Raw genomic sequence first — 241,988 nt, forward strand, 5'->3', positions numbered from 1 at the left:
AAAGTTGCAGGATACAAAATTAATATGCAGAAATCTGTGGTATTCCTATACACTAACAATGAACTAGCAGAGAGAGAGAGAAATCAGGAAAACAATTCCATTCACAGTTGGATCAAAAAGAATAAAATACCTAGGAATAAACCTAACCAAGGAAGTGAAAGACTGTACTCTGAAAACAAGACACTCATGAGAGAAATTAAAGAAGATACCAATAAATGGAAACACATCCCATGCTCATGGATAGGAAGAATTAATATTGTCAAAATGGCCATCCTGCCTAAAGCAATCTACAGATTCAATGCAATTCCTATCAAAATATCAACAGCATTCTTCAGTGAACTAGAGAAAATCATTCTAAAATTCATATGGGCTCTCTCTGTGTCTCTCTGTCTCTCTGTCTCTGCTGTCTCTCTCTGTCTCTCTGCTTCTCTCTCTCTCTCTCCCCACCCCCGTCTGGGGCAGCCACTCTCTCTTTTAGATAATAAAGTCTCTTGCGTGGGCCCCTGTCTCCTGAGTCATTCTGGGATTACCAACCCCACTCCAAAGACCGTGATCCTTGTTGAACCTGGAAAATGCCTTCGCCACTGCAGACCAAGGGCTCATCTGAGGACCGCCCCCCATCAATACAAAAATGAACTTCATCGCCCCTAATCAGCAGGAAGCAGTTACTGAAGACTAACTTTCACCCCTTCCCAAATCCTCTACCACTTATAAAACAGAAAAGGGAGGAATGTAAGAATATAGTAATTTATCCTCCATTTACCCCATGGTCCCAAGCACATAAGCCGGTGAGAATTATGCCTGGGCTTGCCTGGGGCTTGACTGGGTTTACCCCGCCTCATCTCTAAACATCCCGACCCTCCCCCAAAGCAGCAGGCCGAGCGGATCCACAATAAAAGGCACCACGCTGCTGCCGTCTCTCTCTCTCTGTGTCTCTCTGTCTCTCTCTCTCTCTGCTGTCTCTGTCTCTCTGTCCCTCTGCGCGCTCTCTCTCTCTCTCTCTCTCTCTGCTCTTTGCTCTCTGTCCCACTGCTCTCTCTGCTGCTCCCTCCCTCTCTCTCTCTCTCTCCCCACCCCCCTTCTGGGGCAGCCACTCCTTCAGATAATAAAGTCTCTTGCGTGGGGAAAAAAAAAAAATTCATATGGAACCACAAAAGACCCCGAATAGCCAAAGCAATCCTGAGAAGGAAGAATAAAGCAGGGGGGATTACATTCCCTGACTTCAAGCTCTACTACAAAGCCACAGTAATCAAGACAATTTGGTACTGGCACAAGAACAGACCCATAGACTAATGGAACAGACTAGACAGCCTTGATATAAACCCAACCACATTAATATATGATAAAGGGGCCATGGACATACAATGGGGAAATGACAGCCTCTTCAACAGCTGGTGTTGGCAAAACTGGACAGCTACATGTAAGAGAATGAAACTGGAGTATTGTTTAACCCCATACACAAAAGTAAAGTCGAAATGGATCAAAGACCTGAATGTAAGTCATGAAACCATAAAACTCTTAGAAGACAACATAGGCAAAAATCTCCTGAATGTAAGCATGAGCAACTTCTTCCTGAACGCATTTCCTTGAGCAAGGGAAACAAAAGCAAAAATGAACACATGGAACTACATGAAACTAAAAAGTTTCTGTACGGCAAAGGACACCATCAACAGAATGAAAAGGCATCCTACAGTATGGGAGAATATATTTGTAAATGACATAGCTGACAAGGGGTTAACATCCAAAATATATAAAGAACTTACACGCATCAACACCCAAAAAGCAAATAACCCCATAAAAAATTGGGCAGAAGATATGAAGAGACAGTTCTCCAAAGAAGAAATTCAGATGGCCAATGGATACATGAAAAGATGCTCCACATCACTAATCATCAGGGAAATGCAAATTAAAACCACAGTGAGATATCACCTCACACCAGTAAGGATGGCCAGCATCGAAAAGACTAAGAACAACAAATGCTGGCGAGGATGCGGAGAAAGGGGAACCCTCCTACACTGCTTGTGGGAATGTAAGCTAGTTCAACATTGTGGAAAGCAATATGGAGGTTCCTCAAAAAACTAAAAATAGAAATACCATTTGACCTGGGAATCCCACTCCTTGTAATTTTCCCAAAGAATACAACTTCTCAGATTCAAAAAGACATATGCACCCCTATGTTTATCGCAGCACTATTTACAATAGCCAAGATATGGAAGCAACCTAAGTGTCCATCAGTAGATGAATGGGTAAAGAAGAGGCAGTACATATACACAATGGAATACTATTCAGCCATGAGAAAGAAACAAATCCTACCATTTGCAACAACATGGATGGAGCTGGAGGATATTATGCTCAATGAAATAAGCCAGGCGGAGAAAGACAAGTGCCAAATGATTTCCCTCATTTGTGGAGTATAACAACGAATCAAAACCGAAGGAACAAAATAGCAGACTCAGAGACTCCAAGAAAGGACTAGCGGTTACCAAAGGGAAGGGGTGTGGGAGTGCAGGTCGGGAGGGAGGGAGAAGAGGTTGAGGGGTATTATGTTTAGTACACATGGTGTGGGGGATCTCGGGGAAAACAGTGTAGCACAGAGAAGACAAATAGTGAATCTGTGGCATCTTACTACACTGATGGACAGTGCATGCGGGTACGGGGGGGGGACTTGACAGTATGGTTAAATGTAGTAACCAGTGTTTTTTCATGTGAAACCTTCATAACAGTGTATATCAATAATACCTTAATTAAAAAAAATTTTTTTAAATGATTGCCTCCCAGGAGATCGCCTGCAGCAGGTCAGAATGGAAGTTTATTTCCACCAGAACTCGGGGGGTGTCCCCGAACTAGTTTTGGAGTATCGCGGGAGGGAGCGAGCCCCTCGACGCTCTGCTGTAACTACTTGGCCTCCTCCGTAAAGCGCACGCGCACCTCGCTCTGTTTGCCTTAAGCCTTAAGTCCCGCCTCTTCTGCGTCCTTCGAGGAGGGTGGGAGACGAGAGCTCGTGCGGCCGCTTTCCGCTCAGTCTTCTCCCGCACATCGTCGCAAACCGGGCCGGAAAGCGAGGCAGCGCAGGCGCAAGCGCTGAGAACCGAGGCGGTGGTGGTGGCTGCCGCTGGCCAATGTAAGATGGCGGCGGCGTTGGTGGCGGCTGTGGACGGGGCGGCTGGGCCTGGAACAGTCGGAGCAGCCGCTGGCAGAAGGATGACCCGAGATGGGAAGGGGGCTGCTGAGCCTCGCCGGCTCCCGCGCTTGTAACTGCCCCAGCCGGACACCCCCTCTCCCCTTGACCTACCCGGTCCGTGTCTTGTTCCGGCTTGGCCTGCCTCTTCCCCCCAGGCCCGTTCCCCGTCAGGATAGGTCTGAGTCCTTTCCCAAGCTCCCAGGGCCCGGGTCTTCTCCTTCTGACCCGCGTCACAGCCGGGAGGACTTGGCTGCCCTTTCCTCAGGTCAGCCCTGGGGTCGCCCCCAAGAGCCTGCCCCGCACCCACAGGGACGTCTTGCCTCGCCGGGTGACCCGTTTGTGTGCGCTTTTTCACCCCTTAGATTAGGTGACGCGGTCTGCCCTGCGTCTCCCCGTGGCCCCAGGGCCACCGCGCAGTGTGCCCCCTCCCCCACCCCGAGTTCTTGGGCCCAGCACCTCGTACGGGAGGCCGAGGACCAAGAGCGCTGGAGGCAGTTGTTGCCGTTTTGTGGTGTACCCTTTGTAATGTAATTCTCTTAGTTTACATCCCCTCACGCCCACATCTTTAAGGATACCGTAGAACGATCCCATTTGGTCCCTGTTAGTTGGAAAGCATCTGGTGGCTTAAATTTCTGACTCATGATTGTTGCCGGAGTCTGTAAACAAACCGGCACTAGCGCTATCACATTCCGGGATTTCCCCCCTGCTCTGAGGCTTATTGAGAGGTTTGGTTATGGGTTTGCTTTGAAAAGATTCAGATTTTCCTTTTAAATGACTTAAACGTTTTAGTGGAGCTGGGAGATTACTTGCCTGGTTCATTTTATTACTATATGTAGGTTATTTATTCAACAGTCAGATAAATTACTGTGGTTTTAAATAGTTCTGAAGCGGTCTAAAAAAGTTAATGCATATATTATGTTTAATAGAGACATCTTTGCCATTTAAACTTCAGCTTTTCTCAGTCCTTCAGTGAATCTACAGACCTAATTTCTCAGGAGCTCAGCTTGGCCCTACTTCAGTAATAAAGGAGAAAAGGTGAGTTGGGGGTGAAGGTATTTAAATTTCTTGAGTCCAAGACAGACCCTACCCTGATAACCCAAGTGCTGACCACTGCACTCATACAATTCCTACCACAATTTCCCAGAGAGTTGGGATATTGTTCTTGGCTCTGTTCCAGCTCTGGTTAAATTACTTTTACAAGTTTAACTGGCCATAGGCTACTTGTCTTTCTGTCCTGAACTAACTGTGTGTCTTCAAATGACTCCAGTTAAGCCTAGAAGTGCATGTGTCTCCCTCTTTATTCATTTGCGTTGTGTTTTTGCCTCTGTGTGGATCATGTTTCTTCTGTTGTTAAAAGCTGGGGATTAGTATGCCTCAGTTCTGTTCAGCGTTTATGGAATCAAGTCTCTTCCCCTCTCAGGCCTTTGGGTTTTCATTCCTTGCTGTGTAGAGGAGACTGTTTAGCTGCTTGTCAGTAAAAGCTGGGGCGTAATGAGTGATGCTGCCTTTAGCTGGTGTCTGAGTTCAATCCAGCTCAGAATTCTAGCTTTTCAGGACATGGGGGTACATTTTGGGTAAAAAAATTAGTGGCTGCTGTTTCATAGTTGGTCTGAAGATTTGTTGGTAAGCAGAGGAGTCATCCTGTGCATTCACACAGCCTGGCCCGGTGCCAAAGAGGGAGTCAGAACATACTTGTAAATGTCATTTTTTAAGACCCTTGGGTTTCTGGTAGTGGATACTAGTGCTTTGGTTGAGGTTCATGGTATGTGACAGATGAGCTGAGTGACTCTGGAAGGTAGGCCTGGCTAATTTCTTCATATCTTTATGATTTGTAGGAGGAAAAGGTTGAGTGTGACATTGGTGAATTTTACTCCATTCGGTGTCCTGAAAAGAAAATGATCATTATAAATTAGACTGAGGTTATTACTGACAGGCTGTATGTGTATCAGTAAGATATAAAAGGAAAAGTACAGGTTTTAAAGCTGGGTCTTGGTTTAAATACAGTTCTAAATTTATTAGCCATGTGACCTTGGGCAAGTTACTTAAACTTCTCTGACTTAATTTCCATAACTCTAAAAGCAGGATAATACCACTTACCTCTTAGGGTCATTGTTTGTATCATAAGTGAAACCTTTATAAAGCTCTTACATTATGCATAGCCCATGATAGATGCTAAAAAATATTTTCTATTTTTTTACACATCATTGATAACAACTTTGCTAATAAGTTATATATTAGTTTGCACTCTTTGCATTTTGCTTCTGAACATGTTCTCTTGGTTATTTTTCACATGCATTTTTATGTGGTCAGTTAGATGTGTGCTTTTGTAAGTGCCCACCTAGGGTTGTCTTCTGAACATGATTCGGGTCAGTCTGGTGGGGGTTCAAGGCCAGAGGACAGTGGGAATAATAAATGTCGGTATATGTATATTTCTAAATACATTCTTAAATTAAACATCCCTACATTTCCTTTGTTCATTGCTTCTCTCCTTTTGGTCTGTTAGTGCACCTGATCAGAGCTGACGCAAGTATTGTAATTCCCTTCCTGCTGCAACGTTGTCTACCACCTCTGCTCCAGCTACGCCACCCCTTAACGCCTTGTCCTTGTTGTCATGGAGGGAATGCATTATTTCTAAGCTGTTAGACTCTGTAGTGATCCTTATCAATAGATTACCGAAGAACTAGACCAGTTGATGGTCTCCTTTCTTTCTGAAGTGAATCTTCAATCCTTCAATCTAGGGACTTGGGAATGCAGAGTATGTTTATTTCGTCTTCCCAGCCGGACTATTTTAATAATATGACATCACAGATGAAAAGTTTTTACCATTCTCTTGTTGGCTTTTCATCCACATCTCTTTAGGGGAGGTAAGAGCACATGAAAATTAAAGAAAGCATTGCAACAAAAGCAGACTGTTCAAGCCAGTGATCAACTTAAAATTGATTGACTTCCTTACCACCATCCAGGGGCTTAATTCTCTCTATTGAAAGTTAAAGACTCTTGAAGTGGCTGAGACTGCATTTTATCATTTGTTTTTTAATGAGATCTGGAGGTCTCTTGGGCAAGAGGGGTGGGGGAAGGGGGAAAGAATGGGAGGAGAAAAGGAAATATGTTGAAAGAAGCAGAACATTGTTCTTTATGACTTAATATGCTGGGTAAGAATCCCACCCTGCCTCCAGGGTTTCATACCAGGTTTATGCTCCAAGTGACATCTGTGTATACAGTGAATCAATATGTTTAGACTGGACCATAACTATAAAATTATTAGTTTTCTGAAGATAATTTAGATTTCAGGATGTTGCATAAGAATTGTCGCATCTTACTAGGAAGTATTTCCTAGCATGGCTCAAAGTGGGAAGCTAGGTATGCTTATTGACCTCAGTTGTGACCCACCACCAAGCTGACGGCATTTTATACAGCAGTCTATTAAATGTGTAAGAATGCATTCCCGTGCTATAATCTTTAATTTTGACTACGATCATTCTAAGACAGAAGCTTGTCTTCAGAGAAAACTAAAAAGAAAGCGGCCTTTTTGCTGTCAGATTCAAACAATACTGACGTTTCAAAAGCCAACAGACTCTAGTAGAAGACATTCTGTAGGAGTGTGCCTGGCTGTAGAGATCCTTAGTTTCATTCTCTAGGTCCTGTGTTCTGTCAGCTGAGTTACAGGCTTTTAAAGTCATGAAATGACTAGTTAAACTTTGTTTTCAGTAGATAGATTTATTTCTGGATTGTTTCTACTCTAGAAAAGTTGTTCTAAACATGTCTCGGAAATGTCCATATTATAAAAGACAGAGTTGCCTAAACAGAGCTTTTTATTGCATAACATTGGTGTTAGAATTTGTTTTTAAGATTGAATTAGCCCTTTTTCCCCCCCAAAAAAACAGATAATCAGTGAGCCAAGATAATCTGTTATTTTCTCACCCATTTGGAACCCAGGCAACTAATAGAGTTAAATCAGCAAAAGGCATTGAAGTAGTGACTATTATATATATCTCAATTTCAGCCAGATGCCGATGATTTTTAGATTAGCTTTATAGTAATATTGAAAATTTTTTTTACCTTTTGTTTTCACGAATGCACCTGAGAAACTTCATTGCTGTTAAAGTTGGTCAGAAAAGGGGGCAGCCTGTTTTATTTTACTGATTTAGTTATTCTTACTGTGGAGTGAGAAAAAAGTCCTTGAGAGGTCTCTAAAAATTAGTGTGTGATGGATTTTATGAAGACTGGTCACCTCTTTATAGTGGTCTTTATCTCTGCCTTGATGGGATGTAGTTTCTGGACCAGAAGCCCAATTTCTCAGATACTACCTTAACCCTTGGAGTGTGTGTGCTCAAGATAAATGAATGACCTGAGTTTGCACCTAGGGCGTGGGGGGTGATTAATATGACAGAGATGGCATATTATTAAGGGGCTGTCATATGTCTGATGGATTAGGTTATTGGAGAAATTTTCATCATTGTATCTGAGAGGTTAAATACTCATTATCCTCTGAGGATACTGTTGAAGGAAGTCTGGCCAAGTTCTATTAGTGAAGCATCCATGCTTGCCTCATGTGTCACTTTTTTGTTCTTGGTTTTTCTTGGTCATATAGAAAGCTACTATAGGATTTATCTTTAGTGGTAGCCAAGAGGCTATAGTCCTCTGGCATACTTTAAGCATCCTTGATAACTTCAGGTTTGTGTGTTGCCTTACCTAGGACCCAGCAGTAGGCCCTGCTCACTACACTGCTGCAAGGAAGAGGCCACTTCTTGGTGTTTTAGCCTCTTTTTCTCTATTGCTTTACTCAAAATTGTACCTTTGGAGCATCACTTTTTCATCTCTGGTGTCCTTTCCATTGATTTAAGAAAAATCTGAAATGGGAGTGGCAAAAAGTGGTATTTGGATGTAAAGGTAAATATTTCAGAATAGAAATACAATGGAATTTCCTTAGAAATGGATTTTCCTTAACAGTGATTTAAGTTGAGGTAAATGGGCTTAAATGTTACTATAAAAAGTTCCTTAGCTCTACTGCTGGAGACATCATTAAGGGTTAGAGTGCATTCCTAACATACTCTGAAATACTGTTGTTAGCGTTAAAGCCAGTAGACTGTAAACACAGGACGTTTGGTATGACCAGCAGGGAGAGAAGGTATTCATCCAAAGGATGACTGAAGTTCCTTTTTCATAGTAGAGGTGATGCGGGACTTCCATATCTTCCTCATGTTATCTGTGGTGACTGCTTTGAAGTTCTCATCTTGACTATCCTCTGAACCTTCAAGAGGAAGAAGGACCTAAAGTGAAGGGCAGCTTAGATTGTGGGTCCCTGGGAAAACTACTCCACTTCGCAGAATACGAATGTGCTCAAAGAGGTATTAACAAGCTTTTTGAATTCTATAATAAAAGGCCAGCGAGAGCAGGTAAGCAGAGTTCATAGGCTTGGAGCTGTGTCCTAAGTTGTGTACGATAAATGGAGGATCATTGCTGAGTGAGGAAGAAGCCCAGACTTTTCTAGGAAGTGCATAAAAACATTTTTGAATTGTTCAGACATGGGTCTCAGGTTATAATTAATTGGTCAGCTAATGGTTTTTTAAGGAAATTTACTGAATTTGAACCGAAGAGACAGCTGAATCCTTTTGTTATCTTTGAATAGGGAAAAAACAGCTTTCTCACTCAATACTTGAAGTAATTCTCTGGAAAAAGTTGTTCTGACTCTTACAGGCTTTTCTCAGTATCCATCTTTCTGTACTTTGTAGCATTTGAAACATGGACCACCCCCACCTCTTGAAACTTTTTTATCTCTTGGCTTCCAGGGCATTTAACACTCATTACTCCTCTCCTGGGCATTTCTCTGCCTTAGGCCAAGTTCTAATGTGAAGCATCCATGCTTGCTTCTTATTTTTCATTAAGGTAGGGATTCCTGAAGATCCTTCCCTTGAACTCTCTCAGAGCTTTCCTGGGTACTTAATTTGTTTTTGTTTTTTTTTAGTGAGATATAATATTATAAGGTATTTGATTTTGAAGCTTTTCTCTACAAATAATTTCCAAGTTCTATCCCTCTGGCCCTAATTTATTTCTCAAGTTTCTGACCTCGGTTGGTTTTTCTGCTACCTTTCCTGACATGTCAACTTGGACTTTAAATATAATCCAAGTCATCTCTTCACCAGCTTCTCATTTATGATATTTGATATGCTCTGGGTGCCCAGACTCAAATTTTTCTTGATTTCATTGAGCTTCATAACTGCCTGTTGGGCTGAGCACTCTCAGCTCCGCCTCGGCAGCGGTTCTCACACTGATGCCCTTACTTTAACTTCCTCTGCCGTAAGCAGAAGACGGGCTTTTAAACTCGTGTCTCCTTCCTTACGCTAACTAATCAACTATACCTCAGTCTATTTTCATCAACATACCGGGTTTCTCATCTTCCACATCTTTTCATTCTGGTCCTTGTGGAATGTCTTTCTCACCTCTACCTATTGAAGTCCTCTCTTTCGAAGCCTAGCTTAAAAGCTAATTTTTCCATAGAAGCTTTTTCTTCCTAAAACTAAATGTAATCCTTACCTCTATCCAACATTCTATTTATATTTTTTTAATGATCTCTTGTATCACAGCTGTATACTCATTTTTCCTAATTGATTATTGAGTATTAAAGGGATTGTGACTGCCTTGTTTGTATTTGTATCCCCTGTATTGCTTTGTACGTTGCATTGCTAGCATGTCTGTGTACCGATGGACCACTGGGTGGTGCCAGAGGCCTGTAATTTGGATAAACAAGGGAGGCTAGAGCCTCTGTACAGTCAGGTTGCCCTGTGCTGTGAGATCTGTACAGTAGGGATAGAGTTTAATTTTCCTGATCTACAGACGTTTGTAGTTTCTTTTTGCTCCTCTCTCGTTTGCCAGAGGAGACAGTGTAGTGTATTCAACTCCTCCAAGTACTTAGTAGAGAGTGCCCAGAACTATAGGCCTGCCCCCACCTAAACATGTTTTATGTAGTAGGAGTTCCTTTGGGGCATCTTTGAATTTCAGTATCTGAGCTCCTCTTGTCTGGTTAACAAGCACTGTACTATGAGAGCACGACTGGCGGCAGGAGCCATGAAAGGTGGCTTGGAGAAGTGTGTATTGTGAAGTAGAGAAAGGAAAGGTAAGGACAGTAAATTTAAAATGAGCCATTTCAGCTTGGAAAAAAGGGGGTGGGTGGGGAAGGTAGGACTGGTTGATTCCAGATGGACTGTGGGACCTAGGACTGAAAAGCAAATTTGTACTTTGGATGGAGATCAACCCTGAACATCTGTTCAGTTGTGAGTAGATTGGGACATCTGTTGTCCCAATAGGAACTAGGGACTGTGGCTTTCAAGTATCAATCTTAACTAATAATTGAAGTGTTTTCTACCATCACCTTTCAGTTTCAGAAGAAATTCTAAAATCTTGGTCATTTAAATATGGGTTTTTATATTGGAGAGTTGGCACTTGAGTTCCAGAATGAGGCATGCCAAGCAAGATTGCTGGACTGGCTTGGGAGGGTGGTGGGGTGACGGAAGCGCTAAGTACGCAGATTGACACGCAGCCGCTGAATACTTTGAACTACTTTAAGCTCCTGATATTCTTAGCTGTTACCAAGACAGTAAGGTTGGAGACATTTTATGAGTTTAGGATTCATCTTGCCTTTAATGTAGATACTGATAAATCACACAGGCAGTTTTGGTCACAGCAAAAATCCTCTCTACTTTTTTCAAAGCAAGGAAAGCTGACATTTTGCTCTCGTTTACTGTGACATATTGCCCACTTTATTATCTAACTTCTTTTTATTAACTGTTTATGACAGCCTTGAGAACTTAGTAGTTTTAATTGTTGGGTTTTATCTAACACTTTACATGATTTCTCCCCCTCTCCCTCCTCATTTTTTTTCCCAGCCAGATTTATTGAGGTATAATTAAAATACAGTAAAATATATCCTTTTTTTCAGTGATCCATTCTGTGGATTCTGAGAAGCACTTAGTCATGCAACACCATTATGGTAGAGGCATAGAACATTTTCATAATTTCAAGAAGTTTTCTTGTGCTGGTTTGTAGTCAGTTCCCTTCCCCACCCCAAGCAATCATTGGTCTGCTGTCAGTGTCCTGTAAATGGAATATTATGTAGCTGTTTGAATGTTGCTTCTTTAACTTAGCATAACATATGTGGGATCCATCCGTGTTGCCAGTGTGTATCGGCAGTTCATTCCTTTTATTGCTCAGTAGTATTCCATTGTGTACTGCACCACAGTTTGTCCATGACCTTGCTGAAGAGCATTAGGTTGTTTCCAGTTTTTGATGAATGTGAATCAAGCCACTGAAACGTTCGCCTATAGGTTTTTGGGTGTTCATTTATTTTCCGAGTGGTCATTATTTGGCTGTGAGAGATTTTAAATACTGGTTGCTTCCTTAGTTATATCATGTCTTTCGCAGATATTTTTTTCCAATCTTGTCTTTTCATGTGTCTCTTGAAGAGATTTTTAGTTTTATTAAGTCCAATTAATTTTTCTTTCCTACTCTGTGCTTTTTGTGACCTATCTTAAGAAGTATTTATTTGCCTACCTCAGTGTCACAAAGATCATCAGTTTTGTTTCCTGGACGTTGTATTAACTTTGACATTTAGGTCTATGATCCGCGCTGAGTTTGTTTTTGGCATATTGTACAACATGTGAGTTGAGTTTCTTTTTGTTTTCATTTGAATGTCCTTGCTGTTCTAGTTTACATGGTCTCTTGTACAAATCTTTCATCATTATTAGAAAAAGAAGGCCGCCTCAGTGGTTTTAAACAAGAGATGTTTGGTACCTCTTCCACAAAGTACACTCTATTAACTCCTCCTCTGCTTGGTTTTTAGTTAATATTTTGTCATGTCTTTGGTTAAAAATTTAAGGCCTTTTTCTTATTAAGACAAAAAAAATCCAAGTCATGAGATTTCTTGGGTAGAAATTAAAATGACGCCTGGATCTTTTCCCCCACCCCCCAATAGTTTACTCTTTAACCTTCAGTTTGGCAGGGGTTGTGGTTATTTTTAGAGTACAGGCCATGGAGCTAATCTAATTAAACTCCCCCAGCTACCTGGCGCAGTGAGCGCGTCAGCTCTTCCAAGCTCAGATGGGTTTGCTTGGGACTGGATTTTACATGGAAATTGATCAAGGTAAAAATAGTGGGTTTGTTGGGAAGGTAGTGCAGTTAAAGAGTGAAAAATGGTAATTTAAGTTTGGGTGAAGTAACATCCTAACCTCAGTATAAAATAAGGTGGTGGTCTTTGGTGACTGAAAGGATTCTAGAGTGGCTTCTATACCTGAGACCTAGGGCACAATCATAGGATCTTAGCTTGCATGAGTTTGGGCACTTACTCTGATTCCTGCCCTGGAGTTGAGATGGTTTCAAGTTTCTTCATTTTGATAGAAATTTATATGAGAAGAATAACAACTCATCCCCCACATAATTGTATTTTATTATTGTCGTCATTTCTTGGCTTTCTGGTGAAGTGGTGCCCCAAAATGGGAATGTGTGCACCCCAAGAGGTATGGAGATGATTCAGTGGTATATAGAAAAAGAATATGGAAATTTCTCTTTTTTTCCTAGAAAAATTAAGCTTAATATTTAATGTGAATTGATTAAATGTTTTGTGTATATACATACATATTGAGGGCTCATGCTCTAAGTTTTCACTGAAAGAGATTCGTAATGATCTTGGGACCACTGTTCAGTAGCATCCTTCTGCATACGTTTAGCGTGCAATTCTACCTACCTATCCCTTCTCTGGAATTACTAACACTGTTTTGCAAAAGAAGAAAATGAAGCCCAGAGAAGATTAAGCAGCTCATCCAAGGTCACAAAGTATGCTAATGGCTTAGCTGATACCAGAATCTTGGGCCTCTAATTTTCAGTCTAGAACTAATTTTGCTAAATTTTGTGTCTCCTAAAATGTGACCTTTCAAAATTATCTGCCTAACCACTCAGTGATTAAACAGAGTTGGCATAAGCATTCACAGGGTTTTCTCTCTTTCTGAGTTTAGCAATAGATTCTGTCAACTTTTTTTCAAAAAGAAAAGATCCTTGCAAGAACTTTAAACCAGTGTCCCCAGTCTGGGTATGGGGTTGAACCTCATGACTCTAACTACTGCTGAGAGCTAGGTGGCATTAGGCTCAGGCGCCTCCTGGTTGTGGAGTCGGGAAGGCAAAATGTTCTCTAGAGCCATTATGAGTCTGTAAAGTTTAGGCAATCTGGGCTTCTGTAGAAGTTGATGAGAGTTAGTTTCAAGAAAGGGTCCCAGGAGCTACTTTGTTCTTCTCTGGGAGTGAATAGTAGTGGGGCGGGAAGTGTTGGTGTGGTTGACAGTTTTGATTCTGGAGATGAGAAAACATCACGTCTGGTCTCAGTTGACTTTAAGGTATGTGTATGATCTAAGTCTTTAATCTTAATAAAGTAGTGCAGTCATTTTCCCCATTTACAGGACTTATGCAGTTAATGTAATTAATTTAAACCTTAGGTGGGGAAGAAGATTGCTAAGATGGTAAAGAACATAAACAGGGACTACCAAGAGGAAAAACAAGTGCTGTGTGAGGAATGCTGTGCAGAAATACATCATTGAAGAAGTAGGAGGAGGAAAACAGCTTGCCCTGCAAACAACCCTTCGCTGTTTTTCTTTATGTGGCTTCACAAATCTGTTTTTTGTTGGCATTGTCTTTCATCAGCCTTCCAGGAGTCCTTCCCGCAAATTCGGCCTCAGTCCTGCTCTTGCATTATTTCTGTTTCCCCGCTCTGGCCTACTACGTGTGAGCTTTGTGCAGCTGTCGCTTGGTAAAGGATACTTTTTTGAAGCATCTTGGATTTCTGTAGAGGAGAGTAAGGGGCAAGGATAAGGATGGGTCTGCTTCTGCGATAATTGTTATGGGAATGAAAGGGCTGTTGAGAGATTAGAGGCCAGTGTGCCTGGGTACAAGGACTGGAGTCATAATCATACTTTGTCTTTGACCAGTGCCTTTTGTCCAAGGCACTGAAAGGGCTTAACAAAATTCTGGTCTGAATAATATTATTCTTTGCTCTTTGGAATTTGCTTGAGATGGGAGTAAGGGTGTGAAAAATATAATGTGTTAAAAGTGGTATAAAAGGAAAAGAGCTAGGTTCCTAGTTCCTAGTTGCTTTGCCAAAAAGAAAAATCTGTTGAAATTTGGTGGAATTAGGTGAAATAATGTTTGCCATTTTATGAAGTGGACTGAGACAGTATAATGGAAGTGTCACCCTTTTCTTCCCCAGATTTGTACTTGGTAACTATTAGTTCTAAGAAGAAGAAGAAAATACCTTTCAGGTTCATTCTTAGGGGTAGGGGTGCTCCTGAGTACTAATTTGGATCTGCTCCTTATAATCTTTAATTTACACCTGTGCCTATAAGTTTGAAGCTAAGCATCTTAGTGAACAGAAAATCCAAACTCTTACCCCAAGAGCTTGATTTCTTCTCTCTCTGTTGATTTGTGTGCAGATGATATTCAGAGTCTGAGCTGCCCCATCGTGTTATAAAGACAAGTTTATAGAGTTTGTGGATACATAGGACTAGTATTTACAATGGAAGATTCTTGCCGAGCAGGCAGAGCCACAGCTGGCATTTTGTATTGTGTTAAGTAAGGCTCTTTGCTTGTAGTACCTGTCGCTCGATCTGTGCCTGCTGTTCCAACTTTTATTTCAGTTTCCCTCTTTCCCATCTGAAAAAGCACTGCCAGTTACTCAGTAAGGTAAAGTGATGGCTGTTGATCTCCCAATGATAGTCCCTTTATGGAATATAGATGGGGGAAATCTGGTATGATGTTCAGCAACTGAGAAGCCCTGTTAAATACACACAAGAAAGTCATTTTTATAAAAATGATAAAGGCTGTACATTGTTAAACCTCCTTGTTCCTTCTCTCATCTTTCCCAGATAGTTTCCTAATTGTTCCATTTTCTTCCTTTTCCTAAATCCAGGCTGGCTACAGTACACAGCATCCAGGATGTCCGGCAAAGGGGGCAGCACAGATGGAGGAACAGACTTGGCTAATGGTAAAGGGCCAAAAGGAAGGGGAAGCTGTTTTTGCTACCAGTTGGGGCTCTCCTTTTCCCCCCAAAGAGAGTGGAGTCCTGGCTTTTAGTGGAGGGAAGGAGGTCTTTCCTGTAAGGTAACCCTTCTTGTCTTATTTTGAGTATAGGAAAATAACAGGAAATGCCTTGGGCTGTCTGGTACTTTTGCTCCTTCAACTTTCATCTGATCACTTACAGGAGATCAATAATAACTGTTAAGAAGTCACGTGGTTTGGAATTTTCAAAGGTTATAAGGGTGGACAAAACCTAGGTGATGCTGTTAATAAGGGAGAAAAAGAAGATCCAGTTGGTAGTGGGAACAAAGGGAGATGTTGGAAAGGTAAGGTTCCCCTGTTAAAATGAGAGGTCTCTAGGGGGGCCATCAGGTGAGAAATTGGGGATCAACAGAGGTGAGGCTTAGAACCTCACTCCCCCCTGTTTTGAGAGAAATCTTCTGCATCCGTGGATGTTTTGTTGCCCTTGTCTAGCTTGGATTAATACTTAGCCTACAGGCACACACCTGATCATCTACATTTGCCCTCTTATAGCACTAAACTATGTTTTCTACCTTTATCTTGCATCTACCTACCACTTCAGCATTCTATTAATAATTATAATAATAATAATAAGGGAGAAATGTGGGATTCACATATAAATCAAGTATAAAAATCAAACGAATATTCATATCTGACCTGATTGTTTATAGTTCATAATGCGTGATCAAAACCGAAAGTTTCTGTGATGACTGCCCTTGTACTGTTCACCATGTAAGAACTTATTCACTATGTAAGAATTTGTTCACCATGTAAGAACTTGTTCGTTGTGCTTCAGAAGATCGGAGACTGATGATAATTAGGCTTGGGGTGGATTAATGATTGTGCATTGAGTCCCCTGTACAGAATTTTATTGTTGTTAACTGTTAACAACCATTTGATCAATGAGAGATGCCCTCTCAAAAAAAAAAAAAAAATGAGAGGTCTCTTTCCCTGGCAGATCACCTTCAGTAGAGATACTAGATAAGAGATGAAGTTACAACCTAACCCAGTTAGGATTGGTACTTTCTGTCTGTCTTTCCTCTTAGGAATGTGCTGCTGAGCATTAAATCATTGAGTCTAGGGCATATTTGAAGGCAGACCATCAAGATTCTGACAGAGTATAGTTGCTACCTAGGTTATTCAACCAATACTTAACTCTGAACCAACTTTTAAACTAGAGAAATATTCTTTTAAACAGATGGATATAGTTGGTGCAGCACAGATTCTAGCATTTCTCAGCATCTTGCAGGTCAGAATTACAGGCTTAACTCTAGTTGATGTGATGGGCAGTGCAGTGAAGTTGACTAAGGGCAAGGGAGAGCTTTGAATTCTGTTTTATTGCCCCTTTGTTTTTTTCTTACCACTGCCATTCATTCATCTTCTGTAAATGAAATCTAGTTCAGGTATTTTATTTGGCTTAGTTGAAAGGCAGAGGGTTTGAGGTATACAGTTGATTTGGCGTTTGGCCATTAGCTAGATCAGGGATTGGCAAACAAGCCTTCAGGTCAAATCCAGCCTACGCTTCGTCTTGTAAAGGTCTTTGGAACACAGTCATGCCCTGTTCATTTACATAGTGTTCATGGATGCTTTCATCCTGCAACAGTGGAGTTGAGCAGTTGTGACAGAGATTCATAGGGTCTGTGAAACCTGAAGTTTTTATTGTCTGGCCCTTTACAGAAAAAAAAATTAACCCCTGAGCTAGATCTTGGTCACTGACTTATCAGGTAGGGTCCTCTTGCTGAGCATGTGATATGTTCTGGCTCATATGTTAATGTGGTCGGACCCCCAAAGTCATCTTAATTTGTTAATCATAATTTTAACAATAAATGATAGAAGTTTGGGTGTTCTTTTTTTCCTTTCCACTGAAGTGACAGATGTGACATTTTATCCCTTCTTACCACTCCCAGTCTCACGTGCAGTTGTGTTTCATAACCACAACTGTTGATCTTCCTTGGAATATACAGCAGTCTCCTCAGGTGCAGTTCCTAGGAACAAATTGCTGCACTTTCCCCTTCTTTCTTCCAGTTCCTATCTTAGTTGTTTTCACACTGTGTTCTTAGTCGAGGTGCTTTTTGAAAAGAGCTTTTTATGTGTCTCCCAACTCTGTCACTATTTGAACCAAAGTGCTTATAGTGTTTATCTGTTTCCTATATTGGATTTTGCCTAAGAGTTCATTGAAAAGGGGCTCCATTGCTTCAGAGGTCTTTAGAAATTACTGCTCTAATCCAGATGACTAACCAGTAAGATGCTCCAACTTTGAATTCTTCAACATCAGTGTGGTATTGGAGTTGAATAGGTCATACCAGAGTCACACATAGCTAGTCTGCCTTTCCTAATATTCTTTAATTCTGACAAGATAAAAATTATGGTCGTCTTAGGAAAGAAGGCCATGAGCAGTGTTTAAAATCCCCATTCCCTGCTTCCTTTTATCACACCTTGACCTTAGTTTGGAAGCTGTGGTCATACTGGCTCTAGAATGTTGCCAGAGTGCTCACTAGAATATGACTTGGCTGTTCACATGGACTGCAGGACCTCACTGTCAGGGGTGAGACCTCTTTTAGGGACCCACTTACTTAAAACCACCAGTGTGGCAGACCTAGAAAATCGTGAACTTTGCTTCTCAGATCCACTATAATAACCCTGTTTTTTATCAGTTTTACTTATGTTTTCTAAGAATTTCTATAACTAAGAATTGTATAAAATTATTAAATTAATGGAAGTAAGTTAGGATATATTTATTAGCAAAAAGTGAGCATGAACCCACTCAAATGATCACAATTCGTATTTTCCCTTTCCACTTCCTTCTTGATTCTTGGTGGATTTGGGACCTTGGGAGAAGAAACCTTAGGATTTAGGAGGTGGAGATAGTGGGATTTCCTCCAAATGGGAAATAGTCCAAGTCCACATCTATTGTCAGAGTGATTGTAATCAGTTATTTTCCATCTTTATGAAGATGGCTAAGCCAACTCTTGCTGCAGATGGCTCTTCTTTTTTCTTGTATCAGCTTAATTATTTGCTGTAACTAATGGATGTCCATCCAGCAGCGCAGAGCCCAAGGTGTTTGTATCAGCTGTACTTTCATACAATTCGCCAGTGCTTTGCTTCTTGAGAATTTATTAGAATCTTAGGTTGTCCTGTAATTCTTCACTTGTGTTGAAGTACCTTTATTTTGTGTGGCTTTGGTCTTAATCTTTTCATTGTCATCCTATATGAAGTCACCTTCTGCAGGTACTCTTTATAAGCATTTGTAACAAAGACACTTTGACCAAAGTTGGTTTCTGGGTCTTTCGATGGGATGATTTCTTAGACTAAGGAGAGGAAATCTTTCTGATCACTATCTTATTTTCTTCTCCCCCCCCTCACCTACCCATTCCTCACTAACACGCAGGAAGCCTGTCTAGTAGTCCGGAGGAGATGTCTGGAGCTGAGGAGGGGAGGGAGACATCCTCAGGCATTGAAGTGGAGGCCTCAGACCTGAGCTTGAGTTTGACCGGGGATGACGGTGGCCCCAACCGCACCAGCACGGAAAGTCGAGGCACAGATACAGAGAGCTCAGGTGAAGACAAGGACTCTGACAGCATGGAAGACACTGGCCATTACTCCATCAACGATGAAAACCAAGTCCATGACCACTCAGAGGAGGAGGAGGAAGAGGAGGAAGAAGAGCATCCTCGGTGCCGTGTGCAGCGCAAGCGGGCCAGTCGTGACCAGGACTCATCAGACGATGAGCGGGCCCTGGAGGACTGGGTTTCCTCAGAGACATCAGCCCTGCCCCGACCTCGCTGGCAAGCCCTTCCTGCCCTTCGGGAGCGGGAGCTGGGTTCAAGTGCCCGCTTTGTATATGAGGCTTGTGGGGCAAGAGTCTTTGTGCAGCGTTTCCGCTTGCAGCATGGGCTTGAGGGCCATACTGGTTGTGTCAATACCTTACACTTTAACCAGCGTGGCACCTGGCTGGCCAGTGGCAGCGATGACCTGAAAGTGGTGGTTTGGGACTGGGTGCGGCGGCAGCCAGTGCTGGACTTTGAGAGCGGCCACAAAAGCAATGTCTTCCAGGTGAGGCAAGGGAGCAGAAGAGCAGCTGAGAAGGTCAGGCATGAGTTAGACAAACCTGAGCTGCTGCCTGGAGTGGGGGCCGCTAGGAGTTGTGGTAGGAATTACACATCTGGACTCGGTCTCATAGTGTCTCAGGAGTTAATACACTGAAAGACCTATGGCACTCTTTTGTTTCCTTGAGAATAAAGACTTGGAAATCTCATTGTAGGTAGGGTGCTTGGAAATCGTCAGGAAGGTATGAAATGTGCCCCTGGTAGGAGACATACAGTATAAGAACAGAGACTCTCAAGCCAGACTGCTTGGCTTCAAATCCTGGCCCTATTCCTTACTAGCTGTGTGATCTTTGGCAAGTTATTTAACCTTTGTCTTCAGCTAACTTATCTATAAGATACGGCTAATTACAAAGAAGGTTATGAGAATCAAATAGCAATAGAAGCTAAGCAGTTAGAGCCATGCATTCTACTTAATAAACATTTGGTAAATATTAATCAGTTTTGTTATTCTTTGGAGATTTTACATCCATCATATTGGTACTAGTCACTTACCCTGAAGCATGTTCTCTTTCCTTCCCCAGCAGCCCTTCTAGTTTCCTGTTACTGTGTAGCAAATTTATATTTGCTTCCTGTATCAAATAGATTTCCCTCCTTTTTTCTGTTTCTCCTCTAGTAGGCATAGTCCTAGTTCACCTCAGCGCTTACCCTGTACCAGTTCAACCCTCCAGAGTCAACTGAAAAGCTTCCTTACATCAGAAGTGTTTTCTCTCCCTCTCCTTTAAATCTTGGAAGAAATTGGATTTGAGCCAATGGTGTAAGAGTAGGAGAGCTAAGTTTCCAGCTGTGGTGCAACAAAAGGGGGTGAGTTGGGGTTATCGGCATGTTTTTCTCCTTCAAATTCACCTTCTCAGTTTATTTTTTATGTCCCTTTTTTCATCCTTAACTTTGCAGGCCAAGTTCCTTCCTAACAGTGGGGACTCCACTCTGGCCATGTGCGCCCGTGACGGGCAGGTGCGGGTGGCAGAGCTGTCTGCCACACAGTGCTGTAAGAACACAAAGCGAGTGGCCCAGCACAAGGGGGCGTCCCACAAGGTAAGGGAGCTCTTGCCCCAAAGGTTGTGCAGTGCAGCTCCTCAGCCAAGGGTCTCGGCAAAGGCCCTTCCTCATCTCTGCCCACCGTGCCCCCTTTGTTGTGGTCACCAGCCTCACTTGAGTCCTACGATTTGTAGATGAGGGAGAAGAGGCAGTCATCCTGAACTTCTTGGCAGAGGTCTCTAGGTCTGGCACCTGCAGCATTCAGTTGACTGCTCCTAACCCCTGAGCTGAGCCATGGTTGGTTTGGAGACCCTTGAGGTCTCCTGTGCCTTCCAAGCCCTTTAAATTCACTCTGATTGTATTTAGGACATCTTGACAGCTCCAAGGTGTTAGTGGTTGGCTCTTCTTCTGTGCGAGCTCCAGCTTTCCTGCTTACAGCTCTCAGCACACAAACAGCACTATTTCTGGAAGCCCTATTTAGAGCCGGCAATATAGGCCAAATAGTCATGGAGGCAGCCAGTGAGGAGCTAAGAGCTGCCTAGTTTCAGAGTAGGCACCGTGTTCTCCCATGCCATGGAAAGAGGATGGTGCTATAAACCCTAAGCAAATAGGTAGGTGGACCTTTTCTAGCCCACGTGGCTTAGGAAATACGAAAATTGCCTGTTTCTTTGATTCTTAGGCCTACTCCCAACCCGCTAGAAAACTAATACTTGGAACTAAAATGTAGGGAATGCAATTTGGGCACCATTTCTCTCCCCACCTGAGGGTGTAGGATCGGTTGTATTTGAGAATGAGCCCCAGTGGTTATTTTCCTTTGGTATCACTTTTCAGATCCCCTGGGAACTTAGTTGAAATAGAAAATCACCTTTCCTTTTGACTTGTATAGAATAAACAGTATGTTTATTCTATAAAATAATTCACTCAAAGTAAGAGAATGGGCTTATTAAATTTTCTCCTATCCTCAGATTTTACAACAAAACAGTGGATGTTTTCTTGTGGAGACATTTTAAATGAAGCTCTTCCTAAAGATAAAGGAATGAACCAGATGACCTCTAATTCTGATCTTTAAAATCATATCCTCCCTTTTTCTCCCTCAGTTGGCCCTGGAACCAGACTCTCCATGTACGTTCCTGTCTGCAGGTGAAGATGCAGTTGTCTTCACCATTGACCTCAGACAAGACCGGCCAGCTTCGTAAGTATAGCAATAGTATTTTTACAGAACTGGATACAATACTCCACGTGTCCTAGGTAATGCTCAACTCTGGCCCATTAGAATCATCCCTTTGTGCCTCTGATAAGAAGCAGGCTAAGGTTTAGGGGGATTCCTCAACCCTTTGTTGTGATTTGTCAGCAGTGAAATGCTATTCAGTCTACCTTCATTTCTAAAGCAAGTCTCAGTTACAGGTGGGCTGTAATAACTTGATGATATATGGGCATAATCAGTTAATTTCTCTCCCTCTCTCTCTCTCTCTCTCTCTCTGGTTTCTGGGAGGATTATTGATAAATGTATTTGAAGCCCCAACATAGTGTCTGGCACCATGGTTGGGACTGATAAAATTGTAGCTACTAATTATTTAGTTTTCTTTTTTCATTTTTTGTTTCTCTTACAGTGAACAAACACAACTTGTTCTAAATTAAATGATGAAGTATATGGACAAAATACAAACACACCCTCATGCCCACCTCCCCCACTCCCCACTTTTCTACCTGTTGGTAACTATTGTTAAGATTTTTGAATATCTTTCCAATCTTTTTTGTATATATGTATCTTAGTATATACATATACACTTTTCCCTGTAAGTGGGATAGTTGTATATATACGTAACACACACATTATGTATGTTTCTGCAGTTTGCTTTTTTCAGTTTATTATGTGTTATGGAGATCTTTGTACATCAGACCATAAAGACCTATTTCATTTTTCAACTATGACGTATGTCATAGCATTGGTGTACCACATATTTACTACCACCTTGTTGATGGATTATTTAGATTATTTGTCTTGTCTTAAAAATTATTATGATAAATCTTGTGTGTCAATACCAATATATAATAAGAGTGTCACTCATTTACATAGCATACAAGTAAAACATAATTTAGGGAATATAATCTTAAAGCAGATTATTATTAGACTTTTAACTACAGACAGATAAGTATAGAAAAAGAATAGGAAGAATTTCAAAATTTGCTTAGAAGATAGAAAAGTTTCAGGCTTGTGGAAAGGATAGATAATGGGATTTAATAGGTTTATACTGGAAGGGGAAAAGGCTTGGGTGACAAGGCATCTGTATTCTAGTACTAGCCTAGCCTGCAGTTACCTAGTTTTGAGAAAATAACTTACTCTCCAACTGAATGATGTTTGTTATTTTCAGTGCTGAAGTTCCATGGTTCTGTGATGATAATGAAACACAAGCAGGTTTTCCAGAGGGGAGGGGAAGGGCAAAGATATAAAAAATGATATGAGTTTGTTTAGTCTGCTCTGGTAGAGAGTTGTGAAGCAGAATGAGTTCTTCTCCTGTGGATCACAGTCAGATCCACAAAGATCTGTTAGGCCACAAGGAATTGGAAATCTGGTTCAAGCAGTGGGCAGACCAGATGACTTAAGTAGATTATTGAATTTGGAATGAAATGATGTGGGCAGAAAATCTGGTTGAGTTGACCGGTGGGTCTAGATGCAGCAGTGACAGGTGGATAGAAATGAAAAGGGGGAATGTAGGAGAAACTTACTGTAAGAGGAGGCCCTCTTCTCTTCTGGGTTCGGGGAATGAGAGACAGTGAGCCTCGAAAAAGTTTTTGCTTTAGGGTTTGAAGAATTACTAGAAGGGTGGAATGAGGTAGGGGACTAAATGGGAAGGTCATGGCCAAAAAATCCAAGCAATCTTTATGTGTTAAGCTGGTGCCTGTATCAGAGGCATTTTTGTGTGAAATTGGCTTAGGGGAATTTTTCTTCTGTGTATATATGATAGCTGAGTCTCTGGAAGCCTGTGAAACTGGCTAACATCTTAGGAGAAGAGTTGGATTAGGAGTTGTGGGTGGTATATTCCTTTAGCCAGTGGATGCTAGTTTGAGATACTCTTCAGCGGAATCCTTTGGTCTGATCTGTAATTATTTTTCCTGGAACATGTCCGCTCATTAAAAAACTGCAAATTTTAGGACAAAATTTGGTGAAATTTGTTTCATACGGTTTCATGTGCTGCCTCCCTCTGATGTGAACATTTTTTCTCTTTTTTTTCCCTGGCCTTGATTAGTCATTTTTATAGCACCTCTGCATGTTCCCCGAAGAGCTCATAGAATTGTTTGTTTTGATGAATAAATTGAGGGCTAGAAACATCGAGATCTTCGTCAGGATTGCATGATAGTGGAGCCACATCTTCATAATCTATCTCTTCAGTTTCTTTATTTTGCTTCCACGTGGTAACTTTTGTGTTTGACCCTCTCCTGAAAATCCAGATTGCTGAGGAAATGAGATGGTCCCATGAAAAGGAGCAACACCTGCTCCTGCTCCTTTTCCGTGTCTAAACCTGCCGAGAGCTGTCTCTTCTCCATTGCTAGTATTGTTCCTTAAATTCTTTTTTTGACGTTTTCTTCCTTGTGTTTTTGAAGGTTGTGTGTGGGTTTTCTCTAATGACATTCATTTTTAATGACCCCTGTACACTGTTTTAATGGAAAATAAAATCTCTGCAGAGAATTTAAGTCCAAGTAAAATGTCTCCACTTTGCCTAGGGCAGTTTTAGGTTGGAGCGACTGTAAGCATGCAGAGAAGATGCTAAAGTCATTTCTTTACAAAGAAACTCGTTGTGGTTATATTTCTTTCAGTTTAAATAGCAACAGAAATGAACAAAACTTTAGAAAAACAAAAGCTACAGCCCAGCCCCTTCCTTTCTTGTCAATTTACTAATCTCTGTAATATCTTATTTGGCTGGTTGTACACTTAGATCTGGGAAGAGTATTTATAGTGTTACCCTTAAGCTGATACAAATTATGGCTATTTAGTCAGAATCATCAGCTAAAATTCTGAAATCTCACAGGGTTTCCTGAAGGCCCCATGGCCTCCTAAGGATCAGCTTATTTATGGTACAACCAGAACCATAATTTAGAAACAATTTTTGAGCCTTCAAAATGGCATTCTTCATCAGAACCTCCTCTCCTAATTTGCTTCAGATAAGGGAAGAAGAATACTGTTTTCTTTTGGATTGCTCCTATGCTGGAAAACCATGGCTTCTCATTTTTTTTTAGTGTACATTTTTAAAGCTGGGTTTCAAGTGATACTTGAAACTAGGAGATAAGACTCTGACTTTAAGGTCTTTTCTGGCCCATTTCTGATTCATCCTCCCCTTGTTCCCTGCTTCCAGATGATTGGGAAGAGAAGATGTATTTCTAAATATAGGATGGGAAGACGTGGATGGTATTGTCTGTGAAATGACTGGTTAATGTCATGTTGGGTCCAGTCAAGCTGAGACTGCCTGAAGAGCAGTGCCTCATACACTTTGTAACTTTCACAGTTCTTGAACACCAGAAGATGACTGCATTACATGGGGTTTTTTTCCATCCCCAGAATAGCATTTAATGAATCAGTCTGGAGCGTTTTTTGTTTTTTTCTTGTTTCAATTTTCAAAACAAACAAAACCACTTTTTTCTTTCTTTCCAAATGAGAATCTGGATTTTTAATAGCTCTGTCTGCATTACTCTCTCTGACTCCCCCTTGACCACCTCGATATTTTGAAAAATATAACTTACATGCTTTTCTATCCTTAAAGGAAACTGGTGGTGACAAAAGAAAAGGAGAAGAAAGTGGGGCTATATACAATCTATGTGAATCCTGCCAATACCCATCAGTTTGCAGTGGGTGGACGAGATCAGTTTGTAAGGTGAGTCTGTGGCTCTTTTGTGTTTTGGAGAGTTTCAGACTCTGCTGCATTGTGTACTACCAGGTGTCCCTTGTGGAAAGGTATGAATTGCCTAAGAGTCCATTAACCACCATCTCAAATGTCTTGCAAGAGGTTAAGCTCCTTCTGAGGCTTTCTGTTTACTAAGGTAACAGTCTCTGAGGGATGATGGCTCCACATATAAAGATGACCAAGTTTAATGAATTGACCAGGGTTCCCACATAGCAGATAAGGCACAAACTTACTAGCAAATGCTGCATTAGTAAATACTTCCACTATTTTTCATAGGTAAGTTAAATGCACAGAAATTTTGAATGCTCATTTTGCCTACAGAAGTGATTGGACTTGTAAGTGCTCAGTGTGGACAGGGGTTTTGGCTCCTACGGTCTTGAACCACTTTTCTTTATCTGTAGTGATGTCTTTGTAATTGTGAACATCTTTCGTAGCACTGGCTCTTGAGGTTTATCTTAAGGAAGTCAGAGTTCATGGATTCAGTCCCCATGCATACCAGTTAGTTTTCTTCTGGCTCTTAGTCGCAAACTATCCCATCCCTACCCTGTTGGCCTATTTTAACTATATTTCTCTGGTTGCCAAGGGATCATCAGTTTGAAAGGGAGGAGGAGGAAGAGGATCACTAGAAAAATGAGTGACTTTTTGCTTTCTTGATGGTGGGTGAAAAGCATTATCTTCCTTTTAAATAAGATAAGCACATTTTTATAATTGTATTCTGAAGTTTTATTAGTAAGAGTAATGGGGATAGACTTTTTAGAATACATGAGAGATGACCTTACCTTACTGAAGAATCCTGCCTCAAGAGAACTGGACAACTTTGTTACTCTCTTCCCGTTTCCCTTGCCCTCTAAACTCGTTTCCTCTATTCACCAATAGCAAATATGTAGCAGTAGATTTTTTTTTAGTAAGAATAGTGTTGATCAGAAAGGGTTGTGGGTTGTCAGAACTTCCAGGTGCTCCCCCCACCAAACCAAGCATTTATTGAAATTTCTGATTTGGATTTCCTGCTAGAGCTCTGGATTGCATGCAAAGTCTGTATCTGTAGATAATTCAACCACCAAGACCTTAATGTTTGAAGGAGTTAACTGTTAGGAATTCTGGTTGATAATGCCTTCATCCAAAGCTGATAACTTTCCCAGGGTTAGAGTGGGGCTGGAAATTAGTTTTAGCATTTCAGCACAAAGAGAAATACTCAGGTTTTATGGATATCAGCTCCAATGTCCTCTGTCCCTTTGTATATCCCAAATTGTCAGTAGGTACAGGCTATTTATTAGCTTAGCAGGAGCATGTATAGATTTTGAGGTGCACTGACCCTGCATGAGCAGGTGGCCTTTCCAGCACCCCAGCTTTTCTCTGATGCTGGGATGAGCCTCAGTTTCTCTGGCACCTTGTCACTTCATCACTTGAATATTTTGAGATTTCCCCTGTCTGATTGTTTCTTTGAAAGAACCTAAAGAGCTCACCTTCTAGTACACATTTGAAAATATTTTTGCTGAATATTTTATAACACCATTAACTTTCACTCCTAGCCTGAAAGAATTTCTACAAGGAAATACAGAGAAACAGCTTACTCATCCTCAAGGCTTTTGCATTATGAACACTGAATTTTTGTTTAGGGTTGTAAAGAAGCCTAACTTAAGGGAAATGTTAGAGAGACAGACTTTTTGGCCTATAACCAAAAAAAGTGGGGGAGGAGAGCAAGGGTAGGAAAAAAAGTAGGTAAGTGGAGGTGATGGAGGTGTGAGTCCCTATTTTAAATCCAGCTTTGGTTTGCTTAAGAATAGGAGTGAAGAATAGGAGACGTAGCAGGTGGAATTAAGCCTGTGGTGGTAGCTCTGGTAGTGTGATTGACTGACATACACATTTATTGCTAAAGGATTTGGGGTATGCCCTAGTTCATAAGATAGTAAGTAATCAGTCCCTTTTCTCCCTTATTCTTAGGTTGATATCAGCACACTGAAAAAACACTAGATTAAGGGCAGGTCGGGGAAGGGAGGGAAGGAGGGAAGAGAGAGGCTTAAGGTAACAGGTTAGTGGGTACCTGAAGGCCTGTGGAGAGAGAGATGCAGTAAGGGTGTCAAGACAGGGCTGAAACCATTTATTTGATTTAAAATGTCAAAGGCAACTTGATAATATGGGTGATTGTAGTAACCACAATGTTTTTCATGTGAAGGAGAGATACCTTAATAAAAAAAAGTAAAAAATGTCAAAGGCATAGGAAGACTCAGTGGAGATACGATTTCTTCCCAACTTGACTTGTTGATTCACTGCAGTCCCAGTCAGTATCCCAGCAAGATGTTTTATGGATATGGACTAACTGATTCTAAAGTTTGTATGGAGAGGCAAAAGAGCCAGAATAGCCAACCGCAATATTGAAACAGAAGTACAAAGTTGGAGGACTGACACTTCTTGACTTTAAGCCTTACTATATAAAGCCTCCAGGAACCCAGACAGTGTTACATTGGCAAAATAGATCAGTGAGAAGAATAGAGAGCCCAGAAATAAGACTCCCATAAATACAGTCAAATTATCTTTGACAAAAGAATAAGTGAAGCAAAGACAGTCTCTTGAACAAGTGGTCCTAAAAGAATTGGACATTCACCTATAAAGAAATGAATCTAGATACAACACCCTTCACTAAAATTAACTCAAAATGAATCTAGGACCTAAAACTAAAACTCAAAACTGTATACAACTCCTAAAAGATAACATAGGAGAAAACCTATTGACCTTGGGTATCACGATGTCATTTTAACGACAATGCCAAAGACTTGAGTCATGAAAGAAATACTGATAAGCTAGCCTTCATTAAAATGAGAAGCTTCTGCACTGTGAAAGACAGCATCAAGAAAAATTAGAAGACAAGCCACAGACTGGGAGAAAGATATTTACAAAAGGCACATCTGAAAAAGGACTATTACCCAAAATACACAAAAAACCTCCTAAAACTCAACATTAAGGAAACACACAATCCAATTACAAAATGGACCAGAAACCTTAAGAGACACCTCACCAAAGAAGATATACAGATGGCAAGTAATGTATGTGGAAAGATGCCCCACATTGTATATCATGAGGAAAATGCATATTAAACCAATGAGATACCACTACACACTTATTAGAATGTCTAAAGCCTGGAACACTGACAACATGAAATGCTGATGAGTATTCCTGGAGCCGTAGGAACTCTCATTCGTCGTTGGTGAGAATGCAAAATTATACAACTACCTTGGAAGACAGTTTGTCGGTTTCTTACAAAACTAAGTATACTGTTACCAAATGACCTAGCAGTCACACTCTTTGGTATTTATCCCAAGGAGTTGAAAATGTGTCCCCACAGAAACCTGTACATGGCAGTTTATATCAGCTTTATTCATAATTGCCCAAACTTGGAAGCAACCAAGCTGTCCTTCATGAGGTGAATGAATAAGCTATGTTACATCCAGATGATGGAATATTATTCAGGGCTAAAAAGAAATGAGCTATCAAGACATGGAGGAACCTTAAATGCATATTAGTAAGTGAAAAGAAGCCCATCTGAAGCGGTTACATACCGTGTGATTCCAGCAATATGACATTCCAAGACAAACTATGGAGACAATAAAAAGATGAGTGGTTGCCAGGGGCGGGTGGTGGGAGAGAGATGAATAGACAGAGCACAGAGGATGTTTTGGGATTTGAAAATACTCTGTATGACACTATAGTGGTGGATACATGTCATTGTACATTTGTCCGAACCCACAGAATGTACAAGCGTGAACCTGCTGAGGTTCACTGTGGACTTTAGGTGGTGGTGGTGTGTCAGTTTAGGTTTATCCTTGGTTAGGAAAAAAAAGGAAAAGTACTATTCCCGAGGGATGCTATGCATCTGGAGGCAGGGAGTATGTGGGAAGTCTCTGTACCACCCTCTCAATTTTGTTAAAAACTGAAAACTAAAAAGTAAAGTAAAAAAAATTTTTTTTAATGTCAAGGTCCTGTCCTACATTCAGAAAATAGAGGGAAAATTTGTGTTCATCTTTTTATCACCACGTCTAGCACGGGGTTGGTAAACTATACCACCTGTTTTTGTAAATAAAGTTTTGTTGAAGTACAGTTGTGGCCATTCATTTGTATATTATTGATGGCTGCTGTAATGCTACAGTGGCAAAGTTCAGCAGTTGGAACAGAGACCAAATGGCCCGTTGGCTTAAATATTTGCTATCTTGCCATTCGAGGAAAAGTTTGCCAACCCCTTGTCTAGCATCATATCTACAATATAGAAGGTTCTTAATAAATACTTACAGGAGAAAGGGGAAGGAAGGTAAGGATTTCCTCATTTAGAAGGACAAAGGAGATAACTGAGGAACACAGAATAGTCCACACACGAAAATACTGAATATTTAAATATTTTTTTACCAATATATTGACTTGTGAAATTTATGATGGCTATTCAGACATCATGAAGTGACATTTGAGAGCTGTTGGTTTAGATTCGATTTAGAGGGAAAGAAATCTGATTATCAGCTGCTATATTTGATGAAGAATAGTAATTGATAGTGTAGCAGTCTCCTACTTACTGTCTTCTTTTGGGGGGGTTCATTTAGCAGACAGTTCTTGGGCGTTCTTTTTATGCAGGATATTAAGCAAGGGATTGTGGAGAATACAAATACAGATTCATTCATTGATTCATCCAGCATTTACTAAGCATCTGCTAGATATGCACTTGGCTAGACATGGTCTCTGCCTTCAAGGAGCATTCTGGAGAAACTGGTATATAAGGATAAAAAATATTAAGTAACTTATCCAGTATTGCTCATCTAGTAAGTAGCAGAGATAGTATTGGAACTCAGGTCAGACTCCTTAAATATGGTGGAAACTGTTTCACTATACTGTTGTTTCTCACAGAGAAAATACTAAAGACAAATAGGAAATTAGTATCTCCAGAAGAGGGAACAGTAATGTGTAAAAGTATTAATGAGATGTGACATGGTATGTTCAAGGAAGTGTACCTTTTGTTGCTGTTTGGCTTTTGTTTAATGTATAGGACCTTTGAGAAGTGATAGCTATACAAAGGAGTTATTTAGTAGGAAGTACAAAATCACTGAAGAAGATTTAAGCAGGGAATTTACAGAAAAGTTTGCATTTTAGGCATAACTCTGGCAACAGTATGAGCAAAGAAATCAGAAGGACAGTACAAATAATGTAGGCAAAAAATGACTAAGGGTGGAGAAAGCAGGTACAGTCAGATGTACCAAATTGACAGGAAAGAAATTAACTTTCTCATATTAGAGAAAGGACCTGATTTCTGGTTTGGCCATCTGATTCAGGGGAAAGGGGGTAAGTTTGTATTGAGTTTAGTTTTAGAACACAGAGAATGAGTTTACTTTTGGACATCCCATGACCACATCCAATTGGCAGTAGATAAAAGTCTAGAGCTCAGAATTGTTGGCTGGATACATAGATTTAGGAGACATATATTTACATATAAGTGGTAATGAAAGCATTAGTGATAGAATTTGGTTACCAAAAGGAAGACTAGAGCAGAATATTTTGAGTCTGGTCCTTCTTCCTGGAAAAGAAGCACCTAAGCGCAGTTCCTGGGCGTTCACATCCCTACCACCCGGACTCTAGGTTAAAATTTGCTTATGTATAGTCAGGAGAATTTAAGACCAAACCTCCGGGGAGCATCAGCAGTAAAGGGTGGGCAAAGAAATACGAGCCCATGAATAACATTAAGGAGTAGTTGGACATCAAGAAAAGAGCGTTTCAGGGAAGGAGTAATGAATGATATCAGGACAAGATAGGCCAGAAAAGCATCTTTTTGGCATTAACAGTTAGGTTACTGATAACTTTAGCCAGAGAAGTTTCAGTAGTGGGTTGAGGACCAAAGGTGGATTGGAATGGATTGAGAAGTGAAGAGGAAGTGAAAATACTGAATGCAGATTGCTCTTTTCAGGAATTGACTGCAAGGGGAAGGACAGAAAAGACAAAAAAAAAGTCAAAAGAAGATTTTTAGGAAACAGGAAGATAGTGATGAGGAAGAGGTTGAGAAATGGGCTAATCAATCAGACAAGGTCCTCGGAAAGATGAGGCCCTGAGATGGGAGGGGACTGGTGGTGGAGGAGAGGGACTGGATTGGCCTTGTTCCTCACCGTATTTCCAGCTCCTGGCATGATACTTGGCATGTAATGTACGTGTCATAAATAAGTGAATGAATGGTTAAAGTTTGGAGAGATGAGAGAAGGTGAAGGTAGTTTGATGCCTAGTAGGAATGAAGGAAGGAGAGGGGGAGACTTAAGGAGACAGAGATGTGGTCTGTGATAGTTATGGTGGGGTATGAAAGGGACTTCTGGCCTAATAATATTTCAAGAAGGGATTGAAGGCCCCCTGACTTACATAAAGCATTGTCTCTGCACATGAGTAATAAAACCCTATTGGGGAGGTGAAATGCACAGAAAAAGCTCTGTAATAATGTTTCAGTGAAATAAACATTAAGTGCCATAAAAGCTTATAGCTTACAGAGAGGAGAGAAGCCACTTTGAAATGCAGTGTATTACCACTCGAGATGGCAAGTATCTGGATAAAAGAGTCAGGGCTTGGAAAGGGCAGGAGAGGAGGGCCTTCAGGGGCGAGCTTGAGGCGGCAGCTTTCTGGGGACTGCGCTTTATCTTGCTGTGCAGCTGATTGCTGTCTCTGCCCCTACACTGAATTACAGCTCTTCAAGGGATCCGTTGGTAAGTTTGGACATTTCGATTGCTTCTTCCATCACAGGATTTATGACCAGAGGAAAATTGATGAGAATGAGAACAATGGAGTCCTCAAGAAATTCTGTCCTCATCACCTGGTAAGAGTCATGAAGGGCCAATGGCTCCAGATTTCCCTGACTTGACCCCAAGGCTGCCCCCAGACTTGTTGGTATGGTGGGAAGAGCTTGGATTTTCGAGTCAGACACCTGGATTTGAATCCTGGCTCCACCACTTACTGGCTTGGTGGTCTTGGGCAGTCAGCTCACCTCTGTTAGTCTCAGTTTCTTACCGGCCAAACAGACATAAAGGTAGCTGCCTTGCACCGTGTTGATAAGGCCTAATGAGATACGTGTATATTAAATGGCCAGCGTACAGAAGACAACCAACAGAAAGCTCTCTCCCCCACTGAGGTGGTCATGTTTCATTGGTTGTACTCCTGTGTCTGTCTTTCTCTCCCTCTCATTGTCTGGGAGAAGATACAGGGGAGTTTGAAGGAAAGCCTGTTTCCTGAAGGTGGTATAACAAATGGGGGGGTGGGGCATCAGTCAGTATCTGCTCCTTATTGCAGGTGAACAGTGAGTCCAAAGCAAACATCACCTGTCTTGTGTACAGCCACGACGGCACAGGTACGTGAGCAGGGCCCAGCTCCGAGGCTGGCATGCCCCCTTTGTCTAGGGAGCTGCTGAGCCAATCAGGTGTGTGCCCTCCAGTGCTCACCACTGTGCTATATCTCCGAGTGGAGCAGCAGGGGAGTAGTTGCTGATGGTGAGCACACAGCGGGAGGCTGCAGCCGATGACCCTTGGAGATGCCAGGCAGGCACCACTGCAGAGGGCTGCGGATGATATTTGGCAGGGCCTGTCCTGCAGCCCAGGCCTCTTGCTTGAGCAGGTTCTTAAGCCTTTAACTTACTCCTGAGTTAACGGGGCTGAGCTTCCTGAGCATTCTGCTGCCCCTGGGTTGGCAGCGTGCTCCTAGGCTACCCTAGACACCTCACTTGCCTGCTGTTCCACCTAAGTAAGATGGGCGCTATACCTGGGTATTAGGAGGGGGCACTCCTGGCAGGAAGCCCCTCCCCGACTCCCTACTCCTGATCCCAGCCCTTTTCAGCCTTTGCCTTCACTGCTGTGTGCTTGTTCTTGGCAGAGCTCCTGGCCAGTTACAATGATGAAGACATTTACCTCTTCAACTCCTCTCACAGTGACGGGGCCCAGTATGTTAAGAAATACAAGGGCCACAGAAATAACGCCACAGGTGAGGCTGTCTTTCTGGGTCCCTGGAGCCCCAGTGTGTTGGCTTAGAGAACCACAGTACCTCATTGGGAGTGGGTTGCCTGTCACCGAGGGCAAGGAGAGGGTGCCCCTAAATGGGCTGGAGCTGTCATGGGCCTGCTCTGCTGGGGAGACGGGCGCAGCAGCATCTCCCCGCCGAAGGAATGTCCCTGGGTCTGAGCATAGGGATGCCACATGGACTATGTTTTTTCATATGATTTCAGGTAACTTCAGGCTTAAAAGGCTTTTTAGGGAGTTGGGAAGGTTGTCCTTAGTCTAAAATAGGTGGTGAGCTTGTATCTCCAGGGAGGAGGAGGAAATTATTCTTTTGAAGGAGGCAGAAGAGCAGGAGAGGTAATGGTCCCTCACCCGAGTTTGCAGTGCAATTGGCCTCTTCTCTTCTGTCTGAGATTCCCAAACTTTGCTGTCAGTGGGGTCACCTGACAGTCCCCCAGAGCCAGCTCCCAACTCCAGGCATTCTGATCCCGTGGGAATGGGGTGTAACTTGATTAGGGTTTTTTAAAGCCCCTGATGTGATTGTAATGTTCCAAGAAGTTGGGGAATCACTGCTCTTTGTGCTGCCGCCTAGCAGATGGCCGCCGTGAGAGCCTGGCTCCTGGCTTCTCTCATTAAAGTCAGACGGGAGCCGTGTTTTCGAGAGTGGTGGCAACGGCCGCAGTTCAGGTGCCTCCCACCAGCACATGAGGCCCACACCTCTGTCAGCTCAGGCCAGCTGATGACCTGGGACGCACAGGCAGGGCGCACAGCCCAGGGATGGTTCTAGGGCACAGGGCGGCGCTGCCTGGTGGTGGGCAGAGCTGGGGCCAGTGCGGCGGTACTGAGGCCTGTGATTGCCTGGTGGGGCGTACACTGAGCCTGGGGCTGCTGCGGAGGGCTTGCACACCCCTGCCTACGGGCTCTACAGGGGAGTGCAAGCAGTGCCCGGGACGGGTGGGATTCTGTTCTAACTACCACATGTGCGTAATCTCTGACCTGTTTTGTGAACATGAAAGGAATTCTTTGGCTCCTAGCTGGTTAAGAGTTGGTGAATAGCTAAATCACTTATGAAATATATATATGTATATAGGCCTCATGCCAACTGTCATGTGGTTTATTTCCTCATTTGTCATTTCAGTAAAAGGCGTCAATTTCTATGGCCCTAAGAGTGAGTTTGTGGTGAGCGGTAGTGACTGTGGGCATATCTTCCTCTGGGAGAAATCATCCTGCCAGATCGTTCAATTCATGGAGGGGGACAAGGGAGGCGTGGTGAGTACGGTGTGCTGGGCTGGCTGGCTCCTACTGTGTCCCGTCATCAAGGTAGGTGTTAGCAGGGCCACTGACTTCTCACAGTGACAGCATGACACCTCGTCTTAGAGGTTTAGCCAGCTAACTAAAAGGCAGTAGAGTCTGGGGTGCCGAGGTTCTGAAGAGATATTTCCTTCCTTTTCCTGTCTTTGGTCCCTATACAGCGTGATTCATTGAGAAGTGAAAATGGATCTTAGGGAAGTACTTCTGGCCTGAGTGAGATATCCCTAGCTGTGAACCTTTTCTAAAAAAGAGGTGTTGGAGTTCAGGGCCCACCATTCTACACAGTGCTCAAGATGTCCTCATTCTTACCCCTTGAGAGTAACTGTAGCAGTCTGGACTAGATCCTGGATCTGCAGATACAAGCTGGAAGGAGCATTTTTTTTGGATTGTCTGTCCTTTGAATTCTGCAGATAACCTCCACCGAGACAGGGCGAATCAAAGCATGAGGATCATGATTTAGCTCTTGAGATGTACCCAGCTAACCTTAATTTTTTCTTTTTCTCTTTTTTGAGCTAAAGCCAGGAAGGAATTTAGTAGTTTTCTATTGCTTTTGGACTGCAGAAGATATGAAAGGGATAGTTTGATAAACTACATTAATCTGACTACCCAGGATAGTCTGGTTAAGAGCCTCTAAGGAATGGCTGAGACTGCTTGGTGTCTCTCCTTTCCATTCCTTCTAAGCTGTGAAAAGCTCCAGAAGCTCAGCCATCTCTTGATGAGGTTTATCCAGAGAGAGGTGTTAGAATTTAGAATGGTTCTGTGCAATTGAGATCCCATTCCTTCTTATATGTTTCTTGCCCAGGTGTGAGGCTATTTCACATTTTCTTCAGGTTTCCTAAAAATCTTGGGGACCTGGAACCAGTATAGATGTAGGCTTCTGTGGCCTGAATGTAAGTGGAGAGGAGTTTAGAACTTGAAGGTGAGTCTTGCTGTTGCCTTCTTCATTTCCTGCTCCTCCATAGGTCCTCTTCTGTCATCTGCAGGAAACAGACCTGAGCCACCTGAGTCTTGGTGGGAATTCTGCAGTAGGCATGTAGTCAGAAGGAAGTCAGAAGGGGCTGGTGAATCCCTTCTCGATCATAAGCTGTTGTCTTGCATTCTGTTGTGAAGAGGTGGATGGCTAAGTTAGTCTTCTCCCAGGCCAGCACTTGTCCATTCTCCAAACCGCTCTGCAGGCCAGTTTGCACTGAGCTCAGCCAGCATCAGGGTTTGCTGATGAATCCAGGTGCTCACGCAGTGAGGGCAAGTGCCTGGGAAGGTGGCCCCCAGGCCTGAGTTTCAGTGGTCCTGAGAGTGAGGGGCTGGAACAGCAGGTAGAGAAACTGTGCCCTGAAACGAGTCCTGGCTTCCTGTTGCTTCTGTGAGACTCGAATGGTCCGTGGGGTCCTCCCTTGGCTCCCTCTGTTTTTCTGTCCTAACCTCCCAACAGTGGGGTCACCAAGCACCAGTCTCAATGCAGACTCATAGCAGTTTTATATCATGAAGTAGAATATTAGAACCAGAAGGGATCTTAGGTAATATTGTCCACCATGCCCAGGTCTCTTGACTGTTTTTGGTGCAAACTCTAGTACTTTCTTCCCGTTTAGGAACAAGGGTTGGGGGCGGTGGGTTGGGGAGGGGGTGATGTCAAAGGTAATCTTTAGTTTCCCAAAAGCACTTGGCTGCTTCATCCCATCCGCATTCCCCAGACCAGACATCTAAGGCCAGAGCTTTTTTTCTTGCTCAGGCATTACTGACAGGGTCAGTCCTGGCATTCAGACAGGTGTGGTGAGGTGACTAGGTACCCTGGCCCAGAAGCTGTCGGCTCCCGCTCTGGGCTCCAACTCAGGTATTGTGTGTAACTTACTCTGTTGCTCCTCTTGCCATTGGCTGGCTTTGTCATTAGTCTTAAGTTCCAAGGAATTTCTCCCCTGCGTTTTTATTTTACTGACTGACTCAAGAAGAGCTAGGTCAGAGTGGAGGGGTAGTAAGGGCTTATCAGGACTTGGGTGAATGAGAACAGGGCGGTACGTGTAAGCTGTAGCATATCTTCTGCTTTGCGTCTTCCCAGGCAGTGCCGCCTCCTGCTCCCGTGCTTCCGGTGCTGGAACCTCTTCCACACCGCCTAAAAGAGCCAAATAGAAACTTTGCGTATGTAGAGGGAGAGAAGGGAAATGTGGCTTCTGCTTTACTCTTAAGCTCAGACTTAGCTTCAGTCTCTTCTGAGCATTTATTTACTTGTAAAATAGAAGACAAAGGAGATTGGAAGTCTGTAGTCAGTTTTATTTTCCCTGCCAGCCCCAGCTTCCTCTCAGCTGCTCTCTCTAGGCAAGGCGGACGAGGTGGGTCCGAAGAGAACTAAGGCTTTTTGCTGGTGGGGCTTTTCTTGGACTGTAAGGCAGCGGAAAGGTGAGGGTAGGGGGGATATGAAGAGTGGTTGGGGCCACACCTTCTGTCTGGTGCCTTTCCTATCTTTTCCTCATCGACTAAAAGCCTGAAAATGCTTCTGTAGCTAGATCTGGGACCAGCCCCGCCCTGCCTTCTGGAAGGCTGCTGTGTTCAAGTCAGACAGCAGGGGGCACAGGTGCCTTCAGACGGAGGAGGCTGCCTGAGCTGGAAGGCTGGCCTGCCTGCTGTCTGCAGAGTGCAGGACTCAGGCTGCGGACGCCCGGGGAGGCTGCTTTCCTGTACCACGCAGCTTGGAGCTCAGCCTGTTGCGCTTTCAGGGCAGGTGGCAGGGTACCGTCCCCTGGGACGTGCAGGGCTCCCAAGCAGACATGTGCTTCCAGCATCCCGCCGAGCCCCAGGTCAGCCTCTTCCGAGCCTCCAGTTCTGGTGAGCAGTGCCCAGTATATGTAGTTGTTCCCTGACTCTTCTGGGGCTCGGCAGCAGCTGCCACTTTTTTCATTTTCAAAAATGTATTTGCCATTTCGTGAAAGCCACCAAGATGGTTTTTTTCCAGCCTTGGGCAAGTTGGAGCTGTGGAATCTGGAGTGAATGAGGTCACTTGGATCTCACTGCCTTTTTGTGAAGCCAGCAGTACAACACAGTCACCCCCTCCTCCCTGCCGGGCTGTGTCTGAGGAGGCGGCCACCCCTGCCTGAGTGTAGGAAATGTGAGACGGGCCTGATCGGAGAACCAGCCTGTGTCCGGTGCCCCTTCCAGCCCCTGGGCCTTTGGCCCAGCCCTGTGGCGGGTGGGCCTGCCTTCCCAGCAGCTGCCTCAGCCCTGATAGAGGATAGTTGTTTGGCTCAACGTGAGTAGTGGTTTTTAAACCCTGTTCCCTCACCCCCCTGAGTCTGCTTTGTTTTCCTCCTGACCAGGTGAATTGTCTTGAGCCCCACCCTCACCTGCCTGTGCTGGCAACCAGTGGCCTAGACCATGATGTTAAGATCTGGGCACCCACAGCTGAAACTTCCACCGAGCTTACAGGGCTAAAGGACGTAAGTAGCTGACTGCCGGTAGCCGTGTGCTGTTAGGAGCCTCTACTGGCGTAAGGATCGCCTGCCCAGTTCTGTGAAGGCTCTGCGCTCTAACGCTGTCTCCCACATCCTGCCATTGCCTCTCCAGGAGCGTCCCAGTCCAGAGGTCCTGGGGGCAGCTTTGAAGTGCTCCCAGTTCATAGAAGAGTTGGGAGTAGAGGACATCATTTTTTATTTGAAAACATCCCACTTTCTCAATGGATAAACCTGGGACCTCCTTCCCTAATGCAACCTGCTCCACTTCAGTGTGACAGCTCCTGGGGGAAGTTCCTCCTGGGACAGAACGCCAGCCTTCTCTGACTGGGTCCAGGGTTCTTGCGCATCACCCAGCCCCGGCCCCACCCCTCTTTTGATCCCAGGTGATTAAGAAGAACAAGCGGGAACGGGATGAAGACAGCTTGCACCACACTGACCTGTTTGACAGCCACATGCTCTGGTTCCTCATGCATCACCTGAGACAGAGACGCCATCACCGGGTAGGCCAGAGTGGGCAGTGAGCTCTCAAGGGCAGGGATCCTCTCCAGAGGGCAGAATGCCCCAGGGCACATTTCCTTCTTTCTTTGAGGAAGCAGGTGGTCTTGGTTGGGTTTCTTATCCCTTGTCCCCCATTCCCATCAGAGCCCTGATACAGCCTTGGAAGAACCACTAGCAGAAATGGGCGGTGTCTGCTTTTTGTTCGCAATCGCCATGTGTGCATAGTGCTGTCTTCATAAAGGCAAAGGCATGGAGGTGGGAAAGGAGTTGAGAAGAAATTAAGCCTCAGGGTGACCCTTCTGTTTACCTCCCATGCCTATAAGAGGCCTAGAGCAGGGTAGCAAGCTGTGGCAGTCAGTATGCTGCCTGGTTTTGTAAGCAAAGTTTTATTGGAATATAGTCACAGCCATTTGTTTTTGTATCATCTGTGGCTGCTTTCACACTGCAACAACTGAGTTGAAGGGTTGTGACAGTTAATGTCCCGAGTCTAAAATATTTACTGTCTGGCCCTTTAAGAAAAATTTTGCAGACTCCTGGCCTAGGCGTCTGAGTGACAGTGAAGACCTAACAGGCTCATCCTCGTTCCCAGGAAGGTACTAACAGGCCTTTGCCATCCCACAGCGCTGGCGAGAACCTGGGCCTGGGGCCACGGACGCAGAGTCCGACGAGTCTCCCAGCTCCTCAGACACCTCCGACGAGGAGGAGGGCCCCGACCGTGTGCAGTGCATGCCCTCCTGAGGCCTGGCTCCCTGCAGGGGCGGGCTGGGCTGCCGGCCCCATCCTGCCTGGGCGGTCCTTTCCTGTCCAGGCCCTTAACACTCAGCAGAAACGCACTTTGGACTTCTTGCTTTAGATAAAAGACAACCCAGGAGAACGACAAACCAGAGGGAGCGAGCCTGCGGAGAACACCTAGAAGTGGGAGTTGAATCCTGGAGGGGGGTGTTCCGTGGAGAGGTGCACAGGACTGCAGAAATAGCCTCTCTCCAAAGCCCTTTTTTTGGGAGGGAGGAGTGTATTTTGTGAACTGGTTTGGGGTAGGGAATGGGGTTTTCTTTTCTTTAAGCTCCCTGGTTTCTTGGTGGGGGTCGGGGGATACCCAGCTGTTCAGTACCAAGGGGCCAGAGTGGGGGTGGTGGAGGTGCCGTTCTCTCTTTGGTTTAGGTTTTTGACCTTGTTTTCCTTTTTGACAGTTTGTTTTCCCCCTCACCACCCCTCCCCAACCCCATCCCAGGATCCTGTTTTTCTGGGAAGTCCTTTGAGCCCCAGCCATCCCACTCCCTTCACTTCCTTTCCACCCATTCGTTCTCTCTATTTCTCACAGTGTTTTGCACTTGATTATGTATCTTTCACTTTCCTCCCTTCACCCCACCACTCCCTATAGTAGGTCTGGTGAGGGAGGTTGGGGGCGGGGGAGGAGGGGCAGAAGTGGAGGAAGAATAGGAAGGAGTTACCTCTTCTGTTGTTTGGTGGCAGCAATCTCCCTGTCTCTCTCACTGTTAGAGGCCTAATTTTATATCTATAAATATATTAAAAAGCAAGTCAAATTTGGATGTATCATGTTAAAACTATTGTCAAAGTTTAAATACATATATATTCCCTCTGACTGCAATAAAGGGACTTACAGGAGAGACTGAGTGAGAGTAATGATGTGGGGGTGACGGCTGGGACCATCCTACCTTCTGTGTGCGGCCCCTGGGGGTCGCGGCTCACCCCTTAGGTTTTAGGAGGCTCAAGACTGGGAGAGTTCTCACTTATGCCCTTCTGTTTTCTGCCACAGTCTTAGGGTTGGGAAAACAGAAAACTTTCAGCCTTTGCCTCAAATCTGCTTCTCCTCAAGTCTCGGGGTTCCTGGGATGGCTCTTCTACCAGTAGAGTGGCCCGTCTTTAAAACTTGACTGAACTGTGGGTGGAAAGGGTTCTGCCACTGGAGACCGTCTCTCCTAGGGCGTGTGTGACGGAAGACACCCCCCCCTTACCTTTAGCTGCTTGATTCTTTAAACCATCTGACTCCACACCAGCAACCTTCCATTGGGAAGGACCTCCTGGGTCTGACTTTATACCTTGTCCACCTCTTGATACCTTGGGATTGAGGGACAAGTTGTTACTCTAAGGATTGATTAAGGTGGCTGGGACAGGGACATCTGTCTTACTACTGGTCACTGAATATGAAAGTCCCAACTGAATTCTTGCCCTTAAATGCTTTTGCTGCTATTTCTTTGCCCCCAACCAGGAATTGTGTCCTGGGACAGTCAGATTCTACTAGAGCAGGCCAGGAAGGAAGGGAAGAGTGAAAGGATGGGATTCCCAGACACTCCTTCCTCCTGCCCCTTTTCCCAGCAGCCCTCAGTCCCGTGTCAGCTGCTGCACTTCCTCCCTGAGGTGGGGAATGTGTGGGGACCGAGGGGTCTGTGTTCCTATTGCCGGTGGGGGCATGGAGCGGGCTGAAAACCATGCACTCTGGAATTTGTTGTGTATTTTCTCTCAGTAAAGCTTTTTTCTGACTACTCTCTGTGTGGTATGTGGGCTATTCATTCATGATGGGCTATTTTTGCTCCTTCAACATAGGTGTCTAGCCCTGCCCTCGTTACGATTTTAGGAAGTCCAGTCTGGGATATCCACATTTCCAGTGCCTGGGTGCCAGCTAGAGACTTTTAAGTTGCATAGGCCCCAGAGCTCAGTGCTACTCAGGAGATAGGGGGTGGGGGGTACTTACCCACTAGGGGTGTTTTCCTAGCCTCTGTTTCAGGCTGCAGTGAGGGGCTTGGGACTAAATATAGCTCCCCCTCCCTTACCAGTCATTCAAAGGCTCCCAGATCCTGGCCATTCACAGAAATTCTAGAATCAGGTACAGGTACAGTACAATCAGTCACCTTTATTCCAGGGTTAGAACAAGGCCGTGCACACTGCAGATAGAGGCGCACAAGATAGGGGCTCTCACAGCAGTACACAGGGTGGGAGGGCAGGTTAGTCTTTTTAGATTATTTTGCCTTACAGAGAAATAACTAGACTCTGCTGAATAAACATCCTGTCTCCCTTCTCCCATCTCATTCTCTCCTCTTTTCAAAGAAAGCTTCCTTATTCTCTCTCATTCTCTCTGTCTTGCTCTCTCTCTCCTCACATACCCTGACTGGAAGGACAGTTCATGCTCACTTCCCCCTCCCCATTCTACAAGTGTCTCTCTTGCTTTGAGGGAGAAGCCAGACAGGGCTGGGAAACTTGAGACGGTCCTTTAAGGCCAAACTGTGGAGTACTCAAGGTGTATGTATTAAGGCAGGTGTCTGCGGCAGCGGCCAAAGGGGAACGCAAGCTGGGCTGGGCTAGGCGTAGAGGGTGCTCTCCAGCCAGTCTGGCTTCTTGCCTCTTCCAAAGCCAGGTCTCCCCTCCCACTAAAGTTTTGGTCACACATCCTAAACACTCCTAACTTAAAACGTTCTCTAAATAGTCTCTTGAGAGTGAATGTAAATTTTTTTAAAGTTCTTTTTGTTTTGACTGTGAGGCAGTTTGACTCTGCCCCTCCCTTCACTGCAGCATTCCCCTCCAGCCCCAACTCTGGCCTAGACAATAAGTTACTGCTAGACACCACAAAAAAGGGCAGACATGGCAGTGCGGGTTTAATATACATATATGTAGAATATATATGTACACACAGTTAGCACGGTCGGGGTGCAGAGGGCATCTCAGGACAGGCGGGAGGCTGGGCTCGCTGGACTCTAGTGATTTGGCTGACAGGTGTTCACAAGCCCCAGGTGCCAGGATGTTGGGGGAGAGGGGTTCCCATGGCCCTCCCAGGTGGAATGGGATCAGTGCAAAGAAAAACACTAGCTTCTTCCCTTCTTTCTGGCTTGGGGTGTTTTAGACCAGGGAGACAGGGAAGGTTGCCTGCAGTAACCACGTTGGGACCCAAGAGGTGAGGCAGCATTGGAGTTAAAACCTAAGGATCCCATTCCCCAACCTCTGTAGTTCGGGATCACTATGTGCAACAGTCTGAGGAGGAATATGGAGTGGGAAAGGGACCCTCTCTGCCCTCACCCCCCTCAGGCTCCATGGGGCATGCTCCCAGCACAGGCTCTCCAGAGCAGAGGTGGGGGTGGGTACTCAATGCTGGGTTCTCAGCGGGGTTCAAACTTTGGGGCCAGGAAAGGATCCACTGGTCCTCTCGGATCCCTGGGTCCACCCATCATAGGCTCATGAGATGGGAGCAGAAAGGGACCTGCTTGTGCAGGCCCTGCAACCTGAGGGCCAGCTGGAGACAACTCAGCCAGGCCGGCACAGGGGCACACACACTGGGCTCCGGCTTCCCTTCGCCCCTTCCAGGTGGGCTTGGGTAGCCTCCTCACCTTCCCTCTTACTGCTTTTCATGAGACCCGCCCCTTTGTCCCATGTCTCACCCCCACCTCAGCTCCTCAATGTAGGAAAATACAGGTCCTTTCTGCTCCCACACTTTCGAGTTGTGGGGGAACGGGAAGGAAAGGGAAGGAGGAATGTGCCCATTTCTATTTGCATAGAAACAGCCTCCCTCTCCCCCTAGAGTGGGGGAACCGAGCCCCCCCAGCCCCTGACCCCCACCCCCTCACGAGGAGGGGGAGCATGATGAGCTATAGACACACAGACAGACAGCCAGAGCGTGCGCACACGCACACACACGCGCACAGGAAGGGGGTTAGGACCAGGTTAGTAAGTGGGTGGGCTGGGGGGGTTGCCCTTGCCCCCTCCCCTGGAGGATGGGGGAAGGGAATGGTCCAATGAAGGTCCAACCTTCCTCCTCTTCCCCTTGCTCAGGCTTTCTTCGGTGGAGGGGCCAATTTGATGATCTCTTCCTCAGAGGGCTGCCGGATAATGTCTGGAGGCAAAAAGGGACGTGTCCGTGGACGGAGGGCACAGGAGGCACCAGGCAGGCCTACTGAGCATCCCACGTCCCCAGAATTCAAGTACTCCAAGGATGATCAGTGGGAGGGCAGAGGGGCACGCTCAAGGCATGGCCTCTTCTCACCTTTGTACTTCTTGGCACTGGGGATACGAGTAAGCTTGGTGTCCAGCTCATCCTCCTCGGAGATCTTCAGAACACGGGTTCTGTAGTCAACCACCATAGTGAGTAGATCAGGACGGCGGGAGATCTCAAAGATGTGCTCGATGTAGGAGAGGTTGTCTGGAGAAGGCAGGAGACAGGGGAAGGGCTCGGCTGCAGGGGTCAGCTTCCAGAAGCCAGGCCAAGCCGTCCGCACCGGTTACCGGACAGGGCAGCACTGGAAGGAGGGGCCGCTAAGCCAGGAACAGAGCTAAGGCATCAAAAGCCAGTACAGACTTTTCTCAGGAGGGGCCCGCTGCCGATCAGGGAAGTTTCTAGATTATGGATTTAGAATGGGGGATTTAAGTTAAATAGCAGGTCCTGTGTTGGGGGGAGGGAGAACAGAAAACTTAACTGTGCTTTCAAATACCCAGCACCCACCCTGTCCCTCTTCCACTTTGCTTCCAAGTAAGGATCAGAAAGAATTTGCTGACAACACACATGGGACTGGAGGGGTCGAATCCCTAGATAACTCAGAGAGGATTCTGGGCCTAGTGAAGAAGGTAATCCTGAACGGGAGAAGGTACGGGCATGGCCAGACGGACGCTCGCTGTGGCTCGGCCGGCTCTCAGAGAGGGCCACTGCCCTCAGACCTTCCCTGGGCCTCCCCGCTGACCACTGCGGTCTCCTCACTGTACCAAGTCCTTCCTTCTCCCTCCATGCTGTCCGTGCTAGTGTCTCTGAAGGGCCCTCAGGACGCCCATCTGTCAAATACCCCATCCGCCAAGGCCCTGCACAGCACGGCCTTAACTTACGTTTCCAGCCCCTAAACACCCCATGCCCCAGTCTAGCTAAGCAGGACCCCTTGTTTTTTCCAAACACACCAGGTACTCCCACCTCTGTGACTATGGTCCTGTGCCAAGCACGCTCCCCTTTCGATCTGCTCTGAAATGCCACCTGCCTTTCAGGGCCATCTTAAAAAGCAGAGCGCCTCCCTACTGCTTCTCCCAGAGCAATGGTCTCTAAAAGTGGGCAAGAAAATGTTAGAATTTGTGGTTTTGTTTTAAATGTTGTCACTTTCAACTTCAATTCTAACATTGTTACACATGGGCTAACAGCACAGTATCTGAGGGGTACTGCTGGCTGACAAGGGGCACAGTGAAGCATGGAAAGACCGCTGCCCTGTAGCCCCCAACTGTCAGCGCATCTCTCATCCTGCCTGGCTGAGGGGCGTGCTCTGCAGGTACAGGAGCTCTGAGCGCCTTTCTGCTGGCTGGACGGACTGCGCCCGAGTGCCCGCGAGGCCGGTGGCAGGGCGCCCGCACCCCCGCCCCACCTTTGTCCAGCTTGTGGTGGCTCTCCAGGAAGCTGAACCAGGCCCTGCCAGTGGTGATCTCCTCACTCTTCTCGCTGGGGATGTCCTCCTTGCAGGCTGATTTGAGCTGTTCCAGATCTTCAAGGGTGATGTTGTTGGTCAGGTCCTGGAGGAGGGTCCCATACTCGGCCATGACTGGGAGCAGCACAAAGGGGGAGAAGGCCAAGCTTGAGACGCACCTCTACCCACCCCGGTCCTCCACCCCGCCAGGCGTGTGCCTAGGACACGCAGCTGGGGAGGTGGGAGAAGATGGGAAGAAACTCAGAAGTTAGGGGCCAGGCTGGAAGCTAGAGTGACAAGTCACACCTCCTCCCCCCTCATCTTTTTTCTCCATTTTCCCTGTTACCCTGGCAACAGCTCCCCTGACTGAGGAGGCGGTTACCATAGCAACCTGCTCCCGATCTTTCTTACCCGCTGCCTCTAAGTCCCCATCCCCCAACCCCTCCCCCCATCAAAAAAAAAAAAACGCCCAGGGAGAGCTGCTTGTGGCAGAGAAGCAAAAATGGGTCTGGAGGGGGCTGGCAGGAACTCCTGGCTTCTAGCTTCCATTCTTCCTGAGAAGCTCAGGGGTCCCTGACTTCAGCTCCACCACCCCACCAAGGACTCATGTCAGATGGACGCCAAGTTGCATGGTCTGATGGTCCCCAGCCCCTCCGTGGTCAGCCCTGTACACAGTCATTAGGGCCTGGGGGTAAGGTGGGGAGTGGAGTAGCAGTGCACCCTTTATGGAGCCCATTTTCTCTCTTGATCGCTGCTGGGCCTCCGCACAGCTCTCTCTCCTAGCCTTTGTGCTATGCCTGCAGCCCCCACGCCCAAGAATACCAAACGGCTGGCTCTGGCCCCCTGCCCAGTTCCCAGGCTGGCTGGGTGGCAGGGGAAGGGGTTTCCATGCAGTGTGGGGAGTGTCTGGCAGGAAGGAGGCAGCCCTGCTGCCCTCACATCTGGGGCACCGCCTTCAGCCTAACTTCCCAAAGGGGGCTGGGAAAGGCTAGTCCTCACCTAGACCTGCAGCCCATTCCTCCCAGGAAGGTCCTCCGGTGAAAAAGGAGAGAACATTTTGAGGTCCACCTTCCACACTAAGATAGGAACTGTGGCTAAGACAGGAAGAAAGGTCCTTAGAATGAACTCTTTTGATTAGATAAAATGTGAATTCCTAGTGGTGAGTTTTAAAACAGGGTTTCCCCTCACAATGAGTATACATTTCTTTTATAATCAGAAAAGTAAAGCATTTTCAGAAGTAAATTACTTAATAAACTTAAAAAAAAATTGTGGCTAGACTAAGGGGTGCAGCAAGGAGCTCCATGACCTTGTACCTGATTGAGGCTGCCCGCAAATCACAATAGGCTGGGAATATGGCAGATAGAAAGGGGCTGGTTCCTTATTTCTGGCCTACATGTAGAGAAACTGAGGCAGAGAACCATGGTCACTAAGTACATACGTAGTAAGAGGCGCAGACACAGAAGTCCCCATTCCCAGCTCCCTACTTGGGCCAGAACAAAGAAGCCACCCTTGGTGGCAGGCGCTGTGACACAAACACAGCCAGGCAGCAGGGCCAGACACCCCCTACAAGGAACAGGCAGTGAAAGGCACGCTTACTTGCACACCCAGGTGCAACCAGACGGAAGGGCCCAGCGGAGGCCTTGCCAGGCTGAGCCAGGAACAATGCTCTCTGACTGTCAGCACCAGGAACCGTCCCCGCCTTGAAATCTAGGTCACAGCAGCAGGCTCTGGAGCCCAGCACCCCCTGCCCCCTGATAATCTGAGGACAGAAAGGGGAGGGTGCAAGCAAGAGGGATGATGGGGAGGTCCACAGAGGACGACAATAATGGAGGGTGGTGGTGTATGAGAAAAGCTGGAAAAGAGAGGGCAGCGCCACGGGACGGAGGCGAGAGGCCACCAGAAAGACCCTGCCCCAGTGGAGGGGACCCCAGACCAAGCCCTCAGGTGCAAAATGGGACAGAATTTAGAGTCATCCTAGCCTGCTTTCACGAAGAAGAGTTTGTAAATAGATCCTGTGGGAGGAAAGTGTGTGTGTCTGTGTGTCTGTCTCCTGGGAGAATTAAGATTTAGGGCTCTGAATCTAAACCCAGACTTCCAGGAAAGGGAGGCAGGCAGGGATCAACGTGTGACACCCACCCACCCACCCAGGGTGGGGGGCGGTGTGTAGGCACTTTCTAAGCGTGAAACAGATACAAGGAGGCTTCTAAGAGAAACAGGGTGGGAATGTTAAGGTAGCAAGAGAGGAATGTGTGCACCCGGCTTCGCAGGGCTCCCTGGGTGTGGGCACGGGTATGGGAGGGGGTGGCGGCTGGGATCTGCGGGGAGTGGATGTTCTGTAGTGGATGGGCGCATGCCTGCACTGGACGTGTGGCTGAGTCTATGCAGTCTGTGTGTTTGTATGTGTCTGAACCAGCTGACGGTATGGATAAGAAGAAGGCCTATAATCACCGACTCACATCCAGAGAAGAGGAAGGGTGAGGGGATCCTGCAGAATGGAGGAAGAGAACTGGAGCTGGGAGGAGGAAAGGCCTGAGGCTGCAAACAAGGAGTCCTGGGGGCGGGGCGGGGAGCCCATCCTAGGAGGAGGCTGCAGCCTCAGCTCAGCAGTTACCAAAGCAACCTCAGTTCTGGGTGCCCCCCCCACCAGTCGTCAGGACAATGACACCACTGGAGGGGAGGCGCGTGGGGAGTGGTGAGTAAGAAGGGACAGAAAGGACAGGAGTAAGCCAGCCCTCCCCCCGTCACATCCCCCACCCAGAGCAGGGACAGGCCTGCCCCTTGGGGAGTTCGGGGAGGGTACATTTGGGGTGCAGGGCGGTGGAATCTCCTCACAGGGCTCTCAGCGCTCAGCCATTGTCTTGGGTGGTCTGGCCACGGTGGGGCTTGGCAGAAATTCGGCTTCTCCACTCTGTCACTTTCCTTGCACAAGACTCAGGCTTCTTGAGGGCCTAGACAGGAGCCTCCACCCCTCCTAGCTCTGAAAAGTTCCCCTGATGTCTGGAGCAGTGCAGAGGCCGCCCAGGGAACACCAGGCAGCCTGGGCGGAGGCCATTCTTGGGACAGGATACCCGGCAGGAACCGGGAACCGGAGCTGAGGCTGCCAGGAAGTCAGTCCCCTTCCCTCCCGATCATTCTGCGCTCTGCTCACGGCCTCCTCACACCTTCCTTCCTTCCTCCCTCCCTCTCCTTCCAAGCTGGCCCCAGGTGGAGCCCTGACAAAGGTGGAACCAACTGAGGACGCTGGGGAAGAGGGGCTGGAGGTCAGGGCCATTACACGCTACCTTTTAGGGTGGGAGTTCGGGTGCTTCGTGGGCACGGGGCAGGAAGCAGCCGGCCCCAGGGCACTTTGAGGAACCTAGCCAGGTGGGACAGCCACCTGTGGAGGAGGTCGCCACACCAGAAGAATGTGTGTGCACCCTGACGGGAATTCACAATCACCCCCTCTCCCTAGCACTCGGTTCCAAATCCTCAGTCAGCCTACGAAAGCCTGCGCATCAGAGCTGCTGCCCTCCCCTCTCACATCTGCTGCAGCTGCCTGCGGTCGAGAGGAGGGGCGATCCCACAGCTGCAAGGACCTGGAGATCCCGGCCTAGGCCTCCCGGCGGGCGGCGCGGGACTGGGGGGGGGGGTGGTGGTAATCAAGAGGCAGAGGGCAGGGCTCCCATTTTGAATTCTGGGCCCCAAATTCAAGCAGTCCTGTAGTTCATCCCTAATTACTCTTGCATGAAATATACTCCATTGACTTCTTCCCTTAGCTTCTATTCAGCCTCCCATCTTTTCCTGGGGGGACCCTTTATTCCTGTAGCGAAGGAAGAGGCTCTAGGGCCCCACAGTCTAACTGGGAATGAAGGGAGGCAAAACACGTGGGCCCCAACATGTTCAGTCCAGTCCCAGAGCAAAACGGGTTACCCCTGGGAACAGGGGCGCTGCTGCGCCTTCAGCCCTTAGTCTAGGAGAAAAAGACGAGACCCAGACGGGGGTGGGGGTGTCAGGAGACCCCGGGCACTGGGTCAGGCGGGCCGGCAGGGGGTGGCCTGTGTGCTCTCCGCTCCTCGCCCACCTGTCTCTCCCCACCCATTTCCTCTCCCTGTCTCCCAGCTCTTCTCCTTTCCTTCCAGGGGGCTGGCATCCTGTCCCACTGGGTGGTAGCCATGAGCAGATACTCAGGACTCCTGGGACCAGTGACTCAGTGTCCCCATCCGAATACTCAGAGCTCCCATATGTTAGGCAGGAGGGAGTTTCCTGCTGTAAAGAGACGGCAAGTTTGGCGGGGACGGGCCTGCGTCGGCCGGCGGCATACGGGTTGGTGGTGTCCGCCGTGGCTTTGTGCGCGAGCATCGGTGTGGGCGTGAGGGGCCGGCGTGGCTCCGAAGGCCTCCTCTTCCTGTGTGATGACACGTGCAGCCTCGGTGGGCACAGGTGTCAGGGGCGGGAGGAAGTAGGCAGCCAGGGCAGCAGCCAGCCGAGGGCATCTCTGGCGGTTTCCCCCACCGGAGTGTTTAACCACAAAGGGAAGAGCAATTAAAGCTAATCGCAGTGACAGCCTGGGGGCCAGGCACGTAGGGAAACAGAAACAGCTTCGGCGTTTGCCCAGCTCCCCGGCTCCCCCCCCGACCCCACCCCCGCCTTCCCGCTCTCCACTCGGCAGCCCCCGCGGTCCACTGCCCGGCACGCTCCGGGCCGCCTCGGTGTCCCACCTCCGCCCTCCCCGTCCCCGGCCATGTTTCGGTCCCTCTCTCACACGTTCCGCCCTCCCGCCCTCCCTCCCTCTCTCTCTCTGACTCGGGCCCCATCCTCGCTGGCTGACTCACACTCATTCTTTCTCCCCCTCTCCCACCCCCTCTTCCATCCCGCGGCCACACAGATGCCCAGAAACCAGCCTCTCCCAGCACCCTTGGCTCTAGCCGGACCCAACAGGAGGGGCCGCCGCAGCCCCTGCCCTCCTGACTCACGCGGGTTCAGGGCACCGGGCTCACTCCCCGAAAGCCTGTCTCCCTGTCCTGGAGTGAGACCAGGATTTTCTCCCATCTTTTCCCACTGTTTCGAAGAGGGCAATCCGCAGCCCAGGGCTGGGAGGAGGCGCCCAGAACATCAGGGTGGACGTGGGCACGCTGCCCGCCACCCAGCCGCCCGGCTAGGCTGATGCCCTCTTCCAGGAGGCTGCTGGGGGCGGCAGCGGCGCTGAGGTGTGGCGCTGGATGTGTAGCGCGTTTGGGATTTGCTGTGTGCGAAATGTGTGTAAGAGTCACATGGGTGTGTGTCACTGTGTGTGCCGGCGTGTGTCTCGTAGGTGTGTGTGTCCCTGTCAGTCCTGACACGGATTAGGTGAAATTAATCAGGGGTTTTACGTTAGCGACCTCGCCCCCCAGCTCCTTCCTCCTACCTCCGGACAGGCTCCCGCCAATCCCACCTTCCGCGGGGGCCCGGGGCGGAGAGCGCCCCGCAGCAGGGGCGGCCGCCGGGGAGCTGAGGCGCCGGGGCAGGGAGACCGCCGGCCGCCGCGAGTGCGGGGCCAGGGAAGGGGAGGCGGCGGGCGGGAAGCTGCCTCCACCCGACGCCCAGGCCCGGTCGGGCTCCCACGCGCCGGGCCGCGCGGACAGGGCGGCCCGAGCCACGCCGCCGCCGCGCACTCGGCGCCCGGGACGCGCCTCCGGGGTCCCTCGCCCCTCGCCGCCCGCACTCCCCGCCGCCCCGAGCCCCCCAGGCCCGCCGCCCGCCCCGCGCGCCCTCTCACCGCCTCCGGGGCTGAGCGCTCAGGGCGCGGGCACGCGGCGTCCCCGGTTCCCGAGCGGCGTCCGGAGCCTCCTCCTCGGCTCCCGCTGCCGCCGCCGCCGCCTCTTCCGCCCGCGAAGCCGATCCGAGCCCGGCGCCGCCTCGCCCCACCCGGCGGGCCGTGATGTCAGAGCCGGAGAGGGGCGGGGCGCGGGGAGGTGGAGGGCCGGGGGCGCCGGGGGGCGGGGCGCAGGGAGGAGCAGGGGCCGGGGGCGCCGGGGGGCGGGGAAGGGGAAGAGCAGGGGTCGGGGACGCCGGGGGGCGGGGAAGGGGGCGCTGGGGGGCGCTGGGGGGCGGGGCGCAGAGAGGAGCAGGGCCGGGGGCGCCGGGGGCGGGATGGGGAGGCGGAGGGCCGGGGGCGCTGGGGGGAGGGGCCGGGGGCGCCGGGGGGCGGGGCGCGGGGAGGAGCAGGGCCGGGGGCGCCGGGGGCGGGATGGGGAGGCGGAGGGGCCGGGGGCGCCGGGGGGCGGGGCGCCGGGAGGAGCAGGGCCGGGGGCGCCGGGGGGCGGGGCGCAGGGAGGAGCAGGGCCGGGGGTGCCGGGGGCGGGATGGGGAGGCGGAGGGCCGGGGGCGCTGGGGGGAGGGGCCGGGGGCGCCGGGGGCGGGAAGGGTAGGGCCGGCCCGGGGCGCTGCCTCTGCCCCCAAGGGCGAACGCCGCTCTCGGGTCTGAGTCTTCCCGGGGGGGACACCCCCCTCCCGGAACCTTCCCTGAGCGCAGGGCTGGGCCCTGGGGGGCCCGGGGTAAGGCAGGGTGTGGGGCTGGAGGGCCTTTGGCCTCCGGCTCCTCGTAGCCGCCCGGCTTGGAATTTGGAAAACCTTCTTATTGCCCCCAGGGGCCCGGGACGCTCACACCCACGCCCAGGGGTGGGGGGGAGGGGAGGCCCGTGGCCCGGAGCCACGTGTGGCCTCCTTACCCCCTCCATCCGCCACTGATCTCTCTCCAGGATGATGCCAGCGGCCCCCTCGTGTTCCTCTCACCTTTCCCAAATATACCACCTCACACCTTCTCCCCACCATGATGTAATTTTATTTTCTGGGGAGAAAAAGAACAGCAGTGAGCTCAGTATGCAAATATAGACAATTTGCAAAGCCACACTTGGTCTGCGGGGCTCTGCCCCTCTGCCCAGGCCCCGCAGGGCAGCTCTCACTTCCCCTCCACCCAGGGACTTTCCTCCCCAGAGTCTCAGCCAGACTGAAAGAGGGAAGGAAGAAGTGGGGAAGCATCTGTTTCACCCCATCTCCAGCCTCAGGGGTCTCGCCTCAACTCCGGCAGAGTCTGACCCCGGCAGGAGGTCTGAGCCCCAGCAGTGTCTGTGCCACCTCTGGGGCCACCCTGGCCTCACCGGTGCTCAGGCCTGGCTGAGACCCTCAGGAAGCCCAGGTGAGCCCCTCCTTCCTGGAGTCTGCACTGCCCCTATGGGGCTCCAGCTCCTCTGCCCTTCTGTCTGCTGTTCCCCGACCCCTCCATCAGTTCTGCCCTTGTCCCTTTGAGAGTAATGCCCCCCAATCTGCCTTTGTGTATATCTCATTCATTCTGTGCTGTGGGGCTAAAAACAATTTCCTGAGCATCTCTGGCACTTGGAGAAACGTAATGACTTAACTACAGTCCGTGAGGTTCCTGTCTTCCTGAGGCAGCAGGTGCAGGGGACTCGGGCTTCCTGCTGGCTCTACTCTTTGGGCAGGCTAGGTCTCTGGACCTCAGGGTCCTTGCCCGTAACCTGGGGATGCTGATGCCCAATTTACAGGATTCTTCTGAGCTTTAAGTCCCTCGGTTCTGGAACAGATGGGTGCTTAAACCATGGGGGCTGTTGTTTAGTCTGGGCCTTCCGCTGAAGGACGTTTGACAGTAAGCTCCCCACATTATTGTATTGCCAGGTGCCCATACTATGTAACTGTTAAGTGGGTACGTGGTGGAAGAAGGCATGTTTCTACTCTACACTCCTGCTGCTGCCTCTAGGAGCACTTCCTGGATTTGTCGGGAGGGTGAATGCTTCTGTGACCTCAGGTCTTAAAAGTCCTCTCCATCACCTAGCAGCACCATTAAACCTGATCCATGAAAACCCTAGTGTCTATTAGTTACGGACTTGTGCAGTTGCTTGGTTCCCCCATCCTGACTCCAGGACACATATGCCTGCCTGGGCTCTGCTGGAGAGACTCTAGATCTTCCCACCAGGGACTCCAGCAGGTCCAGGTCTGGGGATCCTGAGTGTGCAAAACTCAGCAGTCTCTGCTCTGTTCCCATATCCAGGGCCAAGCTCTCCGAGAACTGGGTGCAAGTTCTCCCAGCTGCACTCCCCTCCCTCCAGCCATCCGGCTCACCAGCACCAGATTAAAGTTCACCTTCCTCCCCAGCTCACAGGATTACATTCAGACGCCTCCACAACCCGGCGCCATTGTGCCCGCCCCACCTCACAGCCGGCCACTCAGACTTGTCTTCCCACCTGTCTGGTCTCTTCTGTGCCCCCAAGATTCTGCCAGTGCTTCCGATGTTTCCACCCACGGAAATGTCCCCTCCTGATTCCTGTGCCCCCAGTCAAGTTGAACTCTTCATTTAAGGGCTAGAAAATGCCAACTTCCTTTGTGACGACACCGGATCCCGCTGTGATCTCTCTCTTAACCCATTCTGTTAGCCCTCATTTATTAGGGACTGATTTGGAAAAGGCCTGGGTTCCTGCTTTCAAGGGGCTCGCGGTCTAGTTGGGAGGATGGCCATGTAAGTTAAGAGCTGGGCACTCGAATGGTGGTGGACAGGGAGAGGGCAGCGTGAACCCTGAGGAGCGACCCACAGGAGGGGCGCCCTCCTGGAAGGCGGAGGCAGAGTTCTTTGGGCTCTGTCTTGACTGCTCAAGAGCTGCAGGGAGGGCCCTATCAGCAGCACATAATCACTTAATTACATATTGCTTTGTATTTTTCTTCAATTGTTTAGTGTGCTTGTCTTGACTTCCCAGTGAGGCTAATCAGCTCAAGAGCAGGGACAGGCTCAGCACTCTCTGTTCCCCAGAGCCTCCCAGCGGGACTGGACGAACATTGTGTGTCCAGCAAAGGCTTGTTGACTTGCTGCAGATAAAGAATTTCTCTGGAATAATGTCTGGAGGGAGCCCAGCCCCCCTCCTATCACAATCTCCTAACGAGGCCCCCACACCTAAATGCTCCATCCTCTGGCTGTCTCCCTCAGCATAGGACACTTGCTCATGCTGCCCCAATGCTTTATTGAGGTCTCTCGTTTGATCCAAGTACATTAATGAGAGATTGCTGAGATACAGCCCCGAACGCAGTGCCCTCCCCTTTTTCCTGGCCAGGGACAGGACAAAGGATCGAGGGTTTGAGAGAGCTGGGGGTGAGTGTGCACAGGGGGAGGGAACAGAAGAGCGACAGGAGCCCCTAGATACTGCAGAGGAGACTGACAAAGTGCAGGGGGTGATGGAAGAAACAAGTAACAGACCCAGGGACAGTGTGGGACAGGTAACGGAGGTCCGGCAAGATGGCTGGGCAGATGTGTGGGGAAAAGCAGCTCTTTCCTGCAGCAGGTGAGGGGGTCAGTCTCAGCACCCAGTATATAGACCCCAGCAGGCCCTACGGCAGAGAATGACTTGGTGTCCCTGGAGGGGCTCAGGGAAGAACAGGGAGGGAGCAGGGAGCAGGAGGCGAGCAGGCAGGGCTGGGAGACGGTTGCCACAGCAACTAGTCATCGTCCTCATCCTCGTCATCGTCCTCTGTGTTGATCTCGCCCTCCAGCACATCCTCCAGCCAGTCTTCCAGCTCCTCAGTGGAAGGCAGGTCCTCCTCATCATCCATCTCCATCCATATGCTGTCCGCCTGCAACATGGCACAGATGGGGGACCCGCGCTAAGCCCGACTCAGGTCTCTGGACCTGTCCTCCGACTCCCCGGACTCTACGTCCTTCCCTACATCCCTGCCCCTTCCCTTCAGGTCAGGGGCCAGGGAAACTGTCCAGGTGAAGGTCTAGGTTCTCGAATAGTCACGGTGGGGCTACACACAAAGGATGCACTGGCCACTAGACTTCTCCCTTCAGGCTTTCTGCCATGTTCTCGCCACGCCAGGCTTCCCCGAACAGACATCTCGGCCCGCCCTTGATGTAAAACAACCAGTGGCTCCTCAGGACTTGGAGAGTAGAGTCCGCAGCTCTTCAACAGTCAAGTCTTTCCCTAACCTGCTTTTCCAGCACCATCCCCAGAGAGCTCTAGACTAGGAAGCCATTAAAAACCAAAAGAACCTCCTTGCCTTTTCCCGAACCTGATATTCATTTTCCTACTTTTGACCTTTTGCACTAACTTTTCCATGAGAATGAATGAGAAGATTTCTGACCTCAAAAAGTTATTGGTAGAGACAGCCATGAAACACATATAACCATAGAAAAGCCACGTTCTTAATGCCAAACGGGCATGGGGAGTGCCAAGAGGAGAATGACTCCAAATGGGAGATCTGGAGAAACTTCATGGAGAAGAGAAGATTTGAACGGGGCCTTGAGGGATGAGCAGCTGATTCCAACAGGTGGAGAATGGGGTGCATTCCGGGTGTGCATCTCCCTCTATCCAGCCGTGAGACCGGGCGTGTCTAATTCCTCTGGGAAGGGCTCAGTCCTAGGAGAGCTCTTTCTGCTGGGAAGCAGAGCTGGGGGCCAGCAGGGTGTGAGGGGAGGGAACTCACGTCAGTGACATTGACGACTCCTATCTGCGGGGCTGACAGGTCGATGTCAAACGTCTTCTCCCAGTACGGAACCAGCTGTGGAGAGACCACATGCGGCAACTGGATGGATGGAGCCCGGAGCGCATGAGTCCGGGAGTGAGAGTGAGGGGCCGCCCAGGGATGGAGGCAGGAAGCCCAGCTTAGGGCCTGAGGGGAATGGGCAGAGCTCAGCAGTTAAAGGGGAGAAGCCCCGGAAATGATCCCGAAGGTCGGCTGGAGACGTTGGCCCTTCCTTTCCAGGAACACTAGCCAGAAAACCCCTGTTCTGATCCTGGGTCTGCTACTGAGTGACCCTGTGACTCTGGGCAAGACGCTTTTCACAGGCCCTCAGTTTCTACATCTCTGAGCTAGGGTGGTTCCCCCTGCTGATCGCCGATGTTCCTGCCCTTGCTGTTTGTTCCCTCTCTTTCAGCAGCAACTACTAGGGGTTGGGATTCAGCCGGGAGCTGAGCCGTTCCCCGAGACACGGACGCTCTGTACTTTGCCTCTGTGATTGTGTATGCCCCCCTGTGGGGTTAATGCGCCCATGTGCTCCCCTAAACTCTGGTTTTCTCTAGAAGGAGTCAGCCTTGGCCGCATGAGCTCCCTGCCCAGCCCTGCTCCGGGAGTCGTGCGCAGTGTCCCGTGTGACTCACTTCCCATCCTGTTTCCCCTTCTCAGGATGCCCTGGTGCCCGCAGGGCTGCGACAGGCACGGCCTTGCAGGGCGCCCAGCAGAGACCTGGAGGGGCTCAGGAGCAAGCTCTCCCTGAGAAAGGCCCCTCCTCGGACAGCAGCCCCCCAGCGTCACCTCTTACCAGGGGGAAGTCGTCAGGGTCGATCCAGATGATGCTAAGATCAGGGTTATCAGTGTTCTCTTGGGCCACAGACTTGAGAATCTCTAAGAATTCATAACCATCTTGAAGGGGACACAAGTGGGAAGTGTGAGGTGGGGTGCAGAGGAAAGGGACGCAGAGGACACCAGAGCCTAAGGCTCTTTCCACGCCTCCCCCCATTCCACACGTAGGGAGCACTGGCCTCTCCCAGGAAGGCCTCCCAAAGGAAGCCTGTGCTCTAGCAAACACCCCGGTCTCCCCCCCACTGAGGACCCTCCCCCCTCCAGTCCAGTACCCCTCCCTCACCAGGGTCAGCTTCCTCTGCAAAGGCCACGATGTGGATGCCATCCATGTCGTCCTCCTGTCGGGGAAGGGGAGGGCCTTAACTGTTCTCCCTGAAGTATAGGTCCTAGAACAGACCCTAGGTCGGCCTTGAACCTAAGTTGTGTGGAAATCCAGCGCCTGGGTCAGGCATACCCTGTGGTGGTTTCACTCTTGCAAGTGACACTGCCCCTTCAGCTCCGGGGCGCCCACGCCACCTCTAGCCGACGCTCTAGCCTCAGAGCTTGGGGCTCTGCCCTTGTCTGTGTCTCCCAATCCCTGACACACTCTTCGGAACAGAGCCCCTCGACCTTTGCTGGTGCACCGTCTTTCCTGCAAGCGAGGCTTGTGCAACAGCAGGGGTGGGATGTTTCTAGGACTCCAGTCTTCAGCCACCCATGCCCCCGAGGGCCTGGCCCCACCTGGGGTCACTCACCCAGGTCTCATACATACTCTCAGGCTTCAGTTTCCTCAAGGTTGACCTAGAAGAGACAGAGTCACTACTCAGTGGGCAAGAAGGGTGCCCCCTGGCAGCGGATCCCCGCAGCAGAGCTGTCCTGTGGGTCATGCCGCAGGCACAGACAGCTTGAGGCCCAGAACCACTCCGTGTAGCAAAGTTTGCGCTCTGAGCACCAGGCCCAGTTGTTGCGTGGATAAAGCAGGTGGGAGCAGAGGGCAGGCAAGGGACTGCAAGAGACCTTTGGGAGATAGGTAAGAACAATATTCATTCACTTGTCATTCAACTGAGTGTGGGGGGTGTTCCAAGCACCGGGCGAGGTGCTGGGCGCAGAGAGTTGCATGTTGCTGCGCTGATGGGGGGCCCATAGTCTAGTGGGACAGTGTGAGAGCAGTAATGTTGACGCTGATGAGTGGGTCTTTCCAGTGGAGTCCGTGGCAGAAGAGGACAGAGTAAGAGTGCAGGCAGGGCCTCTCAACCTTAGTTTTGGGGGGCGGTCCTGTATCCACTGTAGATGCTGAGCAGCGCCTCTGGCCTCTACCACCAAATACCAGTAGCGCCTCCCCAAGCAGGCATATCTCCCGACATTGACAGACAGCCTCCCCCTACCTCGCCAACCCCTCCACCCTTGCAGAGCACCTCTCCAGGGGCAGGGCAATGTCTGAGAAAGAGTGCAGAGTGGATCAGGGAGAGCCCAGTTCCAACACCCACTAGCTGTGGAAGCCCTGCCGCTGAGGCTGATGAAGGAGTAAATACAGTAAGAGGGTCGGAGGGCACCTCACAGTTGCTGGCAGACCACACTCACACAACCCTTGTCACATACACATCACAGTGAACACACATTTATGAAGGACCTTCTGTGTGTGGAGCTCGGGGCTAAATAGGGTGCAAAATACTGTGGGAAATGGTCAGCGTATATGTGAGCACGGGCACCCGGAAGTGCATTCATCTGCAGGTGAGACCAGTCTCCGGTGGGCTGAGACCCCCTGGTGCATCTCACAGGTGGGAGCCCCAGCCCAGAGACAGGGCCCCCCCTGCCCAGAGGGCTGCCCGGGGCCCACCTCCTGTGCTCCTCCACGAAGCGGACAATCTCCTCTTCGCTATTGGGCTTGTCTGGGATGGTCACAGGCTCTTCCATGAAGGCCTCATAGAAATCGATCTCATTGAGCTTCAGGGTCAGCTTCTTGGCCACCTGGGGGGGAGGGGGCGGGGTGGAGTGGAGCAGGGGTGCGGGATCAGGGTGAGAAGCAGTATTGTGGGGGGGCAGATTTCATTAGCAAGAGAGTCAGACAAGCTGGGCCCTTGTTGCTCTCACTGTGACCATGGACAGATGTCTTAGCATCTCTGGGCTTTGGCTGGACTCGAGAGGAGTGGGTTCAATAAAATAACACCTTTGGGGCAGGAAAGGCCTGAGGTGGTGGGGAGCAGGGAGTGTCGTGTGTGGGGAGGGCCCCGCTCCCCCACAGATTCTGGGGGAGATCTGGAGGGCAGGTGAGGGGAGTGAGGGAGGCCCTACAGAGCCCAGGGAGGAGAACCTTGCTGTCGAAGGTGGCGAAGAAGGGTATGTACGGATGAAACTCCTCTGCCGCATCCTCGTAGGCTTTGTAATCTGGGGGGCAGGGGGGCACAGAGTTAGTGTCTGGGGACCAGGGTCTGCCAGGGAATGGCTTCCCCTTTGTCTCTCTCCACTTCTTTTTGGCAGGGTCTTCATGCAGAGACCCACCCACTTTAGGCCTCTGAGGGGTTAAATATAGTCGGGGGGCCGGTGTGGGATGCCCTTAGAGCGGTCAGGGCAGTGACCAGGGCCAGGGTAGTTAGGGGGCAGCCGGTGAAGTGGGGAGGAAGGGCAGGTAAAATGAGGGTCCGGGCAGGGCACCCTGCAGGCTGAGGTTACGCACGCTCTGAGTCCTTGTTCTTGAAGTAGCCAATGAGTTTGATCTCATCCTCGATATTCTCAAATGCCTGCAGCTCCCGCTCGCCCTCGATCAGTTCCACGGGGTCCTCTAGGACCTGGAAAACCAGGGACATGGAGGAAACAGTGAGTTTCTGTCCTCACTCCGAAGTAGGGAGACGGGTGGGGAGACAGGGCTGGGGAAGGGGCAGGGGCTCCCTGCGGCCAGTGTGGTGTAAGGTTGGAACCGTGTGGGGGTCTGAAGCCTTCAAGCAAGGCCCCGAGACCCGGGGGGTCCTCACATCGAGCAGAAACTCCACCAGGGTGTCGGCTGAAAGCTCGCCATCGTACTCAATGACTTCGTCTCCCTTGAACACGTAGATGCTGTCCTCTTCGGTGAGTCCTGGGGAAGGAGCCACAGGTGAGCCGTGGCCCCCACCTTCCCGCAGACCCCAGGGGCCAGTCCGCAATCCCGCTGGACCCACAGCCCCACCTCCCTCCCGGGCCCCGCCCACCTCACTGCCCCTGCGCCCCTGGTGTCTGTGCCCCTGGGTTTAGCTCCCTAAGCTAACCTGGCCCCAGGGGCTCCCCAGGTGGTGGCGTTAGGGGAGGGCAGGGGGAGTACAGGCTCTCTGGCTGCTATAACTACAGGGACATTTCTGAGGCCTCTGAGGACTCGGGGCCCTAATTCCCTGACAGCCCTGTAACGCTGGCTGTTACCAGCCCCAGGACCGACCCCCTCCCCTATCCACACCCAGAGTCTGGCCTCAAGCCCGTGCTGCTCCCTGGTGGCCAGGCTAGACCCCCCTGGCCGTGGCGGGCTGGGGGAGGGGTGGCCATGAAAGGGTTTGCAGATGCCCCTCCAGTCCCACCTGTGTCCCTATTTCCCCTTTCCTCCAGCACCTAGCCCTGGCCACCTGCCCTCACCCCGTCCTGGGACTTGAGCCTCTATAAGGCGTAAAGGAGAGGCTGGAGCCCCAGACATGACCCTCCCGATTTCATATTTTCTCCCCACTTTCAGCATAGCGCCCTGGAGGCCCGAGCCCCTACAGGAGCTGCCGCCCTTCCTCCGGCCTGGGTCCCCCCGAGGCTCCCGCCCCCTCCTCTCCTGTCCCCAACGCGTCCCTTACCTAGTTTCTTGGCTACAGCCGCGTCCTTCTCAGAGTCCACCAGCCCGAAGCCGACACCCTTGTCTTCTAGGACTTGGGCTGCTAACTGGAGGCAGGGTGAGGATTGCAATCAGCCCCTGCTATTCTTAGTAACCCCTATTCCCCATCTCATGCCTTCAAGGGATTCAGGAAACATAAGGGTTGACCTTGATGCTGCCAAGGGTCCAGGACATCCCCACTTTCCCTGTGCCCTGTTGGTCTTTAGTTCAATGTTAATCCCCAAACCTTTATTGCTCACTTACAGCGTGCTTATTCTGTTTACCTTAAAGGCACTGTGAACAAGACCCCTCCCCGCTCCTCAGGGCAGCTAAGGACTCTGGCTTGGGAGTGACCGAGGCCCTTCCCGCGCTCAGGGCTGCGCCCTGCACTCCATCCTGACCGAAGACCGGGCCCAGTGTGGGGTGACATGGGAAGTCCCTGGAATCTTCTAGTGACCCCCAATGGGAAGAACTTTGGAGGATGAGAGGCGGTCTGGCCGTGTTGCTTGAGGAGTGGGGAAGCCAGAGAGCTGAGACTAGAGGTCACTGTGGCCACCACTCATCACCTGCCGAGGCAGGGAGGCTGACAGAGACTACAGGTGACACAGGCTGGCTCTCCCTGTGCAGGCTGGACTTTCCCTTTCGTTCACTACCTCAGCCTGTCCCCAGGCTATGGATAGTCACATGCTAGGTCCCTGTCCCCAGCAGCCTCCCAGCGGGGCTCCCGACCCCGATGCAGGCTGCACCCAACGCAGACCACGGTGCCCAGATTCTCAGGAGGACAGGGAAGGGAGGCGGTTGGCAGGTAGATGGCCAGGGATGCCGAGCACTCAGGATAAAAATACTCGGCTCATTAATCAGACGGCGGTTCCAGCAGCCGGCGGGGGCACGCAGGAACGACAGCCTGCGGCCCTGGTCTCTTGCCCTGAAATACCCTAAGCTCTGGGCAGGCCGAGGCCTATCCGCATAGCCGAGCTAGAGGAGGGGCTGCAGAAGCTTGGATGAGGAACTCCACCACAGCCGGGCTCCGGAGGGGTGTGCACGGCCACACCTCCCAGTCACCCCCAAACAGGCTCTTTTCTTGTTGTAACAGCACCCCTCTCCTTGGGGCCTGAGGTCAGCTTGGGGGTGAGAAGAATCTTCCCACAAAGAGGAGGTGGGGAAGGCATTTGGAAGCCTCCTCCAAGCACAGGGACTTCCCAGTCAGGCATCCAGCCTGGCCTCGTGGGGGCTGATAGGGAATTAGAGAGGAGGACAGAGAGAGGGGACTGGGGGGCCAGTGGGAGGCAGGGCGGCCCCTGTGAAGCCTTTAGTTGTGAAATAAGTGACATGCAAATAAGATGTCAATGGCATTTACATTTTGCTCAGTTTGGATCTTTTTGGGGTGCAGACCCTGAAGTGTATGCGGAGAGGGCATGCTTGGGTAGGGGTGCAGTGTGTGGCCCTGCAGTCACCCTCCCCTGAAGCCCCTCTCCTTCCTTTCTTGCCCCCCTTCCAAGGACACCTCAGTCCTGGCCAAACCCAGCACTACCAGCCTGACGTGCAGGGAGGACCACCTCTCTCCCTGCCACCCCTGCCCTCCTAAAATTGCCAAACTGCGGTGGTACCTTTGGGCTCCGGGTCTCTGTTTCTCATTTGGCTAAGGCCACATGCCACTTGCGTCCTGGCAGGACAGGGAGCCTGCTGCACTGGCGCTTGCCCCAGATCCTACCCTCCGCAGTCTGCATGGAACTGCAGCCTGAGGGTTGCAGAGAGAGGCAAGGGGCGCCTGCAGAGCCCACCACTCACCTCCAAGATCAGCTCCTCCATCTCAAATTGTCTTTGCGAGGCCTTGTCGTCCCCGGGGGGCTCATGGTAGAGCAGCGCCAGCACCTCGTGCTTCTTGAACACGCTCTTGTAGTTCTTCATGTTCACGTTGGCCACGCGGTCCACACCATCATACTCGGGGAAGTCCAGCCCTTCCTCTGCCCGCACCCCAGCCTTGGGTGTCCCCAGCACCAGTAACAGCAGCAGTGCCAGTGGCAGGCCGCGTGCGGCTCTGGCCCCCATCCGATCGGCAGCACTCATGGAGGAAGTGGGGTCTGGGTCGGCTCTCCTGGTCCAGGAGAGGTTAGCTGGGGTAAGGAGCGGCCCTCAGGTCCCAGATCCCGAGTTTGGGGCTCACGGCGGGGGTGGGGTGGGGAGCAGCTCAGAGCAGGGGACGGAGGACACTGCTGGGTCCTGGAGAAACTACCCAAGAGCCAAGAGAAAAAGGGTCAGGAGGCGGACTAGGAGCAGGGGGCGGGGAGGGAACCGGAGCTGCCCCTGAGGCTGGCACCCCTTGGCCCCACGGTCCTGTCTAAATACGTCTCGGGCCTGGCAGGGGCGAGGGGTAACCTCCTGCGGCCAGGGCAGCTCTGCGGGGCCGCGACCCTCCCCCTCCCCGGAGTCCAGGGCTCCTCAGCCCCCATCCCCACGCCGGCCTGAGAGCTCATCGCCATATTAAGAAAGGAAAAAGCCAGAGCTAAAAATAAGACCAGATGAGTCGGAGGTAAATGAAGCTGGGGCTGGGGGAGGGGATGTGCAGGGGACGTAGGGATCCTGACGGAGGGCGAGGGTGCCCAGCGAAGAGGAATGAGGGGTGGAGAGGATCAGGGATTGTGGGCCGGAGGTCAGATTCATAATATAGGACAAAAAAGGGGGGCGAAGGCGGTATGGACCCTAGGTCCTGAAACTGGGAATCTCTTCTAGATGAAGTCTGTTTCTTTGATCCTGTGGAGCAGAGAGGCAGTAAAATTGCAATCCAGGCTGCAGGGAAGAGACCCCTGCATTCCCTTTAAAGAACCAGGACCGAGGATGAGGTCATTCCCTGAATAAGAAATGGAGCCTGGTCCAGGACAGGCAACCTGGCTCAGCCCCGGCCGTTTCCTTCGCTTCACTCGACACTCCTAACTTGGGAATGCAGGGTCAGGGCCGGGCCAGGAGCGCTGCCCACAGCCAGCCTGCAGAGGGGCGGGGCCGGGGGTTTCTCTGCCCTCAGGGCCGCGGGTGAGAAGCGCACAGCCACCGGGCTGCTGCCCCCTGTTGCGCTCCCTGCTCTGATCTGCGGGACTGGGACTCTGTTCCCTAGGGCACAGTGGGCAGGGAGGTTCCCCAGGCTGAAGGATTCCAAGGAAAGCAAACTGTGACCAACACTGCTACATGTTTGACAAGGTAAAGAGGATCAGGTCTAAATACTAGGGAAAGAATGAATGAATGCCGGGAAGCCATGAAGAGGTGGGCCCTGTGCTAAGTGGAGGATGCTGATTAATTCTGCGCACCCTGTACCCCACACCCCATACCGGGGAGCCGAAGTGGAGTTGCAGAGTTGGGGCTCCTACTTCCCAGATCCCTGCTTGGAGGTGAGGGAGCCTGGGTGAGCTCGGCCCTGGGTACCTAGGAAGGCAGGACCCTCTGCATGGCCCTCCAGGGCTCTTACCACGCACAGGTACACTGAGGCATGAGTGAGCCCATAGATCTCACCAGATCAGAGTCAGAAGCCCTCTGGCCCCACCCTGAGGCATCTCTGGTTTTGGAGGGACAGTGTTTATTTTGCACCCAGGCAGGACGTGCAATTTTGCTAGAGGAATACCTTTGCCACACTTTGTGGGGTGGACCTTACCTGGCTAGGCAAGGCAGGCCACAGAGAATCTCAAAAATGTGGCAGGAGTGGGTCCAAAAGAGACAGCTGTCACTGGAGCAGGAGAGGTCAGAGCTAGCCTAAGTGGGGCACGCTGCAGCTGAAGAGACCTCAGGGCCCGGAGAGGGGGCAGGCCCGCCTGGGGGCTCAGGACCTACGCGGCTTCCCGCCTGACTTCTTGCTCCGGGGGAGGGGACATTTGGACAGAGACATTGGAACCTTAGATCGGTGCCATCATGAATCTGACCTTTCATGCCTTCGAGGGTCCGAGGTGGGCCCGGATGGTGACCCAGGCTGGCTCCGCATCCTCATCCTCTTCTGCAGCTTCCACGCCTCTTCCGCCCTTTCTGCCCCCTGTCCTTGCCCGTGGACCTCCAGAGCCACCCTTTCCCTCCCAGCAGCTGTGTCCCCTTCCCTCCACTCCCTGTCCCCTTCTCTCTGAAGCTTTGTTCTCTGCCTTCCACTCAGTTCCTTCCCGGTAGGCCCCTGCCTTCAGGCCCTTGGACTTAACAGGCCTCAGCCATTGGTGTCAAATGACCCTGAGTTGGGGCGTCTGTATTTTTAACCCACCAGACACCTGAAGCTCCTGCGCTGAAACCCGAGGAGCTGGCCCCTCTGCGCTCCTCCCTGCCTGCCCCACGCCCCGCCTGGCCCCTCCACCTTCCTGGTCTGGTTCAGTCGCGTCAGCAGCCCAGCAGCCTGGAGGAAGGACCCCAGACTGACAGGGCCCTGTCCCTAGGAGACCTCGTGTTGGAGGAGGCAGGGGAGACACCCTGAGGGGCGCCTGGTGTAGGGGACAGTGGCCGGCGACACCTCGCTGTGGCTTTCGTTTTGCTCACCCGTGGCCTCTCATCCTCCAGGCCCCTCCACCGTCCTATTTTTTTGTCTTTTGTTTGTGTTTCTGTATGTTTGGCCAGCCCTCATTGTAAGACTAGTCTTACAACGGTTAAGGGCACAAGTTCCGGAATCAGGCCTCGGTTTCCTCATCTAGAGCACCGGGCGGGCGGTGCGGATGGTGGATGGTGCATGCATGCCTGTGCCACCGCAGGGCACCTGCTCACCTGTAACACGTGCGCTTCATTCTGGGGGAGTCTGCGTGTCCCCAGCTCTCCTTGGCCATTTCTCTCTTGCTCTGCGTGCTTTGAGCACAGCCTCCGAAAGAGGCCTGAGAATGAACTGGCCCACAGACAAGGCTGCTGACCAGCTCACAGAGCAAAAGCGGCGAGTGGGTGAGGAGGAAGGACGAGCCGCCCCCAAGGGCGGGCGAGCGAGGAAGGACCCCTCACCTCCGAGCTTCAGCACAGTGCCCAGGCCCAGGCTCAGACACCAGGCTTTAGGGGGGGAATGCCCATCACCCTGTGTGAACCCTGTGTCACGGGGGGGGGCAGGTGGGGGAGGCGGGCGCTTTGCCTAAAGTCAAGGCTACAGAGATTCAGAAAAAATGGGCTGAGGGATGGGACAGGGCTCAGGTGCCCTGAGGAAAGGGGCAGAGGGCGGGGTCCACCACTCCTTCCTCAGAGGAGGGCCACGGCCTCACATCCACCACTCTCCAGGTGCCCCGTCTCAGGTCATTTAACCCCTCTGACCTCAGGTCCTTCTTAGATTGGTGAGGCCTCTTAAATAAGGCCTCTGCAGCCGGGAGTGTGGGTGCTGTGGCCCCTGTGCAGGGGGTGGCTGAGCCACCTCTCTCCCCACTCCCATCTCTCTGAGCCCTGCTGGACTTGTTCTGTCCCTGAGCTCAGTCAGAGAGCGGCTTTCGGATGGGGACTAGCCCTTAAGGGGCGAGGGTGCTTGATTCTGATCCCCTCGCAGCCCCACCTGCGGTTCCCAAAAGACTCCCCTGCCTGGCTCCCGTGAAATCTCAGGACAGGCAGTCACAGTAATCCTCTCTCTCTGAGCCTCAGATGCGAAGCATCTCGCCAGGTGAGAGATGCTGCGAAAATTTACTCTGCAGACCTGCTGCTCATTCAACAGGCAACAGCCCTCCCTGCAGGGCTCCCTCAGCCCACCCATCCCCAGGCCCTCACGCCAGCCCCAGGAGCACCAGCCTCTCACCCAGGACGGTCCATCCTAGCAGCTCTGCCCCTGCTCAGATGATGAGCCCAACTCCTAGCCCCACCTCCGCCCCCTCAGCCCCCAGGAACCCCTGTGTCAGTGAAGCTCTTTCTCCGCCACACTCAGTAGCAGGTCTCCCTCTCCAGCCAGCCTGTGGAAGAGAAGAGGCCAGAGTGAGGAGGGTGGGCTGCGGGAGCGGCGTCCAGGGGCGGTGGGCCCAAGGGTACCAAGGATGAGGTAGGGGGCCTACAGGTGGAGCACAGGGCCCCGAGGTTTGGACAGAGCAGGTAGGGCGAGGAGTCCTGGAGTGGAGGGCAGGGTCCCAGCACAGCACAGGCCAGGCGGTGAGGTGGGCAGCAAAGCGATGGGCCTGGGGAACTGGCGGGATGTGAGAGCCCGCTAGGGGGCTGGGGACCACCCCGTCAGAGGCGGGCGCAGGGGAGCCTCACCCCCAGGGTTATGGCGATGCTGAGTTTTCTGATTTCATCGTAGACAAAGATAAGCATGCTGTAGGGAGTGGCACAGAGCCACCAGAACAACCTGTAGAGGGCAAGCACTGGTCAGTGGGGCAGGAGTTGGAGGGGCCAGAGAGGGCCGGTGCAGAGGCCAGTGTGTGGGAACTGAGTGCCTCGGTGTGTAGTGTTGGTTCCTACCTCCGAGGAGGGCGGAGCCTGGGGGCGGGAGGAGAGGCCCAAGACAGAAACAGAAAAAGCCAGGATAAGGGAACGTGACAGATGCCACGCCTGAGGTGCGTGCCGTGTTCACAGAGATTATCTGCTGCCTTTTGCGGAGTCCTTCAGGGAGACCCCTTTGTGTCTGGGCACTCGAGACCTTGCACCCGCAAAGGGGAGGTTGTCTAAGCGGGATGGGTTTATCTGAGACCAGCTGTGTGGGAATATATACACTCTGCCATAATGCAAAGGTGGGGGAATTTTTCTTCCTGACTGTCTTCTATAATTAGAGACCAGGAAGATGGACGCTGGGGAGGAGATGAATCAGAACCACATCTGTTCCCTTGCATGGCAGAGACATGGCCTAAACCAGCGCTGCCCAGTAGAAATAGATCACAGGCCACATGTGAAATTTAATATTTTTCAGTAGGCACATTAAAATATGTAAAAGGCAACAGGTGCAATCGATTTCAATAATATATTTCATTTAACCCAATGTATCTAAAACATTATCATTTCAACATGAAATCAATATAAATGAGATAATGAGATACTTTACATTCTTCTTTTTATCCCCAAGCTTCGAAATTCAGGGAGCATTTTTCACACTGACAGCACGTCTCAAGTCAGACACTAAATGTCAGTGGTTAAAGGAAAACGTAGCCCAACAAGAATAGCACAGTTCATGTAATAGAAAAATATTTGACACTGCTTTGGTGTTTAACTTTAAATGAACTAAATAAGATTACAAATTCGGTTCCTCAGTCTCACTAACCATATTTCTTACTAGCCATATTTTAAGAGCTTAATAGGATAAGGATAAGGATAGCGGCTACTGGATTGGACAGGGCGGGTCTAGACCACTGTGCATTCCACACACACACGCCGACAAATATAAACAGCTATATAATATGGTCACCCATTCTTTCAGCAATGATCATCCTGTGTCTACTATCTACTCTGTGTCCATGTTAGGCCCTGGGGACATAAAAATGATGGCATGACTGTCTTAGATCTCAAGGAACTTGGGGATCAGAGAAAAGAGGATAAAGAAAAACACACAAAATAAATGATTGCAATATTAGCTGATGTGTTTTAGATCAAGGTATATATAAAGTGTTTGGGAGATGCTCAACTGTCTCTACTGTTTTGTATATATTGCTACTAATAGCAACAATAATAAAGCTCCTATTGACAAGCTCCCACCATTCCTATGCTTGGTGCATTATGCACATTTCTATGCATAATTCTCACAACAATCGCCAGGTGTGTGTTACAGAAATCTGGCGGGTGAAACAGGTTCAGAATGGTTCCGTACTGTCCAAGGGCACATAATACTACACAGTTGAGTTGAAATTCACAGTGTCTAAGGGCACTGCCAATGTCTTTTGTTAAATATTCGTTGAGCACCTACAGTATACAAAGCACTGTGGAAAACACTGCAAGGGACAGAAGGGTGAGCAAGGCATGTGAATGCCTAGGAAATGAGCTGGAAAAATACACCCTAAATCATTAACAGAGGCTACCTGTGCAGGGGCGGGTAGCGGGAATGGGAGGGGAAGGTGGGCTTTGGTTTTTCTCTGAAAATCTTTAATAGAATTTCTTCACAACAAGCATATACTAATGTCAAAAACAAAGCAAAGCGAAACAAAAACAACCATGGGACTTGAACGAAGCAAGATACCAGACGGCACGAACCTCAGTGTGCCCACTCACACATACGCATAACCCACACACATTTGCACAGGCACGACAGAATTAGCCACACACAGCTCAGGCCATTTTCATGATGACTTCAGCTCTGAGCAGTATGTACACCTGCACAGCCATACCACACATCGCTCTGCAGAAGAGGCCACTCTGTGAAGCGTGGTAAGGCTGCAAATGTGCCAGGCTGGAGGGTTGTGTACACAGCCACCCATCTTCCCCAGTGAGATGCATTTGTTGCAGCGTTGAAACAGACGAGTGAAACACACCTTTCTTTCCTAGCACATACTCTCCCTGCACCCAGAGGCCCCCCTGCTTGCATACCTTCCCTACTCACTTGAGTGGGTACAATCGCAGGGTCACATCCATGCCGGGAGTGTAGGACAGAAAGACAGCCAGGATCGTCTCCTCCAGGATCCCAAATATTAGGACCTTGTTTCTGGGAAACAGTGTTAAAGGGTGTGTTGAAGATAAGGAGGGCAAGGGCAGGGGAGGGCCAGGCCTGTGTGTGCGGTGGGGAGTGTGGGGGCCGTGGGGGGCATGCACCTCATGCCCTTCTGGAAGACGGAGTTGCAGCGGGTCTTGCAGATGATGAGGTCAGCCCACTGCACAACCACAATGCTCACAAAAAAAGCCATGTGGCACGTGAACTCCACCACCTTCCTCTGCTCGTAGGTCTGCGGGGAGGGCGGGCAGAGCAGAGAAGGCAGTGGCCGAAGGGATTCAGACACACCTCAGTTGCTCCTTCCCTCTCTGGCCCCCAAGGCCGAGTGAGGCCTTTAGACAACCGCAGGACTTAGCACATCACACGTATCTCTGTCTTCCCACTTTTCTTGTTCTATTTTAAGTTGTTCATATCCTTTCCTTACCTGCCTGAGAGCTCCTCAGGGGTAAACGCCTAGTCTGATTTATCTGTAAATATGCTTAGTTCACCATGTGCTTAGTTCAGTGAATGGCATGGAATATGGCTCAACACATATTTACTAAATTAATAAGAAAGGTGGTGTGAGAGAGGAAGAGGACTTAGCAGCATCAGAGGAAATGGGTCAAGAAGGAAGGTGGGGCTGGAAGGGAGCCTGAATGTGGAAGGGAAGAGAATGCCCAAGAGGGGGCACCAGATAGGAGACATCCATTCATCCACCCATTCATCCTCTCATTTCCGTGTTACAAGAGGAAGGTAGAGCTGAATGGGGAAGACCGGGTATGCTGACTATGTCGGTAATAGATCACAGAAGGCTATGGGAACCCAGAAGAGCTGCATCTAAATTAGACTGAAGGGAAAGCTCATGTGTGAAAAAAATAAAACCGCAGGTTTATAAATGACACGTAGGTCATATAAAGAGTTTGGAAATACGTGGGACTGAACAATAATGAGATACTGCACATCGAACCTCATAGGATGTGGGCAAAGTTGTACTTGGAAACACAGAGCTTTAAATGATTAGAAAACAAAGACCAAAAATTGATGAGCCAAGCACTGGACTGAGAATGAGACCAGTCAGCAGGCCCGTGTGCCTCGGGTCACGCCACCCCTGCCCCTCTCTGCACTCAGCTATCAATACCCCGGCCACTCCCGTCACCACGTAAAGAATGCAGCTCTGGGCTCCCTGTCACTCTGACACTGCTCCTGTCCTTGGTTTCTGAGATTTAAATGTCCGTGTTGACGACCCTCCAGTACCGTGGTCTCGTCGTGCCTCGGTCTCCCCCAGCTGTGCCACCCTCCTCTCCACGCCGGGGCTGCTTGCTCCTCCCGTGGCTAAGCTCCAGATACCTGCCCTTCCGATGGCTTTCCTTTCACTTCTTCCCCTTCACTGGTCACCGTCTACTGCCCTTCCCATCTCACTCACCCACTGCTGTCCACAGCTGTCCTCCAGGTCACTGAAACACCGATTTTCCCAGCTGTGGCGGATGCCTAGCAGATCAGTAGGCTTAAAACCATTCTCAGCCAGGATCACAAAGTAGGTGAAGAACCCAGCCAGAGCCTGGATCATGCCTGTGAGTGACAGAGTCACAGGACTGGGGAACCTGGTTCAGAGAAGGACCCCAAAAGGCAGACCATGGAAGGAGGGGTGGGTGGCTGGGACTTGCCCCTGGCTGGGTTGGTATGTGTCAGAGTTTTAATGCTGAAGATTCTTGCCATCAATGATGTGAGCCCATCATCTCTACAGGACTTGCCTCCAAGCCCTAACATTTGTTTCTGAGCTCTAACCAGAGTCATCTTTGAATCGTAAAATCTTAAAACTGAAAAAACCTTCAGTGGAGATTTATTCTTGCTCCCCATTGAGACTGCTGGACTCCCCTCTCTCCATTTCCTCCTCACATCTTTCCCATGTGCCCTTGGCCTCTTCCTTAACCAACACCTCCATCCCCTATGCATGGACCACAGCAATAGCTGATGTTAATGTTTGCCTACTAACTACAGAAATGTACACCGTGCAAGTCCCTGCAGACCTTGATCCTCGCAGTTATGAGCTATTATCTACCTTTTGTAAATGGGAAAACGGAAAACAGATTCAGTCATTGTCCAGAGTCATATAGGTAGTAGTTGGTGAAACTGGGATTCAGATACAGGTCTGGCTCCTAAATCCGTGTTATTTCTCCCCCAGATATTGGGATGGTCTCCCCTGTCCTGTCTCTTCCCTGTCTGCCCCTCACCCTACCCTCTGAAACACCCCATTGTTCCTGGCAGCTCAAGAGCAAAGACTTTGAATGGCTCTCAAATGTCTTGCAAGGCTGTGGCCCCAATACAAATGTGACCTGTCTTTCCAGCCGTATTTTCCACTATTCCTTTATCAGGAATAAGGGCTCCACCCCTGGTTTATTCACTGCTCAACAGCTCTGTGAATTTCCGCCCTGCTGTGATCCCGCACACCTGGCCACACCTTTGCCAGTCTGAGCCTCACCCTCGACACCAAGCTGAAGTCCTGTTTCCTCCATAAAGCCTGTGTGACTGTCCTGACTGGTGGGCCCCTTGCTTTGTCCTTCTGCAGCATGTCCTGTCCACACTTACTATTAGGCACTTGGAAAGATGCTATCACTTTATGTGTGTTTATTCCTTCCTGACTGGACTTGTAAGTCAAGGGCAGGTTAGAGATGAATGGTTTTTTGTGTTCCCAGGGCCTCGCACAGTTGGTCGTTAAAATCTCTCCCTCACTTTCCAACCAGGACGGCTCCAGTGGCTGGGCAGGGGCGGCCCATCCCCTTCCCTCCTCATCCCTCCGGCCTCACCCATCTGCCCACAGGCCATGCCGATGAGACGGCGGTTCACCAGATTATCAGTTTTCGGATTACGGGGCGCCCTCTTCATGATGTCACTTTCGGCTGACTCATAAGCCAAGGAGATAACAGGGACCTGGGGGACGGCGTGCGGGGGTGGCAGGGGACACAAAGTTTGGAAGGAAGCTCGGGAGTAACTCAAGCTGCGTCCCTCTCTCTAGACACCGGTTTGTCCTGCTCCCCAGTCCATCCCACAGGAGATCCGCGAGCCAGGTCCCGACTCGGCCCTCTCCATGTCTGTGCCCAGGTAATGCAGAGGATGGTCACGGTGCCCAGGGGCAGGGGGACACCGAGGACGATGAAGAGCAGGAAGGGGGTGGTCTCGGGGATGTTGCTCGTCAGCGTGTATGCGATGCATTTCTTCAGGTTGTCAAAGATGAGGCGGCCTGTGGGGAGGTTCTGAGGGCATCAGGGGGATTGGAGGGACCCACCTCCACCCCCAGCCCCTGAAGCGTGGCTGCCCGTCTTCCTGAGAGAGGGAGATTTTGTGTTTGACGGAAGCTGAGGCAGGCTGTGGACGCCTGGGGCCCTGACTGGACCCCGTGATCAGGGCAGAAGGCCCGGGAGGCTGGAGCACCAGCTTCAGACGGCCTGCACCCCGGGAGGACCCCCAGCCCGCGAACCCCTCACCCTCCTCCACGCCCGTGACGATGGAGGCGAAGTTGTCGTCCGGCAGGATCATGTCGGCGGCCTGCTTGGAGACGTCGGAGCCGGCGAGGCCCAAGGCGATGCCGATGTCAGCCTTCTTGAGCGCGGGGGAGTCGTTCACGCCGTCGCCGGTCACCGCCACGATGGCGCCCTGCGGAGGAGCAGAGGGAGTGAGAACCGGCCGTGTCAGACTCAGGACCGATCCCAGAGGTCAGTGTGACTGCCTCGTCCCTTGTTTCCTGATGTGACCGTGCCTGATTTAAGCTTCCTGGCCCTTCCTTCTCCTGCTCCCGAGATGTTAACCCTCTCAGGGAGCCCCCAGAAGATGCCCACCTCTGGGGTTCAGTGTGGGATACTGCCTGGAGTCTCCCCTGGCCCAGCCCACGCGGACCTCTGTTTGGTTGGGGCTTGGCCATGCCACATCCCGCAAAGCTGCTCTGTCTCCCTTACCAGCCTCTGACATCCCTCTACTATGATAAGCTTCTGCTGAGGGGAGGTCCGAGCAAACACAATCTCGTGGTGGTTTCGAAGGATCTCATCCACCTGCTGTGAGTCAGATCCTTCAGTTCTGAGCCCTGCACTACAATGGCTTCGACTTCCCTGAAGGAAAGAATTTTAAAAGGCTACTTCAGAGAGTCAGAGTTCCCTGGGGTTCCTGGTGCCCTCTAACCAACCTTTACCACACCTCCTTGCCTCTGCTTTCCATCCCGTCTCTCCACTGTCCCCAGCCATTCACCGTCCCCAGACTGCCATTGCATCCCCTCCCTCTGCCCCAGCCACTCCTCCCCTTTCTCTGCCTCTTTATTTCTCCCACTGCCTCTGAAAACCCACTGACATAGTCACTGGCCATTTTCCGACTGTTTTACTTTGCAGTAAGTAAACACTGCACGTCTCCAAGAACTTTCGTACCTGGGATCTGGGTGGGGAAGGCTAAAGCTGGAGGAAAAAAGTGGCAGATCTGAGTTCTTCAGGGGTCTCACCTGCTGTTGATCTGGCTGACGGACGTTAAGCCGAGCAGCAACGTCATTTGCTGTCTCCGTGCCTTCTGAAATGATGCCCACACTCTTGGCAATGGCCTTGGCTGTAATGGGATGATCCCTGTCACCATAATCACCTGGGTTGGAAGGGGAGCAGAATCTTCAGAGAGGTCCCGGATGCTCCCCTCTCTCTAAGAGCTTACACGTCGGGGCTTTCATTCCGCAGGTGTTTTAGTAGCTCGTTCCCAAGAACTTGTGCTATAGATAAAAATCTTGCTACTGTGGCTTCAAACCTTGGGAGCCGGTCAGGGCCACGAGACCATGGAACCTGGGACAATTTGGGTTCTAGGTTTCCTGGGAATAAATCAGAGATTTAGGTGTAATACTATATTCAGAATTTCATTTAATTGCTCCAGAGGTATTATGCTTCTTGAAGCTCAAAGACAAACACCTACACACGGAACAAGTGGCAATAAACGAATGTCTGGAATAATCCATCTGCCTAGCAAAATTTCATCTCGGGCCAGGTGCACTCCACTCCTCACTCTGCCTCTCATCTTCCCACTGCCTCCTTGCGTCTCTGGATCTGGCCCTTTTTTGCGCCCCTGGTACCAGCTGTGCCATCCCATACCTCCCCCAGGACTGGTGCCCAAGCTCTGCGCTTCCCTAGTGCTCTGGTCCTTCTGTGTGTTGGCACTCAGCTCTGCTTCGTGTGGGGATGGCTGGTCTGCATGTCCCCCACGGGGCGGGCGGAGAGCTCTGACTCCTTGTTAAGTTCCCTGCCCCCGCACAACACCTCACACGTGGTAACTCATCGACAAACCATTCCGTGTGAAGGAATGAAAGGAGATGGCTTCCCAGAACCACTGCTCCGGGTTCCCAAGTGCCCTCAAGGCACGATTTTTCAGGCCCTGATGGGAGGGAGAAGGAAACTGTGACTGAGCCGTCCAGCTGCATGTGGGAGCGGAGGTCCCAGAAAGGTCAGGCTATTCACCTCAGGGCATGGAAGTAAGCCTTGAAGGAGTTTTCCTGTGAGGCCTCCTCATTCCATAGCGGGGGCCCCAGGCATACGGGAGGGAGACAGCAAAGCATAACTCAGCTGTGGTCTCTAGGGACTCAGCAAAGCAGCACCCTGAGCCTTACCCACACTGCTGATTCCCCTCTCCCGGCTCAGGTGCGTGGCACTCACCAGGCTTGGCCTGCGCACCAGGGGGACCTGGGGAGGAGCTGCCTGGAGGAGCAGAAGATTCCAGGTGAGATTCAGACTGAGCCCCCAGTGAAGGCTTTTGGCCTCCAGTGCCCTGGCAGCTTCCAGCGGCTCACCACGGGGACAGGCGTGGTGTCATTCCGAGGCATTCAAATGGAGTTTCTGGCAGTACCACCTCCATGCCAGGCTTGAAGTAAAAACAAAGCCAATCACCCCAAGAGGGGGTTCTAGGACCCAGGGTCACGGAGCCCTGAGCTGCACACGTGTAATACAAGTGCGGTCCCACAGAGAATGGTCCCCTTGGAGGGAGAGGGCACCTGATCGTTCTGGCCTCTGGCAAGTCCTAAAGGGATTTCATCTTCAGCCTCTCGTGCTGTCCCTCTGATGGTCCTCCGTGGTCTTGAAGCTGCCCTCTTGTTCCCTTGCCCCCTCTTCCTCCAGACTGAGCCCATGAGAGAGAAACCCCCCAGCACTCATTACGTCAGGCCCTCACTGCTTCACTGCAGCTCTTAGAGGAGGCCAGCTTCACAGAAAGCGCCAGATATCTTTAGTGTACTCTTGAGAGCCCCAGTCAGGGGCACATATAATCGGGTATCTTTATTTTAGTCTTTAAAAATCATGTTTATTCCAAAAGCCTGAGCACATGGCTGTACCTGGGAAAACCCATCTCATAACCATTTTCTTGTAAAAAGTTTGCTGCCTAGCTTATGGGACAACCGCCTGTACGTCTGTCCCGTTTTGTCCTCTGTGAGTGATGGCATCGTGTGGATGCTATACTTTCCTACAGGGAAAAGGGGGTGATTCACAACTCCTCCCCAGGTCTGCCAAATGTCCATCTGCTTAGGGTCCAGAGGAAGTAAGAAATTATAAGGAGACATGTAAACCTAGGTCCAGAGCAAGGGCTGGCCCCAAAGCACCAGGCCAGGCCCCAGGGTCCTCCTCAGACCTTCACAGGCTCACTGTGCCTCAGGCTGGGATGCCCTCCTGACCCGGCAGGCACCCTGGCTGAAATCACCTGTTTGTCCCCTCTTTGGGCCTCCCTGCCTGTAGGCACAACTGTGACTCCTTGCTAAACACGAGTCCATAAATATCCAGGGAGGTGAATTTTGGACTATATCCACAGTGCTATTCCTCATTCTAACAGCTCACAGTCAAAGCTCAGAACATGCAAAGGAACTCCTTTTCTACTTATCTCCCATACTCGGTGTGGTAGCTTGTAGAGCCATGGGGGAATGTGTAGATCAGCTGGTTACCCTAGGCAGGTGTGTCATAGTAAAGCTATCTCTGGAGAGGGCTCTACCACCCCAAACATCTTGTAGTAATTAGGAAATTCACCCAGAATAGTATCCTACATTGATTCATTGGTTCCCACTCTAGGGACCAGTCACTGAGCTCGGCTTGGCCCCCGGGGGCCCCCAGATGAGCTGCCAGCAAAGGTCTGCAGCAAAGCCAGCACTAGTTCTCCTCAAACACCTCCAGGGCCCTCCCCCAAGTAATGGGTCCCCCCCAAGGCCTGGGATCCGGAAGATCAGGCCTGAGCAGGGAAGGAGTCAGTAGCTAACACTGCAGATGTACATGAGTCTTGAACTGGGAAACGTGGGATACGGAACAGCCCAGAACTAGAGGAACTCAGCTCTCCCAGGAAGCCCTAGGCCCGCCTCGACCAGACAGGCATTCTCCCCTCTGGGTGCACTCCGCGGCTGGGTTTCACTCTTGCACCGATTCATTTTGGTTTCTAACTTTTATTCCTGGACATAGTCTGTTAGGCTAGCTGCTCACTCCAAGTCCGATCCAGTGAAGGCCCCCATCTCTCGTATCTCGCTCTCACCATTCCCTGCTCCAGACCCCCACCCACTTGGCCTCACTTTGTTACAACCCCTCCCAGCAGCACATTTACAGGACACCCAGCACTCTGCTCCCCCCAGTGTGGCCTGCAGACCAGCAACATGGGCATCACCTGGGGGGCTTGTTGGAAATGCAGAATCTCTGGGGCAGTGTTAGACCTACCGAGTCAGGATCAGATTTCCAACGACACCCCTGGGAGAGTCACCGGCACACTAGTTTTAAGAAGTACAGGCCTAGGGCACTGGTCTTCAAACTTCCCTGCACACTGGAATCTCTGGAAAAGTTTTTAAGAATACAGATGCCTGGGTCCCACCCTAAGACTTTCTAATTTTATGGGTCTGGGGTGTAGTCTAGGCATCAGATTTTTAAAGCTCCCCTGGTGGTCGATGCCAGACAAGATTCTAACAATAGAGGACACTCATGTTTAGATTCTCTCTTAAGACTAAGTATCATAAGGTCAAGGAAGCAGAAATCAATTTGATTCAACCAAGATTATTAAGAACCTGCTCTATGCAAGGCTTTCTACTGCTCTCCAATTTGTGACGGGGTGGGGGCGGGGAGGGGGTGAGGAGGGGGCTGGGGGGCGCGCTCTGAGGCGGCTAAGCATTTACCTTAACCCCTGCACTCGGACACCCGCCCACAGCATCCGGCACAGCAGCTCGGGGAGGGTCCATCATGGACACAAGCCCCACGAAACAAAGGTTATCCATGGGAAAATTGATTTCATCTGTGTTAAACTTGAATCCCTTGGAGTGAGAGTTTGGCAGATTCAAGAAGCAGAACCCTGGAGAGCAGAAGAAGGGAGCGGTCTTCCTTCAGCTGCCTATGTCCCTGTCCCGCTCACCCCAGCATCCTCCATTTCCCACCGCACAAATAGTAACCATCTTGATGCCATTCAAAGGCTTCTCCCGCAGCCCCTCACCTGGCATGCGTTCCCCCAGACCTCCCAGCTCCGAGCAGGCGTTGTGGAAGGCTTCCTTCATCTCGTCGTCCACTGGGCACTCCTGCCCTTTCAGGCGGGAACTAGAGCAGAACTCCAGGATCCCCTCCGGAGCCCCCTTCGCCATCAGCACGTGGCCCCGGGAGCTGTCCTCCCGAAGGTGGATGGACACTTAGGGAGGGGAAGCAGATCCCAGAAGGAGGCAGACTCCTGCTCCCAGGGCCCCCCAGCCTGCTGACACTCGCGCGTGGGGTGTCCGGCCGTTCTCCACCAGCCTGGGCGGTGCCGGCAGAACCAGGTGCTCGCACTTTCCCAGCTTCCTCCCCGCCTGGAGAGCAGAGAGTGCTTGGTGGCTGGCAGAGCTGCAGGGCAGACTGGCAGGAAAAGCGTTCCCAGGCCAGCAGGAGAGCTCTCTGACCTCAGGTGAGGCGGTTTCACCCCTCAGAACCACGGTGCCTTTGATGAAATGTAGAGGGTTCTGCATTGCCGACTTCATTGGGCTTTTATGAGCCGTAGTATTTGTAAAAAGCACTTAGAAAACTGTGAAGCACGATTCAGAACTAGGCTAGTCGTTCTAGTCCCCTTGCCACTGTCTCCGGAGAGGGCCTGGCTGGCACAGGGTGGGGTCAGGGTCGGGTGGTGTGGTGGGGAGGGGAGGGCATATTCATGAAGTGAACCTGAGGAGGGGAGAGAAATAAGACCAATTTCGGTTTCGCATTTTCCCTTTGATCTCTGATCTGTGAAAAGGAGCTATCTACGGGGTTCCTCCTGTGATCTGAACAACAGGAAATTCCTGCCATGAAGCCTGTCGGGTAACAAAATCAGCACCCTGAAAGGTGATGAGCTGGTGCAGAGGAGGACTGACTGCACTGTCCCGAAGGATAAGCAGGGTGGGAAAACTGTGTAAAATGAGGTGAGTTTTTTGGGGAAAAATGTGAAAATAGACTCAAAATATGCTTAAGCAATTAAGCGGGAAACCCTTAAGTCATTTAAGCAAAAAGCTGTAAAAGGTTTTTAAAGGCTTAATTCTCTGAGTGCTTAACACAGATTTGTTCACTATTAATTGGCGATTACTGGAGGTAATAGCAAGACCTACTGAAGCTAGTAACTTGGTCACAGAAAAATCACATCTTGATAGAAGATGACAGTTTCACAAAAAGGAGAAATCTGGTAACATCAACAGAGAATCGTCTCCCTTTCATTTCGGTCTCAGAGAAGTGACACTAATTCTCCAGATGACCAGTGCGTTGTTACACCTTTTGTGGACCGGAGCCCAGTACCCTAATGGCAAGTTCTTTAGGGCCATCAGGGGGAAAGTAACCGGATGGTTTCCAAGGTGCGTCCCCCAAACAGGTCCTGCAAGAGCTGGCTGGTGGTGGGCTGGTGGAGCACACGTGGTGCCTACAGAGGAAGAAACTGCCGTTTGAACTTTATGGTCAATAGTTGAGAAAAGGCACTAACAGTGATTTTGGCGAAAGTTGCTGCTTTGTTAGACCTTCCAACAAATATCGTGGACATGTTTTGCTTTTATTTTGAATCATGTGGAGGTACCGAATTCTTTCCAGTCATAGGCTTTAGTTGGGCCCCGCCAAGTGCAAATTTCCTGTCTGGGTAGTGAGGCCACTAACTGTCAGAAAAAAGTAGAAATCAGTTTGCAGTTTGAGCCTAGGAGACCTATCCTATTACACTGACTGAAAGCCAGTTGAGACAAAACTCTGGATCTATTCCTTTAACTCTTACTTGCTCAGTGTTCAGTGTGAAACTATAGGTGATTGGGGTTTTAAAAACCTACATAGCTTTGTTATTATGGTTTAATTCAGTTACAATTCTTTTCTTGTGATGAAAACTTCCAAGATCTATTATTTAGCAGCTTTCAAATAGAAAAATGCGGGACGCTTCCCGAGTTGGTATGTCGTGCTTGGGCAGGGGCCGCGCGAATCTTCTCTGGATCATTCCAATTTTGATATATGCGCTGCCGAAATGAGCATGATGATGTGTTTTTTAAGGCAGAAAAAACAAAACTGGGGGTCTCATTTCTTCTCTGTTACCCACACCTGAACATCTGACCTTTATGGTAGTGGGTGAACTTGGAGAATTCCGCTCCCCTGAGCAAATCCCGATTGCCCTGCAGAACTCAAACTCCAGCTGGAGGAGCCCCAGCCAGGGCAATGGTCCGGCCCCTACTTTCCACCATAACCCCCTTCAGAGGATGCCGGGAGTCTCCTGGGAGAGGAACGCGGGCTTTCCTGTCCCTCTCGTGGTCTCACTGTTAGTGCCCCCACTGTCCCCCGCTCAGCATGTCTCCTCCTGTCACTGCTCCCTGGATAATGGACAAAATGCTCCTGAGAAATGAAAAATGTCACAAACATACTGGAGACCCCTGATTCTCTGCCTAAGGGCAGCTGCTAGAAGTGCGGGCAGGGACCGAAAGGGACCACTTGGTGGCTAGTGCAGGAAGGCGCTTCGGGGAAGCAACCTTGTTCTGCAGCAGCAAAGCTCGCCGAGGCCACAGGGATGCCCCCTGACGGCTGCACGTGACTCACACCTGACTCTCACCCCTCGCCTTTGCTCCCTGCCAACACTGCAGATGACCTGCTCTCTCCGTGAATGGCATGGCCACAGCTCTGCTCGGGACTGACGGCCTCTTCCTTTGTCACCTACTCCCTCCTGGCACCTGTCCGTCAGGTGAGCCTTCTGGTTAGTTGGGACGCTGGCTAGCCACTGTGTCTGTTCCACCGCTCAGAGGTAAAGTGGAGGCAAAGGCCAAGCTCCTGGAATGGCAAGCCCCTCCCCGCCCCCCATTCTCCTCCCGTTGCTGTCCCGTACCTGGTACTTGTTGGTAGAATTAAAGGGTATCTCTACACCTTGGGGCTTTTCTCTCTCATCTCCTGCATGGAGCCGTAAGACTGCTCCATGAACTTGAGGAGGGCCGACTCGGAAGCATCGCCTGTCGTCGCCCGCTGCCAGGGTGGGGTTTGTGCAAGCAGCCTGAGGAGCGAGGCACCTCGGCTTGCCCGCGATGACAAGGAGAGGGACAGGGTGGGGAGGGCCTGGGGGAGATTTTTTGGGAGAGGGCAGGTTATGGCCCGGACACGGAGGCACCCTCCACCCGCTTAGGCCTGACACCTTAGCCATGGGGAGGGTCTTCCTGATTAGCTTTAAAGTCAGCCCGGTTGCAGAGGCCAGCGATTCGGGCCAGGATAATCCAGGTCTCAGAGCCCTTGGCAAACATATTCCAGGCAGAAAGAACAGACTTGTGAGCAGGGAACAGGAGACCAAAGCCGGGAGTTATTCCCGTTCCGCTCAGCCCTCTAGTAGACATTTCCTGCCCATCACACCTCCCCTGGCTCTCCAGCTGTCTTCTCTCTGACCGGGCTCCCCTCTCCCCCTCAGCCCACTCATCACGTCCCCCAGATCCCTCCCCTCCTGACCAGCGCCACTAGTCACCAGTCTGTTCTTCGCTGGTGTCAGCCTCATATATGGTCTTATCGAACCACAGGTGGGCGACGGTCATGCGGTTCTGGGTGAGGGTGCCCGTCTTGTCTGAGCAGATGGTGGACATGGAGCCCAGTGTCTCCACGGCCTCCAAGTTCTTCACAGGGCAGTTCTTGTGGGCTATGCACTTGGCGGTCAGGGTCAGACACACCTAAGGCCACAGAGAGAGGAGAGAACAGGTGGGGAGAAGAGACTGGCCACTCACACCACGTTGTGTTGGGGAAATCAGATCGCTTTTATTGCTATTTTCATTTTGTGTACTTATTTCCCTTGGGTTGCTGGAAATGTTATCTGTGGCTGTGGTGAAGGAAATTAGGAAAGTGGTTTTGGTTTGTGCTTTCTGGCAGAGTTTCAGAAAAAGAGGTTTTCCCTCCCCCCGGGGTAACAGAGAGAAATCTCCTATTTCCCCTGGAATCCTTGGCTTCCCCGTGATCCTCGCATCTTCTCCATTCAGCAGCCTCTTTTCAGGCCCACCTCATTCTCAAACCCAGTCTCTCCAGGAACCACATCGATAGCTAACCTTTCACTGTGGTGTGAGATGCTGTGTGTGTGGAGGTGGGTCGTACCAGTCATTAACAAAATAAAAGAATGGAGAGCAGAGAAAAATGAAACCAAAAAAGGAAAAAGAGCAGAACTGAAAGGACTTGAGAAATAACTTAAACTGTCAGATTTTTGCTGACCATAAATTCAAGTGTAGTAAGGTCGTTTTAAAGGCTAATTCAGCTGTGGTTACGTAAGTACAGAATTCTAATCATGAGGTTTGATTTCTTTACGTATCACCAGTCCCGATGTTTTCGTGCTAGTGCAACCACACCCCGAGAATTATCCTCATGTCTGTTTCAAGAAGGATATCGGTAAGCTAGTGCGCAGCCAAGCCGGGGATCAGGAAGAGCGTGCCATGTGAGGAATGGCCGAGGCAAAAGGGACCGTTTCAGTTCCCAGGTGGAACGTTCAGGGGCACAGAATGGCTACTTGTCAAACACTAAAGGGTAGTTTGCAGAAGAGGGAGAACTGACTTGTTTTGTGTTTCTCGAGATGGGAAAACTGGGACCAAACCGGGCATCATATTTCCACTCGACACAATGACATCCAGCTGGAGCAGCCCAACGCTGACATGGACAGACACAAGCAGGGCACCTGTGCCTAGGGACAATCATCACGTCCTGCGGATTTTATACGGGATATTCAGCACTGGCTGAGAGGTTGAATTTATATGGGCTTTGCAGTTCTTTCCAATGGTATTCCGTAATTCTGAATTACGGAATTCAGTTCTTCCTCCATACACCGATGGGTGAATTGAGGCCTGGAGACACTACATCACTCAGCCAAGTTCACCTGCCAGTACACCCAGGACTGGACCTCACTCCCAGTGACTTACAACCTGATGCTTTCTCCATCAGAACTCGTCCTGTCTCAGTGAGTTGAAAGAAAAGGCACCCGAAAATATGGGTGCAGGATGTCAGGGTCATGCGGGGGCTGAATGATTTGACACCTGTGTGCACATCAGCACACCCTGTCCTTGACGGTCGTTTCTCTGGGTTGGTGTGTCTGCCCTGAGGCCACCCTCCACCCTCGCTACTCACAGTGACAGTGGCCAGCAGCCCCTCAGGCACATTGGCCACAATGATGCCAATAAGAAAAATGACAGCTTCCAGCCAGCTGTAGCCCAGGAGAAGCGAGAGCCGAAAGAAAGAGATGCCCAGGAAGACGGCCACCGCTGTGATCAGATGGATGAAGTGCCCCATCTCAACAGCAATGGGCGTCCTGCCGACAGCCAGGCCTGCCGTCAGAGAGGGGATGAGGCCCATCTCCATGGAGTCTCCGGTAGCAATCACAACGCCCTGGGCTGCTCCTGCGGGTGTAGGGGGGACTCAATTGGGAAGCCTGTCGGATTGGGTTCCTACAAAGAGAGAGCTGTCAGTAGTCAAAAACAAGGTGGAAAGCAGGCTCCCTGAAGGGGTATTATGTTCCACTCCCTCCTACTGCGTTTATACAGGTAAGGGTCTCCTAGCCTGAAACCCCCTGAAGGGTTTTCACAGCTCTCCAGAGACACAGAGATACCTGGTTTCACGGCCTGGTTGCCTCCCTTGTCAAGAAGGTCTTCCACCCGCTTCATCTAAATACCTTCCACCGCCCACATACTTCTCATTTTGCCCCCAGCAGCTGAATAGCTTAGATCGGCAGGCGTGGTGGTTACCCTTCTGCTAGAGCCTTATGTTCCGAGGGCCCCTGATCCCCTAGCCCTGTGGGCCTCACCCAGGGGCACGCTTGGCAATGTCTGGAGATGCGTCTTGGTCGTCACAGCACAGGTGGGGGAGGCTGCTGCTGGCGTCTAGTGGGTAGAGCCCAGGGGCGCTGCTAAACGTCCTGTATTGCTTGGGGCAGGACTCCTCTCTCCCAACCACGAAGAATTATCCTGCCCAAACGTCCCCAGCGCTGGAGGTTGAGGAACCCTGCGCGACCGGAGGCCCCTTCCGGCTCGGCTGGCTAGAGCCAGTCTGACCCCTGCTGGGTGACACGAGCGTAACAGCTGGGCTTCTGCGCTTTTCTCTCCAGCCGAAGGCGAACTTGGACATCGTGTTTGACTTGACACACCTACACGGCGCAGGCCACTCACCTCCGTGGCTGGAAAGGAGGGCCTGATAAAGTTCTTTGCTCAGATAATTCTTCCTTCTTTGCCTTAACGGCTGACATTCCTACCATTAAAGACACAGTCCGCGTCTCCCAGAAAAGCAACATATCACAGGAATAACACTTATTTTAGAATCAGAAAGACTCAGGGCGGGAAGTTCAACTTTCCAACACACTAATTTCCCCTGTTTGCCCTGGAGAAAGCTACTTAAACCCTCTGAGACTCAGGTTACCTCACCTGTAAAATGGGATGAAGGTACCCACAAAAGCTGTGAGGACTAAATGTGTTTAAAAGAGCCTAGAACCTGGCTGGGCACATGGTAGGCATCTTCATGTAGATGAATCTAGGGTCTCTAGAAGAACCGATACAGAACCACACGAGTGTCTTAGGAGGGGAGTCCTAGTCTGGCAACTCCACAAATGTGGTGACACAGAGCAGCTGGTCCATTTCCAAGGTCACCTTCAGCTGTATGAGTCCGAGAGCGCATGGGGCAGATCGGTGTCATGTGCAAGAGTAGTTCTGGAAGACGTCCCTGCGTGAGGCCCGGCACAGCACCAGACCCCCTCAGCGTGACCGGTCAGAGCTCATTCACCCAAGCTCCACCTCTCGGCCACATCTTAGGTCCCGCTCCTATTAAGGCCTCCTCCATTCAAGCCAGACCCTTGTTTCTCAGAGGGACGACCATCCCCCGCTTTTCCCCTTATCACAGCATATACTTTGCTGATGAAAACCTACTTTGCAGGGAGAAATCTGAGCAAATTTCTTGCTAAAATTAATAATCGAAATGTAGTGTTTTTGGAGGAAGTTTGCTAACTCACATCTTTCTGTCCATATTTAAAAAGGTTGTATTTTCATACATAATTCTATTTTCTAGTTGTATTCTTCTTCAGTCTTAATGTTACTCTTATCCCCCGAGGTATTTTCAACTTAAATAATTTACAGCCAGAGAGGTCATTAACTAGCTTTATTCCAGAGAAAGTTCTGTGGAAAGAGCAGGGGTCTTGGGGATAGACCTGCCTTAGGATCCTTGACCCGCTTCTTTTCTGTTGAGTTGTGCTCTTGGATACTGCATTTAATTTCTCTGGACCTTAGTCGTTCACGTGTAAAATGGAGATAATATTTGTTGTATAATGCTGTGAGAATCACAGAGATCTGTAGCCCTGGACAAGTATTAGGTAGGCATTCAATTAAAAATAGCTGTTGCTTAGATACTTGAGCATTTATTCTTAAGCATGAATAATGGTTTTCATGTGTGTCCCAGAAAGTCTTGCAGGCCTCCGTGAGGGGGAAGGATGAAGGAGACGTTGACATGGTGATATGAAGTCCGTTGTTACCACCTCAGCCAGAACGGTCTCCCAGTTAAGGGATGCCCTAGATTCTTGGAGCAAAGTCAAGGTGTGAGCCGCACCTCTGGTAACTCAAATTTCCAGTGCCAATACCCGTCTTGGAATAGTGAGAAGTTAGGGCTTACCTCAGGAGAATGACCTCGCAGGGCTGAATAATTTTCCCTCTTTCTGTGCAATTTTCAGCTCAGAGAGCATAGTTCATTCACTAGCTTGAATAATAACAGCCAACGATTATAGGATGCTTACAATGTGTTAGGTCTCATGCTAAGCATTTTATATTTATCTTCTCATTTAATCTGCATAAAAATCTACAGAGTAGTGACTTTTAGCATCTCACTGTGCAAATGTAGAAATGATGGCCTGACCTTTCACCAAAGGCCACACAGTTTATGGGTGTTGGAGAATCTAGATTGCTGAACCAGCTGTCACCCACCCTACTGCCTTTAGAAGATAGTGAGTTCTTGAAATCTTCGTTTCAATTTCTGTTTTTGAATCGGGTCTGTTTATGATGCGATATTCACCTTCCACACAGTTGGTAGAGAAGAAGCAGATGTTTTGGGTCTCCAGGGGGTTCTCATGGGTGAACTCAGGGGAGCGGGATTGGGGCTCTGACACGCCAGTCAAGGATGAGTTGTCCACCTGGGATGGGAGAGAGGAGGGGTCTTGAAGTGATCATGGGAATGAAGACTCACTTATAATGATGACACATCTTTATCTGCTACCAACTTCATCATTACTGACATGCAGAGAGAAACATAAATTTTCATACCAGCACCTTACTGTCTCTAACCCTGAATTTTCACTTGTAGCTTCTCCAGGTTCTGAATAATATGATCATACTTTCTTTAACTGAGCCCCGATCAGCACAGTGCCCTAAGACCACACTTGGCCCCTTCCCATTGCTTCCCACATCACCGCACCTTACATCCCGGTGCAGAGATGACCCAGATGTCAGTGGGGATTCCGTCTCCCCCCTTCACTTCTACCAGGTCTCCTACCACCACGTCTTGTACATTGATCCGCATCTTCTCTCCACCTCGAATAACCAGAGCTTGCTGTGGGAAGACAGCACAGGGTCATTTCCAAAGCTCTTGGTTTCTCCCATTCCCACTCCTGGCCTATAACCTCCTGTTCCTGGTCCCCTTTCTTCTGATTCCCCCTTTTGTACATCATTCCTGAAGGTCTCTGGTAGATTACAAATTCTTACCATTGCTGCCTGCAGGGCCCTTTGCAACATGACTTTGATGCTCTTCTCACGAAGAGAGGAGGTTTCGCTCCGCTACACTTAGGCTAGGCTATCTGCTTGCTTAGGCCTATAGGACATTTAACAAATGTACAAGCAGAGGCTTAAAAAGTGCTTGCACATTGGAGCTTGCCCAGCTGTCACTGGGAACCCTTCTGTCACTATACCGAACAAGCCCAAGCTAGCTTCCTGGAGGAAGACACACCAAGGGAACACCACGTCCCAGTCACATCACTGAAGCCGCAGACCTGCGTGAGGCCATCATAGACCAACCAGCACCAGCCAAGGTCAGCCCAGATCAGAAGAGCAGCCCAGCCAAAAAACTGAGAAAGGCTATGTTTGCTCTTTTGAGCCATGAGGTTTTGGGGTGCTTTGTTAGCAGCAAAACCTAACTGAGCGCCTCTGGACTCCACTTCACGCTACCAAAACATTCCCCCAGAACTCTTATTCGAGGAAGGAATCAAGTTCTATTGATGCCAAAGGGAGAAGATCCTGTGGTGACAGAACACGATCACATTGCTGGGGAATTTCGGAAGCTGCTCCTTTCCAAGTTTCTGGTTCTGTGCCTTGGAACCTCTTTCTACTGTCATATTAGTTCCAGGCACTTTAAAGATGTTTATTTGAAAATGTTTTAAACTTGCAGAAAAGTTGCAAGAATGAAAATTGTACCCAGAACCCCTGTATTACCTGTGCCCAGGCTCCCCTGTTAACATTTTACCCCACTGGTTTGTCATGTGTTCTTCTTCTCTGCATGTGTGTGTATATGAACATGTTTTTTCCTGAACTCTTTTAGGGTAAGTTACTTACATTGTGATCTTTCTTCCTACAAACTTCAGAGTTTTTATACATATATGTATATATATGACATATATATATAAAAACTCATATATTAAAACATATATAAAATAACAATATATATATATAATGAACATATATATGTATTAAATAAGCCCAATACAGTTACCAATTTTTGCAAATTTCACACTGACACAATACTTTAATCTATGGTCTATATTTCAGTTTTGTCCATCGACCCAGCATATCCTTTACAAGCATTATTTTCTCCTCCAGCACAGGATTCGTCTAGGGCCAGGTATTGCATTTTGTTGTCAGTAGCCTCCTTTAATCTGGAACATTTACTTGCACAGATGTTCTTTGTCTTTAAGGTCACTGGCATCTGAAGAGTCCTCCCTCCCCAACCCTCTTTGCCCCCTACCTCTGTGGGAACCGGGTGTTCTCATTTGGGGTTTCAGATTGTGCCCATTAGATTCCGGTTATGCGCTCTTGACCAGACTCTCTGCAGGTGATGAGTCCTGCTCGGGGTATTTTTAAGTCCTGATGGAGCAAATCTAAGTGAACATGCCCACATCACCAGGCTCTCTCAGCTCACTCACCAGGGGATGGAATTCTCCGGGGAACTTATAAATTGTGCATTTGCCCACATTCTACACCCGCCTCTCACTAGCTCCTCCCACACCAACCCTACCTGAGGCACCATGTTCTTAAAAGACTCCACGATCTTGGAGCTCTTGGCCTCCTGACAGTAGGAGAAGCAGCCAGTGACGATGACCACAACAGAGAGTGCGATGCCCAGGAACAGCTGGCATTGGGGAAACAAAGCGCCCGTCAGTAGGTCCTTTTCTTCCTCTTTCTCCTCAGAAAATCAGCTTGCAAGGGTAATGGCCATTGGTCCGGGTGGAGGAGACCACAGGCCTAAGCTGGAGAGCACAGGGGCTGAGGAGAGACTGAGGCAGGGCTTCTCGGTGAAGGGACCCTGAGCTACGGTGAGGGGCCGGCAACATCCCAGGCGGAGAAAGCTTGCGCCTTCCTCTCCAGGAAGCCATTTGTGGGGTGTGGGATGGATAGTGAGGGAGAGGGGGAGAAAGGAGATAAAGAGAAGTTCTGGAAAGAGGACTGCAGACCGCTTTGATGATCAGGAAGATGATCTAAGGAGAGCAAGTCTTCTGCGAACAACCATGTATCTCAGGGGGCTGAATCAATGGCTTTCTGGGGAAACTAGGAGGGACCAAGTGCTCCCTTAGAAAACTCTGGGAACACTAGGGATTTGGACTAGAGAACTCCAGGGGCACCAGGCTGCTGAACAGAATAATACCAGGTGCTCTACAGGGTCTGGGCTGGGCTGTAGTGGTTGAAGACTCACATTATCTTTGGTGGGATCCTCGTGGAAATGTATCTGGATGCCATAGACCAGGAAACAGAGAATGGCACCAGTCCACAGTGGGATGGAGAAACCACCAAACAGTTGTTTGCAGAATTTGACCCATTCTGGAGTGGTGGGGGGTGGGATAAGTGTATTGGGTCCATTTCGATTCAAGATTTCCCATGCCTTTTCTGGGCTAAGGCCCTGTGTGGAGAAGAAAAAAGAATGGATGAAATATGACAAGTGAAGCAGTTACAGTAAAGGGGAACCTGGCTTCAAAACTCAGATTTTACTCTTTAGAGCCCTCTAGGCTGGGTCTAGGGACCTGTGAAGCTGTCTGGAGGTCTGTCTGGAAGTTCCCCCTAGGTAAGTGAGATGTAAAAATTAACATTATAGAAGGGATGTTTATAGCATGCTTACATAAGAAGGATCTGTTGTTTATGGATTGATGCACAAACCATTTTGAACACATTCCTTGGGCCTGGTACCATGGTAGGAACCAAAATGAGTATGAATGGTCCCGACCCTAACGGAGCTCCAGTTCTAGTGGGGATCATTATAAAAAAACAGTTTATAATATAATGGGCAAGGCTAATGGAATGATGAGATACAATATATAATGTGGGTAAGACATTCACACTTAGATTCTTTAACAGAATTAGGGAAAAAATACCAACTAAATTTGTGAATGCACAGATTCTCACTCTTGCCTCGTTCACAAGTTCGTACGCTTTTTCCTCTACATGAAAGAGATGGTGAAACCCACAGAGGATCGTAAAACAAACTCTCCCTAATCCCCATCAAGAACTCACCACCTTCCCCCTGAAAAGCATACAGTTTTAACAAATATGAGACAATTCTCCTATGCTCCTCCCTGGTACCAGGTGAAACCTCGCCAACGGAGAAATTCTAGAAGTAAGAGAACCTTACAGTTTGAGGGCCTTTATTTGTGGCCATTGTATTGGCAGTTATAGCTGCGGTGCTGACAGTAGGAATAGTAGTAATAGATGATTTTGCTGTTAAACCAGTGGTTCTCAAGCAGCCATATGGGGACCCTTTCAGGCGGCCCAAAAGGTCGAACATAATAATAATAAACTGTTTGCCTTTTTCCGTCTCATTCCCTTGAATGTACAGTGTCATTTTCCAAAGGCTACATGACACGTGATATGGCAACAGATTGAATGCTGAAATTATGTGAAAATCCAGCTGTCTTCTATTAAAAAGCTAGACATTAAAGAGCTTTGTAAAATTATGAAATACCACAGCATTGTTTGCTTTTAGAAATAGTTATTTGTCATAAAAGTATTATTTGTACTAATATGATATGGGTCTGCCCTTGTTCCTAAATGAGTTAGGAGATATTTTTAGATTTTTCTCCATTTTAACCTCTAATATGGTAAATACAGGTAAACAGACGTAAGGCACATAAGCAAAAGTTCTTTGGGGTCCGTGATCAGTTATAAGAGTGTGAAGGGGCCCTGAAGACGGAGGTCCGAGGAGCGCCGCCCTAGGCCGTTCTCACTCTCTTAGCAAAGCTGAACTCTTGGGGGCCATTGGCATTTTCTTCCAACTGCGTCCGGTGGAGCTTGGCGGGGCAGAGGTTAGGGGTAAGGCCCTGAACTCCAAGCTGGGGGGCTTGATTTCTACCTCCACATCTGTGCAGGAAGCCTGCAAGTCCCCAAGGCCCCCTGCCTCCCTCGGGGGATCGTCACTCACCTTTGTCAGGTCCACGAAATACTTGGCGCTCAGCTCTGCCAAGGTGAATTTGTGATCATCCTGAGAGGATACACGGAAGGCCCGGACTCCCGGGGGTGCCCGGCGGTGGCTCAAAAGGCAGGCGCCTCGCCGGGGAGCCCCGCCGGGGAGCACTTCCCATGCCCCCACGGGCAGCTCTCAGCTTTAGGTCATCAGACCGCAGAATCGGTCACACCTGGGCTTTTTAACCAGTTCTGGGCGTGGATCCTGTCTCCTCCACTTACCAGCTATGTGGCTTTGGGCAAGTTACCACACCTCTCTGTGCCCCTCTTCCCTCATCTGTAGAGGGGGGCCATCTACCTCAGAAGGCGGCAAGAGGGAGAATTAAAGCAAAGTGCTGTATGTAGAAAGCACTGTCTGACACAGTATGTGCTCAGTAAACAGCTTGAATGAAGTTATTAGTGGCTTACTGTGCAGCTCAAAGTAAAAACAGGCTCTTCCCTGTGATAACATTGTATTTTCTCATCTGAATATGACATATTTCTCTCTTCCAGTCACCACCTTTGACATCTCAGTAAGTGGTTTGACTTTATTAACTTTATGTTGTGTTTTAAGTGTAAATTATACCCAACCTCCTTCCAAAAAGGATCTGAAGCAGCTATATGCTCCTATCCTTTATACATTTTTCAGTTAGGCCTATCACATACATTTTCCTTTTCTGTTGTTTGATATTTATTTACTTGCATTTTGGTTTGGTGTGCTTTTAAAAAATATGACCATCTCGGAGCTGATACAATCCTTCAACTTCATAAATAGAAACTCCCCTTCCCAGCTGAGACAAATGGTAATCTGTGACCTTAATAACTGTATTGGATTTTCCTTCTCTATTAAAAATGTACAAAATACACACTGAAAGTCCCACTTGTCCTTCCAACCTTAGATTTCCCGCCACTGTCACGACTATGCCTGTCTTTCCAGTCTTTTTTCTGTGCGTATACAAATAGAAACCTAAAAGGCGATATATTCTTCATTGTCAGAGAATCATTCAATTCCCTTTCCATTTATCAGTTTGTCATGTATGTGAAGCTCTTTTTTGAGTGGCTGCAGGCATTCCACATGTGGTCTATTCAATCATGCCCACTACTGAAGGATTTTTATGGTATTTTCCATATTCTTTTTAATCATTAGAAACATTGTTGCAGTGGCATCTTTATATAGTACCTTTCGGTCTTTGTGCTTTAATTTCTGTAGAATCGATTCCTGTTGCTGAATCATAGGATACTCTTATTTAAAATCTTAAGAGATTCTGTCAGATTGCTCTCCGATGGGCTCTGTCTATATCCCAGCAACAAGATGCAACAGGGTCCACTCCTCAGTCTGTTGATTACACGGGATGACTTTGATCTTTACATTTTAACTATTATAATCAGTGAAAGTTGGTATCTTATAGTTCTAATTTGCATTGCCTTATTGTCGAGGAGGGCATTTTTTGTTATATTTATTGGTTTTCTGGATTTCATTATTCTTTTTGTGAGTAGTTGTTCTTATTTGCTCAATTTACATTGTTTTCTTTTTCTTATTGATCTGTAGGAGCCTGTTGTCATATATATTGCAAATATTTTCTCCAGTCTTTGTGTTTAGTATAGGTCATAAAATCCTTAAGAGCAAGGCCAGAATTAAAGTTAAAATTACCAAGCTTATCTATGCACAATACTCAGCCCAGCCTGGCATGTAGGAGGTCCCCCAAAACAACTTCATCAACATGTGATCAATTGAAATTATTTTTGGAAACACCATTCTGTTCCACAGATCTTAGCTCAAAAGCTTTCCTCTTCAGAGAGGCCTCTCTGATTGTCTAATCCAAAGTAGCCCCTCCCACTCGCAGCCCTCAACCCATCGCTTGGGGTCTTTACTGCACTTTCCACACTCTGAAATTATCCTGTCCATTTATCTGTTGACTTGTTAATTGTCCATTTCTCCGTGACCAGCGGGGATCTTTCCTGGCTTGGCTGTATATCCGGCCCCTAGAAGAGCACAGAGTGGTTGGTCCTCAAATAGTTCCTGAAAAGATGTTGAATGAATTATGACTTTTCAGGTTTTATCCTAATGTTATAAGGTGTGGTCTGCTATGTTTTAAAAATCTGTCAGGGTAAATATGCTGGATCACAGTTATCTACTTATTTGCTTCATAATTACTCATTTAAAAACTCAATATTCTTGCCTGATCATTCTTGGCAGTTAAATGTCACAACCAATATGTCATGTTTTATAAAAATACAGTGAGGGTTTTAATTGATATTGGATTGACTCTTTATAGCAACTTATTTTTATCTTTACTACATCTGTCTTCCCAAACAACAGTGGATTTAGCTCTCCATGTATTCATGTTTTTAGTATTTTCATTATGCCTTTAATAAGTGCCATATGTTGCACATGATAATCTTTTTGTTTTATTAAGGTATCACTGATATACAATCTTATGAAGGTTTAGCATGAGCAACATTGTGATTACAACATTCACCCATATTATCAAATCCCCCCCACCCCATTGCAGTCAGTCACTGTCCATCAGCATAGTGAGATGCTATAAAGTGACTACTTGTCTTCTGTGTGCTATACTGCCTTCCCCATGACCCACCTATGTTATGCACATGATAATCTTGAGTGTGATTTGTTTTTGTTCTGTTGTAAATAGAAGTTGTTTATATTATATTCTCTATCTCACTAGTAGTTAGGGATACATTTGATTTTTTAAAAAATTGATATCTCATATACCCTGTAACTTTGAACTCATTGCTTCTAGGACTTTTTGTTGCTATTACTTTGTTTTGATTGATTTCCTTGGATTTGTTAGGTATTTAATCATGTCGTTTACCAAAAAAGTGTTTTTATTTCTTCTAGTTTGTCTCTTTATTTAGACCATTTAAATACAAACTCCTTATCCAGGACTTCAAGTGTTAATTTCTATTGCTTTTGTTTTAGTTGCTAGTATAGTTTTCTAGATTTACTAGATCCCTTCCTCTCTGCTCTGAACAGGACTGCTTTTTTCTATATGTTTTCTCCTCTAACATTTAAATCAGGAATAGAGGCTGAATTTTACTGATAATCTTCTCAACATCTTTTGAAATGATTATGTAATCATTTTTCTAGTGAATGTTTCCATATAACATGTTGTCCTTGCATTCCAATATTTAGTGGTAGTTAAGCCATTATATATACATTTTATTTAACTTTATCAAGACTATATTTGTCTCACAAAATTAGAGCAATGAAAAATTCTCTTCTACATTCTAGTATAGTTGAAATAATATAAGGATATTCACTGAGCAATTTGGAAAAAATTCTCCACTGAATTCACTGGAGCTAAGGATATTTTTGAAATATCCTTTTAAAATGTCTTCCCTTGGTATTGATCTAATCATTTCCCCCTACTTTTTTGCTGCATTCTTAGCATTATGAATATTTAGCTTGTTGTGTGTCTCTAATGCATCATCACATCTCCTATTCTGCAGATAAAAATGAAATGCCATGAAAAGCATTCCTGCCTGGGGTCAGAAGTTGGCCCCAGTGTTGAACACTACATCCTATAGGAAGGTTCTCTCCCCTCATCACCAAGATCCTCTCGCAGATTGTTGAATCTCTTTGTTCCTTAACCCCTTACTGCATCTTACGATCATGCTCTCTCCCTCTGCCTGGTTCTAACCACGAGGGTCTGCCCAGCCCAGACTGCTCAGATCCCTGCTCTGTACACAAATCCCTGGCTCCCTCCCAGCCTCCCCAGCTCACCAAACCAAGGGGCTAATCAGGCTCCCTCTGCACCCACAGGTTGCTGTCCCTGCAGTAGCAATGAGCATGGTGTGGGGGAGAAGAGGGCTGGCCCGCAGTCAGACTCTTCTAGGTTTGAATCCTGACTCTGATGCTCCCCATCTTTGAAACTTTGGATACATAACTGAACCTTTCTGAACCTTACTTTTCTCCTCTGTAAACTAAAGGCAACCATAGTCTCCCCTTCACTGGATCATGAGAATTCTTTCACTCATCCAACCAATATTCAATATTTATTAATTGCCTGATATGTGCCAGGCATAGTTTTAGGTGCTAAAAATAAAGGTAGTGAACAAAAGGGAAAGAATCCCTGTGTGCATGGAACTTACTCTAGAGAAAAGCCACACAAATAAAAGAAGTATAAACAATTATATATATATAATTACATGTATGTATTTGAATTATATGTATGTATTTTTATTTATTATCTATCATCTATCTGTCTAAATTTGAGGGAGTAAGCATTTATGCATGAAAACAAAGAGAATGGGGAAAGAGGTGCCACAAGTGTGATTTCGGTGGCCTGTGAGGGCCTTTCTGAAAAGGTGATCCCCAAGGCCATCACATTATATGTGAATAATAAAGGTCCTGATTATTGTGGCATTCTTACAGACCTGTAATTTCAGTACTGTCATTAAATAATGTTTCATGTTCATGAACTTCATCTGGAGCCTGTTGCTGTTTATATAGTTCATGCTGCTTCTTGTAAATGTTAATGTTCCCTCATAGGAGAAGCTGGTAGTAGAAGCAAAGAAAAAGTATTAGATTTTCTTATGTTCTGCTGAAGATCAAATGAGGTAGTATTGCCCCATATCATAGTGTCAGTCTTGTAATAAGGTTTCAAATTTTAACTTAACATCATAGCTTTATTTTTCATATTAAATCAGGTTCAATGGTGGGTCAGGAAATAGAGGCCCTGGAGTGGGATTCATTGCGACCATACAAATAAAGGTGTGACGCAGTTGTGGCACAAAGGGGTCTGTCTGCTCTTCAGGCTCCCACAGCCACTCCTGCAATCAAGGGGCCAAGAGCCGCCTTCCGACTGGTATCCAAGACCCTGGCCTGGGGTTGTAAGCGTTGGTATCTTCCTCTTTTGCTTTTCCTGGTACCTCCGAGGAGGGCACACACCCAGCCACGCCTCCATCTCCACACACAAGCAAACCTCCTGGTGCGCATCGCAGCCTGGCCGGGAAGGTTCCCCAAGTCTGCTGCTCAGGTGAATTTCAAGGATTGCACCTCCTTTTCCCCCCATACCCTAAAGACAGCACCCAGAACAGGGCTCTGCACACAGTATAGGCTGCTAAGGGCTGTTGGGGGCCCTCAGCACCCCATCTTCCTCTCCCACCCTCTCAGGTTGAGAGAGGCCTGATTTTGGTCCAGAATGGAAACAGCAGAAGTGGCCCTGAGTATCTGGCCCCAGTTCGATTCACAGGCCGTTCCTTGTCCTGAACAAATCTCTGTGGCTTTTGTGGCAAGTTCAGCCATGAGGAAGGAGGCCCAGCTCTCTCTTCTTCTGGGTCACTTTGCACCCTTCCTCCCCTCTAGCTTTCTCCACTGATGCCATCAGATGATTTCCCTCCCACTCCTATTCCCTACCTTCTCTTTATTGCTTCCTCTATCAGCCCAGTCCTGCCACGGCCCACATTTCCCTACATTTCGTGGCTGGGGAGTCTGGGAGGGAGGCAAGGATGAAGTACAGAACTCCGAATCATGGAAGGGATCTCTTTTTTCATAAAGAAATGTAACTTTATTGTTTTCAAGTACATATGTAGTGCTTCAAACTAACGTCTTACAAAAGGTCACCAAGTAAAGGTCTTGCAGATGTTTTGAAAAAATACCTAAGAACTGATGATAATTAGGCCACGCGTTCACTACTTCTAAATGGATAGTCCTAAAGTGCCTGAAAAGTATTGGTTTAGGTAGACTAAATATGCCACCCTTAGCAATATTATGCTCTTAACTTACTAAACAAATGCCATTTTTATTGATTTGCCAAGGCAAACTTTTGTCCATAGACAATAAATCTCAGATCAATCAGGCCCAAAGTAATACGGTTTCCCATTTAGTTTTCCAAGCCCAAGAACTGACTTATTTCAAGATACTACTGATAAAGGAAAATTCCAGTATAAGGAAGGAATAGCCCTTGGGAGGTTGTGGGCCTGATGTGCGTCTTTTGGGCTTCCTTCCTTCCTGCCTTAGGGCTTCCATTTTTCTTGGGTGTCTCCGTCCCTTGCTTGGGTCATCTAGGTGTCTCTACAGGACGTTCCGGTGCCCTCTACGCCAGGCTTAGGGAATGGGCCGCGCTGCCTGCAGAGCCACGGGATAGGTGGAGAGGCGCAAGGGAAGGAAAAGTAGCTCCCGTAGGAACCTGGCAGTAACTGCCCTTCTGGGGGAAGTGGCACAATGATCAGCGTGAAGGGTGCCTGCCTGGGGGGACCAGGCTTGCTGTCTGAGAGGTCAAAGGCAGGTCTCCTGGTGCTTTCCCTCTTGCTGTCCAGAGCTTCTGACCTAAGCGGATTCTGCATGTCCCCGGAAAACAGGAGGCTTCTGGGAACTTCTCCACCCCACTTCCAGCTGATGGCCAGGGAGTGCCTTTTCCAGGGCAGGCTTGGCAGTGCCTGGGAATGACGCAGCGCACAGGGACGGGCATGACGCGGAGGGGGCCAGAGGAGCAGGGAATGGACTGGCAGCTACCCTCTTGGGGGGACTTCTGAGGGCTTAGCATTCTAAAGGGTGGGGCGTTCCCAAGCGCCGTGACTGAGAGAGCTGGCGCAGCTGTGACACCTGGGCCTGCTGGCCCAGACAGACCACAGACCAAGGGTCGGTGGGGATGCTGTGGCACGTGGGCATGGAATCCCATGAAATGCCCCGCATTGCTTTCTGGTCCTGCCTCTGCTGCTGTTCTGATGACATTTGAATTTGGTCTGCTGGTAGGGTGCTCTACAGGGCAGGACCCAGAGCTGGAGCCCAGACATCTGTCTGGAGACCCGACCAGTCACATGTCCTGTCATTGACACTGTCTTTTCATGTCCCTTTGTTGTTCCCCTCCTGTGCTGTACCCCTAGACCCCACCAGTCCGTCCAGCTCTCTTCTAGAGGTGCCTGACTAGCCATGATGGGAAATAGGCCCTAACCTCTCCACTCAGCTTCCCTTTCTGGCCTGGGGCCTGGCACTCACCAGAAACAGCCACGTGTGATTTCCAGGTCTGAGGGGGAGGCAGGGGACAGAGCTGGGCAGAAAGCGAAGGAGGGGTGGTGGGGGTAAGTGCAGTAAGGCTGGAGTCGCGAGGGGATGCTGGTGATCTGAGCCCAGTTCCCCTCTGGGTTTAGCAGGTGCCTGCCCTTGGGTATTGATCTGTTCTAGTGGGAGGTGGGGGTGAGGAGATAGGGAGTGGGGAGAGCTGGGGTCACCTCAATTCCTCAGGAAAAGCAGACAACCTAGCGGAGTGGGGTGGAGAGGAACCTAACAGGTGGTGTGCAATCTGATTGCTCGTGTTAGGTCTGTGGGCACCCACCCCGGCTTGTTTTCCCACTGCCCCAATTAGCCTACTGAGTTGCCTCAGTCTCTCTCCCCAAAGCTTCCCCTCACATCCACCCCAGTTTTTTCCACCCCTCCCCATCCCCATCCCCCAACACCTCCAGGGCGCCCCATCTTTCCCATGCCTGGTTCTTCTTTCCAGCAGGCTCAGTAGTATGTCTCCTTCTCCACCCAGCCTGTTAAGAGAGATGGGGGTAGGGGCTGCAGTGACATTTAAAAGGAGGCAGGGGGTAGGCCTCCCTGGAGCTTGGGTGGTGGCCGCCAGGTGGAGCAGAAGCCTGGGGCAGGGGGCTGAGGGGCGTGGCTGCAAGCAGGTGGAAAGGAGGGGGGTGGGGGGAAGGTCTAGTGAGCTGGGCAGAGAGAAAGGGAAGGAGAGACTTGGGCTTTGCACAGTAGGAGGGCCTAGGGTAGGTTGTAGGCAAATGCCTACAGGGACTGTTCAGGGAGCCAAGGAGTTTCTGAACGGGCAACCATCCAGTGTTGCTGGCCAGGAATGTAGCCCTGGGGTTGACAGCCCTTGTGATTTTTCAGAAGTCAGACATTTGGATTTCATGTGAAAGCCCCCAAGTTTTAGATATTGGGCCAAAAAACACCCTGCACCATATGGGGCAGGCCAAACCCAACAATATTCATGGATTGGGCTTGTGGGTCATCCATGTTCAACCTCCAGTAAGCAATCAAAAACGCTTATTGGGGGAAAAAACAATACTTGTTTGTTGCTTGGGAACCAGGAGGCCTGGTTTTGGGGGCGGGTTTGGCTGCTCTTTGCGTTATGACCCTGGATCAACAAAGTCCCCTCTGCGCCTCTCTTTCTCTGTTCTGGTGTCCTGTGCTGCGTGGCGTGGTGGAAGGCCCTGGGGGACCAGCTGTTTGTTAGGTGGACCCAGAGTCTGGGAGGAAGAGGGTGGGGAGAGGAGGCACGGCTGGGCTGGGGTGCCTGGGGTCTGGGACCCCAGGGTCAGAGGGCACCGGGGCAGGAGCAGGCCTCTGCAGTCGGGTGGGCAGTGGGCTTCGGTTGGGGCAGTGCAGGGGTGCTCACCACCGGGGTATCGCCGCAGGATGAGCTTCCGGACCTCATCATAGAGGAAGATGAGGAGGCTGTAGGGGAAGGCGCAGAACCACCAAGTGACCCTGCAAGACAGTGTCAGGAGCATCGGGGGCTGGTCGCGTCAGACCAGAGCTTGGATCCCAGAGGGGCCTTCTGGAGGGACTCACTTGAGCGGATACATGCGGAGGGCCACCCCCATGCCCGGGCAGTAGGACAGAAAGGCGGCCAGCGCGGTCTCCTCCAGGAGCCCAAAAATCAGAATCTTGTTCCTGGAAAGGCAAAGAAACGTGGGTAGGCAGCGTGTGATGGAAGAGTGGGGAGGGGACAGAGCCCGGGGCACCCCTGGCGAAGGACGGGACAGGCGAGAAGAAATGCAAGGCAGGGAAGAGATGCCACCGCCTCTACCCTCTTCACAATCCCTCTTCTCACGCTACGTGTAACCGAAGAAATATTTCCGTTAATTTGCCTGCTTGCTGACTGTACCGCCCATTGCTGTCTATAACACACGCGCTCATTCATTAGATCAGTGTTTCTTATGCGTGCGGTGCTGTGCTGGATTGGCTCTCTGGTTAACAGCAAGCTTCCTCTACAGACACGGGGCGGCCCTCATGCAGCTCACGATCTTGCTGTGGCTCCAGGCATGTGGCCTGGGACAGTGTCATCTTCCCAGCAAGATGCTTTGAAAGCTCCTTCAGGTTGGGGCCTGTGTACGTCTTACATGTTCTCAGTGTCTCCTGAAGCCCCTGGTAGCTGTTGGCGGTAGATATGCAATAAGAAGAGGATGTTTGTAAAATGCTTGGCAGTGGGAAAGCCCACAGGTGAGTAAGTGTTAACACATGTTCACTATATCAGAACTGAGAAGCTGGACAGAACCAGGTTCTGAGAGCAGTTTCTGGAGCAAGACAGGCAGGGTCGAGTCCCAGCTTTGCTGCTTATTAGCTTTTGGCTGTAAAGCAACATTTCTTCACTTCTCCAAGCCTTCTCTGCAGATGGAGTTAGGACCTTTGTACCATAGGACCGCTGGGAAATTATGGGAGACAAAGAGTGGAAAGCTCTCGAACATGGTAAGTGCTCAAGGTGCATTATAACTCAACCTTTCATAACCTTATGCGCCGCACTGTTTGTGGCTGAAATCAGTGGTTCCCAAGCTTTCCACTCAGTAAAGGATCCCTCATCTTCCTCCTATGAAGGCCACGTTTTCTCCATCTTTGTCTCTCAAGCTGTATTTGTTAATAAGTAATGAATATATTTCCCCATTTAAAATTAATTGGAAATATCCACAGCTTCCAAACCAGTGGTCACTAAACTTTGTACTTCGGCTCCCACCTGAGACTGACGGGCAGTGAGCCCAGGAGCCTTCTCGTAGGTAAGGGCCTGATTTCCACAAAGCTTGTCGATGGACGTGAAGAGCATCTCTGAGGACTTCCAGGGCCCTGGGCTGGGGCCTGAGGTGCAGGCTGCCTCTGGCCAGGTTCTTGCAGGCAGTGCACCTTCCTGGTACCTGACTTCCGGTTTGTTTTGTTTCTTTGCCTTTTGCCTCTCGGGTGGGCTGGATTTAGCCGGTTCGGTCATGTTCTCACCTTCCTGCACCACCCGTGCTCTGTATAGCAGGCAAGTCCCAAAACGGAACACAGTTTCTTGGACTCTCCGTGCCTTATTCTCTTCCTGATACATTGTCCCTGCTAGTGTCTGTGGCTTCCTGAAGGCTCCTTCCCTCGTGTCACCTCTGTTCACCTAACAGACTCCACTCCTCCCCTGGGACCTTAAGTGCTGTTAACATCACCAGGATTTTGGCATCTTTTTTCCCTCCCTACTAGGAAATGATAACAAACCTCACTTGGGGAATTGCTTGCACTGTTTGCAGAGGAAAATGGAAGCCATGTTTTCAGCAGGCACCACCCACCGTCCCTGCTGCAATCACAGAGTGATCGGTGCCCAGCTGGCGCCAGGCCACACAGGTGAGCCGCCTGCGGTACGCGTCAAGAGCCTGGGCTTTAGAAGGAGACCTGGTGACCCCTTATCAGCAGAGTGACCTCAGGCTCATCATTTAAACTTTTCCTTGGGTGGAGACGGGAGCCTCTGGTCCGTTAAATAAAAATAATACCTACCTCACCGAGATGTGGTGAGGTTAAACCATGTCTCTGGCTCACCTGGCACTGTGGCTGGCCTGGGGTAGCTCACGCGTGGGAAGGCACGGAGCTTGGCCCCGAGCAGCTCAGCCCCACACGCATCCCCACCACCACTGGCAAGTGTGTAAACCGGAGCTGCCTGCCGCGGGTGGGGGGGTGCAGGACGCCTGTAAGCAGGGCTGCACAAAGGATGGGGGTGGGTGTCACCAGAGGTGGGGACGATGGAAGCGGGGAGGAAGAGGTGTGCAGAGAAGATAAGGGGGTGGCAGATGGAAGGACAGCACGATGAAGGTTGCAGGAGCAGAATTAAAGCTCATCAGAAATGCTCTCCTTCGTCTCCTCTCATCTATTTCGTTTAGTTAGCTGGGTAACTAAAGCCCCCTCAGCGGACCTGGGCCTGGGAGAGGGAAGCCTGTGTGGCTGGTGAGCGCGCTCTGCCCAGGGCAGGTCGGGCCGTGGGGGGCACGCACCTCATGCCCTGCTGGAAGACGGAGTTGCGGCGGGTCTTGCAGATGATGAGGTCAGCCCACTGCACCACCACGATGCTCGCAAAGAAGGCCGTGTGGCACGTGAACTCCACCACCTTCCGCTGCTCGTAGGTCTGGGAGGAGGGCGGCAGACGAGGCGAGCATGAGAGGAAAGGGAAGGACCAGGCAGCTTGGTTAGGGCAGCGGTGAACCCCTGGGTACCTAGTCCCTACTTAGCCCCCAGTCGCAGTTGGCGCCTGCTGACCGCTCCTGCCAGGCATCAGGCCCCCTCTGGTGCACGTGCGTCACACTTACACGGCCCCACTCACCCACTCCTGCCCATAGCTGTCCTCCAGGTCATTCATGGACCGGTCATCCCAGTCGAGGCGGATTCCCAGCAGCCGTGACGGCAGGAAGCCGTTCTCGGCCAGGATCACGAAGTAGGTGAAGAAGCCACCCAGGGCCTGGATCATGCCTGTGGGCGGGGGCGGAAGGCAGGGCCTGGGCTGGAGCGGGAAGCAGGGTGCGACCAGCCCCACTGGGCCAGAGAAGGAAGTCCTAGGCCCTCAGGGAGCTGGTGCTGTCCTGGAATTTTGCTGGGGGCCCATCCCTCCAAAGGCAGGGAGGGAATTCTCCCAGGTCTCCCTCCCCAGCCCCAGGGCCCCAGCACACCGATCTGTCCGTAAGCCATGCTGATGAGCCTCTCATTGACCAGCTTGTCTGTCTGGGGGTTCCTCGGCTGCCGCTTCATGATGTCGCTCTCAGCTGCCTCGTAGGCCAAGGAGATGGCAGGGACCTGTGTGAGGCGGGGAGCGGGGACAGGAGGCCACTTGAAGGCAGAGGATAGGAGCAGAGGATGAGCGGCCGCGAAGGACCTTTGACCCAAGTCGGCACACATTTGTCAAGAGCCTGTGGTCTTCCAGGTGTGCTTGTCTTCTCTGTAAGCGTCACAGCCTGTCACCTGCCCCCAGCGCGCCTCTCCTTCCATCGGCTGCCCATCCCTCCCCTGCCTTGCTTGCCCCCTATGCCCCTGGCCTCACCATGTCTGTGCCCAGGTCAATGCAGAGGATGGTCACGGTGCCCAGAGGCAGGGGGATGTTGGCGATGATGAAGAGCAGGAAGGGGGTGATCTCGGGGATGTTGCTGGTCAGCGTGTACGCGATGGATTTCTTCAGGTTGTCAAAGATGAGGCGGCCTGTGGGGAGGTTCTGAGGGCATCAGGGGGATTGGAGGGACCCGCCCCCACCCCCAGCCCCTGAAGACTCCTGAGGGAGATTTTGTGTTTGACGGAAGCTGAGGCAGGCTGTGGACGCCTGGGACCCTGACTGGACCCTGTAATCGGGGTAGAAGGCCCTGAAGGCCGGAGCGCCAGCTTCAGACGGCCTGCACCCCGGGAGGACCCCCAGCCCGAGAGCCCCTCACCCTCCTCCACGCCCGTGACGATGGAGGCGAAGTTGTCGTCCAGCAGGATCATGTCGGCGGCCTGCTTGGAGACGTCGGAGCCGGCGATGCCCATGGCGATGCCGATGTCAGCCTTCTTGAGCGCGGGGGAGTCGTTCACGCCGTCGCCGGTCACCGCCACGATGGCGCCCTGCGGAGGACACGGCCGGCGCTGGAGGAGGAGGCCCCCGCCCCCCCCCGGCTCCCCAGTCGCCCTGCCCTGCCGCCCCCTCACCTGCCGCTGGCAGCCCTCCACGATGATGAGCTTCTGCTGAGGAGACGTCCGGGCGAAGACAATCTCCGTGTGGTTCTTGAGGATTTCATCCAGCTGCTCGGAGGTCATGTCCTTCAGGTCGGAGCCGTGCACCACACACGCCTTGGCTTCTCTGTCGGGGGGCAGAGGCAGCTGCCTCAGCACCTCACCACCCCTGGGCTCTGGTCTGCCTGTGACGTCTGTGCCCCCAGGGCCTCCATCCTCTTTCTCTCCACACTCACTGACCCGTTTTCCCCATTTCTGTCCCTGAGGAAGTGACACTAAACCCTCGCCACATGGCATCATCACATTGTACGGTTTCTAGGCGATGTGCTGGCTTCCTTACATGTATCTCATTCCTCTAGCCACCCCGCAGTGTGCAGAGCATCCTGATTTTGTAGTTGAGAAATGGAGGCTCAGGAAGGAATGTGACATCTCAAGGTTACACAATCAGTGACAGCCTGGACACCTTCAGCACTGAGGACTGGGCTGCTGACGTCAGAGGCAAGGTCTATAAAGGTCGCAGAGGTGCTGTGCAAATACCCCAGGGGACACTCAAACATTCTGTGGGACAGGATGGGTTGATCAGGGGACAAGGGGTCCTGCAAAGGCCTCACCTGGGGTTGACCTGACTGACAGGGATGTTGAGCCGGGCTGCAATGTCCTCCACAGTCTCGTTGCCCTCTGATATAATGCCCACACCTTTGGCAATGGCCTTGGCTGTGATCGGGTGGTCCCCTGTCACCATGATCACCTATTGGGAAGGAGAAAGAGAAAAGGAAAGCCGTGTTAAGGTTTTCAGCCCTACTATTCCTTTCCCAAAGTCAAGAAAAGCCACTAGATGGTGGGGCTGGCAGTTCCCAGCCAAAATAATGGAACTGTGTGTGTGTGTGTGTGTGTGTGGGTGGGTGCGAGGGAGAGACAATGACAAGTTGTGCTCAGGGGATCAGAGATAGTTTGCCGAAATAGAGGAAAGCCTCCACAACAGAGTAACAGATGAATGAGGGTCCCTTGGGAGAGACACCTCGGATTGTTCAGGAGTTTGCATTTCACGGGCTACAAGGCTGGCAGAGCTGGAAGGACCCTTAATAGCCCCCTTAGTTTACCCGTGAGACCACAAGGCTTAGAAAGGGCCCATTTGTCCCCCTGGTTCCTCAGGGTTATAGGGGGCCGGGGCTAGGACACGGTCTCCTCCATGTCCAGCAGGAGTGCTGCAGGCGAGCTAACTGCACAGGGTGGGGGTGAGGGGGACACAGCCCCCCACCCTGCCCTGCACCGCCTTGCTCCTCCGCCTCTGACGTCACTTCCTGCCTTAGGGAATGCGTGGGGTTGGGTGGGCGGATGGTTGGCGTCTGGGAGGTAGTCAATAGGCTGTAAGTAAAAGGTGGTCAGAGCTGGATCAGGACAGCATCTGCGTGGGTGACTTGAAGGGCAAATCCCGCAGATCCTGAGAAGTTAGCCTCTTGGAGCCTGACTGCCTTCTCTTCCAGCCCCACCACCCCACTGAAAGTAACCCCAGAGGCCACGCGGGCCTCCCAGTTGAAAAACCAAAGGGCTCATCCTGTTTGCCCCTGGGGCGCATTTGGTACTGTTCTCCACCCTCCTCAAAACGCTGTCCCCCCTCCGCTTCCATGGGCCCCGCTGCTCCCTGCTCCCCTCGTCTCTCTTGGTGCTCTTTCCCAGCCTCCTCAGGGTGACAGCCAAGTGGAGTAGAAGTGGCTTTGGAGGCAGATGGCAGCCCTAAACTTAAACACCGGCCTTCCGCCGCCACAGGACCTTAGACCAGTCCATGCCCGCGTTTCAGCGCAGCGGAGCTGATCCTGCCTTCCCGGGTTGTCATGGAGAGTAAAGAGCATTAGGTGGACCCCCTGGCGATGTTGGGGGCTGACTTACCTCCCTCTCCCCCCTTTCACTGGCCCCTCATTCTCTATGTGCCTCTAAACTGTGCGCTAGGGTCTCACTCTGCTTCCCTTCCTTGACCCAGGTCCTGTTCCTGGGCAATAAGGTAAGTCATATTAGAAAACGTTGATTTGCACTCAAATCTGCAGTCCTGACCCTCTTTCTTGAGCTCTGAACCATATTCCAGCCTTCCCTGGGACATCTCCCCCCGGGTGTCTTATAAATGCTTCGACTTAAGGTCAAAATTGAACCCTTTCTCTACTCCCCCACCCACCACGCCTGCCTCTCTGCTCCCTTCCTTAGAAATCGTTCTCCCTATTCGCATTCGCTCTGTCCCTTAGTCCCCTGTATCCTCACCTCCCACACCCAGTTGGTCACCAAGTTGTCAAAACATTTCTCAAATGTAGCGACTCCTTTCCGCTCCCTTTGACGACACAGTTCAGGTCATTGTCCCTTGACTGGAGCTCCCGCAGGTGCCGCCCATCCTGTCTCCCTGACTCCTGTTTCTCTCCAAACCCAGTCCCTCCTCCACGCAGGTGGCCTCCTGAAAGCTAGATCTGCCTTGCGACACCCATGGCTCTCTGTGGGCAGCAGGATAAAGCCCAAGTCTGGCATTTAAGCAAAGTCCTCGTCCCTGGCCCTGGCCCAGCGTTCCAGTCCCAGTCCCAGTGGTCCTTTCCACACGCCACACTCACACCCTGCAGCCCAGTCGCGTCACGTCACGGCACATGCTGTTCCCTGCTCTTGACATGCCCTCGTCTCCCTCACTGCCTTGCAAGATATTCTCCAACCTTTGAGGCCCTGATCAAGTATCATGCCCTTTATAAAACACCGCCCAGTTCTCTGAGGCAGAAATAACTGCTCCCTGCTCTGAGTTCCCACAGAGGTGCTTTCCCCAGGCTGGCATTTTCCATGCTGGTTCTGCTCAAGGCAGGGGGCAGTCTGGTGAGCAGGGCCGTGGGCTTTCCAGACAAGTGGGCCATGCCATCTATACCTGGCTCACCTCTTCCTGGCAGTTTTATTTTGGGAAAGCTACTTACGCATTCTGAGTCTCAGCTTGTTTTATTTTGAAATGGGGATAATGATGCCTACCTTAGAGACAAAGTGGTTATGGGGTTCAGAAATCACAGACATACACACACGTATATACATACAAGTCCTTCAGTGTGATAGGTAAGGACTAGTAGACTGCCTTGGTTCAGTTCCTGGCTCTGCTACGTACTAGCTGTGTGCCTTGGGCACGTTACTTTGTGCCTCAGTTTCCCCCTCTGTAAAAGAGGGGGAAATGCCAGCGCTTACTCACAGAGTTGTTGTGAAGATTAAGTGAGATCATACAGGTTTAGCATTAAGAATAGTGCCTGGTTCTTACTACAGTGATGGACAGTGACTGCATTGGGGTATGGGTGGGAACTTGAAATATGGGTAAATGTAGTAACCGCATTGTTTTTTCATGTGAAACTTTCATAAGAGTGTATATCAATAATACCTTAATAAAAAATTGAAAAAAAAAAAGAATAGTGCCTGGTTCCTATAAAGGCTCACGAACAAATGGCTGGGCTTTTTTATTATTCCAGTATCTGACCCACAGCAGGTGCTCAGTGACCCCAGCCATTGGACCCTTCTGTGACTAACTGTAAAGGCATTTCTTTCCCCTGAGACACCATGAGGTCCGGAGGCCAGGCACTGTGTCTGGTTCATCTTTGAGTCTCAGAGCCTGCCTGGCACAGGACCCAGCCCTCGGAAGGCGGGCTGAGTCGAACTGATTTGGCAACAGGTGAGATACTGAGAAAAGAGGAACAAGCAGGGGCACCAGGACTGGCAAGCAGACAGGTGGAGGGGGTGGGAAAGAGCCGCATCGTGGCGACAGGAAAGTGCTCCAAGATGGCAGGGGTTTATGTGTGTTTGTCTGTTGAATGCCAGCACCTGGAACAGTGTCTGCTGCACAATTAGTAAACAATAAATAATTGTTGGATGAAGAACATCTATAGCTCAGAGGGAGGTGTGGTCATGGGGAAACGATTGCAGGTGGGCCAAAGAACCTGGCGAGGTGTGTGACGGGTGAGGACCCAGGCCAGCCTTCTGGGTCAGGGGGCAGCGAGTGGTGCCTGCTAATCCCATCACAAAGGGCTAGGGAGAGTGGGCAGTAGTTGGGAAGGGTAGGACAGACAGATGGTCAGGACAGGGTTCCCGGATGGGACAGAAATCACAGCGGCATGCGCTGTGGCAGGGAGAGAGGGGATGGGCTTGGGGACCTGGTCACTGAACCATAGGGGCATGGGTGAGGGCTCCGGAGTGGGGGCCAACCTCTCCTTGCAGTGAGCAGCTTCTCGTCGCAGTCCATCGGGAGAGGGCCACCAGGGGCCCGGGTGCAGCAGCCCCTCCAGTCCCTTGGCCGCCAGCGTTTGGGAGGAGAGGAGGGAGCCAGGGGTGAGGCCAGTACCTTGATGCCTGCACTCCGGCACTTGCCCACAGCATCCGGCACGGCAGCCCGGGGAGGGTCGATCATGGACATGAGCCCCACAAAGCAGAGCTTCTCTGTGGGAAAATTCAGCTCATCCGTGTCAAATCTGAAGCCCCGAGGAAACTTTCCGGAGGGCAGATTCAGGTGGCAGAACCCTGGGGAGGAGGGCGGGGGGAGGCAAGGGAAGAGTGAGAGCAGCAGGGTGGCTTCCTGGGTGCTCCCCAAGCCTCTCACCCGGGGGGAGCTGAGCCCTAGAGACCTCGCTCTCAGCCCTGCCCCCTGCGGCTGGCCCCTCACCCAGCACTCGCTCCCCGAGTCCTCCCAGCTCCATGTAGGCGTTCTGAAAGGCGTCTTGCATCTCCTTGTCCAGGGGAATCTCCTTGCCCTGCACCAAGATGGTGGAGCAGCGGTCCAGGATGCGCTCCGGGGCCCCCTTCATCACCAGCACGTGGCTCTGGGGGCTGTCTTCTCGCTCGTGAATGGACAGCTGGAGAGAGGACGGACAGACAGCTGCAGAGGGGCTGTACTTATGTTGGTGGCCCCAGTGCCCAGCATGGGACAGAGCAGAGGCTGGGAAGGGAATCTCCCGCAATAAAATAACCCCTGATCTATCAACTGTTATCAACATAGGGAGAGTCTCTGTGTGTGGAGGGGCTTTTGGGCCTCATAGTCCCAACCCTGTAACCTGAGAGTCGCCTTCCGAAAGGACAGCCATTCACTCAACTAGTATTTACTAAGAGCAGTTAACCGGTGCTGTGCTGGGCACTGGGGGGCTCTCTCGTCAGCATCGCCCCCCTCCCCACCAGACTGGCCTCACTGGGGCTTTACTTGTGTGCTTACGCAGGACATAGCTGAGACTGCACTGCGGCATTTAATAGATGCCTACAGTCAAAGGAATTCCCTAAGGAAATTTCAGAAGTACGGCTCAGCTGAGTGGCACAGAAGGGCTGGGGGGTGGGGGCCAGCGGATAGGCACTCTGGGAAGAAGTGCTGAGAGGATGACATGACAGGCGTAGTGAGGAACGAAGGTTCGGGAGTTAGTGGTAATTGCAACCAGACACGTAGTCACCCACGTTGCCTTGGGGATGAGGCAGGGGGAGAGCACAGGATCCCCAGGCACCTCTGCTCCTCCTGATGATTGCCCTTGGTTTTGTGCACCCCCACTTCTGTCCCTCCCTCTTCCCCGTCTCAGCACCCCAGCCACACCTGGTACTTGTTGGTAGAGTTGAAGGGAATCTCCGCCACCTTGGGGTTCCGGTCCCTCATTTTCCTCACAGAGCCACAGGACAGCTCAATGCACTTGAGCAGAGCTGACTCCGAGGCATCCCCGGCTGTGTCCCGCTGCCGGAGGAGAATTCAGTGTCACCGTGGGACCAGGGAGGGAGTGGGTGACCCAGGGAGGAGGGCCCTGAACCCCCGAGGCAGCCGGAGTGTGTGAGAGGGGAAGCTGAGTGCCGGCAAGGTGGACAGGATATAGGGAGGCCTCTGACCCCCTACCTTAGACACAGAGATGTTCTCCTGCCCAGCCTTGAAGACGGCACGGTTGCAGAGACCAGCAATCCGAGACAGGGCCGTCCACGTCGGGGATCGTTTGTCAAAAGTAGCCCCTGGGAGGAAGTGAGGGAGAAGCAGGAGCGTGGCTCCCCCTAGAGCCCCTACCTCACCCCCACTCGCCCTGCCCGTTGCCAGCACCCTGAGCACGCTCCCCTGCACCCCCTGCAGCGCCCAGTCACCAGACTGATCTTCCGTGGTGTCAGCCTCGTGGATTTGGTTGTCGAACCACATGTGGGCGACGGTCATGCGGTTCTGGGTGAGGGTGCCCGTCTTGTCCGAGCAGATGGTGGACGTGGAGCCCAGCGTCTCCACTGCCTCCAGGTTCTTCACCAGGCAGTTCTTGCGGGCCATGCGCTTGGCAGTCAGGGTCAGGCACACCTGGGAGAGGGGCAGAGAATCAAACAGGGCTAAGCCCGGGGCCGGAGATGCCCCTAATCGTACCCCAGACCATGGCTCCATCCCAGCTCCCTGGATTCTGCTCTGCAAACACTGAGTGGGACTTAGGGGCAAGCAGTGGATGTGTTCAATTTGAGGCCTGTTGAACTGAGCTCATGAGTCTATTTAGGCGAAATGTCCAGGAGGGAATTGGAGATATTTGGCTACAGCTCTGAGAGGGCCAGAGTAGGGCCGCATGCAGGGCCATGTGAGTCAGCCACACAGAAGGGGCACCAGAAACTGGGGGAGCTGGGCTCCCTGCAGCGGGTAAGGAGCAGAGCAGAGGGCTGAGGCCTGATAATCCTCAGGGGACAGAGGACAGGAGAACCAGGATGGTGACATGTCACAGGGGTCAACAAGGCAGAGAATGCGAGGAGGTGGACAGCAGCGTCCATTTCAGCAGCAGAGTGAAGGACCAGAGCCGAGGACCGGTCCCTGGGTTTGCTCGTTGGTCACTGGTGACCTTGAGGGAGGCTTTCCAGGAGAGCTGGCCAGGAGGAGCCCCAGACAGCAGGGGGAGCAGGCAAGGCGCACGGACGCTGAGAAAAAGTGACTGGGACAGGCCCCAGGGAAGAGACTGAGGGCCAAGGTAGAGTCCAACCCCAGATTTTCCAGACTCAAACTCTGAGCCATGGATTAGGGGAGCATCTGATATGTGATTTCAGGGGCTGGAAGTGAAAAACTTGCTGCGAAGCAATAAGCCTTTATTGCTTCTGAGGAAAGGGTAGTAAGACCCCGTCCTTGGGGCACCCTCGGCCTGACCCACTCACGGTGACGGTGGCCAGCAGCCCCTCAGGCACGTTGGCCACAATGATGCCGATGAGGAAGATGACAGCCTCCAGCCAGCTGTAGCCCAGGATGAGGGAGAGCACGAAGAAGGACACCCCCAGGAACACGGCCACCCCTGTGATGAGTTGAATGAAGTGCTCGATCTCCATGGCTATGGGCGTCCGCCCGACCTCCAGGCCCGAGGCCAGAGTGGCTATGCGGCCCATCACTGTCCGGTCACCTGTGGCGATCACAATGCCCCTGGCAGTGCCTGCAACACAGGAGGGGGCAGCAGGCTGGGTGCCGGGGGGCTCTCAGGAGCTGCAGGCCCGTCCTACTTCCTGTGGGAGGAGAGCCCCCACAGAGCAAATGAGCCAACGCCCCTGATCCTGGGGGTCTCTTTGAGCAGATGGTGCCTCCCTGGGCTTCCTCTGCCTGCACAGACCACCAAACAGGCTCAGGACAACAGCAAATTCTTTCCTCTTACACCTGGGCCTAGGGAAGAGCCTTGCAAATAAATTCAGAGTTCAAATTGAAGGGATTCAATAAATGACATAAAAATATTGCCTGTGGTATTTCAGTAAAATCAATCTCATACTTGTTATCATCCAAAAGTATATTATGAAGACAAAGTAAAACACTTATTATGGATTTTCCATGTAGTCTTAAGATGTTTATTTCTCAGCATTAGGCACAAATCTCCACAGAAGCAGCTAGGCAATTACTGACCCTTATGTAGACTCAAGAAGGGTCTTGAGGGGTGGGGGGATGTGTGGTAGAGGGCAAAGCACTTGCAGTGGGACCAGCCGAACCTGGGTTTGAATTCCTACCTAAGGAAATCACTGTTTTAGTAATTAAACGAGGTAGTAGTGCCCAGCCCATAGTAGGCACTCAGCAAACATTAATGCCATTCATTTCCTTTCCTCTCTTCAAAGCCCATTTCAGAGTAAATGGAAACATTTTACTAGGCATTTTTACCAATTGCGGGATTTGTAGGAGCAAATTTCAAATCTCAGCACATTAAACATTTAAGAAATTTAATGTGAGGTGATTCTCATTGTAATTCCAACTGGCTAAGGAGGGGAAAAGCCCAGAGAAACATAATACAGTGAAGAGAAATGAGAAAGGGGGAGGAAAGGTGGGGAGGTGGGTGCAGGGCTCCTCTGGCCCCTGTCCGAGGCCCGTGGTCTGGTCAGGCCTCTGTCCCACCGCTCTCCCCACTGCTCCCTCTCCGGACGGTGCTGACTGGGCGGCTGCCCGGCATGGCCACGTGGGCACGGGTTCCAGCTGTGCTTGGCCCCCTGCCACCAGGGGTGGCAGCCCTAGATCTCTGGCTGGCCTTCGTTCATCTCTAGAACCCAGAGCAGAGATGGGCCAACCGGGCAGCCTGTGCCTGATGAACAATGTCTCGCGGTGAAGCACAGGCCTCAGTGCGGCCTAAGGCAGGGCCCAAATGGCCACCGGGTCTGAAAGCTTTCCCGACCCTCTGCCCGCAGGGGGCTCCAGTCAAAGCAAAGTTCAGAGAAGGACGCGACTGGTCCCAGAACCGGGAGAAACGGAACACGTTAGACAAACCAGAGGCTCCTAGGAGTCCAGGCGGGTTTGGTGTATGTGTGTGTGTGTGTGTGTCTGTGTGTGTGTGTCTGTGTGTGTGTCTGTGTGTAGGAGGGATCTGGCCTAATGTCTGAGGCTTTGGAATCCACTCAGTCGTGGGGTGGACAGAACAGAGATTTCCCTGTGGGGATGTGGCTTTGTGCCAGTCATGCCCCCCAGCCAATTCCCTGCTGTCTGGCGGGGATGATGCCTGCAGGCCTCAGGCCCCCAGCCCCTCAGGTGTCCCCGCGGCAGGGCATGAGACAGGTGTGTGCAAGCACAGCTGGCTGTGGAGTTGGGATGCAGACCTCCCCTCGCTGGAGTGCGGGCACGGGGCTCCCCGCCAGGCCAGCCTCTCACCTTCCACACAGTTGGTAGAGAAGAAACAGATATTACGGGTCTCCAGCGGGTTCTCATGGGTGAACTCGGGGGAGCGGGTCTGGGGCTCTGACTCGCCTGTTAGGGATGAGTTGTCCACCTGAGGAGGAAGGGGGCATGCAGTCACCAGCAGGGCAGGGGCCCATGGGCACCCCTGCAGCTGTGTCCTCACTGCAGCTGCATCCAGTCTCCATGACACAAGGGACAGAATTACACGTGCCCTCATCACATATTTATAGCGCTGCTCAGTGGCGCTGCCTGCTCTAGTTTGGAATCCCAGCTTGCCCTGACTTCCTGTGTGACCCTGGGCCAGTTACTCAACCAGAGAGCCTCCACTTACTCATCTGTACAATGGGGGATGTGGCCAGAATCTCTTCACTGCACAGCTACACGGGGCACCACTAACACTGCAGTCCATGGAAACAGTACCTCCTAAGGTTGTGCATGGCACAAATTGTGGCCACAGCCCGACATCATCATGTCATTCCTGCAGAGCTGATTAGATAGCAATATGTGAATGCACTTTAGGCATCTGACACGGTAATACTCAGTACATGACTGCCAAAAAGTGGATATCAAAGAACCACCCAGAGCATGGAGCATTCATAGCGCATAGATGCCAGGAGACAAGGCATTGGCACTATATGTGGGTAAGGCTCAGCTGGGCGCTAGGGCACAGGTGTTCACATTCGGACCTGGGTCTCCCAACCTTGAAACCTCTAACTGGGCCCCTCTCAACCCTATCCAGCCTGCCTCTTGGACACAGTTGCTCTGACCTGGCCTCCTCACCTTACAGCCGTGAGAGGAGATGATCCGGAGGTCGGCAGGCACGCGGTCTCCACCCTTCACCTCCACCAGGTCCCCCACCACCACCTCCTCGGCGTTGATCTGTATCTTCTCTCCTTCCCGCACCACGAGGGCTTGCTGTGGGGAGGCCACGGGCATCTCAGGAAGTCCTGTCTCCACCCTTACCTTCCTTTCCTGCTGGTCTCCCCCATCTCTCCCAGTCCCGCCAAAGAGGAGAAGAAACCTCACACCCTTAGCAACAAATCTAGGTCCTGGTGTACAGAGCTGGGGAATCCTTTCTGTCCAAGGCTCCCTCTCAGAGCACAAGGACTTGAGAAGGGATGAGCTGGACTCTCCCAGAAACCTCCCATTCCAGCCTGGAGCCAGGCCGGCAGTCTACCTGTGGCACCATGTTCTTGAAGGAATCCATGATCTTGGAGCTCTTGGCCTCCTGGTAGTAGGAGAAGCAGCCGGTGACGATGACCACAGCTGCCAGCACCACGCCCAAGTAGAGCTGTGAAGGAGAAAGGGCTTGAGGGACCTGCCCTTGTCCCACCCCTGGAGGGGCACTGCCTCTCAGGATGGGCCTTCAGTGCCACCCTGTTGGTGACCGGCAGTGAGAACGGTGCAGAAAATCCTCTCCAACGTCTCCCTCAACCTTCCCATCCCCAGCCTCCTAAGGCTAGAAGGGGCCTGGAATATCACAGGGTGTTCCTGGGACTAGGACCTCTCTGGGGACGAGGACCAGGGATTCAGAGAAGCCCACTTCATGTGAAGGGCCAAGAGGAACTGTCTCACTCATGAACGATCCTGTGTGTGTGTGTGTGTGTGTGTTGGGGGTTTACAGATATGTATAGAAGCCTCACCCCTTTCCAGCCAAAGGGCAGAGGGGCCTGGGGGACTGTGACATGAGGGTCTTGCTCCCCCCACGCCACTGGAGATTCGGGACCTGGTCCAGGGGTCAGGTGTGCCAGCTCACATTGTCATTGGATGGTTCATCCTCCATGGCGGCCTGGATGCCGTAGGCCAGGAAGCAGAGGATGGCCCCAATCCACAGCAGGATGGAGAAGCCCCCGAAGAGCTGGCGACAGAACTTGACCCACTCGGGGGTTGTCGGGGGCGGGGTGAGGGCGTTGGGCCCATCCCGAGCCAGAATGTCCTGGGCCCGCTGGTTGGTGAGGCCCTAAGGGAGGCAAGGAGAGGCATCGGGGCACACATCCGGGACCACCCCGGCCCCTCATCGCATCCAGCCAGCTCCTTGGCAGGGGAGTGACGCCCAGGAGAAGAAAAGCAGCCGCCTGGTTGGAAGGAGTGGGGGCCATCAGGGGAGGCCACAGCGGTGGCAGCTGCAATGGGCGTTGGAGGCCTTGAAGGCTGAGGAGGATTCTGACTGTGGCCCACCTCTGGTCATCCTCGGATTGAGACCCGTTTTGGCTGGGTCCAGTGTATCTCCTCTGGAGGCAGCCGGGTAAGGTTCCCTAGGAAGCTTCTCGATTGGTTCCTCTCCCTTCTCTCTCCCTGCAGACTGCCCCCTCCATGGAGGATTCAAGAGCAGCCTCACATTACCGACCATCCATGTCACACGGCTTTGGCGATCACCCGTCATTTCCCCAGAAAGCCTCGCCTGGCCCCGCTCCTCCAGCCCCAGGCTGGCTCACCCGCCTCTCTGCCTCCCGTTGTGTCCATGCAGGACTCCGGAGCCACACCCCTTGTGAGGCACTGGGATTCTTCTCTGCTGCTGGACATGGAGTCCTTCAAAGGCAGAGGCCACTTCCTATTTACCTTTCTGCCGCTTATTTATTTAATACCTGTATTCTGAGCGCCTACTAGATGCTGTATTGTCAGCTCGAGGGATCCAGAGAGGGACAAGATCCACAAAGTCCCTGCCTTTTGTCCCTTATGGTCTGGTGAGGTGACACACAATGAACAGATGATACTGCCAGACAGAGAAAAGCTTTACCAAGAAAAAGTAAGGGACAGGAATGGGGCACAGAATGGCGAAAGGGCCCTCCGGAGGGGGCATGCACTTGTTACATTTTTGATTAATGATTTTTTGCTTTTCAAAATGATGGGCTTGGCAACCTGCCTATGCCACATAACTATCTGTGTGCCCTTGGGTAGCTCCTCCCCCTCTGTGAGTCTCCTTGCTTTAATAAAGAGGCCTGCACCCCCCGTCCCACAGAGTTGTAAGGGTTAGAGGGGAGGGATGTGGGTGCAGCGTGCCTCACGGTGTATGCCCGGCAGGGGCGCAGCATGCTCCCGGAGCACAGTACTGGGTGGTCTCCTTCCACACGTATGGCAGTTCCATGACAGATTGTGTGTCCCTGAAGCTGCTTTCCAGGGAGGAGAAGCCCTGCCTGGAGGTTCCCTGGAGCCTGGGGTCTAAGGTGTCCTGGCTTCAGGAGCACGGGTTCAGAGCTCTAGACTAGGGAGCAGGGGATCTGGTTCTAGTTCTGGCTCTGCCACCAACTAGTCATGCATCTCTGAGCCTCGGTTTCCTCATCTATAAAGGGGGTTAGATTGCAGTGTTAAGGCCCCTACCAGGATGCTGCGTGTTGTCTCACCCCTTTGGTGCCCCCCCAGAAGGCCTGCTCCTCACCTTGGACAGGTCCACTTGGTATTTGCGGCCCAGCTCATCCAAGGACAGCTTGTGGTCGTCCTGGGGAAGGGCAGTGGAGTTACTTTGGGGCCACAGGCTGCGTGCATGTCTAGAATGCGTAGGAGGGCACGGGGTTCGCAGGGCTGAGGCGAGGGGCAGGCAGGGGCGGGCACGAGCCTCCCAGGGTGCCTGGGAGGCCGGGGCAGCTCTCCCGACACAGGCCCCCTTCTGCCTGGCTTGGCAGGGCAGGGCGTGGGCCTCACCATAGCCACCTCCTTCTTCAGCTCATCCAGCTCCTTCTCTTTCTGTTTCTTCTTGCCGCCCCCATTCTCCGAGGTGGTGGCAGCGGGAGAGTACTCGCGGCCGGCCTGCAGCAGGGGGAGAGTCCAGGGAGTCAGGGAGGATGGAGGCTGGCACCTCTACTCCACTGCACAGCCCAGGGGCCCGGGCATTGGGGGTGGGCGCCGTGGACTCAGAGGCAGTGGCCATGCCAGGGGAGGAAGAGGGACTGGAGGGTGGGGGGCACCCCAGGCTCTCAGTTTGCCAGCTATTGGCAGAACCCCAGGGCTCCGTGTTTGAGCTCCGGGGAAGGCTGAGCAGCTCAGGACTGAGGAGGTCACTCTTAGCTGTTTCGCACTGGGTTTCTGCTAACATTTTGTTTGTTGAAAGAACACGGCTGCTAAATACTAAAGGAAACAAGAATGTTAAGAACCGCTATCCTCCGTTATCTAGAATTCGGGAAGGCAGTGGGCAGGGTTGGGCGACGGTTCGAGGGAGAAGAAGCACCCCGCAGGAGTGTCTCTGTCCCCACACCACAGCTACCTTCCTTAGAGGGGAACAGGGCCCATTAGGAATCTGGGGGAGCAGGAGTCTTTGTGGGGCCAGGGGCAGGGCAGGAAGTGTCTGGAGGGGGATGGGGAGCTACAGGGTTCGGTGGTGGAAGCAGAATAAGCAGGGCTGATGGGCTCTGAGAAGTCGGTGGTTGGAGGGTCAGGGGGTGTCCAGGAGAAGGGCGCAAGGAGGGTGCAGGGAGCTCCAGGCCTCCTGATTGGTGGGCCTGCCCGCTGCCAGACAGGGGGCAGTTTGTGACCTTGAGGCCCCAAAGCACAATTGGGGAAGAAGGGAACTGGGTCCCATTTGTCCAAAATATAAGACATTGTCTCTGAGAATAAACCTAAAACTGAAATGTGTGTAGCCCCTGGTCCAGGCATTCCTGCGTCCTCCGGTGAACTCCCCTGAACACTTTAACTGGAGCCTCTGAGCCCCCCATCTTCCCATTCCTCTTCAGGGCCTGTGGTCTCCTCACCACCGCCAGGCATCCGGGTCCCACAGGGAGCTTCTTGGGGGGAGGGTGGTAAATGTCTCCTCCCAAGGGGACTGTCTTCGGGTAACAGGATGGGAGGGGGCTGCAGAGACCTGGGGTGGCCACAGACGCCTCCCAGGCCCTGCCCCACCCCAGGTTCCCGTCCTCCCACTCCCTCAGGATTTCGAGTCCTTGTCACAGAGGGGCTGCTAAGTTCCCATCCTGTGCCTCCATTTCTCCACTGGGTCCTCAGGGCATGCTAGGCTTTCAGGAATGACCTTTTCTACATTACGGTGCAATTCGTTTTTCATAAAGAGTGTACATCTGAGTGGGATCTTTTGCCCTTTTTTGCAGATTGTGTGTTTTTTGAAAGTACACTTTTCTTTGAAAACAGTTTTCAGTTCATGGCAAAATTGAGCAGAAAGTAAGGAGTGTTCTCATATGCCCTCTGCCCCACCACGTGCCACATCCCCCACCAGAGTGGGACATTTGTTACAATGGGTGAACTTACCTGGATACACCATTATCACCCAAAGTCCATAGTTCACCTTAGGGTTCCCTCTTGGGGGTGCACATTGTATGGCTTTGGACAAATGTATAACAATATGTAGCCCCCGTTCGAGTGTCATACAGAGTAGTTCCACTGCCCTGGAAGTCCTCTGTGTTCCAGGATAATGCATTTTTCCCATAAAAAAGTCAGGAGCAATGCCAGGGATGTGGCAGCTGCCCTGATTATAGGCGATCACAAACCTAGTACCCGGAGAGGTGCAAGTCTGACCAGTGCGATCAGGAACGCGAGAGGTGGACACCGCCCCCTACACACTAAATCCTGCATTTGTTTCCCTATGAAGCATCCATGAGACAGCCCAACAGAAGGAGTGGGGAAGGGCCCGTGAGTTTTCTCTTCCTTCCCCAGGTGACTTGAGAGGGTTCCTTTAACTGAATGCATTGAAATACTTCGGATTCACTGACTGTCCTTGGTGGGACGGGACTGAGAAATGGATGAGAGGCAGAAGGACCAGGGCCAGAGATGAGGCTGGACAAGTGTCAGTGTGATGCTCTGGAGCTCCAGGGGCAGGAACAGAGGATGGGGCTGTGGCTAAAGCAAAGGAGAAGAGCCCAGAGAGTTTCTGTACATTCAGACATGAAATAAAGTTCATGAAGATTCTAATCAAATGCGTAGTTTTTAAAAAATAGCCAGCCCCGTGCTTTTGGCGTGATGGATCACGGCTGAGCTCAGCAGCCCCACGCAGGACCCCCTTCCTCTCAGCTCCCACCCTGTTCTCCTGCAGGCAGGCCCAGGGCTTGGGACACGCTGCCTCCAACCCCTCCTCTGGTCCTGTCCTGGCAAAGATCTTAGGCTCTGCGGCCAGGAGCCTGCGGAGATTCGAGGCCAGCAGGCTGCCCAGGCAAGAAAGAGAGAGAGGAAGCAAGGACCACCCCCCTCCGCACTCTCCTCCCCCAGCCACAGGGCCCCCTGTCTGGGTCCTGAATGCTGAAGGAGAACAGAGAGTTCTTTTTGAGGAAGCCAGAGGCTGGGACGGAGTGGGGGCAGCTGGGAACCAGCCAGCGCTCCCCCAGCCACGGCCTCTCCGTGGCAGCGGGAGCAGCCGGGCTCCCTCCCACCAGTGCCACCCCTTCCCCCAACTCCCACGCTGCCCTGGGCCACAGGGTGACGGCGTGACAGTTAGGCCTTGCTCTGGAGTGGAGGTGCAGGGACTAGGGACAGGAGGCAAAATGAATCCTAGAAGTGGGAAGGGGTAGGAGGTGCTTCCCCTCTTCGGGGGTGTCCTGGCAGGTTGAACCCCAAGCTCCAGCTCTAAGTCCCACCACATTCCCCGCCTCTCACGCAAACAGAGCCAGATCTGCTGCATGACTTCTATGGCCTCCTGCACAGCTACTGGGGCTGCAGGTGAAGGGACTTCAGGGCTGGGGGAGAAGCCAGGGTCCCCTGAGAAGTCAAGGTCAGATTGCTTCCCAAGCAGGGCCTCTGGAGCTGGGTCTACCTTGTTCTAAGGTGGAGCAGGGGGAGGGCTACCTCCCCTCCTCTCTACACAGGTGGGGGAGTGAGGGATCCACCTGGCCTCTCAGAGGTCCTGCTCCACAGCTGGGGACCCCCTTTCCCTGGGGGAGCAAGAGATGCCAAGGAGCAGCTGAAGGTCCAAGACAGTATATCTTCCCACACTTGTGACCTCTTCCTCCATGAAGCCCACACCTCAGAGGCAGCTCTCTGGACCCTCACTCATCTTTCACAGTGACATTTATACTCCCACATGCCTGGAGTTGGGTACGTTTCAAATTTGCCTACTGCGACACAAGCACAGGTGTCATCCATGGATATCTGTACCCACTCCAGACTACGGAGAGCACATGGTGGCAGGCGTGCACGCGTGCGCACGCGTGCACACACACGTCCCATTCTATTTATAGCTTCCACCCTAGCTCAGGAACCCTGGTGTCCAAGCTCAGAGCTTTCCCAGCTGCTAAGCTCAGGGCAATAACACGTCCTTGCCTGACCCCTTTTGGGCCCAGAATGCCCCCGCACGTGCCCGCAAGCCCCCTCTTTCCTCAGCACCCTCCCGTTGCCCACCGCCCATGCCCCTTCCCTTCCGCCCTCTTCCTCCAGCATTCCACAAAAGGAAAGCAGCTGGGCACAGTATGGAAAGGGCTCTGGTCACTTTTCTCCATATGGAAATTTCATTTCCAAGAATTCAAAGCCCTGCCCCCGCTTGGTTGTTAATCTTCCCCTTGGCATAGCCAGGGCCACAGAATGCCACAGGCAGGGGTGGGCTAGGGAGAGCAGGCAGCTCTTACCAGCCTCTGGGAAAGTCCTCAGTGCCCATGGCCCAGAGCCGAGGACGGTGCTGCCCAGGACATCCGGAGGGGGACTGGGCTGGGGGCACATCGCTCTTCCTGCCCACTCCCATCCCAGCTGTCTCTTGGTGCCCAGGGACCCTGGGGCTGGTGTCCGGGACTGCTGGCGGCTCAGGAGCAGAGGCCGGCCTGGCTCTCTCCATCCTCAAGTTGGACCCGCATGCCCTCAGGCTGGGACTCCAAGAGGAACGGGTATTTTCAGGGGGTGGTGCAGGCAGCGGATGAACAGTGCCAAGTACCCCTTCAGCTGGGAGGCCAGGAGGTGTGGGAGAGCAGAGTGGGCATGAGATGGAGGTGAGGGAGGGTGCCTGTGGCTGCCCTGGGGCTGACCCGGGGCTGGCGGAGGGGAGGGCACTTGGGCCCGTGAGCGCCCTGGGCCTGTGCGTGCAGCTGGTGCCGGGAGACTGGGTTCCAAGCTCAGACAACCAGCTCTGTCAACTACTCTCAGCTCCTCCCTCCGTGTCCCATTCCCAGCTCATCCCTTCTCTGTGGCCTCCCCCACCCCCCTAGAGAGCCCTGCTCCTCCCCGGAGCTGCTGCCGCTCTGTGGGGATACTCACCCCACGGCCCATCCTGGGGCACAGTGGCTGAGGGGACCTGGACTGGAGGGGTCACCAGGAGGATCCCAAGCCTGCACGCCAGTCTGGGACGGCCAGAGACCTACGGGCCAGACCGCGCTGGCGGGAGCAACAGGGTAGCTTTAAATAGGCCCCTCTCCCCCTCTCCCCCGCCTTCCCCTCCTTGGGAAAGAGACGTTTGTTGAAACAGGATCCCTGAGGACTCCTCCCCTCCCGCCCCTTAAGCAGCAGGCTGGGGGACTGTCCGCGGGCCCTGCCGTGCGCCGCCCCTCGCCTCCCCTCTCCCCCGACTACCGACTACCTACCGAGGGCGGGGAGGGTGGGCGGGTAGGAACGGGCCCTGTAGGGACAGGTGGAGGGGCACTGTCTCCTTAGCATCCCAGGATGCCCAAGGCCATGTGGCCCCACCTCTCGCCTTGTTTTTCTGATGGGGAAACTGAGGCCCAGAGAGATTAAACAGTTGAAGCGAGTAAAACAGAACCAGAACCCAGGTCTCCCGAGTGTGCACCAGCCTCCTAGAGAAAGAAACAGAGATGGTTCCCTCTGCCGGGCAGGTTGTGAGACCCTGAAGCACTGGAACCCAGGGCCACCCTCTTCACGAGGAACCCCAGAGGGACCCTGGTGAGACCAAAGGTGGCTCAAGAGGCAACACGAAGTCTGGAGATGGAGGGGCTGGGGGTCTCCCCAAGCCCTCCAGATGAAGCCTTTCCAAAATCTGAGAGTCAAGACTCCAGGGGTCAGAGAGGAGGCTGGTGGAGGAGAGGCAGCCTGGGGCAGCGGCTTCTGCCCTGGACCCAGCCCAGCAGGCACCCTGGGGCACATCTGCAGGTTTTTTCGGCCCTTGTCCGCTCCTTTAGTTGGGGTTGAGGAGCGCTGGGCTGAACCTGCCTGGGGCCGGTGGGTGGGGTGGGGAGAAGCCGAAAGCGGGATGTGGGTCCCAGCAAGCCCCAGGCCCGGGGACAGGAGAGGCGGCGTCTGCTTCCTCCTTCCCATGGGGAAGGGGAGGCGAATCGCAGCCTGCAGGGTGGAGGCCGGACAGATGAGAGGCCTCTGCAGGGAAACTGGGAGAAGCTGGGAGGAGGCGAGGGGTCTCGCCTGGGCTGGAAGGGCTGTCTGCAGCATCATACCAGCCGGAACTGGGGGTACAGGAGGTGACCTGGACAGGACCGGCTGGCCCAGGGGGGCTGCTGCCCATCTGATAAGAGTCAAAGAATGAGGGGCTAAGAGGAAAGGCGAAGCCCGAAGGGGCAGATGGGAGAGCAAGTCCTGCCCCTGACTTTTGGGAGCAGTCAGAGGACGGGGTTCGCTGAGGGTCCCCACTTCTCTGGGCACGGAGATGGCGTGGAGGGAAGCCAGCAGCCTGGGGGCAGGTCCAAAGGAAGCCAGGAGGACGGGAGGGTGGGGATGAGACCTAGGGTGCCCGGCCGGGCCGCATCCCTCTCTGGCCCCAGGGGAACTCCCTACAGGGATTGCAGGCCTCTCCTGCAGCAAATCCAATCTCAGGGAACAGGGCTCACGTCTGAATTCCCCAAATAACTGGCCTCCTTCCGGGCCTGCAGTTGGGATTTTCCATGACGGTGATCCGGAAGGTCACATCCTCCTTCCGCCCTCCTTCTCCTCCTGGGTTACAGCTGGAAGGGTGGGTGGGATGGGGCAGATACCTTCTTTCCAAGGGCCCCTCAACTGACCTTGATCTTGAGCCTGGGGGAGAACAGGAAACAGTGAGGGGGGACAGATCCCAGCCCAAGGCCCTGTGTGCCGAGGAGAGTGAGAGAAGCGGCTGGGCTGTGGTGAGACATCAGAAGAGACCGCCTAGTAAAGAAGTCACTAGCAGAGTGGCCCCCAGGCGGCCGGGTTACTCAACGCTGGGACAGCTGAAGGCAGCTTTGCCCTGGGCTGGGGCACCAGAGGATGACCTGGGACTCAGGGAGCACCTGTTCCTTAGTGCCTGGGTTGGCTCCTTGGTGATCGCCTGCCCAGCCCTCTCCAGGACACAAGGTGAGATACAAGAGGAAACCCATCCCAGAAACGGAAGGCCTGGAGATGGCGGCCACTGGGCTCTGACAATGCTCACCGCCCGCCCTCGCCCCCCCTGGCACCTCCCAGCACTGCCCGGTCCTTCCAATGCCCTGGCTCTGGTCCCGGTAGCCAGGCCCAATGCCCTTCCTCTGCCCATACAGCCTGCCGGGGGCTCCCTGCCATGCTCTGCATTTGAGCTAGTGTGCAGACCCCAGGGCATGCTGCTCACACATGTGGGGCTCAGGCAAAAGAAAGGGGGGACAGGACACCCAGGGCCGTTCCTCATTTGTGCCTCGCTGGCCACCCCCGCTGCCCGCTCTGGGAGTTTGCCTGATTCTCCTGCACCATGGGTCTCAGACTCTGGGACATCAGTGGGTGTAGACAACTCGCCCTCTGATCCTGGGCTGCGCTCCTGCTCCCTTTGAACACAGTTCGGATCCGGTTCCTCTGAGCGAGAGGAACCAAGCAGAGAGTTAGAAAGACTTGGCAGTAGGGGCAGGGAGGCCAGGGTTCCTGGGCTGTGGAGTGGGCTTGGGAGAAAGTCATAGGTCAGGAACGGAACACCGAAAGGCAGGACTGGGGCCCTGAATCGAATGTTTGGTTGGCCTGGGAAGATCTGGGAAGTAGGGCTGTGTGTGTGTGTGTGTGTGTGCATGCATATACACACTAGTTTAACGACTGAGGGGGGTGTGACTGGGTGGGAGCCTGTATGTGGGGAGGGACCATGTGAATGTACCAAATGGCAGTTCCAAAAGCAGAGCGCCCCCAGACAGGGGAGGGCCACCCTCGGCTGGCTGTGTGGCCAGTCTATTATTACAAGTCAGTTATTTGTGTATCACGTGTTAGGATGCTGTGTGTGTGTGCACGTGTGAGAACGTGCGCGTGTGTGCATCCGGGTGTGGGTGTACGTGAGAGTCCATGGGAGAATGTGCATGTGCATCAGGGGGTGGGGACACCGCTCAGCTGCAGATGGGCGTTCAAGGTCTCCAAGAAACACTTTTGTTTCCTAAGTGACTAGCCTCCTGGGGCTTGCAGCCCAGACTTGAAGGTTGTTTCAAGATCACGAAAGAGAGAGAGGGAGGGAGAGAGGGAGGGAAGGACGCACGGGAGGCTCTATCACCCCACTGCCCCTCCCCCCATGCTCTGCCCCCTTCCCGATTTGGGCTGGCTCACCAGCCCTGCTTCTCTTCCCCTCCTCTGGCTGCCAGGCCTCTCTGCGCAGTCTGTTCCCCCCCCCCCACCACCTTCCCTCCTACTCTCCATTTCCAGGGCTTCTGCTGAGTGGGAGAAAATTCCCTTCTTCCGCAGGGCGACAGCCTTGGGGTGACGGGGTGGACAGGGAGCCTGGGCTGGCTGGGGGTAGCCATGCCAGGAGCCCAGGAAGGGTGCCTCTCCCTCCTCTTCCTCTCTCCTCTCACTTCCCAAAGAGTGTGGTGACCTTGTGGTGGGGGAAGGTTGAGCTCAGAGCCCCAGGCCTGCTGATGCGTCAGTTTCCCTACTGGACCCCAAGGACAGTGTTGAATTTTCCCTCTCTCGCTTCCTTGATGTCTGCACCTCTGTTTTCTTTCTGATCTTTCTTTTCAATCTACTCAAAATAGATTCTTAAGTCCTCTTCCTCTCTCTCCTTGCTTCTGTCATCTTTACTCTTTCCCCCAAATTATTCTTATTATCCTTTTTATTGTTAAAGCCACATTATAAGGAATTCAGAAAATGCAGAAGAGAAAAGAACACCCGGAAGAATCTTCCTCCATCTCTCTGGCTCTGTTCCAGGCCCATCTCTTCTTGCCCTCTTTACTGCCCTCTGGGTTTGGACAGCTCCGTGGGGGGTGCCTACCTAGACACGCAGGGGGAAGCCTCAGGGAGAAAAAAGAAAGGAGCAAAAACAAACAGAAAAAAAAATTTTTTTAATTAAAAAAAAAGGAAAGGAGTAACAGGTGTGGCCCAGGGGCCCTTTGTCAACTGCCTTTCTCAGCACGATGGCCCAGGGCTGTCCTGTGCCTGTCTTCCCACCTGTCCGCCTGCTGTCCCCACCATGGTCTGTTGCCAAGGGTACATGCCTACAAGTCAGGCCAGCTGAGGCTGGTCCTAGTGGGGCCACCAAGCAGCTGTGTGACCATGGACAAGAGGCGTCCCCACTCTGCCTCCTCATCTGAATAACAAAGAGCAGGGCTAGAAAAACCTCTGAGGTCCCTTTGCAGCTCTGATGATGCCCAGATTCCAGCTGACTTCCGCCTCAGCTCGCGGCTCAGCCCAGGCGAGTGGGAGACATACTTGCAGTGGTCTGAGCAGCAACCCCCAGCCGGAGGCCTGGGTTCAGGAGAGTCAGGGGGACAGGGACTCCTATTTTGGTTAGTAGTGTGACCCACAGAAACGAGTCTGAGCCCTGTGACTCTTGGCACAGAAGCAAGAAGGGCTTGGGGTTTGGACAGCCACTAGTTCAGTTTCTTACGGAGAGCCCCGTGAAAGGTGGGACAAGGTCTGGGTATCTCTGGGGGAGAAAGGTAGGGCGGGGGGTGAGACTTGCAGACACCTGACACTTCTTGGACAGCATCTGATCAGAAAATAGCAGGTGGGTCTGTTTCTAGAGATTCTTTGGGCTGGGAAAAGGATGTTAAGGATTACGGGAAGGATGGAGTTAATGGGCCTTGCTGAGTGTGGGGAGCAAGGGTCACAGCTGGGCCCTCTAGGGTTCCTGTTTGCCTTTGATTCCATCTGGGCAGGGAGGGGAACGGCCCCCAATACCCGTAGGCACATTTGCTTTGGCCAGAGATCTGACCCTGCCACTGGCCCAGAGCACCCCACCTCCCTGTTCCCCCTGTCAAGAGGCAGCCCGCTGGGCCCCCCCAGCCCCTCCTTCCTACCTCCTTCTTCCCTTGCCAGGCCCCTCTTCCTGGCCCAGGATATGGCTCTGTTTGTCTGCCTGTCTCCCTTGGGGTTCTGGATGCCCGGTGAGGACAGGATGCCCTGCAAACAGCTGGCACACAGGGCCCCAGCCTTGCTCCCACATAACGAACTCTCCTTGGGACTTCAGGGAGCTCGGCCTCCTCTGTGCCTCAGTTTCTCTGCAAGTGCAGGACCCTTGCACTCTTGTGCTCCTGTCTGGATGTTCTCAGAACTACCCCTTGGGGAATATGGGTGTCCCGCTGGCTGACTCATCAACAGTGTGTAGCTCACTTCTTGCCACTGAGTCAGACATTCTATCAGCATTTGTTGAGTACTCCCTGCGCACCTCATTCTGTGCCAGGTGCTAGAGAGAATATTATAATCAAGGCAAACAGGTTCGCACCCTCACAGTCGTTTTGTCAGAATCTCATGCCATCCATGGGGTCCCTTGACCTGGGCTTCCCAAGGCCAGCCCCTAGCCCTCGGAGGCTCCTCCGCATTTTCTCAAGCTCTCCTCACTTCTTTACCTCTATTTCTGCTGAGGGAGGTGGGGCGGGCCTGGGCTCTGTCTCCCCTCCATCCCAAAGGTGCAGGAGCAGCGGCTGGGACGCACAGTGGCAGAGGTCATCTTGGGCTGGCCTAGGGGACAGGCAGAGGCTTGCCATATGGCACGAGCTCTAACATGACAGCGTGTGAACTTGTCTAAGTCCTTTACCTCTCACCAGTAAAGTGAGGCACTGGACTCGGTAGAGGTTCTCACCGCAGCTGAATGTTAATGTCCCAGCCTGGGCTTTGCTCCCAGACATCACGATTCAATTGGTCTGATGGGGCTGAGACTTCAATGTCTTTGAAAAGCTCCTCAGATGCTCCAATGTGCAGGCAGGGCTGAGAACCGCTGAGCTAGACTGTCCCGAAGATGGCTGGCTCGCCAGAGCTAACAGTTAACGAGCCCCCATGCCAGCACTTCGGCACTTGCCATGCGGTACCTAACGTAGTCCTCACAACAAGTCTATTTTATAGACGGGGAAACTGAGACAAAAAGATCTGGAGAAGCATAACCAAGTTGGGCAGCTGGGATTCACACCCAGGCAGTCTGGCTCCAGAACATGCCCGAGGGTGCAGGCAAGGATCCCTCTGCTCCCTGGCTTGAGGAACACAGGTCCAGAAAGCCCCCAGCTGCCATGGCAAGAGTGAAGAGCGCCCCAGAAGATAAAGGGAAGGAACTGGGATACCCCCAAACATCTTCATTGAGCCAGGCACAACTGGCTACTGGCCGCACACCATTAGGTTTGGAAGGTGATGGTTGCTCAGAGAAGGGAGAGATGGTTCTCAGCCAGACAGGGAGGAGGTGGCATTCCAGTTGGGCCTTGACGGACAGGTAGGATCTGACTCAGAACCAGGGGGAGAGTGTTCAGGTAGAGGGAACAGTGTGGGTCCAGGCACAGGGAGCACCTGGTTTGCGAAGAAGGAACACGGGAACCAGTACTGGAAATGGGCGTGGGAGACATTTTGTGGGGGATCTTGAATACTAGACGAAGTGCCAATCTAACTGCAGCGTTTCCTAAAGGCTCTGATGATAATCATCACCTGCGGTACTTGTTAAAAATCCAGGAGAGCAGGCACATCTCTTAGAAAATACATGAAGGCAGGGGTGGGGAGTGGGAAGCTGTATTTTTACCACCAAGCAATTTGAGAAATTTAGCTATAAGCAAGAGGAATCATTTCACATTTTGAGCAGGAGAGCAATGCTCGAGGCAGGCTCATTTGATCGCAGGGTGTGTGTGTACATGGCAGGGGTGTTGGCTGGAAGGAAGAGACAGGTAGGAGGTTATGGCAATCACTCAGCCAAGAGGTGGTGAGGATCTGGAGAGTGGCAATGATGCAGAGGAGGAAGGGGCAGATGAGAAAGGGGCAGGTAGCATTTTAGGATTTGGCAACCCTGATGTTGTGGTGAGGGAGGGCGGGGTTGGAGATGGGGGTGGATATTGCTGCAAAGTTAGCTATAATAAGGGCTTGGCAGAAAGGAGACTGTTTGGGAGGGAAGCCACCCTTTTGCTCTGGGACATCTCAGGGGCTGGCATTCTCGGTGCCACTGCTCAGTCCCCACCTGGAGTGGGCAGCCCTGCCAGCTGGATGGACCTGCACCCTTTCCTCCCCCAGGATGCCAGCTCCTTGCAGTGATGGTTTGTCCTGCACAGAGGCAGCATGACAATGTGGTCGGAAACTGCTGTGCATCAGAGTGCTTGGAGGACAAGCCCTCGATCTACTGCTCACTGGACAAATTTTCAGCTTCTATGAGCCTCAGTTTCCTTAACAGCTCTAACTGGCAAGGTTGTTTGGAGAATTCCCATGCCCAGTGCATGTGGTAGCTATTATTTTCTGCTCTGGCTTTCCAATGTCCTGGTCTGGCAGTTTCTTTTTTAGCTGAATTTCATCTCCAGCACCCTTCCCTCCCTGGAGGACAGAACTCGACCCTTCCCAGTTTGCCAGGTCAGCCAGCCTGGGTTGTTCCTTGACAGATGGAAGGTTCATGCTCTGAAACAGGAGGAGAGCTTCCAGGCACTGTGGATGCAAAGTGACCACCGTGGAGGAAATCTGGTCACCAGAGAGAAAGGACGCCACCTCCGTCTCTCACTCACCCACTTCTCACTCACTCACCCAATTACTTGGCAAATGTCTGTTGGGCTTCTGTTCCTTGCCAGGCACTGTGCTAGGCATGGGGGCAGAGCCAAAAATTGCCAACAGTGGCCTTGAGAAGCTCACAGCCAAGATCTAGATATAAACAGGCTCTGGGATAACCATGCAGAGTGGGAAATGCCGTCCAAGGGCCGAGGACAGGGTGCTGCGGGAGCGAGGGGAGGGGCCGGCGGCGGCAGGATGCCGGCCCTCTCTCTCGTGGCTGAGTTCCCTCACCCCCACTGTCCCATCTGTCTCTTTGTTTTTGTAATCTTTATTTCTGGCTTTGTTTTCTCTTCACTTCACCAATAGAGAGCCTTTGGGAAAATTCCACCCTTGTTTCATTTGGCCTAGGGCAAGGGGGAATTGTCTACTCTGCAGCCAGGATAGCCAAGGGGTGCCAGGTTCCTGGGGAGTCCAGGTGTGGGCAGTGGAGGGGCAGGGGAAGCCCTGGGAAGAGCACGCAGCACCAGGACAGGGAATGGTGACATGCAGGAGCTGAGGATGGCGCTGAGATGGCCAAGCAGCTGTTTGTTCTCCTACCCTCTTCCCCTCATGTTCCTCATCCTCTGTGCTGATTGGAGGGGAGTGTTAAGACCCCCTTTCACTTCAGGGAGCCCTGTGAACCCCCGTTTCATTCCTCTTTCCTCACCCAGGACACTTTGAAGGGCTGGGACCCCAGAGTTATAAGTGAGCCTTTGCTGTTGTTCACAGGTCTGGAGTGTGAAGCTCCCCTTGTTCCCTTCTCCTCCTATATAGCCATCACACACACACACACACACACAACACACACACACACACACACCCATGCATCCTCTCCCTGCGCTTCCAGCACTGCATTCATTCATTTAACAAATATTTATGAACACCCACCTGTGCTGGAAGCCAGAGAGGCACTGGTGGACAAAGGCAGTCATTTCAAAAGGTTGTGTAGGCACCAGGTGGGCATGCATGTGTGTGTGTGTGGGTGTGTGTGCGTGTGAGCATAAATGAATAAATGTGTGCAGGTCAGGTAAGGAGGAGGAAGAAGCATGTTAGGAGCTTAAGTTTGGCAGTCAAACAGCTTGTATTTGAACCTAGGTGCTACCACTTGCTGACCAGGTGACTTTGGGTAAATGATACAACCTCTCCGGCCCTTTCTCCCATCTGTAAAATGGGCAACAATAGCACTCATCCCATGGGGTCGGGAGGACTGTGCGCCTGTGTACCAAGTGCTCAGCGCAGTGCCCTGCATGAAGCCGGTGCCCAGTAAGTACTAGCGGTCACCCGTGCCGCCTCCTCGCCTCACTCAGCTGGATATGGACAAACTCGTAAGGGACCCATTCTCCAAGTCTGTCTCTTGCTCAACCTCAGTGACCCAGACACAGTCACCTGGTGCTAACCACCTCCTGCCGCCTGGGCTTGTCTACAACACGCAGCCCACAGACCTCTGGCCAAGGCCCCATTATCTTCTGCCACGGACTCATCCCCAGACCCTCACCCCAGGCTGCTCGGGTTGGCAAAGAAGTGATATCACACCATGGGAGTGGCCTCAGCCCTGTGCTACCTTCCCGACACATGTCGGCACCATCAGGACAGGGGTGGGGAGCAGTTGGGGTGGAGCCCAAGGACCCAGTCCTAGGGGACTGGGGAACAAGGGACTTGTCAGGGGAAGGAGGAGGAGGAGGTTCCAGCTCGGAGGGATCCATCCACGGCATTCCAGAGTGGGCGGCAGCTGGCACTAATCCTGGGTATCAGAGTGGCAGGGCCTCCTCGGAGGTCAGGGCCCGGTTGTGCCAAGGCCAGCAGTGCCCTGTGGCTCCTTTATTCTTGAACAGCTGTGCCACCCACTTGGCAGAGGGTTTGAGAGTTTGGGAAGGAGTGTGGGCTCAGCCAGGGCAAGAGGACGGCTCAGGGGGTAGACGGGTCTACCATGACGGAACAGACGCCAGGCTAGGGAGGAAGGAAGGCGAGGGTCCGGCGTGCCTGCGCGTGCGTGTGGAAGATGGCTTGCGGGCCTTTGAGTATGTCTGCACTCACACAGTGTCTGGGTGTTTATCTGTGTGCACCTGGGTCCCATGCTCACACCTCTGTCTCTGTGCTCCTGGCATGAGCAGGCTGTCAGGGTGAAGGTGGGTGTTTGCTCTACCAGTCTTGTCTCTTTGCTTGAGCCTCTCAGAAAGTCAGCAGAGAGAAGGTTCGGAGAGTGGGAAATCACGGCTTACAGGGCAGTATGAGCCGAGGCTCTATCAACATACTCACATCACAGGACTTTGTTGTGTGTGGTCATTAGCTCCAACCAAACTGGGATGATATGTATTTAAAAGAGAGAGCTGTGGACTATGGGTGTGTCTGGGGCATCTCTATGTGTCTCGTGTCTGGTGGGTATATGTGCTTGCTTCTTTGATAAGGGTAACGTCTGTCAATGGCTGGGTATGTATTTGTATGTGCTGGGTCCATGTTTGCCCATGAAGCCAGGGAACTGGGGTTAGACACACAGGCTCCTCCACACTCAGACAATCCTAGGCTCAGTCCGCGTTTGGACAGCAATCCATTAACCTTGGACATATTCCTAAACTTCCGCATGCCTCAGTTTCCTCATGGGGATAATAATAGCACTAACCTCAGAAGGTTCTGGAGAGGATGAAGTGAGGTCATGTTATGCACCTGGCCCAGAATACATTAATGGTCCCGCCTTTGTGCCTCTCTTAGAACCATGTCTCCGTGCTTGTGACTGTAATGTGTGACGTCGCAGCCAGATTATAAGCTGCTTTAGGGCAGAGCGTGGATCTTCATTATCTTTAATGCTACTCTGGCCACCTCAGGGCCACCTCGGGGCCACCTCGGGGCCTTGCAGATGTTATCTAGAGGGGGGATGAATGACATAAGCATGTGAATCACAGGCCTGATGTCTGATATATGCCCACACCTGGTGGGACATGGAAGGCGAGTGGGAAGCTGGTGATGGCATAGTGACGTCAGCTGCCCATGGTCACTGCTGCCCCCTCACCCATGTCTCTGCAATCCCAGGCTCCTCCCTCATGCCTCAGGCTGAGACTGCCTGAAAAGCTGCTGCCCCCCTTTCTCTGCTCTCCCACCATAAGCATCAGCCAAGGTGCTGGGTAAGCCTGTGTGGCTTTTATGGGCCAGATGGGGAGGGTCCAGGAGTGTTTTCCAGTCTACACGGTATATCCCTCCTTTGCAGCCTGTGGGTGCTGTGGGCGTGTCTGTGCATGGCTTTGTTGGGGTGTGTGACATCCTTCTGCACGAAGCTCCTCTGCTGCCGCGGGTACAGCGTCTGGCGCCTGGGGTTTGCCCTCCTCCCCCGGTTTCCCGGTTACATAATCAGCTGAAGGGAGTCTCAGGCCTGGGCTGTGGTCTCCCCCTGCTGGCGGCCTCCGCAATGAGCTCCCCGTGGGCCGCATTCCTGGAGATGCCAGCCCAGCCCCTCAACACCTACCCACTCCCATCTCCCTCCAGCCCCAAGGCTGCCCCCATGCCAGAGGGTGCCCTCAGCAACCCAAGGGCCCCCTCATAAAACTCATGCTGAGGGCTGGTCATTGCTTGTTTATGGTATGTCTCCTTCCCCCCTAGATGCTCCCTGAAAGTGGGGGACCATGTGGGCCTTGTTTACCATGGCATCTCCAGCGTCTGGCACAAGGCCTGGCCCAATCAGAATTCGTTAACTGAATGGGTTTATAGGGTGGAGAAGCTTGGGAAGATAGACAGTGGGGTGACTGAAGATTTGGGTCTTTGGGGACAAATAGGCCTGGGCTTGTCGTACCCTGGCCTCTTAAAAGCGGTGTGGCCTTGGGCAAAATGCTTAGCCCTCAGGTTTCTCATCTGTTAAGTGACACCATCTGGCAAAATATGCTGTGGAAACTAGAAATAATGTTCAAAAGGGCCTTACTGTATAGGTGTCCTATAAATGGTATCCGTGATGATGAAGATTGGCAGCATCTCCTCTCAAGCACCCCCAGGGAGGCATTATGTCTGCTGTGCTCCCACGTAAAGGGAGAATGGTTTTCCTCCCAAAGCTTCCCTGTGCTGCTCAGTTTTCACATGGTTCAGTCTGGCCTGTGGGTGGATTTAGGTGAGATGGATCTGGAGAAGTCAGGCTGTGGATATGTCAAAGCAGGAGAGAATGAAGAGCCTGCTGTCTTCTCCCAGGGCCAGTCCTGTAAGCACTGGGAGGGGAGCACTGGACCTGCGGTCTTCCCTGGGGAAATCAGCCCTCTGCCTCGGTTTCTCTGGTCTCTCTCTGAATGTGGCTTCAGCTGAGCGTCTCCTCTTAGCCAGGCACTGGTTGTGTTCAAGGAAAGTCTGGTCGGATCCTGTACCACTTCCCCTCTCGCAGCCTGTTTCCACCTCTGTAAAGGGGGGTGAGGAGTGAGTGGGAGGGTTGGGGTGCTAGAGGGGTTAGAAGGTGACGTGCTAGATGACTTCTGGGCACTCTGACAGCCTCGGCTTTGCAGACCTGCATGTCCCTTCCCCCCACCCCAGCCGCACCCCGCGTCTCACCTTCTCCAAAGCTGGGAGGAGGCGGAGTGCCTAGGAAACGTGCCCTTTCCATTCTCCCACCGCCAGGGCAGGCCCACCCTTCCCAAGGTAGAGGGTTGTCCCCTCCCCTCACTGGAAACAGACACTCACTTAACTAAACCCCAGGTTCACCCTCTCTTAAGTCTAAAACTAAACTCTTAGCAAGCAGTTTAAATAATTCAAATACAAACAAAAACACTGTGTCTACTGTTTTGTGTTATCTTGTGCCAAGCACTGTACATTCATTATCTTAATTAATTTTGGTGTGGATGGCGTCCCCCCTCAATCTGCTGACAAGGGAACTGAGATTGAAAGAACTTAAGCAACCTGACTAGGATCCCCAATCAGGAAGTGACGACGCTCAGACGGCACAGCCACCGGTTCTGCCCTGAGGGGGTGGCAAACAGGTCTCTGGTGACCGCGTGGGGCTCTGAAGCGCCCTTCAGCCCAGATACCCAAACTCCCGGGTCCCGCCCGTTGGCGAGAGGCCTGACAGCCCAGGGCAAAGACCTGGACTCCAAGCGCGCGGCCACAGCCACCCCACCGCCCCCAGGGTTTCCTCAGGGAAAGGCTGGCAGGTGCGGGGCCAGGGTGCCCCCAAGCGAGGCCGGGTGGGAGTCAGCCGAGTCGGCGGCAGCCTGCCAGCGCCGCCGGGATCGGGGCGGGGCCGGGATCGGGGGCGGGGCCTGAAAGGGGGAGGGCGGGGCCGGGACAGAAAGCCAGGAGGGGGCGGGGCCTGTCCGGGGCGGGACCCGGGTCGGGGCGGAGCCGGAGCCAATGTCTAGGGGACTAAAGCGCGGCCAGGGTCAGGCGGGGGCGGGCGCGGCGGGAACGGCCTCCAGAGTCGCCGAGGCGGGAGGGGAAGCGGTGGGAGGAGCGGAGGAGGGAGGAGGCGGGGGGAGGGGCTTGGCAGCTCCCGCGCCGCTCAGCTCGGCTCCACGCGCCCACGCCTCGCCGCTCGCCTTCGTGCCCCCTAGCCGGGCATGCGCCCCCGAGCCCCGGGCCACCCAGAGCCGGCCGCGCAAGATGGGCGCCCTCGGTCCCAGGCCGCCGCCAACGCCGCCGCTGCTGCTGCTGCTTGCGCTGGGTAAGCCCGGCCCCCGCCTCGGCCCCCGGCCCCGCTGGGCAGGTGCCTGCCGCCTGGCGCCCGGCCCGCCTCCCCAGCATTTCGGAGCCCCTCGCACCCCGTTTCTGGTCACGGGCACCTCCAGCCTCCCTGGGCTCGGCGCCCAGCCGCCCTTCGTCGTTGTCCGCCGAGCCAGTCTTGGGGGCGGCAGGGTGAAGGCTCCCCCAGCTCTAGGCCCCCGGCTGGGGTACAGTGAGGACCCACCGAGGGGCGTCCCCCAGGGACTGCCAGGCCCCGCTTCTCAGCCTGCAGGCTCAGATCCCGGGGTCGCCGCTCCCAGATGCTGTGACTCCTCTCTGCCCCACTGAGCTTCAGGCCCAGCTTCAGGTGCCCGCCCTGCGTGGGCAGTGCCCGCCAGTCTTCGTAATTGCCCGGAGTTTTGGCTGGAGGCCCAGGGGCCAGTCCTGTTAATGATCTTGGAAGTACGTCTCCCTTAATTGCCCCCTGCCCGCCTAGACGTCATCATCTGCGGCTGGGGGCAGTTCCCCCTCTCATCCGTCTCCACCTCAGCCAGGTCTCCTTCTGCCCCACGTTCCCTCTCCGATGGCACTGGGCTCTGTAGCCTCCCACCAGTTATCGCACCCGCTTAGTCCCAGCTTCCTTGCCTCAGGAGAAAGCAGGCTGCGTGGAGACCGACGCTGGGGTCTCTGAGCACCCGGTGTCTGTTGCGGTGGATGTTCACGGGCTGTTCCGGGCCACCTCGCATCGAGGCACGAGGGCAGTGACAGTGGCATTGTTTTTGGCCTGAACTGCAGGGTTCCCTGCAGGAGGTGGCCTGGGAGGAGGAGTGTGGCATTGGGACAGTGACTGAAGCCCTTGACATAAGAAAACACAGAGTGGGGGGTGGCCTGTCTGCAAGGACCTGGAGCTGCCGTAGCCGAGGCGCAGGCTGGTGTAGTCCAGTCCAGCCAGAGCTCCACCAGTGCCAAGCAGAGGCTCCCCTGCTGCCTAGGTCCCTGGGCCCTGTGGGACTAGAGCGAGTCCTTGGGGCCCTGGCGGGAGGCAGGAAGATGTGCACAGAAAGGAGCCATGGGACCCGGTTGCTTAGCAGCTGGCCGGTTTTTCCCCGTGGGCAGCATCGAGCAGAGAGCCCAGGGGAGGTGGGGAGGTTTGGTGTACAGAGGTGGAAGAGCCTGTCAAGATCGGCTGCCCACTGCCTGAGGGCACTTACATTCATTTGGAATATGAGGAAAATGGAGTAACCTGCCCCAGAGAACACATCCCGTGGGTGTCGCGGCTGGGATTTGACCCCTAGCCAGACCCCTCTGACTCCAAAGCCAGTCTCTGCTCTCCCTTCCCTTTCTGCGAACCAGAGGAGGGGACCCGACTAGGGAGAGAGAGCTGCCTGGCTGCTGGCTTCCTAAGGTGGTGGGGCGGACTTTCCCATGGAGATCCCCAAGCAGCCCCAAGTTGTGGAGCCGGGAAGGTGGGAGGGAGGACCTTCTGAGCAGAGCCTGCCCGGGGGCCAAGGAAGAAGGCAGCTCAGCCAGCAGGCCCTCACCCTGATTACGAAATGCGAAATGCCCTCCCGCAGGTCCTTCCTGAGTCACATTCACAGGCTCACGGTCAGAGCGGAAGCGCTCAGCTCTTCTGCAGTGTGGGAACTGAGGCCTGGGAGAAGGGTCTGGTCCAGCTGGGGATGAACATGGGACTAGACCCTGGTCTCCTGACTCCCAGCCTGTGCTCTAACCCCGTGACCATAAGTTCTCCCTGCAACTTACCACAGGAAGAAGGGGCTGAGAGCCCCACTAGGTGGGGAAGTCAAGGGTGCGCTTCTGTAGGAGCTGGAAGACAGTTTGACCCCAGATGCGGTGTTTTGCTCTGGGCCCTGCACGGAGGCTGCGGGTCTGCCCCTGGGAGTGACGTTCTGGTGGAAGAGTCATCTGCTCAGCCCTAACCTTAGAGCTCCCCACCTTCCTTCCTGGCTTTGCCCTTCTGCATGGGCATGTGGAAGCCCTCCATGGACGGTAGGATCTTGGCCTGGACATTATACTTCTCGTGCCCTTTCTCATCTGTAAAATCCAGGCGGGGACTCTCCCGGCCCTTACATTTGGGATTTCTGTGATCTTAGTGGGGCCGTGGAAGATCGGTGGAGCAGAGCAAGAAGCTGAGCCCTCCGCGGCCACCAGGAGTGGCTGCCAGGGTTGGGTAGGGCCTGGGGGTAGAAGTAGGTTGAGGAAGAGTTTTTGCCTCTGAGGAAAGACGGGAGGGGGCAGGTGGGGGTGTAATCCCTCTCAGTGGAAAGAGAACCATAGCTAAATAAATGCACGCCCCATGCAAATTAAGGCTTTTGTTAGAGACTGGGGGCCCGGACTGTGCATCCGCTGGGCCAGCCAGGAAGACTGGCAGACCCTGGTGGGGAAGGGATCTTCTGCCCCCAGAGGCCAGGGCAGAGGCTGGTTCTTGCCCTAAGGCCTCAGCTGCCTGGGCAAGGAGAAGCAGTGAGCTCATGGCACAGCTGGAGGGGGGAAGGCATTGTGTGGTGAGAACTGACTGGGTCTGTGCCCTGTCCTGCTGGGGCCACTGGCTCCATTGTTTGGAGTCCCCTGGCCCAGGTGACACAGCTGAGCCAACCAGTCCTTCTGAGTAAGAGTGTGCCATATGGGCCATGTGGAGGGGGCCATGTGGGCTCAGAATCGCTTAGCTAGAAGGCTCTTCTGACCAGTCCCCGAACCAGTCTTCCCCACTGCAGACCTGAGAGTGGGGAAGGGGGAGGAAATCAGGCAGCTGGAATTGAGGGATGCTTAAATCCAGAAGGAGGTGCCACCACCTTCTGCCCTTAGGCCTGCCAGAAATGGGATGTTTCTGGGGTTTGAGGCAAACCTGGGTCTATACCACCTTGAGACCCAGGTGTTATATCTCCCAGCATCCTTTCCCTGTTCTCAGGACGGTCCCAGCTGTGTACCAAGGTTTTCTTTCCTTTCTTGGGCAGCAGTCAGGAATGGTGCTGGTAATGGCTGGAGGCAATGGCCAACCTCTGTCCTTCTCTACAGGATTTGGGTGCTATGCCCGGGAGGTGCTGGTTCCTGAGGGACCCCTGTACCGTGTGGCTGGCATGGCCATCTCCATCTCCTGCAATGTCAGTGGTTATGAGGGCCCTGCCCGGCAGGACTTCGAGTGGTTCCTATACAGGCCCGAGGCCCCAGAGTCTGCACTGGGCATCGCCAGTACCAGGGATACCCGATTCTCCTATGCTGTCTTCGGGTCCCGCGTGGCAGCTGGCGACGTGCAGGTGCAGCGTCTGCAGGGTGATGCCGTGGTGCTCAAGATCGCGCGCCTGCAGGCCCAGGACGCCGGCATTTATGAGTGCTACACACCCTCTACTGATGCCCGCTACCTGGGCAGCTACAGCGGCAAGGTGGAACTGAGAGGTACTGGCTCCGGGGTGGAGGGGACACAAGGTCAGGACCAGGAGGGACCCCTCTAACTACCTTCAGGTTTTGTGACTTGCACAAAGTCACCCAGCAGTCATGAGTGCTGCTCATCTAGATCTCTTCATTCCAACCTGTTGCTTTTCTTATTCCATCAACCTACCTCCTGCCAGGTGGCAAACCAGTCCTCTTCCACTCCCAGTAGGCTCGTGGAGCTGGACAGGGTGGACCAACTCCATTCCTTGAGATTCCAGGATCCATACCCGGAGGGTGTGGGGAGGAAGTAGAGGTAGGGTGGGAGGAATGAGACCGTGTGACATTCTTGCTTTCTTAAGTTTCTTTGTCCTCTGAGAAGGAGGACAGAGCCACTTTTCTCAGTGTTTCAAACAGGGGTCAGATCCAGAAATAAGGGTGAGTAGGCGATGGGCTGGTTCTATGAAATTCAACAAGTATTTATTGTGCGCCTCTTATGTGCCGAGCACCACCGGGTTACAGAAGAAATAACATAACGTGAAATCTTTGCCCCCCTGGAACTCACAGTCGATTCAGGGCCGCAGGCTGTACATAGGAGACAGTAACACAGGCTGCAGGCACGGGCTCCCGGCCCTCTCTCATTCCAGCCTTTCTCTTCAGTTCTGCCAGATATGCTGCAGGTGTCTGCCACACCCCCAGGGCCCCGAGGCCGGCAGGCTGCAATTTCACCCCCTCGCCTGACCGTGCATGAGGGGCAGGAACTGGCACTGGGCTGCCTGGCGAGGACGAGCACGCAGAAGCACACACACCTGGCAGTGTCCTTTGGGAGAGCTGTGCCGGAGGCACCAGTAGGGAGAGCGACTCTGCAGGAAGTGGTGGGACTGCGGCCCGACCTGGCTGTGGAGGCCGGAGCACCCTATGCTGAGCGGCTGGCTGCTGGAGAGCTGCAGCTGGGCAAGGAGGGCACCGAGCGGTACCGCATGGTGGTGGGGGGCGCCCAGGCAGATGACGCAGGCACCTACCACTGCACGGCCGCCGAGTGGATTCAGGATCCTGATGGCAGCTGGGTCCAGATCGCGGAGAAGAGGGCCATCCTGGCCCACGTGGACGTGCAGACGCTGTGTGAGTGCCACGCATCCCAGGGTGGGAGCTGGGAGCCATGGACCTCAGTGGGCCCACTAGGTGACCGCCGCTTGGCTCCAGGGAGCCCACCTTCCCTCGGGCAAGCCGTGATAGTGTTGCTTCCCCCTCCTCCCAGGACAGGCTTTCTCCGCTGGGGAGCTGGGCATGGTGACGGGGGGCCGTGGTGGAGCGGAGAGTCAGCCCCCGGGTGGGGGAAGGACAGGCCGCCCTGCAGTTGCTGCTGTCAAGGCAGGAGCCACAGCCGGGAGTCGGGCGCTCTGCCCCTGTGGCCCCCGTGACGCCCCTCCCCACCCCTGTGTCTCAGCCAGCCAGCTGGCAGTGGCAGTGGGACCCGGAGAACGTCGCATCGGCCCTGGGGAGCCCTTGGAGCTGCTGTGCAATGTGTCAGGGGCACTGCCCCCAGCAGGCCGACATGCCGCGTACTCCGTGGGCTGGGAGATGGCACCTGCGGGGGCACCTGGGCCTGGCCGCCTGGTTGCCCAGCTGGACACAGAGGGTGTGGGCAGCCTAGGCCCTGGCTATGAGGGCCGGCACATTGCCATGGAGAAGGTGGCATCCAGAACCTACCGCCTGCGGCTGGAGGCTGCCAGGCCTGGTGATGCAGGCACCTACCGCTGCCTCGCCAAGGCCTATGTCCGAGGGTCTGGGGCCCGGCTTCGTGAAGCAGCCAGTGCCCGCTCCCGGCCCCTCCCTGTGCACGTGCGGGAGGAAGGTGAGAGGGGTGCATTGCGGTCTTTCTGGGGTGTGGGGCTTGTAGACCCTTTTCCTTCTACTTGTCTGTCAGGTGCCTCCATGCCTCAGCCTCACGTGCGTCTTCTCAGATCATGGGAACACCTTGAGTTTCCTGGGGGTTGCTTGGACGTGCTCCTAACCCCACACCCCGGGGCCCTTCACTGGCTCGCCCCTTGTTCTGCAGGTGTGGTGCTGGAGGCTGTGGCGTGGCTGGCTGGAGGCACCGTGTACCGTGGGGAGACTGCCTCCCTGCTCTGCAACATCTCTGTGCACGGTGGCCCCCCCGGCGTACGGCTGGCCGCCAGCTGGTGGGTGGAGCGGCTGGAGGAGGGGGAGCTGAGCTCTGCCTCTGCCCAGCTGGTGGGTGGCGTGGGCCAGGATGGCGTGGCAGAGCTGGGGGTCCGGCCCGGAGGAGGCCCAGTCAGCGTGGACCTGGTGTCGCCCCGAAGCCATCGGCTGAGGCTGCACAGCCTGGGGCCCGAGGATGAAGGCGTGTACCACTGTGCCCCCAGCGCCTGGGTGCAGCATGCGGACTACAGCTGGTACCAGGCAGGCAGTGCCCGCTCGGGGCCAGTCACGGTGTACCCCTACACGCATGGTGAGCAGCTCCCGCCCTCCCTTCCTCGCTGCCTTCTCCCAGCCCTGTGCTCCTTCCCTCTGTTGGATTCCCCCCCAACCATCCATCCCCTTTCTCGTCCACACCACTTCACTTGAAGAGTCTGGACAATCCAGCGTGCAGCCCCCAGCGCCCGTCTCCCGGGGGTGGAGGCTGACTTGAGTGCTGAGCGGCCGGGAGTGGGCAGGGGTGGGCTGCCTGCGAATGGGGAGGAGGTGGGAGCAGGGGCTGGACACGAGGGTGACACTGGGTGGAGGGCAGGGGCACCCCGGGCTGAACAGAGCCATCTGCTCTCACCCAGCCCTGGACACCCTGTTTGTGCCCCTGCTGGTGGGCGCGGGCACTGCCCTTGTCACCGGCGCCACTGTCCTTGGCACCATCACCTGCTGCTTCATGAAGAGGCTGAGGAAACGGTGATTCCTCCACAGGTGAGGGAAAAACCTCCATCCTGGTCTTCCTTCCTCAGCCTCTGGCCTGCAAGCCTGAGATGGGCTACCCGCCAGGCGCCCAAGGAGGGTCCCCTTGTTAGCAGGCTTGGGGCGGGGCGGGGTGGGGGGGAGTCCCGCTCAGGCCCTCTCCTCGCCCTGTCTCCCGTCCTGCAGGTGTTGACTCTCTGCCAGCCGAGCCCCGAGCCTGCCTCTGGCTGCCTGGCCTCCCTCTCCCTCTGCCCGCCCTTCCTTTAATTTATTTGACCTACCCCAACCCAGAGTGGGGGACACGGCTCCCTGTTCTCCACTCCTTCCTTCCCGACTCCTCCTCTGGCCTTCTGTCCTTGATCTCATACCCAGCCAGTAGGGAGGCGGTTCTCTGTCCTTGAATTCGTTTTTCTAAAATGTGAATAAACTTGTTTTATAAAACCCAGGGCTGGCTGCGTCTTCCCTGCCACGAGGCTGGAAGAGGCTGGGGTGTGTGACAGGGAGGGTGTCGGGGCTGACAACCTATTCTGGATGACCCAGGCCTCCCTTCCCACCACACACACCATCTGGCTTCTGTGGGCCATGCCACCCACCCGGGAGGGGACACTGGGTTCCATCTGCCACCTAAGCTGTCAGTGTTTCTCCAGTCCCTGTGGGGGCTCCAGCTTGGGGTGGGGAGAGCAGGAAGTGGGGGTGAGTTCCGGCTGAGCCCGGTCCCCTCTCCTGGCCTCTCCCACGTTACAGGATGGGGCCTCCAGGGCCAGCGCCCTTTTCTGAGTTCCCCGCATCCGTCTGCCATGTCCTGGTCTGCCTGGTCTTGGACCTGACTCCTCCCACCAGGGCCTGGGCCTCCGGCTTCTTCCTCCTGATCTTCATTATTCTGGCCGACAGCAGCAGAACGGCAGCCCCAGAGCACAGCCCCCTGGGTGGCGGGACCGCAGCAGTCACGGGGGGCCTGTGTGTGCACAGAGCTCCCGCATGTACCCACCCCCAGGGCCTGCACACACACCCAGGCCTGGCCTCACCCTCTGGGGCCCCAGGGGCTCCCTGAGTTTGTCTTTCCTAAGGATTCCCTGATCCTAGAATTCTTAGCTGCACTGCACCTGAAGGGGCAGGCACCCAGTTTACCTCGTTCAGGTCAGTCATTTAAACATTTATTGAGCATTACTAGTTAGCTAAGTGTTATTTTTACAGATGGGGAAACTGAGGCCCAGAGAAGTGATGTGATTCGCCCAGAGTCATACAGCTAATTACCAACAGTGTCAGGACTGAAACCCAGGCCTCCTGTGTCCTTGCACTATACACAGTGGTGCCGAGTGGCGAGGAGAGGTGTGATAGGGTCTCAGTAACTTCCACCCAGCCTCTGTTTCTCTGCCCATTCAACTGCAGTGAGGGTGTAGGGAGCCCACTCCCTCCTGTCCAGACTCCCCTGTTTCATGAATTAAACCAAAATGACCCCATCCCACACCCCAACATTTGTTCAAAGGGGAACAGCCGATGCCAGCATTCCAGGACTTCATCTCTGACCACTGGTGACCCCAGTGGCCCTGTGACCTGAGGCAAAGACATCCTCTGAGTGGGTCCAAGCTGGCATGGGCTCCCTCCAAGACTCCCTTCCCTGCTTCCAGGTGGCACAGCATCCATAAGATCCCAGCTTCCCAGCCTGGAATGGAGCAGACTGGGGTGCTTTCCCACAAGGGGCTCAGACTTTTATTAAGGGACAGGAGTGGGGTGTAGCCAGGGCCAGGGCTGTCAGGACACGCTCACCTGGCCATACGCCTTTCTCCCAGGAGTCCGGCCTCAGGGCCTCTCCACCTCTGCCCCGCCTCACCTTGCCATTGCTCTCCCCTCGCTGTCCTGGGGGCCGCCCTGGTGACTGGGGGTACACCAGGAAGGGGGCGGACATGCGTGTGAATACTCATCTCCAGGGGCTCCTGTCCCACTGGGTAGACAGCAGTCCAGACACCGCGGATGTCTGGACTCCGCTTCTCTCACATCTCCCACACTGAGTCCCGACTCTAAGTCCCACAGGGCCCTCTGAGGGCCTCTGGCTCACCTCGCCTCCGAGGCCTAGGATCCCCTCACGGCCTCCTGGCTGCTTCCTTCCATGCAGCTTGCCTATTCATCTTCCCCGAACACCCTCACTAGCTTGTCACTGCCCCTTTCCCACTGGCAGGTGAATTCCTGGGCTGAAAGCTAAATTCGTTAACCTGGGTTGCAGTGGCCCCTTTCCCACAAAATACTCCACCTTTATTGTTCAGTCTCTTCCCTCAAAGATCCTTAGCTTCTCCTCAACTCCTCCTCAGCTCCTTCTCAGTTTATATGCCCCATTCTCCTGATAGAGCCTCAAGTCTTCGCTTAAAGCAGTGGTTCTCAAAGTGTGGTTCCCATGCTAGCAGCATCAGGGTGGCCTGGGAACTTCATGAGAAACGCAAATTTTTGGTCTCTACCCCAGGCCTGTTGAGTCAGACCCTCCGGAGTGGGATCCAGCAGTTTGTTTCACAAGCCCTCTGGGTGTCTGTAATGCATACACGTTTTATAACTGCAGGCTTAAAGCACTCCCTGGGCCTTACTCAATCCCTAGCTTTCTGATTCCCAGACCCTCCCACCCTCTGCTCCAGGAGACAGCTTAGGGTCTGTTTGAACCATAACTTGTTCAGTTGCCCCAGGCATATTTCTCTGATTTTCCCAAAGGCACTGTACTGTGAGGACGGAACCAGATCTTTGCCTGCCCACCGACCACGTGCCTGGGTCAATGCTCTGTACCCAACGTGAAGCCAATGTGTGCTTTGAATGGTTCCTTCTCACTGGGCCCCAAGACAAAGTGTGCTTTCATACTGGTCCCCTGTATCCAGGCAGTAGTGAATCCACTTTCTGGATCTTTCCCTGGCCCTTCATCCTCAGAACTCCTCTCTTCCCCTCCTGCCTGTACAGTGGTACTTATGAGATCTCACTCCACTGTCAGAAAACAGCTGTCCCTGGCTCTTTCCTAGGTGCTGCTCCAGGGTCCCAGCTCCAGCATCAACCCCGATTGCCTATTTCCCTGTACAAGTGGACAAGGCCATTCACATCCTGTGCCACCCCTGCAGCCTCTCAACCTCCTGCTCAGCCTGTCACCATGGCAGAGGTGGAGCTGGGAGTGCGCTCTCCCCTCTGCCCTCCTCTGTCTGTCCAGCTCTCTCTCCCTGGGTCAGCTCAGGCTACTGTGTCCAGTGAGACAGGTGTACCATGCACAGGGAGGCTGGCTGAGGAGGTGAATGGGACTAAAATCCAGCCCACGCTCTGCTCCCCAAGCTGTGCACCATGGTTTCAGGTGGCATCAGTCTGGCGGAAAGGGTGCCTTTTAAGAATTTGCACAAAAATGTTCTATGATTTAGCAGCAGCCCTGAGTGGACCACCTCTCTGTCAGTACATTTCCCTATCTACCTGCTGTCTCGATCTGCTATTGCCTTCCCATCCAACCCGCGTTAAGTCCATCCTTCTGTCCATCCACCCGTGCACAGATGTGAAGGTTAAACACAGACAAGCTGGCAGGTTCACACATCCCCACCCTCCATTCTCCCGAAGTCAGGACCCCACCCTTTCATATTAGATCCTAGACTTGGGCTCCCCAGGGGGCCTCTCCAGCTCGCGCTCCCTCCTAGGGACTTGCCTGCCTCCTTCTCCACCTCTGACATCTAGCTCACCAGGTACTTGTGTCTGGCCCTGCCACAGGGGTCTGGAGGAAACTGGTCACACCTTGGACTCACTCTCTGAGGGTGGCAGGCAGCCATTCTGCTCCTTGTCAGTTCCGGCCCCACCTCCCGCCCCCTCCCCCGCCCCCTCCTCCTCCACCTTCTCATCCAGCCGGCTGGGGATGGACCAGTAGAGATGGGCATCGAGTCGGGCAGCAGCCTCAGCCAGCTCCCGGGCGCTGCATGAGGGTGTGGGCACCTCGAAGGTCTGGTGGAAGCTGGCGTAGTCCACCTCGTAGAAGCCATCTTCCAGGGTCAGCACTGACGTGAAGCGGTGGCCCCACAGCACCTCGTCCACCAGGTAGGAGCTCCGGGCCTGGCAGGTCATTCCTGGGGGGAGGCGCGTGCATCAGGGGGGAATCCCAGCCCCGGCTCCCCTATCCCCTCCCGAAGGCCCCCACCCCTTTTGGCCCAGCCCATTTTTCTCTCCCTTTCCAACCCCTGTACCTGCCCAGTTCTTTCTTCTCTTCAGCATTTGCCCCAACTCCTCTTAATCTCCACCCAGGCCACAGTCTCCCCTCTTCTCCTTAGAGACAGTAATCAGAGAAACTTAACCTTCAAATTGACCTAAGGGATCTTCTAGTCCAGCCTCCTTCTCCATACAGAGCTTCCCACTGATCATTCCCAAAAATGGGCCTCTAGCTTGTACTTGATTACCTCTCAGGACTGAGAGCTCACTATCTTACAAGGAGCCCACTTCTTTGTGTGATGGCTCTAACAGGTTGTTGTTTTGAATACAAAGCTAAAATCTGTCTCCCAGGATTCGCACCCTTTGCTTTCATTTCCTTGCCGGTTCACACCCCTTTGAGCATCTGAAAACAGGAGTCTCAGATTCTATCATGTCTTTTTTCTTCAGGCTGAACACCCCTGGCTCCTTCTACCCTTCCTCATGCAACTTGGCTTCCAAAGTTTGTACTTTCTGAATCACAAACCAGAATGGCCAAGAACGACCCTTTAATTAAACCCTTTGAGTGATAAATACTCCAGTTGTAGCCTGATCCATGCAAAAGAGAGGGCTTACCACCTCTCTCTTCTGGCCGTGATGCTTTAGCTAATGGGTCCAAGATTATGTTACATAAACATTTTTGCAAGCTTTATCACATTGCAACAACAGTAAGCCTGTGGCCAACTAAAACCCCCACTTCTTTTTTCACCAGAGCTCTTCAATGCTGTGCTTACATAAGTGATTTTTTAAAGCCTAAATGTAGAATTTTATATTTATTCCTTTTAAATATCATCTTGTTGTGTTTTGGTTCATTATAGTTGCTTTTCAAAAGCATTTTGAATCCTGACTCTCTCACCCAAAAAATTACCATCCTTTCAGGCTTTATCTCTCTAGAAAAATCAGACAAATGCCCACCCCTGTGTCCTCCACCCCAACCTCCCCAGTTCTCCTTGCCCTGGGCCTGTGTCCTGATTTCCCTGTTGGGCTGGCAAACCCACTAGGGCAAGTGATTCTCCTCTACCCCGGGGGTCTCTCCCCAAGCCCACATCTACCTGAGAATAAGGGGGGATGGAAGACTGAACATTACCTAACCAGAGACAGGCTCTCAGCATTGAAAGCCCCACCTGGGGACATCTGGGGGACATTGGTATTCTTCGTTCCTTTGGGGAAGGCTGGCATGGGAAGTATTCAGTGCGGGAAGGGAAGAAAAGGCCAAAGGGACCCTGGAGAAAGAGGGGCTGGGAGAACAGAGGGAGAGGGGGCTGGGCAGGGACTTCTCTGTAAGGAGAGGGGCTGCTGCAGGTACTGGCGAAAGAGTGACAGCTGGTGATGTGAAGAGGACAGGGAACAGCATGGGGGAAGGGGCAGGAGCTGGAGGGAGCCTGGCGGGGTGTGGTGGTGAAGAAGGAATGGGGAACGCCACTGAGGCTCAGCCCGAAGCAGGAGAGGGGTTTGGGGATACCAGCAGAGGGCTCCAGCTCTGGGACAGGGCAGGACCCGCAGGGCCCCTTGGTGGGCCTTTGTTCTCTACTTACCCTTCTGCTTCTAGACAAGCTCATTTCCTGTCCCTGTACTGGTCCCTATAGCTCCCAAACCCTTCACTGTGTAGCCCAAGCTGGAGGTACTGACACCACAGGTGCATTACCAGTTCCTTCTGGGAAGGCGCTGGAAATGCTGAGATCCATCTATTTCCTTTGTCAGTGGATGCTGCGAATCTGATGGGTGGATGGGGAAACTGAGGCACAAGTGAGCCTAGCCATCAACCTCTTCCTAAGGTCCTGCCTAGCAATAACAGGCCACGAGTTTTCAGCACCAAATTCCAAGGGCCGGGGCCTCTCAGCAATGAGAAAACCCCAAACCAACCCCTCCTTCCCACTCTGGACCACTCACCACAGAAGGCACACTGCCTGAGGTCTGTCCAGGCACGGGCCCTTAATTAGCTGATGACTGTGGACAACTTAGGTAACCTTTCCTTGGGGCAACCTCCTCTCTGAGAAATGAGCCAAGAACATGGAGTTACCTTCATGGGGTTCTTGTGAAGGTCAAACGCACTCAGAGAAGCAAAGTGCCCTGGAACTGCAGGACGCAGAGTGGGCACACCCTGAGCATCACCCATTGCTACTGCTGTCCCCTATTCCCAGCAACACAGACCTGTGGGCCGCTGGGGAGAATTCCTGAAGGCTGTTGTCTTGCCTCCCTGCCCGTCCCTCTGTTCACGCGCCCTCCCAGCCCAGGTGTCCCGTCTGCACCTCGGTCTCCCCTGTCTCACCCCCTCCAGCCTCTCCATCCACCCTCCCCTTCTTGCCCCTGCCTTCCCCGCCCGGCCGGGGCCCGTCCGCACCCGTGGCTTCCACCATGCCTTCCAGGATGACCACGATCTCGAAGTCGTCCCTCTCGAGGGCGCGGCGCGACGCCTCCCAGAAGGGGCTGGCGGCGTCGATCTCGTGGCTGATGACAAGCGGCGAGACGAGGAAGAGGCGGTCGTCGCCCGTGTCGAAGCCCACGCTGAGGTCCGTCTGGTGCAGCGGGATGAACTCGCCCTCCAGCGTCTGGCGCGAGCGGATGAGCTTGGCGCGGATGGAGGCCTCGACGATGTGCGAGGAGCGCAGGTCGCCCACGCGGAACATGAGGCAGAGGCGCCCGTCGCGCAGCGACACCACGGCGTGCGACGAGAAGACGAGCGTGGCGGCGCGCTTGTTGGGCTGCGAGATCTTGACGAACATGCAGCCCACCATGAAGGCGTTCACCATGGAGCCCAGGATGGCCTGCAGGAGGAGCAGCACGATGCCCTCGGGGCACTGGTCGGTGATGACGCGGTGCCCGTAGCCGATGGTGGTCTCCGTCTCGATGGAGAAGAGGAAGGCGGCCACGAAGCCGTTGAGGTTGTTGACGCACGGCGTCCAGGCCGTGTCCTCCAGGTGCTCCAGGTCGCCGCGGCCGTAGGCGATCAGCCACCAGATGGCGCCGAAGAAGAGCCAGGTGAGCGCGTAGGCGAGCACGAAGAAGAGCAGGCTGAGGCGCCACTGCAGGTCCACCAGCGTGGTGAACAGGTCGGTCAGGTAGCGGTACGTCTCGCGCACGTTGCCCTGCTGCACGTTGCACCGGCCGTCCTTCTCCACGTAGCGCTGGCGGCCGCGGCGCCGCGGCGGCTCCTCCGGGCCCGGTGAGAAGGCGGCGTTCTCCTGCGCCAAGGCCATGGCCGCGGCGGCGGCGGCGGCGGCGGCGTCAGCGCGGGCGCCTGGGCGGCGGGCCTGCCGGGAGCGAGAAGGGCTGAGCTCAGCGACTCGCGCGACCCGCGGGGACCCGGGCCGGCCCTTTCGCGGCTCTCGGCCTCAGTTCCCGCAGCAGGAGAACGGGAACCACGCCCCTCGCACGCCGCCTGCCCCCCGAGCTCATGGAGTCGGGAGCATCCAACGGGATGGTGCACGGGACCTGGGAGCACGGGACCTGGGAGCGCTAGGCAAGCGCGACGGTTATATTCAGGGCAGCGACTACCAGAGATCTGGGTCCGACCACCCCTAATTTGGGTGCGCAGCCCCTCCCGCGCCGCCCGGACCGAGCCCCAGGCAGGGAAGGGAGTTTGCTGAAATCAGCAGCCGGTGTGCCCCTCGGAGGCGCAGGCGGGCGGCTCGTCTTCCTGCATTGCCTAGAGCCCCTGCTGCCCGCAGGCCGCCCCCATCCCCATCCCCGCTGTTGTCCCTGCAGTCCCCTGATCTCTGGTCTGTGCAGTTCAACCTGACGTCTAACCGGGGGCTCTTCGAGGTTCACCCCAAGACTGGCACACAGAAAGCCTTCCCACTCCTCTCTCCCTGCACCTCATTTACTCTAAACCCTCCTGCGTCTCCCTCCTCTGGCCCAGCTAACAAAGAAGAAGAATGGAAGTGGTGGAAAGTAAGTGAAAAATCTCCAGGGGGCAAGGGCTGAACAGGCCCACATCAGGAGACTCCCCTGCAACTCCTCCCTGAGGACTAACCATGATCACTTTGCTGTAGTGTCAGCCCATTTGCCCTGGGTTCTTTCCCCAGTGGAGACAGTCTGAAAATGGGTAGGGGGCCGGGAGGATCTGAGACCAGCACGGAAGGCCCGGTAAAGGAAGCACAAAGTTCATCAAGTTAGGCTTGTGTCCAGTCAATGTTCTAGTCCTCCGGAGACATTAAATCAGATCAAGTGAAGCTCTAAGCACCTGCAGTCACCTCTGCCTGCCTCCGGTTCTTCCGCAGCAGTCCCCTACTTCCCACTGACTGTCCCAACAACAGCCCCCTCCCCACACATGCCCCAGAGCTCCCAGAGCTCACAGTCCGAGGGAGGCCCCCCACCCCATCATGCTTCACAGTCTCTCCTCTAAGGAACTTTGAACTGTGGTCTGCCCTGAGACAGATCCAGAACCCTTCCTTAGGCCCCAGGGGCCCCAGGAGGTGCGGATCATACCAGGAAAGGTGGGATAAGGATGCGGGGTTCTCCAGCCATCCCTTCCTCCTGGGAATTGTCCTCTGCCCCCTACTCCTAGGAGACCTGGGCTGCCTGGGAGGGGTGGTGCAGAGGAGGAGTCCGACAGGATTCACAAAGGGCCCAGATATGTAACTCCAAACCCGATGATCCAGAATTCAAGTTCTAGAGGGATATATTCTGCAGCCAGACCGTGGAGGCTGTGTGTGTGTGTGTTGGGGCAGAGAACAACAGAAATGAAAAAGAGATGGCTTGGAGTTCAGGAGCTCTCCCCATGTTTTATTCCAGGAGGAGTCAGGGAACACAGGGGCCAGGAACCCAATGCAATGGCAGATTTGGGTTTTCCTCTCCCCCAACATGAGCTTCCCTTTCCTTCCCTGCAGCCCAGATGTCCTCGAGAAGTAATTTCTCGGTGTTGACTGGCTCAGAGACCCCAGGCCATGCAGAAAGTACCTGGGTCCCACTTATCCAGCTTCAGCCCCAGGCAGGCTTCCGAGTGTTCTCAAAGTTTTAGGTAATCTGACTCCCAATCTGCCTGCTTAGATCTCTGCCCAGGGGTGGGGAGTAGACCCCAGAGTCTCATGGCCCCCCAGAACTTCCTTGCTCTCCATTGCCCCAGGGATCTAGGTGAGCCTTACTTTGACTGCATCCCTCCTCCTGTCTTCCTGAGTGGGGACAGCATTTTCTCAATGGGGAAGGAAAAGTGAGAAATTGTTGCCTCCATCCCACCTCAAGGACTTGATTTCTACATCTCTCCAAAGATTCCTGTCTCTCCGGCCCACTCCTTATTTCTTGTGCATGCTGTGACCCCTTTCCAGAAGACCCCAGTGCCACATTTTTCTGGATCTCCCTTTCTTCCTCTAAGGAGTTCTGGCCAGCACAGGGGCTTATTTTTTGGAAGGGAATCTAATGAAAACTCCCTTAGGAACAGCTCTTCCCAAATCCTAACTTGTCTTGGAAATAGGGGCCCAAACCCAAACCCCACCCCTCCCCCAGCTCAACTCACAGTGTGTGGAGAGGAGAGTAGCCGACAGCAGAGACCCCTGGGGAGTAGTGTCCATGCTCCTGGCACCAACCCCCCAGCCCCCCTGGAGGGTGGGAGCTGCAGACACTGCTGTTTTCCCTACATGTAGCGGCAGCTCTGCCTAGGACTTGCTATCTGTGTCATCCCCACTTCCCAGGCTCCCCTGCTCCTCTCCTGTTTCCACAGCAACCAGTCTGGCGACAGCTCTGGAGCATCCCCCTCCCCTCTCCAGTCCTGGGTACCACTAGAGGGTGAGCCACATGCTATAGCTATTTTTAGCCAAAGTCCCTCCTTCTGGACAACTCAGAGCTCGCCTCCTCTCCCCCTCAGGAAAAGAAAGAAAAAAAGAAAAAACCCTGGCATTCTGGCTCTTTCCTAAGAAGCTCCTTAGCCTGGGAAAATACAGGTCCTGATCATTTGCAAATAAGGCATTTGGTTTCCTGAGGATTCAGAGGGCTGCCTGGGAGCTGGCAGCTCATCACCATCAAAAGGGCCCTCTGGGACAGGTGCCGCTCTGGGAGCATCACAGCCTCCATTTTGGGAGAGGCCATTACCTCTAGGAGGAAGCTAGAGAGGAAGGAGATCCACCCAAGAAAGCAGGCACGGTCAGGGGTTCTAATCTTTGTCACTCGTTTGCCATGTGACCCATAGGAGCCACTTCTCCTCCCTTATCCCCAGTTGCTCCATTTTTTCCCAGGGTGTGGACATGGTCAAATAGCTCCTTTCTGCCTTCTTCACAGGGAGTGCAGATCAATGAAGCAATATAAATAGAAGAGCTTTCAAGTGATTTTGTTAATAGCAGAAAGTCAAGAAACAACCCGAATGCCCAACAGAGAAAAAAGCCTAGGTCGGGGCTTCCTAACTATTCAACTTTGATGGAGCCCAAGTGTGTTGGAGCCAGGCAGTGTGCTAGGCAGGGGTGGTTACACACATGAATACTCCTCTGCCCGTGGGAGCTCATGGGTCAGTGGGAGAGACTCATAAACACATAATATCAATGCTACCACTAATTCGCTGAGCATCAGCTATGAACTAGACACGCCCTATGAGATAAGTATTATTTTCTCCACTTAGAGATGAGAAAACTAAAAGTGAGAAACTTTAAGTGTGGCATTTACCAAATATCACAGTCAGCTTATGACAGAGATAGTAGCCATCCCCACACATCCGTGTCACCACCCCACTCCACGCTCTTTTCACTAAGTCACACTGCCTCAGTGATGTAATATCTGTGACGTATCAATATAGTCGGTTACTATGTTCATATATGTAAATGGGGCTGTAGGCACACCATTACTTAAAAAAGCAGAACAGAAATATTCTTATAAGTTGTTAATAACTGTATAGAAATAGCTATAGAAACACTGATAAAAATGAGAAAAAACATTTGGAGAAATGAAAATACTTCAATGTGTATTTCCCCAGGGAAATCATTAAATGCAGAGATTCCTTTACAATCTCTCATAGAGAGATTATATATTACTTATATATTGAATAATTAGATTTAAGATTCCCAAAAGTTGGAACAGGAAGATGAGCTTAGAGGGGTCGGAAATGAACACTGGAGGTTAACAGTTCCTGGCATGAGCTGGCAAGGTGGAAAATGTGGTATCAAGTAATATAATCTCTGGAGGCAGTGATCTGGGTTCAAATCTCAACTCAGTCCACCACTAGCTGGGTGACTTTGAGCAAGCTCCTTAACCTCTCTAAACAGTTCATTCACGTAACAAATGAGAATAACCATATTACTCATCTCTTGGGGGTTGTCATAAAGGTTACATGAGGCAATGCCTACTACACTGTAAGCACTCAGAAAACATCAGCTCTATCTTCTCCTCCTGACATCAACGTGCTGGTCCCCGCATCTCCTGTAATCCCCACCCACCCTGTGTTGCCTTCCTTTGATCTGGCCTCACCCAGTGAGACCTGCAGGGGGCACTCCTGGTACGCTGCCCTCCTCTCCCCAGTCCTCTTGCCCATGTTTCTTGTTCCAAGTGGAAAAAACTGAGTTTTCAGCCTGAGATTGGCATCAGGAGGGCTGTTAAAGCCCGGTCAACATCCCTGTCTCCTGGGCCTGGCCCTGTCACCTGAGCCTTGGGACTGCTGGCCTGCCCTTCTCTGTCCTGCCAAGTGGCTGCTCACGTTGGTGCCACTGTGCCAGGAGCTCGGAGAGAAGAAACCAAACTCCCAGGCAAGAAGCATTTACATAGAACTGGCCCCATTTCCTGGAGGGGGAAATCACAGGGTGGGCAGGGCCCCCAGCAGGGGGAGCAGCCAGCCCCCTGCCTCAATCCAGGCTGCCCTGAGCCTAACCTCGCTAACAAGCAAGGGAACCGCCACCCTCTCCGTTTCTTTGCTGCTCCTTCAGGTCCTGGACTTTACCTGGATCTAACCTCCTTTCCTTGTTTATCATTGAGCTTGAACAGAGTGAGGGAAAAGAGTTTTCTTAGGTACCAAGATACAGAAAAGTAGGCAAGATCCCAGCTTTCAGGTATTACAAGATAAAGAAAGCAACTTTATAGGGACTCTAAAAGACTATGTCAGTAGAATTATGGTGGGAGACCAGGTTTGGAACTGGAGAATGTTGAGGCCGGGAGGGGCACAGCTGGGGCCCCAGTGCTGGGCTATAAAGAACCTTGGTACAAAATGGAAAAAGTTGCCTTTTCTGGGCAGATGTATTCCTTATGGCATGAAGCTTGGAGGGCAAGTGATACTTTGGGGCATAAAAAAAAAAAACAAATAAAAAGAGGAACCCCATCATTAACACAAAGATACAATAAAAATTCTATGCTTGGAAATTTAAAACCATACTTTATGCAGTGTAATGGTGAGTTTATGACACTATTCCCTTAACTTCCTGTATTGTTATCTTTTTGTAAATTATTTTGTTCTAAATGAATTACAGGTTTATTGTAAAAAAAAAACCTAACAATACAAATTTGTATGAAGAAAAAAATAAAACTATACTTTAAAACAAAACAAAACAACAAAAAAAGAGGAATCCCTCCAGTAGACACAGCTCTGAGCCAGGGTGCAAGGACTGGCCAGGTGAATGCAGTTCAGCCCTCAGCTTGCCCTCTCAGGGGTACCTTTGTGCAGTCCACAAACTATACAACTGTATGTGGCAGCCCTGGGATCAACCATTCTGGGAAGGTTTCCTTGACCAAGATCATGTGACTTCTTGGGTAAAAGCTTGGGGGAGGAAGAGGAAGTATGATGGGGAAAAGAGGAGATGGTTGAAGATATGAGCTTAATGGAGCATGGAAGCCAATCTAGGAGAAATTAAAACAATTTCTATAAATTCAAGAGAGATGAAGCCTTAGAAAACTCAGAGCAGAGGGAGGATATGGTTGAAGCAGTGGATGTGGCTGGAGATTAGATGGAAATGGGGAGAATGCAGAACATAGTTCCAGGACAGAGGGAGCCCCTCTGGGTGCCTGAGGCTGACAGGCCTTCTGGCCCTCCCCCTGTCTGCAGCAGAGCGAGAGAACCAGCAGCCTGCTCACACCCAGGTCTATCTTGCGTTGTAGGATTGGGTGGAGTAGACCAGGACTGCAAAGTCGGAGTGCTTGGAGGTGGTCCCGAATTAGTCCTTACTTTATAGGAAAAGGATGGCTCCCAAGCACTTTATAGGTAAAGGATGGGTCTCGAGAGATCAGACAGGCCTAAAGACCAGGCCTTCCGGCTCCTGGTTCCTGGTTGTTTCTTTATTCCCTGTTGCTTCCCTCCTGCCACAGTGTAGAGGGTGTTAATGGGATTTCTATCCATTGGACCCAACTGGAAAGATGCTAGAAGAACCATCTAGTTAAAGAAATTTTGGAAAGAATCCTTTAGTAATGTGACTAAGTGTCCCTTGTGTCTTAGAAGTATGAGTTTGGGTATATTGCATTTGCTGGAAGTAGATGGGATACCTGAATAAACTATTCATTAGTGGCTTGGGGGATGCAGCTCAGGCCCTGTGGTCTGAGTCACCCAGCTATTAGGGGCCCTGCTACTAATAAATGGAATTCCATTACAAAACTGTTCAGCTTTGTGGGGCCTTGGAATCCTGCAGTGAACACTGACGGTGTCTACTCTTCCCAGCCAAGTCCTCTGACTGGGGCGTTGCCTGCTCCGAGCCTCATCATGCCTGCTGACCCAAAGCTTCCCCCACCCTTCTGTCCACACCTGCTTTCCCCAAAGAAGCCCCTCACACTGTGCCCACTTGTGGATTCTCCTTCCCAAACAGGTTACTCACCCCTACTCTTCTCCTCTGTGCTCTGAGGGAGCCGCTGCCCCATTGTGAACAAGGTTAAAGAAGAGACGAGGCCAAGGATGGAAGGAGTGGGTCTGAAAGGAGCAGCTGAAAATAAAGAGACTGAGCTTTTGCTAAAGAGAGAAGAGAGGGAGGTCCTCAAAGAAACATGGCTCCTTAATGCCATTTGTATGGTGGATACTGGACATTGAAACCCTGGCATCTTTTTCATACCAACATGTGTTCATTTTGACAATTAAGATTATACTTAAACTATGCAATTCACTCTAGTATTGCCCTGAGACAAGCTTTGGAGTCAAACATATGTGGATTCAAGTTTCAGATCTAGCACTTTCTGGCTGTTGCCATAGGCAGTCCACTTCACCTCCCTGAACTTGTTTTCCCATCTCAAGCAATATACCTATCTTGCATGGTAAATACAACACTGATTGCCAGTGACTTTTTCACTGACTCCCTATTGAGCTCCTAGTGACTAGTCGAGGAACTCTCTTTTATTATAAAAAGACTTAAAACTTTAAAATTGCCATTAGGTATATACAAAGGAATATACATGATAAATATATGTGTATGTGTTATGAAATGTAATTTAAAACCAAACACTCAATTTAAATCACTCTGTAGTTTTAGAACACTACAGTGCCATACAAGCTATCTGTGTACTTTTCCACAGCCTCACAACCCCGCTGTTCTAGAACTTCTAAACTCTTTCTAATTTCTCAGTCCCATCCCTACCTTGAGGTTTAGTGAATGACTCTTCTGTTCTAAGAAAAAGTGCAGACCCTTTGGTAAGAACTTCTCCAGAGACATCTCCTTCACCATAATGTGTCTCTTTTTAGTCCTGCCCTTGAATTCTTCTCATCCTCCCCTCAGAGGAGTACCCTGAATGTCACACTGAGGAGTGTGGGTTGTGACCAGTCGGCAAGGAGCATCGGTTTAGGGGTCTGATAGAAGGGCACAGGGACACACATGATGAAAACAGGTTGCCTCCTCCTTGCGGACTGGAGAGAAGGGTGAAGGATGCGTGGGTCCTGGATCTTTCTGATCCTGGCAGTGGCCACGAAATGAAAAAGACATCCTAGAGAGATTTAACAAAGGGAGTCTCGACAGAATTTGGTTGCTTGGTTGATTGACATGTCAAGGAATGGGATTAGGGTAAGGGTGAAATATAAAGATTACTTTTAGTTTTAAAATCTGTTTGATCAGGAGAAACACAGAAATAAGGAAGTCACAAGCCTTGGAGAGGAAGATGTTGGGTTCATTTTAGGGCTTGTCCAGCTAGAGTGGAAATTCCCTGCAGACAACTGAAACTGTAAAGAGTTGAAGGCTGAGGACAGAGATTTGGGTATAACTCAGAGCTGAGTTGGAGCTGTACCAGTGATGAAGGCTTCAGGGGCAGGACACAGAAAGGGAACATAAGACTGCATGTTGGGTATTGGAGGAGGAAGGAGCTTGGGTTTGGATGTATAGGGCCAGTGGAAGGTGAGGATGGAATGGCACCAGCTCTAGGGCCTGACAGGCCTTCAGTTCCATGGTTAGGAATTTGGACTTTACTTGTAGATAATGGGCAGTCATTGAAGGCTTTTAAGTAGGGAAGTGACATGGTCAGATTTGTGTTTCAGAGAGATGGTGTATTTTCAGTGTTTATTCTTAAATGAAAGAATTCATCATCTGCAGGATTATTACAGTGGAGAAGGACTGGAGGTAAGAAGACTGTTTAGAAGGCTGCTGCAGTAACCCGGTGAGAGGGGATGGCGTTGTGGACCACAGCCAGAGTGACAAGATAGAGAGGAAGGGAGCAGGACGTGTATGGACTCAATATGGTAACACTGATTAGTAAATAGGTGATGAGCAAAAATTGGAAGATAATTATTTTCTTCTTTAATAAGTGTCAAAGGTGGGAGATCATGGATAATAACCTCAACACATGGCATCAATGAATGAAAAGGTCCTTGGTGATGAAAAGGTGGAGAACCACCAGCCTTGCTGCTGTTTCCCAAGCTGACTTGTATTTTCCTGTTTCCCTAGGGCTTTGTGAATGCAGTTCCCCCTGCCTTCAATGCCCGCCCCACCATCTCCCAGTACATGAGCCCTCTGCATTCTGTCGGGCCCTTATCAGATGTCCCCTCTGTCCTCCCACATCTGCCAGGAGCCCCTAAGCAGAGCGATCTTTCCCTTTCTGCAGCTTTCAGCGTCTCGGGCCCTTGGGCTGCGTGTTCTGCCCTCTGCCTTTCCAGGCCCGGCCGCTGCAGGCTGGGATGATGTTCTGCGCCTTCCGCATCCAGGACCTCACCCAATACTCAGCGGACAGCGGACAACCTGGAAACGGTGCTGAATGGTGTGATCCCGTGGCTCCGGAGCCCAGCGCCAGGCCGCCCCCCGGGAGCAGCGGGCAGAGCCACGAGGCCGGTCCTGAATTCATTTCCACCCCATTAACTCCGCCTAGGCCCGCCCCCGCCGGCTCCGCTCTCGGTCCCCATCTCAGACACGGCCGCCGCCTCTTTCTTCCTCCTCTCGTCCCCTGTCATGGTGCCAGCTCAGCGCTATCGCCTCGCCTATCGTCTCTCCATCTACCTTTCTCCCCGAGTCTGTCGGCGTCTCCGTCTTTGGGCGTTGCTCTCTGCCCTGCGCCTCCTTCTGTCTGGGACTCGGCTTCCTCCCCCCTGCGCCCCGCCCCCTGCCTAGGTCCCTCCAATCCCTGCAGCTCGGGCCTGGCGCTCCACGTTCCCATTGGCCTGTCCGGAGCCCCCCGCCCCCGCGGCCCGGCCCCCCTCCCGGCCCCTCCATTCACACAAAGTTTGGCTCCCGCGTTGCGGAGGGAGGGGGCGGCTCTGCCCGGCCCAGCTCTGCCCCCGGCCGGCCCGACCCCGGCCCCGGCCCCCGGACCAGCCCTTATCTGATCCCAGCTCCGGGTTTAAGAGTCCCGGCCGTGCCCGTCGCACAGCTCCGCTCCTCGCTCCTGCCCGCCCCGTCCGTCCGTCGGTCTGTCCCGCTGCCCATCCGAGGGGCCACTCCACCCAGGACCCAAGGTAAGACCCTGGCCCTGATGGAGGAGTGGTCTTGTCCACCCCACTCTCCAGAGAAAGCTGGGCCCCCGGCCCCTCCGTCCCCACCCTGGCTGGCCCCAGCGGTAGGTCCTGCTCCCCAGCCTCACACCCCGGTTGGCCCCAAACAGGCCTTCCTGGGAAGGCTCCCCAAAGAGGGAACTGTACCCAGCTTGGCCACCTCGGCCCTTTAGGCTAAGGAAGTGGCTTTCCGGATGCCTCTTCCCACTGGGCAGATGGGCCACCTGCATCTGACTGCCTCCACGGAAGACAGTGCCCAGTGCCCACCACCCGCGACTGATCATGCATCCCCCACAGGCACGCCGCACAGCGCCCCCTCTCCCCAGTATCGTCAGGTTACTCCCACACCCAAGCCCTTTCCCCCTCCCCAGACAGTGACGCTCGCCTAGTGGCCCCCACTGGTCACTAGTTCACACATGGGGAGAAAAACACACCCAGCTTGGATTAGGGAGGGGCAGCAGCCTGGTGTGCCTGGGACCCCTGCCCACCTGGTATCTCCCCTCCATTCCAACTTGCCTCCGACTTCAAGCTGCCTCTCCCTTTAATCACCCCCCTTCCCACTGAGACCCCCAGGAGGAAAGATCAGGGACACCCCTGCTAGAGTAAGAAGGGCAGAACGGGGTCCACCACACTCGACCTCCAGATGGGGCTGCCCCTTCCCCTTCCCGCCCTCCTCCCCACGAGGAGCTAAGGACACCTGTGTCAGCAGGAGAGAGACACGGGGCGCGACTTCCTGAGATGGGGGAGGAGGACTGAACCCTAGGATGGATAGAAAGACCAAACAGGGAAAAAGTGGGAGTAGGGCCTCTGGTAACTTGAGATTTCACCCCTATTAAGGAGGCACCCTAAGCAGAGTGAGGCAGGTCAGGAACTGGAGGTGGGGAAGAGGTGAGTACAGATTTGGACCCGAAGGAGGCCAGGGCTTAGGCCTGACATGGTGCTTATCAATACAAATCCCGGCTAAAGATTTTGGGCCAGTCTGCCTTGGCTGTAGTGTTTGAAATATTTTCCCCACTGGGATTGCTTTAGGGAGTTATAGGTGGGAGGAAGATGATGGTGAGGAGAGCCGTTTGTTTAGGGGTGCCGAGGCGGGACTGGAGTGGGTCTCAAGAATCCAGCCTGACGGGGGGCCAGGAGCCACCAGTGAGTTCCATTTTGTTTCAGCCCAAGACCCCCTCCTAAATCTCTGAAGGTTTCTGAACACACCCCTGGCATAAGGACGGGCACCACCTTGTGCTGATGGCTTGTTAAGTCCTCAAGGTCTCGGCTGGGTCTAGGGGACCCAGTGTGGGAGGAACCAGGTGTCCCGGCTCCTGGCTGGCACTTCAGGGAGGAGGAAATGAGGGAGGAGGGGGAAGGAAGGCTTCACGCCAGGGATGGTCTGCGGAGGCAATAGGCATGGCCCAGGCGGTGCCAACTCCTTTTTCCCCGCCCCCTGGTCCTTTGGTGGTGGTGGCAAGGGAGGGAGAGAGGGGGTGTTGGGGGTGATCTGGGCCAGTCCAGCCTCCCAAAGCCCTTGCCAACCTGGGTCCTGAAAGGAGCTGCTGTTTTCTGAGCCATCCCCCCACCCCCCACCCAGAGCTGGGCAGCCAACTTGTCTCAGTGGATATCAAATGGCAATGACTCCACCGAGCTGGGGAGGGTGGGGGGCAGGAGGCTGGGCAGGGTTATGGTCCCCTTCCTTCCCCATGCAGAATTCTGCTGGAGCCCCCTACCCTGAGGAACAAAACCTACCATCCCAATGTCTTCCCCACATCCAGTGTGCAGAAACTTAAGCTTGCATGGGAGGATTGGCTGGCTGTCCACTGGCATCTTCTGCCTCCTCCCTGTGCCTCCTGCCTGCCCCTCTGCGGGAGCTCATTCACAGCTCCAGCTTGCTTGGCTTGGGCTAGAAGGAAGGGCCTGGTGGAAGATCCCGGGGCCTTCTTCCCACATCCTCCCTAGGGACAGAGAGGCTGGGACACTTGGATCCGGTGGGCTCAGCTGAAGTCCTCTGCAGTCACCCTGGTCCTGGTGGAATAAGGAGTAAAGGGCTCTGGGGGTGAGTCGTGCAGAGAACACTTCCTCAAAGGAGGAAAGGCTTCCTGCACCTCTGAGCAAAATACTTGGTTTCTGCACAGAAGGCAGATGATAGGCCGAGCCACCTGACATGGGCGATGGAGCCCCTCGACTCTCCTGTTAAGGATTATTTAGGTCGGAAGGAAAAACCTCCCCTCCTTCCTCTCCCCGGCCTAGATTCTTCTCATGGCTGACTGGTCAGAACTACCGTCCAGGCTGAGGCCAAGCTGTCCAGGAGAGCAGTGAGGCCCTGGAAAGGGCAGAGAGGAGACTCCGAGGCACACTGTTGAGACGAAGTTGCAGAAAGATTAGGGAGAAGGCATATTTGAAATCCAAGTTCCAAGTGAGGGGTGGTGGGTGGGGACGGCTCCCCAGAATCAGAGCTCTTTGAGTTTACCACATCGGCTTCCTCTCTTGCACAGGCTGAGTTCAATGCTCTTCTTCCTTCATCCAAGTTGAATATACACGTTGCTGCCAATCTTCATGGAGAAGTGCATCTGGGGGCTCCTCTTTACCCCCTCCCCCAATAGAACCTTGAAAGGGCAAAGAGAAAGGGATTGTGGGAAAACTCTGCCGTGGGTGTCTGCCAGCTCGGGCGGGATTTGAGGTGGTGGGGAGAAGGGAGGGGCGGCTCTGGTGTGGGAGAGAAGTATGAACTGAACCGTTGTGCTGGGGCAAGAGGCTGGAGCAGCAGGGGCTTGGGAGGATGCTTTATTAGCACTTGTGACCTCTAAAAAGGTGCCACACGGAAGGGGTGTCTGTGCCATTCTGCTTTTCCTCCAGTGGAGAAGACCTGGGAAGAAGTTGAGGCTGCAGCCTGAAGGGCTTAGGTTAGATTTCAGGAAGCACATCCCATACAAAGAAAATCTGACATGGAGATTGGGAAAGAAAGTGGGCCCACCTTCTGGGCCAGAAAGCAAAAACCAAACGCAAAGCCCATCACAAGGGCTTCCGAGGCACCCTGTGATGCTCAGATAAGTGTGGAATTATTGTGACAGCTGTCCAGGGGCCTCTCCTGGGTGGCTGGCACGACCCTGCAGTGCCGTCCCAGGCTTCTCCCGTTCTGGCATCGCCGGAGAGGCAGTAGGCAAAGAGGTTCAGACGCAGCCTGAGAGTCAGGCTTCCTGGGCTTAAATCCTGGTCCCACCACTTAGCATCTGTACACATCTCCTCCGCCTTACAGTGAGGCTAGTAATGGTTGGGGATTAGAAGAGAGTCAATATTTGTAGAGGGCTTAGAGTGGGGCTGAGCATGTAGAAAGTGCACTTGCTCTCTCTCAAGGTTTCCCATGTCTCTGATTCCTATTTGTCCTACTTCCTGGCCCCCAATCCTTGCCCCCGGCCCTTCACTATGTCTTTTTGAGGTCCTGTCCCACATGTCTATATGACCCCCCCCTTCTGCAGCTTGGAAAGTTTGGAAACTGTCGAGTAGTTAAGGCGAAGTTCCTGCCTGCATTCCAGCAGGTGGGCTGTCACCGGGTCTGGTCCCCACACCCAGAACCCCTTCTTTCTGTGAGTTTTCACCAAGCAGATGCCCTGTCTTCCTTGCAGGCTCAGAGTCAACTGAGCTGTTGACCTTCCCTGAAACAGCCTCTTCCCATGCTGAGCTACTTCTCTCTTTCAGCCAAAGACACCAGCTTCTCTCTACCCCGACATCTTACCCCTGTCTCCCCATGACCCTGCCCATCCCTGTCCCTGCCCGTCCTGTCTAACCCATCAGCCTGGATACCCACAGCAGCCTCCTTCATGACCTCCCTGACTCCAGCTGTTCTCTTTCCTTGATTCCCTCCCTTTGCTTCACCATGAAATTATCACCAGAATCACCTTTGGGAAGACAGTCCTATCTTGCCGCTTTCCTACCCAGCCATCCCCGTGGGCTTTCAGATGAACAGCCCCAATCGAAGTCTTCAAGATACTCTATAGAAGCCTTTCCCGCATCTCCTCTAGCACCCCCATCTTTTGGGGTTGCCCTTTTCAGACCTTGTTCTGGGGACACGTATCTGACACAATCGCTGAGCCAGATCCTTCTTTCACTCTGCTCCCCTCGACCATTCCAAAGCTTACCTGTCCTGCCAGCCGCCATACCCATTTCCGTATCTGCTCTGTCATCTTGCACCCCCTTTCTCCTCAGCATCCTACTTGTCCCTCATTGCTTGAGTTTATGGCAGTGCCCAGGGTGCAGTGATAATGCTGGAGGGGACATCCTGTCTCCTTCATTGCACTGGGGCTTCCTACAGTCAGATCCATGCCCGTCAGATTGCAGACCCCTGAAGAAAGGCATCCCTCCCCTCCCTCGACTCCCCAGCAGCTAGGGCCCAGAGGGCCTACTGGGCAGCTTGGCTCTCGGGAGGAAACCTTTCTGACTGCTAATTCTGGGGGAGGACCCTGACTTTAGAGGCTTAGGAGTGTTCTGAAACAGGTGTAGGAAAGACCCTACTATCTAACTCTCCAGGGAACTTCAAGAGAGACTCTTCTCTTACCAACTGCCCCATTCTGTGGAGATGCTTCACCCTAAAATTCTAAGCAGCGACCGTAGAACGCCCAAGTTCCAATCCTTTAGGCACTGTCGGCCCAAACACAATAATCCATGTGGGCATCTCCAGCACCTTTCTCTCCTTGCCCGGGAGGTCTGTTCCAGCCTGAGGCTGAGCTTGTCAGCAGGCGGCCAGAGTGGAAAAGAGGCAAAGGTCAGAGCCTAGTCTGGGACGGCCCCATCTTCTTCACCATATCCCTGGGCAGGGACTTTCAAGTTTGGGGACATGTGGGGACACCTCCCAAGTGGGGTGTAGGCCTGACCTCTGAGTGTTACATTCTTCCTGGGACTGTCCCCTCAGTTGCACCCCGATTTTAGTCCCAACAAGACACCCAAGCACCCACTTCCTCTGCACATCTAAGCCTCCTTGGCTGGCCTTCTGATAAAAAAAAACACACACAGCTGCCAAGAGGAGAGAGTGAATATGTCTGGGTCTAGGGCAGTGGTTCTCAAACTTTTTGATTTCAGGACCTCTTTATGCTCTTAAAAATTATTGAAGATGCCAACCAGCTTTTGTTCATGTGGGTTATATCGATATGTTAGAAATGAGAACTAAGAAGATGTAAAATATTTATTAGTTCACTTAAAGATAACAAACTCATTGTACGTCAACATATAAATGATATATTTGTAATGAAAAATGGTTATATTTAAAAAGTTTAGTAAGAGTGGCATTGTGTCACATTTTCACAAATCATTTTAATGTCTAGCTTCATAGAAAAAAGATGATTTCTCATACCTGCTTCTGCATTCAGTATGTTGCAATATCATATGTCACGTACCTTCTGGAAAACTCCACTGAACACTCATGAGAGAATGAAAGTGAAAAAAAGCAAATAACACCAAATGGCATTATCACGCCATTATGGCATTATTTGCATTATAGCATCATTATGAAGACAAGTTTGACCTCATAGAGCCTTTGAAAGGGTCTCCGCAACCCCCAGGGTCCCTGAACTACACTTTGAGAATTACTAGTTTAGGGGAGCCTTGGAAAACTGTTCCAGACAACCCTGGGTCAGTCTGAATATCCCAGCTGATCCTCAGCTGCCCATGGGCTTTTGGATGTCTCACGAGGGAGGCCACCTGGGACAGTGGATAAGCACGTGGGGCTGGAGACAGACAACCTACTTGAGTTTGCATCTCAGTTCTACTGCTCACTAGCTGTGTGACCCTGGGCAAGTCATTCACATCTTTGTGCTTCTATTTTTTCATCTGTAAAATGGGACTTTAAAAAAGTGCCTACATTTCAGTGTTGTTGAGAAATAAATGACATAATACCAGAAAAGGGCTTAGCCAAGTGCTGAATAATGTGAGCTCTTCTTAAATACTAGAGCCTTCCCGTGATTCACTGCCCATGGGCAGGTTGCTTAGGAGGTGATTCTTCCCACCTGACAGTTGGGAGCTTCTCAGCCCACAGAGGGAGGGTGACTTGTGCAAGGTCCCGGGAAAGTTGACAGGCTGTCGTGCCCTGAACTCAGGAGTTCTAACTCCTGGTCCTACGCAGTCCCCACCAGGCATTTTCAGTGGGGGGGAAAAAACAAGGTTCTGAGAGGGAGAAGGAAGCAGACCTTACCTTTCCTCCAGCAACCTCTGGAGAGCTATCCAGGGCCCCTGTGCAGTGAATGAGGAGAAGGCTCTGGAATTTAAGAAGAGCTCACATTATTCAGCACTAGGCTAGGCCCTTTTCTAGTATTATGCCATCAGGGCCCAAGCAGTAGAGCACAAAGCCTTGAGGGCAGTTAACAGGGAGGACTTCCTGACATCAACAGAAACTGAAAAGAGAAAGAAAACCAGGAGAGGACTGGCCCGAACTCAGAAGCATTTCCTATCCTACCTTTTGGGGGGCAGTTCTGTGAAGGGGCCCCACCCTCTCTCCTGGGGCTCACTGGCCCAGGGTGGAGGTATTCTGTGACTGGGCAACACTGCTTCTCATGCGGCTCCTCCTCCTGCCCCTCACTGTCTGCGGAGACTTCTGAGACCCTCGCCTCCTCTTAGCTCCCCCACCCCTCCAAGTGGCCCTCCCTCTCCCGCTGGCTCCCCACAGGGCAGCGCCCAGAGCCTTGGGAAAGGCAGCTGGGGGTGCTGAGGCTGTTAGTGGGGTGAGCTGGGGGTCCCCTGGGCAGGAGGAAAGAAGCCTCTCCACACAGCAACGGGAGACAGATGCACCTGCAAGAGCTACTGCAGATCTTTGGCTAAAGTCCCCAGAGTGGGGCTGCTGGGACCACCTTCATCAGAAGCCCAACGCCCCAGACCCTGAGCACACACCCTTCCTGTACGGCAGAGGTTTAGGCCCCACCGGCAGCCTCGCACCGACAGCTTGGAGATGTGGGCGCTGGGGTCTGAGCCCTGGCTGGCTGTTCCTGTACTTTAACTCTCATGCCCACACAATTCCCTTGAATAGATGGGAAAACTGAGGCATAAAGTGGGTGGGCTCAGACTGCCACCTGTTTCTTTCCAGAGCCCGGCCTGCGACGCTGGCCCTTGGCAGCCCCCTGCATCCTTGGCTCTGACCTTCCCTGCTAAGAGCCTCTGTCTGTGTAAGGATCTGTCTGTATACCTTTCCTACTATTCTGTCCTGGGGCATCTTCTGGAAGCCTTTCTCTGCTCAGAAAGTCCTTTCTGGCCCTTGGCCGGTTTGGGGGCCTGAGTCTAGTGTCCCTCCCCTGTCTGCCCAGGGGAGCCCCCGTGGGCTGAGATCTCTGCAGTCTCAGCTCTGCCCCAGCCCCTGCGTCCAGGGCAGGGCCACGGCGCCCCAGCTCCCTCCAGGGGCTGTGGGACAGGGAGACCGCTGAGGGGCTGGCTCTGCATACTAATGTCCTGCCCATTGTCAAAGCCCCTTTGTGCCAGAGAGCTCCATTGAGGCGGCTCCGGGGCAGGCACAATGGGGGCTCTGTCCCCGAGGTCCCCCAAACAGTCACCTGCTTTCAGAGCCTCCCACCCCCCCACCCGCCCCAGTGTCCGGAGGGCCCAGAGAGCACGGGGGTGGGGGCCCAGGGCCGGGGGGGACTGGCAGCAGGCGACCCCCCACGGCCTGGGCCCGCCGGGGAGATGGGCGCTGGTGGGGAGCGGCCAAGCTCCCGGGTGGGCTATCTGTGGATGGAGCTGGAATGCAAGTCCTGGAAGGCAGCGGTGGGGAAGGGGCACCCCCCACCTTCCCAGTCCTCGGTTCCACGTGCCCAGCCTGAGCCCCCGCACCGCGGGGCTCATATATGCAGAGACACACAGGCACCCACTCATCTATGCGGCCCCACACACGGCTCCCGCCGCACGCCCCAGCCGGTGAGTGCCGACCACGCAGCCGCGAGCACACACAGCTGCACGTCCAGCCACCAGCCACCGGCACGGGCCTCTGCACGCACCCTCAGCCCACCCACCCCCTGCCCCTCCGCTCCCCCGCCGTCAGCCCCGGGCGCCTCAGCACCCCACCCCCGCCCCCATGCCCTCGCTGCCCCCTGCTGCTCCGACACAGGTTGTAACAAGTTCGCACTTGTTGTGACCTCAAGAATGTGGCCCTGGGGCGGGGAATGTCCCGCTGCCCCCACGGCCCCAGCTTATACGTTAACCACGGACACAGCCTCCGCTGAACTCTGGGCACGGCTCCCCCGCCCCACCCGACCACGGGACCCCCTGCCCAGGGCTGGCCAAGCACCCCGGAGGGAGCTCTGAGTGAACCACCAAACTCCTTCCCTGCCCTGCCTTTGCCCCGCGCACGCACGGGGTACCCCAGCCCCTCCTGGCCTCTGAAGTAGATGGGGCAGTTATCACTTCCCTGCTTTACAGGGAGCCAGCCGCCGTGACATGTCAAGTTCAGGCAGCAAGGCCGGGACTAGAGTGGAAGGATCTTCTGTTTTCCTGTGGGGGTGTGGTGGGGGGTGGGAGAGAGGGTTTACTTTCTGTCTCTTGGCTTCACTCAGATAACCCACCCCATGTGCAGTTTTAACAGAACTATCTTTTACCCACCTTCCTTGGGGAGGAGTGGGACGTTGCTGGGGTGGAGAGGTAGCGAGAACAGGTACAGGGACCTTAAATAGGATTCTGGGTGTAGAAAAATCCTCAAAAGGTCACCTTGTCCCTTCTGCCTCTAGGCGGGGCGAGCCTACCTCCTTTCATTTCCTGCCCTCCCACCAGCCCCACTCCTGCTACTGACTCCACGGCTGGAGACAGAACTACTCTGGCCGTCTTAGTGAGGGTGTGGAGTTTGAGAGCTCTGCTGATTATAAATCCTTCATGCTCCTTGGCTCCGACCTTCCCTGCTAAGAGCCTCTGTCTGTGTAAGGATCTGTCTGTACACCTTTCCTACTATTCTGGCCTGGGGCATCTTCTGCAAGCCTGGAGCAGGTATTCTAAAAGGGGAAGAGATGGAGGGCCCCGGGGGACCCCAAGGATTTGAGGGCTACCTGTACAGTGGTGTGCTGGGACATGGGTTGGCGCCTTTTCTAGCTGCAGAAACTCCACTAGATGGAGAGCTAAGCTGATGGTGATTTGCACGTCTGCAAGTATTAATGAGCACCGATCTCTGGATGTTTCTCTAACATCAGACGTGCACAGACCCTTGCAGGATGCCCCTTACCCCTCTCCTCGCCTGGATGCTCTGCCTCTGGCTGCTGGAATCTGCTTAAGTGGCCTCCTCCGTCTGCCTTCATTCGGGAACACACTTCTTCCCACCGTGTACGCTGTGTGGTTCTTCTGCCTCCATATGTCCCCTCAGGTGTCCCCTGCTGGGGAAGGAGTCCAAAGTACACCTTCAACCCCTCGGCACCCAGGCAGTTAGTCACTGTGAGAGCCAGCCGTCCCCTCTGGATGTAGTTCCGCATCTAGTCAGTGTCTTTGTGCCACCTGCCCCGTCCTTCTCCCCAAACAGGTAATGTTGAGGAGTTCCTGGAATGTTGGGGAGGGGTAGACAGAGTCCTTCCAGGGGGATGGTAGGCCCCCTTAGGTGTCCCTGCTTGAGGGTCAGAGTTACTCTCCAGACATGGAGCCAGGAGCCCTGAGAGAGAAAGGGAGTCGAGAGGACACCTGTCTGGGAAGGCAGCTCGGCCCCGTGAATGTGGATTAAAAGTACAGGGTACCCATGGGCCTCATCTTCACCAAGGGTAAACAGGAGGGCAAGGTGCTTAGGCAGCAGGAGCAGGCAAATTTTAATGTAACGGGAACCATTTCCTGGGCATAAAGTATTATGAGGCAAAAGGGGAAGGATAGAAGGAGGTGGGGACTCACTCTTCCTGCTGAGAAGGAGAGACCACTTTTGGTCTCCAACTGAACACAGGTTGGGTGGCCTGGGACGTAGTTCTCAGAGCCCCTGTGGACTGTCGGGTTTCCAGCTCCCTCAAAGAATTCCTTTGGCCCTTTTCAGCCCCCAGCTGACAGCATCACTGAATCTGTCCCCTGCCAGTGGCCCCTCTGTCTGCTGTTTCTTCTAGCACTTCTTATTGGCGTATTTCAGGCCTGCTGCTTGGGGGAGTGAGGAGATGCCTGAGACCCAAGGATGGGATGGGCACGTCCTGCGCCGAGGCTGTGGTTGGACAGGGGAAGAGCTCAGTAGGTAATGTTTCAAGGCTGGCTCCACACCTGGCCCTTCAGGACAAGGGTCGAGGTAGGATCTTGTAGGAAGAGGTGGGTTGGGAGAGGGCCGGGGGCGTTGCCCTGATTCTAACAGGAAATCACATGCACTGCCAGCCAGCTGTCTGGTCGTGGGGGAGGTACGCAGCTTTTCTAGGCCTTCCTTGGCTTCCTCTTCAGTGAAATGAGTGGTTGAACTGGATGACCTTAAGGACCTCCCAGCAAGGAAATCCTGACGGTACAGTGGCAACGTGCAAAGCACGGACTTCACTTTAAGCAGACCTGGGTTCAATTTGTAGTCACCCCTTACTGGAGGTCCACCTGGAGGTCAGCTGACCTTCCTGGGTCTGGCTTCCACACCATCACCATGAGGTCGATGACACGACTGCCTCCCGGGGGGACTAGGAAGCGGTGTGTGTGGAGGCCTGGCTCATCATAAGGCTGAGGTGGCAGCGTCCCTCTGGGAACACAGAAGAGGGGCTGCAACATGCTGGGGGTGTGGGTGTCTGGAAAGGCTTCCCAGAGGAGGTGGCATCTCAGCTAAGGCCAGAAGGAGGGGCAGCATCTACCAAGCATAGTGGGGTGGGGAAGACACTTGCATGGTGGAGGCTTCACGATTTGCTGAGAACTGCTGATAAGAGAAAGCCTGTCCTGTCCAAGAGCTGAGAACAGCTTGGCATGAGCAGAGGGTGGAGTATGTACGTGATGGGAGGAAGAGGGTGGAGTGCACTGTGGCTGGGAGGTCAGTAGAGGCCAGGTGCTTCTACGCCTGTCATTCTAAGGGGTTTGGAGTGGGGGTCCCTTTGCTTCCCCTCCATCCTCTTTTCCTACTACTCTTTCTTCCATTGTCCCAAGGTCAGTGCGCTTGTCCCTGGTCACATGGGTGCAGAGGAGCTCTGGGCTCCCCAGGAGGACCTGGTCTGTCTAGGTTGAAGCTCAAGTCCAGAGTGGTCCAACTCCGGACCAGTTTTTGGCCCAGGTCAGAAGTTCTCTGCCTCTCCCCTCGTTCACCTCTCCCCTTTGGCTCTGGGTCTCTGGCTTGGAGGCTCTCCTGCTGAGCTCTGTGCTCCCAGGTGGAAGCACACGTCATGCAAGAGTCTAGAGGGCCCTGATGGGGGTGGGCGGAGGCGGTCGGAGTGAGAGTGGGGGGAGTGTTCTCCCGGAGTGCAGGCTCATGGGGGGCCACGTCAGCGCTCCCAGCTGCTCATAAGTTGAAACTTCAATGGGGGGCTTGGAGGAAGGCCTTCCCGTGTCACACACAGAAAAGGGGGCCTGAGGGAGGAAACTGATATGGATGTGGAATATCAATCCTATGGGCTCTTTTAAGTCAAGAAATATTTAGCAACAGCTCTATTCCAGGCACTGAGGAGGACACAAAGCTGAACAAAAAAACAGGCTGTGAATCAATTCAGAAGATTCTCGCTTGGCAAGGCGGGCCTGGTCCTCCTTGGATGAAATGGCCTTGCGGGAGCTGCTCTCGAGGCACTCAGGTTCTGCCCCCCCAGCCCCTCCACTGCCTCTTGGCCCCTTCAGGCCCTGCTCACCAAGCCAGTACAACTGTAGTGTACAGACCCAGCTGGGGTCTAGTCGGCCTCCCTCTCCTCTCTCCGAGGGGAACCTGCTGGCCTCAGGATGCTAAGGGGCAGTTTCCATCATTCTGGCCCCTTTCTCGTTCATCAGACGCAGGTGGCAGATCTGGTGGCAGCTCACTGGCTCGCTGGCCTCCACCCCAAAAACCTTCTCTCCCAGGGCCAGCTCTGCTGGGCTTTGAGAAGCCTTCTAGCTGCCTGGGACACCAAGGCTGGGGTCAGGCAGGAGGGCAAGGGGCCGGAGAGCAGTAAGTGAGGAACTGGCTCTATTCAGCACCCACACTGCACACTTCCCCTCTTCTTAGCAGGTGGAGAGGATTTTGCAGGGAGCTTTATCTTGGGAATGGCATGCAGGGGGAAGAAGAAGAGGGTTTGGAAGCCTCTTCCAGTCCTGGGGCTATAGAAAATCCCACCCACCCCCTTGTCTGCTGCCCTCTAGGAAGGAGAAGTAAGGCAGGGGATTAGCCTGAGCAGCGTCACGCCCTCTGGGGTGTGGAGAGGCGACAGGAGGGAAGGTCCGTGGAAGAGGACCTGCTGTGACCTGGAGACAGAGGTCTGGCTTGACCATTAAATGTGTTTCAGCAGGTGACTTGCTCTCTCAGAGCCCGAGTTTCTCTAGTTCAGTAGATACTTTCCTTCATCTGCAAAGCAGGATAATAATAATATCTTATATTTGCATAGGGCCTTACAGACTTCACAGACTTTGTCTCATGTAATCCTGGCCACACAATGGAAGGTTTTATTGCCTCCTTAGGTGAGGAAACTGAGCCCTAAAGAGATTAAGAGGTTGACTGAAGTTCCCATAGCTAGTAAATGACACAGACCAGGATGGCAAACGGTGGGAAAGAAGAAAAGAGAGAGGCCTTTGGCTGTGACCCAGACAGGCCAGGATAACCACCCGGGTTCATTTGTTAGGCTACATCCATCCGACTGAGATTGGCTCCCTACATCTCCACATAGAGAAAGACTCGAGGCTCAGTGAGACAGAAAGTGCTGTGATGACTGGGTGATATCTGGTGAGGGCGGGCGGCAGCGTGCATGACCGATGCGAGCTACGGTTGACACCCCCAGTCCAGCAGCAGACTGGGGATTTCAACTTTAAGTCCTTTGTACTAAACAGTTAGGTTAAATTCAGGGGCACTGGCTTAAAAAAGGTAGCTAAGATACGGTCTCTGCCTACAAGGGGCTCACAATCTCTCAAAAAAGAGAGTAAACTGCTGTGCTGATGGTGAGGCAGCAAGTCCCAGGGACAGAGGAGAGGAAGTACTTCCAGAGGGCATTCTAGGCCGAGGAAGGGCAGACTTACGGGGTCGGGGCGTGCAAGTGGAGTGCAGGCCCCATCTGAGGAGAAAGCAGTAGTTCTAATTGGCGAGAAGGCAGGGGACATGGGGGAAAGGACCCCAAACTGCGTGGAGTCACCTGTGACAATTAGGGTGAATCAGATGGCGAAGGGCTTTGATGCTGTGTCAGGAAGTCTGGGTGTCACTGCAAAAGTGGGGGAAAAAATGGGATGTAAAGTGGGTCGGTGGGGTAGAGTTGTGTTGCAGAAGGGCACGGAGGGCAGCAGAGGGGAAGAGGAGGACAGGAAGGGGAGGCAGGACTGGGGAGACTGGGAGAACCTGCATTGTCTAAGCGAGGGAGGCCTCCAGGGAGGCGGAGAGGAGCCTGTGAAGGCAGAGCTCAAAGGACCCAGAGGCTGGCGGCATACAGGGCGAGAGGGGACCCAAGGGTGACTCCCAGATTCTGGCCTGGGCACTGCCCGGATGGCACTCTGGTGAACAAGTCAAGCCCTGAAGAGAGGACATGAGTCTGAGCACCCTAAGGCTGGACTGTCCGTGTGAGGGCCTGCGAGTGCCCTGACATGCAGGGCAGAGGTGAGGGGGAATCCTTCGCAGGGGCTGGAACAGCCGAGGAAGGGAGAGCCAGGTGGTTAGGGATGAATGCCAACACTTCAGGGGCAGACGGGCGGCCTGGAAGCCCACCGGCAGGCAGGGACAGGGCGCCCATGTCGGGGTGGCGACAAGGCTCCATGGGGCTGGGGCTTCACAGCCCTCTGGGGGCTCTGACCTCTGTGCCATGGTGAGGCAGGTGGCACCTGGCCCTTTCTGCAGGTAAAGGAAATGGAAACTCGGGAACTTAAGTGATTTGCTCCAAATCATGACACCCTGAAGTGGCAGGGCCCCTTAGCTAGCCAAAGTCAGTGGGTCCCCACCACGTCAGGTCAGAGCCACAGGAGAGTGTCAGGAAGGCGCTGCTGGCTAGTAGGCTGTGCTGCAGAGACCGCAGGGGTCGGGGACTGAGAACACGCCCTTGGACTGAAGGACTGGAAGCACAGCTGTGACCTTGGAGGGGCCGTCCTGCTGCTCTGACTGCCACGCAGGGTGGCTGAGTGGAATCGTTTCTAGCGTGTAGACTTGCAGAGACTCCTAGTCCAAGGTGGCTGATAGTCTGATTGTCACTGTTAATTAAGTATTGGTAGATGGAACCATTCGATACTGCTGACGTGGGACCCATATTTTTAAACTGGCAATTTCACACAGTTTAACCTAACAGTGGAAGGAGTGGGCTGGGAATCTGGGAGAGAGGGGTGGCTGCAGAGGGTAGGGCGCCTGTGGGGCTGGGGTGCCCTGCCCCCTGGTGGTGGGGAGGCGACCTTCAGCACAGGGCCAAGGGGCACAAACCTGGAGGGGCTTGAGGTTTATAGGGGTGCCCCTCATTTCCCCTGCTCTCTCCGCCCACTCATAGTCTTTCCAGCCCCCTCTGCTGTGAGCAGGGGTGGGGGGGCGACCGCTCCCTAGGGGGCTTTGTCTGGAAGAATACTTCTAACCTCTGTACTAGGATGATCCCCTCAACCAATACCTTCGGGGCTCAGTTGGGTATAGATTCCTCCTGCGGAGAATCTCAGGAGCCTAGGCCAGCTGATGACGGACTGGGGGCTCAGGGCAGGCGGACACACGAACCAGAGGCCATCGCCCTGTTTCCACCTCCCCAGCCCACACCCTCTGAGATCTCCCCAGTGTTCCCAGGGCCCTTTGCTGTATCTTAGCACCAGTCCTGTTTTTCCTAGCTCTTCAGCTGTGGGGAAGAGGGATGGGTTAACCTCTCTAGGCAGATGTTCTTCAGAGGTGAGGACCCGGGAGGACCCGGATGGGGCCAGGTCATGAGGCTTTCAGGATTGCCGGGGCTGGAGCTGAGGAGGCGGCGGTGCATCCCTTGTCCTTAGCTGAACTCTGCACAGTGCCAAGCTCCTCACACAGGACCAGGAAGTGCGGCCCTACTGCCCCAGAAGATGGGCAGGAGCAGACACTGGCCGGCAGTGTGCTGGGGTGGAGTGGAGGGGTGGGGCAGGTGCACCAAAGCTGCGGCACCCATTAGCTGTCCACATCCAGAAGTGGTCCTCCCTCCCAGCTGTGGATGGGGTGGGGAGGGGTGTCCCTGAGATACCACCCTCTGGGCAGGTCTCTGCGGAGCACTGCCTCCGCCTTGCAGGGGACAGAAGCACTGACTGGGGACTGGGGCGGAGGAAGGGGCAGCAGTCCCGGTCAGCCCAGGCTAACAGGCAGGGGTGGTGTCCGCACAGAGCAGAGCATCTGATGTGGCCCCATGTCTGTGCTCCTCCCTCTCTTGACCAGAAAGCACACAGGGGGTCAGAAGGGCCAGACGGAGGTCACAGGCTCCCAGGAAATGCTTTGAAGTCTTTTATCCTTTCTTTAGATCCAACTATGAGAACTTTCCAAACGTTGACACAAGGGAAGAAAAGCCTATTCTTCCCTGGTCCGGGGCCTTGGTGTCAGGCCGAGGCTAGAGGACGGGAGCGTCAGGGAAGGAGACCCAGGGGTTGGAGACAGAGGCGACAGTGACTCAGCTGGAAAGGCCAGACCCGGACACACACGGCCCTCCTCTTCCCCACCTCCAGATTTGTGTGCATCTGGCTCCATTTCTGTTTATTTTCTTTGGGGCGGGACCGGAGGGAGATTAATGAATAAACACATCAAGCTTGAAAAGAGCCCCTAACCCAATGCCATTCTTCTCCTGACCTCGAGGGCTTATGCAATCCTGGGCTTTTCTCACAGGCCCTTCGCCCACACAGCCCTTTTCTCTTCTCTTCCCCTTGGTCTCATTGAGGACCCTTGGAAACCCAGAAATGCTTCTTTTCAGGCTAGTGCAGCTGGTCCTCTTCTGGAGGCCTCCAAGGTGGCTATTCAAGCTGGAGTTGGTATCCAAAGCAGAGAGAATAGGGTTGGGAAAAGGAGGCTGAGCAGCCGCTTCCCGTCTCCACCAGTGGAGGGGCTCTGGCCCGACTTGGAGTGTTAAAGCTGGAGGCGACCTTGACAGTCCTCAAACCCAGCGCCTCCTAGACTGACCCGCTACGTGTTCTGAAGGGCACAGGAGAGGGAACTACACCCTAGAAGACAGAGGCATGAGGTGTAGGCTGCCACACATCGGACAGCCTTGAAATCTGTCTTTTAAATTATGTCAGTTTTTCATTCTACTCCCTGATACATTGTTTAATATTAAAATAAGATGTTCCTTCAATATCTTTGGGTAAAACTGATCACTCAGGAAAATATTTTACATGTAATACTGTGGCTTTGAGTACCTCCTGGCACACTAGTTTGGGAAGTGTGGAACTAATACAACACCCATATTTCTACATTTAAAGGAATGGTCTGAGATTCAGACACTTCCCCAGGGTCACTGCCGGTCAGTGGCAGAGTTGAGACTGGCCTCATTTCTCTTGCTTCCCAGTCCAGCCCACTTTCTACCAGGTAATGCTGCCTCTTCGTTCCCCTCAAGGTCTTAAAGTATCCCGTGCCTGATTCTCTCCCTCCGTCTCTGGAAGTCTGCCTTGCCATGTACCTAGCTCAGCTGCCTAAGATGCATGTGGGCCTTAAGACCCACCTAGCTCCGGGTTCTGAGGCCGACCGTGCTCTAAACCCCTCTGTGTACAGGGCTCTTCCGACACGTCGCACCTGAACATCACGGTTGCTGGGACGGAGTGAGCTGGGGCTACGACTCCCTACTTCCACTCACCTATTCCTTAATCTCTACCCCACAGTGATTGGTTCAGGAAGTTCCAGACCTAAAATAATTGGATTAGTTAATAGCCCACTGGGAACTCCTCTTATCTGCCTGGAAACTGCCTCCCTTTCTGATCCCATTTCCAAACCCTTAAATCAAGAGGTTCTGATCTGGAGGGAAGAAGTTGGGAGAACAGGGGACTATCGGGCTTAGAATGCCCCTGTTATTGTGGACACCCAGGCTTCAGGTATAGATGGAGAACAGCAGGATGAAGTGCAAGACAGAACTTGAAGGTCAAGGTTGTGGTCAGGTGGACAGCATAGAGTCCTCTGTATCACCGTCTTCACAAATCAGATCTCCAGGATAGAGACACTATGAGCAGAAGGAGGGACAATCAGACAGATGTGTAGGGAATGAAAAGACAAAGAGAAAGGTGAAAAGGAGGATGGAGTGGGGATACACTAGTGAGAGCCGGCATGAAATACGGGAGGGGCGAGTGGGGCAGCACACGACAGAGGAGGTGCGAAGAGGCCTGGGAGCAGAGTCCGGGAGGGGCAAAGGGGAGAATAAAGGCATGCCATGCAAACCTGGGAGAAGGAACAGGGTAATGCAATCGCCAAAAAGAGCATCGCTGTCAACCATCAGATGCACCCCGGGTGGCCCTGCTGGCGAATCATTCACACCAGGCTCCTGCTAACCTAGCATGCTCTCGGTGTCAGCTTCTGGTTGTTAAGCGCTGAATTTGCTCAGTGAAGGTGCGTTCCCTACAGCATCAGCCTGAAGCTGGAGTGGAAAGGACCTTAGCATCCAGCCCAAACTAGGTGCTAACCTCAGCTCTGCTGTGAAGTTGTGTTGCCCAGGCTCTCTGAACCTGTTTCTTCAGTGATTATGAGGCTGGAAACTGGCTTACAGGCTCTTGCAAAGATGAAATGTGAAGTGCTGGTCTAAAGTAGGCATTTGGTAAGTGATAGCCCCCCTTCCTCCCCCTCCAAGCCCTAGGAAGAGGAGGGACCCAGGTCAGCAAAGAAAAAACCTGGTGGCACTGTGAGGGGCTGTGTGGCAGGCTGTGGTGCCGTGGGGAGGGATCAAGGCTCTGCCCTCACCCCCGGAGGAGCCGCAGGGCTCCCCACCCTCCTGCAACTGCCCCGTCCTAGCAACCTTTAAATGCATGACGAGGTGAAGGGTGTTGAGGGGTCAGAGTCCATTGCTGTCCCAATTTGTCCCATTAAGGCCTTTCATGTGTTCCCAACACTGCACCAAAGCGATTGGCTCCTACCCACCTGGCTGGCCCTTATTTTTCCCAGGGCTCATACTGCTCCCTCCCCTGGAAGGGCCTTTTATTGACTCCTCCAACCCCAGTCTCCAAGGATCCGAATCTAAACTTCACATCCAGGCCCAATGCCACCTTTCTTGGTAGTTTTCCTAGAGTGAGATGGTCAGGCATGGAGGAAAAAATTCAACTCCTGGTTGCAACTTACTGAATATGTTTCCTGGTCTAAATGGGGATAATGGCATTCTTATAGGGTGGCTCCAAATGTCACCCTTCCCTCTTCTGTGGCACTTACCACTTCCTGTCGGTTTTATGGTTGCCGTTATTATGAAGCTGTAAGATTCTCAAGGCCAGACTCTACATCTAATTCATCTCCGTAACTCCAGTTTCTTGTTTAGAATCTGGCATGCAGTAGATGCTAAAGAAAGAAACAGGTTGTTTTATGAATACATGAAAATACATGAATACATGCCTGGGTGGTGGACAACATCATTACAGATGAGAACTTTGGGTGGCTGCATACCTGTTAGTGTTGATAATTAGTTACTTAGGATTTCCATGTGTACAAGGAAAAAGATGAAAGATCATTTAAAAAATCAAGAGAAGATACAAACAAGAAGGGAGAATGAGAAGGCCTCAAAGTGAGAGACCGTAGGCCGGAGCAAAGGGCCGTCCACCCAGAACAAGACTTTCCACCCCTCCCGAGCCCTGCTGGGGGATGGAGTCTGTGCCCGATTCTCTTTGATTGGTCCCGATGGCCGGAGTGGGTTGGGAGCCCCCTTCTGCTCATCCATTCGCTCACAAGCTCCTTCTGGAGCACCTATAATGTATCATACATCGTGTTAATCTTATGTCAGGGTAATCAAAACATATCATGCCTGAATCCTTATTTCAGTAAGCTTATTTGTGGTAGAAGACATAATCATATGCCATATAGATGTGCCATTAAAGGTATAGAGGGATATATACACCCAGAAAAGGGAGGTATTACTTAAGGCTGTGGGGATCAAAGGCTTCATGGAAGAGGGGTCATTTGAACTGGGCTCTGAAAGATGTCTTGGATCTGTAGCGACCAGGAGAAGGGAGTGGGGCTAAGGGGAGTGACGATCTTGAATGATCATGGCAAAGCAGGAGAGCATGAGTGTGCACAACAGGGCAGGGAACAGGTGGTTTGCCTGAGGCTGGCCGTAGGAGAGAAGAGGTAGGAAATCAGGCTGGAAAGGTGGTTCAGAAGCCGGTCGGGGAGGCCACATATGCCAGACTGAGTTTGGCCTCTTTGATAGATAACGTGGAGACATTAAAATTTTTGAGCTGAGGAAGGACCCGAGACAGTTGCAGCATAATGAAGAGTGGAAGGGTTTGGGAGACAGAGGACCCACCTGGGAGTCCAGTTCCTTGATTTACCAAGTCACATCATCTCTTTGAGCCTGTTTCGTCACTCATAAACTAAGGATGATAATCTCAGTACGTCACAGGAACACCATGAGGGTAACATGCAGACGTGCTTTGCGAAGTCCTGGATAAGTGCTCATTGATTTGTGATGGGAGATGTGATTGAGGAAGATTAAGCCAGAGGCAGTGTAGGAAGGACTTGAGGAGAGAAAGGATGGAGACAGGAGATGAGGAGGAGGCTGAGGCGGTGATTCAGCCAAGATGCAAAAGGACCTGAAGTTGGGCAGGGAAATGAAGGGGAAGAGGCACAAGTAGAAAACCCCCTGCATACGGCGTCAGATGAATGTTGATATGGGGAGGGAGGAGGGTTTGAAAGGATTCCAAGACTTTACGTGTGGCGACTCAGAGGAGGGCGCGCCATTAGCTGTTTAGGAACCAGAGTGCTGGGACAGGAGACTTGGAAGGGAATGCGATTACTATCAGCACTCCAGAGCCTTCAGTCGGGTTGTTCTTGCTGCAGAGAAAACAGGTGAAGTGTTTGCTCCGTGGCTTCCCTGCCCCTTCAACCTGGCAGGTTTCAGAAGGTGCAGAGCCCTTCCCCGCCTGCTCCACCTCTGCCCCTGGGAGAGAGTGAAGCATCCTTTCTAGTCACCCTAACTTGGCAGTGGGCTCCACTGCCCATACCTATTTACAAGGCTCGCCCTCCCCCTCCCCCCTCCTGCAAAGGGAACAGCCCACCCAGAGGAGGGTGGGACTGAAGCCCTGGGGCTGGCCTTCTCCCACCTTTTGAAAAAAAGGATTTGTAAACATCTGCAGCATTAGTGCAGCCTGGGTAAACTTGGAGCTCCCCTGCCCCCCCTCTGCCTTGGCTCCGCCTAAAGGCCTCGGTCTCCTGTGAGCCAGCCCAAGGTGCAGCCCTCACCGGACCTCCGCCTGTCCCAAGAGGCTCTCAGTCATTCCTTTACTGAGTCTTAAACGGTGCTGGATACCAGGGAAAAAGGGGAAAGTCACATTCCATGGCCTTACCTGAAGAACTCACAGGTGGCAAACAACGGTAAACAAACCATCACAAAGCACTATGATGTTTTAAAATAGGAGTGTGCACAAGACCGTGCTGGAGTGGGGCACAGGGATAGAGAAGATGCTCTATTTCTTTGATGGCCAGGGAAGGCTTCAAAGGGGGCAGCTAACCCTGGGGTCCAGTTCTGAGAGATAAGGTGGGTGGGGAGCCATTCCAAAGCAGGTCCAAAGGTAGAAAGGCTGAAGCCGTGAAGCTCCTTACAGAGCTGGGGTCCAGGTGTGTGTAGAAGAGCAAGACTAAAACCAAGAACTAGGCAGAGACCAAATCATGAAGGGCCTTGAATGCCGTGCTCAGAGGCTTGCAGTTTATCCTAAAAGCCATGGGGAGCCATGGACCATCTTTGGTCACTAGTGTCATGAGAGCAGGGTCCTTAATCCAGAATGGGTTCTGTACTCGAGAAAAGCCCTAGTAAATCCATTCATTCTGGAGAGTAAGTGACTCATGAACTCTCAGATGAATAGAGGAAATTCTAGGTCAGTCTACAGGCGTGAACAATAGGTGGGAGTGGTGTTTGGTGAGGGAACGTGCTGGCCTTCTTTTTAGGGAAAGAATCATTATTTCAGTTCTTAGAGGAAAAAGTTGATTATCTCTCATCTCTTTTCACCACTGGGGGCTGGTCTTACCTTCAGAATTCTTCAGACAGTATCCCGGGTATCGGCTGGGACTGTTCGGGAAACAGCGCCCTCTAGGGGAAGGAGCACCTGTGCTCCAGGTGGGGCCGACCCAGGCCATTTCCGGAGCTTTGCCCGGCTCCCTTCCCAGGGGCCTGGCTGGCTTGGGGGTGGTGCCAAGCTGATTGTTTATCCACTTCGCACTCTCACCACCAGAGAGAACAAAGCTGCCTGGCTGTGGGGGCAGCAGATAACAGCTGGAGGAGGCAGATACAAAGGTTGGCACCAGTAGGCATACAGCTGGAGGCGGTGATCACAATAGAGTTCTAGCCAGTAGCCAGAATCTCCAGGGCCCATGAGTCTCTAGCCTTAACCCCGGGCTCTAGAAGCCCCAGGCTCTGTCTTCCCTGTCTCAGCTGTGATCCTCTATACAGGGCACCACAATGGCACCTCTCGAGAGCATAAGATCCATAATGAACCTGGGGTTCACAGAAGCAGTTGCTACCGTTAAGAAGTTCTGGGCCGGGAGCCAGCAGACCTGGGTTCTCCGCCTGGGCTCCTCTTCACCACTAATCAACTTGGGGCAAGTTTGAGTCTTAGTTCCTAATGATGCCTTTCCTGCTTACTTCATGGTCTGAGGGTCAGATTATGTATTTTATAAACTGTAAAGTCACATAGAATCATAGGCTATTATTTTGGGAATGATAAGCAATGCTTTCCTTGGCCCAAGAGTTTCCACCCCCACCCCCCAGATATGCAGAATCTTTCCTCAGCACAAAGCTAAGGCTTCTATGAAGGATCCCTGAAAGCGCAGGGGTGGAGATAGGAGGAGGCAGGCATCTTGAGAGTGCCGGTAGAAGCTTGAAGACAATCTTTAAGTTCCCACCCAAGGTTTAATTTCCTTTATTGAATCTCTTCCAAGTGCTCATCCAACCTGCCTCTGAACACCTCCAGGACAGGGCACTCTCTACCTTTTGAGAAGCTCTCTCCACATTTGGGTGTCCTGGTTACTAACGACTGTCATACCAATTGGAATCTTTTCCCTGTGGTTCTAACTCACTGGTCCTGGTTGTTCCTCTGGGAGCTCAAAGAACAAGTCACGTGAGAGCCCTTCAAACCGGATATTTGTGTATAGCCATCATCTCTCACACTGTCTGTTCTCTCCATTTCCTTCAGGCATTTCTTGCATGATCTGGTGGTTCTGAATCCTCTCATATCCTGATTATTCCTTGAGACTTGATACTGCAGGTGTGGGGTGAACAGAGCAGAACAGAATACTTCCTTAGTCTGGCTACTTTTAATTCAACTAATGTAGTTTAAGATTGCATTGCTTTTTTGGCAACCAAAACACATAGATAATTTATACTGGATTATTTTATGCTAAAATGCTTAAATTTGTTTTCATGGTTCTGCTTACCAGATCACATCTTCCCAATCCAGAACTTGTTCAGGTAATTTCTGGACCCAAATACATAATCCAACATTTATCCTTAGTTAAATTTGACCCATTCATCTGGCTCCTTTTGGACCCTAATTCTGCCCTTGACTTCGCATTTGTGATCTGCCCCAGCTTTGTGTCATCCACGTGACTGATGACCGTGTGTTCTTTAGTTTGGAATACAACTGGTGTGAAGATTGGTCTAGTACAAGGCAAACACAAAGCTCTTTGGTACATCACTAGAAAACTGATTCTAGGCTATCATGATCCACTCACCAGTACTACTGATTTTTTGTTTATAAGTCACTGAATCAGAGTAGCATTCATTGTTCTCTGTCTTATCCTGAAGGACACGAGAGCTCTTGTCAAAAATCTTGCTTAGATATACTTTACTGGATTTCTCTGAATTACCAATTTAGTAACCTTGTCATAGAAGGAAATTTGGTTGGTCTAATGTGACTTGTTCTTAGTAACCTCATGCTTGGTCCTTTCAGTAACTGCGTTTCCCCCACCCTGGCCAAGTACTCAGTCTTAGTGTTCCATTCTAGAATTCTGCCTAGGATCAGTATCTTATCTGTTTGTAGCTTGTGCGATGTACCTTTTCCTTTTTGAAAATTAGAATTATGTTCACTTATCCACAACTTTCCAATACTTTCTCTGTTCTCTAATAGTTCCTCCAAATCTCTTATAGAGGTTTCACATCTTTTCAAGAGTTTGAGGATCAAACGGGAAGGCATGCTAATGTGTAAACCTGCAGATGGTATATAAATGCAGACATTGTGGCGGTTTTTTAATATTACTACTACTGCTGAGTACTGAATGTGGCTTTACTTGGGCTCTAAATAAGAATTCTTCAAACTTCAGAATTGGAGAGCTTCCCTTTCACTCCCAAGTAGAGAAGGAAATTTGGAAGTGGATGGCGTCCAGGTGCAGCTGAGCAGTCTCACCTGGACAAAATTTCCAAGGGGTGGGGCTGGTAAAATGGGCTCCTGGTTGCCTCTGGACATTCTGGGGTTCTCATCCATTGGTGATCTCCAAGTAAGTGCCTACTTGTGTGGCTATATGAGTGGACCCAAATAATTTAGTTTTCCAGGGTAAGGTCACGGGAAAGACAGGTAGAGGGCCAGTGTGAAGAATGACAAAATAGAGTGGCTCAGGCTTCTTGGAACGGAGAATGTGGTGAGCCTCTGTATTCCCCAAGGACCGCCAAACTCCCCAGAGGCCGCCCTGCTCCCTCCCAGAAGGCCTGGCCGTCAGATCTGGAGTCCAAGGGCTTAAGTGATTGTGCTGGAAAAGTACAAGTTAGTCCTTGGGCAGGGGTGCCAGGCACCTTGTATGAAGTGACCTGTCTTCTGTTTCAGAGCCTTGTCCCACTTTCTACTATCAGGACAAAGAGCAATCCTGAATTTGAGCTTGTGCAGACACAGCCACCCACGTACACACCTGACTCCCCTGCTCCATTCAGCCAGGACAACGTTGCCACCTGCAACCTGGTGTTTCTCACAGTCTGTGGGAAAAGGTACTGGTGCCGCCAGGGAGCCTGACGTTGCTCCTCCACCATTGCTGCTTCTGCCAAGGTCCCGTCTGTGCTCTTCCTTACACCACCGCAGACCCTAACACCGATCGGATTTCCCCAGATGATACAATGATGACTGTGATGATACATAGTGAGATGGGCTGATTGCTTAGAGAACATCTTTAAAGGTAGAAGAATGGTCAATTTCTACTCTTTTCTGAGCCAGATGAGTATCTTAGTACCACCACTTGAGGCCAGGGGAGAGAATGGACAAATTAAGGGTATGTGTGTGTTAAGAGGGGGTTGGCGTGGAATGACTTCAATAGGGTAGTCTTTCTTGCTGATGCATTCACAAGGGAGAGGAGGGATCCTATTTCTGAATTAAAGATATTCTTTCAACAGAACTGGTTTTCTGGAGAATGGGGACCAGTAGAGTCCTCTTACTCTCACCCCATCTTCAAGGAACTGCGACGTTATTTCTCTTTTTTCTCTGCTTCTCCTAAGAATTACAAATATCAGACTATATGGCAATTACTCGTTTACTGAACGTGCATCTTTCTCACTAGGCTGCAAGTCTTGGAGAGCAAGGATGATCTCATTCTCATCTTTGACCTACCAGCATCCTGTACAGTGCCTGGCATGTAACAAGTGCTCAATAAAAATTAATTTGCTAATAAGAGAACAAATCAGTGGCACCAAAATGAATGTTGCTTCTTCCTTCCTGTTGGGTGGTGGCCAGGAGTTGGCCGGATTTCTCCAATAACCTCCATTATACTGTCTTGCTCCCTCCAGATGACGTCAGTGGCCAAGGTGTATTACAGTCAGACCACTCAGACAGAAAGCCGGCCCCTGGTGGGCCCAGGGATACGACGGCGGCGAGTCCTGACAAAAGATGGTCGCAGCAACGTCAGGATGGAGCACATTGCTGACAAGCGCTTCCTGTACCTCAAGGACCTGTGGACGACCTTCATCGACATGCAGTGGCGCTACAAGCTTCTGCTCTTCTCCGCGACCTTTGCAGGCACCTGGTTCCTCTTTGGTGTGGTGTGGTACCTGGTAGCTGTGGCCCACGGGGACCTGCTGGAGCTGGGCCCCCCGGCCAACCACACCCCCTGTGTGGTGCAGGTGCACACACTCACCGGGGCTTTCCTCTTCTCCCTCGAATCCCAGACCACCATTGGCTACGGCTTCCGCTACATCAGTGAGGAGTGCCCACTGGCCATCGTGCTCCTCATCGCCCAGCTGGTGCTCACCACCATCCTGGAGATTTTCATCACGGGAACCTTTCTGGCGAAGATAGCCCGGCCCAAGAAGCGGGCTGAGACCATCCGATTCAGCCAACATGCGGTTGTAGCTGCCCACAATGGGAAGCCCTGCCTTATGATCCGAGTCGCCAATATGCGTAAGAGCCTCCTCATTGGCTGCCAGGTGACAGGCAAACTGCTGCAGACCCACCAGACCAAGGAGGGTGAGAACATCCGGCTCAACCAGGTCAACGTGACGTTCCAAGTTGACACGGCCTCGGACAGCCCCTTCCTTATTCTACCCCTTACCTTCTACCATGTGGTGGATGAGACCAGTCCCTTGAAAGACCTCCCCCTGCGCAGCGGCGAGGGTGACTTCGAGCTGGTGCTGATCCTCAGTGGGACAGTGGAGTCCACCAGTGCCACCTGCCAGGTGCGCACCTCCTACCTGCCGGAGGAGATCCTCTGGGGCTACGAGTTCACACCTGCCATCTCGCTGTCGGCCAGCGGCAAATACATAGCCGACTTCAGCCTTTTTGACCAAGTTGTGAAAGTGGCCCCTCCTAGTGGCCTCCGAGACAGCACCGTCCGCTACGGAGACCCTGAGAAGCTCAAGTTGGAGGAGGCATTGAGGGAGCAGGCTGGGAAGGAGGGCAGTGTCCTCAGTGTGCGTATCAGCAACGTCTGACGGCCTGGCCTCCCGCTGCCCCAGCCCTCGCTATCTTCCTCATTTGAACCCTGGGTGGGGAGCGTTGCCCAGGCGTACTGGAGAGCCCCAGAAGTGCCCACTCCCCGCTCCCCCTTCCGTAACCCAGGGGCCTGTGGGTAGTCCAGGCCAACTGGAATCTGAATTTTCCTCCCATTGTCCCCTTTCACCTCACCCTACTCCTACCCCAAGACACACACCTCCCTTAAGCCAGAATGGGGAAAGGAGAGAGAAGATTAGGCTGAAGTGGCTTAGAACGCCTCAGCCATGCTTGGAGACTCACGCTAGAAGGACCACACGGTTGGATGCACAGACTCCCCCCCAGCCCCCGTCCCGCGCCCACCAGGAAGTTTGGTGACTTGAGGCTGCAGCCCCCTCCCTCTCTGACTTCCCACCTAGCTTTTTCCCTAAGGCGATGCTGTCTCTGATAGTCCCTTTGGGGTCTGTGCCCTCAGAAACATGGGAATCTGGAATTAATTTACCCTGGGTTCTCTACCAACTCCTGTTCAAAGAAGTCAGGGTTTTCATGGTGTGGTTATTTTCTGTCGGTAACATCTGACTACCGAGGTCGTCACTGATTTCCTCTTTCTAGTTTCTCAAATGGACCTCTTTTAAGATACACAGTTCTCTCACAGTTGCCTCTGCTCCCAGAGAATTGGGGTTGGCCCAGGAAATGTAAAACCTGCAGTCCCAGCCACGCCTGCACCCATCCTGGATTCTGAACTCCTCAGGTGGGGTGACTGATGCAGGGCTGTTGTCCAAACACTTGAACCCATCCTGCAGGCAGCCCTAAGAGGATTTGTCTCCCTGTGTCCTCTGAATGGGTGACCTTCACCAGTATGTTTCCCTGGAAAACCAGCACCCACACCCCATGGAAAGGTCTGGAAATGGTGTTTTAGATTACACCATATCTGGCTTCTCTTCTTTCCTACCCAGCCCAGCCCACTCTTAACTCCACTATTTTAGAGAAAGAAAGGGAAAATATAAGGGCCTCCCTCTCAACACTGGTGCTCAACTAAAACTAGACTCAAAGGGCACAGATTTCCCAGGACAACTCGACCCACCCCATCCAGTTGGATGAGTCACTTCTCAAATTTCTAGACTGCTGTATGGAGCCTCTGGGATTTAGGGGTATTTGGTTAATGTTTGGGCAGAGACCGAACTCTGTGGCTCACAGACCCCATTGTCCCTGTTACCCCTCCCAGTGCCCTTCTGAAAAGTGCCGGCAACGTCATTAGACAACACTGGGTGGAAATTATATCTCCTGATCAAATAACCGTGCCTCCCTTAGCCATCCCTGAGACTCGGTATAAAATGAGTTTCAGCCTCATCCTTACCCTCCTCTGCCACGAGGCCAGCTGCGGGCAAGTGAAAAGGCAAACGACAGGATCAGATCCAGGCCATTCCTTGTTCCCTGGTGGGGACTGTGCCGGGGTTAGGAAGGGCCTACGGGTACCAGAACTCTTCTAAAGTCCCAAATCCCAAGAGTGATGCCTCGTCTCATTGAGGTACCAAGCAACCCCTCCAAACCTCCCTCCCCAGAGTTTCTGTATGAATCAAGCGGCAGTTTCTTTAAGGTGGACCCAGCCACCTGTGTGCAGAGCCGTTCAGAGAACCACAGAAAATGCTGTCCACTCACTGCAACTGCACAAGGTCCTCTTGTATTGCTCTCTCCGTGAACTGAATCTTGAAAATGAAGACCCTTCATTCTCTACTTACTGTAAACCCCACCACTACTCCCTAGCTGTCAAGAAAACAAGAACCAGAAAAACTTGAAAATGTGAAACAGAGAGTAGAAGGCAAAGAGCCAGCCTCTGGACTCTTGACTTTATTCCGTGGTAGACTCACCGGGCTTCTTTCAATGTGTAAAGGCACGAGGTCCTGCACTGTGCGAGTCTACTTACCCGTTAGCAAGCTGCCCTCCATCCAGTTCTTCTGCACACAGCTGCCTCTCTCCCGAGGGAGCCACTCTCTTCCCATTTCCCCTGCTAAGCCCCTGGATTCTGCTGACTCCGGGATAACAGAATGAGAACATTTTCTCACTCACCCTTGATTCTCCTCCACGATGCCGGACTTTGCTTTAAGTTGCACTTTAAATCATCCTGTCCTTTTAATACAACCTGCCTTACTCTGCCGTAAGCTCCCCCACGTTCAACCCTAAATGGCTCTAGATTACAGCCCTGGTCTCCTGAGTGGAAATCCTTTTTCAGGCTCTTGGACTAGCTTTAGTCTGGTGAGAAACGGGTCCCCTGGGCGCACCAGCCACCAACTTGGTATGTCAGGAGGATACCAGGTGCCGATGTGAAGGGGCTGCCGAGGAGGGCTGACGACACTCAGGGGGTGCAGATGAGAAAGGGTGGCGCCGAGGGGCCTAGTGAAATCAATGAAACCCTTGAGTCTTGGGCTGGCAGACAAGAGGTAGGTGGAGGCTCTGGGAATTAGGATATGATACTGTGAAGGGTTTATCTAAGGAGAAAGTAAAAGAGATAATATATATGTAGAGAGATTTATGTAGATGTATATAAGACCAACTATATTGAATGTACAGAAAAGAAGTATTCTGAGATCTTAGTGTGGGGGCAGATATCTTGCTCTGGTTTTGGGGTAGGGCTCCCCAGGTTTCCAGACTTGAACAACCACTGATCCTGGTTTCAATAAGGAAGTGAGATACCTGATGAAGGTTTTCAGGTTTGTTGATGGAAGGGGGAAGGGAGGAAGCTGCCTCTTCAGAAACAAAGAGGTATTTGATAAACCTTGTGCTTCTGAAGGCCCAGGAGGAGGGGAGACACTCCAGCCTTGGGGACCTAGAATGTGTGCTCCCATCCCCAGCACTGTCCTGTCACGATAGCACTTTTTTGGTTTTAAAATAAAAGCACTCTCCTGTTTCCTTCTCTTGAAGTGCACTGAATCTCCCCTTCTTCCACAGGGGTGGGGGCGGCTGCAGCCCCCAGCCCCGGGAGGGCGTGGCTGTTATTAAAACCGAGAAGCTGAACACCTTGGAGCCAGGGAGGTACTAGAGGGCGACTTCAACCCTCGACTCCAAACACGGGACTAAGGGGGGGTCAGGCCCCACAAAGTCCCAAGGCAGAGGCCCAGCCTTCTATTCAGCTGCAAGCAGCCCAAAGAGAACACCTTCTATGCCAGAAGAGTCCCAGTCCTGGCCTTTGGGCAGGGGGAAGGCATGATGCTTTGGCTCTGATGTTTCTGTATAAAAACGAGTGGGGCTACCGGCTGCCCTCGGGGATGGTGCAGGTACACGAGAGGCTTCTCAGATCCCTGCTGTGTCACCTCCTTATCCCCCTGACCACTGTCAGCTGGTAAGACCACCCAGGGATTTCCTTATGAGGCCTGAGCAGAGAAAAGAAGCCAGTGAAGCTATACTAATGCCACATGGCAGGGACACTCCCTTCCCCAAGGCTGCTACGCTGGTCCTCTACTCTGCCAGCTCACCTAGATTATCTGTACAAGGACACACTCTCTGGGCTGTGGACTTAGCATGGGCCTCCACGCTCAGGAATGGCCAGTCTACTGACGCAGAACTATCTAGGGATGGCTTTCTCATTCATTGCATTAAAGACTAAACCAGGTCCAATTTACCTAGGGAAAAAAGTGACATTTTTGGTTTATTTTATTTTTGTCTGTTCAGAACAAATTACTAAATAAAATGGATGAATCTCTGTTCTTACTCTAGCTTCTTTTAGAAACTGAAAAATCCTATTATTAAGGCCTGAACTCACAGGACTACCTATGGAAAAGGAGGGCTGAGTTAGGCTGAGCTGGAGGAACTTAGGGCCACACGGCCAACATTTTCCCCTTCATTGCTATCATTCATTCCCTCTACTCCTTTCCCATACCTCCCCTATTAACTTTAGCATCCTTCAGCCTCAGTTTTTATACCTTTCAAACTCAGTTTTTAAAGATTTTTTTAAAAGGTGAGACCCAGAAATCTGAAAATTGGCTCAGATTAATCCAAGCAAGTCAAGTTGCTTTGGATCCGGGCATTGCCCCTTTCGGCCAGTGATCATGCACCCAATTTCCTTTCCCTGCTACCATGTATACACATTTCTTACATATCCCCAAGGCTCTATAAGCCTACTCAAGCAATTGTTGGTCATTTTTTGCCCCAACTCAAAGAAGCGGATTTCTCTTCTACTCCTATCATCGCTAGCCTGAAAAAGGGCTGGTTGTCAATATCCAGCCTTGAATTCTCTCAGATCCCACAGTCATTGCCTTCTGTTCCCCAGAAATGAAAGGACAGAGGGAGGAGGAGGAAGAAAATTAGGTCTCTTATCACCATCCATAAATACTTATCTACATTTAGGAAACACCAGGTTAGGGATAAGTCATAAGACATGAGATATATAACATACACAAAATATATAGTCCCTTAGACTTGGAAGAAACTTGGAAACTTGCAAGGAAAACAAGATAAAGTAACCAGCAGCATATACTAAAGGCATACAACACATAGGACGAAGGGCAGTAACAAGGAGCAGATACTAAGGGCCAGATACACCAGTGACTACATGTTCTAAGGAGTGAGATCTATGTGGAAAAAACTTCACAGGGTCAAGCACCAGGCAAGGGACGGTATGAATCCAAGACGTCTGGTTAGAACACGTCTGACATAAGGGTCAAGAAAAATCAGCAAATACTGAGTTCCTATTATGTGGAAGGTATCATCCAAGTAGCAAAGAAATAGAAGACATGACACATGCCATAAAGGGATCTGCAGTCTTACTGGGCTTTGCACCTGCTATTCTTCCAAGCAACTCCTACTGCTTGCCAACACCCGACCTCCTACTATACTCACCTTAGACCAAACCCCCGTGAAAAGCAGGTTGCACCACATATTCCTCTTTCATAGACTTACCACAGCTGCAATCTTACAATACTTGTGAATTTATTTGGCTAGCGTCTGTCTCGCTCCCTAGACTGTAAGTGCCATGTGAATGGGATTCACGTCAGGGCTTGGTCATCAGCGCAACGCGGCCCTTGGCACAGCACCTGCCTGTATGGTGCATAATAAACGTAGCAGAAGGAAAGGAGGAAAAGAGGGAGGGAAGAAACATGCCTCAAGTTCACACAGCTAGTATGCCACAGAGCTGGTATATTTATTTATAAGTAACCTTAAAAGATTTAGATAACATATTTCATAATGCATGACATAATTAACTGTTAAAAAAAAACCCAGAACAGACAATAATACACACCACTGTTTTGGGGATGCAGAGACTGCTGCACTGGTTAAGGTGCAGAAAGAGTTTACAGAGGAGTTGAGGTTTAAGTCCAGCATTGAAGGACAAACAGTATTTAAATAAGTTAATAGAAATAGGATTCTTTGCGGGTGGTACAGCACCAGCAAACATATCAGAGGGAGAACGCACAAGGCATATTTAAGGGATGGCTAATAAGCTCGAATAGAGGGCTTTCCAGGTGAATAGAGTGAAAATATAGGGCAGTGGAGGGATTGAAAGTCAAGCTAAACTCCAGATCAGAAAAATCTCCATTGTAAGTTGGGTGCCATTGAAGATGTCTGAGGAAGGAAAGAACATAATTATTAAAGTGCTGTTTATGAAAGTCAACCTGGCAGTAGAATGCAGAGACAGGAGACACTAGACCACCTAAGAGACCTCCGAAAGCCTGGGTGAGAGGTCCTTGCTGCAGATCTTAGTCTAGTGTAGGCATTCAGTACATATTATTGAGTTGTTGAAAGTCTGATGCCGGAGTCCAGCTCCAGCGAGTCCAGGAGTCCCTGAAGGATGAACGGCGTGGGTGACTGATGGAATGAGTGAGGACACAGACACTAGCAAAAGCTGAGCCTGGCCTTTGATGAAAAGTAGCAGCTTGATTATATACTCTTCAATTACATAAAGTAAAGTACAGATATTAATCATTTCATTGACACATAGCACAGTTACATGAGTTTGGAGAATGAGATTAAGTCATTTGGCAGGTCTTAGCACTTAACTCGTTTCTAAGTAAGCTTTCTTTTTAGTTATTGCGGTCAGAAAATCTTACAAAGTTTAGGTAGGCGCCAGACTCTTGGTTTCTTTACAGATGACTATCTAAAGTTCACTATTCTATTATTTTTATGTAGGGCCCTCATTCTTTCCTAGCTATACTCCCATTCCTCATCTCCGGTAGGAAAGAAAGAGGCTCTCTCTAAAAGGACACGATGACCTTTCAGCAGGCAGGGACAAATTTTATGGACTGTGCCTCGGACTCATTTTCAGTAAGACTTACAATGGAGATTTTTCTGATCTGGAGTTAGGTAATGCCCTTTTCTCATTTGTTTTATAGTTTGCCAGGCTGTTCTTTGGCGGGTTAGCCACAGAATATCATTTGTTCTCTTTACCCACCTGTCGCCATTAATCATTGAATATGCCATTTGGAGGCCATGTTGGGGCGGGGGAAGGAACCTCGAGCCAGGTAAATTCTTCATATCTTTTTTCCTATAAGTTTGGGTCCAATTCTCATGGGGTCTCACTTCCCATCATCGGGGGTAGTTACAAGGACAGTAGTGGTTTTTTCCAATTTCCTTTAGGGTCAGTACCTAAAATTTTCAGGGAGAATTGGATATGGCCTCTTCCCTGAAGGGGCAGCTTGAATTGAAACTGAAATAAGCATATTTATTAGGAGGGACATTTTGAGCAGGAGGGATATCGGGGTTGCTCCTCTGGGAAGGCCGCTGTGCAGTCCCTTCCATCCAACTGCCCGGACTGTTTCATCAGGCCGGCGGTTAGGACCGGCTCCCGACAGTCTGGCCTAGGGCGCAGGATGATGAGTATGAAAACAATCAGGAACAGATGCAAAAGAAATGACAAAGCAGGAAACAGAGATCAAGATCTAGAAAAATAAGCAAGATCTAGAAAAGAAGTGATCGAATTAGCCAGAAAACAGAAAGTACACTCAAAAGGCTAACTGGACATTATACAATGAAGGGACTATTTACAAAGGTACAGGCACAGTTAATAAACCAAAAAGGAATGGTGAAGCATCCAGGGACTCACAACAGGAGGAAGCATTTGTCAGTCTTAAACCTGAAGGGACAATTACTGGAAACCAGTGAAAGGTATAGCCAAGGGAGAGAGAGGGCTGCGGCTCCTCTGGGAGCCATGCTCTTGGAAGAGGAACTCAGCCAGTGCCACCAAAGATCTGCAGGTGCCTCCCACGGGCCCACACTAATGGAAGGCCAGAGGGCAAGGAAGACTGTGACAAAGAGAAAAAGGATTTAGCATCAGGGAAACTGGCAATTCTGCAGAGTTTAGCAGGAACACATACTGATGTACCAATACTGATCGCTTGTCATTAATCAGCAGAGGAACACCCAAAATCAATGTGGGAAAAAAGTTAAAACCTGTTGCTCCTTTGCTATAAAACAAGTATACATGTACAGTATCTCTCATAGAAACATGAACTTAGCATGCATAGAAGTAATGAAAACTTATTATGCAATGAGATAAATTAAGAAATTCTGTAATGCAGACTCTAGGAGCTCACAGAAAGTAAAGGCTAATGGGTTGGAGCCCATGAAGAGAAACTCATGAAAGGATTAAAGGGGACAAAACTTGAGACAGGTGAAGGATATTTGAAAAAGACAAGGACTGGGGGATGGTCCAAGGATGCTCACTCTAGAGGCATTCTGGTGAGAGGGACACCCAAAATCAATTCAACTTACATTGAATGCCTACTGTACCTCTGGTAACGTGTTATACGCCCAGGTACAGAAAACAAGATCACCTCTTTTCTCAAAGTATCCTGATGGAAAACAATGGAAGAGACACAAACAAACATAAGTATCCTAAAGCACTGTGACAATGCTCTAACAAATGATTGGTCACTCTAGAAGGTAGTTTGGAGCACCGGGACGCCAGGCACAGGGCAGGACTTTTAAGTAGCAGGTAGGGTCTTCTGGGTGAATGATTTTCTAGAGCTTGGAGCCTCTCTGCCTCAGTCCGTCTACCCTCAGCGGAGAGGAGCGGCATCTACATCATACTGCGTGATGGAGAAATTGGCTGAGAGCCAGGACATGTTTTTAGGAGTTAAAACTTGAGGCGAAGCCTGAAGGGTTAAATATTGACTGGGGAGGGTAAGGCAGCCGAGACGGTAGAACAGCAAATACAGCGGCACTGGGGGGCCAGAGGAGAATCCCTGGCCTCCCTTCCCACGCTCCATCCAGGGCTGCCGGATAAAATGCTGGCTGCCCAGTTAAATTCGAACTCAAATATACAATGAAGAATTTCAAGATATAAGTACGTCCCAAATAGTGCACGGGTCATGCACACGCTGGGCCTCCTCCAACTCATGCCGGCGCCGTGGCACCAACCCCACGGCATTACCCGCGCGCTGGCGGAGTAGAGTGAGGAACGACCGCAGGTTATTCTTCCTTTGCTCCTACATCCTTCATTACCGGGTCTCCGGCCCAGGCTCTCTCTGTTTCATGGGGCCCGTCTCCGTCGACTGGAGTTGGGGCGGGGAAGATGCGGTCACGCACAAAGAAAAGCCACTCCGCTCCCTAAACATGCCACCCACTCGGGCCGTCTGCTCTCTGGGACCGGAAGTTCCGCCCCCTCGGAGGAATGAGCGGAAGTGAGACAGCCAATCCCGAGGAAGCAATGCCGGGGCCACTGAGAACCCGGCGCCAGACCCGCGACCGGAAGCAGCCCACGGGCGGGGCTTCGTGCCGGAAGTGGCCGTCCCGCGGTTGCTTTGGTTGGCAGGCCAACTGGTGGGAGATGCGCGGGCAGCCAGAGGCGAGGAGCGCCAGCTAAGGTTAGAGGTTCGGAGGCAGTTTGGAGCCGGGGCCGAGCGGCTGAGCGGCTGTCAGGGCATGAGCCTGACCAAGCACTGGAGAGAATGTTACTGAACCTGCGGGTGGCTCCCGCCGGGGTATTCGGGGTGGCCCTCCTTGCCCGCGTCGCCCTGGTGTTCTATGGGGTCGTCCAGGACCGGACCCTGCTCGTAAGGTATACAGACATCGACTACCACGTCTTCACTGACGCCGCGCGTTTCGTCTCGGAAGGGCGCTCCCCTTATCTGAGGGCCACGTACCGATACACTCCGCTGCTGGCTTGGCTCCTCACCCCCAACATCTATCTCAACGAACTTTTTGGAAAGTTTCTCTTCATCAGCTGTGACCTCCTCACCGCTTTCCTCCTGTACCGCCTGCTGCGTCTAAAGGGGCTGGGTAGCCGCCAGGCTTGCGGTTACTGTGTCTTCTGGCTTCTTAACCCCCTACCTATGGCGGTGTCCAGCCGGGGCAATGCGGACTCGATCGTCGCCGCCCTGGTGCTTACGGCCCTGTACCTACTGGAAAAAAGACTTGTCGCGTGTGCCGCGGTCTTCTATGGTTTCGCAGTGCACATGAAGATATACCCGGTGACCTATATGCTCCCTATAGCTCTCCACCTGCTTCCAGAACGCGACAGTGACGAAGGCACCCGTCAATCCCGCTCCTCTTTCCAGGCTCGTTTCTACGAATTCCTGAGGAGGCTGTGTAGTCGGGCTGTGCTGCTCTTTGCTGCAGTTGCGGGACTCACATTTTTCTCCCTGAGCTACGGATTTTACTGTAAATACGGTTGGGAATTTTTGGAGCACACCTACCTTTATCACCTGACTAGGCGGGATATCCGTCACAACTTTTCTCCATACTTCTACATGCTGTATTTGACCGCAGAGGGCCAGGGGAGTTTTTCTCTGGGAATGGCTGCATTCCTGCCACAGTTCATCTTGCTTTTAGCAGTGTCTTTCGCCTATCACAGAGACCTTGTCTTTTGTTGTTTTCTTCATACGTTCATTTTTGTGACTTTTAACAAAGTCTGCACCTCCCAGTACTTTCTCTGGTACCTCTGCCTCCTACCCCTTGTGATGCCACTAGTGAGAATGCCCTGGAAGAGAGCCGTAGCTCTCCTGATGTTGTGGTTTGTAGGGCAGGCCTTATGGCTGGCTCCTGCCTACGTTCTTGAGTTTCAAGGAAAGAACACCTTTCTGTTCATCTGGTTAGCCAGTTTGTTCTTCCTTCTTATCAACTCTTCCATCCTAATTCAAATCATTTCCCATTACAAGGAGGAACCCCTGACAGAGAGAATCAAATATGACTAATATATATTCCAGTTCTTCCGCCACTTCTATTACCTTGGGATTGTTCTGAATGGACCAGAAGAGAGCTTTGGAATATATCATTGAATATCCTAAGCACTCTAATGAGAGTTCAGTTTGGAGCCTAGAACCTTGCTCCAACAGAAATGAAAACAAATGTTTGCCTTATATATAAAGGACTCAATTGACATCCACCTTTAGGAAGTCTTAGCACTTATTTTAGCTGGGACATGATGGGAAGTAAAGGTTACTTGTTTGAAAATGGAAAGGCTGGTGAAACCATCAGATGCTTAAAAGAAAGATGCTTTGTAGAAAAATAGAGGAATATAATCAGAGACATAAGGTCTAAGCCAGTATTTGTTCCAGTTACAACACGCTACTGCTTGAAGCTGTCTTTTAATTCCCACTTCTTCCTGAAGCTTTCCCGATGGCTGAAAAGTCACACAAACTGAAGCGGTTCCTTAAGTACAGCTTTTAAATATAAAGTGTTAAATAATACTGCCGTGCACAGGTTGGGAAAGTTAATTCTGTATTAAACGTGGGGGCTTAGAAGATAAATCCAAAGAATTTAATTGTTACCATGTTTCGCATATTTGTTTTGTAATGGTTTTTCAGAACTTTATCCCAGTAGTATTAGACACCCTTTGGCTTTATACAAAAAGGATTACATTGAAATTCATCCATCTTAAACTTGAGTTATGATGTATTTTAAAATAACATCTTGCTTTTGATGTTTGAGGCCCACAGACTGTTAGGACATTTTTTAGTGTTCTCTTACACCCCTTTTTTGTGTTTTTTTATTTTCTTTTCCCTGACATCTTTTATTGGCCTTGGTGTACTTGAGGAGACTGTTGCCCAGAGGGCAACATCCTTGTGGTACTCAACTCTGGAGAGTAGTGGTCCCTGGGGTGGCCTTTACCAGGTCACTGGAATGACTGGAAAACACTGGTAGCAGAAAGAAATGGTTCCCTTCCCATGGGAATTCTCGAAGAGGCATTAGACATTGGTTTCTATTTCTCAGAGCTGTTAAGGAATAGTACAAGGATTTATCTGGGAATTCAGTCCCTTTTCAGAACACATTAGCCCCCGTCCTGTATTTCATTGTGGTTTATTACGCCCCTTTGTTTTTAATTTTCTGATTTCTAAAAAGCACTTCTCATTTAGAATGTAAGTTAATTAGTGTTATCTGTGTTGTAAACATGAATACTCAGTAGATTTTAGGTGATAAAAAATTAAGTTATTAGTAAATCATCTCCCAGGTTAAAACTACCCCTTATGAAAATTCCATGATGGAATGTGGGAGGCTCCTGGAAAGCATAAGAAGCATCCAAAGTAGCCATTAGTCTTCCAGACCAGGAAACCGTGGGAGAGACTGGAGAAACACGACCTGAGTGTGCAGATCCAGTTCCCTTATAACTATAATATTTCTGGGAAAAGAATACTTCCTGAGTTTCAAATAAGCAATCTAAAAATTAAAAAAAAAACACCTTTCCAGGTTGAGGACTCCTTCATACTTTAAAAAGCAGTAATAATACATGAGTTTGTGGTTTTAAAAGGTAAGTTAACAATATTGTCTGTCCTACATAGCAAAACACACACACAAAAAAACAACAAAACACACACACACAAAAAAAAGCATGCCCAGAGAAGTAGGCTATTTTATATCAGTTCAAGCCTAAAAAAAGACTTTGGGAATAAGATGTCTCTAGGCTGGTCATGATTAAGAATGCTATTACTGGCAATGATTCTTTGATGGATATCTTTTGGAATCTGCCATTAAAAAGAAAAGAATGGGTAGTTTTGCATGGGTTGCTGTTTGCAGAGACAATTGTTTAGGACAGTGACCTTTCTTACAACAACTAGTCTCATATGCCACATTAGATCTTACCTTGAGGGCACTTAGTATGTGACTAGTCACTAGTGGCCTTCCAGCTATGGCATTCTTACTTTTTTTTTTACATTCTTTTTAATAATTTAAAAAAGATTTTTGGTAGAACTGGCCAGAAAGGGTGTGAGAAGCAAATAGAATTCCATCATCCCAATATAATTGTCTTTTTGGTATTCCTATTTTTCAAATAATCACAAGCATACTTACTTACTAATTTTCCTTTTCTTTTTTCTTTAGTATTCTTTGTTGTGGCTTATTCTTCATACTTATATTGAAATTGCTGAAGAACATTCCATGGACGTTCACATTGTCAATGTATCATTCTTCTAAAGTTAGACCTTCAAAATTGCTTCTAATTTTTAATATTCTAAATAAGACTGTAGACACTTTCCGTGTTTTAGATCATTCCCTTAACATTCTTAGAAGTCAGTGGAGTTCTGTTGGTATCTCTGGAGGGTACTTCAAATCCAGATCCTGCCCTGCAAGAAATTCTCCACCAAAGGACTGCAGATGTCCCTCAAAAGACACAGACAGTATTTTGCGGCTTATTTGTTGTAAAACATTTAGTAGATTAACTCAAGAAATGATTTTCATCCCTTGGAGTTTTTGTTTTCTCATTTATTTTTGTTTTCCGGTTTAGTAAATTCATTTTTGTCTTCACTTGCAATCCATTTGGTCTCTTTATCAGTCCTTTAATAAGACCTTAAAGCTGTATACCACTTTGGCTTCTTTCCTACATAATTCTTTCTCTTATACCACCCTTAAGACCAGTATGCCCATTTATAGATAACAATTATTAGCAAATGACGGATGGTTGTTAAGAGAGTCTGTGTTCTAAACAGAGGGGACTACATGACTTCTTCTGTAGCTGCCTTAATGTCTTCAAAATGATGTCCGTAAATTTCCCTAAATTCCCTGGATTGGGTGCATTGGAGAAGCCAGTAGTCCTGTTTACCCCCTCCAAAAAAAATCTCTTTCTTTAAACTATAGATTTTAGTTACTCACTCCTCACAGTTTGGCTGAATGACTATAAGTGACATAACATTGTTTCAAAAGTTTTGTAGAATTTTCAGTTAGTTGGTTTATGGCTAAATACAGTTTTATTTCTCCAGCAGCTCTTCTATGCACTCCCACCCCCACCTCAACCAGCTGTACAATAAATAGAAAAGGAAAAAGATGGAAAATTTCACATGGGTCAGTCCCTAAGTGCAACCTCTTCTTTTTTTTTTCCCCAATGCTTACTTTGAGCAATTTTAATACCACCCATATACCTACCGTCTGTGTTCAACAATTAATACTTTGCCATGTTTGCTTTATTTATATTTTTATTATTTATATATATATTTTCTGAGCCATGTGAAGTTGCAAACATTGAACTTCACCACTGGCTACATCAGCATGCATCTCCTACTAACGCTCTTTTCTTAGAAAACTAAGACATGTTACCTAATATAATTTGACATCTTGTCCATTTTCTAATTTCTCCAGTTATTTTAAGCTTAATTATAAAGAACTTGGATCTCAGAGATTCGCTGAAAGAAAACATGATAGATAATCTGCAAGAAGTATGGGGCTCTCCCAGGTCTTTAAAACAAAGTGAGGACTAAAGGGATTTACCTTCAATTAACATGGAATAAATGCTTTTGTGCAAGCCTGTCTGTCTCCCCCCTAAGAAATGGAAGTAATCATCCCTTAGAAGTTTTCCAGAGAAAAAAGATTGTATGTGTTTGGATTCTTAGTACCCACCCCTCACCTCAGCAACAACTGCTGACCTGATGTTATGACTCGATGATGGTAAGTTCTCACTTCTCCTGATTGATTAGGGGTGCCTATTCTGCCACATAGGGTTTCATTTAATTTTCATATTAGCACTTCAGAGTTGGTACTCATATCCCCATTTTATAGATGAACAAAGAGGCTGAAAGATTAAATGACTTATAAGTGACAGGGCTAGAATCTGAATGAGTTTTGACTAACTGTCATATTCTTTCCATTATATTTATATTTTGGATTTTTTCCAAAGTGCCCAGACCCAGCAGATAAAGAATGTTGCACAATTGGTGGAACTCAACACTAACTATAACAAATGTCTTGCCAATCAATTTGTCCTAGTCTTTTAGGTATTTGCTTGAGGGGCAGTTAAGTTGTGCAAAGGTTTCTGTGATCCCCAAACTTTTCTCTGTACTTTTAATAACCCCTCGCACATGCATACCCTCTCACCAAACTGTGACTTCTTTGCTACTGCCTACTTCATAATTTCTTTACTCTCTGTAGCCTGGTCCAAGAAGTTGGTGTGCTGAACCACGTTAGTCCAGCTATTTATAAATCAAATTATGTGATCATAATTTCCAGAGGGTAAGTGATCATTGTTAAATTTCTCTTGCTCTGCAGTGTGCGTTCTGCAGTGTGCATTCATACAGTAAAATTCATGACCTGGATTGATAGGATGCATAAGAGCACAGAATCAGATAGCTGAGGTTCAAATCCCAGTGCATGACTTTGTACAAGATTCTTTTATGTAGATAAATTAATTCTCTTCTACGAGCTGGGGGAGATAACGTAACCGTAGAATTGTTTGTAAGGATTAGATACACCCAAAGTGCTTATGCTGGCACAGAACAAGCCATTTACCAGCACCTCCCCAGCTTTACCATCTGTTCACAGGGCTTTAAAGGAGCTACTTTTGGAGTCTAGACTTCAGTCTTTTTCCCCAACCTGAAAGATAAAGGAAAAGAACCTGGATTTATACTACATTGTTTTAACTGCCTGTTACTATAATTTTTTCCTTCTAATCTTGATCTGGCTCTTTGAAAAGATAGTAGTTACATGTGAACCCATACATACAGATTTTTCAAATGCCTGGTTCCGGCTTGACAATTTTGTATTTGTGTGTTCCGAAGCAGTGGGGGTTTGGCTCATGCCCCTAAGTTACACAGCGCTTCTTTTATCCATTGTGCCAAAGGGTCATTGAAGGGTTGGTGCTCTGTCAGCGGAAGCACATGCCTGCTGCCTGGGTCAGAAGCATCAGAAAAACACAAGCATTTATTCAGCACTGATCCAGAGTATTCATGTAGTCAAAACAAGCATTCATATTCATGATCCTGAACAAAAACCAGACTAAATAGGAGTATTTCTAGCTGCTTAGACACTCTGCTAACTGTTATCTGCTATTTAAAATGAAATGACACATATGGGGACTTTAAAAATAATTTGGAGCATGAATATTTGAAGCTCAGTTCATTTCACAAAGGTAATTTTTAGCCTTCTTTGCCCTCCATTCTTTTGGCAATTATTTATAGATCCAAGGCCTGTGCCAAGTCCTATAATTGATGAGTAAAACAAGGTCCATGCTCTTAAAGAGTTAATAGTAAAGGCAGAAACATACCCTACTAATAGAATGTGATGTGAGGCCCCATTAGGTTCCACAATGATTCTGCGATTTGCAACATGGTGAAGTAGAGGGTATATTACTACTCCTATTTTACAGGTAGGAAAATTGAGGCTTAGAAACAAGTGACTTTCCAAAGCCAAACAGCTTGTTCATGGCAAGACTAGCTCTTCTGATGAATTCTACTGTATTTTGCCAGTTCTTTTTAACTCCATATGATGACAGATGATTACAGTGAAAAACTTCATTTGTTTACCAACTGTCATTCATTTAGTACACTGTTGAACAGAAGGCCCGGAGGATCATCTGGGTGCCAGGCATTGTTCTAGGCCTTGCGGGTGCAGCTGTGAGCGAAGCACACTCTTCACAGAGCTTACATTTTCATGGGAGACAAAAGAATGAGCAATTACGTGACTGTGGCGATCGTCACAAAAATAAGGCAGACTAAGGAAATAGTGAGCGGTGGCAGCAAAGGGAGGAGTGGGTGCTGTTCTAGGCTAAATGCTTATGGAAGGCATCTTGAGGTGGCATTTGAGCAGAGACCTAAGGAAGTGAGGGCATGACATTCATGCATCCGTCTGGGGGGAAAGTGTAGCAGTGCAAAGGCCCTGAGATAGGAATGAGCTTGGCCTATTTAAAGTACAGCAAGAAGCTGAGTGTATCTGGTTAGAGTGAGGGAGGAGCAACCAGAATCGAATTCACAGTATCCAGTAGAATTACATGTTTGCTAGTTGAAAAATACAATTAACATTAGTATTTTTACTGGCCTATAATACACCAACTTTGGGCTCAACCTAGTTTTTCCTGACTTTTCAGCAAGGTTAATTTGCATGGAAGAGGACATGTACATGAACAACTTCTATTTGAGCAGTGCTACAAGGTACTTTCACACATAAATTTTTGAGACATAAGGATTTTTTCAAATCCCATTTTCACAGATGAGAACCCTAAGGCTCAGAATATATGCACTTTGCCCGAGGTCAGGTCAGAGTTAGCATGGACAGGACGGGAACCCAGATCTTCCGGAGCCAAATTTACCGCTCCTTTCTCTGTACTGCCTTGATCATTAGATACAGTGAGTAAATAACCCACTGGACCCTACAAGGCAGGAAATTGAGGCAAAAGTTGTCCAACAGATCATTCATTCATTCATTTAGTAAACATTTTTCTGAAGAGCCTACTTTGTGCCAGTCACTCAGCTAGACGTGGGGTATAAGGATGATCATGACAACAGTCCTGGCTTCAGGGGACCCATGGTGTCTAATAGAGGTCAGCGTGACAACGGCTAAAGTACATATAAAGCAGTTGGGAGTTCACTGACCCATCAATCGGGCAAGGCTGGCACACGCCTTGGTACAAGCTGGTGTTTAGTAAATGAAGCAAAGAGGCCACTAGACCCAGGTGGTTCTGACACCTTGGCAGCCTACTCCAGCAAACCCAAATCTAAGCCCATACGTGCCTCAAGGTTAAGAAATAGACGCCTAAGGACAGCCGGTCCCTGAAGGCCAAGCAATCTTTCCCAAATAACGCGACAGCTCCGTTCTCGCCAATCCCGCCACCCTTCTGCCCCGCCCCCCTCCGTATTCCGCGAGCTGCTGTGTGGGGAGTGCTTCTAACCGCTTCGGGTGTGACCCTAAGTGGTGGGAATCAGTTTTTGCTCAGACGAACTCTTAAAATGTTTACTATGCCTCAGTTTATCTTTTAACACAAGGTACTGAGATATTTGTTATCGTACCCATTTTCCTTAAGTACTGGGAAGTCCTGGGTGCTTTCTTTGAAGTGTCCTTGCTTAAAAATCACTGAGTGATTAATTACACTTTTGACGGTCCTTGGCTCAGCTCACAGCACCTCTCCTGATCAGGCTCTTGCCTACCACTCAGCCTCATCTTCGCCTCACCAGTCATACCAGCTTTCACCACCTCGTTATGCCTTTGCATCTGCGTTTCTTTAGCTAACACCCTTTTCTTGCCCCCTTGTCTCTCTTGCCGGCTCCTGTTTAGGATAAGGATAACTTTTGTTTAGGATAAGGATGACTTCTGTTTAGGGTAAGGATGACTTTCGTGAAATGTTCCGGTTCAGTATCTCTATTACATAAAGCAGAGCACATTGTACTGTAATTTCCCATTTGCACCTCTGTGCGGTCCAGACCCTGAGCTCCCTGGGAACAGTGATTATTATGCATCGATATTGCTTCCCTGGGGCTTTCCCAGACCCCAGCAGAGATGGCCAGGAATAACCTGCTAGGTGTACCACTGTAAAGGAATGCAGGAAACACCCTAGAGCGAGAGCCACCCAGTTTCCATACCCTAAGGGGGATGAAACTCGTGGGGACGAAACTCGTGACAAGACGTTAAGGGATGCTCGTGCAAAGGTCAGGCAAGCGGCGGGTCCCCGTTTCAACTTTATTGGTTAAAGCATGGGGTGTGTTTTAACTTAATTGGTTGTGGTGATGTATGGGCGTTCGTGTAATGGCTGTGGAAATCCTATATAATCTATACCTAAAGTTGCTTGGGGGTCGACAGCTCGGACTCGACCTGCATGTCAGGGGAGGTGCTGTCGGCCCCAGCTAGCTGGCTGAATAAAGACTTTGCTTGGATTTACATCTCCGTGCCTGCGTGGCTTGTTCTCTGGAGAAGCCCCGTAGTCCCAAACCCTAACACCACATACCCCAGGTTTGTTGAATTGAGTTGTATGTGAGTCTGTCAGGTGGGAGCTGGGGAGAAGCAGGCTTCTGTGCACAGTGTCAGTGGTGAAAAGAAAAGGAGCATTTTGTGGGGGGCTGTCATTTCTAAATGCCATCAGTAGCCACCGAATTTTCTAAGCTGGGATCTTATAATCACCTCTTCTTCCTTCTTTTTCACTCCCTACCTGCCTTCCCATCTAATCAGACACCAAATCCTGTCAGTTCCATGTTTTAATGTCCCTGCAGCCTCCTGGCATCTGGCCGTTGCCGTGCTGATTCTACGGTTGAGGCCCTCCTATCTCTCATCTGGAATCGATAGCTCCTGACCTGTCTCTTGCTGCCCGTCTCCCCCGCCCTTCGTTCCACCTCTCATTTATCCTCCCCTCCCCACAGCTGCCAGACTGTGCTTCCCAAAGCAGATCTAATCCTGTCACCATCCTGATAAAACATCCTCAGGGGGACTCCGTGACCTGCAAGAAAAAGTCCAAATTCCTTAGCTTCCTCCATCTTGCACCGATTTCTCCCCTCAACCTCACTCTAGCCCACAGGGTATCACGGCTTCCTGACATCACCACGCTACTAAGGCTTTGCCGGTGTTGTTTCTAAGCCTAGTGTGATTCTGCCAAACAGTTTTCAAGACCCAACTCAGAGGCCCCTTCCCCTGTCAGGATGCATGCAAGGTGAGCTTAGGGAGAGATGCTATTAAGAAAAAAAAGAAAAAACAGGCCAGACTTGTAAGATACATAAATAATGTCTATTAATGCACTTGCTCTATTATGGTTGTTTGTACATGTACATTCATCTCTTTCCTCAGAATCAGGTCCTGAATGACAAGAATTGTATTGTATGTTTTTGTCCATAGCATATAGTGTAAGTACTCAATAAATATTTGTTAAATAAATGAAACCATAGTTGGGAGGGAACTGTGCTCATCGAGCACTTTTTGTAAATGCTTTTCACATATTTCACTTCAGTCTTAGAGCAAATTTTTGAGATAAGTATTATTTACTGACAAGAAAAAAAGCTCAGATAAACAGGTTGTTTTTCAAGGTCATAGGCTTATAAGGGCTGGAGCTACAGCTAGAATCTAAATCTGTCTGACTGAAACTTTCCTCTACTGAGTGATTTCCAGCCAGGAGCAATTTTGTTCCCCAACTCTGGGGACAGTTTTGGTTGTTGCGAATGGGAGATGTTACCAGCATCTAGTGGGTACAGGTCAGGAGGGCTGCTAACCATCCTACGACGCGCAGGAAATTCCTCACAGCAAGGACGTGTCTGGCCAAGTATGTCAAGAGTGCTGAGGTTGAGAAACTCTGCCCAAGACCATGTTGACTTTATTGAAAAGCAAATAATCAAACAAAATAAATGCATCCACCAGGAAACCACTGGGCTGATGAGAAGCCCTGGCGGCTTGGGGCCAGTTGTGAGCCACTAGCGTTGGCAGGGAAAAAGGTTCTTCTGTCCAGCCCCTGACCTGCCTCCAGTTTTATAGTTTTTTCTACTGCAACCACTCAGTCTTTCTTCTTTCCATCTTTCTTCTTTTCTCCGCTTTTTCATTTCCTCAAAAGACTCTAAGCTTGGAGAAGGCGACCCAGCACACTCTATTTTCAGACGTCTTTTCTAATTAGAAGGTGGAGTCAGTATATAAGAAGTTGCAGGTTTCAAACTGACAACCTCTTTAGAATCTGGGAACAAGGCCCAAAAAATGTCACCTCCTGAAACGGACAACAAAAACGGATGAGATTAATCACTACAGTATCTTCCCAGCAAATAACCCACTCAAAAAATTCTTGATCAGTGTGCTGCTTGGGTGGGAAAGCATTTAAAATGTAAGTTGTGTGGGAAAAATTGTAACCTAGGAAATTGTTAAATGTCCTAAAGAAGTGTTCTAATGGGCAAAGCTTTTAATGACTCATAATGTAACTGCCTGTAATTGTTAGAGACGGGGTGTGTGTGTGGGTGTGTGGGTGTGTTTTCCTCAGCATGATAAACTCTAGGAGAGAGGAACCGGGTTTATTTTATCAGTATCTCTGGCAGTTAAAGGCATGATGAGTCATCACTAGAGAAGGGTGGGAACTAATGGTGGTGTCTGTACAGGGGCGGAGGGAGGTCACAGAAGTACTGTTGCTAGTGTAGTGATTCTTAATCAGGAGCGCCAGAACTTCTGTGGTGTGCAACACTGTGGGCGTATATGCAGGTGGGAGTGAGGTGAGGGAACTTTCAGGCAAAGGAAACAAGTGCAGTGACCCTCAGGTGGGATGAACATGGGATCCCAGAATAGAAAGAAGGCCCTTGTGGCTAGACAGCAATTTGCAAGGACTGGGGAGGACAGAAGGGCATTCATAGACCTAGTAGACCCCAGGGAGAAGTTCAGGGGTTTTCTCTATGTACAATAGAAAGCCACTGGAGGGATTTCAGTGCATATTAAGGACATTTAAAAAATCACTCTGCTACTCAGTGGAAAATGGATTCTAGAGAGACCAGCTAGGAGGTTACAGTAACAATCCAGATGACAGTGGCTTGAATCAGGGTGGCGGTGCTAAAGGGGGTGGGTTCGGCATGTATTTTTGTGTTTTGGGCAGAGAATTGACGGGATGTGTGGATGGATTTGATGTCAGGGAGATGAAAAGGGAAATCTGAAATGAATCCTAGGCTTTGGCTCAGGTTGCAAGGAGGGCAGCCATGCATGCCCTTTGTTGAGCTATGAAGACTGAGGGAAGGATTCGATTTAGGGAGGAAGACAGAGTTTGGAATCAACCTGTCATGCGTAAGATATTAGATGTCTTAGTGGGGAAGTTGCAAGGGCAGCCAGACATACATATCTGGGAGTCAGTCACCAGATTATGGATGTTACTTAAAAGAAGGGGCAGGGTGAGGTTGCCTTGGAGGGTCTCTAAGACTGAGCCCTGGAAGTCTAGCTGGGCAGCAAAGGGCAAAGGAACCGGGGAGGGGTGAGCTAGGTCAGAGAAGTGCCATTTTGTGTTTAAACCGTAGGCTCTTGTAGGTTCTATGTGGACCACTTTGTTTATTTTGGACACTTCGTTCTTATTTATGAATACACTCTCAGATTTATCTAGTAAATGTCACATCCTTCACAGCTCCACACTTTTCCTTGCCTAAATCATTGGCAAAATCTTTCCAGCTTCTCTTCCTGTGTGTTTGAGGGGCTGGCACGAATTCAGTGTTAACTGGGCCTAGAAGCAAGGCCAAGTCTGCCAATAAATCTTTCTGGGCCTGCGCATGTTTGTATAAGGTCCGTTAACTGTATTAAGTTGCCATGGATCAGTCAGGCACTTATAGGCAACTTTAATAAACCACAGTCAGGAAACCTACTTTGTGGATTATTTGCAATAAAATTTTAATTTTTCAGAGTGTTAAATTAAAGTCTGCCTAAGCTCTCTTATGGCATTTTCCATATTTCTAGGGTAGCTTTCTTTACCAAAATTTAGCACATGACTTTATTTTACAAGCAGTCCAAGTGAACCATAAGTAGCAAGGTAAGCCTGCTGATTATACACATGATATAAATTATGTATTTATACATACATACAGAGCAAACTAAACCATATGAATTATATCTAGCTCCTCATATAGCTAATAATCAGTGAGTCTGAGGACCCCAGCTCTCTTTATTTTTTAAGTAAAAATAAAATTTTACTCTTTGTTATTAAAACAATATGCTCATTCTAGAAAAATAAAACAAACTGTTAAAAAAGGAAATTTGGAACACAATAATCATAACTCCACAATGCAGATGTAACTACCTGGGGTGTAACCTTTCTGATCTCTCTATATACTTTATAGTTTGGAATCACACTAATTTAAAATTAAAGGGGCCTCAATTGTATTTGCCCTAATTTAAAATAAGTTAATTAAAAATAAACTTTAAAAAGTCCTTAGCATTGTGAATATCTTTCAATAATAAAAACATTTTTTAAGACTTCTCCTGACTAAATAACTGCTCTTTCACTGTGTGAATGTACTCATTTAACCGTGTTTGCATTGTTCTGTTTTTTGTTTTTGCATCCTGCTATTATATAAATAATGATATCCTTGCAACCAGATGCTTGTATGTATTCATATTTCCTTAGAATAAACTTCTAGCAATAGACTTGCTGAGTCCAAAGGTTCCGACACATACTGCCAAATTGTCCTATAAGTCATAGACTTCTACCAACAATGAATACCTTTGTCAATACTGGACCTCAAAGATTGTTTTAAAAAAAACTTTGTCAAGTCAATAGGGGAAAATGGCATTGCGTTACTGGTTTAATTTGTTTTCTTTGATAGCTAGTGAGGTTGAATGTTTACCATATATCCATTGGCTGCTGGCGTTTCTTAGCTTCTGGCTTGCTTTTCCACATCCCGTGCTTGATATTCTCTGCAGGTGCTTGTTATTGATTTGCAAGATCAGTCTCTCTATATAAGGAATATTGATCCTAGGTGTTTTAAATATTTTTCCTAGTCCACTGGCCTTTTATTTTTTGACTGGAAATGGTTAAAAAGTATATGTGATCAAGGTCGGTCTTTCTGGAACCTATATGATTTCTGTATTTGCTATTTTTAGAAAGCCTTTGGGGTGTGAGAACACCCCAAAATTATATGAATATTTAGCTATGTATTTTTTCCAGGGCTTGTTTAGTTTCATTTTTTTTTACATTTTTATTTCATGTGACATAAGAAGTAAAAATTTGTTTTTATTCATTTCAAGTAGTTAGCTACTCAAAAATTAATAGATTTTTGTCCCATTTCTCATTTCCTCCCATTGTATTTGCAGGTTAACTGTATAGAGACGCTCTGATCAAAAGTGTGCAGTGGAGGCCCGTGGTCATATCTAGCCTATGGATATGTTTACTTCAGATAATTTTTAGTTAGTTTTCCACTAATAAAAATAAGGAAATTTTATACAAAAATTGGGTTTTACAAATTGTCTTGAAACATTAGAATATCTAGCAACTGTGGGCTCAGTTTTCCTCTTGACTGAAAATGGGTAGGAGCTGAGATGCTGTGATGCCCACCAGTCAGCCTGCTTCATTCATTCATTCGTCTGCCTGAAGGCATTTCTGCCCGGAGGAACTACCATTAAGTTTTGTATATTTATTCTGCAATTGGACACATTACAAGAACTCTCTAATTAGTGCTAATCATTTTTTCCATTTGTTTTCTTGATTTTGTAATTATATCATTGTGCAAAAAATATAACTTTGTCTTCTCTTTTCCAATACATGCACTTCCTAATTCCTTTTTTCCACCTTATTACACTTGCAAAAACTTCCTAATAATTTTGAATAATGGTCATGATAGCAGACATCTTTATATTATGCCAGATTTTAATAGGAATGCCCCTAGTATTCGACTTGTAAGTATGAAGTAAAATTTTTCATTCTGTCAAAGAGGTATACTTTTGTAGTTCATGGATCTTTTGTTTTTTTATTAATATCAGTAAAATATGTTGAGTTTGAACAAATGACTTTTCAGCATCTATTGATATTATCCTGAGACTTTTGTCTGAATTTAATACATCATAACAAGAGACTTTCTAATGTTGAACCATGTGCATATTTTTGTTATAAACTCTAAAAATACCTAACAGTACCTGATAAGCCTTAATAACATACCTCTTAGCCTAATTTCCCACTTTAAAAAACAGTTAGGAATTTTGCATCTGTTTCCATGCATGAGATTCCTCCATCGTAATCATTCTCTTTTTCATGCTTTGTCAGGTTTTTTTCTTGAAATATCCTTCATATACTATTTCTTTTGCCGCCCAAGCTTAATTTTTTAAATGTATTAATTGTATTGTATTGTATTCATTCTTTAACTCCTTAAAAAGTTAACTTTACATTTTTATATTTTCTCTGTTTTCTACTTGAGATGTCTTTTGTCTTCCACAATTTTTGTTTGAAACATACTTTATATACATAATGGTGTATAACATGTATTTGTATAATCTAAAGCATAACAATAAAACAAACACCCATGTAGTCACCGCCAGGTGAGCAATAGAACCTTACTAGCCAAGAAATTGCTGTCCACTGGCACCCCTCTACCCCTTCCTGGAAGGAGACCATTAACCTGCATCTTGAGTTAACGGCCCTCACTTTTTGCTTACAGTGTTTCCTCTTAGAATTGTGTCTTTAAACATTGTGGTGTTTAGCATGGCTGTTCTTGATCCTTACATATACAGAATCAGCCTGTATTTTTATGATTCTCCTTCAGCCCAATATTATGTTTGTGATTCATCCATGCTGCAGCAAGTCACTCAGACACTCACTTTCACTGCCGTGTCATTTCCCATTACACAAATGTAGTATTTCTTCTGCTATTGAATGACATTTTTGCATTTAAGTTTTCAAAGGAGAAACCTGCTATTTCCCAGTATAAATAGCCTGCTCGTGTTATTTTCTACCTAGATGGCAATAGGCCTTTTTTCTTTATCTTTGACATTCAATCTTTGCTAGAATTATTTTCTTGAATTTGCCTGGCACTCCTCATATTGGCCCCTTTATTTCTATACCTGGTAAAGGTTCTCATCCTTACAGAGGAAGATCTATGCTTGTCCATCATAGGAAATGATAGATGTCCTGTTAGAGATTATGCATCCCTGCTGAAGTCTTTCAGTCTTGGCAAAGGAAAGAAGTTTATATTTTCTTTAATTTTATCACCTGAGAAATGTCATGGTGTGTGAGGATAAGATGAGAGGGGGCGACTGCAGGCAGGCTCAGCCTGGCTCCCTGGTGACTGTGTGGCAGCGGAGGCCCCCCAGGCGGCTGAACCCCTCCAGCCAACATGGCAGCCCTCACTGGGAACAAACACAGTCTCTCTGCCCCATCCTTGGGCTGCCCGTGCTGTGAACAAGCTTGGGCACGCCATCGGCCGCCTTCCCCTCCTTGGGGACTCTGGCTTCTGTCTGCTTCTGGGGGTGGTGGTGGGGTTCAGCTCACCACCACCACTTTGTAGTCTGTGTTTGAAGGGCAGAGGTGTGGAGCACGACTCTCCACAAGATGATAGCCCCACGAGGCTCCCTCACCTCTGTTCCGTGACCTGCCGGGGCATGGAGCTATTGTCCCCTCCTGTCCAGAGCTCACTTCATCTGGGAATCACGAAGGGAGAGTGTTAACTGCATTGACTCGGGTTGTCATTTTGCACTGGAAGCACTGCTTATGTCACTTGAATTGACTCGCAGATTGCAAAGCGGACCTTTCGTGCATCTGTGAGGCCTCTGAGCCTGGCGCGGAGGGCAGAGATGGACAGGCAGCTTCTGTTTTCCAGTCCACACCTGGAGAAACTGTAGCAGGTTGGAAGGAAAACTGCCCCAAGGTTGTCTGGAATTTGTAGTCACCCAGGAGACAGGCATTTATTTCTAATGTTGAATTCATTATCTTCCCTCTTAGCTTCTGGACAATAAAGGGCACGGCTGACCATTTGCCAAGGAGACTGTGGAAGGGTGATACCTTGGCTGGGAGGCTGGACAATGTCCTAAATGTTCTTCTTTTTCAGAAATTCTGTGAATGGTGTTTTCCTTTGCTGTTAAGGGGAGTCCATCTCTCTAATCCTGGAATCCTGAGATACATGCCCACTTGTTCAACGTCCCCCAAGGCTTTGTAGTCTGTGTTTGAATGGCAAGGCCATCTTATGATCATACAGGTATTTTTTATTGTCTTAAGGGCCTACCAAATCAGAGATGCCTTCCCTTTTGGGAGGTCTCTAGTTAAATTCCCCTTATGGGCCTGAAGTCCCCCTGATATTCATCAGGCAGTTAAGATTTCCCCCTTTCACTTGGGGAACAAATGGGAGAAGCAAACTGACTTTGTTTATTGTTTGTAAGTAAATTGCATTAAAATTTATCTGCACCTTTCTAAGAGAAGATAAATTACACATATTACAAGAAGGGATGAAAACACATAGTGATTATGACATTCCTGCGAGAAGGGTTTCTTTGTTTTTTGCTGCATAACGTGTCTCTCAGAGTGGACCTGTCTGTTTGGCTGGTCTAAGATGCCAGTGAGTTATGATCGGAGTCTCCAGTTTATCACTCCTGCCACTGGGAAGATAATTAAAAGGTGAGAACACTGAACACACTTCCCTTTGAGAATTATCCTACTGCACCCACAGGGCTTGGCTGTGGGCTGGGTGTCTACCTCCTGCGGGGATGGTGCAGGGCAGGTAGGGAAGGCGGTCTCAGAGTTCTCAGATGTTCAACAGAATGCTTCCTCTTCAGCCAACATCTAGAAACTGCGCATACTACCATCGGGTGGCTGTTTCTTGGATAGAGAAAAAAGGGGACTGCAAAATATCTCTGATCTTTTATGCCTGTTGGAGTCTTGATGCTCTCATCTCTTTGTCTTTAACACTGCCTCCAAGAGAGCCCAACCTGAGAAGGATTGGATAATCCTCCTCTATCTAGTCTAAAGGAGGATGCTGTTAGAAAATTGAATCATATCATATTTATAATTTACAGGATGCTAAGCCCAAATAACTTGACTCTCTCTTTTAATTTCCTTTTCCTGGTTCTGTGCAGAAGGAGGGATTCTTCAACTGTTCAAATAATCCCAGAGCCCAGGGATGGGTGCAGGGGGGTGCCTCTGAGAGTGACCAGTGGGCTGTGGGGAGGGTGTAGCTAGCCTGACCCCCCTGTCAGTACTTCCCCGAGAGCAGAAAGTCTGGATCCGTGGTCACAGCCCATGGCAACTTCCTCAGTTATTTAATGATGTTGTGTCTCATTTTCCTCCTCTATAAAATGGCAATTAAAAATAGAATGTACTTTCTAGGGATGTTGTGAGGATGAAATGATTTAATGTTCTTGCGACAATTTCTGGGCCAGAGCAAGTACTCAATCAATACTAATTATTCATGGTGTTATTACCTTATTTGGTTCACTGACGAGAGTAAATTTCTCCCTATACTTTAACAGAAATGTTTAAATATCAAACCACTTGATTTTTAAATGAAGATGAACTTCTAATGGGACATTTGAAGATATCTTACATGTTTCCCCTCATTGCAGATATACAGCCTGTTTCCTGGGTTGTGACACACAAAGCCTTATATACTTTGTTTAAGAACCATAGATAATACTCCTGAAGTCTCTTAATCCCACCTTCTTCCCAAGAGAATGAACACTGTTCCACAGTGATGACAGCGGATCTCAACTCCATCACAAACACTCATTTTATAACAAAGATGCCTTCCAGCAAGACTGGCTATAAAAAGAATTTTCTCTCCCATTGACTTGTGCTATAAAATCAGATATGATCACATGGAAAAAAAATCCCAATTGGTTTGACAAAAATGCTTAGTTAAGGAAGGCAGAGATAACATGCTTTTTGTATTCCACAATGAAAGGGTAAGTTCTTTAAGGGCTGGGACTCCAATTTTATAGCTCATACAGAGTTAGTACAGGACCTTCAAATGTGTAGGCACAGTAGATATTGACACAGATTGGCCAAGTCTTTATTGGAGAAACAGAACTTTTGGAAACTTACAAAGAGCTGTGGAATTCTTTCTGAAATCAGAATATTATTCAGAACATTAGTATATAAGGAGATAAAAGAGAAGAGCCTAACATGAAAAGATGCTCCACATCGCTAATCATCAGAGAAATGCAAATTAAAACTACAACGAGATAGCACCTCACACCAGTTAGGATGGCTACCATCCAAAAGACAAACAACAACAAAAGTTGGCAAGGATGTGGAGAAAGGGGAACCCTCCTACACTGCTGGTGGGAATGTAAATTAGTCAACCATTGTGGAAAGCAGTATAGAGGTTCCTAAAAAACTAAAAATAGAAATTCCATTTGACCCAGAAATTCCACTCCTAGGAATTTACTCTAAGAATGCAGCAGCCCAGTTTGAAAAAGATATATGTACCCCTATGTTTATCACAGCACTATTTACAACAGCCAAGCAACCTAAGTGTCCATCAGTAGATGAATGGGTAAAGAAGATGTGGTACATATACACAATGGAATAATATACATAAGAAGAAAACAGATCCTACCATTTACAACAACATGGATGGAGCTAGAGGGTATTATGCTCAGTGAAATAAGCCAGGCAGAGAAAGACAAGTACCAAATGATCTCACTCATCTGTGGAGTATAAGAACAAAGGAAAAACTGAAGGAACAAAACAGCAGCAGACTCACAGAACCCAAGAATGGACTAACAGTTACCAAAGGGAAAGGGACTGGAGAGGATGGGTGGGAAGGGAGGGATAAGGGGAAAACGGGCATTATGATTAGCACACATAATGTAGGGGGGGCACGGGGAAGGCAGTACAACACAGAGAAGACAAGTAGTGACTCTATAGCATCTTACTACACAGATGGACAGTGACTGCAATGGGGTATGCGGGGGGGGTCTTGGTGATGGGGGAGTCTAGTAACTATAATGTTGCTCATTAATGATACCAAAAAAAGAGAAAGAGCCTAGTTTATAGGGGAGGAGAGGAGTCCGCTCTCTGACACGGCCCGCGGGCACCATTAGTGCGCTGGGGACACGACGATAAAGCCTCTGAAATGGTGTGGTCCTGATGCCACGTGAGTCAAGGTGAGGCTCCTGTGGCTAGAACACCGCGTGCCCTGGCCAAGTCTATGCAGCTAATGATGGCAAAGGCAGGGCAAGAACTAGGGCTTTTAATGGTACTGGGGGTTTCCAGGTTCTCCCCTCTGCTTTCTCTGTGTGACTGGAATTTCTCAAATTTTGATTTACACCCCAGACTAGCTGAAATTTTAGTCTTAACCGGCTCCTTTTATTTACTGTAAAAGGAAATTGAATGCAATCCCGAAGTTTACCAGGAGATGTCACTATATGCCACATTATTGCATATACAGTCTCACGCCTGAATTTTACTTGAATTTGTAAATTCTGAGTCTGCAGACTCCTAGAAATTCCTGGATCTATGGGAGGGGAGCCCAAGAGAGCTATGGGAATTTTTTAAATTGTGTTTTAATCATGATGTAAGTTCTTAAAAATTTTTTGTGTTATTTGACAAGATGTAACAGCAAAACTCTTAGTGGAAGTTCATTTTTATAGAAAATATTGGTGTTCCTTAAACTGAACTCCCAGGATGAGAAGTAGAGTTAGTGGGGCTGTGGAGACCCTCCACCTTGTATTCCATGAGTAAAACCCTCCCTCTTTGCTTCACAGAGAGGGCTTAAAATGGTAAAGAGCATGAGATCTGAAGTTTGAATTCTGGGTTTGAATTCTGGCTCTGCAGTTGGCTGTGTGTTCCTGGGTATGCCGGTTGTAACTGGGGGGAAAGTCCCAGGGCAAAATGCCGTTGAAACCGAAATCAGTCAAAGGGAGAAATAACGTGGGAGAAACCTGTTTATTTCTCACAAGCAGTCCACTTCTGCTCTCCCCTCTCTCTCCCAACCCAGGGGCAGAAGAAGGGACCCCACCGAACCTCTCCGGTCCAGAAACGCCCTCCTGCTCTTCTTCGCCCTTGTAACTACCTATTGATAAGGAGATGGACTACTTCTCTCCATCCCTTGGAAACACCTATTGATATGGAGATGCGCTAAGGCCAGGCGAGAAATTCTGGAAACATTGCAATTTTACCCATACTACTCATGACCTCTTCCAGCCTCTGTTTCTCCAACTGAAACATAAGAGCACTAACAATATGATGTTGTGAGGATGAAATAAGACAACATGTGAAAACACGAAGATTAACTGCCATCATTAGCTTTGATTATTTCACTTGATGAACGTGCTTTTATATCAAAAGTCCTTTGAAACCACTGATAGTCCAATCTTTCACTTAAAAAATGTGGGAATTGGGACTTAAGAGGCCAAGTGATTTGGTTCTCTGGGTGAGTTTCACAATTTCATAATACAATGCAATTATTTATGTAAAATAAGACATGCTCATTCTAATCCTTTACAGGTGTATCCCTTCCTGCTTGGGGAAACTTGATAGCCACCACTTGAATTTATAAAACTGATGAAATACAAAACAATCCTTCACCTAATGAATTAACATCCCAATTCAGTTTTTCACAAATTTAAAAATTTTAATTTTATCTGTATTTGTTCTGTTTACAAAAGTAATCCAGAACAAGTTTGTAAAATTTCAACAAATGATGTGTATAAGTAATGATTCTTTTGATGCAGTGAAAACATCATTTAATAAATAAATATGGATGTTTTCGTAACTTTTCAGCCGTAGACTTAAAACTTGGATATAATTGATTCATTGATTAGGCAAATATTTAGGTTGGCAACTTTCACATTCTCTGAGTAGCTGTGTAGGCTGCCAAGCGGAGGGTTTAATGAAATGGGAAATCATGGCTCTGTGCCTTCTGACACTGGTTGCTTTGATAATTATTAACAAAGAATAATTCAAAGTGTGGTGGGTCTATCTTCATTTGTAATGTAAACTTGGTTTTACCTTTCTATGGAAACCCACCTGTACACTAACATGTCTCTTTCCTTGAATTCATCAGGTTTCCAAACAGTTACTTTTAAGGAAATGCAAGTTATTATGCAATTTTATTTTTAAGGAAATGCAATTCCCATTGCAACTCTGTGTACTCCAGTATTCAGAGCGTGGTGTGATGGAACCAGCATTTGATTCCTACTTTGAAGGTTGTCCACGGTAGTCGGGGCGAAGGAAAGAGGCCCTTAGAATCATGGTCACTGGTCCCTTACGAAAAGCGAGCTGGGCTCCTCCGGGTGCTCCTGGGGTCTCTGTAGACGCCACTGCCGACAGGAGGCGCAGGCGTTAGCGCCCAGGTCAAAAGGCTGTGGCTTGTGCACCCCTGCGGCGCAGGGCGCTGCTTTAGGGCCGACTGCCCCTAGGCACGGGAATCACAGGGTTAGGGCCGCAGTACTTTGGGGGCCATGATGAAAATGTCTAGATTTCTTTTGAAATCAAAAGAGAAAACGAATATAATAATAATGAATCCAGCTTAGATGACAATTGTGAAATATAATTGAACTTTTTTTTAATGGAGGAAGGGGTCCCCAAAAGTCAAGGTGCCTAAAGCACATGAAAGTAGCAACATAACCTTTTTTATTGGGAGAGAGGAAAGGGAGAAAGCTGGGGACGAGGATCCCTGCCCCTCAGGCCGACATGCCCCCGGTGAAGCCGGGTGAAGTCTTGCTTCTCTGGGCAGGGACTGACCATAGGCGGGGGCATTGGAGGGTGTGAACTCAGTACAGAACTGGGTACAAAGACCTTCCTGACCTCAGCCAGAGCTCCTAGCCTCTCACCTGCCTCCCCAACTTCATAAATGGACCCTCTTCCTCCCCTCGCTGTGGTCTCAGAAACATCATGGGTCTGGCGGGTAAACACCAGGCGGGCGCCCTGGACGTGTGCTCTCATCTGGCCTGGTGGGGGCTTTGCTCTAGGCAAACTAGCAGCTTGAGCCCACCCCTCCTCTCAGGGGGTTACCGTCGGAGGGGCTGAGATTTCCAAGCAGGTGTCTCTACCTGGATGTCAAGGGATGCAGCCCACCGCCTGCTGGGCGAACAGCCGAAGAGCAGAGCAGACGTGCTCCTTACCTAGAGGAACTCTTGAGGCAGGCAGGAAGGAGAAGATTCCGTGTCCAGCCTGTGGCTTCCCTCTCAGGACAGTGACACCGTGCTCTGACACCCCTGGACCCACTGCCTGTCCTCCCGGGGGAGCTGGGCTGCAGATCCCCAGCCTGGGGCCCTGGGGGGCCTTCTTCCAGAAGGGGTGAGGGGAGTGCAGAAGCTCGGGAGCAGGGTGTGCAGTGCAGATTCTGACCACCAGGGGGCACTGGGCAGTGGCCAGCTGCCCCTCCCATCCTGGGAAACTGGCGAGGGGATGACGAGGCCCTGCCCGCGGGGGCTTTGGTGCCTGGTTCCCAGCCCACCCCAGGGAAAGGGGCAGCAGGAGAGGGGCAGCCTAAGTGTCACTCCTGCCAGCTGGGGCCACAGCCAGCGTGGGGCTAGGGCGACCTTGGCTGGGGAGGGGAAATGGTGGGTAGGCGGGGCTGTGGCCTGAGGGAATCGTGAGGATGCTGGAGTGGAGGTCCTCCGGCTCGATTCCCCCACGTCTTGGAGAACAGGCTTCATCCCTCATGCCGGGGTTCAAGGACTAGGTGCGGGTTTTGGTTATTTTACTGCTGGGGTGCCTCGCACCCTGGGGCCACTAAGGTCTGCTCATAATTACCCTCTGGCCCCTCCTGGGTCCCTTTTCGAGGCAACTCTGGTGGGAGACAGGGAGAGGGCTTACTACCACATTCACTTCTGCCTTCATTTGTGGTTTCATCTTTCAGCCTTTATGCAGCCAGGCCTGGGGACACACGTGAGTAACATATGGTCCCTGCCTTGAAGGAGCTCAAGGGTGGGGGAGTCAAAAGCAAACAGACCGTTGGCACACAGTGCCCAGTGCTGGGCTACAGGGCTGCCCAGGGGGTGGCAGGTGCCGTGACCGGTGTGTACAGGCCAGAACAGGGCAGCCCTCACCAGGAAAGCAAGCCTCAAAGCAGGGACACGGGGGAGCCCAGTAGAGAAGGCAGGGAAAGCCACTGAGGCCCTGGTGCCGGGAAACACAGGGAGCTGGGGACCACAAGGGTTGACAAGGTGGGACCAGATGGGGAGCAGAGACAGACACGGGGAGAGGCGGCGCTTCAGGTCGGGGCCACAAGAGCCAGGCTCCCCCCACCAGAGGATGGGGGAGTTACAGCAAGATTTCCTCAAGGGAGAGACACAATCACATCTGAATCGTCCGAAGGCTGAGTCTGGGAGAAGTGAGGAGGTGGGAACGGAGGCAAGGAACCCCACCAGAAGGCACTTGCAAGTAGGAAGGAAGAGGCTAAGAGAGTAGACTAGAAGCTTCTCTTCTCTGCTTCTCAGTCATCTTTTCAGCTGTTTCTCAGCCAAGACCAGTGGGGAAGATTCTTGGCTTAACATAGGGAAGGTCAGGCTCAGCAACTGGGATGCAGAAAGTCATTTATATTAAATCACATTAAATTAAATCACTTCCTGGCTGCCTCAGACTGAGGCTTCTCCTTCTTCTTGTATCTCCTCCTCAAAGCAGTTAAGCTCACCTGTACCAGTCAGGGTTCCCCAGAGAAACTGAACCAATGGGAGATGTAGAAATACATGGAGGTTTATAGGAACCGGCTCATGTGATTAGGGAGGCCAGTGAGTCCCCCACTGTGCCAGCTGGAGACACAGGAAAGTGTCATTCAATCCGAGTCTGAAGGCGTGGGAATCAGGACAGCTATTGGGGTGAGTGCCAGTCCGAGGCCCAAAGGCCTGGGAATTGGGGGCTGATGGTGCAGGTCCCAACCCGAGGCCTGGGCAACGGAGGCAGGAGAAGGTGGATGCCCAGCTCAGGTAAAGAGAACAAATACGCCCCTCCTACACCTTTTCATTCCATTCATGCCCTTAATAGATTACCTGATGCCCACCTGTGCTGGTGACGTGCTCTCTACTCAGTTTACTAACTCAAATGCTAATCTCTACCAGAAACATTATCACAGACACCCCAGAAATCAAGGTCTACCAGCTATCAGGGCATCCCTTAGCCCAGTCCAGCTGACTCATAAAATGACTGCGACCCCTCCTGAGGTGCGCACAAGAGCAGGGGGCCACGGTAAGTTAATTATGGTGGGGAGGGAGAAACAGGATCCTAGCACGGATGGGAAGGTGAGAGACGCACCATAGCATCATTCACTTACTATCTTTTATAGAATCCCTTCTGTCTCCCTATTAAAGGCATTTAGGGGCAAGAAGCATTCTAATCCAACTTGATTCCCGTGCCCCTTTTATGCAATTTGTGACAGAGAGGCCCAGCTTCTTATTCTTGTAAAAAACTGGAGAATTTTAGATGGGAGGGAACAAGGGGCCCGGAGGGTCACGGTGCATCGTCACTAAGTGGCACCACAACTCAGAACAGCTAGTGCCATTGAGGCATCCCCAGTGCCCCCTCCTCTGTCCCACCCCACAGCCCCTCTGCGGGCCAGCTTCCTCTGGGAGGAAATTTCTGCCTGTCCCGCACACACCCACCGGTCCCGCCCTCGTCTGAATGCCTATGACACTTGGTCTCCTCCATAAGCTCCTGGTGCTCAACTTGTTTCTGCTTTTATCCAGTAAAACGCAGGTAGCTGACCTCCCAGGTGGGAAGGTGAGATGGAATCATGTGACTGGTGGTCAGGGAGCCGCTGTACCATCCTAGTGCCAGGACGTCAAAGCCATGGAGGAAGAGCCGGGCCCATGGCGCCAGCCCATTCTACAGAGGCAAACAGAAATGCAACAGCAGACCTCAAAGTGACAGGATTCAGGCAGGAGCACAAGCTCCCCGGGAAGGGCAGGGACACCGTACTCACGGACCCTGAGGAGACATGGAGGCTGAGGGACGTGACAGGCGTGCTCCTTTTCCCACACGGCAACCCTGTGCATTTCCCCCTCACCTTCCCTGGTCTATGGCCTGGGCTCAAACCAGTGGCTTTCCCTGACTTTGTCTCAAATCGTCAAATCAGAGTAAGATCGCAATCCTGTGTGTTCCCCGTAAAGCCAGTGCAGGACGCCATGAGGCATCTTCAGAGGGGTGTTGCTGCTGACCTTCACCCTGCCCAGCTGCTGTGGCTGGGGACCTGGCTCTGCCACGTCCCAGCTGTGTGACCTGGGATGTGACCTTTCTGGATTTTTGTGTTCGTGAGGTCAAAGCAAGATTGCTTTAAATGTTAATCTCCTCCCAAAATGCCCTCCAAATTGACACATAAAATTAACCTTCAGAGTACCCTTGCCCCAGTCTGGGAGGTCAGGAAAGCTTCGGAGAGAAGAGCAATAATCTGAAGAGTGGATAAGGTGTGGGCTGGAGAGGAGAGGGGAGGGCATGTCAGGTAGAGAAAACAGCCTGTGCAAAGGTCCTGTGTCAGAAGGGGACATGGTGCTTGTGGGTTTTGAAAGAAGGCCAATGCATCCAGAAGGGAAAGAACAAGGCTGCTCGGTGGGAGGTGAGTCTGGGTGGGTGGGAAGGGATGATCTCGCAGGGCCGTGGAGGCCACAGTAAGAGTTTTGGTTCATATTGCAAGTGCACTGGGAAGCTATGGAAAGGTTAAGCAGGTGGATAACATGGTCGGGTCTGCTGTTGAACGTTTCTTCTGGCTGCGATGTAAAAGTCAAGTGCAGGCAGGGAGGAGTGGCTGTGGGGGTGCTGGTGCAAAGCTGTTTCCATGATGGGTCTCCCAGGACCCAGGCATTCCTCGGACCACCCACGGTGCCTGGCATGTAGCAGGTGCTCAGGAAACACTAGCTCCTGCTTCTCTTCCCTTTGGTTTTCTGCCGCTGCTGACCTCACAGGTTATTGAGAAGGGCTTGGCCATGCGTGGTGGGTATTCCCCAGGGACAGGCAGGGTAGACTGGAGGTCCGTTTCCCACATGGTAGAGCTCACTCTCAGGCCACATGCAGGTTTCTTTTGGTCTCAAACCCCTTCTCCTGGGCACACATGGATGTTTTCAGGCCTCACTTAGTGAAGATGCGAGCTTCAAGGACAAATGCATATTGCTTAGAGGGAAGACAAAAATAGGTTTAGGAAAAATAACTCAGCTGCTCCTGCCTCCTAGTGGGATGTCTAACTCATCTCTGGAGCTCATAGGTCTTTGTCTTAAGCCAATGCTTCAATGGGCATCTTTGCTTATGAAAAGTCATAGCCTGGTATTTGGCTAGACAAGACTCGGAGAGGCCTGAATGCCATTACTGTAAGTGAAAAGACTTTTGAGTGTCTGCAGGCAGGCTGGGGGAGCGGATTGGGGCCAAGAACAGGAAGGAGAGGGGAGTGTTAGGAACGTCCAGAGAGGGACACGGAGAAGAACTGGAGAGAAGGAGGTGGAGATGCCAGTGCAGACGGGCATCCAAGGGGGAATATGGCCAGTGGGGAAGTCCGCATGTTGAAGAACAGAAAATGCATTTTTAGGACAATGATGCCTTATAATTCAGTGTTGCCACCTACACTGTACTGCAGTAAATAAACCACTTTATTTCCTCAGTTGCTTTGATAAAAAGTCCGTTGCACATACCAAGCATGGATTAACAGTGCTTTGGGGAATGAAGGACTAAGGGGAGTGTCCAGTGTGTGGCTAAGGAATGATGGAAAAACAAAATTGTTATGAGAAGCAAATTTGAGCAAAGGCTAGGTAGGAAGCGGGTGAAATCTGGGAACTACAGCAAGAGGTAACCAGGAGAAACACAAAGCCCCCTGAGGCTTATTTAATTGGATGCTGGGTTTTCTACATGGGATGTAGGATTAAGTTAGTTTTTTTTTGAATTAACGAGAAAGGCACTCCAAGAAGCCTTGATGACTTTCAGATACTCGGGGGCGGAAATTTAGATTCCAGCGATATGTCATCACCTTTCTTTGCTGCTGGTTTTCATTTTTGGTTGATATTAAGAGACTAAATATACAAACGGACAATGGTCAGACCACATATGCCCAAAGCGCTCTGCCCCACAACCTTCGCAGCAACCAGCCTGGGAAGTCAAACCAGAGCCTCTGTAGCAATTGACCCAGAAAAGTCAGGACTTCATCAATGACAGCCAGTGACCCTGATTTTTGCCCGATTCCATCTCTGCACCAGCCAGAGAAAGCCAAACCCGTTCCCTAAACCAATTGCACAGAATCCATCTTAGCTAGCCTGTCTCCAGTTTCCTCACACCACAACGTCCTTCCCTTTTTTCCCCACGATAAAGCTTCCCTACTCCCCTGCCTACCTTTGAGTTTCCAGCAAACTCTAGTGAAGGCGGCTGACTCCTGGCTGCAGAAGCTCTGGATAAATAGCCTCTGTTTTCATTTGGGTAGTCTTGGTTTATTTCCACAATATTCTTGGGTTTTACAGATAGGTAGCTAAGTAAACAGCAATTAAGACTTCCTCCTTTCTGTTAACTATACATTTATGTCTTTTTCTATCTTACTGTGTAGAGTTGAATGCCGCGACAGTGTTACATAACAGTAGCAATAGCTACTAGCATCAGTGTCTTAACTCTTTGCTTCCCTTGGGATTGTCTCTTAAGTTTTGCCTTTAAATACAACACGGCCTAAGGGTTTGAAACGATATTCCTTTTCCAAGTACGTAAATATATTTTCAGTTCCAGTTTATTTAGGGTTTTCTTTTTTAATACCAGAAAATGGCGTTTTAAGTGTCTTGAGTTAATCTTTTAATTTTTCTCCTTATGGGTAATAGCATATTAATAGCGATTCTAATTTTGATCCTTGTATTCTTATAAAAATAAACCTACTTGATCACACAGTGTGTTAGTCTTTTAACACAGTGCTGCATTTAATTGGCTAATACTTTACTCAGAATTTCTGCATCCATATTCATAAGGCAGGTTGGTCTATAATTTTCTCTTTTTTGGTGCTGCATTAGTCAGATTCTTTACTTGAAATCTACTTCAGCTACTGTTAATATTGTAGAGTCTACTTCATGTTTTGTTACCATTAACAACTGGCTGTTGGTTTGGAATATCTATCTTTTGTTATGTGAAGGGACCAGATCTAGACCTACCATATTTGGACAATGCAGTTCTTCAGCAGTGGTTTCCAATTTATTCCATTTTTCTTGGTCTTTTCAGACCCCTAACATTCTCCTGGAGCGATTTTGATAATCAATATTTTTCCATAAAAATAGACCATTTGAGGGGCGGAAGATGGCGGCGTGAGTAGAGCAGCGGAAATCTCCTCCCAAAACCACATATATCTATGAAAATATAACAAAGACAACCCTTCCTAGAATAAAGACCAGAGGACACAGGACAATATCCAGACCACATCCGCACCTGAGAGAACCCAGCGCCTCGCGAAGGGGGTAAGATACAAGCCCCGGCCCCGCGGGAGCCGAGCGCCCCTCCCCCCAGCTCCCGGCGGGAGAAGAGCAGGCAGAGCGGGAGGGAGACGGAGCCCAGGACTGCCGAACACCCAGCCCCCGCCATCCGGGCCAGAGCGCAGGGCCCTCGATACTGGGAAAACAGGGCAGCAAGAACAGTGAGCAGGCACTGGAGGCTGGGCGACAGAGGACATAAGAAAAGCGCGCGACCATTTTTTTTTTTTGCTTTTTTGCTGTTTTGTTTTGGCGAGTGCTTTTTGGAAGTCTTAAAGGGATACGGACCCCAATACTAGGGAAACAGGGCAGAAAGACCGACCGGTGAGCAGAGGCCTGAGGCTGGCACCGGAGAATAAAGAAAAACGAATGACCACCTTTTTTTTTTAATTAAAAACTTTTTTTTTTTGTTTTTAAATAAAAAAATTTTTTTTTCTTTTTTTTTGGTGGGCGTTTTGTTTTGGTGGGTGCTTTTTGGAAGTCTTAAAGGGGCAGGGCGGGACACTTAGTCCAGAGGTAGGGAATCCGGGATCTCTGGGCACCCTAACCCCTGGGCTGCAGGGAGCAGGGAGGCCCCTTACGGAGATAAATAGCCTCCCAGCAGCTCCTGCTCCAACGCGACTCCACCATTTTGGAGCAGCTGCCCGAGCTAGGCCACGCCCACAGCAACAGCGGAGATTAACTCCATAGCAGCCGGGCAGGAAGCAGAAGCCCTGTCTGTGCGCAGCTGCCCAGCACAAGCCACTAGAGGCCGCTGTTCTCCCAGGAGAGGAGGGCCACAAACCAACAAGAAGGGAAGTCCTTCCAGCCGTCACTCGTCCCAGCTCTGCAAACTATTCCTATCATCATGAAAAGGCAAAGCTACAGGCGGACAAAGATCACAGAGACAACACCAGAGAAGGAGACAGACCTAACCAGTCTTCCTGAAAAAGAATTCAAAATAAGAATCATAAACATGCTGACAGAGATGCAGAGAAATACGCAAGAGAAATGGGATGAAGTCCGGAAGGAGATCACAGATGCCAGAAAGGAGATCGCAGAAATGAAACAAACTCTGGAAGGGTTTATAAGCAGAATGGATAGAATGCAAGAGGCCATTGATGGAATTGAAATCAGAGAACAGGAACGCATAGAAGCTGACATAGAGACAAAAGGATCTCCAGGAATGAAACAATATTAAGAGAACTGTGTGACCAATCCAAAAGGAACAATATCCGTATTATAGGGGTCCCAGAAGAAGAAGAGAGAGGAAAAGAGATGGAAAGTATCTTAGAAGAAATAATTGCTGAAAACTTCCCCACACTGGGGGAGGAAGTAATCGAACAGACCACGGAAATACACAGAACCCCCAACAGAAAGGATCCAAGAAGGGCAACACCAAGACACATAATAATTAAAATGGCAAAGATCAAGGACAAGGAAAGAGTGTTAAAGGCAGCTAGAGAGAAAAAGGTCACCTATAAAGGGAAACCCATCAGGCTAACGTCAGATTTCTCAACAGAAACCCTACAGGCCAGAAGAGAATGGCATGATATATTTAATACAATGAAACAGAAGGGCCTTGAACCAAGGATACTGTATCCAGCACGACTATCATTCAAATATGATGGTGGGATTAAACAATTCCCAGACAAACAAAAGCTGAGGGAATTTGCTTTCCACAGACCACCTCTACAGAACATCTTACAGGGACTGCTCTAGATGGGAGCACTCCGAGAAAGAGCACAGCACAAAACACCCAACATATGAAGAATCGAGGAGGAGGAACAAGAAGGGAGAGAAGAAAAGAATCTCCAGACAGTGTATATAACAGCTCAATAAGCGAGCTAAGTTAGGCAGTAAGATACTAAAGAGGCTAACCTTGAACCTTTGGTAACCACGAATTTAAAGCCTGCAATGGCAATAAGTACATATCTTTCAATAGTCACCCTAAATGTTAATGGATTGAATGCACCAATCAAAAGACACAGAGTAACAGAATGGATAAAAAAGCAAGACCCATCTATATGCTGCTTACAAGAAACTCACCTCAAACCCAAAGACATGTACAGACTAAAAGTCAAGGGATGGAAAAACATATTTCAAGCAAACAACAGTGAGAAGAAAGCAGGGGTTGCAGTACTAATATCAGACAAAATAGACTTCAAAACAAAGAAAGTAACAAGAGATAAAGAAGGACACTACATAATGATAAAGGGCTCAGTCAAACAAGAGGATATAACCATTCTAAATATATATGCACCCAACACAGGAGCACCAGCATATGTGAAACAAATACTAACAGAACTAAAGGGGGATATAGACTGCAATGCATTCATTCTAGGAGACTTCAACACACCACTCACCCCAAAGGATAGATCCACTGGGCAGAAAATAAGGACATGGAAGCACTGAACAACACAGTAGAGCAGATGGACCTAATAGACATCCATAGAACTCTACATCCAAAAGCAGCGGGATTTACATTCTTCTCAAGTGCACATGGAACATTCTCCAGAATAGACCACATACTAGGCCACAAAAAGAGCCTCAGAAAATTCCAAAAGATTGAAATCCTACCAACCAACTTTTCAGACCACAAAGGCATAAAACTAGAAATAAACTGTACAAAGAAAGCAAAGAGGCTCACAAACACATGGAGGCTTAACAACACGCTCCTAAATAATCAATGGATCAATGACCAAATCAAAATGGAGATCCAGCAATATATGGAAACAAATGACAACAACAACACTAAGCCCCAACTTCTGTGGGACACAGCAAAAGCAGTCTTAAGAGGAAAGTATATAGCAATCCAAGCGTATTTAAAAAAGGAAGAGCAATCCCAAATGAATGGTCTAATGTCACAATTATCGAAATTGGAAAAAGAAGAACAGATGAGGCCTAAGGTCAGCAGAAGGAGGGACATAATAAAGATTAGAGAAGAAATAAATAAAATTGAGAAGAAAAAAACAATAGCAAAAATCAATGAAACCAAGAGCTGGTTCTTCGAGAAAATAAACAAAATAGATAAGCCTCTAGCCAGACTTATTAAGAAGAAAAGAGAGTCAACACAAATCAACAGTATCAGAAATGAGAAAGGAAAAATCACGACGGACCCCACGGAAATGCAAAGAATTATTGGAGAATACTATGAAAACCTATATGCTAACAAGCTGGGAAACCTAGGAGAAATGGACAACTTCCTAGAAAAATATATCCTTCCAAGATTGACCCAGGAAGAAACAGAAAATCTAAACAGACCAATTACCAGCAACGAAATTGAAGCGGTAATCAAAAAACTACCAAAGAACAAAACCCCCGGGCCAGATGGATTTACCTCGGAATTTTATCAGACATACAGGGAAGACATAATACCCATTCTCCTTAAAGTTTTCCAAAAAATAGAGGAGGAGGGGATACTCCCAAACTCATTCTATGAAGCTAACATCACCCTAATACCAAAACCAGGCAAAGACCCCACCAAAAAAGAAAACTACAGACCAATATCCCTGATGAACGTAGATGCAAAAATACTCAATAAAATATTAGCAAACCGAATTCAAAAATACATCAAAAGGATCATACACCATGACCAAGTGGGATTCATCCCAGGGATGCAAGGATGGTACAACATTCGAAAGTCCATCAACATCATCCACCACATCAACAAAAAGAAAGACAAAAACCACATGGTCATCTCCATAGATGCTGAAAAAGCATTTGACAAAGTTCAACATCCATTCATGTTAAAAACTCTCAGAAAAATGGGAATAGAGGGCAAGTACCTCAACATAATAAAGGCCATCTATGATAAACCCACAGCCAACATTATATTGAACAGCGAGAACTGAAAGCATTTCCGCTGAGATCGGGAACTAGACAGGGATGCCCACTCTCTCCACTGTTATTTAACATAGTACTGGAGGTCCTAGCCACGGCAATCAGACAAAATAAAGAAATACAAGGAATCCAGATTGGTAAAGAAGAAGTTAAACTGTCACTATTTGCAGATGACATGATACTGTACATAAAAAACCCTAAAGACTCCACCCCAAAACTACTAGAACTGATATCGGAATACAGCAAAGTTGCAGGATACAAAATCAACACACAGAAATCTGTGGCTTTCCTATATACTAACAATGAACCAACAGAAAGAGAAATCAGGAAAACAACTCCATTCACAATTGCATCAAAAAAAATTAAATACCTAGGAATAAACCTAACCAAAGAAGTGAAAGACTTATACTCTGAAAACTACAAGTCACTCTTAAGAGAAATTAAAGGGGACACTAACAGATGGAAACTCATCCCATGCTCGTGGCTAGGAAGAATTAATATCGTTAAAATGGCCATCCTGCCCAAAGCAATATACAGATTTGATGCAATCCCTATGAAACTACCAGCAACATTCTTCAATGAACTGGAACAAATAATTCAAAAATTCATATGGAAACACCAAAGACCCCGAATAGCCAAAGCAATCCTGAGAAAGAAGAATAAAGTAGGGGGGATCTCACTCCCCAACTTCAAGCTCTACTATAAAGCCATAGTAATCAAGACAATTTGGTACTGGCACAAGAACAGAGCCACAGATCAATGGAACAGACTAGAGAATCCAGACATTAACCCAGACATATATGGTCAATTAATATTTGATAAAGGAGCCATGGACATACAATGGCGAAATGACAGTCTCTTCAACAGGTGGTGCTGGCAAAACTGGACAGCTACATGTAGGAGAATGAAACTGGACCATTGTCTAACCCCATATACAAAAGTAAACTCCAAATGGATCAAAGACCTGAATGTAAGCCATGAAACCATTAAACTCTTGGAAGAAAACATAGGCGAAAACCTCTTAGACATAAACATGAGTGACCTCTTCTTGAACATATCTCCCCGGGCAAGGAAAACAACAGCAAAAATGAGTAAGTGGGACTATATTAAGCTGAAAAGCTTCTGTACAGCAAAAGACACCATCAATAGAACAAGAAGGATCCCTACAGTATGGGAGAATATATTTGAAAATGACACATCCGATAAAGGCTTGACGTCCAGAATATATAAGGAGCTCACACACCTCAACAAACAAAAAACAAATAACCCAATTAAAAAATGGGCAGAGGAACTGAACAGACAGTTCTCCAAAAAAGAAATACAGATGGCCAACAGACACATGAAAAGATGCTCCACATCGCTAATTATCAGAGAAATGCAAATTAAAACTACAATGAGGTATCACCTCACACCAGTAAGGATGGCTGCCATCCAAAAGACAAACAACAACAAATGTTGGCGAGGCTGTGGAGAAAGGGGAACCCTCCTACACTGCTGGTGGGAATGTAAGTTAGTTCAACCATTGTGGAAAGCAGTATGGAGGTATATCAAAATGCTCAAAACAGACTTACCATTTGACCCAGGAATTCCACTCCTAGGAATTTACCCTAAGAACGCAGCAATCAAGTTTGAGAAAGACAGATGCACCCCTATGTTTATTGCAGCACTATTTACAATAGCCAAGAATTGGAAGCAACCTAAATGTCCATCAATAGATGAATGGATAAAGAAGATGTGGTACATATACACAATGGAATACTACTCAGCCATAAGAAAAGGGCAAATCCAATCATTTGCAGCAACATGGATGGAGCTGGAGGGTATTATGCTCAGTGAAACAAGCCAAGCGGAGAAAGAGAAATACCAAATGATTTCACTTATCTGTGGAATATAAGAACAAAGGAAAAACTGAAGGAACAAAACAGCAGCAGAATCACAGAACTCAAGAATGGACTAACAGGTACCAAAGGGAAAGGGACTGGGGAGGATGGGTGGGTAGGGAGGGATAAGGGGGGGAGAAGTAGGGGGGTATTAAGATTAACATGCATGGGGGGGTAGGAGAAAAGGGAGGGCTGTACAACACAGAGAAGGCAAGTAGTGATTCTACAACATTTTGCTATGCTGATGGACAGTGACTGTAAAGGGGTTTATAGGGGGGACCTGGTATAGGGGAGAGCCTAGTAAACATAATATTCGTCATGTAAGTGTAGATTAGTGATACCAAAAACAAAGCAAAAAAAAAAAAAAAGGGCAGTTCCTGTGTGGTAACCTCCAACGAGTTCTACACAAGGGTATAAAGGGCATATAAAAGTGTAGGCAAAGGGTCTGTTTGTGTTTATACAGAGGATCAAAGCCTAATTGGGCTACCCCGAAAATGAACTAAGATACGATATGAAAAAGAACTTCCAACATCTGCACTCTCTGGAAGACTCATGCCAGAAGATGATCATCAGAAAACCCCAACAAAGATCCACGCGCTGCTACAGCTGTAGATGCACTCATCCCACCCATTCCTGGACTTGCCATGGGAATGAGGAAGGAGATATCTAAGCTGGCCTGTGCATACAGTAAAACAACAAATTTGACTGGATCTATACTGTTGGAACTCAACCAAGAATTAGGAGAAGTGCAAATTGTAGCGCTCCAAACTCTTACAACTACAGACTATTTACTGTTAAAAGAACATATGGCATGTGAACAGTCCCCAGGAATGGGTTGTTTTAATTTGTCTGATTTCTCTCAGACTGTTCAAGTTCAGTTGGACAATATCCACCATATCATAGATAAGTTTTCACAAATGCCTAAGGTGCCTAACTGGTTTCCTTGGTTTCACTGGAGATGGCTGGTAATTACAGGTATGCTTTGGTTATGTAACTATACTCCTATTATGTTAATGTATGTGCGCAATTTAAGTAGTAGCTTATAACCTATATATGCTGAAGTTACTCTACAAGAAGATTTGTCAAAGAAATAATCAATCTTCCCATGTTTTCTTCCACCTGCTACTTCTATAGCTTTTCTTCTTCCTTCCTAATTACAACCCTTAAATAGAATTCGTGCCTCATATCAAATTTACCGAGTATCATAACTCCTCCAAGTGGTAAAGATACCTCAAGACAAATGCAGGGCATAGAAGCTACAGGGCATAAATATGCAAAGAAATAAAAAGCTAACCTTTTCAAACAATAAGGCTTCCCTCTCACTTACCAACTTCACATTTCCCTGTATGGCCCCGGAAGATGACTGGTTAGCCAGAGACGGGTAAGATTCCTCAAGGGAGGAACAACCTAAGACAGGCACAGTCGTAGTGGGGTCATCAGGTGAGAAATTGGGGATCAACAGAGGTGAGGCTTAGAACCTCACCCCCCCCGTTCTGAGAGAAATCTTCTGCATACGTGGATGTTTTATTGCCCTTGTCTAGCTTGGATTAACACATAGTCTACAGGCACACACCTGATCATCTACATTTGCTCTCTTACAACACTAAACTATGTTTTCTACCTTTATCTTGTATCTACCTACCACTTCAGCATTCTATTAAAAATAATAATAATAAAGAGAGAAATGTGGTATCCACATATAAATCAAGTATAAAAATCAAATGAGTATTCATATTTGAACTGACTGTTTAGAGTTCATAATGCATGAGCAAAACCGAAAGTTTCTGTGATGACTGCCCTTGTACTGTTCACTATGTAACTTATTCATTATGTAAGAATTTGTTCTCCATGTAAGAACTGGTTTGTTATGCCTCAGAAGATTGGAGACTGATGAAAATTAGGCTTGGGGTGGATTAATGATTGTGCATTGAGCATTGACTCCCCTATACAGAATTTTATTGTCGTTAACAACCATTTGATCAATAAATATGAGAGATGCCCTCACAAAAAAAAAAAAAAAAAAAAAAAAAGGACAGACTTCCAATGGTAAAATAAATAAGTAACCGGGATGTAATGTATAGCATAAGGAATATAGTCAAGATAATGTAACAGCTTGGTAGGGTGATAGCTGGAACCTAGAATTATGTATATAAATGTTCTACCACTGTGTTGTACACTTGAAACTAATGTAATGTAATACTGTGCGTCAACTACCCTTCAATAAAAAATAATTATTTAAAAAAAAAAAAATAGACCATTTCATTAAGATTGTCAACTACATCAGCATGAAGTTTTACATAGAATTAAAAAAAGCCTGCTCTCTCTGTGTGGTCATAATCTTTAGTTTTAATCTGTGGCTATAACCTATTTCTGATTTGGTGCATTTCTATGTTATTTTTTCTCCCTCTGTAGGTACAGACTTTCGTTTGTTTTGGGTATTTATTTGATACCTTCCACCCCTGGGACAAGGACTGAGTTCAAGTGATTCATTCGGTTGGTGCAGGAAGACACTGGAGGGGGGCAGGGAGGTGACCCAGTGGGAGGGATGCACCCAAGGGCCTGGACCGGGACCCTGGGGAACGCTGGTGAGCAAGAGCTTGGGGATCCCACCCAAGGGCGGGCGAGGGGAGTTATGTACACACAACTCCTGACGGTTGCTGAGCGAGGGTTGCTGTGTGTGGAGGTTGCATGTGCTGGTGGTGTTAGGGTGCTCATTGCCCGCACTCTCCTGGGTACAGGCAAACGGTCTCCCACAGGCTCAGAAAACACTGTCTGCCAAGGAGAGCAGGAACCGACGGTGGATTTCCTTCAGAAGATACCAAGCCAATGATGCCCTGGGTCAGAAGGCACAACAGCTTCCGCTACATAACCCTCCGGGGCATATGTATCCATTCTGCTTTTTCATAGGTTTCTAAATTAATTTAGTCTTTTAGCTATATGAACTTATTTCTTCTTTTTTTTAAAACTTTAATTTCTGTTCCTCTCTTTGACTTCTTGAATTATATGGTTACTTCATATATTTTTCTTTTTTCTTTGATAATAAAAGGATTTCAGATTGGCTATGAGGAATACCTGAGAAGCTATTTGTAAAAGTGCTTAGCACAAGGTCACATAGTAAGGGCTCAAGAAAGAATGTTTTTAGTGCACATTCGGAAGTTGTTTCTAACTATATTTGTCTGGCTCCTCTTGCTGCTGACACATGCTATTTTCATTATCAGTATTTTCTGAGGGTCCCATGAGCTGTGCTTCTGGTGTTCTGTTTGACCCATTTTAAAGAGTATTTTCATACCAAGTAGTTGGATATTTTTTTGTTTATATATCTTTCCAATTTCTAGTTTTATTGTGTTGTGGTATAGGATGTAATCATGTGTAGTTTCTGTGTTTGGAATTTAGTTAGTTTTTTGGTGGTTTAATCAATTTTTAAAACTATCCCATGGACACTGAGAAATACAGTATGTTCTTTAAAATTTTTTTTTTTCATATTTGCTAAATGTATCCCAGCAATACCTTTTAGCAGAGTTTCTGCATCTTTGTGCTTGCTTATTTGATCAGTTAGGAACTGAGAAAGCTTCCACAGCAATTGTGTTTCAGCCTTTTTTCCTCTTGTTATTCAGAAACTAAAGGTTTGTGACAAACATCTTCAGTGCAGATCTTGGTTTTTACTAAAAATGCTTCTTTATTTTGTTTCATAGTTTAGGACTTTCATTCTCCTTTGCTTAGTATATTTTTTCCCATCTTTTTATTTTGAAACCTACTGAGTCACTTTGTGCCTTTTGTGGGCGATATATGGTTGGATCAAACATGAGAATCTTTGCCACTTAATAGGAAAAATAGAACATTTAGATATTTCGTCACAACTATCATGTTTGACTTTCAGATGAATTTGTCTGGATCCCTTGGTGTAATCCCGGCAAAGGGCTCTTAAAGCCTTCGGCATTTCCTGAGAGGTGGTGGTGCCGGGAACATCCTTGTTATTCATAAGAAGCTCCTTCAAACCACACCTGAGTTTACACTAATGAGATGCCTCTTGGCCAGCCTCTAGATAGCTTCAGGACGGGGGGCTGGTCGCCAGAAAGACCAGGGCGTGATTAGAAGCCTGCAACTTCCCCCCCCCCCCCCCCCCCCCGTCCCGCCACCTCCTGGGAGAGGGGTGGAGACGTCAGTGATGAATCAAGTGGGCCTGTGTAAGGACACCACTGTAAAAACTCTTGAGTGACAGGACTCAGGGAACTTCTGTGTGTGGGGAGGGTGGCACGACCCACTCTCTGGGGACAGGGCTCCCACTCTGGGAACACCTCTGGACCTCACCCGAGGAACCTCCTCATCTGACTGTTCATTAGTGAGTTTTATGATGTTAAAAGATAAGCTGAAGCATATATAAAAAAAGTTCAAGAGGGTATATGAGCAAAATACCTTTTGGAATCAGGCAGCGTGAAGCTGGAAGCAGTAAGAAGCCCTCAGGGGAAAGACTTGCATGAGAAGATGCAGAAGCAAAGAAACGAAATTATTTGATCAGCTAGAGCTTAACGCCTAACTGGCTGTTGGTGACTAAGCGTCCTTGTGATTTTGTAGCATCAAGGAATTTACGAGCTTAGATTTTGGTTTGCTCACGTAGGCTGCCATGGTCTCCTTTAAAATTTAATCAATTAGTCTAATTAATTGCTTTAATTAATTTAAGTCTAGTTTAATTAATTTAGTAATAACAAACTATAATAGTAAATGTACTTTTCCTGAGTTCTGTGAGTTAGTTGTTCTAGCAAAAAGCTAGGGGTTGGGGGTGCCTGCTGGAACCCAACTTTGCTGCCAAGTTGGAGAGAAGTGCAAGCTCTCTGGGGACCCGACATTTGCTACTGGTGTCTTAGGGCCTGGGTTCTGAAGCCTGTGGAGTTTGACGTTGACTCTATGTACTTAGTGTCAGTAATGAGTTGAATCACGGGGCACCCTGATGGTGTCAGAGAATCAGAAAATAGATTGGGGTGAGGAAAAAAAATCCCTCATGCTTGGCAAAGATGGAAATTTACTTTTAGTGTATGTATTTGCTGACATTTTTTAAATATTTGTTGTTTACACTGTAGAGAATGGTCTTGGCCAAGGCCCTGCAGTCCAGAAGTACTGACCTCGACCATTCCCTCCCCAGCCTCGGTGATGGTAGTGCCGCCTGCAGACCGGACAGGACGCACGTTGCTTTGGAATAAGGCTCTTCGCTGCTGCTGCTATTTGTTTACAGCAGGTGCTCACGTCTGGGCCTTTCTGCTTGGCTTCTCGTGAAGCCTGTTATGCTGCAGTGCCCTACAGGGCTCTGTCTGGACCCTTTCTAGACTGTCCCAGGGCCTGCCCTGGTCTGCAGCCTCTGCCTCTCAAATCAGGAGTGTCTCAAGATTTTCTTTCTGTGGCTGCAGAGCTAGAGGAAGATGCTTTTCCAGGGAAGGGGTGAAATCACTCAAGTCTTTCTTCTGACTAGTCCCATCTGAACTCCATTTAGTGTAAATGCATTGAAGTTTCTGGCATGGGTTTGGCAGTCTTTGGACATTGGCTAAAGCATAATTTTCAAGAAGATCAAAGCCTAAACCGTGTCAAAGATTTTATTCAACCAACTCATGGATTAATGTGATTAAGGAAGATGTTAAGACTGGTTCAAAGAACATTTGAGAAATGGAACAGATACGAATATGCAATTTAAGAAAGAATGTTAGGTTAACATTGCTGGATTACATACAGATGGGTTAAAGTGTTACAGGGCAATAAACTGTAACCTTTGAGGTTGTCTGGTCCACTGGACGATAAGTTATTTACATTTTTATTGGACCAAAACTACACGTTAACTTCTTAGGTACTATAAAATCACCTAGTCAACAGAAATGAAGCTCAGCGCTGCACTGAAAGAACACTTAGAAATCTCTTTTGCCTAATTCCAAGTTACAGATCATTTCTGCAACATACATGCTGCTTTTCACTTTTGACTAATCACTATTTCTGGACTGGGTAGATGTAGAGAGGATCTGTCCCCAATCCTTGTGTTGCGTCTTACACAGAAGACCAAAAGAAATATTCGTGTTCTGCTGCAGCTATCTCCGGAGAGAATGTTCTCATCGCTCTTATTGATGGATGATTGGCAGGCTCAATATAGTCCTAGCTAAACTAGGTGTCTTAAATTATAAAAGAAGCTTCTCCAAAATTTGTCATAAATGTCTTACTAATTTAAAAATGCAGCCACAGGAGCTCCAATAAAGGAGAATTCCATCTTACACTTGTTTAACTTATGTAAACCCAACCATACATTGAACAAGACAACACTTTAAATGGGAAGAGAATTGCCACGTGCTGTTCCAGTCAATACCCATAAACCATAGCAGGGGGGTGAGAAGGAGATGCAAAACAGCTTTCATTAATCTCAGTTTTCTTGTGTGAATATCTTGGAATACTGGATGTGATTCTGAGGTTTAAAAACACATGTATTTTTGAACCACATGGTCCTAAACGAAAGCCACCTACTTCCACTGGTACCATAAATTCCAGTCCAGAAGAAAAATCCTAGCTGTCGGTGTCAGTTTTCCTAAGGGATTTGCATGGATAATTTTAGCACTATGTTTAATTTGCCTTATACGAAGTTCACAGACAATGTATTAGTTTGCTATCACTGCCTAACAAATTGCCAGGCATTTAGCAGCTTAAAGAAACACACATATTTATTAACTCACAGTTTCTGTGGGTCAGGAGCCCAGGCGCGGTGTAGCCGAATCCTCCGCGCGGGGTCTCCCGAGACTGCAGGCAAGGCTTCAGCCCGGATGTTTTCATCAGCTGGGGGAAAAACTGCTTCCAGATTCATTCAGGTTGCTGGCAGAATTAATTTCCTTGTGGCTGCAGGACTGAGAGCCCCCGTTGCTTCTGAAGGTCAGCTGGGGGCTGTTCTCAGTTCTTTGCCGCGTGGACATCCTGAAGGCGGCTCTTCCTCCATGAAATCGGCGAGGAGAATCTCTCTGCCCTCAGAGAGGGCCCAGGTCCCCTCTCTGAAGGGCTTTCACCTGTGTAAGTGAAATGCCTGCACCCGGAGGGCAGGAGGCATGAGGGTCTGTCTGTCACAGACCTTATCCCACCCCCCGAAGCAGTCAGCCCAGCCAGGAAAACAGCACCCACACCAGGTGTTCTAGCAGAAAATACGTAATATAGGAAATTGGGTAAATAGTGATTGGAGGGCTAAAAAGGTAAAAAAATTAAAAAAAAAAGAGGAGGAATAGTGAGATAACAAGGAAATTTGTTGCAGAAAGCAGCTACCCTCCAAGGCTGGGGGAGTGAGGGATGAGGTCAGGGTTCCCAGGCCTGTGAGCTTGGAGGGGAGGCTGCACACCACTGGGCCTTAACCTCTGAACAAAGCCCCACTCTGCCTGCCTCTGCTAGTTAAGGAGGGCCCGCCGAGCGGGGCTCAGGGCTCTGAGGAGGCTGTGCGTCCGGCTGGTGCGGGCACCTCTGGGGTGGTAACACAAGGCTCATCCCGGGAGGGCCTAAAGAAGCTGGGTACTGGGCCCGACTGGCTGCTGGGCTGAGGGGCATCGCTGGCCTACCCGCCAGGAGGAGCAGGCCAGTGGGGATGGCGGGCCTCCCCCCCTCCTGCCTCCCCATCTCTCTAGCATCCCTCTGGGCAGAACCGAGCAGGAGCAAGCGGACAAAGGAGAAAGCAGTTTGCAGTCTGCACCCAGCATCACAAAACAAGTGTGAAAGGGTAGATTTGGAGCCCAGAGACAGTAGCTTAATAGCCAGCACACACCTTCCCTAGGTCAGACTGCCCAGACCTGGGTCCAGTAGAAACCCTGCACTTGCTTGAGTTCTGAACCAACCCAGTGAAAGTGTCAGTAATTAGAAGATGGAGATAAAAACATCAGTTTAAGCACTAATGATGTCTTGGCTGTCAGGCATGCATCTAAATGTGCTTGCTAACATCCCCTGGACCAAACCTACTGCCTCAAACTACAGGCCTCCCCTGTGGGTTCACGAGAATGCGTGCTCAGAGGAGAGAAATGTCCGAGGGAAGCCCACCAGAGCAGCTCCTGGAAGGGCTGGGAGGGGCCTGTGGGCTGCCTGGCGGAGGCCCCCCCACCCCCGGCGAGGGAAGGCGAGGATGAGAGAATGGGTGACCTGTCTAGAAACACAGCTGGATTTGGAGACATATTTGGTCACACCCTGGCACCAGTTAGAAATGTTGTGGAAGCTCAGATTTTCTTTTTTAGTTAGAGGTACTTCTTTAAAAATCTGTGATGAAATATCTGTAACACAAAGTTTACCATTTTAACCATTTTTAAATGTACAGTTCGATGGCAGTCAGCACATTCACACTGCCGTGCAGCCATTACCAACATCCATCTCCAGAACGTCATCATCCCAAACTCAAGCTCTGTACCTATTAAACAGCAAATCCCTATTACCCCCTCTCCCCATCCCCTGGTAACCTCTAATCTACTTTCTTTCTCTCTGAAATTGACTACTCTGGGTACCACATATGAGTGGAACCTACAATAGTTGTCCTACTGTGTCTGACTTAATATGCTTAGCATAACGTCCTCCCAGTTCATTCATGATACAGCATGTGTCAGAAATTCCTTCCTTTTTAAAGGCTGTATAATATTCCACAATATGTTTATCCATTCCACATTTTGTTTATCTCTCCATCCATTGCTGGACACTTGGGTGGGTTCCACCTTTTGGCTATTGTGAATAGTATTGCTATTCAAATGCTATGAACTTGGGTGTACAAATATTTGAGTCTCTGCTTTCAATTCTTTTGGGTATAACCTAGAAGCAGATTTGCCAAATCCATGTTAATTTTGTGTTCAATTAGAAACACAGATTTTAACGGGGGTTGTGTGGAGTGTCCAGGGGTGGGGGCAGAGAGCCGGTGAAATGCATATCACCCAGTCTGGAGGCCTCTTCAGGCCCACACAGTGGGGGACGGGCTTCTCAGGGAGAGGAGTTGGCAGGCCCTTCACCATTAGGCGTGGGGTGCTGAGCTCCACCCTCAGGAATAAGGATGTGGCTGGAGTCAGTTTTAGTCCCCATAACAGGCGATACACATGAAACCCAAGTAAGATTCTGAGTCCTTGCAGCTTGCTTAGAGTTAGTTTTGTTGTCCTTAGTCATATCACTGCAATGATTGGCAGGAGAGCCTTTCATGTAGGGGCTGACTGTGTGCCTTTAGGGGCAAATCAGAGAAGGGAGCTGGGGGGCATTTCTCTGGTCTGAGACCACTCTTGGGGCTACAATGGGTGGGCAGGGCCAGAGAAGGAAGCAGAGCAAGATGAGTTCCCGATGGCTCCTGAGGCTTGACATCTATAAGCCCCTCATACCATTTCTACAGAGTTAAATTTCCAGTTCAAGAGTCCCCTGAATGGTGGAATTTCAGGTACTGGGGAAGACTGCTGTGCAAACACTTTGGAGCAGATGGCAGGGATTAAAAGGATAGTCTGGCATGGAGAGCACAGGCACCTGCTGAACCACGTGGGAAGGTGGTGCACGAGCCCACGGGATGTCTCAGAGAGAAGGTGGCAGTTGCCTCCTGCCCTGGGGCAGGGACCCGCACTGTGTCAGAGGCGCACTTTCTTGGCTTAGCTGTACCCAGCAGTCAAGAATGCCCGCAAGGATGTGGAGAAAGGGGAACCCTCCTACGCTGTTGGTGGAAATGCAAGTTGGTGCAACTGCTGTGGAAAGCAATATGGAGGTTCCTCAAAAACTAAAAATAAAAATACCATTTGACCCAGGAATTCCACTCCTAGGAGTTTACCTGAAGAAAACAAAATCTCTGATTCAAAAAGATAGATGCACCCCTATGCTTATCACTGCACTATTTGCAATAATCAAGATATGGAAGCAACCAAAGTATCCATCAACAGATGAATGGATAAAGAAGATGTGGTACATATACACAGTGGAATATTATTCAGCCATAAAAGGAAAAGAAATCCTGTCATTTGCAAGAACATGGATGGAGCTAGAGGCTTTTATGCTCAGTGAAATAAGCCAGGGGAAGAAAGCCAAGTACCATATGATTTCAGTTATTTGTGGGATATAAGAACAAAGCAAAACAGAAGGAACAAAACAGCATTAGGCTCATAGACACTGAGAAGGGACTAGTGGTTACCAAGAGGGGTAGGAGGGGACAGGGGCAGGAGGGGGAAGGGGATAAAGGGCGCAGTAATTTAAAATAACAATATAAATTGGTCATGGGTACTGTTGAACTACTGTGATGAACACTTGAAACCAATATAAGATTGTATATTAATGATACTTTAATTTAAAAAAAAAGAAGAAGTAAGAGTGTTCCTGGGAGCGTCCCTTAGCACTATAGGAAAACAGAAAAGAAGGAGCAGGTGAGTGCCAGGGGCAGCTGTAAGGAAGTCAGCCGGTGGTACCACCGTCCCTGAATGGGGAGGGGGGCTTGCCTCTGCACTGTTCCCTTCAGCAAGGTTCAGAGGCTCAGCGCTGTGCAGCAGAAATACAATGTGAGCCCCACACGGAAACTCAGATGTTCTAATAGCCACTTTATATATACAGGTAATGCAAAGGTAAAAGGCAGCAGGTGAAATCAATTCATTTTAAGAATTTATTTATCCCATATATCCAAAGTTCAGTACTATCACTTCAACACGTAATCAATATTAAAATTATGAAGCTATTTTACCCTTTCTTTTGGGTAGTAAGTATTTGTAATTTGGGTGCCCTTGTGGCCTACCTCGGTCCAAACTCTCCCCGTTTCAGGTGTTCACTAGTCAGGTGTGGCTCGTGACTACCGTAGGATTCGAAAAGATCCAAGGATCATTGTAACAGTGAGTATTTATTGAACGACTGCTTTCACATGTATTAAAGCACTTTATCCTCATAGCAATACTGCGAGGCAGTTGCTATCTACTGAGGAATGCAGGTGGACCCCTTGGTTTGAGGCCCTGGTCTTCTGTCTTTGAATAGCCACTGGTAGAGCCTCCTCTGTCTGATTCTGCTTCCCTCTGCACCCATCCGTCTTCACCTGGCCTCCCTCTAATGCCGACTTCGAGTCCCTTTTATAAGGACTCTAGCGATTACATCAGACCCATCCAGCTAACGTCCCCATTGCAAATCCTTGATTTAATTACACATGTGACGTCCCACTTGCCCTGTAATGTAACATTCTTAGGTCCCAGGATTAGGGTGCAGACAACTTGCAGGGACATTATTCTGCCTACACAGAGGGTGACTTTGTTTTCATAATCACGTAAGGAAAACGCTGAGCTGAGACACAGATTTTCCACTTCCTGCCCTCACCATCCATAGTTAGCTCACCCTGCTCCTCGGAGAGACGGTCCCCTTTGCCCCCTTAACTCTGAAGCCCCGGCTGCAGCCAAGAGGAGCAGGACCTTGCTCCCCCAGGTATCTCCTGTGTCCCCAGCCGAGGTCACTCACTGCCGTAGTGACCAGTGGGATCCACCCGTGTCTCTTCCTCAGAGGTGGCTGGCGATTTGTGAGGAGCCCTCCTTCCTGCTTTTTGCTTTCCATTTTCAGGGAGAGGAGGAAGGAGATCACTGATCTGAGGGGGCCCCTCTGTCCTCCTTGAAGGGCCCTGGAAGGCCACCTGCCCTGCCCCCGCCCTGCTCTGCTGCGTCCCAGCCGGCGCTGCCTTCCAGCCTCAGCTCAGCCTCTCAAGCATTTCCTTCCCAACAAAGATCTTTCAAGTGAATAGATTAAATTCCTTTAGTTGCAAGTAATAGAAACCGACTTGCGTTAACTTACGCAGGAGAAAAAGCTGGCCAGGAAACCTCTCCGTGGGCCCATCTGAGCTCTTGCTTTTCTTGGCCACCTGAGGACTCCCCGCCTCGGGAGGGGACGCTCTCCCGTCCGCACGCCATCAGCGACTGTGGTGCTTCAGCCCCCAGCGCCCCAGAGAGCCCCCCCGCCGTCTGCGCCTCCCTCCACCCGAAGGAGGAGGAAGCCCAGACCCATCGTGGCGCCGGGAGGCAGACGCTGGGCGGGAGGGCAGGTGGGGGGCGGGGAGCCTGGCCGGCGTGCCGCTGCCCGCACGAGACACCGGGATGGAGTGGGCACTCACATGGCGTTACGTTCAGTGTGTGTGCGCACATGTGGATATGCTCAAGTTGGGGCACCTACTATGTGCCAGGTTCTGTGCTAATGCTGAGGATACAGACTTGATTCCCGCTTCATAGATTTCTCCCGGAGACAAAGACCGCAGGACAGTTTGATAAACGCCATGAGATGTCAGTAACCGTTACTTTATAGAGAAGGGGATATTTGAAGTGTGTCTTAATAGGAATTTAAAGATCATTGGGAGAAGTGTGCGTGTGGGGGGACTTGCTGGGGAAGGGAGAAGAATGTTCCAGGAAGAAGAAATTTCTTGGCTGAAGGCCTTGAGGTGAAATAGCACCTGAGCCGAGAAAAGTGCAGGCGGTCCCACGTGGCCGAGGAGCGGGCTGGTGTCGGGGGCGGACAGCCAGGCGCAGGCTGAGTCTGGAGAGAATTTTATGTCTTCCAATTTTATCTCCTAAGTAACCGGGCAACTCGGGAAGAATGAGAGCAGAGCGTGTGACAAGATTCGCACTTGAGAAGAATGGGAACCCTGGCAGCGTGGAAGATGGGTGGGTGGGAGGAAGGGAGGCCTGGGCAAGGAGATGGGCAAGGAGAAGTGGAAACCAAGAGAGAAGCGAACACGTGAGGGAGCCCTGGGGACGCCCCCGCCTGTGACGCACCCGGGGAAGAGCAGGGGTGCGAGAGGGGGGCCGTCAGGCCGCCACGCAGGTGTGACACCTCGGGCCGCGGTGCCGCTGAGAAAGCCGAGCCAGGCTGGCGGGGCACCAACGCCCGGCTGTGCTCAGGGGCTGGCGGGGAGCCGCCGTGGGGCGTGGCCTCAGCGTGAACCCCTGGCACAGCCAGAGGCGCCCCAGCCGGACGCTGTCGGCCCACCGGGCTCCCTGCGGCAGGTTCTCCTGAAAGGAGACCCAAATGCACCCGCCTGGCCAGCGCAGGGATGGGGGAACAGCGCGGTCCGAGCTGGCAGTGCCAGGGGGACGGGAGGACATGGAGCAGCGGCTGACCTCGGCACCCTGGCCTGGGCACGCTGCTCTCTGCCCGCCTCCTGGGAGGGCTTACGTGCTGTCCCCTGAGCGTGCTTGCTGCCCTCCACGTCCTCGGTTGGGGCCAGGAGCCTCCGCTCCTCTTGAGCCCACCGTCAGCTTGGTGGATGCCTCAGTCAGCTCCCGCTGCCCTAGCAGATCCCACGGACAGGGCCTGGCCAGTGGGCAGCGACGCTCACGATTCCGGGCCTAGAAGTCCGGGATGAAGTTTGGTGCCTCCTGAGGCCTCCCTGCCCGGCGTGGAGGTGGCCGCCGCCTCGCTGTGCCCTCACAGGGCCTCCCCCCCGTGTGTGTGGCTCATCTCCTCTTCTTGTGAGGACACCACCGACGGCACTGGGTCAGGGTAGGGGGTAGGGCCCACCCTAAGACCGCATTTTCATTCCACTGCCTCTTTATAGACCCTGTCTCCAAATACAGTCCAATTCTGAGGTCCTGGGGGTTAAGACTTCAACCTATGAGTAGGCATGGCGGGGTGGGGGGGACATAGTCCAGCCCATAACAGGGGCTAAGCAGTGTGCCCCCTGTGACGCCCTCTCCCAGTCCTCCGGCGTGCCCCCCTGTGATCCCTGATTGTGCCCTCTGACCAGGAAAAGAGAGAGATCAGGTGTGGCCAGGCGACGCAGCCACAGAGAGTGAAGGGGGGACGCCAGGAGACTTGGAGAGTGAGAACAAGCATCTTTAGCAGGCCTGACTCTCAGATCAGCTCCTGATCCTCAGGATCTAAGCCCAGAGGGGGAGGCGGCGGGCACGGGGGCAATGTGCTTGGGTGCTTTTCTGTCACTAGTCACTTTCAGGAGAACAGAGGCAGCCATGAGGTGGCGGGACAAGAGGATGCGCTGCTGGCGGAGGCGTAAGGGACGTGACAGATGGGAGGAGGTGGGAGAGTGGCGAAGGAGGAACGCAGAACTGGGCGAGAGGGTGAGTCTTTGGGGCCAAGCAGACCGAGGACTCAGCTCACGGCGCGAAGACGTCTATGCCCCACAGCCCATCCTGGAAGTGTGCCTGGGAATCACCATTCCAGCGGGTGGTTAGGGATGAGCTCTCAGCAGAGGGAGAAATGGGAATGCATAGGGGACTCATGCTGCTGCTCAGCCCTCCACTTCCTTTACCGTGGTCTTGCTCAGAGGGTCCCAGTTTCCTTCCCACCCTGACGTGCCCCATCTCTCCCCTAGCTCCACCAGACCTGGCCATCGGATGTTGCGTAAAATATCCTGTGGTTTCCCATCTCTGTGCCTCATTGATGCCAGTTCCTCCATATACAATCTATTTACATAAAGCTGTCTGCAAACCCTTCTCTAAGCCAGTGAGCCCTCCAAATTGGGTGGGCTCTCGCCTTTCATTTAGGCCAGTCTCCTGGTTCTCGGACCCTTCGCTTTGCTCCTCCATATGTGTTTTGTCCTGCATGCCCAGACTGCCTGGGTGTGAGGACGCTTGCATGCAATTTCATGTCCCCATTTCCACCTAGCACAGAGCCTTACATCTAGTGGAATTAAATAACTCTTTCTTGAGTTGAACTGAAGGAGAAAAAGGTGGTCTTAGTTGTTTTCTCTAGGTCATTCATGGTAAAGCATTCCATGAGGGTCTCTTCCAGTCAAGAAAGTATTTTTTGGCTACCATCCGTTGACTCTTAACTCCTGCTCTTTGAAGCTGAGATTGATTTAAGGCCCTTTGCTTTAAATGCTTAAGCTTGCACATTTACCAGAATGAGCTCATGGCTTTATCTAAGCCTGCCTAGCCAAGAGATTTACATGTTTCCTGAACATTTACAAACCTAATAGAAAAATTTCTAAGTAGCTATGTTGTGGTTTCCTCTTATCGTCCTGGCAGTATTTGCATATCAGAAGAAGAACTTGGGGAAGAAGTGACTGCTGAAAAGAAATCCGTGGACGTTCATCTAAGGAGACCGGTGTGGATCCCAGAGAGCTGTGACCGAGAGGGGCTCCTCTGCAACGGCTCAAACTGTACCACTCCGGTAGCCCTCTCCTCCTGGTCTGAACTTCCCCCTGCCCTCACCAGTTTTGCAAGATTTTCTACTCGTAGCCGTGCCAAGAAAGCCACAAACTCAGAAAACTGAACGCAACCAAATAGAAGTTAAAAGGAAATAATGCCGACAGCATAGACCAGACACGTTTAATTGCATCCAAGTCTCCTGTAGTGACTATCTGACCAATAAGCACCTGGAGTCCCCTATCCCTCAGAACCAAGAGCAATCTGTATTTTTTACCTCATCAAATAAAATCTTTTCTGGGGTCAGTTTGGGGAAAAGATGGTCTGGAGTGGAAGAAACCCCTCTTCCTGCAAGAGGAGAGAGCCAGTTACTGCTCAGTGTACATTTTTGCAAGAAAATACTGCCTCCTTTGATAGTAAGGAAATTCAGAACCATGGAATTGGGCCTGGAACAGGATCTCCTGGAGGGGAGGGACTTCTGGGCCACATAGACCTGAGGTTCTCTCTGCCTCTGAGGTTCACCCTCTCTTGGGGGCTCTCCCTGATTACCGCTGCTGACGTCTACCATGCTGGGTTCTGGGGGGCTTGGCTTCCCCTTCAGCACATGGCTGGGACAGACTGACACCTTTAGATAAGTATCTGCTAAAGACCCTGGTAAGCAAAAGGGATTCTTTACATACACGAATGGAGCTACGCTGTGCATTTCTACCCAGTGCTTCGGGTCACTTGCACTGACACCTCATTTGGGGCTCCTTCCGTCTAGGTATTTAGGGACCTTCTTCTTTCTTTCTCATGGCTCCATTATATTTCATTCTATGGCTGCACCATAACCTATGTAGCCAGTCCCATATTAATAAACATTTTAGTTGTTTCACTCTTTTGCTGTTATAAACAACATGTATGTATATGTGTTTATGAAGTCTTACAGATTCTCCCTCCTCGGCAGCAGCCACCCCTTTGGGGACAGTGACTGGCGGGAGGCCTTGATGGCATCTGGGCCTGGGAGAGCCTCTGAGGCGGGAGGCAGGAACCAGCTGGTTTTGCCATCCTGGGACTCGCAGGGCGTCTGGACCCGGGCTGTCACCAAGGCGGGGGCTTTGGGTCAGCCTGGACCAGGGCAGGATGTGGAGTGTGAAAAACAGGAGTCTCCTCAGAAAGAATCAGACAGCTAAGTGGTTAGACTGAGTCCAGCTGGACACACACATGTGAGGATGAGGAGAACCCAGTCCATGGGAGGGTCAGGGGGAGGGAAAGAGAAGGAAAGGGGGAAGGCAGGGGAGAGGGAGGGAAGGGGGGAGGGCGGGGCAGGGCGCAGAGGCCCGGTGGCCTGGCCTGGGGGGTGGGGCACGGTGGCCGCTCTGCGGGAGCCTCCATCCCCAGGGGGAGGCCTTAGGTGGGGACCGAGGAGGAAGTGGACCCACGGCAGCTGCAGCCCCACGGGACCCCGGCCCTGTGTCCCACGGCCTTGCTGACCC

At 50.6% G+C, this 241,988-nt stretch overlaps 9 protein-coding genes, 1 long non-coding RNA gene and 1 other non-coding gene across 17 annotated transcripts; 4 read left to right on the top strand and 7 right to left on the bottom strand.

The window, feature by feature from the left end:
• The first annotated feature begins 2,889 nt into the window (after positions 1-2,889).
• DCAF8 (DDB1 and CUL4 associated factor 8) lies at positions 2,890-40,095 on the top strand. 3 transcript variants are annotated; one of them, XM_036922724.2, is made up of 14 exons: positions 2,890-3,295; positions 4,108-4,216; positions 15,126-15,200; positions 18,642-19,306; positions 20,251-20,391; positions 21,432-21,526; positions 25,092-25,202; positions 31,983-32,055; positions 32,526-32,583; positions 33,102-33,209; positions 34,362-34,492; positions 37,837-37,956; positions 38,355-38,471; positions 39,091-40,095. In XM_036922724.2, exons 3-14 carry the CDS (start codon positions 15,152-15,154, stop codon positions 39,205-39,207), a joined length of 1,785 nt encoding a protein of 594 aa, XP_036778619.2. In that variant the 5' UTR covers positions 2,890-3,295; positions 4,108-4,216; positions 15,126-15,151; the 3' UTR covers positions 39,208-40,095. The 3 variants fall into 3 exon arrangements, with proteins under 3 accessions (XP_036778619.2, XP_036778618.2, XP_036778617.2); XM_036922723.2 differs by having other exon boundaries at positions 4,134-4,216; XM_036922722.2 differs by lacking the exons at positions 2,890-3,295; positions 4,108-4,216 and adding an exon at positions 12,229-12,317.
• A 1,226-nt stretch (positions 40,096-41,321) lies between these two features.
• PEA15 (proliferation and apoptosis adaptor protein 15) lies at positions 41,322-50,741 on the bottom strand. The gene is made up of 4 exons (XM_036922721.2): positions 50,584-50,741; positions 44,811-44,984; positions 43,460-43,615; positions 41,322-43,309 (listed from the first exon to the last, which is right to left on the bottom strand). The coding sequence occupies exons 2-4, from the start codon at positions 44,980-44,982 to the stop codon at positions 43,245-43,247; spliced, it is 393 nt and encodes a 130-aa protein (XP_036778616.1). The 5' UTR covers positions 44,983-44,984; positions 50,584-50,741; the 3' UTR covers positions 41,322-43,244.
• Positions 50,742-53,810: 3,069 nt separating this feature from the next.
• Positions 53,811-64,044, bottom strand: CASQ1 (calsequestrin 1). Its single transcript, XM_036922720.2, has 12 exons — positions 63,864-64,044; positions 61,747-62,053; positions 59,942-60,026; positions 59,114-59,214; positions 58,819-58,930; positions 58,456-58,529; positions 57,982-58,112; positions 56,900-56,945; positions 56,449-56,503; positions 56,125-56,225; positions 55,290-55,364; positions 53,811-54,437 (listed from the first exon to the last, which is right to left on the bottom strand). Exons 1-12 carry the CDS (start codon positions 63,926-63,928, stop codon positions 54,303-54,305), a joined length of 1,287 nt encoding a protein of 428 aa, XP_036778615.2. The 5' UTR covers positions 63,929-64,044; the 3' UTR covers positions 53,811-54,302.
• A 1,749-nt stretch (positions 64,045-65,793) lies between these two features.
• LOC118930895 (sodium/potassium-transporting ATPase subunit alpha-4-like) lies at positions 65,794-93,191 on the bottom strand. Its single transcript, XM_057495172.1, has 22 exons — positions 93,186-93,191; positions 89,536-89,595; positions 89,342-89,404; positions 87,145-87,258; positions 85,336-85,470; positions 84,937-85,054; positions 82,021-82,289; positions 80,390-80,588; positions 76,925-77,113; positions 76,614-76,786; positions 74,094-74,181; positions 72,954-73,087; positions 72,424-72,573; positions 71,956-72,124; positions 71,521-71,711; positions 71,278-71,401; positions 69,897-70,042; positions 68,596-68,726; positions 68,387-68,488; positions 66,121-66,211; positions 65,922-65,973; positions 65,794-65,822 (listed from the first exon to the last, which is right to left on the bottom strand). The coding sequence occupies exons 1-22, from the start codon at positions 93,189-93,191 to the stop codon at positions 65,794-65,796; spliced, it is 2,733 nt and encodes a 910-aa protein (XP_057351155.1).
• LOC118930917 (U6 spliceosomal RNA) lies at positions 78,824-78,928 on the bottom strand. Its single transcript, XR_005032210.2, has one exon. It is a non-coding gene; the product is annotated as a U6 spliceosomal RNA (small nuclear RNA).
• Positions 93,192-95,061: 1,870 nt separating the features above from the next.
• LOC118930787 (sodium/potassium-transporting ATPase subunit alpha-2) lies at positions 95,062-119,561 on the bottom strand. Of its 3 annotated transcripts, XR_008994901.1 has the most exons (25): positions 119,423-119,561; positions 114,950-115,054; positions 114,687-114,746; positions 113,067-113,270; positions 112,488-112,601; positions 112,091-112,225; positions 111,284-111,401; positions 109,333-109,601; positions 108,307-108,505; positions 108,071-108,180; positions 107,780-107,914; positions 106,871-107,060; positions 106,553-106,728; positions 102,831-102,967; positions 102,196-102,346; positions 101,943-102,111; positions 101,561-101,715; positions 101,193-101,316; positions 100,850-100,995; positions 100,524-100,654; positions 98,092-98,193; positions 97,916-98,007; positions 97,002-97,052; positions 96,517-96,568; positions 95,062-95,957 (listed from the first exon to the last, which is right to left on the bottom strand). XR_008994901.1 is itself a non-coding variant. In XM_057494961.1 (24 exons), exons 1-23 carry the CDS (start codon positions 119,432-119,434, stop codon positions 97,024-97,026), a joined length of 3,063 nt encoding a protein of 1,020 aa, XP_057350944.1. In that variant the 5' UTR covers positions 119,435-119,561; the 3' UTR covers positions 95,062-95,957; positions 97,002-97,023. The 3 variants fall into 3 exon arrangements, 2 of the variants coding, with proteins under 2 accessions (XP_057350944.1, XP_057350943.1); XM_057494961.1 differs by lacking the exon at positions 96,517-96,568; XM_057494960.1 differs by having other exon boundaries at positions 95,062-96,568.
• A 12,872-nt stretch (positions 119,562-132,433) lies between these two features.
• IGSF8 (immunoglobulin superfamily member 8) lies at positions 132,434-139,354 on the top strand. Of its 2 annotated transcripts, none has more exons than XM_036922715.2 (7): positions 132,434-132,623; positions 135,656-136,033; positions 136,667-137,128; positions 137,454-137,861; positions 138,066-138,479; positions 138,799-138,925; positions 139,100-139,354. In XM_036922715.2, exons 1-6 carry the CDS (start codon positions 132,563-132,565, stop codon positions 138,912-138,914), a joined length of 1,839 nt encoding a protein of 612 aa, XP_036778610.2. In that variant the 5' UTR covers positions 132,434-132,562; the 3' UTR covers positions 138,915-138,925; positions 139,100-139,354. The 2 variants fall into 2 exon arrangements, with proteins under 2 accessions (XP_036778610.2, XP_036778611.2); XM_036922716.2 differs by lacking the exon at positions 132,434-132,623 and adding an exon at positions 132,946-133,084.
• Positions 139,355-140,883: 1,529 nt separating this feature from the next.
• KCNJ9 (potassium inwardly rectifying channel subfamily J member 9) lies at positions 140,884-148,746 on the bottom strand. The gene is made up of 3 exons (XM_036922717.2): positions 148,545-148,746; positions 145,434-146,343; positions 140,884-142,977 (listed from the first exon to the last, which is right to left on the bottom strand). Exons 2-3 carry the CDS (start codon positions 146,287-146,289, stop codon positions 142,646-142,648), a joined length of 1,188 nt encoding a protein of 395 aa, XP_036778612.1. The 5' UTR covers positions 146,290-146,343; positions 148,545-148,746; the 3' UTR covers positions 140,884-142,645.
• Positions 148,747-155,599: 6,853 nt separating this feature from the next.
• KCNJ10 (potassium inwardly rectifying channel subfamily J member 10) lies at positions 155,600-181,906 on the top strand. Of its 2 annotated transcripts, XM_057495049.1 has the most exons (3): positions 155,600-155,843; positions 177,431-177,595; positions 180,753-181,906. In XM_057495049.1, coding segments are annotated over exons 2-3 (1,131 nt in total). In that variant the 5' UTR covers positions 155,600-155,843; positions 177,431-177,594; the 3' UTR covers positions 181,883-181,906. The 2 variants fall into 2 exon arrangements, with proteins under 2 accessions (XP_057351032.1, XP_036778605.1); XM_036922710.2 differs by lacking the exon at positions 177,431-177,595 and having other exon boundaries at positions 180,743-181,906.
• Positions 181,907-190,559: 8,653 nt separating this feature from the next.
• PIGM (phosphatidylinositol glycan anchor biosynthesis class M) lies at positions 190,560-194,549 on the top strand. Its single transcript, XM_036922708.2, is given in 2 exon segments — positions 190,560-190,758; positions 190,761-194,549. Coding segments are annotated over 2 exon segments (1,269 nt in total). The 5' UTR covers positions 190,560-190,733; the 3' UTR covers positions 192,005-194,549.
• A 6,727-nt stretch (positions 194,550-201,276) lies between these two features.
• On the bottom strand, positions 201,277-237,368 carry LOC130681699 (uncharacterized). The gene is made up of 3 exons (XR_008994949.1): positions 237,212-237,368; positions 232,162-232,502; positions 201,277-201,675 (listed from the first exon to the last, which is right to left on the bottom strand). It is a non-coding gene; the product is annotated as an uncharacterized LOC130681699 (long non-coding RNA).
• Between the last annotated feature and the right edge of the window lie 4,620 nt (positions 237,369-241,988).

Source organism: Manis pentadactyla, chromosome 19, assembly GCF_030020395.1.
Source record: "Manis pentadactyla isolate mManPen7 chromosome 19, mManPen7.hap1, whole genome shotgun sequence".
Lineage (NCBI taxonomy): Eukaryota > Metazoa > Chordata > Mammalia > Pholidota > Manidae > Manis > Manis pentadactyla.

What these genes read in the sequence shown, in the direction of transcription:
- LOC118930895 (XM_057495172.1), bottom strand. An exon ending in CTCTACCAACTGTGTGGAAG is followed by an intron (nt 82,290 to 84,936) that starts GTGAATATCGCA and finishes CTACACCCGCAG; the next exon opens with GAGCAGCCCAGGGCGTTGTG. An exon ending in CTGCGATTGTACCCACTCAA is followed by an intron (nt 66,212 to 68,386) that starts GTGAGTAGGGAA and finishes TGCCCTCTACAG; the next exon opens with GTTGTTCTGGTGGCTCTGTG.
- CASQ1 (XM_036922720.2), bottom strand. Translation starts at nt 63,928, where the DNA reads ATGAGGATGCGGAGCCAGCCTGGGTCACCATCCGGGCCCACCTCGGAC. An exon ending in GGCTGTAGCCAAGAAACTAG is followed by an intron (nt 59,215 to 59,941) that starts GTAAGGGACGCG and finishes CTCCTTCCCCAG; the next exon opens with GACTCACCGAAGAGGACAGC. An exon ending in TGCAGAGGAAGCTGACCCTG is followed by an intron (nt 56,226 to 56,448) that starts GTGAGGGAGGGG and finishes GTCCCCTTCAAG; the next exon opens with ATGGTTATGAATTCTTAGAG.
- PEA15 (XM_036922721.2), bottom strand. Translation starts at nt 44,982, where the DNA reads ATGGCCGAGTATGGGACCCTCCTCCAGGACCTGACCAACAACATCACC. An exon ending in CCACCACAAGCTGGACAAAG is followed by an intron (nt 43,616 to 44,810) that starts GTGGGGCGGGGG and finishes TGCCTTCTCCAG; the next exon opens with ACAACCTCTCCTACATCGAG. An exon ending in CAGTGCCAAGAAGTACAAAG is followed by an intron (nt 43,310 to 43,459) that starts GTGAGAAGAGGC and finishes TTTTGCCTCCAG; the next exon opens with ACATTATCCGGCAGCCCTCT.
- LOC118930787 (XM_057494961.1), bottom strand. An exon ending in TGAAGAAGGAGGTGGCTATG is followed by an intron (nt 114,747 to 114,949) that starts GTGAGGCCCACG and finishes GCCCTTCCCCAG; the next exon opens with GACGACCACAAGCTGTCCTT. An exon ending in TCTCCTCTCACGGCTGTAAG is followed by an intron (nt 111,402 to 112,090) that starts GTGAGGAGGCCA and finishes CTTCCTCCTCAG; the next exon opens with GTGGACAACTCATCCCTAAC.
- DCAF8 (XM_036922722.2), top strand. Translation starts at nt 12,275, where the DNA reads ATGGGTTTGCTTGGGACTGGATTTTACATGGAAATTGATCAAG. An exon ending in ACAAAAGCAATGTCTTCCAG is followed by an intron (nt 19,307 to 20,250) that starts GTGAGGCAAGGG and finishes TTAACTTTGCAG; the next exon opens with GCCAAGTTCCTTCCTAACAG. An exon ending in AGGGGGACAAGGGAGGCGTG is followed by an intron (nt 34,493 to 37,836) that starts GTGAGTACGGTG and finishes CCTCCTGACCAG; the next exon opens with GTGAATTGTCTTGAGCCCCA.
- KCNJ10 (XM_036922710.2), top strand. Translation starts at nt 180,743, where the DNA reads ATGACGTCAGTGGCCAAGGTGTATTACAGTCAGACCACTCAGACAGAA.
- KCNJ9 (XM_036922717.2), bottom strand. Translation starts at nt 146,289, where the DNA reads ATGGCCTTGGCGCAGGAGAACGCCGCCTTCTCACCGGGCCCGGAGGAG. An exon ending in AGGCATGGTGGAAGCCACGG is followed by an intron (nt 142,978 to 145,433) that starts GTGCGGACGGGC and finishes GCCTCCCCCCAG; the next exon opens with GAATGACCTGCCAGGCCCGG.
- IGSF8 (XM_036922715.2), top strand. Translation starts at nt 132,563, where the DNA reads ATGGGCGCCCTCGGTCCCAGGCCGCCGCCAACGCCGCCGCTGCTGCTG. An exon ending in CGTGGACGTGCAGACGCTGT is followed by an intron (nt 137,129 to 137,453) that starts GTGAGTGCCACG and finishes CCTGTGTCTCAG; the next exon opens with CCAGCCAGCTGGCAGTGGCA. An exon ending in GGTGTACCCCTACACGCATG is followed by an intron (nt 138,480 to 138,798) that starts GTGAGCAGCTCC and finishes GCTCTCACCCAG; the next exon opens with CCCTGGACACCCTGTTTGTG.